This window comes from Lissotriton helveticus, chromosome 5_1 (assembly GCF_964261635.1).
Source record: "Lissotriton helveticus chromosome 5_1, aLisHel1.1, whole genome shotgun sequence".
NCBI lineage: Eukaryota > Metazoa > Chordata > Amphibia > Caudata > Salamandridae > Lissotriton > Lissotriton helveticus.
Window position 1 is genome coordinate 53071820 of NC_136065.1, and position 236230 is coordinate 53308049.

General features: G+C 49.7%; 2 protein-coding genes across 4 annotated transcripts; one reads left to right on the plus strand and one right to left on the minus strand.

The window, feature by feature from the left end:
• Positions 1-21078: 21078 nt before the first annotated feature.
• Positions 21079-139175, minus strand: PPP1R10 (protein phosphatase 1 regulatory subunit 10). 2 transcript variants are annotated; one of them, XM_078641700.1, is made up of 20 exons: positions 70323-70427; positions 69993-70205; positions 37011-37125; positions 36558-36644; positions 36065-36200; positions 35141-35192; positions 34527-34604; positions 34227-34406; positions 33699-33810; positions 33114-33223; positions 32931-33031; positions 29296-29443; positions 28975-29133; positions 27539-27785; positions 26808-26883; positions 25450-25656; positions 25009-25126; positions 24278-24382; positions 23420-24151; positions 21079-22887 (listed from the first exon to the last, which is right to left on the minus strand). In XM_078641700.1, the coding sequence occupies exons 3-20, from the start codon at positions 37115-37117 to the stop codon at positions 22778-22780; spliced, it is 2865 nt and encodes a 954-aa protein (XP_078497826.1). In that variant the 5' UTR covers positions 37118-37125; positions 69993-70205; positions 70323-70427; the 3' UTR covers positions 21079-22777. The 2 variants fall into 2 exon arrangements, with proteins under 2 accessions (XP_078497826.1, XP_078497827.1); XM_078641701.1 differs by lacking the exons at positions 69993-70205; positions 70323-70427 and adding an exon at positions 139125-139175.
• Positions 139176-139649: 474 nt separating this feature from the next.
• On the plus strand, positions 139650-235016 carry MRPS18B (mitochondrial ribosomal protein S18B). Of its 2 annotated transcripts, none has more exons than XM_078641703.1 (7): positions 139650-139789; positions 167869-168037; positions 169342-169524; positions 171538-171606; positions 172192-172258; positions 223672-223731; positions 234536-235016. In XM_078641703.1, exons 1-7 carry the CDS (start codon positions 139721-139723, stop codon positions 234564-234566), a joined length of 648 nt encoding a protein of 215 aa, XP_078497829.1. In that variant the 5' UTR covers positions 139650-139720; the 3' UTR covers positions 234567-235016. The 2 variants fall into 2 exon arrangements, with proteins under 2 accessions (XP_078497829.1, XP_078497828.1); XM_078641702.1 differs by having other exon boundaries at positions 169342-169439.
• The last annotated feature ends 1214 nt before the right edge of the window (positions 235017-236230 follow it).

Genomic DNA, 236230 nt, shown 5'->3' on the forward strand with positions numbered 1-236230 from the left:
TAGTGTTGAGTCGCTTGGACTATTGCAATGGGTTGCTTCTATCAGTAAATGAGGGAGTAACTGCCAGATTGCAGGTAGTCCGGAATACCGCGGCCCGTCTTGTTCTAAATCAGCCCCCTCGCACCCCCTCCAAACCCCTCTTGAACACCCTGCATTGGCTTCCCATTAAGCAAAGGGTGAAGTACAAGACTTGTTGCATTATATACAAGTGTCTCCAGAAGAAAGGCCCTGTGTATTAGTCTAACAGATTTTTCCCCTATAAACCTTTGAGATCCTTGAGATCTAGTGAACAAGCCCTGCTGCAGGTTCCGAGAGCAAAAAAGGCTAGACAGGGTGGTAGAGCCCTCTCAATTGCTGGCCCAACACTGTGGAACAGCCTCCCACTTTCCTTGAGACTTTGCAAGGAGTATCTCCCGTTCAGAAAACAGTTAAAAACCTTTTTATTCCAAAACTAGTGTAAATTTTATATACCTACTGCTATGCGCTGGAAGGTTGCCAAAGGCGCGGAGATACTCCTTTGGGAGGTGATCCTAGCGCGTTATAAACCCGCAAATAAATAAATCGTATACTTGTGCATAGACTATACAGCAGTTACCTCCTTAGCAGTAGCTACCTGTATCTGTTGCAGTGATTTGAAAAAGTGTTCTTAATGAACAAGTTACTTACCTTCGGTAACGATATATCTGTAAGAAACAGTAGTTAGTATTAGATTCCTTACCTTAGAATATCCCCAGGCGTCAGTCTGGATCCGGAAACTTTTGCGTAGCAGTACCCCTGCGCGTCGGTAGGCGTCGTCTGCAGGCGTCCCCTGCGGCTCCGCGTCGTCGGCGTCGTGATGACGTCGCTGGAGTATATAGACGCCGCCTCCGCGCGCTGACGTCAGTTCTTTGCACACAGCTTTTCCGCGCCAGAACACGCAGAACCATGTGAGAACCAACACTGGTGCCAAATGAAACTAGGGCCCTGAAAGGGAAGTCCTTAACCCTAGGTATCAGTTCGCAGAACGGGGAGGATGGGTGGGGCGGTAAGGAATCTAATACTAACTACTGTTTCTTACAGATATATCGTTACCGAAGGTAAGTAACTTGTTCATCTGAAAGAAACAGGTTAGTATTAGATTCCTTACCTTAGAATAGATACCCCAGCAATACCAACCCCGGTGGTGGGTCTGCGAACCAATACAATCCTACACCAGAAAATCCTGGAGGACCGAACGGCCAAAGAAGCCGTCCCTCCGGACTTGACTGTCCAGGCAGTAATGCCTCGCAAAGGTGTGCAGCGAGGCCCACGTAGCCGCCTGGCAAATGTCCTGCAAAGGGACTCCCCGGCCCAGGGCAGTAGTAGCCGCCGTGGCCCGAGTGGAATGGGCCCTCAGCCCAACAGGGGGCTCCTTCCGAGCCAAAGAGTAGCAGGCTTTGATGCACAGGACGACCCATCGAGAAATGGTTCGTTTCTGTACCGCCCTTCCCTTCTTCTCACCCACGTAGCCAACAAACAGTTGGTCATCCACCCGGAACTGGCGTGTGCGATCCATATAAAATGAAAGCGCACGTTTTGGGTCCAGACGATGGAGCCGCTCCTCATCTTTTGAAGGATGCGGAGGCGGGAAGAAGGAGGGTAAGGTGATGGACTGCCCGATGTGAAAAGCAGAAACTACTTTGGGCAGGAAAGAAGGTCTAGTCCTCAGAACCACCTTGTCAGGATGAATGGACAAGAAAGGAGGTTTGACAGAAAGAGCCTGGAGCTCACTCACTCTCCTGGCAGAGGTGATGGCAACCAGGAAGGCCGTCTTTAAAGTGAGGAGACGGAGAGGACAGGAATGAAGCGGCTCAAAGGGAGCGCACATCAAGAAAGTCAGAACCAGGTTCAAGTCCCACTGAGGCATCACGAACGGAACAGGTGGATACATGCGCGTGATGCCCTTCAAGAATCTCGTTACAATAGGGGACTTGAACAAAGATGGCTGATCAGGTAGCCTTAAGAAGGCGGAAAGGGCAGAAAGGTAGCCCTTGATAGTGCCCAGAGCAGAGCCCTGCTGGGCAAGAGAGAGAAGAAAGAGGAGAACCTCGGAGAGAGGGGCAGAAAGGGGATCCACAGCCTTTGCTGTGCACCATGCCACAAATCTGTTCCACCGGCAGGCGTATACCGACTTTGTGGAGGGACGCCTGGCTGCCAGAATCACATCACAGTCTTCAGGAGGCAAGTCAAATGGCCTCAACTGTCGCCGCTCAATCTCCAAGCATGGAGGTGGAGACTGGACAGGTTCGGGTGGAGGACCGTCCCCTGCTGCTGCGACAGAAGGTCCTCCTGAAGGGGCAGGCGGATCGAGGGACCGACTGACATGCTGAGTAGCTCGGGATACCAGTACCTTCGAGCCTAGTCCGGAGCCACAAGGATAACTTGGGCCCGGTCGCGCCTGATCTTCTTCAGCACTCTGGGCAGAAGTGGTATAGGCGGAAAGGCGTACAACAGACCGCAACTCCACTCGCGCCGAAAGGCGTCGCCGAGCGAGTGCCGTCTTGGAAACTCCAACGCGCAGAACTGATGACATTGCGCGTTCTCTTCTGTGGCGAATAGATCTAACCAAGGCTCTCCCCATTGCAGAAAGAGGCCTTTCGCCACGTCCGAGTTCAGACGCCATTCGTGATCCACCGAGCACCGACGGCTGAGTTCGTCCGCCCTGGCGTTCAGAGAACCTGCCAGGTGTTGAACCGTCAGAGTCACGCCCTGACGTTCCAGCCATTGCCAGAGGCGCAGAGCCTCCTGGCAAAGGGTCCACGACCCCACTCCGCCCTGCTTGTTGCAGTACCACATGGCGGTGGTGTTGTCCGTGAACACCTGCACCACACTCCCGTTGACAAAGGGGAGGAATGCCTTCAGTGCTAGGCGAATCGCCCGCAGCTCCAACATGTTGATATGGAGCCGGGACTCCGCCGGAGACCAGATGCCTCTGATCTCCGCCTCTCCCAAGTGGCCTCCCCAGCCCTGGAGGGACGCGTCCGTCACAACCACGTGCTCCGGTTGGGGAAGGGAGAGGGATCTGCCTCTGACCCAATCGCGGTCCGTAAGCCACCACTGCAACTGGCTCGCAGTGCCCTCCGAGATCAGGACATGGTCGGATAGGTTGCCCTGATGCTGGGCCCACTGAAACTTCAGGTCCCACTGCAGAGCCCGCATCCGCCACCTGGCGTGATGCACCAGAAGGATGCAGGAAGCCATCAGCCCCAGAAGCCGCAGCGTCAACCTGACCGAGACCCGGGATAACGGCTGAAAGATGGGAATCAGAGCCTGAATATCCCGGACCCGCCGTTCCGGAGGATAAACCCGAAACTGCGCCGAGTCGAGAACCGCTCCGATGAAAAGGAGCTTTTGAGAGGGACACAGGTGTGATTTCGGCACGTTGATGGAAAACCCCAGCTCGTGCAGGAGGTCTGCCGTCATCTGGAGGTGGCGGACGACTGTCTGGGGCGAGCCCGCCTTCAACAACCAGTCGTCGAGGTAGGGGAAGACTGAAACCCCTAACCGGCGCAGATGAGCTGCGACCACCGCCATCACCTTCGTGAACACCCGTGGGGCGCTGGTAAGGCCGAATGGGAGCACGATAAACTGAAAGTGCTCGTGGCCTACCGTGAACCGCAGGTAACGCCGGTGGGCCGGCAGGATGGGGATGTGAAAATACGCATCCTGCAAGTCCAACGCTACCATCCAGTCTAGTGGGTCTAGAGCAGCCAAGACCTGAGCCAAAGTCAACATCTTGAACTTCTCCTTCCGGAGGAAGCCGTTGACGTTCCGTAGATCCAAGATAGGACGCAGGCCCCCCCTTGTCCTTCTTGGGTACCAGAAAGTAGTGGGAATAGCAACCACACCCTACTTCTGGCCCAGGAACGCGCTCGATGGCCCCCTTGGCCAAGAGGGCCGTAACTTCCTCCTGCAGAAGTGTCAAGTGGTCCCCCGACACACGGTGGTTCTGCGGTGGCATGGCTGGAGGAGTGGTCTCGAAGGGGAGGGAGTAGCCCCTTCGGACGAGCTGCAGCACCCACCTGTCCGATGTGATAGTGCGCCAGCGGGAGTGGTGATGGCGAACCCTGCCACCCACTGGCGTCACATGGGCCTGAAAGCTCGGACTAGGAGGATTTGGAGGCTGCTGCGGGGGGAGGTGTGGCCTGACCTCGCCGCTGTCCCCGACCGCCACCACGGCGGAATCCACAGCCGCCACCGCGTTGAGAAGTGTTCTGCGGTGCGTGGCTGGCAGCACGTGTGGGACTGCCCCTTCCGTGGCCACGAAAGGAGCGAAACGAACCCGTTTGCTGGCGCTGGGTCGAGAGACCCAAGGACTTGGCCGTGACCCTGGAGTCCTTGAAGCGCTCAAGCGCGTTGTCCGCTTTGTCGCCAAACAGGCGACTGCCATCGAACGGCATGTCCATCAAGGCATTTTGGACATCCGTCGAAAAATTGGCGGATCTCAGCCAGGCGTGGCGACGAATCGCCACCGTCGTGGACATCGCTCTGCCCAGCGAGTCGGTCGTATCAAGACCACACCTGATGGAATACCTCGCCGCGTCTCGGCCTTCAACCATAGCCTGGCCGAGCTTGTCCCGTACCTCCTGCGGGCATTGCGGCAGACACTCCGCGACCGTATCCCACAGAGAGTGGGTGTAGCGGCCCAAGAGGCATGCGGTGTTGCAAGACCGCAGTCCCGCGCTCAGGGACGAGAAGACCTTCTTGCCATACTGGTCGTACCTCTTAGATTCCCGGTCGGGCGGAGCCGACGGGAATGCGGATTGGGATGTTGAGGCCTGGATCACCAGACTCTCAGGGGTGGGATGCGTGGACAGGAACTTAGGGTCGTCCGGACACGGACGGTGGCGCCTGGCAACGTTCCTATCAACAGGCGAACCTGAAGCGGGCCTGGACCACGTGCCCAACAGAACGTCCGTCAAGGCTTCATTAAACGGCAGCAGAGGCTCCTGTGGGCATGACTGCGGTTTGAAGACCTCGGTGAGGATGGTAGGCTTCACTTTCGCGACAGGGAGCTCAAGGTTCAAGGCCTTGGCAGCCCTCATCAGCACCACAGAGTAGGCAGCCCCAGCCTCCGACGCCACAGTGGGAGGCGAGACAAAACCAGGGTTAGGAGATTCGTCCAGACCACTGGCATCACCCAAGTCACCTGTCCAGTCCACGTCGTACTGACACTCGCGTGACAGAGGGTCCTCAGACCCCTCCCAACCCTCTCCATATTCTTCATCATCACCATACTCGGATTCAACGATGTAGACCGGCTCCTCGGGGTCAATGGGCCCCATCGGCGCCAGGCGACGCCGGTCCGACTCCGCGTCCGGAATCAGAGAGAGGATGGGGGTGGCGCCGCCCGGAGCCGGCGCCAGAGCCCCGACGCCAGCCGGAACCGGCGTCGGAGTCACGGCGCCGCACGGAGGCGGCACCACGGGTTGCCCCGATGGAATCGGGGCCGGAGAGGCCGGGTGACCAGCCGGCGACGGCCCTGAAGGGCCCAGCAGCGCCGGGGCCGGAGCCGACGGCGGCGCCGGAGCACCCGACGGCGCCGGGGCAGGAGCACCCGAACCGCTCAGGCCCCCGGACGGAACCACCGGGCCCGCAGGCGCCGTAGGCCCCGTCGGAGGAGACAGCGCCCTCATGGCCATGAGGAACTCCTCTATCTCCTCGCGCGACGCACCTTGCCCAGGGACCGACGGGTATGGAGCAGGCAGCGTCGGCGACCCACGCGGAGCCGCGGGGGTGGGGCCACCCAAACCCCCGGCCACGTCGGGGGGAGTCGGGGGTGCGATGACGACGCCCCGACTTCTTGTGTCGCTTACCTGAGGAACCGGAGGAATGGTGACGACTTCCGGAGCCCTCGTGGCGGCTCCGCGACCGTTCTCTCGACCGCTCCCTCGACCTCCGGCCGGACCGGGACCGCTCTCGACGCGGGGCCGACATCCGGAGCTCGAGTAGCTTGCGGGACCGCTCCCGCCTAGCCTTACTCGTCAAGGCCCGGCAGTCGACACAGGACTCGACGTCGTGGTCCGCGCCCAGGCACCGGAGGCAGAGTCGATGGTGGTCGGTGACCGACATCAGGCGGTCGCACCCGTCACAATTTTTAAAACCAGGCATCCTACCGGCACCTAAAGAGTTAGAGTTATCAAAAAACTTGGTCAAAAGACCGGAGTACTGCTCTTCGGATCTGCGCTAACTGGCGCGGAAAAAAGAAGAACTGACGTCAGCGCGCGGAGGCGGCGTCTATATACTCCAGCGACGTCATCACGGCGCACGACGCCGACGACGCGGAGCCGCAGGGGACGCCTGCAGACGACGCCTACCGACGCACAGGGGTACTGCTACGCAAAAGTTTCCGGATCCAGACTGACACCTGGGGATATTCTAAGGTAAGGAATCTAATACTAACCTGTTTCTTTCAGATACAGCCTGGCCCACACTAGCTTGTTGTTTTGCCTGCACATCTACACAAGTGTTGTGAAAGTGTGCAGTGTAGACCAAGTTGCTGCTTTGCAGATACCATCTAAAGGGATGTTAAGTAAGAATGCCATAGAATGAGCTCTAGGGGGAATATTTAAGGTGCTTTTAGCTTTAGCATAGCATAGTTGGATGCGGAGACTGAAAAAACCATGGAACAAGAAGGTTAACAATCTAACCAAATGAAAATAGTCCTTTGCCCGGGGAGGCGGGAGGGTTGCTTATGACTTTGATGAGGATACCCCTGGAAGAGAACTAGGATTACAGGTAAGTAACTAATCCTTCTCTTTCAGGGGATCCTCATCAATAGACATAAGCATTAGAATAACGAGCCTCACCTCATCTCCCTGAGGGCAAAGGAGAACACAGAAAAACGTGATCAGTAAGCTCAGAAAAAAACAAGCTAGGATAGAGCAAACCACTATCTGAAAAGATTCCTCAAGGAGCCCTGGCCTACTTGAGCATCAGCCCTGGAATCAGATTCTAGGCAGTAGTGCCTTGTAAAAGTATGAACTGATTTCCAGGTTGCGGCCTTGCACATCTCTGACATAGGGACGTCATGTAAGAAAGCAACAGTGGACGCTTTCCCCCCTGGTGGAATGTGCCTTAGGAGGTAAAGGCAAGGGCCTCTTCGCCAGCTGGTGAGCTAAGGTAATGCAGGACACAATCCATCTCGAAATGGATCTTTTAGCGGCTGGGAAGCCAGTTCTCATGGCGCCATAATTGACAAATAATTGATATGTCTTCCTAATGCCTTTGGTACTTTCCAGGTAGAACTTAAGCACCCTCTTAAGGTCTAAGGAACGAAGCGACGGCTCAGCCGGGGTCGCTAGATTAGGGAAAAGAGATGGCAGGGAAATGGACTGATTGTTATGGAAATCAGACACCATCTTAGGGAGAAAAGAAAAAATGCACCCTCAAGACTACTCTGTTATGGTGGAAAACAGTGTAAGGCTCATGGGTACACAATTTTTAAAACCAGGCATCCTACCGGCACCTAAAGAGTTAGAGTTATCAAAAAACTTGGTCAAAAGACCGGAGTACTGCTCTTCGGATCTGCGCTAACTGGCGCGGAAAAAAGAAGAACTGACGTCAGCGCGCGGAGGCGGCGTCTATATACTCCAGCGACGTCATCACGGCGCACGACGCCGACGACGCGGAGCCGCAGGGGACGCCTGCAGACGACGCCTACCGACGCACAGGGGTACTGCTACGCAAAAGTTTCCGGATCCAGACTGACACCTGGGGATATTCTAAGGTAAGGAATCTAATACTAACCTGTTTCTTTCAGATACAGCCTGGCCCACACTAGCTTGTTGTTTTGCCTGCACATCTACACAAGTGTTGTGAAAGTGTGCAGTGTAGACCAAGTTGCTGCTTTGCAGATACCATCTAAAGGGATGTTAAGTAAGAATGCCATAGAAGCCCCTAGTGTGTGTGGAATGAGCTCTAGGGGGAATATTTAAGGTGCTTTTAGCTTTAGCATAGCATAGTTGGATGCGGAGACTGAAAAAACCATGGAACAAGAAGGTTAACAATCTAACCAAATGAAAATAGTCCTTTGCCCGGGGAGGCGGGAGGGTTGCTTATGACTTTGATGAGGATACCCCTGGAAGAGAACTAGGATTACAGGTAAGTAACTAATCCTTCTCTTTCAGGGGATCCTCATCAATAGACATAAGCATTAGAATAACGAGCCTCACCTCATCTCCCTGAGGGCAAAGGAGAACACAGAAAAACGTGATCAGTAAGCTCAGAAAAAAACAAGCTAGGATAGAGCAAACCACTATCTGAAAAGATTCCTCAAGGAGCCCTGGCCTACTTGAGCATCAGCCCTGGAATCAGATTCTAGGCAGTAGTGCCTTGTAAAAGTATGAACTGATTTCCAGGTTGCGGCCTTGCACATCTCTGACATAGGGACGTCATGTAAGAAAGCAACAGTGGACGCTTTCCCCCCTGGTGGAATGTGCCTTAGGAGGTAAAGGCAAGGGCCTCTTCGCCAGCTGGTGAGCTAAGGTAATGCAGGACACAATCCATCTCGAAATGGATCTTTTAGCGGCTGGGAAGCCAGTTCTCATGGCGCCATAATTGACAAATAATTGATATGTCTTCCTAATGCCTTTGGTACTTTCCAGGTAGAACTTAAGCACCCTCTTAAGGTCTAAGGAACGAAGCGACGGCTCAGCCGGGGTCGCTAGATTAGGGAAAAGAGATGGCAGGGAAATGGACTGATTGTTATGGAAATCAGACACCATCTTAGGGAGAAAAGAAAAAATGCACCCTCAAGACTACTCTGTTATGGTGGAAAACAGTGTAAGGCTCATGGGTACACAGTGCTTGGCTCTCGCTTACTCTGCGCGCAGATGTAATGGCTACCAGAAAAGCGGCCTTCCAAGACAAATGCTGCAAGGAAGCTCTGTGGATTGGCTCAAAAGGAGGGCCCATCAACTTTGAGAACACCAGGTTCAACCCCCACGGAGGAGAAGGGTTTCGCACAGGGGGATAGACTTTCTTCAACCCCTGTAAGAAGTCCTTGACCACCTGCATCTGGAAAAACGAGGGCTGACTAGACGACTTCCTGTACGCTGTAATGGCAGATAAATGCACTCCGATAGTAAGATCTGGTCTAAAGTATGCTTCTAAGTTCAGAAGGTAAGGGAGAATGACATCCTCCTGCCCCTTCGTAGGATCAAAGTGATGCTCTCTACACCACAGAAAAAACCTCTACCATTTAAACGCGTAAGACTTTCTTGTGAAGGATCTCTTTGCTTCTTTAAAAATATGCATGCAATCAGGAGGCAGTTTTAAACGTCCATATTGCAGGACCTCAGGAGCCATGCTGTCAAGTTCAGTGAGGGAAGGTTGGGATGAAGAATCCTCCCTCCCATCTTGGTCAGCAGGTCCGGCCTGCAAGGCAGTCTCCTGTGTGGAAGTACCGACGGATGAAGAAGGTCCGAGTACCACCACTGCCTTAGCCAGTCTGGAGCTATCAGAATCATGGTCATGCTGGATCTGAGTAGCTTGGACACCACCTTCAGGATCAGGGCAGAGGAGGAAAGGCGTAGGCAAATGTCCCTGACCAGTCCATCAAAAGAGCATGCCCCATTGTCCCTGGACGGTGGAATCTGGACGCGAAGGTGTGGCATTTCGTGTTTTCTTCGTCCGCGAATAAATCTATATCCGGATGACCCCAACGATGGAAAAGATCTGCCACCACCTCGTCGTGTAGCACCCAGTCTGGCTGATCTTCGAAGTGCCTGCTGAGTGCGTCTGCCTCGACATTTAGCTCTCCTGGAAGATGCACCGCCACCACCGAGAGGTTCCGGGCGAGCAGCCAGTGCCAGATCGCTTGTGACTCCAGGGAGAGAGGACGCGACCAAGTCCCACCCTGCTTGTTCAGGTAGAACATGGTCATCGTATTGTCGGGTTGAACCAGGACCGAATCGGACTCTATTGCCGGCAGGAAAGTCTTTAGAGCTAGATAGACTGCTCGTAGCTCCAGCATGTTGATGTGGTAGGTCTGTTCTTTTGCCGACCACCGCCCTTGTATCTGAAGGCACCCCATGTGTGCCCCCCAGCCTTGCAGAGGCGCGTCTGTAACCACTGATTGTACTGGTAGTGGCTGGTGAAAAGGGACTCCCACCATCAGATTCCGCTGCTGAGTCCACCATGAGAGGGAGAATCTCGCCGCCTGGGAGAGAGAGATCTGATCCTCCCAGCGACCTGTTGACTGATCCCACTGGTCCTCCAGCATCTGCTGCAAAGGACGCATCCTGAGCCTGACGTTGGGAATCAGAAAGAGGCTCGATGCCATCGATCCTAGCAGGGATGCCACCTGCCGGACCTTCGGATTCTGCACCTGGAGGAGAAGCCTTCACCTCTGTCTCATGGAAGACAGTCTCTCCTCCGAAGGATACGCTCTTCTCACGCTTGTGTCCAGAACAGAGCCGTGATAGTGGATAGACTGGGTGGGTTGCTGCACCGACTTCTCCATGTTGACGTGCAGCCCGAGGTCGTGCAGCTGTTGCAGACAAAACTGGAAGTCGTGCCTCACTTGCAGTGGGGATGGACCTTTCAGCAGCCAGTCGTCCAAGTATGGATAGACGAAGAGACCTTGTCTGTGAAGAAAAGCTGCCACCACCGCCATGCATTTGGTGAAGACTCGCAGAGCCGACTTCAGCCCGAAGGGCAGGACCTTGTATTGATAACGGTTTTGGCCGACCACATACCGCAGGTACTTCCGATGACGTTTTGCAGTGGAGATGTGGAAGTACGCATCTTGGAGGTCCACCGAGCACATCCAATTGCCTGCTTGTAGATGTGGACATATTTGGTGAAGGGCCAACATGCGAAACTGCTCTTTGATTATGACCTTGTTCAGAAGCCGAAGGTATAGGATTGGTCGAAACTTGCCCTCCTGGTCTTTTTTGGGGACAAGAAAATATCTGGAGGAAACTCCTTTTCCTCATTGAGAGGGTGGAACCTCCTCTATCGCTTGCTTTTGGAGAAGAGCTCTCACCTCTTTCCGAAGCAGCTTTAATTGATGAGGACAAGACTTCTTTGGTGGTATGTCCTTTGGAAGCGCACGGAAACGTAGCGCATATCCATTGCGTAGAATATTCAGCACCCAGCGATCTCCTGTGATGCTGGCCCACTGTTAGATGTTGAGAAGCACTTCCTCCCACAAAGGCGGCGGAGGAAGCCACTGTTCATGACTTTCCTCCTCTCGCCGTGGTAGAGGACTGCTGTTGGTGACCACCTCTACATCTGTTCGAGTTTCCTCCTTGAAACTGGGACTTGTCCTGATTCCTGTTCTCGGACCACTGAGGGGTTTGAACCCTCTGTTGAGGCCCCCTTGCGCTGGTTGGTCTTGTATCGGCGCTTGAACTCCTTTTTCTTCTCCAAGCCGACCGCTTTCAGAGTGTCCTGCTCGGTTTTCATTCTACTCATCTCATCGTCAGTGTGGGAGCCAAAGAGAGAGGAACCTGAGAATGGAAGTTTTAGGATGCGTTGCTGTGCATCGGGTTTGAGGCCTGTCAAGCCTAACCAAAACTACCTTCTGGCGCATATTTCATGCGCATACGAATGCGCCAAAAGCACTGCGCCGTCCGCCGCCGTGCTAATCATCTCGTTCGCCACCAGACAGCCCTCTGTCAGTGTCTCTTCAAAGTCTTTCTGGTCTTCTTTTGGCAGTTTGGATTTGAAGCGCTCCATGGAATTCCATAAGGCTTTATCATATCTGCCCAAAAGCACGGCCGCAGTGGAGACCTTCAGTGTAGAAGCAGAGTTGCAGACCTTGCGACCCCACGAGTCCTGGGACCTGCTGTCCTTATCTCGAGGAACTGAAGAGGTAGCAGTGACCGCATGTGTCTTACGTACTGCTGCTACGATCACCGAGTCTGCAGGGGGATCAGTCTTAACAAAGACCGGGTCAGAGGAAGCTGGCTTGTATTTCTTTTGATGCGAGTCGGCACCGCTTTAATGGTCGCTGGAGACAGGAACATGTCCATGACAGGTTCCACAATCCCTGGAACCAATGGCAGTAATAGACGAGACGCAGACTTCTGGTGAAGTGTCTCAAAATTCACTGTCGTGGTGACCTGGGGAACAGACATTGCAATGTTGAGTTTCTGAGCTCCCCTCTGCAGGACATCATGGTACGTATTAATGTCATCAATCAGTGAGACCCTAGAGATAGGGCTATCCGAAAGCGTGGGGGAATAATCCCTCTTTGAAGAGTGGGTAGAGGAGGTAGAAGGTGTTCTCCTACTCCTGTGATAAGCACTGCGCCTCCTATCTCGTGATCTGCTTGAGCGGTGCTCCCTTCTGGGGGAACGAGACATAAAAGGCCTCCTCACAGGTGATCTCTCAGCTTGGACTCTGTGGCTGGGAGAGCTGTGTCTGTCCGCTTCTTCAATCAGTCTTTGAAGAGGAGACCTCTGCAAAGGACTGGCGTACTCCTGCATCCGCCTCGTAGCCCCTGAATCTCACCAGTGATACAATAGGAGATTCCACCTCGGGGACAACCCCACCTAAGTAGAAGATGGCTCCGTCCGTCGCAAAGGTGACTTGTGGGCAGGGTTTCTAGCCTCTGGAGAGGGTGCCCTTGAAGAAGCTCGCCTGGACGAACGCGAGGATGAGTGGCGGGATGCTGACTCAGTCGCCATAATCACCGATCCACTCTGGATCTCTCTGAAGCGGGCCTCGATGTCGGACGGAAGTCCCTAGACGTCGATCCTCGTTTCGATGTAGGGTGCTCCGACATCAAATGCCTCAACGGCAAGCGATGCCAGTGAGAGGCTGATAAAGATCGGTGATGTCTCGACGTCGAACGGCGATGTACAGCCGACGACGGAGCATCTCTCGCTCGACGCCGAACCTCGCTGGGACAACGGCAGAGCAGCCAATCTCGACACCGAGGATCTACGCGACGACGGCGGAGGGATATTTGGCACCCTCGACGCCGAACGCAGATCTCATCCTCTACGCAGAGCAACGCCTGGTTGTCAACGGCGGAGGACTCTGGGCTCTCGACGTCGATCGCTGTATCTGCGACGACGGAGGTGAGCCTGCTCTCGACGCCGAATGAATATGCTACTTACCAGTATGCATCTGTTCTTGGCATGTAGAGCTGCTAACATTCATATCTTAGCATTAGATCGCCGCCTAGTGTTGGGCTCGGATGATCGCACATTGTTGTCCTGGAAGAGTCTTCGAAGTATCCTGAGATAGGTGGCTCCTCCCCTGGACTACAGTGCGCATGGGCATCGGCTCCATCCCCAGATTGTTTTTCGCCATTGTGGCAGAAGATGGAGTGAAAAGTGTAAAGGATGTCCATGCTAATGAGTAAATACAATAGTATATCTGCAGCTGCGACAGGCACCGGGGAGGAGGGCGGGCGATATGAATGTTAGCAGCCCTACATGCCAAGAACAGATGCATACTGGTAAGTAGCATATTCAGTTCGAGGCATGTGGGCTGCTAAATTAATATCTTAGCATAGAATACATAGCAGTCCCTCCATCAGCGGCGGTTGCCCGTGCCAGCTGCAGAAACCTGAAAAAGTGTTTTCAGAACAGCCTGTCCTACAGCAGCTTGCTGCTTGGAATGCACATCAACACAGTAGTGTTTTGTGAAAGTATGTGGTGTAACCCACGTGGCTGCTCTGCAAATATCCTCTAAAGGAATGTTCCCTAGGAAAGCCATGGATGCCCCCAGTTTGCGTGTGGAGTGGGCTCTGGGGGGTATTGTTAAAGTGCGCTTGGCTTTTTGATAACATATCTGGATGCACTTAACAATCCATCTGGCTATCCCTGCTTTGGAAATCGGGTTGCCTTTGTGTTGTGGTGCGAAGGCAACAAATAGTTGTTTTGTTTTTCTAAAGGGTTGTGTTCTGTCTATGTAGTACATCAACGCCCTCCGTACGTCTAAGGTATGGAGCATTCTTTCTGCCACCGTTTGAGGGTTTTGAAAGAATGCTGGTAAGTCAATAGTTTGGTTTAGATGAAACTGTGACACCACCTTTGGAAGGAATTTGGGGTTAGTGCGTAGCACGACCCTATTTGGATGAATTTGAATGAATGGCTCTTGGATTGTGAGCGCCTGCAGCTCACTGACACGCCTTAGAGACGTAATAGCTACAAGGAAAGCTACTTTCCACGTAAGGAACTGGAGTTCACACGAGTGCAGTGGCTCAAATGGTGGTCCCATCAGTCTGGTGAGAACGACATTGAGGTTCCACACCGGAGCCGGTGGTGTTCTTGGGGGAATGACTCGTTTCAGACCTTCAAGGAAGGCTTTAATGGCGGGCACTCTGAAGACAGAGAGGTGCTGCCTGTTTTGAAGATAAGCCGCTATGGCGGATAGATGTATCCGAATGGAAGTGTACGCCAGATTGCACTTGTAAAGATGCAACAGATAGCAGATGATGTTGGGGATAGATGCATCCAGCGGGTTGATGTCATTGGCTGTACAGTAAATGACAAAACGCTTCCACTTTGCAGCATAGCATGCTCTAGTAGTTGGCTTCCTTGCCTCCTTGATGATGTTCATGCATTCAGGAGGTAGGTTAAGGTATCCAAACTCTAGGACTTCAGGAGCCAGATCGCCAGGTTGAGCTGTTGCGGATCTGGATGCTGAATTTCTCCATGGTTCTGCGTCAAAAGACTGGGCGTGAGGCGCAGTCTTTGATGCGGCACCACTGAGAGTTCGAGGAACGTGGTGTACCAAGCCTGGCGCGCCCACGTCGGAGCAACTAGGATGAGAGTCATCTCGTGCTGCCTTAGCTTTCTTGCGACCAGCGGTATTAGAGGGGCTGGCGGAAAAGCGTACGCAAATTTGCCTGACCAGTTCATCCATATCGCATTCCCCTGCGACTGTGGGTGAGGGAACCTGGCGGCAAAGTGTTGGCATTTTGCGTTCTCTTTTGTGGCAAACAGGTCTATCTCCGGATGACCCCACTGCTGGAAGTACGGGTGGAGGACAGATGGGTGTAACTCCCACTCGTGCATTTGATGGCTGTACCTGCTGAGCAGATCCGCCATCTGATTGTCCTTTCCTGGGAGGTGTTCTGCCATGAGGAAAATGTTCCTCTGAATGGCCCACTTCCACATGCTCTGAGCCAGATGAGACAGCTGTGGCGAGTGGGTGCCTCCCTGCTTTTGAATGTAGTACATCGCGGTCATGTTGTCCGTCCGGACTAACACTACCTTGTTGCACAGATGTACAATGAAGGACTTGAGCGCCATGAAGATTGCCATCAGTTCCAGATAGTTGATGTGCATCTTCTGTTGCTGCGTCGTCCATAGTCCCTGCACTGTGTAAGTGAGCACATGAGCTCCCCATCCCTGGAGAGATGCGTCCGTTGTCAGGACAATCTGCGGCACAGGCTCCTGGAACAGTCGGCCCTTGCAAAGGTTGTGTGGAGTCCACCAATGCAGAGAGTCGTATGCCCGACTGGTAACCAACACTAGGTCTGTCAGTTGTCCACGAGCCTGTGTCCACTGATTCGCTAAGCACTCCTGGAGCGGGCGCATATGTAACCGTGCGTGAGGGACTATGAAGATGCAGGAGGCCATCATGCCTATCAACTGCATAAACACTCTCGCTGGAAGCGAGTGTTGTGGCCTGAACTTCTGGATCAGAGCCTGCATGCTGTCTATCCTGACCTGGTTTGGCTGAGCCATGGCCGTCAGGGTGTTGATTGTGGCACCTAGGAACTGCCGGACATGTGCCGGCTGAAGATGCGATTTCGGGTAGTTCGGGGAGAAACCCAGATCGTGAAGAAGGTGAATTGTAGTCGACATGTCTGCGGCGCACTGTTGCTCTGACTTGGCTTGCACGAGCCAGTCGTCTAGGTAGGGGTAGACATGGATGTTCTGCCTCCTGAGGTGCGCCGCTACTGTCGCCAGACACTTGGTGAACACCCTCGGGGCTGTGGTGACTCCGAAGGGTAGGACCTTGAACTGGTAGTGCTTGCCTTGAATAGTGAACCTGAGGTATTTCCTGTGTGACGGGTGTAGTGGAATGTGGAAATAAGCATCCTTGAGATCTAAGGTTGCTAAGAATTCTCCCTGATTTAGCAATGGAAGAATCTGTTGCAGTGTAAGCATGTGGAAATGTTCTGATAGTATGTACAGGTTGAGGGGACGTAGATCCAGAATGGGTCTGAGAGATCCGTCCTTCTTTGGAATAAGGAAGTACAGGGAATACACCCCTGTGCCTTCCTCTCCCGCCGGCACGAGCTCGATTGCTCCCTTTTGCAGCATCACCACTACTTCCTGCTGCAATAAGAGCAAGTGCTCTGCGGACATAGGCCTTTGCCTTGGCGGGATGTTGGGTGGAGTGGACTTTAACTCTAGGCAATAACCATACTGGACTAGTTGTCGCACCCACCTGTCTGTGGTGATGTTTCTCCAGACGGGCAGGAACTGCTGCAGTCTCCCCCCGACAGGTGTTAAGTGGTCGGGGGGCAGTGACAGAGAGTCACTGTTTGCTCGGGGTAGAGGAGCGGGAGCTGTTGTTTCCTCTGCCGCGACCTCTGTTGCTGTTATTTCTGTAACCTCCCTTGTTCTGTTTCGTGAACGAGGATTGTGCTCCACCTTTTGAGAACTGGGATTGTTGACCCATTTGTCCTCTGGTGACTCCACGTGCACCTGAGCGACGAAAATTGCTGCCGCGAAACTGTTGTGACTGTAGGGCCCCCATGGACTTAGCAGTTTCTGTGTCCTTTTTTATCTTCTCTAGGGTGGTGTCAACATCTGGACCAAACAGACTATCAGGATTGACTGGCTGATTAAGAATGGTTGTCTGGATATCCGGTTTAAACCCTGAGATGCGGAGCCACGCTTGTCGTCTCAGCATAACGCTAGTGTTAATCGCTCTAGCAGCTGTGTCTGCTGCGTCAAGTGCACACTTGATGGCTGCGTTTGAGATTAGCTTCCCTTCCTCAATAAGCAGTTTGTTGCCCTCTTGGAACTGCGGAGGCAGGTGTTGTACAATCTGTTCTAGGGTGTCGTAGTGCGCCCTATCGTAACGCGCTAAGAGTGCCTGTGTATTGGCAATGCGCCAAAAGTTTGATGCCTGTGCAGCTACTCTTTTGCCCCCTGCCTCTAGCACTTTGGACTCCTTATCCGGGGGAGGAGCTTCACCCGTCGTCTGGGAGTTGGCACGTTTCCTGGCATTGGCGACCACAAGAGAGTCCAGTGGCAACTGTCCCCGAATGTATGCGGGGTCCGCAGGTGCAGGTCTGTACTTTTTCTCAATACGAGGGTTGACCACTCTCGCTGGCTCCTTAAATATGTCCCCAGCATGCTTGAGGACGCCTTTCAGCATAGGCAGTGTCTTTACTGTCCTTTCAGAGACTGAGAACGTGTCGAAAAGGAAGTCTTCCTCAACTGGGTCAGCGTGCATGTCCACATCGTGATTGGCTGCCGCCCTTTCGAGTAGTGCATGAAAACCTGCTGAATCCTCAGTCGGGGATGCACGTGCATTAAAAAGCTGCGGGTCCTGCCCCACACCTTGGGTGTTCTGGTCACCAGTGTCATCATATGAATCCGGTTGTGAATCTGGTTCATTGATGGGGAAATTGTACTGCTCGTCCTCATCATACCCCTCACCCGCAGAGTGTTCTGGTGAGGGAGTAGGGCTACGTCTTGGAGGAGGCTGGATGGGTTCTGTGAGGCCTGAGGCGTCAAGGGGCACCCTCTTCTTCTTCAGTGGGATGACATAGGGGTCCACAGGCACTGAAGTTATTTTCCTCTTGTAGAGGGTCAGTTTGCCCGTATCTGCGTCGATGAATTGCTCTGAATCATCCTCTGATTCGAGTACCCGACGTGGAGGCGGGCCAGCCGGTGAAGAAATCACCTGTTTCGGTGCCGATTTGGTTGAAAATGCTTTCGGCGCCTCCTTTGGCGGCAAAATAAATAGAAGTTTCCCAGAGGGCTTCGCCGGAGTGTCCTTTTGCGGCAGCGGCGATGGTATCGGAGCCGACGGGGCAAAGGCCTTCTCCCTGAGTCTCTGTAGTGATTCGGCTATGGGGGACGACTCACTCACAGTTTGTTTTGGCGCCGACGAGGATGGTCTGACCTTTCCATCGGATCCGACGTCCTTGTGGGCCTTGTGCGCTTTGGGCGCGGATCCCGTCTTCACCGGCTCCGATTCCTGTGTTCGGGGCGCAGACGTGCCAGACTTCGTCCCGTGTGCCTGCGTAGCCTCTTTGGAGCCGACTTTGGCGGGCTTGGACGGCGTCGTCGCCGCTGACCCATGTCGACCATCTTTCTTGGAGGACCCCTCTTCTGGCGTCGTTTTCGATTTTGCAGCATCGGAATCGACGGACTTCTTCGACTTCTGCGGACCGGAGGTCGACGGAGTCGATGGGGTAGCGGGCACCGTCGTTTTCACCGGCACGGCAGCCATCTTAGGGACACTCGAGTCCTTAAGTTTCGCTTTCGTTTTCGGGTCGGCCATTTTAGATGTTGACGATCCCGATGGTTTCGGTTTCGAAACAGTCTGCTCAGCAAGTAAGTCCTTGGCCGGGCCCGAAGGCGGGGCTGTGGCTTGCGGCAACGGGTCTTGGGTAAGGCCGACAGGCAATCCCGTGACCCGGTCGGTATCCTCGTAACCTTCGGGCAGAGCTCGTCTCCCGAGCTGTCTGCCGCGGCCCCATAAATCTCATCGTCGTCTCCTACCTCGTCGACGTATTCAAGGCCTTGACCCACGACTCCGTCGTCGTCTCCCGGATCCACCTCGACCTCCGTCTCGGGTGGTGAGATCTGAAGATGGTGACCCTGGTCCTCTTCGTCCTGGTCGCCGAAGATGTTCTCCGGATCCGGGGCCGCTTGTTTAGCTTCCAAGCGCACCGCGCGCCGAAGCTTGAGAGTCTTCTTTGAGCGGAACTGTGCACACAACTTGCACTTGCCGTCGTCGTGGTCAGGCGAAAGGCATTTGTTACAGACGGGGTGTAGGTCGATGTGTGGGTACTTGGACCCACAGAGCGGGCAGTACTTAAACGGGCTCCGCTCCATGTCCGAAAAGTTTTGCAGTCGTGTCGCGATGAGAAGGCCTCAAAGTTCCGAGAGCGAAGAAAACTCCGCTTATTCCGGCTCCAAGAGACGGAAGACTCGAGACCGTGCGCAGACAATACCGACGCAAGAAAATCGAGGCCTTTTGGCCGCTAAAAGTTAGTTTTTCTTGGTTCCGACAGTAAGACGTCGAGACCACATCCGAACCCAATGGCGGAAAAAAACAATCTGGGGATGGAGCCGATGCCCATGCGCACTGTAGTCCAGGGGAGGAGCCACCTATCTCAGGATACTTCGAAGACTCTTCCAGGACAACAATGTGCGATCATCCGAGCCCAACACTAGGCGGCGATCTAATGCTAAGATATGAATTTAGCAGCCCACATGCCTCGAACCGTCGTGTCGACAACGGCAGAGGGTCTCTGCTCCTCGACGCTGATCGTCGCCAGCGGAGGTGTCACACTTCTCTACGCCGTTCGTCGCCTGGTTTACTACGGCGGAGGTGTGATGCTCCTCGACGCCGATCGTCGCCGGGTTGACGACGGCGGAGGGGTCTCAGTCCTCGACGCCGATCGTCGTCGAGTGGACGACGGCGGAGGGTCTTGAATTCTAGACGCTGATGACGTACCTGAATCTCTTCTCGACGGCGAGCCCTCTGTCAAAGATCGTTTTTCAGATAAATGACCCACCAGTAGTTCTTTTCTCAGCGCCGAGCCCGACGCTGAAGCTGAAGGGTGTGAAGTCTTGTCCTTAGAAGGTGTTCTAGACCTCTTGGAGCCCTTCTTTACCGGAGACCTTCTTCTAGATGACGTATGTGCTAGGTAATAGATGAAATTCTCTCCCTGTCCTTCAGAGTTCTTCCTGACAGGGTTTTGCAGTGAGGACAGGTCCTTGGATCATGTTCTTCAGGTAGACAAAGTATACAGACTTCATGGTTGTCTGTCTTGGCCTTCTTGTTACCACAAGAAGAGCAGGCATCAAAAAGAGAAGGCATTGGAAGATAGAAAATGCCAAAAAAACTGTCAACAAAAGACAGATTCTCACTTGACAAGATGTAAAATGAGAAGCAAGTCAAAAAAGTTGTGAAAAATTAAGTGAATTTCTGACAGAAATCAGAAATGAGTGGAGCTGTGTTACCAGGATCCTTCCTGAAGGAGCGGGAAAGAACAACTGACCTAACTGTCACCCCTGAGGCATAATGGGAAGCTGGGGGTCATGAGTGCCTTAAAGGCATGGTGTCAGTTTATTGCTATGCAGCTACAGGTTAGCTGTTCAGTCTTTTTAGACTTTATTTGCAATACAGCCTGGGAGCTTTCTATGCTTTCAGTGTTCTATGAGAATTTCTACTGCTTTCGAAGCATTAAAACAGTTTATAAACAAACTTTGTTGTTGTTTCTCATGTTTCTAATGCATGTCATTCATGTTTGGTGGAAATTCTTTACAGCATGATTCATATCTGATTTTCATTAGGCTGCAATTGCTTGTTTATATAGGTTATATATATGCGGGGCAAATATAATAAAGTGTTTCCGGGGTCTGGCGCATGGCGGGAATATTCTAATGCTTATGACTTTGATGAGGATCCCCTGGAAGAGAAGAGAGGGATACAGTTGAAATAAAACAAAGAATTCACCTGAAGAGAATGATCCCATGAAGAATCTATGAGGAAAAAACTGAGCAGAGCTCAGGGAGACTCCATTTCCACAACATGCAGTAAAAATAACTAAGATTTGAAGCCACAGCACAAGAGGGGAGGGTGCAAGCTCAGCTCTTATTGGCCAGACTTTGTCTATGCAAAAAAAAAAAAAAAATTATGTGGATTGCTATTTAATCCTACAGGGGATACATAATAGACCTAGATGAAAGACTGTTCCACTCCCACCTCAACAACGGAAGATACAAGCATGTGTATCTATGAAAGATTCAATGCTGGGGAATATAAATATACTTGGAAAGGTTTGCAATGAAAATGCCCAATTAAAAAGATTTAAAACTAAAGCAAGAGACTCACAAGAACTCCAACCTAACTAGTGAGCTCTGAGCATAAAATTGCTCTTACTGCAATGGATTTACTTGGATTTGAACCAGTTTTATTAAGATACAAAATATACAAACAAAAATGGAAGATAAATTGTAGCTTGAAATTGCGTCTCTGTCGAGACAGATAAAAAAATAACAAGTTTTCACAGAAAACAACTTTACAACTTGAGCACCCCATATGTAATCCACAGGGGTTCACACAATACTGCTGGCCAGTTAGGAGAATGAATCCATAAATCAGGTAGTATGTTGACACCATAATCGGCAGCTCCAGGCTCCAACTACCCGTTTATGCTTTCCATTACCTGAAAACACTGTTAATAGGCGCAGAGTACAACTTGTTATAAATACAATAGCACAGTGGGTATGAAATAGGTTCATAACACACCAATTCCCACATGAGCCATCAAGGAAATGCACTAAATTAGGTCAATATCCAGGCAGTTCTTGTGACTCATAAGCTACAGTCACAAGGCATAATACTTGTGTAAATGTGAATGAATACTTAGTGTTTAGGAGAAAAGCAGCCAGCAAGGCCTCCTCTTGTTTCAGTCCAGTGGGAGATTGCCAAGCTCTTACCCAGAACCTGGATAACTCAGGTACCAGGAGTACACAGGATTTAAGTACCACTCGAATAAGATGGCCTGTTGGCAGTAGTTATTTAGTACCTATTTTACGGCCTTCCATCCCAAGCTCAAGCTGGTGCCAATTTTCAAGCCATCCACTCTCCTCCAATTATATGGGGTACACAGATTTCCTTTTTTGATGCTACGACTATTGGATAGTTTGACATAACACATGGCTCCTTCTTAAAGTAAAACTGGGAATGTATACATGCAGCAACTGCCTCACTCCACCTAGTGAGTGCTACTGTGAGAGTAGAAAAGAGGATCTCAGGACTTCCCAACCAGTAGAAGACACAGCATGTGCTGCCGAGAAGTGAAATGAGGTGGTAAAGCAGCAGCTGAAGGAATGTGGGTCAATTTGGTTTTGGTTCATCAAAAGACCATCTTAAAGCGTGAAGCTATCACAAACTGTAACAGCTGGCCTCTTCAAGCACATGTGCAAAAACTATACATTTGCACCACATTCAGTTCCAAAATAAACAAAATTGCTCATATGTCTTTTGCAGTCCTCAACAAAACATTTCTACCCAGTGGCCTCATCCCCAAGTACAACATAAGCAGTCAGTAGTTCCCTCCCTTAAACAACTGGCATTACATTCACAAGGAGCTCCTACTCCCTCAAACACAGCCGTCTGAGCACATGTTGGGAGTTCCTCTGAGAAGATATTTGAAAACATGATTCCAAAGCAAAACAAGTATTCCACGGCACAAAACCAAAGTACATTCTTCTCGGTCTGAAGGATTTCTATTTGTTCACCCGGCTCTAAAGAGCAGTGCCAGAGATCATTTGGCCACCCAGGCCAGGATATGCTCACAAGACAGTCGTGCATATCCAAGTAACCGCTATTGGAAGTCGGTGCTTATCCAGAAGCAGCTCTTGGTTTTAGTTTCTTATTTAAAACAAAAATGGCCTCACAGAAGCCAAGAAGTTGAGCCAATGCTTTTCCACTTCCAGTCTCCATCGGAGTGCACAAGACACTGTCCCCTCCAACAGCTCTTTCTCCACGCCAGTTCAGACAGCTTTTACAGCTTCATTTTTCACCATGTCCCCATCCCTTGTGGGGCTAGATGAGCGCTGTAGTAGGATCCTTCTCCAGCACCCTAAGGGAGAGGAGGACCGTTCACTCCAGGATGGTAAAACGCACAATTGTGCTCATACCGGCAGTTACCTTTCACCATGAAATGGCGACACACAGAACGCCTGGACATATCTGTTGAAAGTAAGAAAACAAGGTCAGTACTGAACAAGGAGAAGATTCCCCCAATAGCACCGCAAAATGTCCTTTCAGCATCTGCATAGAGCTTCCCATAATATCTTCTCCATTAAGTATACTGCCCCACCTTATTGCTAGACTAAACGCACACTGCCCATCTACTCCAAATAGAGAGACCAAGGCTCCCCTGGGGACAACAGATCAAGCATGCTATCCTAAACTGAAGTGGATGTTTGAGAGTAGCCAGACACTGCCAACCCTGTGAATTACACAAAAAAGCCTATGTACATACACCTCAACAACTAGTGAATGTCAAGACAAGAAAAAATAAAGTATCACACAGAGATCCGGGACTTTCTTGTCCTTAGAAATGTATCCTTAAGGCATACGGACAATCGCATGAAGGAAATCAGTCCAACCGTTGACATAGCCATGGTGTAGTGACTCAAAGAGGACACAGAACCCAATCAAGAACCTCACCCAACCTCCCCAAGTAGCGCAGTAGCATCTAAAATATCATGATGCTCACCTCCATGACCCTTTCTGTGGCCTCGACCCCTCTCGTGGCCTCGACCCCTCTCGTGGCCTCGACCCCTCTCGTGGCCTCGACCCCTCTCGTGGCCTCCATCATAGCCCTGGTCGTGTCCATCGTAGCCTCGGTCATGACCACCATCGTAACCACCATCGTAACCACCATCAAAGCCTCGATCGTGCCCACCGTCGTAGCCCCTATCATGACCTCCCCGACCTCCATCATGGCCACCACGACCCCGCTCATGGCCTCGGTCATGTCCCCTGTCATGGCCTCTGTTATGACCTTGGTCGAGGCCGCCTCTTCCTACATTGTGCGGTCCACCATGTCCTCCTCTACCATTGTAATGTGGCTCTCCTCCCTGTCCTCTTCCTCGGTGGAAATGTGGTCCACCCCTCATGCCTCCATGAGGACCACCTCTCATATTATCGTTTGACTGCTCCCAGAAGCCATCATGCTGCGGAGGAGGTGGTGGTGGTGGCGGCATTGGAAGCGGAGGGCCCATCATACGAGGGCCTGGAGGGCCACCAGGACCGACTGGACCTCCTGGGCCAATGGGTCCAACAAGACCACCAGGCCCACCTGGGCCCCCAAGACCTCCTGGGCCAATAGGACCACCAGGACCAACCGGACCACCAGGACCAACCAGACCTCCAGGGACAACTGGACCTCCAGGGACAACTGGACCTCCAGGGACAACCATTCCTCCAGGACCCATATATGGGGGACCTGAAATAAAGAGAAGACAAATTTAGGATGAGCTACGTTAGCACAGTTTGCACAAGGTTTTCTTTTGAATGCATAGTTTTTTGTTTAAACAAGGCCATGAGCAGGGAGCAAGTAAACAAAACGTACCTTGGAAAGGAGGCACTGGCCCTCCTGGTGGAAAATGCGGCATATTTTTGGGCCCGGGGGGAAAGCCGTTCACAAGCAGAGGAGGTCCGAGCAAGCCTTGCCCACCTACAAAGACAACCAGTCCATATGTTAAGTAGAACACAACACTGAGTCAGCAAACATTCTGTACAGAAGACCCAACACCTTCCCCCACGAAGAGTTTGCCAGGCCTTCTGCTAGAATGTAAACCCTCACAATACAACTCAGGTGATTAAAAGGGGATGAACTTAAAGAAATGCCTGAATCAAATTAGCCTCATATGTGAAGCCACCTATCTTCTCCAGCCAACGCACAAAAACATGGCCACCTTGTGAGTTAGCTTCATGTACTTAGCAGAAGCGCACAAATATTCAAGTAAAAACTGAAGCATGAGGAGCAGCTGCTCAGAAGAACTCATTTATATAAGAACTTTACTTCTTAAACCAGAGAAAGGATTCCTTCAGAAAAACTAGAGAATATTACGAAGACTAAACCACCTACAGATCTGTGAAACCAAGGTTACACTCGCAACAGTAAGTGGAATCTGACGCCTTGTGTAAATAAAGAGCACACCAGCGTCAGGACAAAGCATTCTTCAAGATCTATGCATGCAATCTACCACTTATAACAATGGTTAAAGGCAAAGCCCTCAAACTAAGACAGCATTGCAAGTCATTGTTCAGAATTAAAACCACCAAAGAGTGGCTACCTACCTCCAGGAGGAGCAGGAGGCTGAGGCTGACTCTGAAGATTACCCAGAAGTTGTTTTATCTTATCTGAGAAGTCTGGCTGCTTTAGTAGGTCCTCTGGCTTTTGGTTACCCTGAGCCCCCTGCCAAAAAACAAACAAATAGACAGAAGTCGATTAATGAATGACTATGTATGAAAAGCATGTAGACTCAAAAGAAGATGAGATCCATAATCAACATGTACACTGCATGAAAACCACGCTCCGCAAAGCTAGCTTTGTAACTCTGCTCAATCACTTTATTAATGACATGGATGTATCTCCGAGCCTTTACTCTACAAGGATGTATCGGAACACAGTGTTGAATGTTGGGGACACATCCATGATGTACTTGGCCCAATATAAATTCCTGTACATCACAACAATCCTGTAGATCACATTGGCAGGGCTTGCATTGTTCTACTCACCATAATGGAGGTGAGGATTTCTTGCACATTAATAGCATTGATGGCTGATGCACCAACAGGCACGGGCTGCCCCTTGGCTGCAACCATACTGCCCATGAGGTTGGCCAGGACTGGCGGCAGCTTCGCTCCTCCAACGCCATCAGGAGATTGAGAAGCAGCCGTGTGGTCCATGGGATCCTGGAAAACAGTGGTATCCACGGAGGACTCCTGAAGAAGGAAAGATCGGAGCACAGAGATCAAACATCAAACATCTTCACGCCTTACCTACCAACACAACCACAGCCTTTGTTGTTTTGAGATTAACCTCCTAAAAACACAGAAATGACAGAAAGCAGAAGTACAAACCTATATCTAACATTTCACCAAGTTTCACTCTCTACCTATATTTAAAGTGATTACAATGATCACTAGGCACGTATATGCAGCATTTGGTGCCAATTGTACTGCGGAGAGACTTGGTGTCGCCAAATAGGAAAACCGAATAGTACCCAAGATAACAGGTGCCACAATGACACGGTCATGATCCAAGAGTGGGGCAGGCAAGTTAGTCCATTTTCAGATTCCTTGCACTGCAGCAAACAGCCGAGTGAGTGACGAACAGAGACCAAGGGAACAGGTGTGGGGCGATTACTCGAGGCTAGGCGACAAATTGTGCTTCATCCAGGGCTTTGCCATAGTAGAACAGTGGCATGTTACAGATCGGTGATCTTTGCAAGAAGTGATGGCTCATGTCCACGTAAGGGGACCCATTCCACCATCTCATTCCCCGCCCCCCACCCCACCGTTTCCCCCATTTCTACAAATCTCTCAGCACAAACCCTTTCAAACAACCTTTGTCAGAGTCCGTGGTAATGCAACAACTCCATTCGGTCTAGGAAATCCTCAGACACCACCAACTGCCATCCACACCTGCAGCACTTGAGCCAATGCATCCTCAACACAAATGACCCGGAGGAGCCGTGGTTATTTATTGCACATGAAAATGACTCACTATCTGTAGGAATTTATTCCTATTTTCTGGGAAACACCATGTTGGTTTCGGTGCATTAAACCCGAAAATCCTGATCACAATAAAGATTGTCCCATTTTTCCATGTCAATACCAGCAGGTTGACCTGCCGAAACTGAACTAGAAGTGGACTATATTGTGACCATTAATGAGCTCATTACTGGGTACGGTAAACTCCACACACCTCTGAATTCCAACCAGAGAACCATTCACAACTAAGGCCTAATGCAGGTGCTCAGTGGAGGTGACAGCCACCATGGCATCGCATCTTGCTGGTACTAGGAAGATTCACAAGGGACCCTGTGAATTTCTAGGAATAGGAAGCTCTGTGAAAGGGAATATGTGCTTACGTCATCCAGTGGAATGAGTTTAGGGGGGAAGGGTTCGTAGGACTCTGGATCCGGCTCATGCGGGCTGTCTGGAACTCTGCAAAGAAAAATGGAAAGATTAGCTCCAGTTAGCAGGACTATACAGCGTAACCACCCACACAACAGGGTAAAAGTCTAAATTCGCACATATTTTGTATTTGTGTTTATATAGCGCATAAATCACCCAAAGGTCTCAGAGCGCTTAGCAGTTTGCTCAGAAAAGGAAACAGGTAGCCAGACAGCTAGAAAAGCCAGGTTTTTACTAGATCAACCATAGTATGTGACTTATGCAAGAATTCTTTAAGCCTTCTGAGGGTGAATGACACCCAAGAACTAGCATCCTCCCCATCCGACAGCCAGGAAGTCACATTCTGAGAGGGAGAACGCATTTCTTGTACTATGGCTTCCCACCACCCCACCCTACAGACTATGAAGTGATACACAGAGGGTGAAAGCCTCCCCAGTTCTACAGCCTCCCCACCCCACATGAAGTCACACACAGAGGGTGGAAGCCTCCCCAGAACTAGCTGCCTCCCCTCCCCACCCAACAGCCTCAGAAGTTGCATCCAAAGAGGGTGAAAGCCTCCCCAGAACTAGTAGCCTCCCCACCCACCGCCTATGAAGTCATATACCGAGAGGGTGAAAGCCTCCCCGGACCTAGTAGCCTCCACACCACACCCCACCGCCAGTGACAGAGCTCAGTTCCCACGCACCTTTCTTTGGTCAGAAAGATCTCCTGGAGGATCAGCTTCTCGCGTTCAGCCTGCGTGAACTTCTCCTGGCTGGCACTGCCCCAGTGCACAAGAGTAGGAATCATGTCGATAGGCTTGGGGTACTGCCAGAGGACAGCCTCCTCCATGGCATCGTGGCCGAGGCGCCGCGCAGTCTCAAAAGCTTCCCGGTCCATCATCTTCTCCCGCTTAGCAGCTTCACCGAAGTCCTTGATCTTATTCACGTTTACTGGAGGGTGGGGAGAAAAGAGCCGGGAGATTAGAGTAGATGCACAGATACTGGCAAAGTCACGATGCGAGCCAGCAGTCACAGGAGGAGTGGCTCAAATGCACATCCTGATGCTACTTTTCACTTCCCAAACAAAGAAAGCATTAACAAGTACTTTAATAATCCACTACCTATCTTCTTAACAAGAGGGCATTGACCAGGAGGGTGTTCTGGCCTCTCAAGGGATTTTTCCACAGGGCCGACTGAAAATGGGCAGATTTCCTAATGTGTCGAATACAGAAACTGTATTCTCACTGCTGAAGTGATCCTGCATTTGGTAAATACCAATGTTACAAGAACACATCAACAAAAACAGTCAAAATCTTTTACAAACACTCAGCCTAATAGATGTGTCAAAATTCAACCAGATTGTGGACATCAGACCAGGTAGACCATACTGAGCAAAGTAAAAACCTGTCTACTTTTCGCCAAGCAAACAGGAAATGCTGAAACTGCAATGAGAAGGTGACTGCTGAAGAATCACCTGCAGCGAATACAACAGCCTGGGACAGTGGAGGCGAATGACAGCACAGTCGTCGAGGAGGCCCGGGCAGGCAGCTTTCAATTATCAGTCAGACCATCTCAATTAGACATGGCGACGAGCCGATCTGCGACGGTCTGAGAGCTTAAACCCTAAACGCTGCAAATACTTTACCAGTAAGGATGAGCCTAAAACTATGTGAACAAACACTGAAGACCGTGTTTCCAGACATCTACTTAAATGTTGAATTTTTTACTAAACTAGCATCAGGGCTTTAACATTTTTTATCCCACTACTTTAGCATTTCTACATTTTACAGGTCAAAGTATTTTTTTAACCTCAACTCTTTATGTGGGACTTGTTTCCGGTCTATGATTGAAAAGGATAAATTGCTGACCTGTAATCCCAGTTCTCTTCCAGGGGAATCCTCCAAGTCATAAGCACTGAATAGTCCAGTCAACATGCGGGGACTCCTTCTGGGGTCCCCAAACGTGAGCGGGACTATTCCATGCCTATGACTATTGATGATGATCCCCTGGAAGAGTAGTAGACGTTAGCACTTGTTGTGTGCGACAACTTGGAGCACAGCTGGCTGGCAGTGGACGGGTTGTGGTCAAAAAGTTCTAATCAGCGTCACTCTGTGGTAAAGATGTGGTGTGTCAGACCTACCCCGCTCAGTCTCGTCCATCTCGAAATAGAAGTATTCACGCAGTTTACTCTCTTCGCACCAGGTCACAGTCTTCTTCTTCCTTCCCTTCTTTGTCAACAGAGGAACCTCCATGGGGACATCCACAGGCTTGGCTTCTACGGGTATGACGGGCAATGGAACTACGATAAAAGTTGGAAAGACGTCAAACTGGCCCCAGAGGGAACAAAAACCTAATCTGAAGCTACCACTTTTCCCACAAACACCTAATCTGTCTTGTGGCTCATTTAGCATTCAGGGTCCCTTCCACCCAGTTAAAGCAACATGCTCCCAGTTCAACTCACCGATCTCCATTGGCTCCGGAATCTCCTCTGCTGGCACCGGAGTGGTCGGCCGCTCCACTTCCATAGCCTCCTCTGTCAGCACAGGATCAGGGGACGGCGGCTTGGTCTCACTCGTGTCAGGTGTAACTTTGGTCTCAAAGGGACCAGGCTGCAGGAGACAAGAGATGGTGAGAGGACAATTCAGACAACAAAATTAGTTCCTGAAAGTATGTGAGCAACCATCTAATTAATAATTGGACAGGCCTCTGTATAAAAAAAAAATATATATATATATATATATATATACAAAAAAAAAAAAGACAAGAAACAAGAATACTTTATTTTGAGTTAAAAATCTAGTACTGTCCAAAAATCCTGCTTCAACTATTGAGACTAGACAAACTAATGAGACAAAAAAAAACTTCCTAAAACCAACCAAGCATGCCAAGGAATATACAAATTACTTTTTTAATCCAAGAAGGAACACGGATGACAGAAAAGCCCAGTAGTATATGAAGGGTGTAGGCTGAGGAGGTTAACAGGGAGTGAAAGGACACAAAACCAAAGCAGTAGGGAATAGAAACATCTAAGACAGGGAGCAAACATGAAACAGGCCAACTTAACGCCCCATCCCTCCCAGAGGAAGCATCACAGCCAGGGAGTTGTAGAGGGATTATGTTACCGACCATGCAAGCATCAGTACTTGGCCTGTTCGTGCTGTAGATTCACAGGCTTTGCATACTCCAGCCATCCAGTGTTGGGTCTGGTGTGTGCAAGTCGTTTTTCTTCGAAGAAGTCTTTCGAGTCACCACGTAAGGTGACCCCTCTTAGTGATAATGCGCATAGGCGTCAACTCTATTGTTAGATTATTTTCCCGCAGGAGGGTGAGAATGGAGTACAAGTGTCAGTAAAGAGATGTTCATGCATATGATAGTATAGATAACAACTGCAACAACCATTTGTGTCCGGGGACAGGGGTGGGCGCATGATGCCAAGAACAGATGCTTACAGAGTTCTATAGAGCCTCTGAATAAGAGGTTGCACTTCTTATTTGATGTACGAGAGTCTGTGGGTGTGACGTAGAATATTGGGAAGACTGATGATAAGCTCAAGGCAATAACCATGTTGAATAATGTCCAACACCCACCGGTCTGATGTCATGGACTGTTGCAATCGACCAGACAGGTGTAGAATGATTAGGGGAAGGAGAATTGAGTCGCGGTTTGTTACCAGATGGGGCATTATGGTATGGTGTACCTTGGCCCCGAAGTTGCTATCTCTGTAGGTGCCTCTGAATGACCCTCTAGATGGAGAGGTGCAAGTTTGCGATCTGTAGGGGAATGCAGATGCATCTGTAGATGCGGCTTTGGAGCCTGCTCCATAAGAGCGACAAAATGAACCACGAGGAGAGGGGGTTTGAAATGCCCCATGGATTTGGCAAACTCTGTTTTTATTTTTTCTAAATACTCATCTACCTGTGGGCCGAAGAGGTGCTCTTTATCAATTAAAGTCTTCTGGTTTCAATCCAGAGATACGCAGCCAGGCATGCCTGCATAGGAGAACACTAGTATTAATGCTTCTTGTGGCACTCTCCGCAGAGTCCAGTGCACATCTAATGGAAGAATTGGTCATGAAGTTCCCTTCCTGAACTAGTTCCAGTCCTTTCTTCTGTTCCTCTGGGAGATATTGGAGGAGTTACTCCATTTTGCCCCGGTGAGCTCTATCGCATCTACCAGTAACCCTTGTGTGTTTGCAATGCGCAAATATTTAGCAGAGTGTGCAGCAACACGTTTGTGTGACACATTAATAAGTTTAGATCCCGTAACAGGAGGCGGTGCGTCGACTGTAGTTGGTGTATTTTAGACCATTTATGGGCATTGGAGACAACTTGGGAGTCGGAAGGAAGCTGGCCTCGAATAAAATTGGATCCGATGGTGCAGCCTTATATTTTGTATCTGCCCTAGGGGTCTTAATGCAAGCCCGTGCAGGATCTCTAAATATATTGGAAGTTGAGAAGTTCTGTGTGGTGGATAACATCTCAAACAAAAACAAAAACTTCTTTCTCCATGGATTCTATGTGCAATGTAACCCCAAGCTATGCTGCTGTCCTAGCAATAAGCTCTTGATGTGATGTATCAAGAGGTGAGGGTTCGTCAGGGTATAGATCTGAATTCCTCTTGGGGGTCTATGTTGTGATCCGTCCAGGAGTCTGGTGATTGCATTATGCCATAAGTGTCATGACACCCCCCCACCTGCCCCACCTAATTCCCACCTGGGTCTGTATGTGGAGATCCTAAAGGTGTCATATTTAAGGGATCCTGTGCTGAGTGAGGTGTAGACGGTACAGGTGGTGGTATGGGCGATGGAGAAGTAGGAAGAATAGGGCGCAGGGGCCTGGCAGCATTGTCTTTTTTTCTTCGTAGGGAGTGGCAGACTCAATGGCACCTTGAAAAGAAGATTGCCGCTTTGAAGAAGTCACTGACAGTCTTTGCAATAATGTAGCCAGTATCAGGATGCATGTGGATTAGTTTCTGTGTGGGATAGAGTCTCTCCTGAATGGTTTCCAAAATACACCCTGGGAGCGTAGTGGGAGCCAATTTTGTTTTCAGTGCCAAAGGTTTCGGAGTTTCGCCGATTTTGGCTTTTAGAACCTGAGTCGTTAGAGATGATGAGGGGGAGTCTCAGCACTGAGTCTCGGCACAGAACTGGAAGGCTTTGGATATTCTTTCGGTGCCAAGCCAGGGGAAGGGCAGCCGAAGCTGCAGTTCGGTGCCAACCATGGCCAGATGGCAGTGGTGGTCCAGAAGCCTTTTGTTTGGTGGAAACTGAAAGTTTTGGTGTGGGCAGGAGGGGTTTGAGTACTCGTGGCACATTGCAGATCATACATCTCCAGATTGATCTACAACTCGAGTCTACATTTTTTTTACCAAGAAGGTTAGCTCTTCTTAGACCACGAGGACTCTAGTTTTTCCTCTTCGATGACTTCCTGTCTGAAGAGATCACAAGTCTCCTTGATTTTGCATCTCTGCATTTCTCTTTACTGTGCTATTTGATCCTGAATGGTCTTTTTCAGTTGAAATATCAGCAGGCCTCACAGATAGGAGACCTGGTGAAGGTCGGTCCATGATGGGTACTTTGAGTGGCACTGAGGACAGAACCGAAACAGAGTCTGTTCCATCAGCAGAGTATCATCGATTTAGTCGCGTGAGGTATTGCTCAAAGACCGCGATTAAAACATATCAATCCGAAAAACTTCCGAAAGGAAACTCATTCGAAACGAGGGTAAGAGTGGATTACGCACCTAAAGGATCCCGTAAAACGGTCTCGAACCATAGCGCAATAATACATGTCCGAACCAGACAGCGGAAAGAAAAATCTAACAATGGAGTCAATGCCCATGCGCATTATCACCAAGAGGAGGAATCACCTTACCTCACGACAAAAGACTTCTTCGAATAAAAACAACTTGCACACACTAGATGGCAGGAGTATGCAAAGCATGTGTATCTACAGCCACACATGCCTGGAACATGTTCTTTACAGCACCTTGTTTGAAAATGTACTGCCAACTAAAGGGACTGCTCTGAATACAGACTGCACTGAAGCAATACAGAGTGTTCGTTCAGGTCATGCCGGGTGCCCTCAGCGGGGCTTACCTTGTTGGAAGTTGGCGATGTGGGTTTCTTCTTCTTCCTGATCTTCACTCCAGGGATCGGGGCAGAGTTCAATGCATCCAAAAAGCCCAAACTCTCCATCGCTGCAAGAGAGCAGATTGCTGGTCAGAGACAGTTCATTTGGGGGAGAGCTAGCAATGGGAGGCCAGTGGATGTCCAACTTACGTTGTGCAGGAATGATCTTCACTTTGATCTCTTTGGCCGCATTGGGAGTGGTGTTCAGAGGTTTATACTTCTTCTCAGCAGGTGGGGGCTCAGATGGACTGGAAACAGAGCTGCAACCAGAGAAGATGAGGCTGGCAGTTTACAAAGGGCTTAAGGAGAAAGATGTGAAATGTGACCACGGCATGCAGAGAGGGCCTGAATAGCTGAAGTGGACAGAACCCTCCTTAAAATACTACTTATGACCTCCCAGTTTGGGGACTTGGTGGAGGGGGAGGGGACTGAACGCCACCCACCAACTTAATCAAATAACCTCTGCCCAGCCAGGATGAACATGCAATACAGTAGCAGCCGCAATCAACAGGTCATTACTTTGCACAATAAGACACAAACCTGCTCAATGCACAGCCTGCAATTTACAACAGTACGTAGTACTTTGCTAAAGCCTTGCTTTACCCCAGTAGTACATGGGAGAGCTCAAAATATACTCACAAGTGTCTCAGGACAGCCCCTTTGAACCCTCCCAGGACAGAATCTTGCTTCCCCTCCCTCCTGCTGGCTTTACTAGCGCTGGTGAACTGTACCCACCTCTGCCGCTTCAGTGGAGCAATCTTGATGTTGTATTTCTCTGAAATAACCACAGCATTGATGTTCTTTTTCACAGGCCCTTGGGCGGGTGCTGGAGGCTCCAGCTCAAGACCTAGGATGATATAAGAGACACGTCACATTTGCTCTCACCAACAGAGCTACCAATAAAGCACAGAGGCTTCCTTCAGAGCCTAGAGGCCTCAGCACGAACAGTTACCAATGAAGCTCTGCAGAACCAGAGCAGGAGGGCCATCCTTCTCCTACATCGCAGCCAAGACTTCCAAGAACTCCCCCCTCAGCATCAGACAACCCCCCACACTGCAAGCATTCATGAAGAGCCTCAAGACCTGGCTTTTCGGATAATTGGAGCTGCCTTAATTCCCCCTACCCCCACCCGCAGCTCCTTGAGACCCTCACGGATGAGTAGTGCGCTTCACAAATCCCTGGTTGATTGATGCACAGAGGCTGCCTTCAGAGTCCGCCTTCAGAGCCCGCCCTCCGCCCAGCAACTGTTGCAGCTTCACTCACCTGTGGACCTGAACTTGGCGTGGCTGGGTGCCGTTGTCCTCTGGGTCTTCGGCTTCTCCTTCCTTTTGTCATGCATGTCCTCCTCAATCTCAACTTTAACCTCCGGCTTGGCAGCCTGCGGCTTCTCATGGACAGGAGAGCGGTTTTTGCCATCTTCCCGTTTCTTCTTCTTGTCCTTTTCTGGAGAAGGAAGAGGCAGCAATATTAGGACAAACTAACATCTTAACTCTGGCTAAGTAGGTTCTCCATCCAAGGTGCCCCCACCCTCCCTCCACGAGTCAGGCCAGACTCAATCCTTACCTGCAGGCTGAGCGTTGCTCTGAGACCGAATAATGCCCATCCATTCATCAACCAAAATGGCTGCCAGTCTGCGCACCTCTGAAAATAAAACTTCAGTTAGAAGTGCTGCATGATTAAACTCCAGCCCTGCCATTAAGATAAGACAATCCACCCCCAACAGCCACCCCCCTGCTGTTGGGCAGGAATGCCACTTTCTACAAATACCAGTCATGGCCGGTCTTCATGACTAACTGAAAATCTCCACTGGTTCCTGGCCACCTACCTTTTTCAGCCCCATAAACCTACCAAGAGATGCCATTGATTGCACACAGGTCCTACTTAGAAGAGCCCATAGTGCTGACAATCAGTGGTCAGGAGGGCCCGACGCAAAGGTCAAGCTTGTGCAACGTAGACCGCCTGCTTTAAGAGAATCCAGCACACAAGGCTCAGGCAGCCTGCCCTCCTGGCGGCATACACAACATGCTAGAGCACATAAAGGGATACAGCCTGCCTTAGGAGAACCCAGCACACAAGGCTCAGGCAGCCTGCCCTCCAGGTGACCCAATGAACATGCTAGAGCACTTAATTGGTGTTGCCTACTCTAGGGAAACCCAATGCACGGGGATTCAGCTCACCTTCATCCTCACTGGTCTTGCTCAATTGCTTTACAAGCTTTGCGGTGTTGTTCTGAAAGCAGAAACAAAAACATGAAACTCAATTACCAACGTTACATAAATCAGATTCTGCAGAAGAGAGCATGTGGAGCTCTACCATAGATCGAGCTGCAGAGATTACCTCACCTGCTGCACACCAGTGGCAGACAAGGGTAGGCTTTGGATAAGACTGCCCCTTTTACCAACAGCCAGTTTGCTTCCTTTCTACAACTCTAACTTTGCAACCTAGAAACTAATGTACCCCACAAAGCCTGGCTAAACTCATGTGCCGAACACAGCGCACGACCACGAACACCAACAGCAGCTACTACACCACTAGCGATAAAGGAACAACAGGTGTCTTTAATATCGCACGGACACGTCCTATCGAGTCCGCACTCTGACCGTTCTCAATCCTGAACCATCAAAGCTGGAAATAGATGAACTTAGAGTGGAGGGTTGGGAGGACAAGAGCCACAGGGATTACAAGGAGTATAGCAACAGTGCGGGGTGTGTGTGTGTGTGTGTGTGTGTGGGGGGGGGGGTGGGGGGGGGGGGGGGGGGGTGGGGGGTCACTGACCGTTCTCAATCCTGAACCATTAAGTAAGCTGGAAATAGATGAACTTAGAGTGGATGGTTGGGAGGACAAGAGCCACAGGGATTACAAGGAGTATAGCAACAGTGCGGGGTGTGTGTGTGTGTGTGTGTGTGGTGGGGGGGGTCACATGTTCTAGGCTCAGATGTGCCATGCACAAGGATGTGCCCTGGAGTTCTGTCCTGCCACAACACATGGAAACTGCGGCACTGTCCCATTCTCAAGTCAAACCAAGCTCCAGGAATCCTGCCAAGTATAGATGATCTAATAAGCACTGGAAGAGGCATGAGTAGAGGTCGACAGGAGCTCACCTGCTTCAGATGGTCCACAGTCAGCGGCAGGCTCTGCAGGGTGATGAGGATCTCCTGCAACAGCGGGGAGTTGCCGGTAGACTTGGAGTAGGTCAGCCATGTGTTGAGAAGCTTGTAACCTCCGACTTTAATGAACCTGCGGGAAAATGTAGATGCGTCAGTGAGGAACTGCTTCTGACCGTCCTAGGGGCATTTTGTGAAGAAACCTTAAGAAACACCAAGATTTATGTTAAAGGTTTTAATATAGCGCTGGCTGGACCCGGGTGTATCGGAGCGCTTTAAGATAACACAGTCCATCAGATTCACATGCCTTTGGAGGCCCATTTGGTATCCAAGGCACTCAAACAGGCATCCATATTTGCAAGGATGATGCTGCACCAACTTGGGACTCAGGATTTGAGAATTACGCACAATCAACAGATAATCAAAAGTATGCATCCCCAAAAGAACCTCGGACACAAGAACGAGAACAAAGACGATGACGAAGACTTACTTGGCGAGGATATCAGGAGAGCGCGTCTGCTGGACAATATTCAAGTAGATGCAGCGGCTTACCATCTTTCGAGACTCCTTCATGAGGCTATGAAAAAAAAGGGAAGTCAGTGGGCAAGAGACGAGCACTCAACTGGAACAAGCGGTCTTGGAGAGGCGGCTTAGTAGACAAATTAGCAATTACTTTGTGGCTCAGGCTTGATACCAGATAGTGTGCGCCTGAACAAGAAGACATTCTAGTATGCTCAAAGACCATGATCGGCCCAACCTCGCCTATTAAGAACCATCATTAAAATGCAAGGCACGGACAGCCTACTGTGCTGATCCTGCACCACCAACTTGGACTAGCATAAAACAGGTATATGTCCAATGACAAGGGGCATCGAAAGAGTAAAGCAAGACACTCAACTCTGGATCTTTTCAACAGTCCTTTTAAAATGAAAATAGAGCTTACCCAAAAATCTTGGTGATGCCATCGGCAGCCTTCACTTCGCCATCCTTCCCCAGGAAGCAGTCCAGGGCCTTCAAGAGCTCTCTGGGATCGATCGGACCAGAGCCCATTGTTGACTCTGCAAGAGGGAGACAAATGGAGCACACATGGTTAGACTATTCGTTGTCAGAATGAAACGGTCATCCATGTCAAGTCAAGGGTAACACACGGCCCCACAAACACACACTCGTCACAACGCACGTGCCTCGTTTCACTGTGTCTGAAGAGTTAGCATTGAATTATCCTAGGAGCCTCGGGGACTCTGCTCAGTAAAATTGCCACCAGGTGCAGTTTGATGCTGAAAAAGCACCAATATCAACACAAGCCTGCGGCACCACATCATTCGTATTCCCTCTCTTGGTAAAAGTAACCTAGAGGTGAGCGAGGAAGGTGGAACACAGTGAGCAATAAAGAAAACTGGTGTTTGTAGGCAGGCACTGTAGGGTGCGACAGGAAAGACTGAACTCCATTCGCAGTATTTCAAGTTTAATGTCCAGGCGGTGTAACCCAAAGAACGTCCTGCCTGCACGTGGAAATGGTACAGGTTCAACCCAAAGTCCCTGCGCACATCACACACTGTATTCAGACGGTGGAAGCTCTTGTACGTCTAACGCAAGAGCATGGACAAAGGTCAAGGAGAACAAGCCTCGGAAACAATCTATGGGGCAGAGCAGACCGTACCCATCGAGGGTTAGTAAGATCTACTTGGAAAACGAAATCAGTCAGACAGGGCCAGGAAGGAAAACTAGAAGCCAAGTCTTCCAGATCTTTTTGAATGGGAATGCAAGGGTGTGCATTCTGAAGCAGGAATAAGAAAGTGCTACAGGTGTGGTAACTGCACTCCTGGCCAGCAAGGATTGAAAGCAACTTCAGGCACCCTCACCAGAAACATCGCTTCTCAGCAAAGCCTAGGAGCGCCCATGCCAAGATTCCCAGGTAATCGCTTCTCAACACAGCCTATGAGCGGGCCATGCCAAATTCCCAAATAAATACATCTATATAGCTAGAAGACAACATTGTTAACCATGCGATAACTCTGGATGGGAGACGTGTAACTGCCTGATGAAGAGCTGAAGCGCCCTTGAGTTTTACACACCATGCTGCGGTGGCTTGCACTCTTAATCATAGTCAACACCTTGCAAATCAAGAGCCAGGCTAATACAGTGCATGGTGAACCCAGCTAATGGAAAGGTGAAATACAACTGAACGTTGCAGGGAAACCCAATCCAGGTTCTCCCAAATGCATGTGGGTGGGTTTAGAAAGGCTAAGTTACAAGTAAATGACTTGAAGAGCCAGTGGTTAAAATCTTATCCAGAGTAAGGTTGGAGGTAAATACTAAGTATCGAAAATAATTATTCTACGCAATAGGAGTTTACTCCTGCCATAAGGCCTTTATTTTGTAGCGGTTGTGTCCTAGGTCCGTCAGTCGTCATGGAAATACAGCAACAGCCAGCCCACAATGGTTGGCACCTGCAAGCAGGATGGTCTGCCAAGCCAACCAGGTCTCATCCCAGGAGCCTCCACGTCACATCCTTTACTTCGGCTCTGGGGGCCCTAAAACAGGCAAATGGGGTGCACACCGAGGGGCCCACTGCAGCGTTCATCACGCTCGGGCCTTGGAGCCTCGTGTCTTTTCTAGCTTTGTTTGTATTAACATCCTCTCAACACAATAATATCTAACTGTAAGGGGAGGGGCGTGTCTTGTACCTGGAAAGGTCTGAAAGGCCACACCCCAAAGACAGGCACGTTTGCCCAACCACATATGAGCGGGGCGGCCACAGTCGCTCTGGGGGTGAAGACACGTCCTCTGGCAGCTTCCACGACTCACCCAGCGCCAAGGTCGAGGGAGGGGCCTCAGTCTGAGCAGGTCTTCATGGGGCAACAATCAGTGCTGCCCCAGACGCACAGTGAAACAAACTAGCGGGCTGACGACTAATGAACGCCTTCATTCAGCAATCCCCCCCCCCCCCCAAAATGCACTGCTGTGCATGCCCAGGAGGGAGGGGCAGATCGAATTGAAAATCTGGAAACAGCTCAGAAACCAAAGCAGCAAAGAGCCAGAAAATAAAGTTCCTGGGACACAAGAAGTCAAAGCTGGGCATCGACAGCACATCCAGGCTTTCAGTGGGTCCACAAGAACCGCAGGGCGGCGCCCTCCTGGCACTGGATTGGGTGACTGTGGCACCTACACTGGTCAGAAAAGTGGGCCAGAGGACAACTGCAAGGACGAGCAGAAACACAAGAGACCAGCTTGTATGTCCAATCATGGAGGGGGAAAAAAAAGCTCGGAAGACAAACCTACAAGATGGAGGCTGGCCAAGTCCTGGAAGGCAAATCATGCATGAGTCAATCACAGTCCACACTAGGCCTGGGGCTGCTCTCTCAAAGACAACAGAAATATCAGTAACCCTGTCCCAACAATCTCTAAGCAAGACTGCCCACTTATCAACCAAGACTTAACACTAACAGGGCAAACGCATCGCGCCTAAAGCCAACCAACCACCACTGAACACAAACAGAAAATCATGTTGGACTACCCACCCACCCACCACCACTAACCACTGAACAAACCATGCAGACAGCACTTGCGTAAAGCCAACAATGGCCAAGTAGAACTGCCCGCCTACTAACCACCACTGAACACAAACAGTAAACGCCACTCGCCTAAAGCCAACGATAGCCAAGTGGGTCTGCCCACTTACCAACCACTTTTAATCCATGAACACACAAAAGGCAAGCGCCACTCGCCTAAACCCAACAATGTTCAAGTGGGACTGACCACCTACTGACCACCAACCAATAAACGGAATACAAAACATATGAATCTCCAGTCATTTGAAGCCAACAATGCCCAAGAAAGACTGACCGCCTAACAGCCACAATTAATCACCAAGCACAAACACACCAAACTCCAATCACCTAAAGCCAACGATTCCCAATGGGACTGTCTACCTGCCTACCAAGCACCACTCATCACAGAATATTTGAATTTTTTTTATTGACTGTATAATTAATTAAAATCATTACAGTAAAAACAAAGAAGCAATTCTTATATATAAAAAAGAATAGATACATAAAAGGCTAAAGTTAAAAGCTAATGCTAAAATCAGGACTATGATTGGTTGCATCATTTGCATGCATGAAATATTCTGCTCCAATGTCTGAGTCCCGCATGATTATCCATTCCCCAACTTATGTGCCTTGGAATTAGTCTATTGTTGGTGAGCGCATGAGCTCATCTCAATGGTACATCAAGTATCTTACTAGGTACATTACATTCTTGGAAGGGGCATGCGAATGGGACACAGTCAATGGTAGACAGAATACAAACACCCCAAACCCAACAATGTCCTTTACTATAAAGGCATGTTCAAGTGTAATGGCTTGCAACAGCAGACATGCCACCAACCAAACCAAGGCGGCTTTAGTGTCCACAAGCTAGTTTATTGTGCTACCTCTGCGCCATGGCCCAACAATCCCAAGCCATATGACCTGGGAAGTGTACACTCTTGGTACCAGCTGCTCAAACCAAGAGAAGCCCACCCCAATGACTGGAGACTGCAAGCCTCAACGCCTCATCCAACACACTGGGAACCCATTCAGAGAAACAGTGCAAAAGTGAAATCAGATAAGGGAGCCACTGACCTAACAACCCCCCCCCCCTTCATAAGCCGCTCAATTAAAACCTGCAACGGTGACGAGCCTTTAGAGCACTGCAAGCCTGCAGCGAACTTTTTTTCTGAGGAAATAAACACTTGCCGTCACGTACGCAGTTAAGATTTCTATGGATTGCTGGGCATCTCTGCCGGTCTTATTAACATACCAGACGCTAGTCAACGCCAAGCGAGGCTCGACCGTTGGCACCAAATGAGAATAAGCATGATTATCTTACGGCTATAGTCTGCCTGCTGGATTGTACACTCCTAACAGTGAAAGGGCCACAACAGAGTAAGACCAGAAGATACCACTGAGAACAACCAGTAGCAGTACAAAAAAAATGGCTTTCCATGGCAGAGATTAAACCCTAATTTTGTGGCACAGGAGAGAGGATGTGGTCTTCAATGCTTGAGGAAATATGCGCTTCTATCGCTAAAATATGGGCTCGATCAGAGCAGGAGGGCTAAACCTAAGGTATGAAATCTGCTATACCAGCCAACGCAGGACATCACTGTATCCATCACTTGCTTTATAGATTAGGAAGATGCGAAAGGTAATATGGGAGGAAGCCAAGTACGACAAAAAGCAATGCTGCCTGAACAGCTATAGGGCTGAAGGCACTCAAAATAGATCGCTTTTAGGGGGCAATCATGGGTTTGAAAAGATTTGCCATATATTCCTGGAAGAGCAAGGCCAGAAAATGCGGACCACGGCCAAGCAAAATAATACGTTGGCCGCCAACAGCAGCCAAGTGGCAAATGGTAGCAGCACCGACCAGGCAGGCATTGTAGAGCATGGATAGGCCCACCATCCCAGCAAACAACTCGCTCTTTCCCGCTCTCAAAACACTAAAAAGAAAATTTCACTTTGTATTGACAGAAAAAAATACGCGCAAATCCAACCCAAGTTCCAAGTACTTCTAGCATCACATGCATTCGTATATTTACATGTGGGAAAAAAATAAAAACCGGGCTGAAGCACAGTACCACACCTAACATTCTGCAGCAGATTTACGACTAAATGTGGAGGTGTTCGGCAACAAGAGTGAATTTACTGAGGTCTCATTGAGCAACTGTTCCTACCACAGTGACAGCAGCCGACAAAAAACACAGCATTCATGCTACCTCCAACAGACACCTTAAACGGTAATAAATAGAACTACTGGCATCTTTGTTCTGTAGGAATCCATACAGGAATAAGATAATGGGTACTGTTAGACTACCAGAACTTTCTTCTACCATTGGGCGGCCAAACCTGAAGGCTCCTTCAATAACAGCACCTACCATATGGACAACGTATCTGCTGCTCTAATTTTCTCAAACAAAGCATAAGAGAAGAGCATAAAAAACAAAAGGGCAGGACATTTTGGATACTGGTACAGGCGGCAGTTCTACATCTGCCAAGCGGCCTAGCTGGTCTCCAAATAGAGTTTTTTGTTGGCCCGATACGAAGAATGGTTGAGGGTGAGCAGGAATGCAGAAGTGAAATTCTGGGATCGTAGCTTTAGTACAATGTGTCACAGTGGCACATTTGTCAGATGGACTCAAGTAGGGTTCAGAGATGAAGTTGTAGATCTGATTAGGAGTTTCCTCAAGAGGTGTCATTTGCTCGGAGATCAGCTTTTTAATAGTGTCAACAAACAGCAAGAAAACTAGAATCCACCAACACTACCCAGAAGGCCTGAGCCTTAAAAGACTGTTGGAATGGAGCAATATTATTCACACAGACTTTATAATAGCTCATGACAGATTTATTGAAGAATGTACACAACCACTCTGATTAACATTTTGCAAGCGTGTCAATGTGCACCACGCATGAAGTAAATGCCTGTAACTTGCTTTTATCACGGGGAAGGAAAAGGTTTTGCTTAAGTGTTGCCACATAAAAAAAAAAAAAAAAATGTAATCACACAAAAAACAATTGGCCAATGCTCATTTGCAAAGGGGACAATACCCGAACACAAAAGGCCATTCATTTAGCAAAGGACACTAAGATCTCCGGTCACAATTTAACAGCCCTTTTAAGAATGTCCAGATTTCTCCGAGGACTGTCCAAATGATGCATGAATTGGTTTTAAGTAAAAGGGAGATTTTATAGAGTTAAGAGTACAGTTACTTGAAGGCCTATGTTTAGAAAAATTGTTAAGACATCAAAAAGAATCAGGAGGGCCCCTTCTTATCATGTATTTCTGGGGCGCGTACAGGGAGTAAAGGTTCTCCGCAGTCGCAGATGGTTTGAAGATCGACAAGTGCCAACTGTCAGCACACATCCCTATTTAAAGACTAAAGAGCACAATAATGAAGGGGTTACGAAAAGCATAGAAATCAGACCAACAACCACGCTCAGAGTGTGCAGGAAAACGCCCTAGAATGTGGGTCTTTGCTTACCACTGACCCAGCCGACAGCAATGGATATATACCTCGCCTACCCCTTCGCAATAGCATACGATAGAACAGTGACCCAACCCTACATAAAAAGCAGATTTTTCTTTAAATAAATTAAACATTTGCATTGCTCTAACACACCACTAAAATATTTTATTATGTTAAAACTGCAACTTATTTTTAAATGTGTCATTTTGTTACACTTAAAAATGAACGTCCTACTGCGTATAGCAGACAGCCCTGAACTCACTATCGTGTATGGTGGACAGCCCTGAACTCACTATCGTGTATGGTGGACAGCCCTGAACTCACTATCGTGTATGGTGGACAGCCCTGAACTCACTATCGTGTATGGTGGACAGCCCTGAACTCACTATCGTGTATGGTGGACAGCCCTGAACTCACTATCGTGTATGGTGGACAGCCCTGAACTCACTATAGTGTATGGTGGACAGCCCTGAACTCACTATCGTGTATGGTGGACAGCCCTGAACTCACTACTGTGAAACTGAGAACTAATACTTTTACAAAAATACTTCTTCCAAGAATCATGGTCTCCTTGATGAACTAAAACAAACGTTGATCTATATGCGTCCTAGAAATAAAAGTGCCACTAAGTTTTCGTGAAGGCCCATCCTGTTTTTTGCCCAAACTTCATTAAGCGTTGCAGAATGTTTGATGTCAAGTCAGGTGGGTTTAGAGATCTACTGGGACATCATTCACTGGACTGCCACATATACAAGGACCTCCGTTACAAATGGTCAGATCTAAAGAAGGAACCAGAGCGAGCGACTACAAGAGACCATTATTGGCAGACCAGGCAACACCCAACCAACAATGGACAACAAGGTTAACATGAAGTAAACACTACATGGAGAGTGAATGTCCTGGGAGCTTGAAGAGTTGTAGAATGTGAACCAGAGACAAGGCCTGAGCAACACAAGGCTTCCGCCAGGCAGTAAGAGTGCGACAAAACTGAAGGGAGTCCTAGCTCCAAACAGAGATAGCACTGTGGACATATGGGTACAGGACGCACATGCATGCCGAAGTTTTACATGGCCAGCGAGTAGTGTGCACTCAAGGCATCCAGGTCTGTCCGAGCCGGAGGCGACCTCAGTACTATAAAGGATTAAAGCAGCAATTTAAAAGTCCTGCCACATGCAAATGCTCCTCCCCCATCCCAGTTACCACATTTGTTGGTGCAAGAAACAGAAGTCAGTGTATATTTCAAATGACAAGACAAAGAGGCAAATTTAACTATCTGAACAAGAAGACCCAAAGGTTAACGCGCAAAATTATTCCAAACAATTCCAGTAACTGACCATTTCTTAATAACATCCTGCCATCCCAGCAACTTGAAAATAATTTACCCAACACATTGTCCACCCAAAAAAACAGCAAGATGAGCTTAGCAGCCAGCCACAGGCTTTGGAAGACCGTGCCCAAACCGACTCTTCTATGCCTTCCTAGTTAAGTACTGCATGTAACCGATTACCTATCAACGGATTTGAAAGACAGAAGAGTCTGCTTGGGTACTAAGCCTTCCTGGTACAGTACATGTAACCGATTACCTATCAAAGGCTTTGAAAGACCGTGCCCAAGCTGACTCTTTTCGCCTTTCTAGTTAAGTACATGTAACCGATTACCTATCAAAGGCTTTGAAAGACCGTGCCCAAGCTGACTCTTTTCCCCTTTCTAGTTAAGTACATGTAACCGATTACCTATCAAAGGCTTTGAAAGACACTACCCAAGCAGACTCTTCTAGGCCTTCCTGGTAAAGTACTTGTAACAGATTACCTATCAAAGGCTTTGGAAGACACTACCCAAGCAGGCTTCTAGGCCTTACTGGTTAAGTACTGCATGTAACCGATTACGTAACAAAGATTCCTGGTCCAGTACATGTAACATATTACTACCAAAGGCTTTGGAAGACAGTGCCCAAGCAGGCTTCTAGGCCTTCCTGGTTAAGTACTGCATGTAACTGATTAACCTATCAAAGATTTGAAGACCGTGCCCAAGCCGACTTATATAGGCCTTTGCGGTAAAGTACATGTAACATATTACTACCAAAGGCTTTGGAAGACACTACCCAAGCAGACTTCTAGGCCTTCCTGGTTAAGTACTGCATGTAACTGATTACCTATCAAAGATTTGAAGACCAAGCCCAAGCCGACTTATCTAGGCCTTTGCGGTAAAGTACATGTAACATATTACATTGGAAGACCGTGCCTAAGCAGACTTCCTGGCCTTTCCGGTTCAGTACACGTAACTGATTACTACCAAAGACTTTGACAATCTAATTGAAAACAGACAACCAAACAGTTCAATCCTGAGCCTCAATTGTAAACGCATCAAGAAGTAAACAAGCCCGTCCTGCAGTGGAATTTTAAACTCCTCTTTTTCGGGGTCTTGTTCCAGGTAACTTTAAACCCAAAAAATCTCTAGTCTCCACAAATTCAAATGACTAATTTCCCTGCAGCCTTTCAAGTCAAAAGTCTTAGAAGAGCCGGTACACTCATAGGATCAAACTACCACAGGAACCATTTGCAAGCAAGGTTGAGACCAGGGGAGTACAGAACGTTTTGCTTCAATGGCAGGCGATCTCCAGATGGGACGGAGTACAATGATCCTTAATCTCTACTGCCTTTGACCAATGTATTCTATTTCAGACACTAGGTGGTGGCATTATAAAATGGCTGTCCTCCTTCCTGTCAGGGAGTGCACATGCTGTCCAACTAAGGTACTTTGCCGATACACCTAAATCTTTATTATCGGTCCCACAAAAATCAATTGTCTCCCCTTTGATACCCAATCTTCGGTCTCTTGCTCAACTGTTAGAAAACTCAGCGGCTTCTGTTGACTCCTACCACATGTGCGTTGATCCACCTCCACCTGTTTAATGAAAGTCACTGAAATTAAAACTTTGTGCACCTGTAGAATGCAATTAATGATGTAGGGAACAGAAGAGTAGTCCTATACCGCAAAGTGGTACTGTGCTATAGTGTTGCTATAACAGAGGATAAACAACGTAATGGCAGTTGATGTATATTCAAAGATGTCGCAAAAGGTATTAGATGTAACTGTTCTATAGTTTATAAACTAAAATGTAAAGAAAAAAGTATATCCCGAAAAGCGCGGCTTCTTATGTAACCGAGGAACAATTCTAGACTCGTAACTGACCCTGGCGTCAAGAGCCAAATCTTGCTTTCACCACTTCAGGATTCTGATAAGATTTCTGGCAACTTAATCTATCACGGTTTCCCCTCAATAAAAAAAAAAACACTGCACAGGTAAACTGACCAAACGGATATGGTTGAGCTCCAGTTCCATCTCAAGGTGTTTTATCACATTTCCAACTACATCAAACAGCTACAATGGCTCCCAGTCTGAATTTTTTTATATATTTAAATCGGCATGTCTGTGGCACAAACTATTTTATGGAGATAGCCCTAAATTCTTCTTTCTGTAGTTCACAAAACACACCTTTATGCACTTAAGATCGGTTAGCAACTATGTGTGCTTAAAGAAAAAAGAAACAAATCCAAGCTCTCAAATCTTTACTACACTAAGTTTCAAATTAGGCCATTTACATTTAGGAACCTCGTTAAGACCTAGCCGTTTTCTTAGAAGCTCATCTCCAATAGAATGCACATTTAGGGATCCTATTTTGAGCGCCTGGAGACGGAGTGACAACAGGCTACATGAATAAATGAATAAAGCCTCAATAAATCTGTTAATTAAAATCAGTAAAAAAAAAAAAGGCCTCACTTAATGGTTTTGACAATGCCTTTTGGGGATGCAAAAAGTTTTTAGAAAAGCTTTACAGCATCAGCCAAAAATTGGAGGGAAAAAAGTGAGGGTTGTGATACCACGCCACTTGCAGGTGCATTTTTTGTGGGCTCATGCCTCACCATGCATGGCAGATCTTGGGAGACTCAGTCCCCAGCCAGTAGCGGTGAAGAATTCTGGACTCCAACAGCAGGAGCAATCTAGTGGGCAGATGTTCGCGAGGCACCCTCCCTCCAGTGCTCTGCGGGAGGCAGATGTTCGCGAGGCACCCTCCCTCCAGTGCTCTGCTGGAGGCAGATGTTCGCGAGGCACCCTCCCTCCAGTGCTCTGCGGGAGGCAGATGTTCGCGAGGCACCCTCCCTCCAGTGCTCTGCTGGAGGCAGATGTTCGCGAGGCACCCTCCCTCCAGTGCCCTGCAGGAGGCAGATGTTCGCAAGGGACCCTCCCTCCAGTGCACTGCAGTTGGTCTGCCTTGTATAAGCTATAACAAGAACGAGAGCTGCTGTACAATTAGATTTTATGAAATTATGCAGTCTTTTTTTATTTCTAATTCAAGGCGGATTAGTAAACTAAAAAAAATAAAATTGGAGCTGCAGCTACAAAATGTTTTTTTTTAATCCAACACGAGAAGGATTGGTAGATGAAGTTGGGAGGAGCACAATGTAACTTTTTTAAAGGCTGACGGTTTGGCAGCAACCTGCAGCCTAGCTTTCTAAAAAAAAAATAACAATGTATAAAGACAAGAGTGGGAGTCAATGGAGGAACACATAATGCTGGGCGGGGGAGGGAAAACTGCACGAATGAGAGCAACAAAGGGAGAAGCACACATGGGAGGGTACTGAAAAACATGCACTGAGTGCTTAACCAAAAAGAAGCGGGTAGGGACCATCAACGCCAGAAGTGGAAGGATAAAAAGTTAGCGAGTCTATCCTCAAGGAAGGGAAAACACAAGACGGGGCAAGCCATCGGACAGGACAGAGTCAACCAGTAAATTCGCCAAATTCACAGAGCACACGGATTACAACTTTTGCAACCACCAGACGGTCTAATAACTTCTGTAACGGCCACTCAGGCAGTTGCACAACTGAGGAAAGTGTTAGGCAAGTTTTTTGGCAAGTGGGACACACGAGCGGCAGGGACATATACAATCTGCTCCAAGAAAGGCTCTGCTAAACATCCCTAAATTGGTTACATGGCAAACACTCTGGCAGAGGGAAGCACAAACAGAAGTGAGGCCTCCCGAAACACAAACTGAGGTTAGAAGCCTAGATATCTTCAGAACTGTGCGGACCACGTGAGGTCTCATCCCTAGCTGCTCAAAGGGAACTCAACACATTAGAGGCCCATACCAGACCTTAAAAAATAACACTTCAGGATCTGCTGGAGCCCTGGTACACTGACCAACAGCCAGCTTCCTCCCTGTCTAGGTGTAACAGCTATATTTACCAACTAAGAGGCTGTGGAAAATAAAAGCTTAAAAGGACTTCTGGTATGGTATTGTAACCTGTGACCACATAGTATACATCAGTGTACAAACCCACTGAGCCACCTAACCCAGATCGGTGGGAGGATGGCTCCCAAAGATTGCATGAGAAGGGAGATGAAATACAGACCACGACAAATCCAGACGCTTACAGTAGAAGAGATCAAGAGTATATGTGAGAGTACAGCAGTCAAAGGCAGATGCTCTCAAGATAAGAAGAGATGTATGATGGCAAAGAGACCCATAAATCATCAAGACAATGTTTGAGGCGACTGGACTGAAGACGGGAAGTATGGGATTCAGAAGGTCATGGCTCCAACGGACCAGGGCCTGTCAAGGACTTCATGACAGCCCTACCTATACTAGTCTGTCTCTCTTGGGACATCAACATCTCAAGGTAGGTGTTGCTTTTCTCATTATCCTTGAATTGCTCAAGTTATTTACAGATAAAAGGAGGACCAATCAGGACATAAGCTGTGAATTCATGAGCAGACACCCTGGTCAAGACACAAGTAGAGATGGCCATGGGTAGAAACTGAACCCACTAGAGAGCTTAGCAAGGAGTTCAAACCAAGGCCGGCAGAGGCTGGTTGTTAATGGGCAGAAACGTCAACCAAGCAGGACAACTCCAATCAGATAAAACACAGGAAATTCAAAAGGCAAAGCATGTATCTGATAAAGACTTTAGCCTAAGGATGAAAGACCAATTGGTAGGGTACAGGAAAAAATAGGCTCATCAGGACTCAACATGAGCCAAGCTATGTTGAGACCAGAATCTAGACCCCAAAGGCCATCCCCATGGCACATGCAAGCTGTTTAAGGATTCAGTCAAGACTAGGGCATGGAGGCAGAATAGTAAACATTTCCCCAAGATGTAGGAAGTAAGAACTATTGACCAAGCGATCGACAGAGGATTTCAGACATACACCAAACAGTGTTATACGAGTGGGAGATTCATGGTCATGTCATTGTCCTTGGTAGTGAAATTGAGGGAAGAACAATCACACCACTGAATTGGGTAGGAGGGAGGGCCTGGTCAAGCAACAGCAATTAAGTGCTTTCCGATGAAAGGCAAATACTAGTTTACCAACGAGCTCATGTGCAGAATGAACCAACATGTCAAGACAGGACCAGGTCACCACAGCCAGACCTCAGTATCACCAAACAATAAAAGCAATGCCTTGTGGTATCAGTGCAACCTCAACCCTATTGAAATCACAAGGAGGCCCTGGGATGAAGCCACATTCCACTGACATGACTGGAATGCCATTGTGCCCAGTAACTGGGCAGTCTAGGCCAACAGGATGTAAACTTTGATAAATCACCTCCTCATGATGTGGGTGAAAGTCTTACCCAAGGTATAGGGGAGGACTGTAGCCCTGGTAAAGCACAATGATCACCTCAATGGTGGGCACAAACATTCCAGGCAATCACTTCATGGTAAGGACACTCCCAAATGAAGACATTGCCTCAAGTCACCGTGCCCGATTCAAAGCCACCCACAGACCAAGAGGGGATGCGTGGAGTAGCTAGGTATCCAGAGACTAAAGCCTTATGGCATTCATTAAAAGGTGTACCGGGAAGTAGGCCCATCAGTGAAGCGCTGGTCTTACTGCATCGCAAAGGCTGAAGCATGCACCTAATGGTATCAATGCAAGAGAGGCAGAGTGAGCAAGGAACTCCCTAATGACATGGGATACCAAATGGATGAGCCAAACTAATAACATCATTGAAAAGGCAACCAAGAACCATTGTCCTATGACCTATTGAAAAGCTGAGGACCAATGCAGACATCAGTCCAGTGACAGCCCAACAATGAAGCATGCGTGCATGGACACCATGAGCAGATCCAAAGTCACTTCATTGTTCCGCTACCCCCTCTGGGCCAGACATGGTCATGGAAGTCAAATGCATCATCACTGACAAATGGCCGTGTGAGGTGAGAACCAGCATGTCAATCACCTGTCCAATTGCTTTGTGGTGGTTAGGTGATCATGTCAGCCAGGACACCAGTAAATACATTAGCACCGCAGGCGGGGGTAGAGGCAAACGCTATGAAGAAGTAAAACTGCAAGTAGGAACACTGAGCCTGGGTAGAGTCTGGGAGCTTGCGTGGGTGTAGACTTGCGTATCTAACGTTGAACGAACCAATGAGAAAACTGCCCCTGGTTCACGTTGCTTCGTTTGACAGAGGCCTCTTCTCTGTTCATTTATGAACATTAGAAAGCAGCAAACCGCCCCATTGGACTCATCTGTACAAACCAAATTGTGGACTGAGTTTGGAAGTTAAACTGGAGACCAGCTGCCTTCAAGAACAGAATTATCTAACATTACATCATGTTATGACACATTGTAACTACATTATCTGGGAGCAAGTCTGATATACATTTAAGCACCATCTAGAAGTCAGGCACAGGAAGGAAGCAAGTCTAAGGGTCACATACAAATCATGCGATAATTAAAACGTGAATAGATTTATTGAAGCAAATTTGGTACTTCGTGGGTCAATGTCCAATGTAGAGATCAGGCACAATCCACCCCAAAGTTCTCTTTGGAAAAGAAGGAAAAAACTTGTCAGGTGTTTAAGTTTACATGCAGTTTTAAGATTGGCACAAAAAAAGGCAAATTTTGATTTGCACCTGCTGCGTCATCTGCAAAACCAGAAATGCAACTTGCACTTGGCCCAAACCAGTAAAAGTGCTAAATTATTTGGGCTGGCTAGGTCTAAAGGAGGCCTGGAATAAATGGTAGTCCTTCTAGAAACCGGTGTAAGGACATCTTACTTTCACAAAACGAGTATACAGAGGGTGGTTGAGAGCCCCTGGAAGCTGTAGCAGACGGGCCCGGAGAAACAGCAGCTGAGCAGTCTCAATATAGAGGCCAAGAATGTTCATTACTTTAGCGGTACCCAGCTTGCGTCACAAAACTGACAATGTAAGGGTTTTTTATTTAAAACTACATGAAGGCTTACTAGATGGCTACTGGGAGCAAGCTGAAGGAGTCTTAGTTTAGTGACTCTGTCCAGTTTCAAGAGCAGGCTGCCTGCAGGTCATGTCCAGCGGAGGTCTGGTGGCGACATCCTGAGGAGGTAAGATGCTTCCAGCACACACTGCTTGAGACAAGACGATCTCCAAGGGACAAGCCTGCTGAGGACAGGGCTGGCAAGCGAGAGGGCGGGGCATGCACTGGTGGTGTTTAATTACCCTGTGCTGACGTCACTACGAAAGCAATCCTACTCCAACAGAGAAGATTAACTGAAGCATGAGGACCCGGATGAAAAGGCACCCACAGGCCCACTGGCTAAAGCTAAGGTATGCCGCCCAAACACACTTAGAAGTCTTCAGGCCTAAAGAAAAGACAGGAGACAAAAATCACTTCATAAATACAGAGAATACAGACAAATACAAGGAAAGCTGGTTAACAAGCATGTTTTGCTCTTCAGTCATGTTTGTGCAGTAGTGGCAACTTAATATGGCACAGCAGTCCAGACCCATCAACACCCCCTCCCCAATCAGAGTGAAGTCCTCACCTAGGCAAGTGGCAAACTTTCTTCCACTGGTTACTCTGCAGTGTCTGCGAGCTGCTAGCGGGATGTCAAGACATGTACCCGTATGTGAAGTCGGAGGCACCCAGCAACATTTACGGCTCCAGGTTTAAAATGGCAGGACTTGTGCTTGAGCAGTCGTGGCTATGCTTGCATGTGTAGGAAAAACTCCTATCGTTGGCACCACTTCGCAATAGTGTACTGGAAAAGGAGGTTTCCTGGAAGGGCAAGAAGGAGTAGTTTCTGTCCTGTAACTCCAGTTCTGTAGTAGGGGTATCTCTGTTATAGTCATAATCTAGTGAATAGTCCCGCCCATGTGCGTGGACCCCGGAGCAATCAAAAATAATCTCTTACAGTGTCAAAAAATGCAGAAAATGCATAGACACTTAAGAGAGAATTTAAAGACAGATAATGCAGCCAAAAGGCTACACTGTCCAGTACTTCAACTAGAAATTTCCACCATAAAATCCACAAAACAGCAAAGCCTGTACAGATTTCCCTTGCTTAACAGCAAAATCCCTCAGGAATGATAGAGAGAAGAACCTGGACAGACAAGCCCCATAGGCTGCCATTATGTGGCTTAATTAGGATACTGTGCCTTTAAGAGAACCTTCCAGAACCTTCTCTCAGTATCCCAGAATGCATAGCAGGTCCAACTTAGCCTCAGTTCTTTTCGAGGGCGTAGGAAACGCCAGACCTGTAGCATTATGATCATGAACAACACTCCACCGGGGAGGCGGGAGGGCGCTTATGACTATAACAGAGATACCCCTACTACAGAACTGGAGTTACAGGACAGAAACTACTCCTTCTGTAGTAGGGGATCTCTGTGTATAGTCATAATCTAGTGAATAGAATGGCAAGCCCATCCCCACACCAAGCGGCGGTGGAGAATAAAATAACGCCACTACTGTGCGAACAGATTCCGCAGCGAAGCCTGCCCAACCTGAGCGTCTGCCCTGGCATCAGTGTCCAGGCAGTAATGCTTAGCAAAGGTATGGACCGACTTCCAAGTGGCCGCCTTGCAGATCTCTGCAATGGGAACATTACGGAGCATAGCTGTCGTAGCAGCTTTGCCCCTGGTGGAATGAGCCTTAGGCTTACCTCCTAAGGTCTTATTAGCTTTGTAGTAACACAACTGTATGCAGGACACAATCCACCTCGAGATGGACTGTTTAGAGGTAGCAAGACCTGTCCTGACTGAGCCATAATTGACGAACAATTGGTCTGACCTACGAATATCTTTAGTCTTATCAAGATAAAACTTCAGCACCCTCCGCACATCCAGGGAATGTAAAGACCTTTCCGCCGGAGATGAAGGATTCTGAAAGAACGTAGGCAAAGTGATAGTCTGATTGATATGAAAATCAGAAACAACCTTGGGAAGAAACTTAGGGTGAGTACGCATAACAACTTTAGCATTATGAAATACAGTATAAGGTTCTTGGCAACACAATGCCTGAATCTCACTCACCCTGCGGGCCGATGTAATGGCCACGAGGAACGCCGCCTTCCAGGACAGGTGCTGCAACGAAGCCTTATGAATGGGTTCAAAAGGCTCCTTCATCAATCTGGACAGCACCACATTCAAGCCCCATGAAGGCGAAGGAAGCCTGACAGGAGGGAACACTTTCTTCAAGCCTTCCAAAAAATCTTTGATCACAGGGATCTGGAAAAAGGAAGTCTGTGAAGGGCCTTTCCTGTAGGCAGTCAAAGCAGCCAGATGAACCTTAATGGAATGGACATTAAGGCCCGACTGCGCCAGATGAAGCAGATATGGAAGGATGACATCTTCCTTGCATGACGTAGGGTCATAGTTCTTAGACTTGCACCAGATGCAAAACCTCTTCCACTTGTAAGCATAGGAAGTCCTAGTGGAAGGTCGCTTAGCCTCCTTCAGTATGCCCATACAATCCTCTGGGAGATTCAGATGGCCATATTGCACTATTTCAGGAGCCATGCCGCCAAACTCAAAGACGAGAGGTTGGGGTGCACCATCCGCCCCCCGAACTTCGTGAGAAGGTCCGGCCTGCACGGCAGCTTCATGTGAGGAAGGAGAGATCGGTGAAGCAGGTCCGTGAACCACCACTGTCTGGGCCATTCCGGGGCAATCAGAATCATTCTCGCCCTGGATTGAGACAGCTTGATGAGAACCGCCGGAATCAGGGGAATTGGTGGAAAAGCGTACAGAAAGCTGTTCGACCAGTTGATCCATAACGCGTTCCCCAGCGTCCCTGGCTGGTAGTACCTGGAGGCGAAGCCTCGGCATTTGCTGTTTTCGGCGGTGGCAAACAGATCTACGTCTGGAGTTCCCCACCTTGCGAAGACTTCTCCTAGTACTTCGTCGTTTATGACCCATTCGTGGTTTTCCTGCACGATTCTGCTCAGCTCGTCTGCCTGAACATTCTGCACACCTGGCAGATGGGTGGCCGTTATCGACAGTCCTCGAGCCAGAAGCCAGTGCCAGATCGCCTGCGCCTCCTGCGACAGAGTGCGCGATCTCGAGCCCCCCTGCTTGTTGAGGTAATACATCGTAGTCGTGTTGTCCGTCTGAACAAGCAGAGAGTTGGTCTGAAAGGACGGATGAAAGGCCTTCAGTGCCAAGTGAACAGCTCTCAGTTCCAGGAAATTGATGTGGTACGTGGACTCCGTCGGGGACCACGTCCCTTGAATTTGCAGATCTCCGGAATGCGCCCCCCAACCTAGGAGAGACGCATCCGTCACGATGGTCTGTGTGGGAATGTCCTTGTGGAAGGGAACGCCTTTGAGGAGATTCTCCTTCGAGCACCACCACTTCAGAGACTGAAGAGCATGTAGAGACAGTCGTATCCTGTCGTCCCAAGAACCTCTCCTCTGGTCCCACTGATCCTCCAAGCACTCCTGCAGAGGACGCATCTGTAGCCGTGCGTGAGGAGTGAGAAAAATGCAAGAGGCCATCGATCCCAGTAGAGAAGACACGGTCCTCACCGTCGTAGACGGAGTTTTCATGAGAGCCTGAGCCTTCCGAACGAGTGATAAACGTCGCTCTTCCGAAGGAGACACGCTTGCTGACAGCGTATTGATGGAGGCCCCCAAGTACTGGATGCACAGCACCGGAATCGGGACCGACTTGGACATGTTGATGTGCAACCCCAGCCTGTTCAAGAGAACGCACGTCTTCTGGAAGTGTGCTCGAGCTTCCGAGAAGGAGGAGGCTTTGATCAACCAATCGTCCAGGTACGGGTAGACAAACACCTTGTTCTTCCTCAGGTGTGCCGCTACCACTGCCATACATTTTGAGAATGTCCTGGGTGCAGACTTCAGTCCGAAGGGTAGCACCGTGTACTGATAGTGATTGGTGCCGACTTGAAAGCGCAGAAATTTTCTGTGTTTGCATGCAATGGGCACGTGGAAGTATGCGTCCTGTAGATCTATGGCACACATCCAGTCTCCCCGTTGCAGCTGAGGGTAGATCTGATGCAACGACAGCATGCGAAACTTTTCTCTGCGAATCCACTTGTTTGCCTGCCGCAAATCCAGAATGGGCCTGAACTCGTTTTTGTCCTTCTTGCGGACAAGAAAGAACCGAGAGTACAGACCTCTTCCTCTTTGAGACAGAGGTACGTCTTCGATCGCCCTTTTCCTTAGCAGAACGTCCGCCTCCGTCTGAAGCTCGCGCAGTTGATACTGCGAGCTGACGGGAGGAATCGATGGAGGAGGGCTGGTGAAACGTAGACTGTATCCATTGCAAACAATATTCAGCACCCACTTGTCCTGAGTAATTTTTCTCCACTCTGCCAGAAAAAATTGAACGCTTCCCCCCACCGGAGCGGGTAACGGACGAGGGGGAAGTAACAGCTCAGGGACGGGACCCGGCCGGGCCCTTGGTCGCGGTAGAGGACTGTTGACGACCTCTACCACCCTGTCGCTTCTGGAAGGGCTGCCTGTACTGCTGCTGCTGCTGCCGCTGTTGATGTTGACCAGCAGACTGCCCCCTTCCACGACCCTGCGCCCCAAACCGACGCTGGTACTGTCGGAAGGGTTTCTTTTCCTTGGGCTCTTCCAGGCCCACTGCCGTCAGGGTCTCCGCTTCGGCCTTCATCCTGGCCATCTCATCATCCGCGTGCTTCCCGAAGAGGGTATCTCCGGAAAACGGGAGATTCGCCACGCGTTGCTGTGCCTCCGGTTTCAACGATGTCAACCTGAGCCAAGCATGGCGTCTCTGGTGAATCCCGTGGCAATATCCGTGCGCGGACAGCAACGATATGTCTGCTGCAGCGCCGATGGCCTGATTAGAGACCAACATCCCCTCCTTGACGATCTCCACAAAGTCCTCCTTGCGGTCTCGAGGGACGAGGTCTGCGAACTGCTCCATCGAGTCCCAAAGGGACCGGTCGTAACGTCCCAGCAAAGCCGAGTCACTGGCTGCCTTCATGGACGAGGCGGATGTCCCACACGCCTTGCGACCAGCAGAATCGATCCACCGGCTCTCCTTGTCCGGAGGCACCGTGGACGCAGGGGAGGTGGAATGAAGCTTCCGAGCAGCAGTCACGATGACTGAATCCGGTACCGGGTCTTTCCTCAAGAAGGCTGGGTCTGAGTCCGGAGCCCTGTACTTTTTCAGTATCCTGGAAGGGACAGATCTCACCGTCGCCGGCGTCAGGAATAGCTGTTCGGCGGGCTCAAGGAGCCCCGGCACCAGAGGTAACAGGGGGCGAGACAAGTGCCTCTTGTGTAAAGTCTCAAAGATTACCGAGGTAGAAGCCGTAGGCGCTTCAACCTCAATGCCCAACTTCGCCGCACCACGCAGGAGAACCTCCTGAAATGTGCTAATATCGTCTATCGGAGACACCCTAGTCTCCGGCGAATCGGACAGCGTGGGCGAGTAGGAACGGGTCCCAGAAGGAGAACGTGACCTGGACCGACGTCTCTTGTGATGATGCCTGGATCGTGATGAAGATCCGCGGCCACTCCTCGATCTGTCCCGTCTCCCCGAGCGAGACCTCGACCTCTTGGGCCTCGGACGCTCCTTCGGCCTCCCAGGGTCAGGAGCTCCAGGCTTCTTAGGAGTCTTCTTCGGAGGCGTCGGGAACTTAGGCATCGACACCCCCCTCGGTGGGATCGGGGGTGGAGGGGCAACCGGACGCGGGTCCCGCGGAGCCGGCTTCGGAGGCGGGGTAGGGGCCTTCGGAGGAGGACCCTTCGGCACAGCAGGCCGCGGAGGAGGCGTAGACGGCTTCATCGGAGTATCCACCCCGGAATGCGCCGGTCCCGGCGAGCCATCACCTCTACCAGAGAGTGGGGAGCCCCCCACAGTCTTGGGCCTGTCCTTAGGACCTACAGACGCGGAAGACCGGTGTCCAGACGACGACCGATGTCCCCTCGACGTCGAACGGTCCTTCGGCGTCGACCGAATCACACTCCTCGACGTCGAACCGTGTCTTCGTCTCGACGTCGACCCCGACCAGATCGACGAGCCACGAAACCTCGACGACGGGCGATGGTGCCTCGACGGCGACCTCGACCTCTTCGCCGGTCTCGACGTCGACTTCCTGGATCGCTTCGACGGCGACCCTTTGGATCTCCTCGACGTCGACCTCTCCGACCTTTTTGACGTCGATCTTCTCGACCGTCTCGACGTCGGCCTTTTGGAATGCTTCGACGTCGACCTCTTCGGCGCCGGAGATGCCTTTTGTCTCGACGGCGACCTTGACGACGAGGATCCCCTCGACGACGATGTCCTCGACGGCGAACGGCGGTGTCGCCTCGACGGCGAGCGCCGACGCCGGGCCCTCCGATGTCGATCACTCGACGCCGACAGCGACGACGAGGATATCGACACCGGCTTCGACGGCGGCCGGAACACGTTCCTCGACGTCGACGGGCGACGTTTTCTCGACCCAGAGCCCTGGGGAGACCTGGAACTGGCCGTTGACCGTCCCCTCGACGTCGTGGTCAGGGCAACTGACCCAGACGGAGACCTTGGGCGCGGGCTGGTCTTCCTGCCCCTGGGGAGCCCCCCAGAGGCCTCAGCATGGGTAGAAGGAGCCCCTCCTGACCCACCTCGTGCCTTCAGCTTCCTCTCCTCAAGCCCCTGAAGCCTGATCTTCTTCCTCTCCTTCAGGGTCCTTCCAGAGAAGCTTCTGCAGATCCTACACTCCTCAGGGATGTGGGAAGAGGGAAGGCAGAGAATACAGACCTCATGGGAGTCTGTCTTGGCCTTCTTTCTAGAGCACTCAGGGCACTTGTCGAATAATGCAGGCATTATTGGACAAAAAAGAGTGCAGAAACACAGAAAGAAAGTCACCAGAGTACTTTAAAAGTACCAAAAATCGAAATCAGTGTAAAACACCAACAAAAACCCTTGAAAGGGAGAGCTCAATGCTCCAGGGTCCTGCTTGCAGGAGCCGGAAAAAAGAACTGTGGCTAAGTTGGACCTGCTATGCATTCTGGGATACTGAGAGAAGGTTCTGGAAGGTTCTCTTAAAGGCACAGTATCCTAATTAAGCCACATAATGGCAGCCTATGGGGCTTGTCTGTCCAGGTTCTTCTCTCTATCATTCCTGAGGGATTTTGCTGTTAAGCAAGGGAAATCTGTACAGGCTTTGCTGTTTTGTGGATTTTATGGTGGAAATTTCTAGTTGAAGTACTGGACAGTGTAGCCTTTTGGCTGCATTATCTGTCTTTAAATTCTCTCTTAAGTGTCTATGCATTTTCTGCATTTTTTGACACTGTAAGAGATTATTTTTGATTGCTCCGGGGTCCACGCACATGGGCGGGACTATTCACTAGATTATGACTATACACAGAGATCCCCTACTACAGAACGCGTTCTCCGGGGGGGATGGGGACAAGTCAGTCACATGTGCTCGTCTGGCACGTAGCCAGCCTGCTAGGCAGTGGGATATTCGGTCCGTGTGCCCATCTGGGTTAAGAATTGTACAGGGGTGTGGAATTTAATCAAATACCTACTTGTCCATGGGACAAGTTGCTTCATAACTACTTGCTCTGTAGAAGAAAAAAAAAATCCACTTGTCATTTTAGTATCAGCCTGCTAGGGAGAGTTCAAGTGGAGTATCCTGTCCGTGTGCAACTCTGGGTTAATAGCACCAGTCTGATACGGGGAGTGCCAGTGGAATATTGCCTATGTGCCACTCTGGGTTAATAGGATCAGCCTGCCAAGGAGAGTGCCAGTGGAGTTTCTTGTCCAAGTGCAACTCTGGGTTACTAGTTACAAGATTGTCAGGGAGAGTGTCCATAGAATATTGTCCATGTGCCACTCTGGGTTAATCTCCTGCCAGTGGAACATTCTGTCCATGTGCCACTCTGTGTTAATAGTATCTGCCTGCCAGAGTGTGCCAGTGGAACAATATGCCCATGTGCCACTTTGGGTTAATAGTATCTGCCTGCCAGAGTGTGCCAGTGGAACAATATGCCCATGTGCCACTTTGGGTTAATAGTATCTGCCTGCCAGGGTGTGCCAGTGGAACAATATGTCCATGTGCCACTTTGGGTTAATAGTATCTGCCTGCCAGAGAGTGCCAGTGGAACATTCTGTCCAAGTGCCACTCTGGGTTAATAGTATCTGCCTGCCAGGGTGCCAGTGGAACATTATGTCCATGTGCCACCCTGGGTTAATAGTATCTGCCTGCCAGGGTGCCAGTGGAACATTCTGTCCAAGTGCCACTCTGGGTTAATAGTATCTGCCTGCCAGGGTGCCAGTGGAACATTCTGTCCAAGTGCCACTCTGGGTTAATAGTATCTGCCTGCCAGGGTGCCAGTGGAACATTTTGTCCATGTGCCACTCTGGGTTAATAGTATCTGCCTGCCAGAGAGTGCCAGTGGAATATTGCCTGTGTGCCACTCTGGCTTATTGGTATCAGTCTGCCAAGGAGTGCCAGTGGAGTACTGTACCATGTGCCGCTCTGGGTTAATAGCATCAGTCTGCTACAGGGAGGGCCAGTTGAATATTTCTACCATGTGCCACCGGGTTATTAATATCCTGCCAGTGGAACATTCTGTCCATGTGCTAATCTGGGTTAATAGTATCAGCCTGCCAGGGAGAGTGCCAGTGGAATATGTATGTGCCACTCTGGGATTAATACTATCAGCCTGCCAGGGAGTCAGTGGAGTATCCTGTCCATGTGACTGTGTTAATAGCATCAGACTGCCAGGGAGAGTGCCCATGGAGTAACATGTGCCACTCTCTGCCTGGAAGGGAGAGTGTTAGAGGAATATTTTATGTGCCACTGAGCTGATAGTATCTGCCAGCCAGGGAAAGCGCCAAAAGGCTATTCTGTGCCATATGTGCCACTCTGGGTGGATGTCGGCATACAGCACAGGTATGTTTTCCCTGACTGCAAAGACCTAACTGTATGTGGTCAGTTCATGCAACGCAGGTAGCATGGACACTGTGACCCGCACCATCCAGGGCCCAAGTCCCTGGCCCACATCCCTGGTCCGTAGGAAGAGGTGTCAGTTCTCCAACTGCTAGTAGCCCTGGAAGCCAGCCCTCCCCTGCCCCCCCCCCCCCAACCCTATTGGCCTTTCTCATAGGGCTAAAGTGTTGCCTGCCCCGGGACACGTGTGCATGACACTTGTGTTTCTGGGCTTACGTTCGGGCTAGTGGGGTGTACTGGGACACCATGAAAGTTCATTCCATCCTATTGTAAAGCACTCCAATATCCCTCGGGATCTTGTTCGCGCTATAGAAAACTTTATAAATAAATGAGTGCTGTAGGACATTCACCAAATGCAGTCTTTTGGTTTCCTAGCAATTAAGTAGCCATAACGGTCTTCAGTTCTAATACTAAATAACCTGAGTTATTTCTGCCTAAGTTTGAACTTTGACCTACCCATGGTGGTCACTGTCCTCAGAGAAAGGACTGGCCCCTTCTAACAGGGGTGCGCAACATGTGTAGTAATTACAAATCCGGATGCAAGCTGCATTTGAATTAATTTTTTTCACTGTATGCCAAAATATACTGTGTATTGTATTTTAGTAAGACATGATCGTAATTGTGTATAGTGTTTTAAGTCTTTATATTTGATGATATTTTAACCATTTTGTAAGATTTTAATTAATCAAACAAATAAAAAGAAACTTGAACTTGATGTAAGCTGCCTCAAGAAAACATGCTTTGATTTCTCATTACACAAAAAAACTATTTTTTGCAAGAGTAGCTACTACATCTGGGGGCAACCGCGCTAAAAGTGTCACAAGCCCATTCCCCACACGCAAGGACCCTTTAACACACATCATCCCTTTAGTCAGCATCATCCATCTGCGCTCACAATATCAATGTTCACTCACGCGGATTTGCTCGCTCACTGACAAGACGCCCAGTACCTGGATCAAGTTCAACTCCTGCATGACTGAAATCACCCGCTGGATCAAGCAAAACGCAGACCAGACGGAAATAGTGATGTACGAGAAAAGCATATCACCAAACATCCACCCCCCCACAAGAACCTCTGGGTCGTCAACAGCAAACTCGATATGACCACCCAAGTCAACACCATCACCGCCTCATGTTGCCATATCCTCCAGAGGACTAGGATGTAGAAATTGCTCTCAGAAAACAATCACGCACACCCTGGTCCAAAGCAGCCCGGGCTACAGGACACCTCTATGCTAGAATCAACAGACTTCACCAGAAGACTGCAGACCATTCAGAACTCAGCTGCCAGAATCACTCGCAACCTCCCACGCCGCACTCACATCACACCTGAAGGAGCTCCGCGGGCACCTCATACATCAATGAGCACAGTTCACAGTCCTCACCCACACTTTCAAGGCACTACATAACACTAGCCTAGCACACCTCAATCGCACCCATCTATACGTACCTTCCACACTCCCCGACTCGATCAGAATCTTACTTTCACACATACAGAAAGGCAAGCGTTCTTCTATACTGCTCCTAAGGCGTGGAACGGCCTGCCCCAACACTTTGAGGCTCATCACTTCTTGAATTCCCACCAGACCCAGCTTAGCTCACACCTACCCAGCGCCACGATACCCTTCTGGCTGATAGTGAACTCTGCCAACCTTCATATAACAATTGGGCATGTTAACCTAGTTTGTATGGGCAGCCTACCAAACCCATTGCACCCATCCCCCCCATGAGAAATTGAGAACGTTGCCCAGCTTGAGTGGGAATCGTACCTACCGTTCAAGGATAAGAAACGGTTGTTACAGGAGTGTGGGCACCGGGGCGACTGACCGAGGTACCAGCAGAGTGGGTACCACATGCACGTCTGAGCTGAAAACCCCCTCTACTGGATGGAGCTCTCACAAGCCAACCTACCGTGTGCCAACAGCTCAAGAGTTTACTCCATTAGACAGGTCTCATTTTCTTTTATTGTATTTAAGAAACGTGTTTGGACTTGGGCATACTGCTCCTACTAAGTTATTTCAGGTTTAAATCTGTGTGTTACATCACTGTGCAAGTTAGGAGTTGTGTGGAGGCAGAACTTACAGAGATGCGCCCAATAAGTGGTTTATCTAGCAAGTGGAAGTACTCCGGTGTTTGCATGGCACAACCCACCCCAGTGATGGCACTGGCCGGGTGATCGCAGTATCCCAGGGTGCACATCAACTGGTTTAATGTCTGTGCAGGCTGGTACACAAAATAAAGGACACTCTTTGGTGACAAGTTGAGGGGTGGGGAGGTACAGGACTGCATTTATCTGGGTGTACTCTAGTAATAACAAGGAATTGGTTTCAAACTAACCCCAGAAGAGTAAAATCTCAATAGACAAGTTTCACTGTTGACACTAGCATCAAGTCTGTGCAAGAGTGGAGATCTCACCGGCCAGGTGAATCGTGTGATCCTCGCACGTTTAGCATGTGCATCAGACCAGGCCTGCAGTGTTCCTTGAAGGGTTGTCGAGTGAACATACTGTGGCCATGTGTCTTCAGAAGGCTAGTGAAGAGAGTGAGCATACCGTCCTTGTATCCACACAATGGAAATACACACCAGCACCCAGAAAAAGGGATGCATGGTCCTACTCCATAAAAACACTTGAGGCAGGATCCTAGAATAAATGGACTGTCATTGTCCAATCACGATGGAGGGCAGTGTTGCGTTGGTGCAAGAAAGGTACCATTTAAAAGTAGGCTGGTACAACGCCCACGCTACAGGAGGGGTGGGGGCAGGGCCTTGCCCACTCTATAGGAGGTGGGCAGAGCCCAGCCCACTCTACAGGAGGTAGTGGGCGGTGCCCTGCCCACTGTACAGGAGATGGGTGGGCCCTGCCCACTCTATAGGAGGAGGTGGGCAGAGACCTGCCCACTCTACAAGAGATGGGTGGGCCCTGCCCACTCTATAGGAGGTGCTGCCCACTCTACAAGAGATGGGTGGGCCCTGCCCCCTCTATAGGAGGTGGGCAGAGCCCTGCCCACCCTACAGGAGATGGATGGGCCCTGCCCACTCTATAGGAGGATGTGGGCAGAGCCCTGCCCACTCTACAAGAGATGGGTGGGCCCTGCCCACTCTATAGGAGGTGGTGGGCTGTGCCCTGCCCACTGTACAGGAGGTGGTGGGCGGTGCCCTGCCCACTGTACAGGAGGTGGGTGGGCGGTGCCCTGCCCACTGTACAGGAGGTGGGTGGGCCTTGCCCACTCTATAGGAGGCGGGCAGAGCCCTGCCCACTCTACAGGTGGTGGGCGGGACCCTGCCCACTGTACAGGAGGTGGTGGGCAGTGCCCTGCCCACTCTACAAGAGATGGGCGGGCCCTACCCACTCTACAGGTGGAAATAGGCGGGGCCCTGCCCACTCAACAGGAGGTACTGAAGAGCTGACTGGGTGACCTGCCCTCTCTAGGAGAGTTACTGAAGAGATAGCTTGGTGGAATATGTGATGTTTTTTTCATAACACTTTCGCTACAAAGACTGCATTGTTATTTCGCATACCGTTACAACCCAAGTTTTAACAACGACTTGCGTTAGGGAGCGCTGGATGTTGGAATAGTACAATGTCCTACTCCAGCTCCAATCTGTGCAGACACTAGGGAAGGTGTTGGATTTTAAACCCCACGACTTCTGCACCCGAACGCAACCATTCGGACTTGCGTTGTAACTGTATGCAAAGTAACGCAGTCGTTGATATGCATGCAGGGTAAACGCCATTTACAGGCTGGGTGCACTGCCCTCTCTGGAAGGGTTACTGAGGAGGTGGATGGTGCGCTGCCCAGAGCTACTGAGGTGGGCGATACAATGCCCACTCGAAGAGTTACTAAACAGCATGCAGGTGTACTGCCTACAGTAGTATATACATGGTAGCATCCCTGCCCTCTCTAGAAGAGTTAGTGAAGAGCTGACTGGGTGGACTGCCCTCTCCTCTCTAGAAGAGTTAATGAGGCGGTGGGTGGTGCACTGCCCTCTCTAAAGAAGGTGGGCAGTGCACTGCCTGTAGAGGATTGACTGAGGAGGTGGGAGAAACTGGGAGCTTGCTGGGTGCACTGCCTACTCTGGAGGGTTGCTGAGGTGGTGGGCGGTTCATGCCTGCTCTATAAGTTACTGAGGAGCATTCCCAACTTAAGAAGAGTTACTGAGGAGCTGGCTGGGTACACTGCCCCCTCTTGAATAGTTAATGGAGTGGGCGGTGCCCTGCCTACTCTAGAGGAGGTGGGTGCTGCACTACCCTCTCTAGAAGTTACTGAAGAGCTGGATGGCCGCACTGTCTACTCTGAAAGGGTTGCTGAGGAGGTGGGCGGTGCATTGCCTACTCTAGAAGAGAAACTGGGTGCACTGTTTACTCTGGAGGTTTGCTGAGGTGGTGGGTGGTTCATGCCTACTCTAGAAGAGTTACTAAGGAGCATTACCAACTTAAGAAGAGTTACCGAGCTGGCTGGGTACACTGCCCCCTCTTGAATAGTTAATGGAGTGGGTGGTGCCCTGCCTACTCTGGAGGTGGGTGGTGCACTACCCTCTCCAGAAGTTACTGAAGAGCTGGATGGGCGCACTGCCTACTCTGAAAGGGTTGCGGAGGAGGAGGGCAGTGCACTGCCTACTCTAGAAGTTAATGAGGAGCCTACATTAGTATTCAGAGGACCATGCTCAGCATTGCCCCACGCCAGGTACTGAGGAGTCCACTGGTGCACGGCCTTCAACAGTAGGTAGAGGAGCATGCTGATCCAACAAGATTCCAGCACACCTTGGTCGCGCCTGAAGAATGTGATACAATACACTGTGCGAACAGCAAGACAGCAGAATGTAAGGTTAAACAAGAGGGCTCTCGTGCGAGCCCTTAACAGTGGGATGTGACATGGGTCACGGTGCTCACTGGTCGATGGCTCATTCACACGCACAACATGGACCTTACTGCAGCACAAAAACCAACATGATGTCCTGAGGCTGGCACATTCCACAGACCTCCCAGTAAGATGGCGTATTGGAGTAGGGTGGGGGTCTTTACAGTACTACTGATACATCATTTCTGAATCTGAATTAAGTTATGTCAGGCTAAGGAGTCTACCTGGGTGTAACCATCACAGACTCATTGAAATGTGTTTATTTTGTTGCAGTTTTAAAAGAAGAGGAACTTGGAGGATGCGTGATATCATGGCAGTTACAAACAAGAAGTATACTTGAACACATTTTGTACCATTTATTGTAACAGTTTGATAGACTGGCAACATCTGTCCAGAGTTTAATACTACGAGGACCCTGCAATGCTACCACTGGACCTGCAGCTGGGCACTGGACGCTACATACATTACCCAGGCCTAAAAGGGCACCTCTAGGCCAAGGCGGAACAGAGTGGGGCGACTAGCATGCAGGCCCAACTTAAAAGGAAATAAGCGCTTATCAAGCAAGAGTAAATTCAACGCAAGACATTGCTGCAGCGGCAGGACCTCTGCTGGAGGGCCTGCATGCACGGTGTGACATGGAAAGGCAATGCAAGAAGTCCAGAAAGGTGGTTTGCTTACCGGGCGGCCTCGGCTGTGCCTTGGGCGGCGGCTACAGGTGCCATCTTATGCCTATTACTTAGTACAGGAGCTAAGCAGGGCTCAGCAGTGGGCACAGTGCACCCACCGCAGGCCCCTCACCCCGGCCTTTAGTGGTCAGAGCCCCTGAGCGCAGGTCCAGTCGTAGCATTCACATCTACAACATACAAAGCAGGTTAGTTCAGTGCAGGGATGCAGGGCCCAGCTTCAGCCAGTGTGCCACCTGAGCCTCTGCTAGACAGGGTGGCTCCCCCGAGGCAGGCAGGGGGGATCGCAGGAAGATGAGCCAGGCACAGTGATGAAGACAGCAGCACACCCGCCGAGGCCACAAGGAGCTCGACATCAGCGGCCCTGGCATGGCAGACAGGCCCAGCCAGGTAAGCTTGGTGATTTCCATCACACCCACAGGCACCATCCAAGCAACGCCATCAGGAGCCTGCCAGGGCTGATCTCGTCCACTCAGATACACACAGTGCCACTCACTCACCAGGTCCTGCCAGGGCTGGTCTCGTCCACTCAGATACACACAGTGCCACTCACTCACCAGGTCAGAGAGCAACATGGAGAAGTTACACGAAGGGCCACTCACTCAACAAGAGGTGGTCAGGGAGCAACATGGGAAAAGACACGCGAAGGGCCACTCACTCAACAAGAGGTGGTCAGGGAGCAACATGGGAAAAGACAAAGTAAGTACCACTCACTGAACAGAAGGGTCCAGAAAACAACATGGGAGAAGAGACGCACAGGAACACTCAACTAACAGCAGAAAGGAACCAGAGAACAACATGGGAGAAAAGACACACAGGAAAGGGGCCAGAGAAAAACATGGGAGAAAAGACACACAGGAACACTCTCCTAACAGAAGAAAGGGGCCAGAGAACAATATGGGAGAAGAAACACACACACAGGAACACTCTCCTAACAGAAGGGGCCAGAGAACAACCTGGGAGAAGATAGGCACACAGGAAACACTCACCAAACAGAAGAAAAGGGGGCAGAGATAAACATGGAAGAAGAGACGTACAGGAAAGGGGCCAGAGAACAACATGGGAGAAAAGACACACAGGAACACTCTCCTAACAGAAGAAAGGGGCCAGAGAACAATATGGGAGAAGAAACACACGGGAACACTCACCAAACAGAAGAAAAGGGGGCAGAGATAAACATGGAAGAAGAGACGTGCAGGAAAGGGGCCAGAGAACAACATGGGAGAAAAGACACACAGGAACACTCTCCTAACAGAAGAAAGGGGCCAGAGAACAATATGGGAGAAGAAACACACAGGAACACTCTCCTAACAGGAGAAAGGGGCCAGAGAACAATATGGGAGAAGAAACACTCTCCTAACAGAAGAAAGGGGCCAGAGAACAACATGGGAGAAAAGACACACAGGAACACTCCTAACAGAAGAAAGGGGCCAGAGAACAACATGGGAGAAAAGACACACAGGAACACTCTCCTAACAGAAGAAAGGAGCCAGAGAACAACATGGGAGAAAAGACACACAGGAAAGGGGCCAGAGAACAATATGGGAGAAGAAACACAGGAACACTCTCCTAACAGAAGGGGCCAGAGAACAACCTGGGAGAAAAGACACACAGGAAAGGGGCCAGAGAACAATATGGGAGAAGAAACACACAGGAACACTCTCCTAACAGAAGGGGCCAGAGAACAACCTGGGACAAGATAGGCACACAGGAAACACTCACTAAACAGAAGAAAGGGGGGCAGAGAAAAACATGGAAGCACAGAGACACACAGCAACACTCATCAGAAGAGGGCAGAGAACATTGGGGAGAACGGAACACTCACCTAACAGTAGGGGCCAGATAACATGGGATAAGACACCGGACCACTCACTTAAGATAGGGGTCACAGAACAACATTGGAGAAGACAGGCACACACAGGGCCGCTCACTATACAAACAGGGGTCAAAGAACACCATGGGAGAAAACAACCACTCACTCAACAGACGGGGGAGGGGGGTCACAGAACAAGGGACTAGAAAGACACACAAAGCCACTCACTCAACAGAAGGGGGGGTCAGAGAACAAGGGACTAGAAAGACACACAAAGCAACTCACTCAACAGAAGGGGGGGTCAGAGAACAAGGGACTAGAAAGACACACAAAGCCACTCACTCAACAGAAGGGGGGGGGGGTCAGGGAACAATGGACTAGAAAGACACACAAAGCCACTCACTCAACAGAAGGGGGGTCAGAGAACAAGGGACTAGAAAGACACACAAAGCCACTCACTCAACAGAAGGGGGGTCAGGGAACAAGGGACTAGAAAGACACACAAAGCAACTCACTCAACAGAAGGGGGGGTCAGAGAACAAGGGACTAGAAAGACACAAAGCCACTCACTCAACAGAAGGGGGGTCAGAGAACAAGGGACTAGAAAGACACACAAAGCCACTCACTCAACAGAAGGGGGGTCAGGGAACAAGGGACTAGAAAGACACACAAAGCAACTCACTCAACAGAAGGGGGGGTCAGAGAACAAGGGACTAGAAAGACACAAAGCCACTCACTCAACACAAGGGGGGTCAGGGAACAAGGGACTAGAAAGACACACAAAGCCACTCACTCAACAGAAGGGGGGTCAGAGAACAAGGGACTAGAAAGACACACAAAGCCACTCACTCAACACAAGGGGGGTCAGGGAACAAGGGACTAGAAAGACACACAAAGCCACTCACTCAACAGAAGGGGGGTCAGAGAACAAGGGACTAGAAAGCCACAAAGCCACTCACTCAACAGAAGGGGGGGCAGGTAGCAGTGGGAGGGAGACCGGGGGCATCAATACTGAAAACAAGCCTGATGAGAAGAGACTGGCAGGGCAGAGCGGCAATAAAAGCAGTTGTGTCATCACAGTGCAGGCGTTGATCGCTCCACCCCAGGGAGGCAGGGGGGGTGTAGGACTGGTGAGGACAGGCAGTGAACGAGGGCAGAAATAACAGACCCAGGAAGAACAAGGACCAAGATCTGCTCGTTTAGAGAGGGCGACGAGTCTGGAGGCGCCTCGGGCAGGGGCTGGGTGCACAGACCGAGGGGTCAGAGGCGGGGTAGTGGGCACAGACGAGGAGCCCGGGGATGGAGGGGGCACAAACACCACTGGCATGGAGTAGACAAATGCCCCAGGCTGCAGGAGGGCACAGACAGGAGCTCAGCCTGGGCACATACTTCCGACATTAGAAAGAGGGGGGGGCACGGGGAGGGAGGGGTCGAGGGCAGGTACAAGAGGGGAGGAGGGATGCAAGGGGTGAGCTGAGCCCAGCTGACACTAGTGCCCAGGGGCCGAGGTGGGTGCAGGAGGGTCGGGGCGAGGGGATCAAGGGGCAGGATGGGGGCATTAGCTCAGGGCGGGTACAAGGAATAGACTGGCCAATGGTCGGGGCGAGGGGGGTACTAGGTGAGCTGGGCTCAGGGCAGGTCCCAGAGTTGCCAGGGTGGCACACATCGGAGGCAGAGAGGGGGGCACCCACTACGGTCTATAAGTTCTCTGCCCGAATAGGGTGGGGGCACCTAGCGCTTCGAGGTGGCACACACTACAGGGGCGGGGTCAACGGGACACATTACAACCGCCCCCCGGGGGCTCAAGAGTCGCCACCAGGGGGCGGGGCCTCCCGGCGCGGGCGGCCATCTTAGGGCCGCGGCCGCCATTTTACAGGGCGCCTGGAGACTGATCATTAATGGCAAGTCGTATCCATATATATATATATATATACACAATGACCTCAGACACAGGTGAAACAAGGCCGCGCCGCCCCTCGTGCACCCCCCGCACACAGCGCCTCACCCCGCACACACGCGGCCCCGGTGCGGGCGCCGCTCTCACCCCCGGGCCAGCCTTCCTTCCCTCCCGCAATCTTTATGCGCAGATTGCTCATAGCGGCTGCCGCCGCGGGTCCCGCGCGCCACAAGATGGCGGCCGAGCGGCTTCCGGCGCCTCGCGCTGCGGCCGCCGCCATCTTGTGCCGCGCGAGCTCATTCCCCCCTCAGCGGCGCCACCTCCTCCCTGGCCAGGCACCGGCACAAGACTCCACCGGCTTCTCGTTCCGCTCTTAAAAAATGGGATCCAAAAATGTTTGTTTAGAGAGAAAAAAAAAACAGGTCGTGGGCGCTGCCCGATCCACTGTCGACACTTACTATCCAGGTTCTGTCCTTCGGCGGCGTGGGGGGGGTTTGTGCTTAAACACAAAGTGGGGTCACACACAAGAGGCCATGGCGCCTCGCGGCAGGGCCGTGTCTATGGGGCTAGCGTTTCAGTCACAACAACAAAGGGTGGCGAGCGGCCGCAGTGTCCTGTGGGCGGCGGGGCTTGTCGGGGCCTGTCCTCCCCCAAGGTACCCTTGGTTCAACCTGCGAGAAATGAGACAAAAAGAGCGCGTCAGAGTGAGCGGAGGAGCCGCGGCCCCCACCCGTGCGCCGCCCCGCGGCCTCCTGCCTCCCCCGCGCCGACGGAGCCTCCGTACTTACCTCAAACCGACCCCCAGAATGAGCGGGAGCGCGCGCGGGCCCGCTTTTATCTGGCGGCTGACGTCACAAGAAGCGGTGGCGCGGGCCGCGCGCACCGCGGGCTGGCAGCGCGCTGATTGGCTCAGCGGGAGCGGCTGACCGGACGTGCTTGGGCCCGTCGCGCTACTCATCAGTAATGACGTTTTGAAAAACAAAAGCCGCAGGGCCAGCGCACGTCTTTCAGGCACATCAACCAACCCCGAGGAGGGGGGGAGGTTTTAAAAGCGCCCTTCGATTGTGACGCAGCTTTTTTTCCACTGGCGCGCATGCGCATTTCGTAGTTGCGTCCGTGATCACACAGCGCGAGCCCGGGGCGCGCGCAGGCGCATGCGCAGTGGGTTTACCTCCTCCCCCAAAAGTACCGGTAAGACCTGCTGGGGTGGAAGAAAAGAGGCGGGGTCTGGCTGCGCGTGGACGCGCGCGACGGGTCTATGGCGGCGGCACGTACGTCACGTCGGCGGCGCGCGAGCGCGACCCCGCGCCCTGGCTCTCGTTCACGCCTCCTGTGCGCGTGCCCTCAGTGGGGGAGGGGCTCAGACCCCACCCCCTCCATTCCTTTCCGAGGGGCGGACCATGCGGCTGTGAGGAGACAGGGTGCGTGGGAGCCGAGCCCTCAGTACAGGGAGGGGCTCAGACCCCTCCCCCTCAGGACTCAGACCCCTCCCCCACAGGACTCAGACCCCTCCCCCTCCATTCCTTGGCCTGTACTGTGAGGAGACAGGGTGCGTGGGAGCCGAGCCCTCGGTACAGGGAGGGGCTCAGACCCCCTCCCCCTCAAGACTCAGACCCCTCCCCTCCATTCCTTAGCCTGTGCTTTGAGGAACCCTTGGTACAGGCAGGGGCTCAGACCCCCTCCTCCTCCTCCAATCCTTGGCCTGTACTGTGAGGAGACAGGGCCCATGGGAGCTGTGCCCTCCATACAGGGAGGAGGGAGGGGCTCAGACCCCTCCCCCTCCATTCCTTGGCCTGTACTGTGAGGAGACAGAGGGCCCGTGGGAGCCGAGCCCTCAGTACAGGGAGGGGGGAGGGGCTCAGACCCCCTCCCCCTCAGGACTCAGACCCCACCCCCTCCATTCCTTTCCGAGGGGCGGGCCATGCTGCTGTGAGGAGACAGGGTGCGTGGGAGACGAGCCCTCGGTACAGGGAGGGGCTCAGAACCCCTCCCCCTCAGGACTCAGACCCCTCCCCCTCAGGACTCAGACCCCTCCCCCTCCATTCCTTGGCCTGTGCTTTGAGGAACCCTCGGTAGAGGGAGGGGCTCAGACCCCTTACCCTCCATTCCTTGGCCTGTACTGTGAGGAGACAGGGGGCCCGTGGGAGCCGAGCCCTCAGTACAGGGAGGGGCTCAGACCCCTCCCCCTCCATTCCTTGGCCTGTGCTTTGAGGAACCCTTGGTACAGGCAGGGGCTCAGACCCCCTCCTCCTCCTCCAATCCTTGGCCTGTACTGTGAGGAGACAGGGCCCATGGGAGCTGTGCCCCCCATACAGGGAGGAGGGAGGGGCTCAGACCCCCCCCCCTCCATTCCTTGGCCTGTACTGTGAGGAGACAGGGTGCGTTGGAGCCGAGCCCTCAGTTTGTTTTAACTGGTTTTAAAGTCCCCGGTTTTAACAGCGCTTTAATCTTAATTAGTTCTGTACCTGTATTGCACTGATTCTGTTTGCTGAGGCAGGATTGGGGCTCACACTGACTCAGTATTGTGGAGTCAGGTGGGGCAGCCATCCTGGGGTTACTCACGTCAGTGGACTAGGTTCTTCCTTGACCTGGAGTTAAATTCGGTTGCAGGCGCGCAGCAAGTGCACCCGCCTGTGCTCAGACCACGCTCAGGGCCACCACCCCTGAAAGTGGTGAGGCTGTTAAGCCCCCTTTTTGCACATACACTAACAATGATTTATTAGAACTTAGAGGGGTCGAGAGTGCGTCTGCCTTTCTCTTGCCTTTCCATCAACACTACGGTCTTCGATTTGTCATAATTGAAGAAACTACCATTCCAAAGTTTCTTTATCAGTCCTCTTTATCTTTGAAGGATGAAAGTTCCGGTTTTGAGAGGGTATGATACCTAAGCAATTAAATGTCTCCTGCTTAATGCAAGATCTTTAGTTAAGCACAGTATGGAATACGCACGGCTCATTGAAGAGTGTGACATAAAGTTGGCTTTTATCACAGAGACATGGACAGATGGCACCTCTGGTTCAGACTTACTGAAGGCCACCCGCCAGAGTTCTCATGCTATACTCTAAATAGGCCTCTCAGGAAGGGGGGTGAGGGGAGTGGCTGTGATCTATCACAATTCAATCGGGGCAACATTTCAGTCTGTCCCATCTGCATCATGTGAGGCCTTATCCATCAATCTTAATCTCTCCAACCATCATATCTTTAAGGGCACTCTCCTATACAGGCCACCGGGTGCCAGGAATACCTTTTTAGCTTCATTGGGTGACCTGTTGGAAGAAGGCCTTTGCACAGACGCCTACACAATCATGGGAGACTTTAACTTTCATCTTGAGACTTTCTCCGATCCCGGTACAGTGACTCTAACAAATATGATGAATAGTGCAGACCTGAAGCTGCAGGTTCTTGGTCCAACGCATAATGCAGGGCATACCTTGGTTGGTATTTTCTCTAATCATCCTGGCCTACAATTTACAGGCCTCCTGCCTCTCGTGTGGTCAGATCATGCTGCCGTCCAATTTGAGTTAACATTTAGGACTGGACGTGTAAGTGGACTTCACCTAAAAGGTCAAATAATAACTAGAGCCTGGAATAAAATTGAGGGGACTGATTTGCAGGAGCTTCTCACCTTCACGGCCGACCAGGTGCAGGGGAAGTGGAAGAGGCCGCCATGGCATATACAGAATGGATGGAGAAAGCTTGTGATAAATTGGCCCCCAAAAAATCTCTCTTCCCTAAAAGAGCACAACCGTCTGCCTTATGGTACACAGAAGACTTGAGAAATCACAAACTCATATGCAAACGTTTAGAGCGAAGTTGGAGGAAGGGCTATCAAGAAGAAGAAAAAACTCTACAAAATGGGTTTGCAGAAGTATAAATAGCTTCTCTTTTTAGCTAAACAGCGTTCTATGTGGCCCTTATTGATCTAGCAAACAAAATTGGCAAAATAACTATTTAGAAATGTTTCTAGCCTTGCCACTCCATGCCCAGCTACAGTTGAATCAAGTCAAGATCTGTGTGAGGAGATAGCCAAGTTCTTCCTGACTAAATTGGAAACTATCTTCTCAGCTTTTTGTGGCCCAAAGACCGCCACGCTGTCTTCTGCAAGCGAGAAACCGAAGCTCATAAACATCCCCTCTGCTAAATTGGACACATTCTCGCCAGTATCCCCAGACAATTTTGAGAAACTGCTCTTAGCAGCTAAATCAGGTTCTCCCCATGATCCTTGCCCAGTGGCAGAGGCTAAATTGGCCCCAGGTCCTATTGCTCTATCATTGTTTTCTATTTTTAAGAGCGTGTGTGAAACGGGGCACTCCCCCACCTGCTGGAAATTGGCCTCTATATTGCCCCTTTTAAAGAAACCAAGCTTGGATCCTAAGGACCCTAAAAATTTCCGCCCAATTACGCGTCTTCCGCTTCAAGCCAAGTTGGTTGAAAACATTTTGAATACACAACTCAGCTCCTTGTTTGCTGCAACACAAGCCTTGGACCCCTCCCAGTATGGCTTCAAAGGGGGACACATCAATCAATCAATCAATCAATCAAAGCATTTGTATAGCGCGCTACTCACCCGTAGGGTCTCAAGGCGCTGGGGGAGGGGGGTCCGCTACCGCTCGAACAGCCAGGTCTCGAGTTGCTTCCTGAAGGAGAGGTGGTCTTGGGTCAGGCGGAGGTGGATGGGGAGGGAGTTCCACGTCTTGGCAGCCAGGTAGGAGAAGGATCTTCCTCCCGTTGTGACTCTTCTGATGCGGGGGACGGCGGCAAGGGCGTGGCTGGTCGATCGTAGCTGGCGGGTTGGAGTGTAGAAGGTCAGGCGGTCGTTGAGGTATCTTGGGCCTTGGTTGTGGAGAGCTTTGTGTGTGTGGGTGAGGAGACGGAACGTGATTCTCTTGCTGACGGGGAGCCAGTGCAGGTTTCTCAGGTGTTCGGAGATGTGGCTGTGTCGGGGGATGTCCAGGATGAGGCGTGCCGAGGCATTCTGGATGCGTTGGAGTCTCTTCTGAAGTTTGGCTGTGGTTCCGGCGTAGAGGGAGTTGCCGTAGTCCAGACGGCTGGTGACGAGGGCCTGGGTGACCGTCTTCCTGGTTACAGTGGGGATCCACCGGAAGATCTTATGTAGCATGCGGAGGATGTTGAAGCATGACGAGGAGACGCGTTGACTTGTCTGGTCATGGAGAGGGAGGAGTCCAGGATGAAGCCCAGGTTGCGTGCGTGGTCTGTCGGTTTGGGTGCGCTGCCCAGGGACGGGGGCCACCAGGAGTCATCCCGGGCGGAAAGCGAAGATCCCAGGATGAGGACTTCCGTCTTATCTGAGTTCAGTTTCAGGCGGCTGTTCATCATCCACTTGGCTACGTCTTTCATCCCTTCGTGTAGGTTGGTCCTGGCGGTGGCGGGGTCGTTGGGGAGGGAGAGGATCAGCTGGGTGTCGTCGGCGTAGCAGATGATGTTGAGGTTGTGTTGGCGCGCGATGGCCGCAAGGGGGCTCATGTAAATGTTGAACAGCGTGGGGCTGAGTGATGATCCTTGGGGTACGCCGCAGATGACTTCGGTGGCCTCGGATCTGAACGGGGGGAGGCGGACTCTCTAGGTTCTCCCGGCGAAGGAAGGAGATGATCCACTCCAGTGCCTTCTCTTGGATCCTGATGTTGCTGAGGCGTTGTACTAGGGTGCGGTGGCAGACCGTGTCGAACGCCGCGGAGAGATCCAGGAGGATGAGGGCCGCTGTTTCGCCGTTGTCGAGCAGGGCTCTGATGTCGTCGGTGGCTGCGATGAGGACGGTCTCGGTGCTGTGGTTGGCCCGGAAGCCAGATTGTGAGTGGTCGAGGGATCCATTCGTCTCGAGGAAGGCGGCAAGCTGTCTGTTGACGGTCTTCTCAATGACTTTGGCAGGAAAAGGAAGAAGCGAGATGGGTCGGTAGTTTTTGAGTTCGGTGGGGTCCGCTGATGGTTTCTTCAGTAGGGCGCTGAGTTTGGCATGCTTCCAGCTCTCTGGGAAGGTGGCGGTGTCGAAGGAGGCGTTGATGATGTCCCGCAGGTGTGGTGCGATGACGGAGTCGGCCTTGTTGAAGACGTGGTGAGGGCAGGGGTCGGTTGGAGATCCGGAGTGGATGGAGTTCATTGTGCGGATGGTTTCTTCGGTGTTGACCGGGGTCCAGGCGCGGATGGTGGTGGTGGGGGGCGTTGGTGCGGTCGTAGGGTGCGTCGGCTGTGTGCTGAAACTGTTGTGTATGTCTGCGAGCTTGTTGTGGAAGAACGAGGCGAGCGAGTTGCAGAGTACTTGCGATGGGGTGATGTCGTCTCCGACGCTGGGGTTCGAGAGCTCTTTGACGATGGTGAAGAGTTCCTTGCTGTTGTGGGCGTTGTTGTCAAGACGTTCCTTGAATGCGGTTTTCATGGTGGTGTGGATCAGCTGGTGGTGTTTTTGCATAGCAAGCTTGAGAGTCTGCTCTCATTAAGGCCACAGAGGAGATTAGAGAGGCCGTGAATCGGGGTGGGAGGGCAGCCCTGATCCTGTTGGATCTGTCTGCGGCCTTTGATACGGTCCAGCATGGTATCCTGATAGACCGGTTAAAGGAATATGGAATCCAATCTAAAGCCTGGGCTTTGTTGAGCTCCTTTTAATCCGGCAGAGGACAAACTGTTTCGCTGGGTGGATACCACTCCAAACCCTTTTCATTACCCTGTGGGGTCCCACAGGGGTCCTCCCTGAGCCCTACCCTTTTCAATGTTTATGTTTCATCCTTGACCCCCATTATTAGAGGATCTGGGTTTGGTCTCACTTCCAATGCAGATGATACCCAAATTGTGGTGTCTCTGCGACCGGGCTGGGAAACAGGCACAGATAAACGCTTCCAAGCTTGCATGCAATCCAGGGGCGTAACACAGGCCCCCATGGAGCGGGGGGGCCTGAGCTGCAGGGTGCCCCCTCAGCACAGTACTGAGGCCTGAGAGCTCCGGATGAAATCCGGAGCGGCAGGCAGTGGTGCACGCTTGTACTGGCAGGCTTTAGGGTTGGGCAGTTTCTCTCACACTCGGAATGACAGCTCCGGCAGTGGTTGTCCTGAGGTAGTCCTCACAAGCGTGTCCCAGTGACTCGAAGCACAGCGCAGCATTAGCGACTCAATTAAACTCTGAACCACAGTTCTCTGACCTTATAGACGAAGAGAGAGCAAGGTCTCAGGTCTGCCGTTAGTGCTGCCAAAATGCAGCAATCAGTAACTGAAAGTTACCTGCTTCTGTGCGACAAAAAGCCTGCCACTGTGCAGCTCTTCATTTGGTTGACCGTACTACCTGCAAATAAATTAAATAGAATCTGAATCATAGCACTCAAATATTGATAATACAAAGAAGCAAGTGCTTCTAAGGGCGACAAGGGTGTGATCGCCTGGACCTGCTCCAGCACGGTCGCTCCCCCCACGCTCCCTGATCCCAGCTCCTGCTCGTGCTTTGGCTTGCTGGTGGTATCGTTAACTGGATTGCTTATTTTTACCCGCATTATATTTAACTGGCATCGCGCTTCTGTAGTGTGCATTTGTGCTCATTGTGTATTTACATTATAACTGAGCTGCATCGTAGCGCGATTTTTGAACATACTACCTCACCTGAAATTGCAAGCCCGCTCTGCTGTACTTTGCAGCGCGACACTTGTTGAGGCTTTATTTACTTCCTGGGGCTTGGTCTGTGCCCCCGGTGCCGTGGTGCATCCGCTGCCCCTGCCTTGCTCTCCCTTTGACCCTCCATTTTGTTTAGGTGTTCCCTGGCCCGCCCCTCCTCCCCGCTACCGCCTCCCAGCTGCTGACCCTCCCACGCTCCGCCCCCCCCACACTCCATTTATGGACAGATGGACCTACGCGCAGCGTCCACGCGCTGCGGCCGCGCCGAAGGTGCGCCAAAGGTAAGCCCGTCTACGCCCGTCCGCGCCTGGACCGCGCCCAGAGCCAGACCCCCTGGTCCCCGCTTCACCCACCCTCCCCGCATTACATACGACGCCTCCTCCCTCTCTGCACTCAACCCCGGCCGACTCACTAACTGCGCCCAAGCAGCACCAGGACACACCCATGGACCCTTCACCTGCCACTCCTGCAAATTTACCTGCGTCAAGTCCCATAACAAATCCACAAACACCAAACAGAGAGCCAAAACCAACCACCTAAAATGCATCCTTCTCAACACCCGCTCGGTTCACAAACACGCCATCGACCTTTGGAATCTACTCGATACCATTTCTCCGGACATCGCCTTCCTAACAGAAACCTGGATGAATGCCTCTTCAGCTCTAGACATCACCATAGCCATCCCGGACGGCTACAAGATCATCCTTAAGGACCGCCCCATCCAAACAGGAGGAGGCATCGCCATCGTCCACAAGAATACTATCCGCGTCTCAACCAGCTCAGATGACAACCTCGCTATCGCCGAACACCTTCACTTCCAGATCCACACCGACCCCAAGACAACACTTAGGGGCACCCTCCTCTACAGGCCACCAGGACCCCGTACAAAATTCAGCGAAGACATCACTGACTTTATCACCCCACACGCCCTCCCTTCAGAAGAATACATTCTACTGGGAGACCTCAATTTCCATCTGGAAAAGAGCAACAACAGTAACACCACCACCCTTCTGGACAATCTCGCCAATCTCGGACTCAAACAACTTGTTAACACCCCCACACACTATGCAGGACACACACTCGACCCTATCTTCACTTCCAGCAAGCATATCTCCTTCACTCATACCACCCCCTCCACTGGACGGACCACAGCTGCATCCACTTTATTTACAATAAGACCTAGACCCACAACCACCCTCAACCAACTCTGCGAAGAAATTGGAACAAAATCACCATCGACCAGATCTCAACATCGCTTCTTCAAAAACCCCCTGCCTATTCAACGAACCCTAACCAAGCCGCCATCAACCTCACACAATGGTTAACCCAAACGGCCGACAAATTAGCACCCTTGAAAAAACATCAAACCAAGCAAGGTAGCAAGAACGCCCCCTGGTTCAACGATAACCTTAAGAAATCCAAGAAGCTCTGTCGTTCCCTTGAGAAAACATGGAAAACAGACCCAAACACTATCACCCAAGCCGCCTTCAAAAACGCCACCCGCAAACACCACCAACTAATCTGGACAGCCAAGAAATCAGCGCTCTAAGACTGACTAGACAACAACGCCCACAACAGCAAGGAACTTTTCAACATCATCAAAGAATTCACCAACCCCACCGCCAGCTCTAACGACATCACCCCCTCTCAAGTCCTCTGCGACTCCCATGCCTCATTCTTTCATGACAAAATCGCCGACATCCATAACAGCTTTGACAACACACCTGTAAACCAATCCACCCCACTCACCTCCGAACCGTTACCTCCTCCGAATATCCTTCTCGAATGGAACCCAATCACCACAGAAGAGACCATTCGCCTGATGAACTCCATCCACTCAGGATCCCCTACAGACCCATGTCCCCATCACATCTTCAACAAAGCAGACTCCATTATCGCACCCCATCTCCGAGATGTCATCAACTTCTCCCTTAACTCCACCACATTCCCAGATGGCTGGAAACACGCCAAACTCAGCGCCCTTCTGAAGAAACCCACAGCTGACCCCACCGAACTCAAAAACTACCGCCCCATCTCGCTCCTCCCATTCCCTGCCAAAGTCATTGAGAAAGCCATTAACAATCAGCTCGCCACCTTCCTCGAAACTAACAAATCACTCTACTCCTCACAGTCTGGCTTCCGAGCCAAACACAGCACCGAGACCGCCCTCATCGCAGCAACAGACGACATCCGAACACTACTGGACAACGGAGACACAGTCGCCCTTATCCTCCTTGACCTCTCCGCAGCCTTCAACACAGTCTGCCATAGCACCCTGATACAACGCCTCAGAAACATCGGAATTCAAGGAAAAGCATTGGACTGGATCATTTCGTTCCTCGCTGGAAGAACTCAGAGAGTCCGCCTCCCCCCTTTTAAGTCAGAGGCCACCGAAGTCATCTGCGGCGTCCCGCAAGGATCATCACTCAGCCCCACCCTCTTCAACGTCTACATGAGCCCCCTCGCAACCATCGCACGTCAACACAACCTCAACATCATCTCCTACGCTGATGACACTCAGCTGATCCTCTCACTCACTAAAGACCCAACCACCGCCAAAACCAACCTACACGAAGGGATGAAAGAAGTAGCCGAGTGGATGAAGCACAGCCGTCTGAAACTGAACTCGGACAAAACGGAAGTCCTCATCTTAGGCTCATCCCCTTCCGCCTGGGACGACTCTTGGTGGCCAACGGCCCTAGGAAAAGCCCCCATACCGACGGACCACGCACGGAACCTGGGCATCATCCTGGACTCCTCACTCTCGATGACCAGACAAGTCAACGCCGTCTCATCTTCATGCTTCAACATCCTACGCATGCTCAAAAAAAACATTTCACTGGATCCCCACCGAAACAAGAAAAACGGTCACCCACGCACTGGTTACAAGCCGTCTGGACTACGGAAACACCCTTTACGCCGGTTCCACCGCGAAACTACAGAAAAAACTCCAACGCATCCAAAATGCTTCAGCCAGACTCATACTAGACATCCCCCGCACAGACCACATTTCCGCTCACCTGAAAGACCTTCACTGGCTCCCCGTCAACAAGAGAATAACGTTCCGTCTCCTCACCCACGCACACAAAGCCCTATACGAACTTGGACCTGATTGTCTCAACACGCGCCTTTCCTTTTACACCCCTACCCGCCAGCTGCGTTCGTCCAACCAAGCCCTCGCCGCTGTTCCGCGCATCCACAAAGCCACCATGGGAGGAAGATCCTTCTCCTACTTAGCGGCAAAGACCTGGAATTCCCTTCCCATCCACCTCCGCCTTACTCAAAACCACCTAGCCTTCAGAAAACAACTTAAAACATGGATATTCGATAAGTAAACCTCCCCCCCTTCCTCAAGCGCCTTGAGACCCTATGGGTATGTAGTGCGCTATATAAATTCTGACTTGACTTGACTTGACTTGACACTTCCCCGTCCTGACCTTCTTATTTTACAGGCTCATCAAATTCTTTCGTCCCTGAGATATTTTAAGCTATACATGACGCATCCCAACTAGAAAATAATAAAAGGTAACATCTGATTGCCTGCATAAACTTTTGGAGGAGATTTTGATCTCCGCCCTAGTACTGTATTTCACACGTTTCTCAGACTTGGGTCACCATTGGTCTTCACTCATTTAATCCTTTTTAGTCACTTTTCTGATTCCTGTTCACTCCACAAATTCTTCTTTTGCACACGTCTTGCCTAAAGAGAACATCACCTTTCGTTTTTTTGGGTCTGCCAGGAGACATTATTTGAAAACAACTTTTGGTTACCATCATAAAAGATGTAATGATGACAGAAACCAAATTGCTTATCTCAACAAATTTTTTATTTGCAGCCTTGAGGAAGTTACTTTTTAGTAACGAAACACGTGTCGGCTGCCTGTTGTGTTTCTTTCTGGGATACAAGCACAGAAGAACTTCTAACAACAAGCTGTATATTTTATATCAATGATATGGGATTGTATAGACAGTGAATGTGTAAAAATTGGATATTAAAACAGCAAAGCCATTTCATGTTTTGGATGTTCTCTATATACAATTAATTATTGAATGTGTATTTGAAGAATCAAAAGTCGTGACTCCCTAAGAAGGTCAGGACGGGGAATTATCGCCCTTAGAAGCACTTGCTTCTTTGTATAATCAATATTTGACTGCTGAGGTGCAATAACTGTTTAGCTAGCTTCTTACAACTAATTTTCTTTGGGATTTCAGTTGAAGTCGACATCTCTGGTAGTGGGATGTCACTGTCACCTCGAGGGGCACCTTCACCTTACTGAAAATAATTTGGACTTACTAAATTCATTAGTACATAATCTTGCAGAATTCTTGAGATTGGAAGTGTGACAATTTATACCACTACTAGCTGTGCTGTATCATTGTAGAATCTGAATCATCTCTACTGTTGTGGATGAAGCGGGTTTAGTATGATGAGTGGAGGTTGGTGAAAGGGGGTAGGTGTGAGAGGTGGGGAGGTCTAAAGGGAGGAAACAGCAAGGGAGACCAGTTAATCTTTAACACTTTGCTAGTCCATGCCTACTACAGAACTTTCACTGACCTAGAGGAAGATCACGGAGGGCAGAGCAAGGGCAGACCACCCTCCAAAAGCAGCCCACATTGAAAGTAATATTCAGTAGGGGATCGCACCAGAACTCAGAACTTTGCTTTCTACTGAGTGTCCGCGTTGACTCTCAACGGCATAGGCTGTGCTTTATTTGCTTGTGTTGTGACAAGAGATTTGTCTTTGAACAACCCCTTATTTTTCTGGAGATACTTGCTGGATTTTCCATATACCATTCCAGAAATTTGTGAATAATTGGCAACTTATGCCCAAGTGTAGACTTTCACAAGTACCGCTCTTCCCACGAGTGACAAACACATTCTTTCACTGCAAAAATCCAGTAGCCTGCTCCAAGCTAATTGTTTCGAATCCCCGGGCTACATATATTGAATATTGCAAATCATTGAATCTATTGCCTCCCCTGTTTGAGACCATGTTGTAATCTTCAAAGGATTTGATATCCCATGATTCCCTGCTCGCTCTAACTGAACTCAATGTTGTGTCCCTTGGACAAGAATGTATGTCTGTTGGCAGCGTGACGGGTCGCATTCTAATTGGGCAGTGACGGCTCCTCCCCTATGGCGGAGGAGCGTCGCCCCACTGCCTTTAAGCAGTGCGAGGAAGAAGAAACATAAAATGATAATAACTTATAGTTGTTATCATTTTATGCTTCGTGCTGCATTGCGGGCGGCTGGGTGGGCAGGGCTGCTCTGCTCTCTGATCAGAGCAGGGGAGGAGTGGTTTGCCCTCTCCTAAGTTTGCAATGACTATTTGGTCGGGCCGTTCAAAACAGTCATGCACACTTTCCCTTTCTCAATGCAGGCTGCATTACAGCCTACGTGGAGAACAAGGTCAGGCACCCTTTCCCTGGTTGAACGTCGAACCAGGACTCTCAAAACCGTTGTGATTGGCCAGTGGAGCCTGGGTGCTTACCAATCACAACGCTTCATTGCAGTGTTATGATTGGTCGGTGGGGCCTGCTTCCTGTTCCTTGAGTTCCACGAGAAGAGTAGGAGCAGAGACGAGGGACCTGGCAGCAAGGTAAGTTTTTTTTTTTTTTTTAAATATTTTTGTTTTATTGTGTGACCCCCACCCCGGAATGATCCCCCCACCCCTCCACACAACCCTCCACCCCGCTCGACCCAGCGCCTCCCACACGTGAGTCATGCCGGCTGCCACTGTAATTGGGAAGTTGATGTCTGGTATGGCAAATATTGTCTGGTGCTAGCGTCTGATGTGTAGTGTGCACCTTCTGCATTGCAATATGACTTTAGGTTGCAAACTTGTGCTGTCTGGAGCTAGCATTAATTACTGGCCTCCACTACTCATTGACACATTTGGCCTTACAGAGGATTTGCAATTTTATGCCAGATACTTTGGCACAATCAGATGGTGGCAGAGCACTCTATGCATGCACCATTAGGGGTATTTGCTCTGTCCCCTCAGTGTTCTCACCTCTGTCGTTCCAAACAAACAACAGACACAGTATTCACTGGTAAGTATCCCATTACCCCAGTACTTAATTTGTAAATAAATAAGTGCTAGGGTTCTTGTCCGGAGAAAACAGCAGCTTGCACCACCCATTACCTTGACAGAGCTGCCCAGTGGCTGCTCCTACCTGGAAGCAGCAGTGGGGTGGGGGAAGGGGCGGCGGGGGGATCAGCTAAAAAAAAAAAATTCACTTTCCTCCCGGAGAGCCACCGCCTCTCCTGCGTCCTCTTCCTGGCTTCTTGGGGGAAACAGGAAGCACCAAGGCTCCCACGCTCCCCGCAGGGATGGAGGGGTGGACATATTCTCCACACGGGCTGTAATGCAACCCGCATAGAGAACATGCTATGTGGGCATGACTGGCCAGTCCGAGAAGGCCAGTCAATCACTCATGCTCACATAAGGAGTGCAAACCACTCCTCCCCCTGCTCTGAGACAGTGCCACCTTGTGGCAGACCGTCACTGGTGCCAGTGTTCACAATTAGTGCTGGTGTCGAGCACCGGAAACCACCAGAGCTAATTAAGCACTTGACTACCCTCATCTACTACATACACCAATGAGCCCGTCTCCTGTCCTCACTCACTAAATACACAAGTGAGTTCCCACTACGCTCAATCAGTGTATACACTGGCAAGTATCCCATTACCCTTGCACACTGTATACATTGGTGACTATTCCACTACCCTGGACCACTGTTTATATCAGTAATCCCACACTACCCTTACCCCTGTATACACCAGTGAGTCTCCACGACCCTATTTATACACTGTAAGTATCCCACTACACTCGTCCACTGTATACACTGGGGAGTATCCAACTACCTTCAGCTACTGTATACACAAATCAGCCCCCACTACCCCCGATGCACCAGAGAACTCGCCCACAGCATTCACTGGTGAGTATCCAACTACTCTGTCCACTGCATACACCAGTGAGTTCTCACTACACTTGCCTACTGTGTACCCCAGTGTGACGGGGCAGGTCCCCTGGTGGAGGAACAGTCACCGGAACTGGACTGGTGGTCCGCCACCCCACTTTCCCCTGCTTCCATTCCCTCCCTACAGCAGCCTGACTCATACACTCAGGAGGAGTGGGCGGTAAGAGACCCCGAACTCTGGTGGCAAAACGAGAAGGTGGAGGTACCTGATCCCTTTAAGTGGGAGTACACAACGGACGAAACCCCGCCTCTACCGAGCGTCCCTGCCTCAAAGGGGGGAAGAAACCAGGAAGCGACGGACGGCGTTTTCCCGGAGGAGAGAGGAGTATACTGAAGCGGAGAGCAGAGCGAGGAAGATAAGAACAACTCGGACGAAACCCTGAAGACCGGAGCGGGGTCGGAGAAGCCAGGAGGCCACCGTTTCCACGTGTAGCCCCGCCACGCTCCCACGGGAGGAGCGTGGCTCCAACAGATACAGGGCAGAGTGGTGGGCCGGGTGGTACGTCGGGTCCAACCTACGGAGTAGCCTGTATATTTGTATAGCCCCGTGTATAGTCCTCTGACCCTCTCCCCATTACCTCTCACGAGCACTCCTACACTTCGGCTGTATAAATCCACCATTGCACTAGGTTACCCTAACTCCCGGTCCTTGCTTTTCCCTAGTCCCAAACCCTCCACTAATTCGTCCCTATCCCTCTCCTTTCCTTACGGCGGCTGCAACCAGAAACCTGGGGGAAGAGCTGATACCTGACCTAATCGCAAGCTGGAGCCCTTACGGAAGCCTGCCATTGACCCGGCCGCCTTTGCTCGAGAGCGAATCACCAGCCGAAGGAGAAAGTCTTACATTAAAATAAAGCCTTCCCTTAAAACCTTTTTCAAGGTCTCGGACTCTATATCTACTCCCCCTACCCCTCCTGTCTCTTCGTCCCTCACCAACCCGGGACACCCAGTTAGTCCCCACTTCCCTGTTCCACTCTATACACCGGTGAGTCGCCTCTATCCTCGCCCACAGGGTACACTAGTGACAACCCCATCCTCACCCATTGTATGCATTGGTGTGTATCCCACTGCCCTGTCCACTGTATACACCAGTGAGTCCTCACTACTCTTGCCCACTGTATGCAACAATGAGCCCCACATCCTTGTCCAACTATATACACCAGGGAGTTCCCCATTACACTCTCCCACTGTAGGCATATGTGAGTCTCCACTTCCCTTGCCCACTGTCTACACCAGTGATTTCTCACTACTCTTGCACACTAAGTGCAACAATGGGTCTCCACTACCCCTGCCCACTTTATACACTGAATGGGACTTCACTACCCTCACCCACTTTATAAACCAGTCAGTCCTCAATAAACTCACCCACTGTATACAACAGTTTGTCCCCACTGCCCTCACCAGTGGTGTAACATAGGCCCTCGTGGTGCGGGGCTGGGCAAGCTCCAGGGGCCTCCTCAACACAGTACCCTGACCTGAGCGCTCCTCATTTAGACCGGAGGGGGCCCCTCCGTGTACCTTGCAGGGGGCCCCCCTCAAGCTTCGTTATGTCACTGATTCAATCAGTTGGGAGTAGGATGGCAGAGAATTGTCTGAAACTTAATTCAGGCAAAACAAAAGTTTTACTGTTTGGAAAGGATACCAACTTTTGGACACCTAGTAGGTGGCCTGACTCAAGGGGCTCTCTCCTGTTGCCTACGAAAAAGGTAAAGAAATTGGGAGTAACTGTGAATGAGAGACTCACCTTTGGGTATCAGGTTAATGCAGTTTCATAAAAAACTGCTTATGTGCTTAGAACGGTTAGGAAATTACTGTCATTCATACCCCTGGGTAGTTGCCAAACAGTGGTCACATCTCTGGTACTATCGAGGCTGGACTATTGTAACAGCCTGTATCTGCATATTCCACAAAAAAAGTATGAACAAGCTACTGCAAAATGCAGCGGCGAGACTTCTGACAGGTACTTCCAAATTCTCCCACGTCTCCAAGGAAATAAAGAAATTGCACTGGCTCCCGGTAAGGAGTCAAGTGCATTTCAAATCACTTTGTCTAGTTTTCAAAGCTCTTCATGGCACAGGCACAGATTTCTTAAACCGGCTGTTCCAGTGGTACATTCCGAAAAGAACACATTGCTCGCTGGGGGCCAAGTTGGCCATAGTACTGCACAGAAAAAAAGCTTTGTGGGGGGGGGGGGGGGGGGGGGGGCAGAAGCTTTGCTGCCTGCTCGGCGAAAGCCTGGAATGACCTTCCGTTTTGCCTTAGAAATGCCACTGATCTCTTGAACTTCAGGAAGGGTTTGAAGACCTGGCTTTTTACGTAATAAATCCTTTCCTCCTTGCTCTTTACCTTCAGGATAAATAATCTAGCGCCAGGACAACCTTGGGTAATCGCTGCGCTTTATAAAAGTTACTAACATAACATCGGCACCCCTCCCATCTTGCTGCCTGTTGACGCAACAGGAGACGATTGGCAGTTAGGATAATAAGTATTTCTATAGGGACAAAGGTCCCTTACTTGCAAGATAACACTTTGAATTACATAGTGATGCAATGAGGTCTGGATGCATGGAAAATCAATGCATTTATTGAATTTTAAAATAACACATCAAAATAGAGTGGAAGAACAAACAATAAGTTAAAAAAATAAGTTCAGACATTTTTCCATGTGACTACAATGAAAACAGTGGTTATGTCACATATTGTTAAGTACCTATGCTCACATAAACAATTATATACCAACAAATTGAGTCATGGTACTATGGTCAACGACGTTTAGATCCCATTAGGCTCTGATACCCAATTTTGGGTCAAGGTTGCACTATATAAAATTTCGGGGAAAAAATGCGGATGTAGGGATCATCACCAGGACATAAGCCATTATGCCTGACAGAAAATGCCTGCTGGAGAGGGGAAGGGAAAGGAGAATGGTAGGAGATGTAGAAGAAAGAAGGAAAAAATTAGAAACCTTTTCAAACTACAAGATTCCATCACTCAAGCCATATAATAGTAATATGGTGCAATCAAACGTCTCTTCTAGGATTCAGTATCATGATATCATCAGGGATTTATAATGTGCAGGGGTGCTTACGGCGTAGTAACATGCTAGTGAGCTAAGTGGAGAGATCAGCCATATGAGGCATGGTGAAGTGAAATAAAACTAGAAAACTAACCAGAACTTTCCAAGAATCTCTGGAGATCAAGAAACAATGAGCTACCACCTCACGTAAAGTGTACTGGAAACCATGGAGACTACATAAGCACGAGTCCAATGTACCATAAGGGTTATTGCCTAAAGGACAACCACAGGAGCCAATATGAAGGGAGGGCACGTCAGTGTAGCGATCTGAGTCAAGGCCGTGGTGAAGAGGTAAGGAGCTGTAGTAAGCCCAAAAAAGGATTTCATACAAAAGTTATATAATCGTAGTACCAGTCTGTGCCCTGACAAATGCCCCTGAACCTCTTTTGAGGACAACAATGGGCCAAAATGTGTTGACCACCTACAGGGGTATATTTATTTGAATTCTCTCATCCTCACATTTTAACTCTGTTCCAGGGGGCCACTGAACAAAGATGAATCGGCCCTCTGGAGATAATTGACGTCATGCTGTTCTCATACACTCTTTGCCCTCTGCCCCTTACCTCTTATCGCTCATCTCTAAAACACCTCAGATCCTCTCCTTGGGAAGTCATAGCCCACAGAAGGTACCTTGCGGTCCGGGTTTGAGGAGGGAACCCAATGAAGAAGCATATCCTCCTCAGGGAAGGGCAGCCCAGGTATTCTGTGGTGTCAGCAGGCTGAAAGGTAGAGATACATTAAGGATGTTGAGCTGGCCCAGCATGGAGCTCGCTCAACGTGCGTCTGATGCAGCCGTCATCTTGGCATTGCCCCCGAGGTTCTGTCACCTTATGACGGGAACAAAGAACATGAGGAACCTTGTAGGTCAGCTCCACCCTCCCAACCTGGGTGCCATTAAGGGGGCTGGGACTCCTGGCTCCTTCAGTCCTGTGACTGGAATGGGTGACAGGATGTCCCTGCTGTCTGGACCATCAGTTTGTTTGGACCTTGGTTCACATTTCTTGCTGGGATTAAAATGTTGCAAGTCTCCATTGAGGGAGCAGCTGATAAGAGGAGAAAGGATATAGCGATATCTCCTGTTTTCGGCCCCGTCTCCTTTGGGGGAGCAGTTGACAGGAGGAGAAAGAATATAGTGGCATCTCCTACTGTGGCCCCTGAGACGCCTCCTTCCTTGCCTGTGGGTGATGAGGCCATTTTGTTTTTGCTTTCAACGCTCCCTCCAGTATATCAAGTGAAGGGAGGGAGTGCCTTTGAGCCAATGCATGCGCTTTAGTGTAAGCCCTGGACAGTGCATGCCCATCCTTTCTACTTGGATGTGCAGGGAAGCCCCCGGGATCTGCAGCCTAAGCACCACTGGAGTGTAGTCCGAGAGAGTGGGCGGGAGGCGTGCAATTGAGCTCGACCAGGTAGCAACACAAGGGAAAGTAACCAGTAATCCAAACGGGTCCAAGTATTGTGGGGGGCGGAATAGTGTGACATATGGTTGCTTGCATATGACGCCAAACGTCAGATAACTGATGAGTGTCAATCAATGTAGAAAGAATCCTTCTAGCCCTTGGTTTTGTGTCTGGTGAGGTGGGAGTACTGTCCAGTCAGGGGTCAAGGAGAATATTAAGGTCACCCCCTGTTAGAAATGGGATTTCTGGTTGGCTAAGGCTTGCGCCAAAGCCAGGCAGAAACCACCACTCGAGTTAGGGCAAGGGAGTTACACTCCAAAGATAACCCCTGCTCACCCCCTTGGCAATGTGATACGAGCAGTAAGGCTAAACTCGGAGGCAATGTGTAAAGCATTTGCGCACGCACCCACCAGCAACAACATCCCAGGCCCCCACAAAAGGAACTCCACACAAGGTTATATCAAAAATAGCCTTTGTATTCTCAAAACACATCAGTAATCAAAATCACACAATATTCATTGTGCCAACTGGCACGGGCAATATTTACAAGGGATTATTTACACCTGACAGGGCCACATGGACCACTGGCAGGATCATCACAAAGTGAACTTGGTAAAGAAATAGTAAAATAGATAACTTGTTAAAGTGAAATAAAACATAAACATACAAGTAAAAATAGGTCATAGAACGTACAGCCAGTAAAGACTGATAATCACTGTACTTTGCAACAGTCTGTCACATGAAATCCATCATGCACAGTATCCCACTAGTCTAACTACATTAGACCCTCACCACCTAAGTAAACATTGCACTAGGGGCGTAAATCATACAGGGAAGTATAATCTCCCTAACACAAACCTAAACAGGTGAAACAACCTCCGATGCATAAACCATATCTAGAGGCATCAAACAGGGTGCGCAAAACATACTATACACAATGCATTTCCTAGCACCCAAAAGTATTAGCTCATAAATCACAATAGCACATAAATCACATTAGGGCCTGGCGCCCTATAAAAGTAACAACCCCCCTGGCCAATTGGCCATCTAAAAAGGGGCTCAAACGCCCTATGTCCATAGAGTCAGGGCTGCTGCCTAGGCAGCGAAAGTCAAGGCTGCACCACTGCACCAAAACCTAAACATTGCAGCTGCCCACTACTTGCTGGGCAGCTGAGGACAATGAACTGGAGGCCTAAAAGCTGCAGCTGGCACTAAGTGCTGCTCAGCTGTGAAAGGCTAAGGTAGGGGCGAAGGAGTGCGTCCCACTCCTGAGTCCAAAAACAGGTCCCCCTAAAAGAAATACCTAAACGGTGCAGCTGCCCCCTACCTGCTGGGCAGCTGTAAAAGGAAAACTGCGGCATGGGCTCTCACCAGCCCTTAGGAACAAACTGCACCACAGGTTGGAGCCACACGGGGCTCTGAAAATAACCGGTGTCCCCAAATAAACTGCGGGGGAAAGGACAAAGTGGGCCCTGGCACAACTGTGCCCTCTGGGCTCTGCTGGGGCTCTTTAAACTACCATTGCCCCTGCTAGAGCCACACACGGGCTCTAAGAACACGGCCCCTCTGGGCCTCAGGACCCCCACAGGCCCTTGAAATAACAAGCAAAGTGGTGGAGCCATCCAGGCTCTAAGGATACAAATCTCTGGGCCACCGGACCCTTCTGACCCGGTAAATAACGAGGGCCACAAAGGGAAAGAACTGGTCTTTACCAAAGGAGCGGCCCGCTGCAAGCCGGGGCCGCTCGAAATGCCTCCCATGGTGCGGTGACTGTATCCGGCGGCACCGAAAGTCCCCACGGAGCCCCCTAGCCCTTTCTTACTCACCGGGCTGCTCGCAGGGGACTCCTCTCCTTGGGATTGGCAGCACTTCTTCCGCAGGGCTTCCCGGTGCTCTTGGAAGTCCCGCACTGCCATTTGCGGCCTCGGCCACCATCTCGGATCCACCAGGGCCCCCTCCTGGGACCCGGGGTCTCTGCGGTTTCGCCGCAAGCGCGTCGTCACTTCCCCTTCCGTCCGGCGGCCCTGCCCAGAACCAGGCGGGCCGTGGACGACGATCTAGGGGGAAGATGAGGGGTGGGCTCCCTCAGAACGGAAAACAAAATGTAGAAGCGGGGTGGGCACCAATGTCAGTCTCCAATAAGCGGGTTGGGCACCCGCAGCAATCACTAAATAAAAACGAAGACGCAGGGTGGGCACCTGCGCATTAAACACCCACAAGCAGACACAATGCAGGGTGGGCACCTGCAAGACTAAAAATACGCGGAATCAGCAGGGTGGGCACCCGCAAATGCACAAAAGGAGGGGGGGATCCCCAGGCAGGGGAAATCCTTCTCAAAAGGGCTGCAGCGCCACGCTGCTCAGCCCCCAGGCTCTCCCTCACTGATTTAAAGAAAGTAAAGCGCTCCCATGGAGCTGGCCAGGCTGGAACAAGCCTTGGCAAAATCAGCTTTAAGCAAAGGGTCCCAAAGAAGTCCTCCAGGGCATCCAGAGGCTGGGCAGGGCCAGGGAGGCAAGCCTTCCCCTGGGCCCCCGCAACAGCACGCCCCTGGTAGATTCGAGTTGAAAACAAGAACATTTTCATGGGGTCACAGCCCCTCTTTTATAAACAGGAAGCCTTTGTTTCCAAAGGTGCAGGCCGGTTCTGGAGCACTTTGTTTTGCTCAACCCCTCTACCTATTCACAGGATGGGTCAGGGACATCAGACACACTACAGGGGGTGGAGTCAGCATTGTGGAGGGAAGGCCCAGCCCTATTCATGTCCCAGGTGCACTCCTCCCTCCTATCAACATGCAGATCTCCCCATTCACCACCTTGCAGACCCATCCTGACTCCTAGAGCCAGGCACACCAGCCAGCTCCAGCCAATCACAAGCCAGACATTCAATTCACATTTACTGCACAGACATGCCAACTTCTAAAAGTGGCACTTCCACACTAGACACATTAAATCTGCACACATCATCGCTCAGGATTCAAACTCACGAGTTCGCACATACCAAACTCGACCCTGCACTCTCCACACATCAGGAACTACCATGGACAGACATATTCCCCATGCGTTCCTAAGGGAGGGCAGGCCCATCTCACCACACGCACGCACTTTACACGGGGCCACAGTGCTAAAGTGCGCAAAGACCAGAAATCACTATAATTATGTCATATTAAAAGGCAAAAAGTTCAGAGGTGAACATGCCAAAAGGGCCAAGTCCAACACCCCCCCCCCCCCTCATCAAGCAAATGTGCTCAGCTCCATTGCATCAATGTGAGAGTGGAGTTCGGTTAAATAATCCGGGTTGTCTATATTGGGCGCGAAGACATTCACCGGGAGGATCGTATGTCCGAGGAGCCAAAATGAACCTGCCTGTCGAGTTGGAGTGCACCACCGTTCTGAATGCTAGATGTTTATGCACAAGGATGAAGACCCACCTGGAGCACTTGCTATAGTCTGCGAAATACCTGTTGGGACCCCAGTTGCAGGCAAAGTTCGGAGAGGAATGAGGGGGAGGTGAGTTTCCTGGAGAGAGGCAATATCCGCCTGATGGCGCTGTAAATAATGTAAGACGTGTTCGCTTGCGGGTAGCGTTAAGCCCCCGGACATTCCAGGACACCAGGGCGATAGATTCTGTACGGTGAGCATTATGTGACATTAATAAAATATTATACAAAGCTGCGCATTGGATCAGAGGATATAACAATAGATTCAACAATTAGACTGTGCAAGGAAAGAAAAATCGTTAAGCTGCAACATCCCCACCCAACCCTGTACCCATTACATAGGGGAAACCCCAAATCCCAATTAGAAACATGTGTAAACTTTACTACAATTAAACCTTATAAACCACACATAGGTGGCAAAGCACGGGGGAAGGCAATGCCAGGACAATCCCCCGGATCAGAAAAGAGTCTTGTAAAATCAAATTGAAGAAACCATAAACCAGCAGACCCACAGAAAACAGTGAGGGAAGCGAGTCAGGAAAAAAGGATCAGTGCTCATCAGCTCATCAAACTGCGGGGGAGATATCATCTTGCAAAGAACAGGTCAGCACTAGCGCCAGAGTCCGGTAAGCGAGGTGAACGATCAGGAGTGGGCGAGCTATGCAACTGGGAAGTGTTCGACATATGTCAGAGAAACTCCTGGACCTTAGCGGGTGAATCATAGACCCTAGACCTGCCATCGATGTCCAGCTTAAGACGGGCAGAGTAGAGCATCCCATACTGCAGACCAGCCTTTCGGAGTGCAAGTTTGACTAGTCCAAACTTCCGGCGGGCTTCCTGTGCCACTGCAATGAAGTCTGGATACAGAGAGATGGAAGAACCTTGCCAGTCCAGAGATCCAGGCTCCTAGGCCAGGTGGAGGACGGTGTCCCTGTCCTTGAAATTCAGGAGCTGCGCCATAACCGGGCGAGGTTGACAACCAGGATTGGGGAGGGGACCGAGTGTCCGGTGCGCCCTTTCAATGGAGAAGTGTGGCTCAATGGTTAGAGCGGCAGACCCCGAAGCAGAGATCAGCCCGGGACCAGGGTTCAATTCCCAATGTGGCAGGGTCTTGGGTCAATTTCCGCGGACTCGATAATTCTCGCCGAGGTGCCTACGCTAACCATGGGTCCCACTCTGCAACTCTGGGCAATAGCTTGCTTAATCTCCACAACGGCCCCATCAACGCCGGGGATGCCTGGCTTCACCTTGGAGGTGCCCAGGAGGGACCATCTCACAGGGAAAGCCAGGACGGGTTCCCCAGCGGTATACAGCGCCAGGACACCCCGAGATGGGGTAACAGTGTGCTTTACAAGTATACTTACCTTTACCTTTACCTCAATGACAAAAGTGGGAGTTAAAGAGTCACACCCAAATAGGTCACAGAGGAGGCCCTCAACAAACCCTTCAGGCCGCACAGTGTTCGTAGACTCCGTAATACCCATGATACGTTTGTGGTTGCGCCTCCCCATGGCTTCCAGGTCCTCATTCTTCATTGCAATGATCTTGAGCACCTTCTCCATCCTTTCCAGGCGCTTGGTTGCCTGGGCAGACCCATCCTCTAAGTCTGAGATCCTGCCCTTAGCTGTGTCGAGGCTCGTGTCATGTTTATCCAGTTGATCCCCCATTGCGTCCAGTCTCCTGTCCAGGGCGTTGAATCTTGTCTTGAGCGCTTTAAATCTGGCCCGAATTTCCGCCATCAGGTCGTCATTACCTGCACCAGGTATTTGGGGAGGGCACACTGAGTGAACCCCCTCCGTCATAGTGCATCCTGTGGGTTCAGTGCTGCCCGTCGCCTTTTCAGATGGCAGCTTGCTCTGTTTGGAGTCGACCTTCCCCATGGCCTTGAAGGGGTAGAGGAAGAACACAACAAGGCGGGGAGCACCAGGGCAGAATCGAAGATGGCGGTGACTGGTTGCTCTGCAGAGGGGCCACTGCAACGGTCTGGCAGGGGGGCCAGTCCCCAGGCTCACTTGTGGACCCTGTCACCATGGGGCCTTCGGGGGTACCGTGCGTGCCAATCTGAGTGCTGTGTCTGTGGTGCTCCGGGCTCCTGGCTGTCCTCTTATGCAGTGGCATGGTTGGCTCCCCACTGCCGATGTCGAGAAACCACAGGTGGCACTCAGGCGCAAAAGCAGCAACTTCCAGTCCTGCTCGCAGGTGTGTATTCCGGCTCCGGTGGGCAGATGTGCAACTTTAGTCCCTGGCTCCACCGAGCGTGCTAGGCCCGATGTGCATCACAGTGCAGCAGCGACTCAGAAATGCGGGAAGATGAAAGGCGAGGCTCGGCGGAGACCGAAGTCATTGGGGAGCGAACTTCAACCCTTGTTTTTGTTCCGCGGTGTCCAGGGCCACCGGTATGGCTAAATCATCTGGGGAATCAAGCGGAGCTATGGAACTAGGTGGCCATCTTGGTCCGCGGTCCGGCCTCGCTCCCCCAGGGTCTGTACACTTAGGGCAGGAATGGGGAAAGTCCTTCCTCAGCCTCAAACTCCTCCTTCTGGGGTTCTGCACCATCCATCTAGGAGTGGTACCCCAAGACACTAGAACTGGTTGGACGCTGGTATCAGTCAGCCCCCAAGTTGTCCTGACACTACGGGGTTCCCGTCAGTGTATGGTCTTCTGGTACAGACTAGACTACTCCTAAGGTACAGGGTCAAGACTGATTTGCATATGGCTGGGTCCAAACTGGGGTGGTGAGCAAAGAAATGATGGATTAAACCCAGATGCTTGTGACTGGGGGTGAATGTTTGCATTGTCCGCATTCCGTCCATCAATTCTTTCTTTTGCCTATGTCACCCTAAGTGGGAAGGGTATGACCAGACGTTGGTCCCTGGCTCACTACACCACTGGATTTAAGCTAGCCTGGCTGACGAAGGGTGGTGCCCTGAAACCGGTCCCAGGATGCTTGTTTCACATCCAGGGAGGACCTGGCTTGGCAGTTCAGGCTGGACTGTTTCCATAAGGAACACAGGGTCAAGACTGATTTGCATATGGCTGGGTCCAAACTGGGGTGGTGTAGTGAGCAAAAGAATGACAGATTAAACCCAGATCCAGAGAAGTGCAGAAAGAAGCAAAATAGGTACAGAAAGATGCAAGATAGGTGCAGACACAGGCAGGAAAGGTGCAGAAAGAGGAAACAGGGGTACAGAAAGAGGCAAGAGAGGTACAGAAAGAGGGGAGGGGTGCAGAAAGAGGCAAGAGGGGTGCAGAAAGAAGCAAGTGAGGTGCAGAAACTAGCAAGAGAAGTGCAGAAAGAGGCAAGCGAATTGCTGAAAGAAGCAACAGGTATAGAAAGAAGCAAGAGAAGGGCAGAAAGAGGCAAGTAAAGAGCAGAAAGAGGCAGGAGCAGTGCAGAAAGAACCAACAGATGTGCAAAAAGAGGCAAGAGGAGTGCAGAAAGAGGTAGGAGGGGTGCAGAAAAAGGTGAGAGAGGTACAGAAAGAGGCAGGAGGTGTGTAGAAAGAAGGAAGAGAAGTGCAGAAAGAAGCAACAGAGGTGCTGAAAGAGGCACGAAGGGTGCAGAAAGAGCAAGAGAACTGCAGAAAGATACAACAGAGGTACAGAAAGAGGCAAGAGGGGTGCAGAAACAGGCAGGAAAGGTGCAGAAAGAGGGAATGGGTACAGAAAGAGGCAGGAGAGGTACAGAAAGAAGCAACAGAGCTACAGAAGCAGGCAAGAGAAGTGCAGAAAGAGGAAAGTGAGGTGCAGAAAGAACTAAAAGAGGTGCACAAAGAGGCAAGAGGGGTGCACAAAGAGGCAAGAGCAGTGCAGAAAGAACCAAGAGATGTACAGAATGAGGCAAGAGAGGTGCAGAAAGAGGCAAGAGATGTGTAGAAAAAGGAAGAAGGGTGCAGAAGGAAGAGAAGTGCAGAAAGAGGCAAGTGAGGTGCAGAAGGGAGGCACAAAAAGTGCTGAAAGAGGTAAGAGTTACAGAATCAGGCAAAAGGGGTGCAGAAAGAGGGAACGGGTGTGCAGACAGAGGCAAGAGAGGTGCAGAAACTTGCAACAGATGTGCAAAAAGAAGCAAGAACAGCGCACAAAGAACCAACAGAGGTGCAGAAAGAGGCAAGAGGGGTGCAGAAAGAGGCAAGAGATCTGCAGAAAAAAGCAACAGAGGTGCTGAAAGAGGCAAGTGAGGTGCAGAAATGGGCAAGAGAAATGCAGAAATAAGCAAGTGAAGTGCAGAAAGAGGAAGAAATTAGCAGAAAGAAGCAAGAGAACTGCAGAAAGAGGCAAGAGAGGCACAGAAAGAAGAGGTTTGTGCATCGTTAGTACCAGTTTAACACCCATATTTTGCAATAAGTAACTTATGACCATTCCAGCTTTGAAAATGGCCTTCCGCTACACTGTAACACTGCATTTGTTGGTAACATTTGAGCCGTTTGAGCTAGAAACAAGGCTTTTTTTGGTTCAAATCTGCAAATTAGGCAGCAGATGTTGGAATATTTTGCAAATGCCGAAAATGTTTAATTATGTAAAAATTTGTGCAGCCAAACAGTCGCATAATTTCAGTGGCCCTGCTCATACCTCTGACTAGGTCCAGAAGTGTTCCTCAGTGGTTCCTTCTTTTTTTGTGTCTCATTGAGTTTATAGTTTAGCTTCCATGGAAACGAGGAGGACTAAACCTGAGGTTACCACTCCTCAATACAGATTACAATACCACATGATTACTCTCCAAAACACATAATCCCACGCCACATAATTCCTATACACTAAATACCACGTACTTTCTATTCACATAATTTTACTGCACAACATACCACATAATTCCACTACACACAACGTACATCCACTCAACACTCAAAAATATTAGTAAACATCTTTTACATTTACAACGCCAATAGCTCTAACTCTCGCAAAAGCGAGCCCTATTACATTACAAATGCTTCCTTAACTGGTAGTCGCATTTGCAGAGTGGTGCAGAGTGGGGGCTATGCCTCCGACCAGAGCTCAGGAATTCCGATGCGTAGGACTTACAGGAGGTACCAGGAGTGCTTCTTAGCCCCAAAGTACCTCGGGAGTAAAGTGGACTTCACCCCCTAGCCAGTACTGTGCCAGGAGGCGCATTTGCAGAGTGGTGGAGAAAGGGGGTGTGTGGCCTCCGAAGATCTTTTAGCAATCCCACTGTGTGGGACTTGCGGAGGTAATAGGAGAGGTAGTTGGCCCCCAAGGACAACCTTGAGGGCCAACTACCCCTCCTATTACCTCCAGTAAGTCCCACACAGCGGGATTGCTAAATTGTCATAGCAGGCCACACCCCCTTTCCCCACCACTCTACAAACGCACTCCTGGCACGCTCTTGGATGGGGATTAAAGTGCCCTTCACTGCTGGGGATCCTTAGGGGGCAACAAGACTACCAGATCCCTCCAGTATGCCCCAGATAGTGAGATTGCTGATAGGTGGACACAGGCCACACCCCCTTTGTCCACCACTCTGCAAACACGCCTCCTGGTGCGCTCTTGGTTGGGGAATGAAGTCCTCTTGCCGCCTGAGGGTCCCTGGGAGCCAACTAGCCCACCAGGTACCTCCAGTAAGCCCCAAACAGCTGGACTGCTGAGAGTGGTCTGTGGCCACGCCCCCTTTTTACACCCCTCTGCAAACGTGCCTCTTGGCGCACTGCTGCTCGGGGGATGAAGTCCACTTGTGTTCTTAGGTCCCCAGAACACAAGAGGACCTCATCGCCCTATCAGCAGTGCGCCAAGAGGCACGTTTGCAGAGGGGTGTAAAAAGGGGCATGGTCTCGGACCACCTCTCAGCAATCCTACTGTGTGGGGCGTACTAGAGGTACCTGGTGGGCTAGTTGGCCCTTAAGGACCCTTAGTATTCAAGGGGGCTTAATCCTCCAATTCAGAACGGGCCAGGAGGCGCGTTTGCACAGTGGTGCAGGGAGGGGACGCCCTCCCGGGCCATTTATGTCCCTGGGGACCCTATCCCACGGGGCATGGCAAATCATTTCTTAATTAATGATTTGTAAAGGAGGGGGGCCAAGTGGCATCCCTCCCAGGCCATTTTTGACCCTGGGGACCCCATCCCTCAGGCAGGGCCTCTTGTTGGGGACCGGGAGGAGCCCAAAAGACTCTGCGGTCCCTACCAGCTCCCCGCCTCCTGCGGAAGCTGGTATTGCCTTTGGGCAAGGGGAACGGCTGACATGCAGCTCTCCTTGCCCAAAAGCAATTCTGTGTTGCTTCTTGGAAGGGAGAGCAGGTTGCCTGCTCTCGCTTCCAAGAAGCAAACGGCACCCCGGGACATTGCTGGAGTTGGCCTTGGGGGGTGGCAGTCCCCAGGGCCATGGAGAGTTCCAGGAGAGGGGCCGCACGGCCCCCCTCTCATCATCTGCACAGCCCCGGGGAGGTGGTGTTCCCCGGGGCCCCGCAACAGACCCCATATGTAAACTGTGTGTGCCCCGGGGAGGTGGTGGTCCACAGGGCCGTGTGGGAGGGCTCGAGCCCCACTCACACATTTAAAAAAAAAAATCAGAGCCCCGGGGAGGTGGCGGTCCCCAGGGCTGTGGGGGGCCACATGCGCCCCTGCGTTTATTTATTAAAGCCCCGGGGAGGTGGCGGCCCCCGGGGCTACGTGGGTGGGAGGCTAAACCCCCCGTCGCCTTTTAATTATAATAAAGTCCCGGGGAGGTGGTGGTCCCCAGGGCGTGCCCCACGTATATAATCACCATAGCCCCTGGAAGGTTGCGGTCCCCGGGGCTGCGAGGGTCCCCATGGGCTCCCGCACTATTTTTAGTGATTGCCCCTGGGACCTGGCCCACCCGGGTGCTTAATTAAACGAAGCACGGGAGACCGCACCTCGCTTTTTTTTTCCGCCCGGATTCTCGCGTGAATTCGGACTATTTTTTTTTTAATGCTTTTTTTGGCCCTGGTGGTCCTTTTGGGATGCTCTGAGCAGGCCCAGGGGGTCAGGGTGTTGCTACCCTGCCCCCTTTTCTTGTTTTCAAAAAAATTCTACTGTTTTCTTATGACTCAGTTACAGAGTCACAGGATGGCTGCCAACACATTCTGGTTTGAGTGTTGGCAGCCAATCAGAATAAAACTCGTGCTCGGGAGGGTTCGAGAATCCTCCTCGGTGCCCGGATATCGATATTTTTATTCTTTTTATTTCTCAGGAGCTACTGAATGGATTTACACCATTAAAAAAAAAGGCCCCTTTTTGGTGTCATTCCGTTCAGCAGTTCAGGCTGTAGCCGGTTTCAAAATTCCTATGGAAATGAACATAGGTAACATGCTTTTTGAAACCCCCTTTTTTCTCGGCCCCCACTTGATGAATTGCCCCCAAACTTCCAAGACCGGAGCTTACCTGAGTGAACCATTAGTGTGGAAAAAGTTGAGATTATTCGTCAAACGGTGCCAAAGGGATTGGCAAAAGAAACAAGCATTGAAAATGCAATAGGTCTCGCCTTTGATTAAGTTAAAGCCATTTGCTCTGCTAATGGTATTGTATAGCAAACCAAATGGCTTTAACTTAATCAAAGACGAGACCTATTGGCTATTCCAGTGCTTGTTTATTGTAATGTTTGTACAAGTTAATTTCTGTCCTCTTGCCATTATGTAAATGTTTCAGTCTGCACCTTAGGCAACAGACCCAGCAAAATGTATGCCCAGTTCGTCCTTTAAAAAAAAGTAACATTAAACCTTTCCCCGCGCAGCCTTTCGCAATATAAATATTTTGACATTAGCTTGTTTTAGAGGCCTTTCAATGAGGAATAGTTGAAAGTGGCCTGCATTGTCCACGAAACACTTCTTTCTACAACATTAAACTTTTGAGCCGAAAATGCTTTCTTCTGACATTCTTTGTATACTCTGTACGCGTAGTAGTTCATGCAAGTCTATATATTCAGTGCATATGACATTTTCAGCATTTTTCATGTACCTTGGACATATGTAAAGCCCTCTGCTACTAAATAGATTTGGACCACCCCAAAAAACAAAACACAAAGTAAAACGGCATAGTAATTTCCTTGAATATCATTTGAAACATCTGATCATAGAATCCAACTGAAACAATTATCTAAAAAGAATCTGTTCCAACACAATTGGAGTCACAATTTAAAAGAACAAATAAAAAGTAAACAGCAATCCAAACAGCTATATGATATGCCTTTGGAAGCGTCAAGTGTACAATGCCCTTTTACAAAATGACCGCAGCGTCGCCTATTAGAGTAAGCAGAACACTAACTGACGTACCAAATGCTGTTGTGTAACAGAATGCGTAAGACAAAACAAAACAGGATCTTGCCTCTCCCAGTGCCATCCAATCACCGCACAAACAATGCCAACAAATAAAGTAATTTTACACTCTATCATATGTAACATATTAACATGTACACACCAAGCATCTCCCATCATCCCTAAAAACAACTGCCATACAGTTTGTTTTCTTTTGACTGGCTAGGTCTGGCCATCGGTGTATGTGCACCTGCCACATGACCAGGGGTAACCAGCTGTGAAAGGCTAAAAAAGGTGGAAATTGCTAATGAGAGTAGTAACACGCGGCAGTCCCCAGAAAAGTACATTTCACTGTGCTGCATTATTTAAATCCCCAAATATAAGGCTGGTGTTAATGAGCTTTTTATTTATTTATTTTATTTATATATTTGTTAAGCGCTGCACTCATCCCGAAGGATATCAAGGCGCTGGTAGCGAATATCCTGGTGCGGCTTCGAGAGTGAAAATTAGTACTTGGGGAACAGATTAGTACTTGTCCGAACTGGGGTGGCTGAGTGATTTAAAGAACGATGATGGATTAAACACAGATCTGTGACTGGGGGTGAGTGTTTGAAAAGTTTCAGCACTCCGTCCATATTCTCCTTGTGTTTGCTTTGTTCACCCTAAGTGTGGCAGGGTATGCCCAGACGTGGGTCCCTTGCTCACTTTGCCACTGGATTCAAGCTAGCCGGGCTGAAGAGGGCTGTTAGCCCGGAACCGTCCCAGGATGCTTGTTTCCGGTCCAAGGAAGACATGGTTTGGCAGTTCGGGCTGGACTGTTCCCATGAGGCACAGGGTCAGACTGATTTGCATATTGCTGTGTCCGAACTGGGGTGGCTGAGTGGGCTAAAGAATGATGATGGATTCAACCCAGATCTGTGATTGGGGGGTGAGTGTTTGAAAAGTTTCAGCGCTCCGTCCATCCTTTCCTTGTTTGCTTTGTTAGAGAATAAACTGCAGCCCAATCAGTGGCACCAGTGCAGGGGCCACTCCATGGGCCCCAAGTGAGAGCAGCACTGCTTGTCCAGGGTGATGGCGAGACCTGCTCCTTGTTGACTACGGTGAGGCCTTTGGCTCTCCACACAACATGTGCAGTAAATAGAGATCTGTTGGTTTATGCGAGGTAAAATGGGGGAACACTGTGCCTGGGGGCCGAACGCTTTCCCAGTTCATCACTCTCAGTCGCTTGTTTTTTAGGGCTCGCCTGCTGATGCGCATGCGCATAGCTGGCAAAGCTCTATAGTGGCTTATCCAGAGTTTAACCACTGGCGATTCAACTGGCGATTCCACGCAGTGCATGTGCTTTTTAACTCATTGCGCAAGCGCAATGAGTTAAAATGCGCGTGCACAGCATCAAATCGTTAGCTTGGTGCCGCCAGCAGCTCTTCCCGCTCCGCCCCCTGCTCCATCAAAGGCTTTGCGCTCTGGCTCAGCCCAGCCATTCTCCTCCCCTAATTGCCCCCTGCTGCATCAAAGGCTTTTTCACAGCAGGCCGGCCGTGCTTTTATAAATGTCTATATTATTTTATCTTCAACACCAACATGTTCATTAATATATCATATTTTGTGGTTCATAACCCATATGCTTCCTCTTAGCCCTGAATTTCCTACTCCCGCACTTGAGTGAGTAGACACATGAAGCGCTATACAAATAAAACGTGTTTTTATTTACTTTGGCGCATGTAGCGCTAAACCACTCTACATATTCCCACGCTGAGCAAGACGTGGAAAATGCATAATGTCGAAGAGATTTATCTGCCAGTGCTGTGTGGTTGGTTCCCTTTCTGAGATTTGCATGCAATGAAAATATTCAAAGCTGTGAATATTTGAAAAATGTTTACGAGGCTGAGTGTGGTTCCCCTTCATTGTCCCCCGTACTCTCCCCGTACTCCTTACAAGTGCCCTACAACATTTTGAGGATTATTTTTCCAGGTACTGCAAAGGTACTACTCTATCCTGCACGCAACCAAGGGCAACTAGAAAATGTCCTAACAAGTGCGTGCTTCAATGTGCGGTAATAAATATGTAGCTTTAACGCTACTTGAATTCTTAACGGCTAATTGCGTTCTCTGACATTCCAGTGATATATATATATTTCGTGAAACGAGTGAGAGACTTCTCTTAATTAATCAGTAGTTCCATGAGTTGGTTTCAATGGGAGAATTCTTCTCCTCGGGGCGTGAATAACGCGCTGCCTTATTCTGCTGCGCTTTTGGTATTAGTGATATGTTGTTACAATTCGTAATTAATATTTTCCCTTCCTGATGAGGGTAGGGGGGTGGTTGTGTTTATCAGTCCTGCCGGTCTTTGAGAAACAGCAGCCCTAAGGCCGGCAAACAACCAGTCGAGCTCGTTCTTTCCAGTCATAGGCTTTGATTTAATAAAACAGTGCATTCTGGGAGTTGTAGTATTTCTCACTTGCAAGTACACAAACTGTTTAATGTGTGGGGGCCTCAAATTCACATAACTATCAAGATGACAGCGCGTGCGATTCTCACAGGGCGCCTGTTCTGTCCCATGCACTCCCCCCACCCCTCCCTCCTTGCTTGTTTAATAATCTTGACATATATTATGAACGCTGACGGGCGCTGCGCTGGTTTCTCTCTCATTGTCGATTTTCCCAGCTCCTTCTCACTTTCCGCGCGCTTGCTGTTAGTACATTTTAAGCTCTGGGAATGGCATTCTATCTCCACGCGGGTCTCAAGTGAACTTGTCGCAGCTTCATTTGCTTTGGCCACCAGCTGTTTCCCATTCCCACGGTATGCTTTGATGTGCTCTCGACGCTCTGCTCTCTGCATTTCACTCCCAGGTCCTGACCTGGTTCCTGCATTGAAACTCTAGCCATTCCTGTATTGCCTCCGGTGCTGCAGAGACACTTGGTCTAAGCCAGGGCTTCACACATGTAAGGCAATCGACTTGACAGGATCTCTCGCAATACATGTTTCAGCCTCTGACGCTTTACACTCGCTTGACCAAAGGGCTGGGCTAAAAATAAAAGGACGGAATGGACGTCTTTATTGGGTCTGAGATTAAACTGTCCAACGCAGCGCTGCTCTTGAATCCTGGACATGTATTTTATTGTGTTTATTGCATCTGGTGCCGGGCTCTTGATAACTGGGGTCTGGAACAGCGAAGCAAGCATGACTCCACGATAACTCTTGAGGAACTGGACATGATACCACAAATTTACAGCGTCTGTGGTCGCGCATGCACTTAAATACATTCTGGTGGGAGGTGCTTGCAGCCAGTAGATCTATGGGCTCGAGCCTCAGCAGAGACCACTCAGAAGAACCACATCATTATGAGGGCAGAACATTGAGTAGCTATATTGACATTTATAAAACATGGGCGCATATGCTACATACATTAGCAAACCCCTCGCCCCATTCATTCGGGCCATTTGATGTTGTGCCCGTGAAAACCAATGTCCATGCGCAAGCAAATTCACCTAAAAAGCGCGTGCACATGAAAGCCAGCCATCTGTTCCCCAGCGTGGTGCCTCCAGCAGCTTCTCCTCCCCTAATTATTCACGGCCGGCCGTGCTTTCACTTTGTCTCTGTGTCTCTGTGTCTCGGGTCTCTCCCCCCCCTAACTTAGTGCTTGGCCAGTTTGACTGAAAAGTCGTACACGCCTTGTGAGAGTTTAACCAAAGTTAGTGCCACCAAGTGGAATAATTGCATACTACTGTTTGTAAATGTCTATATTATTTTATCTTCAACACCAACACGTTCATTAATATATCATGTCTTGTGGTGCCTCAGGTTTCTTTAATGTACATCACTCCCACTCGCAGATCGAGCATAATACCATTACTTCGCTTACTGTGTTGTGTTGTTTTTTTTTTCTTTCAATAACCCATATGCTTTCTATTTTTGCCTGCACTATCTTTGCTGACCCTGCCTTCGGAGCTTTTTAGTGTAACGCTTTGCCATGCGTATTGTTTTCACATCTGGAAACACTGCCCTCTGAATTTCCTATCAGAAAGTGAAACGCCCTTTGCTGGAAAGCAGATTTCAGAATTAAAACTATTATTCCAGGAGGAGGAGCTACGCTAGCAACCAAGATGGCCGCATAAGCTCCCGGCTCCGCCGACCTTCGCCGGTTGCTCATCAATCCTACTACCATCCTGATTTCCCACCGGACTCCCGTGCAGCTGAAGTGCGCCTGACTCTAAAGGTGCGATCCCGGAATTTCTAGCTGCTCAAATGATGAAGATACGCCGTGCGCCATTCTCGGCCTAACCCGGAGTTGAAGGGGCCTCGAGTTCTAACCCAGCCGGGTTGGAGTTGAACAACATCGGTTGCGGGACGTGGGTGGCTTCCGGTCTCCCGAAGTGGTGTCTTTCTTGTCCGTTTTGGATGGTGATCTGGTGGCAGCCTTATCCCGCAACTGCGGCGGCTTGACGTATCGACTGCTCTGGTCGGGGAGCCGCTGCCCGGAGGCCCCGCTGAGCTCCCGGGGTCGATGGGCTTGGTTCCTCGCTGGCGGCGACGGTGTTGAGATCGTGCTTTGGAAGTGCCCACAGTTGTCATCGGCATTGCCTTTGCCTGGTGCCCCGGAGTAGTCGACCTCCGGGGTTCAGAGACCTGCCCGGTCGCTCAGTGAGGGGGGATGAAGCGGGCTGAATGTCCACCGTCGCTACATACTATAATGGCCGCCATTGGGGAGCTCCACATACGAGTCACCGCCATCGTCCAGAGGATGGTTGTAACTGCTGATAACATCTGCCGGAGACCGGACTCCGACCCTTTGTTGGTTGTGAACCGAGATGCTTTACCTGCGGCTCTCCTCAGCCAGTGAGTCCATTGCCCCCTTGAAACGTCTGACCTCCAAGCGGGAGAAAGATGCTAACCTGTGGTTTACCGATGACCTGAAAACCATCAAATTATCGGTACGCCGTGCTGAGAGGGCCTGGAGGAGAAACTACTGTCCCATCTTAAGAGCTGATTTTACCACCCTATTAGCTCAATATAAGAATGCCATCTTGGCCGCTAAAACGACCTATTTCTCCTCCAGGATCCTCACAGCCGAGAACCAATCAAGGGAAATCTTCTCAATTGTTCAGAACCTAGCCTTCTCAGATCGTACCTCTCTCAAGCCCTCTCCTTCCCTTGCCCTCTGTCACTCTCTGAATAGCTTTTTCATTGATAAAATTGCTGCCATTAAAGCTAATATCCCTGCACCTTCCCCGTCTTTTGTTGATCCTCAGTGCCCCCCTTCCCAAGGACAATTAAACTCTCTCCCCCTTCTGACCAAGGAATCTTTCACATCTTTAATCCCCCTTGTAAAATCTGGCTCTCCCCTGGACACCTGTCCCGCTCATATACTCCGTCACATTTACATCTCTTGCTCTGATCCTCCCCTTCATTTACTAAACAGTTCACTCTCTCAGGGGGTTGTCCCCAACCCCTTGAAATCAGCTATTATTTTACCCATTTTAAAAAAACCTGGCGCAGACCCCTCGATCCCAGCCAATTTTCGCCCCATTTCGCTCCTACCATTTTTGGCAAAGGTGCTCGAACGCCATGTCACCAGGTCGCTGGGCACCTTTGTGGAAGAAAATGGGGTATTGGCTTCCCGCCAGGCTGGCTTTTGCCCCGCACACTCTACGGAGTCCGTAGTCCTCTCGGTCCTTGACAACCTCAGGGAGGGGAGGGACACCAATCAATTCCAAGCTCTGGTCCTCCTCGATCTCTCTGCCGCCTTCGACACGGTGGATCATACCATCTTACTTTCCCGTGTCGCGGCGGCGGGGATCGGGGGTACGGCCCTGGTTTGGTTGTCCTCCTTCCTGAGGGACCGCACCCAGGCAGTTCGCCTGGGTGACTTCACTGCGGACTTTCGGAAGGTCCTGTGCGGGGTCCCCCAAGGCTCCTCCCTTTCACCGCTTCTGTTTAATCTTTACATTTCTCCCCTCATTTTTTCTTTACAACAAATGGAGGTCACCGTATACAACTATGCGGATGACCTTCAACTTGTCTTCAATCTGTCCTCTTCTTCTGCCTCTATCTCTAATTTCCAGTCTACTATGATTTTCATCAGGGACTGGATGGATTTCAACCACCTGAAACTCAACCCTGATAAGACCGAGTTGGTGCTGACAGGTGGTTGCTCCAGTCCCTGGTCTTCACTTTTTTGGCCCCCTTCCCTTGGTCCCTCTCCGGTCCCCTCTTCTTCGGTAAAAACCCTTGGTATTAAACTCAACTCTCACCTTACCCTTCACTCCCAGGTTAGTTCTGTGGTTTCTTCCTCTTTCCTGTCTCTTCGTACCATGCGCAAGGTCTCTCGATTTTTCACCTTTGAGGCCTTGAAGTTGATCATCCTTGCGATGGTCATCTCCCGCCTGGATTATGGCAACGCCCTATATGCGGGTATTCCTGCATATAGTCTCAGGCGGTTGCAGATGATCCAAAACCAGGCGGCGCGGCTGGTCTTTAACCTTCCTAAATCCTCACATGTCACCCCCCTTCTGAAACTTTTACATTGGCTTCCGGTTCGGGAACGTATCCAATTCAAGCTTGCATCTATTACTTACCAGGCTCGATTGGGTACGGCCCCTGCATTTATTTCTTCGGAGATTATCCCCTACTTGCCAGCTAGGGAGCTCCGATCTTCTTCTCAATCCCTCTTGATGGTTCCCCGGTTTCGCCGGAAAAAGTGGGGGGGCTCAAAATTTGCGACCCTTGCCCCAACCCTTTGGAACTCATTACCCCTTGATCTTAGATCTTTAACCCCATATTCCCAGTTTCGAAAGAAACTTAAAGCCTACTTCTTCAGTAAAATTTTCATTTAATTCCCTGTTACCCGACCTCCCTTCCCTGTCTTTCGTGGAGATCTGCCAGTTACAGCGCCATGAAACCGCTGGTGTAAGAGCGCTATATAAGAATTTTTAAACTCAAACTCAAACTCAAACGAGCTCCGATTGCTACCGAGGACCCTGTGCGGAAGTTGGACTTTGAATTTTTTGCGACCCCCAGATGGCAGCGAGCGAGCCCGCAACTATCGGATGTGTGTTTTGCCCTATGTCGATGTCGCCCGATACGGATGTGACTATTCCTATACTTCAGTGTGAGTTCTCCAGTGACTGTCGGATTAATACCTCGCCCCTTTTCTCTCAGATGGATCAAAAACGCTCTGCCGAAACTTTTCTATTTCTTGATACTCCTGTTGTGATGGCGGTTCGAATGGATAGGGCTCGCATGAAGAATCGTAGCGGCCAGGGTTGACTTTTACCTTATGGGTTTGGAAAACGACTTCATTTGACACGGGATTGTACCTCATGATTGCACGGGTGGGGGGTGGTTTTTACACGCTTCCCCCTGTTTGATTTTACTTGTTGCGTTTTCTTATTCTGGGGATTTATGGGGTGGGTTGCTGCTGGCGGGGGGCAAGGGGGACCGGGGGCATGTTTGATATTCCCTCCTCCACTTTCTTCTTTCCTTTTAGGTACCAGTTCCGGAGCGACAGGCACGCTGCTAGTGGGGATGAGCCGTAGCCATTGCAGAGGTGTAGGGTGGGGGGAACGGGGAGGGGTTTATTATTTTATATTAGTTTAGTTCTATGGCCTTTTTTTCTTCTTCCTTTCTTCTTTCACAAGAGATGGGTCGATTATCCTGTATCGATTTTCTTATTTGTCGGGTGTCTAGTCTGGTCTTTAATATCCTTTATCATGGGTGGGCTAACCTTGTGCACTACTGTTTTGTCGGATTGCTGTTTGTTTTTCCCCTTTAAGTATGTCTCGTTGCCATGATTGCATCCGTCGGTAAAATTGCTTTCTACGCATTGTATACTTGCTCACCTATTGATGTATCGTTTTATGAGTATGACACCCGATTCATGTATATTCTCTTGTTTTTCTTCAATAAAAGCCTTAAAAAAAACCAAAAAAAACTATTATTCGAGCACAAGGGGCGACGTTAGGAGGAAAAGCGGAAGAAGTGAAAGTTACAAAAACGCCTCTTTTGTGGTTACCATTACGCTTCTGTTCATGAGGTTTATTGTGAAAGTTGTTACCTAAATTGCAGAATCCTGTGCTTCTGGGTTGTAATTGGGATGCACTTTGCATTGACTTTAGGGCTCGTCACACGTTGCCAGCTTGCTCCATTTCACCGTGTTGCGCCCCTTCCCCCGCGCATTCCCAGCCCTTTGATGCTTTCCACTGCACTCCAATTGCTCCCCTCTCCCGTGGCGTTTGTAATCCTCCCCCCTGCGTTGCCCCCTCACCCTCACACTGTGCTTGCGTCTTTGTTTGACTAATACACCCCAATGCTTGTTGTAGTCGCTGTGTAAATTGTACTGCCTCACACTGAGCATACCACTGCAAAGCACTCGGCTGCTCAGCAAAAATGTGCCTGCCAAACTTAGCTTTATCCTAAATGTTTATTTAGAGTGTACTACCTGCATGGTAAATTTTCTGATTCAAGACTGAAGTGTATTCCGGAATATCATTTGTTTGACCTAATTTCTCTGCCTACACCCAGTTACGTTGTATTCACAACTTCTACAGTGTAATGTTGCATGGCGGAATCCCCTTAATTCACAGTTCCTGACCCCAAATAAAATGTAGCATGTAAGGTTCCCCGTTTCCATGAGGAGTGCTTCCATTTATTTGCTTGTTTTTTAGGTCTCGCCTGTCGATGCGCATGCGCATCGAGCTTGCCAGCCTATTGCGGCTTAAACAGCCTTTAACTAAGAAGCAAGGAATCGTGGCGATTCCTTGCAGTGCCCGTGACTTTTAAGCTCAATGCGCATGTGCATTGAGCTTAAAAGCGCGTGCACAGCCGCAATCGCCGTCTGTTTCCTCAGCCGCATTCCTCCGACACCTTTTGAAGTGAAGCTTAGCTTCACTTCAAAGGCCCGGCTTCTTAACACCCACATGCCGCTCTCCCCGCTCGCCGCATTCCTCCGACACCTTTTGAAGTGAAGCTTAGCTTCACTTCAAAGGCCCGGCTTCTTAACACCCACATGCCGCTCTCCCCGCTCCGCCCCCTCCCCTGCCCGCCTTGTGCATGTTGCACCATCACACAACTTCTCTTCACGCCGTTCCTGCTTGCAGCTACCCATCTTTCGCTCTTTAATTACCTCTGCTTTTAAGGTCTCACCCCAGCATAGACGAAGATAAAATAAGTAAGCCACTGTAAGCTACCGGTTTACCGCTGCTTGCACCCGGTTCACTGCTGGTGGCATCCGAGCAGGGCGACACTCGCCATTCATTGACGGTGCTCCCTCTCTGCGGTACCTACCCGACTCTGCTTAGCCAGGGCAGAGTTAAAGGCTTGCGCTTGACAGGGCACATTTGCCCTGTGCGTTCTTCAATGCCCGGGGCTTTCTTCAAGGGGTCTGCAGTACACAGTGCTCAGAAAAAAAACTGCTGTGTGGTGTGCTTTATGCAAATTACATGTTTGCAATGCACACATTGTCTTTACAAATATCTTTCTAGTTTCTGGCTTGTTTTCGTTGCTGTGGAGTCTACGCGGTGTGAGATTGTGACTAGTGGTCATGCAGCAGAAAGCAGGACAATTTTCACTGAGTGCCAGTCTCCGCAGTCCATCTCGGCGCTCGTAAGTGACCTCATGTGTCCTTGCTTGAGGAGTTTTGTGATGGTAGTCTCTCAGTGACATGCGTTTGATGGTCTTTTCTTCCTGTCTCGCTTCTGTGTACATCTTTCCCGATGTCTGATGGCTCAGTGGCCTAATTTTCAAACTCAGGAATGTTTTTCCCAGTGCCACAGATTCACGTCTTAGTCAGATCGCTGACTCTTTAATTCTTATACCTCAATGTTCCTTTTTTTTAATCAACCTTATGTTTCATTGAACACCTATATTTTAAGCACCAAGATACCACAAAGGGGGGACATGTGCTTTACAATTACACATCACGTTGGCGTGTACAATTTTTTTCTCTCCACACTTCTCTTTTCTTCTCAGACTTTGCAGTCTCCTGCCTGTCCCAGATCCGTACCCTGCATCTGCCCCACTTTCTTTCTTGCTTGCATTTATTGCAGCTCTCTCCGCCCGTCCTTTCTTTACTCATTCGTTACTACCGTGATCTCTTGCTCTCCACCGCCTTTCACCCCCCACTCTAGTAATATCTACTTCTGTTCTCATTCTGTCTATGCTCCAGCACTCACTCACCCCCTCTCCCCATTCCTGCTCTAATTCTTCCTTCCCCCATTTCACTTTCGCTGCTCCCCTCTTCTCTTCCTTTCTCTCCTTTCCTCTTCCTCCTCTTGCCCACCTTCCTCTCCCTAATGCTTCTCCTCTTCGCCTCTTCTGCTCCTTTCTCTCTTGTCCTCTTCCTCCCCCCCCCATCTTCCTTTTCTCTCTCCCACCGCCTTTCCTAGTTCCTCTTCCTGTGAATTCTTTGCATTCCTTCCCTGACTGTGCCGTCTGTCCTTGGACATTGTAGTTCTCTCAGCAGATGGACAACCAGTTTTGCAGTCCCCCAGCCCCAATACCAGAATCCTGTGGGGGAAATCCACACTAGGCTGCGTGATGTGGCTGATGCCCAGAGCCCTACCGGGGATTCAACCTGCCCCAGGATTTCCTCAGGAGTCTGAAGGGGACAATGCAGCGGCAGAGCTATTGCATTATTGATTGAGTGGTGATTCAGCCTTGTTTTTCCCTGTTGCCCAGATGTATATAATACACACAGGCATCTGTGAAATGCTGCCTTTCTCCCACGCTGCAGCTGTCTTTTATACAGTTATTATCGCATTGACCACAAGTGACCAGATCATTGCACTCCACAACACAATTCCCTTATATACCACATACAGCCAGTCCCAGCCTCTTTCACTCTCTCTTCCAACTCTCTCCCCCTCTCCATTTACTTACACAAATCTCGCAGATACCCCAAGCAGCAGTGCCCGCACTACCAAGCCTTCTGTTATGCCACATCTCTCAGCTTACATATTCCTTCGCTCTTTCTTTTACTCTCCACGTTTCTGCCTCTTTCACTCTCTCTTCCAACTCTCTCCCCCCTCTCCATTTTCTTACACAAATCTCGCAGATACCCCAAGCAGCAGTGCCCGCACTACCAATCCTTCTGTTATGCCACATCTCCCAGCTTACAGATTCGCACTTTCTTTTCCTATCAACGTTTCTGCCTCTTTCACTCTCTCTTACAACTCTCTCCCCCCTCTCCATTTACTTACACAAATCTCGCAGATACCACAAGCAGCAGTGCCCGCACTACCAATCCTTCTGTTATGCCACATCTCTCAGTTTACAGATTCCTTCGCACTTTCATTTACTCTCCACGTTTCTGCCTCTTTCACTCTCTCTTCCAACTCTCTCCCCCCTCTCCATTTTCTTACACAAATCTCGCAGATACCCCAAGCAGCAGTGCCCGCACTACCAATCCTTCTGTTATGCCACATCTCTCAGCTTACATATTCCTTCGCTCTTTCTTTTACTCTCCACGTTTCTGCCTCTTTCACTCTCTCTTCCAACTCTCTCCCCCCTCTCCATTTACTTACACAAATCTCGCAGATACCCCAAGCAGCAGTGCCCGCACTACCAATCCTTCTGTTATGCCACATCTCCCAGCTTACAGATTCGCACTTTCTTTTCCTATCAACGTTTCTGCCTCTTTCACTCTCTCTTACAACTCTCTCCCCCCTCTCCATTTACTTACACAAATCTCGCAGATACCACAAGCAGCAGTGCCCGCACTACCAAGCCTTCTGTTATGCCACATCTCTCAGCTTACATAGTCCTTCGCTCTTTCTTTTACTCTCCACGTTTCTGCCTCTTTCACTCTCTTCCAACTCTCTCCCCCCTCTCCATTTACTTACACAAATCTCGCAGATACCCCAAGCAGCAGTGCCCGCACTACCAATCCTTCTGTTATGCCACATCTCTCAGCTTACATATTCCTTCGCTCTTTCTTTTACTCTCCACGTTTCTGCCTCTTTCACTCTCTCTTCCAACTCTCTCCCCCCTCTCCATTTACTTACACAAATCTCGCAGAAACCCTAAGCAGCAGTGCCTGCACTACCAATCCTTCTGTTATGCCACATCTCTCAGATTACATATTCCTTCGCTCTTTCTTTTACTCTCCACGTTTCTGCCTCTTTCACTCTCTCTTCCAACTCTCTCCCCCCTCCCCATTTACTTACACAAATCTCGCAGATACCCCAAGCAGCAGTGCCCGCACTACCAATCCTTCTGTTATGCCACATCTCTCAGCTTACATATTCCTTCGCTCTTTCTTTTACTCTCCAAGTTTCTGCCTCTTTCACTCTCTCTTCCAACTCTCTCCCCCCTCTCCATTTTCTTACACAAATCTCGCAGATACCCCAAGCAGCAGTGCCCGCACTACCAATCCTTCTGTTATGCCACATCTCTCAGCTTACAGATTCCTTCGCTCTTTCTTTTACTCTCCACGTTTCTGCCTCTTTCACTCTCTCTTCCAACTCTCTCCCCCCTCTCCATTTACTTACACAAATCTCGCAGAAACCCTAAGCAGCAGTGCCCGCACTACCAATCCTTCTGTTATGCCACATCTCTCAGCTTACATAGTCCTTCGCTCTTTCTTTTACTCTCCACGTTTCTGCCTCTTTCACTCTCTTCCAACTCTCTCCCCCCTCTCCATTTTCTTACACAAATCTCGCAGATACCCCAAGCAGCAGTGCCCGCACTACCAATCCTTCTGTTATGCCACATCTCTCAGCTTACAGATTCCTTTGCTCTTTCTTTTACTCTCCACGTTTCTGCCTCTTTCACTCTCTCGTCCAACTCTCTCCCCCCTCTCCATTTACTTACACAAATCTCGCAGATACCCCAAGCAGCAGTGCCCGCACTACCAATCCTTCTGTTATGCCACATCTCTCAGCTTACATATTCCTTCGCTCTTTCTTTTACTCTCCACGTTTCTGCCTCTTTCACTCTCTCTTCCAACTCTCTCCCCCCTCTCCATTTACTTACACAAATCTCGCAGAAACCCTAAGCAGCAGTGCCCGCACTACCAATCCTTCTGTTATGCCACATCTCTCAGATTACATATTCCTTCGCTCTTTCTTTTACTCTCCACGTTTCTGCCTCTTTCACTCTCTCTTCCAACTCTCTCCCCCCTCTCCATTTACTTACACAAATCTCGCAGATACCCCAAGCAGCAGTGCCCGCACTACCAATCCTTCTGTTATGCCACATCTCTCAGCTTACATATTCCTTCGCTCTTTCTTTTACTCTCCACGTTTCTGCCTCTTTCACTCTCTCTTCCAACTCTCTCCCCCCTCTCCATTTACTTACACAAATCTCGCAGAAACCCTAAGCAGCAGTGCCCGCACTACCAATCCTTCTGTTATGCCACATCTCTCAGCTTACATATTCCTTCGCTCTTTCTTTTACTCTCCACGTTTCTGCCTCTTTCACTCTCTCTTCCAACTCTCTCCCCCCTCTCCATTTACTTACACAAATCTCGCAGATACCCCAAGCAGCAGTGCCCGCACTACCAATCCTTCTGTTATGCCACATCTCCCAGCTTACAGATTCGCACTTTCTTTTCCTATCAACGTTTCTGCCTCTTTCACTCTCTCTTACAACTCTCTCCCCCCTCTCCATTTACTTACACAAATCTCGCAGATACCACAAGCAGCAGTGCCCGCACTACCAAGCCTTCTGTTATGCCACATCTCTCAGCTTACATATTCCTTCGCTCTTTCTTTTACTCTCCACGTTTCTGCCTCTTTCACTCTCTCTTCCAACTCTCTCCCCCCTCTCCATTTTCTTACACAAATCTCGCAGATACCCCAAGCAGCAGTGCCCGCACTACCAATCCTTCTGTTATGCCACATCTCCCAGCTTACAGATTCGCACTTTCTTTTCCTATCAACGTTTCTGCCTCTTTCACTCTCTCTTACAACTCTCTCCCCCCTCTCCATTTACTTACACAAATCTCGCAGATACCCCAAGCAGCAGTGCCCGCACTACCAATCCTTCTGTTATGCCACATCTCTCAGCTTACATATTCCTTCGCTCTTTCTTTTACTCTCCACGTTTCTGCCTCTTTCACTCTCTCTTCCAACTCTCTCCCCCCTCTCCATTTTCTTACACAAATCTCGCAGATACCCCAAGCAGCAGTGCCCGCACTACCAATCCTTCTGTTATGCCACATCTCCCAGCTTACAGATTCGCACTTTCTTTTCCTATCAACGTTTCTGCCTCTTTCACTCTCTCTTACAACTCTCTCCCCCCTCTCCATTTACTTACACAAATCTCGCAGATACCACAAGCAGCAGTGCCCGCACTACCAATCCTTCTGTTATGCCACATCTCTCAGTTTACAGATTCCTTCGCACTTTCATTTACTCTCCACGTTTCTGCCTCTTTCACTCTCTCTTCCAACTCTCTCCCCCCTCTCCATTTTCTTACACAAATCTCGCAGATACCCCAAGCAGCAGTGCCCGCACTACCAATCCTTCTGTTATGCCACATCTCTCAGCTTACATATTCCTTCGCTCTTTCTTTTACTCTCCACGTTTCTGCCTCTTTCACTCTCTCTTCCAACTCTCTCCCCCCTCTCCATTTACTTACACAAATCTCGCAGATACCCCAAGCAGCAGTGCCCGCACTACCAATCCTTCTGTTATGCCACATCTCCCAGCTTACAGATTCGCACTTTCTTTTCCTATCAACGTTTCTGCCTCTTTCACTCTCTCTTACAACTCTCTCCCCCCTCTCCATTTACTTACACAAATCTCGCAGATACCACAAGCAGCAGTGCCCGCACTACCAAGCCTTCTGTTATGCCACATCTCTCAGCTTACATAGTCCTTCGCTCTTTCTTTTACTCTCCACGTTTCTGCCTCTTTCACTCTCTTCCAACTCTCTCCCCCCTCTCCATTTACTTACACAAATCTCGCAGATACCCCAAGCAGCAGTGCCCGCACTACCAATCCTTCTGTTATGCCACATCTCTCAGCTTACATATTCCTTCGCTCTTTCTTTTACTCTCCACGTTTCTGCCTCTTTCACTCTCTCGTCCAACTCTCACCCCCCTCTCCATTTACTTACACAAATCTCGCAGATACCCCAAGCAGCAGTGCCCGCACTACCAATCCTTCTGTTATGCCACATCTCTCAGCTTACATATTCCTTCGCTCTTTCTTTTACTCTCCACGTTTCTGCCTCTTTCACTCTCTCTTCCAACTCTCTCCCCCCTCTCCATTTACTTACACAAATCTCGCAGAAACCCTAAGCAGCAGTGCCTGCACTACCAATCCTTCTGTTATGCCACATCTCTCAGATTACATATTCCTTCGCTCTTTCTTTTACTCTCCACGTTTCTGCCTCTTTCACTCTCTCTTCCAACTCTCTCCCCCCTCCCCATTTACTTACACAAATCTCGCAGATACCCCAAGCAGCAGTGCCCGCACTACCAATCCTTCTGTTATGCCACATCTCTCAGCTTACATATTCCTTCGCTCTTTCTTTTACTCTCCAAGTTTCTGCCTCTTTCACTCTCTCTTCCAACTCTCTCCCCCCTCTCCATTTTCTTACACAAATCTCGCAGATACCCCAAGCAGCAGTGCCCGCACTACCAATCCTTCTGTTATGCCACATCTCTCAGCTTACAGATTCCTTTGCTCTTTCTTTTACTCTCCACGTTTCTGCCTCTTTCACTCTCTCGTCCAACTCTCTCCCCCCTCTCCATTTACTTACACAAATCTCGCAGATACCCCAAGCAGCAGTGCCCGCACTACCAATCCTTCTGTTATGCCACATCTCTCAGCTTACATATTCCTTCGCTCTTTCTTTTACTCTCCACGTTTCTGCCTCTTTCACTCTCTCTTCCAACTCTCTCCCCCCTCTCCATTTACTTACACAAATCTCGCAGAAACCCTAAGCAGCAGTGCCCGCACTACCAATCCTTCTGTTATGCCACATCTCTCAGATTACATATTCCTTCGCTCTTTCTTTTACTCTCCACGTTTCTGCCTCTTTCACTCTCTCTTCCAACTCTCTCCCCCCTCTCCATTTACTTACACAAATCTCGCAGATACCCCAAGCAGCAGTGCCCGCACTACCAATCCTTCTGTTATGCCACATCTCTCAGCTTACATATTCCTTCGCTCTTTCTTTTACTCTCCACTTTTCTGCCTCTTTCACTCTCTCTTCCAACTCTCTCCCCCCTCTCCATTTACTTACACAAATCTCGCAGAAACCCTAAGCAGCAGTGCCCGCACTACCAATCCTTCTGTTATGCCACATCTCTCAGCTTACATATTCCTTCGCTCTTTCTTTTACTCTCCACGTTTCTGCCTCTTTCACTCTCTCTTCCAACTCTCTCCCCCTCTCCATTTACTTACACAAATCTCGCAGATACCCCAAGCAGCAGTGCCCGCACTACCAATCCTTCTGTTATGCCACATCTCTCAGCTTACAGATTCCTTCGCTCTTTCTTTTACTCTCCACGTTTCTGCCTCTTTCACTCTCTTCCAACTCTCTCCCCCCTCTCCATTTACTTACACAAATCTCGCAGATACCCCAAGCAGCAGTGACGGCACTACCAATCCTTCTGTTATGCCACATCTCTCAGCTTACAGATTCGCACTTTCTTTTCCTCTCAACGATTCTGCCTCTTTCACTCTCTCTTACAACTCTCTCCCCCCTCTCCATTTACTTACACAAATCTCGCAGATACCCCAAGCAGCAGTGCCCGCACTACCAATCCTTCACACACGCAACGCCACTCACACACGCAACGCCACTCACACACGCTACGCCACTCACATACGCAACGCCACTCACACACGCAACGCCACTCACACACGCAACGCCACTCACACACGCCACTCATCCACGCAACGCCACTCATCCATGCAACGCCACTCATCCACGCAACGCCACTCTTCCATTTGCAAAAAGAAAAATGTCTAACTATTCTATTGCGAGACCTATTGCATTTCCAATGCTTGTTTATTATGCATCAAGCTCCTAAACCAAACGTGCCTTCCTGGTATTTCATGGTGCTGGAGTCGATAACATGTTTCTCACTCTCTCCTCCTCTATCCCTCTCCCTGCTCTCCTCTCTCTCCCTCTCTCACTCCACTCCCTCTCCTCTCCCTCCTTCCCTCTCGTCCTCCCTCTCTCTCCCTCCCCTCACTCTCTCTCTCTCTCTCTCTCCGTCTACCTCTCTCCCTTTCCCTCACTTCCCTCTCACTCTCTCCTCTCTCACCCTCTCTCTCTGCTCTCTCCTCTCTCCCCCTCCTCACTCCCTCTCTTTACCTCCCCCCTGCTCTCCTTTTCCTCCCTTTCCCCATCTCCCCCTCTGCCTGATCTCCTCTCTCTCTCCCACCCCTCTCTCTCCCCTCTGTCCTTCGCTCTCGTCCTCCCCCTCTCTTCTTACCCTCCCTCTCTCCCTCTACCCTCTCTCCCTTTCTCCCTTTCCCTCACTTCCCTCTCCCTTTCCCTCTCTTCCCTCTCCTCTCTCCCCGTCTCCGTATCTCTCCTCTCTCCCCCTCTCTCTCTCCCCTCTCTCTCCTCTCTCCCCCTCTCTCTCTCCTCTCTCCTCTCTCCCTCTCTTTACCCTCTCCCTCCTCTCCTTTTTCTCCCTCTCCTCATCTCCCACTCAGCACCACCACAGCACCACTCAGCACCACCACAGCACCACTCAGCACCACCACAGCATCACTCAGCAACACCACAGCATCACTCAGCACCACCCCAGTATCACTCAGCACCACTCACCATCACCCCAGCATCACTCAGCATCACTCCAGGATCACTCAGCACCACCACAGCATCACTCAGCACCACCACAGCACCACTCGGCATCACCACATCATCACTCAGCGTTACCCCAGCTTCACTCAGCACCACCACATTATCACTCAGCACCACCACATTATCACTCAGCGCCACCCCAGCATCACTCAGTGCCACCCCAGCATCACTCAGCGCAACCACAGCATCACTCAGCGCAACCACAGCATCACTCAGCGCAACCACAGCATCACTCAGCGCAACCACAGCATCACTCAGCGCAACCACAGCATTACTCAGCACCACCACAGCATCACTGGTTCAAATATGTTCTTTCAATGTTTCAAGCTGTTTTCAAGCTTTCACACTTTATTACAAATCACAAAAAGATGTTAATATTTCGCTTCTGTGCTTGGATTTTCGTCACAATAAAAAACACTGAACATAATCTTCACAAAAGTTATTTACAAAAATTTAAACTATTGCCATTACAAATTAAATAAATTATTTAAGTATTAATTATTTAAAAAAAATTAAAAGCATTGTTATTTGTAATATCAATACATCTAAGTCCCGTAAATGCAAAACATGTTGCATTCCAAATGCTATCGGTGTCACATTTGAGAAAGTTATAACTATTGGCATTGTAAATGACAAAGCTATTAATTTAACTATTTGAAAAAATAACACATAAATTAAAAAAAATCATTTATAAGACCAATAGCTCAAACTTTCCTAATGCGAGCCCTATTGCATTTCCAATGCTTGTCTCACCCTGACGCCACTCCCTAATATGCTCTGTTCTGCAGAGTCCCACAAGGCTGCTAACTGCCAACCATTGTGTTAAATCCAGGAGCAATGCTATCAATTGTGCGGCAGGTGCAGTGGCAATAGGGCCACATGTTGGGAGGGGCCCACTGCACCCCAGTTGTGCCTCTTTTACTCCCCTACCAATGAAGGGGGTCGGGTATTTTACTTGCTTGCATTCGTGCCCATGCGTCCCCAGCGGATGAATCCGAACCATGTAGCTCTGAGCTTCATGTTTTGTATGCCTCCAGACAACAACTAGCTATAGCTTTATCTTAATTCACCCCGATAACGTCTAAGGCTACATGTGCACTTCACAGATCCTTGATCAATAATCTAATGCTGGCCAAAGGACAGCAAGTCCAAGGAACAAGAGAAGTTACACATTGTTACTTTTTAGGTTAGTTGAAGTGCTGCTCAAAGGAGTCCACATCAGTCAAATGAAAAACATGCCCCCCCTGCACCGGCAGACAGGTCTAAACTGGGTGAAATGGTTGCTTAAGCCTTTTCTTCTTGTCTTCAAAGGTTTGACGCTATAGAACGTGGGTGCATACTCTAGGTTTGAAGACTGATTTCTTTTAGGCAAAGAAGAGAACTGTCATGCTCGAAGTACGACGTTAAGCTGCGGCGCAATCTATTATATTACGCTTACTATGCGACGTTCAATGCTCTGCCAAAGCCCTGCTGCCAGACGAGGAACAGCTGCAGAGCAGAGACTGGCTGCAAGCAAGCATGAAAAAGAAACATTGGCAAAGCCAATTGGTCTCCCCTACATGAGGTATCGAATGTATAAATGTTTTAGCCATGTCGTACAGAAGAGCGGCTGCTGTACAACACGCCTCAAACATTGAAATAGCCAATACCCCCCGTAGGCCAGACCTATCGGCTCACTGTCTAATGTTCCTTTAAGTCACCCTGAGTCACGTACAGTTTGCGACTGTGTTTCTTATATTTCTACGTTTGTTTCGTTATCTTAGTTGTCATTTCACACCTTAAAAAGACAAATCTGTCTTTTTTAGTGTAATTCAACCAAATAGTTTCACTTGACCAATCCCTTAATCCAAAGATTTGCGTTTCCCTGTTACTTTCTTTTTGCAGTTCAATGTTTGATGTTTTATCCCACATATTTTTCTTTTTAACATTTGTTCTTATTTAAGACACAGCATTGTCACAGAAACATCACTTAAGGGACAAAATACTGCTAAAAGACATTCACATTGAACTCGCCAATAGCGAGGAGCTCTGGCATTGACTTTGTGAGGCATTAACAATGCCAATAGCTCAGGCGTTGCCGAGACCTATTGGCTTTGTCAATGCTTCTTGTTTTGAGGCATTGGGAAGATTAAGTGTTTTGCCCAGAATCACAGGATGTTGATCCAATGCTGAGCCTCAAACCGTGTTCTCCAGAGCCAAAGTCATCAGCTTTGGCTGTTACACCACATCTGCTCCCCTAATTGAGAATAAGGCATTTTAGTGCCTTCATTCAAATTTGCAGCCCTGCCAAGTACCAGGCATCAGGGGCAAGACTAACACATTTCAGTGTGGTGGTCCGCATTACTGTACTAGAATGCGAAGTCACGCATTTATAGCGTCTCCTGAAGCTGTCAAGCCAAAGTACTACATTTAGCACTGAGCAAAGAAGCGCGCAATCCGCGCTGCTCTCACAGACAGATTCTCACTGTTGCAGGCCGGGCTCCCGGATCAGCTGCGCTCACTGGCTCCATTTAGCATTCATGTGCCGACGGAGTCCAGACTGTAACTGCGCCTGCTGGAGTGACTGAGTTTGGTGCCTGCAACCCCTCATGACGCTGGCCCATACGCCCCGCGGCTCGCTCAGCCAGACTGTCACGAGCCAGGTCATTTAAATCCTTAGCGTCATCGTCACTGTGCTGAGCCTGTTACAGCTCTGCTCACTGCTTGGCTTTCTCTGCTGAATTGGATGCACCTGACTAGGCCATGCCTCAGTGCCCGGTGCCCCTCCAGTTCATTCTTGGCCAGGACTTCCAGGCAGAAAGGAAATGTCTTGAGATCAGCCCTTCATCAGGCATCGTCATTGGGCTCCTAGCGGGGTATGGTGATGGAGAGAGGAACAAGTCCAAAGCATCTGCCTCCTGAAATACAAATCTGTATTTATAATGCTTGAGGTTTGGGTTGCAATTACTTGAAAGAATAAAACATTCAATTTCAAACTATACAGAGACACCAGCAAAAGAGTCAGCTGGTTCACCCCGGAACTCCTCGACTCAAGGCGCACCTAACGGAAATTAGAGAACATATGGCACAACGACAAGACGCCGGACAGCCACGCCATCCACAAAGACGCCATCCGCAACCACCACCACCTCATCAGGACCGCCAAAAGGACCTCCTTCACAGACCGCCTCGACAACAACGCACACAACAGCAAGGAACTCTTCACCATCGTGAAGGAACTCTCCACCCCCAGCTCGAGCGCCAACGACATCCCTCCATTGCAAGCCCTGTGCGACTCCCTCGCCACCATCTTTCACCGGAAAATCACCGACATCCATGACAGCTTCAAACCCCAGACGACCCCTGCAGACCTCGCCGCACCGGACCCACCACACCCCACCGCCCACAACACCCTGACAACCTGGGCCAACGTGAGCATCGAGGACACAATCAAGACCATGGGCACAATCCACTCCGGATCCCCGTCCGACCCTCTCCCACACCACATCTTCAACAAAGCCAGCAATTCCATAGCACCCCACTTCCACAAAATCATCAACCTCTCCTTCGAGACCACTACCTTCCCTGAGAACTGGAAGCACGCAGAGATCAATGCCCTACTGAAGAAACCCAAGGCAGATCCGAGCGACCTCAAGAACTTCCGATCCATCTCCCTGCTCCCGTTCCCAGCAAAGGTCATTGAGAAAACAGTTAACACCCAGCTCACCCATCACCTCGAAAACAACAACATCCTGGACCCCTCTCAATCAGGATTCCGCAGCAACCACGGCACTGAGACCGCCCTAATCGCCGCCACAGACGACATCAGGATCCTTATTGACAACGGCGAGACAGCGGCCATCATCCTCCTGGATCTCTCCGCCGCCTTCAACACCGTCTGCCACTGCACACTACGCAAGCGCCGCCAAGACGCAGGGATCCAGGAGAAGGCCCTGGGCTGGACCACCTCCTTCCTCTCCGGCAGAACTCAGAGAGTCCGCCTCCCCCTGTTCCGGTCCGAAGCCTCCGAGATCATCTGCGGCGTCCCACACGCTGTTCAACGTCTACATGGCACCACTAGCAAGCATCGTCCGACAGCACAACCTCAACATAATCTCCTACGCCGCTGATCCTCTCCGTCACCAAGGACCCTCTCACCCCCAAATCCAACCTCCACCAGGGAATGAAGGCAGTCGCCGACTGGATAACGGAAAGCCGACTTAAGCTAAACTTAGACAAAACGGGGATCCTCATCCTCTGGTCCAACCCCTCAGCATGGGACGACTCATGGTGGCCCGCATCACTGGGGACCCCCCCGGCCCCCACCGACCACGCACGCAACCTGGGAGTCATCCTCGACTCGAAACTCACCATGACCAAACAAGTCAACGCTGTCTCCTCCACCTGCTTCAACACCCTCCGCACTCCGCAAGATCTACAGATGGATCCCGACAAACACAAGAAAAACAGTCACCCAGACCGTAGTCAGCAGCACTCGGCTACGGGAACGCCCTCTACGCCGGAGCCTCATCCAAGCTCATCAACAGACTGCAAAGAATCCAGAACACCTCTGCACGCCTGATCCTCCACGTCCCACGCCGCTACCACATCACCCCCCACCTGAGGAACCTGCACTGGCTCCCCGTTGACAGGAGAATCTCCTTCAAGCTCCTGATCCATGCACACAAGGCACTCCACGAGACCGGACCAGCCTATCTCAACAGTCGACTCTCCTCCTACGTACCCAACAGGAAACTCCGCTCTGCTGTCCACGCCCTGGCCACGGTCCCGCGCATCCGTAGAACCACTTCCGGAGGCAGGTCCTTCTCCCACTGCGCCGCCAAGACCTGGAACACCCTCTCCCTCTACCTACGACAAACCAAAGACCTGCTGACCTTCAGGAGACAGGAGTAAGTTTTAACGGGGTTAAACGATAGCTGTAGAGCGATCGGCTGCCGCTCACAGATGCTGATACCGACTAATTCGCGGTAAAGGACGGATTAAGGCTCGGATTAATTACGAACCCTTGTTCATTGGAATAAGCAACATACTACTCGACACGTCGTAAAAAGGAGGTTCTCCTATACAATTGAAGACGACATACCACAGCGGCCATCAGTCAAGATTGGACCCCCCAGAACCTACTAATTCAAGTGCCCATACACCCACACCTGTCCTGGGGAAGACCCCAGAATGAGGACCAATTAAGCCTTTGGAAATAGGGGTCGAAACGTCGACATCACTACTTTAACAACATACACCATAGGATTGCGAGATAATTCATTAGTGACCTATGTGTAATGTTTTAGTATGGGAACTTTTCTGATCAACTCCAGACTGTAAAGGTTCTATTACATGTCACTGTAATGTGTCTCTTGCACAACGCCTGTACCCTGTCCCCCACTGACCTAACCACCTCCATCCTACTTTAAATGTAAATGTAAATGTGGGATACTTGTAAAGCGCACTGTTACTCTACCCGAGTGTCCTGGCGCTGTAGACCGCTGGGGAACCCGTCCTGGTTTTCCCTGTGAGATGCTCCCTTTCTGGGTATCTCCAGGGTGAAACCAGGCATCCCCGGCGTCTGTGGGGGGCCGTTGTAGAGATGAGGCAAGCTTAATGCCCAGAGTTACCGAGTGTGTTCCCTGGTTAGAGTAGGCACTGAGGCGAGAATTATCGAGTCCGTTGACCCTGGTCCAAGACCCTGCCGCATCGGGAATTGAACCCTGGTCCCGGGCCGTTCTCTGCTTACAGGTCTGCCGCCTCTAACCAGTGAGCCACACCTCTCCACAATTACCCCTCCTTCTCTTGCACGTATGAGCACTGTTAAATACTGCACAAGATACGACTGAAAAATTAGTTTTGCTATGTTGAACTTGTATTTTGATACAGAAGTATGTTCAGAGATGTTTTACTGAATGAATTAAATTCAGGCTCCAGCACAGGAATACTCATATATTTTTTGATTTAATTATTGGTCCACCTTCAAATTGTGCTTATAACTCAATCACTACACCGACCATTTCACTTTTTGTACCTACGACCTTCAGGAGACAACTCAAAACCTGGCTCTTCGACCAGTAGCAGCAGCACCCCCCCCCCCCCCCTGCCCCCAGCGCCTTGAAACCCTCACGGGTAAGTAGTGCGCTTTACAAATTAAATTATTGATTTATTGATTGATTGATCCAAGCACAAATAAAATAAGTATTTTTAGATGAAAAGGCGGCAACCGTAAACTGAATGCACACCGTCTCCTAGCGAAAGCTCAGTACAATCAGGTTACATTTCTGGTGCCTTTCAGCAGTTTTAAAATCTTCTTAGAGTTTCTGGTTGCTCAAATGGGTGTCCTTACTGATATATATTATAATAAAACTCAGCACACAGAACGAGGACAAGGCAAGAGGCCCTGTACCAGTCAAGGTACCATATTTAGGCTATATTTCTTGTTGTGGGATTGGTGCAAAGGGCCTGGGATATGACCTTCATATGCCCCAAGAAAGTGACATACAAATCACTTTAACAAATTAGACAGAATTTGGCCCAGCACTCAAATAAGTGAAAATACAAGTAATGGATGTAGATAAACCTTATACACAAAGCAAAATCAAAATGTCAGTCAAAATCTTCCCATTCAAAGAAAGGCACTTGTAAATTTTGATTGTAGGTACAAAATTTCTTTTATTCTTTATTGGAATGCAAAATCCCTAAAATTCATGATCGCCGACGTGTTTCGTCCTCATGCAGACTTCTTCAGGGCTTCTTGTAGTTTAGAATTTCTTGATATGGCGATTTTGACTGACTGACTGCTTTCACTTTGTGTATAAGGTTTATCTACATCTATTACTTCTATTTTCTCTTATTTGAGTGCTGGGCCAATTTCTGTTTCCTTACTTATATATAAATGTTTCCCTGGTCTGCATTGCTTGATTTTGCTCGTGACAAAGTGTCACTCATAAGTACACTGAATTCAATGAAAATGTCACACATAAACAATCTGAAACTTTTGCAGCTATGACTTGTCAGTGAGGTGCTTCACTCCCCACTCAGCTTTGCCTAAGTAGCCCCTGACCCTTGCTGTTCAGAGTTCGAGGCCCTCCTCCACCTACAAGCAGCTGTCTGCGCCTTATCCCTGGTGGTCCAGTGGGAAGCTTCTCTGCTCTGCCACTGCTCTGCCCTATGTCGCCCCTGTTTCACTTTTCACTTTTTTTCACTGTTTCTGCTCTTTTTCTGCTTCTACACTCTGGCCTCTTTTTGCGCCTTTTTTCCCTGTGCCCCTGCCGCTGCTCGCCCCAAGGCCCTGCCTTCTCCAACACAGATTCCTGCTTTCCCGTCTCCCAGCTGTCCAGCCCTCTCCCTCACACTACTTATGGTGGCCATTGCGCAGACGCACCGCTGGTGTGCCGAAGGCCTGCCCTTCTGCACCCGTCTGCGTCTGGACAGTGCTCAGCGCCACGGACCCTGGTTCTCAGACCATCCATCCCCCAGCTGTCCAACCCTCCCCCTCACACTGCTTATGGTGGCCATTGCGCAGCCGTGCCACTTGCGCACCAAAGGCATGCCCGTCTGCAACCGCCCGGGTCTGGACCGTGCCCAGCACCACAGACCCTGATTCTCAGACCATCCACAGCAACAACGCCAGCACCCTTCCCGCTTTCAACACCGGACCGCACACTGCCTGCCATTGGGCATCGCCGATGGACACTCTAGGCACTTTTCCCTGCCAAAACTGCAGCCGCACCTTCACCTGCCACCACACTCCAGCCCCATCCACCGCACGACCGTCTGAAACCAGACCCGGCCGCCTGAACTGCATCCTGCTCAACACACACTTCCTTCACAAACAAGTTATGGAGAACTGGGACTTGCTCGACTCTGTCAACCCTGGCATCGCCTTCCTCATGGAATTATAGATGAACCGCACCTTCATCCTAGACATCACCACCACCCTCCCGGACGGCTACAAGGTATCCACGAGGATCGCGGCAACAAACCGGGGGGGGGGAGGCATTGCCATCATACACAAAAGCAGCCACGCGGAAGACCTCTCAGCCAAAATAGAGCACCTCCACTTCCAGGTCCAGACCAACCTGAACACCACCCTCCCCCGAACACCACCCACCCTTTAGCGATTACATCATCAACTTCATCACTTCCCACGCTCTCACCTCCACAAACTACATCCTTCTCGGCACTCTCAACTGTCACCTGGAGAACTTCGGTGACTAAAACACCTCGTCCCTGGTGTAGAACCTCGCCACTGGTGGACTCAAACAACTGGTCACCTCCCCATCCCACTCAGCAGACACACGCTCGACCCCATCTTCTCCACCAGCGACAACATCACCTTCAGCCACACCACCGAACTCCAGTGGACTGACCACCAGTGCGTTCACTTCGCCTTCACCAAACCCACTGTGCACCACCACACCCATCGCTACCCTCATAGAAGCTGGAACACAGTCACTCAAGAACAGCTCACCTAGCCCTCAGCGAAACCCCTCCACCGACATCCACAGACGCCAACACCGCAGCATGCAACCTCCACCAATGGATCTCTGACTGCGCCAACACTTTGGTTCTACTGAACGAAAGCCCCCAGCAAGCGACACTCCAAGAAAACCAACTGGTGCTTCCCCACTTTTCATGAGTCCGGACACACCGGTACAGGGCTCGAGAAGAGATGGAGGAGCAGCAAGACCCCGGAAGATCACTCAGCTTTCAAGACCGCTGTCACCACACACTACTACCTCATCAGAACAAAGAAAGTGGCCCTACAAGAAAGGATTAACGCCAACGCATTTAACAGCAAGAAACTTTTCCCTGCGGTCAATAGAATTTGCCAGATCAAGCATAGAGACAGCAAATACCCCTCACCCCACGACCACTGCAACAATCTCTGCACCTACTTCCACCGCAAGATCAGGGAGATATACGACAGCTCCGACAGCCTCGATCCCCAAGACCCTCCCACCCCCCGCAACCACTGCACCCTATGACGCCAGACCCCAACAGACCCTACTCAGCTGGACCCCCCTTACAAAGGACGACAAACTCAAGGTCATGAAGATCATCCACACCGGAGCACCATCGGACCCCTACCCGAATCACATCTTCAACAAAGCTGGCACCACAACCATCGTCCCCAAACTCTGCCGCTCCATCAACTGCTCCATCAGCTCTGCCACCTTCCCGGAAGACTGGAAACACGCAGAGATCAACCCCTTGTTGAAGAAACCCTTTGATTACCCGATCGACCTCAAGAATTTTAGACCCATCTTGCTTCTCCCCTTCTCGGCCAAGGTCATTAAGAAGAACACCCAACTCTCTGAGTCCATGGAAGCAAACCGCATCCTGGACCTCTCCCAATCCGGCTTCCGAAAGCAACCACAGCACCGAGACCGCCCTCCTCGCCGCCACAGATGACATCCGCGCCCTCCTCGACCGAGGCGAAACAGCAGCCCAAATCCTCCTAGATTGCTCGGCTGCCTTCGATATTGTCTCTCATTGCACACTATGCACAAGACTCCACGACACCTTGTCATCCACAACAAAGCCCTGTAATGGATCTCATCCTTCCTCACCGGCCGAACACAGAGCGTCAGACTACCTCCGTTCCTCTCAGAAGCCCCAGAGATCAGCTGCGGAGTGCCTCAGGGCTTCTACCTAAGCCCCACACTTTTCAACATCTACATGGCTCTGCTCACAGCCATCTCAGGAACCATGGACTCAGCATCCTCTCCTACTCCAAAGACACCCAGCTGATTCTCTCTGTCTCCAACTAACCAACAGTCACCAAGAACAACTTTCATGAGGGGATGGAGACTGTCGCCGCCTGGATGAAGAACAGCTGCCTCAAGCTCAATTCAGAGACGACTGAAGTCCTCATCATGGGCTCTAACCCCTCCGCCTGGGACGACTCCTGATGGCCCACAGCACTTGGAACCGCCCCACCCACAGACCACGCACGGAACATCAGCATCATCCTGGACTCTTTGCTCACCATGAGCCGCCAGATCAGTTCCGCCTCATCATCCTGCTTCCACACGCTACGCCTGGTCCAAAAGATCTTCAATTGGATCCCCACCGAGTCCAGAAAGACGGTCACCCCTGCACTTATCAGCAGCAGAATCGACTACAGAAATGCACTCTATGCCTGCATCACCCAGAAACTCCTCAAGAAACTGCAGAACATCCAGAACGCCGCTGACAGACTCATCCTCAACATCCCCTGCCGCAACTACATCACCAGCCACCTTAGAGACCTACACCGGCTCCTAGTCAACAAAAGATTCACATTCAAGCTCCTCACACACACGTTCAAAGCCCTACATGACGCAGGACTGGCGTACCTCAACCACAGCCATGCATTCCTTGTACCTACCAGAGACCTCCACTCTGCACAACTGGCCCTGGCTACCGTCTCAAGTATCTGCAAAACCACAGCCGGATGAAGATCCTTTTCCTACCTCGCAGCGAAGACCTCGGACACCCTGCCTCTCCACCTCAATCACCATCACTGCCTTAATTTAGGAAGGACCTCAAGACCTGGCTCTTCGACTAAACCACAGCACCTTGACGGACCTGCAGTCCCAACCCCCCTCCTCCCAGCGCCTTGAGACCCTTATGGGTGAGTAGTCGTGCTTTACAAGCCTTTGATTGATTGATTGAGCCCAATGCATGGTACTCTGGAGGGCTGCCTTGCCCTTAAGTATCATACCAGTGACGGCAGAGGAGGTGCCTCCAGCATACCATAACATGTTCAAGCTTTTGGTGAGGAAGATTAATTGATTTGCCCTGAATCACAGGATTTTTTTAGGTCTCGCTGAACCAATGCGCATGCGTTGTTCTGCGAGAGTATAGTAGGCAAAACAGCTCTTGAAACCAGTGAGGATTGTCCCCAATGTATGTGAGTTACTCAAGCGCGACGCTTCCCAAGCGCGCGCTTGAGTAACTTACCCCATATGGTGTTCCCTCTCACTCGCTCGCACATCAAAGGCTGCTGCTCCCCGCCAATGCGCTCCCGCCCCGCCCCCCCCCACAGCAATGCCAAGAGCTTTTTTTTTTATTGCCGTGCGGTGCCAATGCTGGTTTTATTTACTGCCGTGCAGCCGTGTGCCTTTCACGCCAATGCTTGTTTTAATTCCAGTTTCCTCTACTGTTCTTTGCCTGTCACCCTTCGCCATTCTCGGTGTTTCTTAACTTCTTTCTAAACCCCTCTCGTTCTGTCACCGCTTTCCTCCTTCTCTCGGGTTCAGCATGCCCACCTGTGTCCTTTATTTGTAGATCATCCTATTTGCCCATGTGTTAGCATCTCACCCCTCCTTCTCAGCTTGATACCGCTATTCACGCCCCACTCTATTTTTTACCCCACATCTTCGTCCCTCTCAGAGGTTGTAAACTCTAACCCTTTCTCAGCCTGGCATGGTCTAATTTCCGTTTCTCAGGGCCATCCGCACTCCCAGCATGTAATCTCTTCCCCGCTCTTCGTCCATCGCACCTTGCACCCTCATTCTCGTCATATAAATAATCTCACCCTGCTTTCAGGGATTCACCCATTAAATTCAGATAGTACCCTTTCCTCCCTGCCTGTATTCTTTATTCCTGCTTCAAGTGAACCCCCACCCTCCATCAGCCTGTCACACAGTATATCCTTCTCTTTCTGACCGAGTCCACCTTTAACCCCATCTGCCTGTTGCTTTAACATGTCACCCCTTTCTCCCATTCTCCTTCGTCTTTCACCCCCCCCTCCACATTTTCAGTCAGTCCTCTGCTTGGCTTCCAGGACAATAGCATTTCAACCCCCCCCCCCCTCCCTTCCCACATTAGTTCCTTCGTGGCTATAGCGCCAGGGCGGCACCCCATGGCCTAGCACTCACAGGGAGCAGCGTGACGTGTCACAGAGCTGCTTTACTCGATCATTTGTGTTCGTGGTGCAGGAGGACAGGTGTGTACACACAACAAAGTGTCCTGTTACCTGGTACTTGTTTTTCTTGTCTCTTCTGCAATTTGCTTCTTAGAGCTCGCTGGTCTGTTTTGCCTGCTACGATGCATGGGGGCGAAGGTTCTGCAACTTCGAAGGGTTTGTACATCAACTAACAGAAGCAAAGATTTTGCTCTATGAGCGTGTCCGAGGAAGGTTTGCAGCCTAGTTAGGATGTTTTCAGAAGCACCCTAGGCATACATGCCAATAGACAGATTCGGGCGGGGACTCCCGATGACTTCTTGGGCTCAGTCAATTAAGGCATACACAAGTCGTGCCTATCTCCTCACTCGCAGTCAGAGCTCCCCTGTAGCAATGCATTCGGATGATCATTTGCAACTTATCTCGCTGTAGAGGGCGTCGCCGCACGCCGGAACCGAGGGAGGTCGCTTATCTTATTTACTCTGATTATTTCTTAACTACGGTGTGTCACCATAGCCAGCCCCGGAACAGGAGCCACGAGGCTTAATCCATTGTCTACCAGCCCCCTCCTGTGGATTTTACGATGCATAAATTCGTTCTGTTTTACATTTTTCGGGAATGTTAAGCTCCGTGTAATCAGTGCCCCTCTTATCAGGGGTGGCCAGTGGCTGACCTCGGAGGGGAGTGCAGGGGGCTGCCCTCCGCACAGTTGCGCGCCTGCCTCTGGAGTGACCTCTGCTCGGCCCCACCCCCTCAGAGCCGCCATTCCAAGGCTAGCCCGGCTGGCTGTCCACTTCCTCTGCGAGTGTAGGATTTCGGTGATTATCTCCTCCGAGGTCCCCTATAGGACTTGACTGACGTCATGAAGTCCTAAACATAGCTGCCTCGCGAGGACTTGAGTGGCCGCCTGCTCTTGGGCAGATGTGGTGTTATTATAGCTACTGTCCAGAAGTGGTGGTCCACCCCTCCTCACGACCTGGCAGTGTTGTTTTTATTTTATTTATTTATTTATTTAATGCGATTTTATATAGCGCGAACTTTACCCGAAGGTGTCAGAGCGCTTTACATAAGAACCAGTTGCAAAACATAAGGACTAAGGATTACATGCGTTACATAAAAGATACAAACAGAAAAAATCGCAAATGCACAAGATGTAAAGTCACACAAGGAATAGATACAAACAGAAAGAAAAATTGCAAATGTACAAATAGTAAAGTCACTCAAGGAAGAGATACTTGTCTTGTACCGTTGCAAAGTCGTGGTTGCAAATTCAGTATTCGAAAGATTATGAGGGCCCTGATCTTTAAAAAAATGTTATGCCAGAAACCTTCGCGGGAGTGTACTCAACAAGTTCCCAAAGTTTCATGGCGATCAGATGAATGGTGTAGTAATGCATAAAGGACAAACAGACAGACAGACATACATTCGGTTTTATATATATATAGATTGCCAAAGCAATTTATTGCCTTTCTGAACTTGCACAGCAGCCTGTTCTTCCCCCATCACTCAAACACCCCCTTCCCTCTGTTTACTACTAAGAGATCTCGCTGTCCTGCCTGACCCTCATCTATTTATTTATTTATTTATGCGTTTTTATATAGCGCGGACTTTACCCGAAGGCGTCAGAGCGCTTCACAATAGGAACAGAAAATTACAAATGAACCAAAATTACAAAAGCAGACATTAAGTTACATGAGGTAAAAGTGACAATTGTGAGCAAACAAAATACATGAGGTAGCAAACGATGCAATTCAGGAGGAAAAAGTGACAAGTGTGCAGGTTACAAGAGAAACAAAGTACAATTAGAGGTATAATACTGCAATATATGCTAGACACTCAGGCACAAGAACAAACGTTGCGTAGGCAATGGTGGCACTTGTGCAAGTATCAAAAGCAAACAAAATGTGAGAGGTAGCAAACAGTGTGTTACAAGAGAAAAGTGACGTGTGCAAGTTACAAAAGGGTACCATACACAGGTACAAGGATAATACTGCAATAAATGGTAAACACTCAAACTACCAGAACACACTGGGAAGGCACTTCCATAGTCATGGAGAATAGTTTTCAGTGATGGGAGGTCTTCTTTCAGATAATAGAGAGGGCATGAATTACTTTAGGAGGTGTCTTTGGAGGAGGAGAACTTTGAGGTCAGTTTTGAAGGTCGGGGAGGAGGTGGTGGTCCGGAGCTGAGGCGGAAGTGAGTTCCATATTCTCACCACGTTACCTGAAAAGGATTGGTTCATCGATCTTTCCTTCTTGAAAGTGGGAGGTTCAAGCAGTAGATTTTCCGCATTACGTGAAGGTCTAGAGCCTCCAGAGAGTTTCAGCTTGTTCGCCAGGTAGGGAGGAGAGGAGGAGTGCAAGGCTTTGTGGGTGATACAGGCAGTCTTGTAGATAGCTCTAGCCTCGATGGGAAGCCAGCGGAGGGTAGATAACATCGGTGTGATGTGGTCGCTTCTTTTGGCCCTATAAATGAAACTAGCAGCTGAATGGAGAACAGATCTAAGGGGGGACAAGTGGGATTTGGGGAGGCCAGTAAGAAGAGAGTTGCAGTAGTCCAGTCTGGAGAGGACCAGCGATTGCACCAGTGTTTTAAGGTCATGCTCCGGGAAAAAGCGACGAATTCCCCAAAGAAGGCGCAATTGGTATCGAGCAGACTTTGCAATGGAATTGATGTGGGAGATTAGATTGAGTTTTTTGTCGAGTATGACACCAAGGGACTTTGCGCTGTCGACAATGATGGGTTTATTGTTAAGTAGATTCATCTGATCCATCCATGATTGAACCGGGGGAGGAGAGAGTGAGGAGGAGAGGAGGAGGAATTCAGTTTTAGAGGGATTCAGAATCAGTTGATGAGTTGACATCCAGTTTAGAATGGAATCGAGAGTGGAGCTTAGAATGGAGAGATCGTGAGTGGAGGCAACCTTGAGGTAGATTTGAGTATCGTCAGCATAGAGATGATAGTGGATCCCGGATCTACTTAGGAGATTTCCCAGTGGTTCTAAATAGAGATTGAACAAAGTGGGTGCAAGTATAGAGCCTTGAGGAACACCTTGACCTACCGCCACAGGAGATGAAAGACTGTTCTCTATTTTGATCATTTGGGATCTATCTGAGAGGAAGGAGGCAAACCATCTAAGCACAGTGCCCTCCAAGCCCATTCTCTGTTGAAGAGTGTTGAGAAGGGTGTTGTGAGTGACAGTGTCAAAGGCTGCAGAAAGGTCAAGGAGAATTAGAAGACAGGACCCCCCCCCGAATCGAGTATCCTCAGTGCGTCATCTACCACTTGCAGTAGGGCTGTTTCAGTGCTGCAGTTTTGGATGAAGCCGGACAGACAATTGTCAAGAAGATCATTGTCCTTGATATGACGAGAGAGTTGTTTCGCTACACATCTTTCTGTGATCTTCGCCAGAAAGGGTAGATTAGTGATGGGGCGGAAGTTGTTGAGGTCTTTCGCATCAGCAGTGGGTTTTTTAAGCAGAGGGGTGACCTGCCCAGTTTTGAAGGAGACAGGAAGGGAGCCTTGACAAAGGGAGAGGTTGACCAGAGTGGTCCAATAGGAAAGGGAAAGGTGTAGAAGTCATTGGCAATGGCACTGGGGATGGGGTCCAGAGAATGATTGGAGGGCTTTGTTTCGCGGATGCACTTGAGGAGGTCATCTTCAGAGATGGGGTCAAAGTTCTGCCAAATGGCTGAGGATTTGCGCTCCTCTGGAGGGGTAGGATGAGCGACCTGATCCACAAGTGATTTCACTTTTTCGTCGAAGAATATAGCGAAATCTGCTGCTTGCTTTGTAGAATCCTCCAACTTGGAGGTTGGGGGGGAGCAGTTAGGAATCTTGATGAGATCGAATAGTTTTTTGGGTCTATTTTTGGCTGAGTCAAGAAGGGTTTTGAAGTGCGATGCTTTCCCTAGGAAGATGTGCTTGTGGTACTTGGATCTTGCTAAGCGAAGCGTGGCCAAATTATCTGTGGAGGGCACTTGCCTCCATTGTTTCTCCAGGAGTCTTAGCTGCTTCCTTTCTTCATGGAGGGATTTGTTGAACCAAGGAACTGAGGGAGTGGGCCTTATCTTTTTGCTTTTGAGTGGAGCGACGTTATTGATTTCGGCTGCAAGGACTGTGAGGCATTGGGAGGTGAGTTCGTCAACATCTAGGTTCGGGCCTAGCCTTGGAAGTGATAACAAAGCTGATTCACAGAGGGGTCCAACATCAATATTTTTCGCATCACGGAACCAGGAGGTAGCCCTCTTAGGTTGACCAAGGGTTATAGAGTGTGATAGGTGAAGAGAGAATGGGACCTGTCCTCAGGACACCCCCGTGCCGCACGGCCCCCCAGATGCGTGTGTGCCCCTCGCTGCTGCTCACTGTCACGATCTGCCGCTTTGCCTGTTTTCCCTAGCTTGTTTTGCTGATACTGCATTACTGTTTTCCCCTGCTGTTTCATCGTAATTATTGTGCATTTGTTTCCTGTATTGCCTGTTTCCCCTGGTTTTAGCCCCGCTCCCCGCTACCCGCTTCCCGCCGCCGTGTTATCGCGGCCCCGTCCCCTTTTTCTCCGTGTCCTCCCTGCTCCCGCCTCCCAGCTGCTCCTCCCTCCCAATTGTCTTTAAATGGAGACCGCGCGGCGCAGGTGAGTGTGACCTGTCCTCAGGACACCCCCGCGCCGCACGGCCCCGCCCATCGCTGCTGCTCACTGTCATGATCTGCCGCTTTGCCTGTTTTCCCTAGCTCGTTTTGCTGATACTGCATCACTGTTTTCCCCTGCTGTTTCATCGTAATTATTGTGCATTTGTTTCCTGTATTGCCTGTTTCCCCTGGTATTAGCCCCGCTCCCCGCCGCCGTGTTATCGCGGCCCCGCCCCCTTTTTCTCCATGTCCTTCCCGCTCTCGTCTCCCAGCTGCTCCTCCCTCCCACTTCGCCTTAAATGGAGACCGCGCAGCGGGCGCGCCGATTGTGCGCCGAAGGCGTGCCGAAGGCAAGCCCGTCTGCGCCCGTTCGCGCCTGGACCACGCCCAGCGCCAGGACCCCTGGCCCCCGAAGATGCCAGCCCACACGACGAACTTACGACTCCACCACCCTCAACGCACTCAACGCCGGCCGAAACCCCGCCTGTTACCGAGCCTCCCCGTAACGCACCCACGGACCCTTCGCCTGCCATGCCTGTAAGTTCTCCTGCCTCTGGACCTGCACCGCTCCCACCAAACCCAGCCCCAGCAACAACCACCTGAAGTGCATCCTGCTCAACACCCGCTCCGTCCACAGGCACGCCGTCGAACTCTGGAACCTGCTCGACACCACATCTCCAGACGTCGCCTTCCTCACGGAAACCTGGATGAACGCCTCCTCAGCGCCCGACATTGCCATCGCCATCCTGGACGGATATAAGATCACCCGGAGGGACCGCGTCAACCAGACCGGAGGAGGCATCGCCATCGTACACAAGAACACCATCCGCATCTCGACCAACTCCGACAACACCTTCACCGCCACCGAACACCTCCACTTCCAGATACACACCGACCCCAAGACAACCCTCAGAGGCACTCTCATCTACAGACCCCCGGGACCTCGCACGCAATTCAGCGAAGACATCGCAGACTTCATCAGCCCGCACGCCCTCCCCTCCGCTGACTACATCCTCCTAGGGGACCTCAACTTCCACCTGGAGAACAACAAGGACAGCAACACCACCACCCTGCTGGACAACCTCGCCAACCTCGGACTCAAGCAACTGGTGAACACCCCGACCCACTACGCCGGCCACACGCTTGACCCCGTCTTCTCATCCAGCAAGCACATCTCCTTCAGCCACTCCACCGGACTTCACTGGACTGACCACAGCTGCGTCCACTTCAGCTTCAGAAGAACGACGACCCACCACCACCCGCAACAGGTTCCTCGCCGGAGCTGGAGCAAGATCACCGCCGAGCAGCTCACCGCCTCCCTCGACCAGAACCCTCCCACCAGCACAACAGACCCCAACGAAGCAGCCAGCAACCTCACACAGTGGCTGACCGCCTGCGCCGATGACCTCGCACCACTAAAGAACCCTCCCAGCAGACTCGGCTGCAAGAAAACCCCCTGGTTCACCAGCGAACTCAAGCACTCCAAGAAGAACTGCCGCACCCTCGAGAAAGCCTGGCGCCACGACCAGACCACAGACAACAGGACCGCCCTCAAGCACGCCACCCGCAAGCACCACCAGCTGATCCGCGCCACCAAGAAGAAAGCACTCAAAAAACGACTGGACAACAACGCCCACGACAGCAAGGAACTCTTCAGCATCGTCAAAGAGTTCTCCAACCCCAGCGCCGGAATCAACGACATCACCCCCTCGCAAGACCTCTGCGACTCACTCGCCTCCTTCTTCCACCACAAGATCGCCGACATACACAACAGCTTCGGCGCACAGACCAAGCACCCAACCACCGAACCAACGCCCGCCACCACCACCCTCTGCAACTGGACCCCGGTCAGCACCGAAGACACCACCCGCACAATGAACTCCATCCACTCCGGATCCCCCACCGACCCCTGCCCCCACCACGTCTTCAACAAGGCCGACGCCATCATCGCACCCCATCTCCGGGACATCATCAACGCCTCCTTCCTCACCGCCACCTTCCTAGAGAGCCAGAAGCACGCCAAGCTCAGCGCCCTCTTGAAGAAACCCACTGCAGACCCCACCGACCTCAAGAACTTCCGCCCCATCTCGCTCCTCCCTTTTCCTGCCAAAGTCATCGAGAAGACCGTCAACAGACAGCTCGCCGCCTTCCTAGAGACGAACGGATCCCTCGACCCCTCACAGTCCAGTTTCCGAGCCAACCACAGCACCGAGACCGCCCTGATCGCAGCCACCGATGACATCAGATCTCTGCTCGACAACGGGGAAACAGCGGCCCTCATCCTCCTGGACCTCTCCGCAGCGTTCGACACTGTCTGCCACCGCACCCTAGTGCAGCGCCTCAGCAACATCGGAATCCAAGAGAAGGCACTGGAGTGGATCATCTCGTTCCTCGCCGGAAGAACCCAGAGAGTCCGCCTCCCCCCGTTCAGATCCGAAGCCACCGAAGTCATCTGCGGCGTACCACAAGGATCATCACTCAGTCCAACCCTCTTCAACGTCTAGATGAGCCCCCTCGCAGACATCGCACGTCAACACAACCTCAACATCATCTCCTACGCCGAAGATACCCAGCTGATCCTCTCCCTCACCAACGACTCCGCCACCGCCAGAGCTAGTCTACACGAGGGGATGAAAGACGTCGCCGAGTGGATGAAGAACAGCCGCCTGAAACTGAACTCAGACAAGACGGAAGTCCTCATCCTGGGATCATCGCCCTCCGCCTGGGACGATTCCTGGTGGCCCCCTGCCCTGGGCACCAATCCCATACCAACAGACCATGCACGCAACCTCGGCTTCATCCTGGACTCCTCCCTCTCGATGACCAGACAAGTCAACGCCGTCTCCTCATCATGCTTCAACACCCTGCGAATGTCCACAAGATCTTCCGATGGATCCCCACCGAAACCAGGAAGACCGTCACCCAGGCACTCGTCACCAGCCGACTGGACTACGGGAACACCCTCTATGCGGGAACCAGAGCCAAACTTCAAAAAAGACTCCAACGCATCCAGAACGCCTCCGTACGACTCATCCTGGACATCCCACGACACAGCCACATCTCTGGCCACCTGAAAGACCTGCGCTGGCTCCCCATCAGCAAGAGAATCACGTTCAGGCTCCTCACCCACGCACACAAGGCTCTCCACGACCTGGCCCAAAGTACCTCAACGACCGCCTGACCTTCTACACGCCCACCCGCCAGCTACGATCAACCAGCCACGCCCTCGCCTCCGTACCACGCATCCGCCGAGCTACCGCGGGAGGAAGATCCTTCTCCTACCTTGCCGCCAAGACTTGGAACTCCCTCCCCATCCACCTTCGGCTGGCCCAGGACCACTTCTCCTTCAGGAAGCAGCTCAAGACCTGGCTGTTCGAGCAGTGACGTAACCCTCTCCCCCAGCGCCTTGAGACCCTCCCGGGTGAGTAGCGCGCTATACAAATGCTGTGATTGATTGATGAGGAGGTGGTCGGACCAGTCTACTTGAATGGGGGTAGTGATAGAGAGCATGCCTGCTTTACAAATAACAATGTCCAGGATTGAGCCCTTAGAGTGTGTTGATTCTGTGCAGTGTTGGATAAGATCGTTTGCAGAGAAGAAGGTGGCCAGCGAGTTCGCCGAAGAGTCATGCGGTACGCCCCAGTGGAAATTGAAGTCACCCACGAAGGTCTGATTGTCACTTCGCGAATACTGGTCGCTGATGAAGTCAGTGAGTTCCTCCATAAATGAAGGGCCACCACCAGGCGGGCGGTAAATGACATGGAATCTAAGGGGTGAGCGGTGGTGCAATTGAAGCTCAAGAGAAAGGCATTCAAAGGTGTGAAAGGAGCTGATAGGAGAAGCCTTAAGTTGAAGGGAGTTTCTAAAGATGACTGCAACACCTCCCCCAATGTTGTCAGTTCTGTCATTCCTAAATATAGAATAGCCTGTGGGTAATAGGAGATCAAACATAGAGTGAGAGGTATCTTTGAACCAGGTCTCTGTGAGGAAGAGCATGTCAATATTGTGAACGGTGATGATATCGGAGATTTCAAGTTTGTGTTTTACTGCAGATCTGCGGTACCCACCCCTCCTCCACTCTTAACTATTTTGTTTGCTGCTGTGCCCTGAGCGCTGCTCGCTTGTCACAGCAGACAATCTCTAAGATATGTAACCTTTTAAAACAAGCATTGGCATAGCCAATAGGTCTCACCTTTGGGACCTTATAAGTGTTTAGCCATGCAACAGTTGATGTTGTTGAACCATGGATATTGTGCTGCATAACTACATACTTATAAGGTCCCAAAGGCGAGATCTATTGGCTATGCCAATGCTTGTTTTACATTAATTAGACAAGTGTGTGGTTTTGGGTTTAGATTTTCAAATCAAGTTAAGTTGGCTTGGATATCAGTTTCTATGATATACTGAGATTGCTGTACCTCCCTTTATACACCAGCGCCCCCGTGTGGCCTGGGGCCTTTCAAAAACAATCTCAGCTTTGATGCCTCCTTCCCAGGACAGTGAGAAACTGAAAGTACACCGTTTTATCGCACAACAGGACACGGCTCTTCTGCATGACAATCTGAGGCACTGCACTAAACACAGGAAAATTACCGGAAATGCGTTATTCAAACGCGAGATGCGTGGCACCTGGCAGCGCTGAAACATCGGGAGTCTCCACGCTGAAGCTGGTCTGGAGGCATAGACATAGAAGACGCCCACGGCGGGGGTCATAGACATAGAAGACGCCCCCGTCGGGGGTCATAGAAGAGGCGCGCGTCGGGGTCATAGACATAAAGGACGGCATCGCCGCGAGCCGCAGCACGGCGGCCATTGTCGGCACCTCAGGGCCGCGCGCCTTCAATGCGGCCTTCACGCGACCTGCTTATTTTTAACGTGTTACTGAAGTTGTAGTTACTGTAATATCTTTCCTAATGTATCCGTGCCCACATTTCCCTGTTTAAAACCTTTATGTGTTAACATTTTACACGCGCTGCCTTGGAAGCGACACCCCTCCATTTATCGTCGTGAATATGTGCAGTAATGCGCGGGCGTCAGTTCCCCCCCGCAGCGCCGCTCGGCCCCCCCTCAGGGCCTGCCACGAGCGGCTCCGCTCCAAGATGGCGGCAGGATCCGGGCGGGCCGCATCCGGTGACGTACTTCCGGTGGGCGGATAGAAGGCTGGAGCTTCAACCCAAGGTTCCCTAAAGATGGCGGCGTCCCTGAACCGGAGCCTGGCGTGGAGGGCGGTGCTGGGGGTCAGGGGGGCCTTGGCACGGGTGAGAGCAGGGAGGGGGGGCACAGGGAGGGCAGGGGGAGAGGGGGGCACAGGGAAGGGAGAGAGGGGGCGCAGGCAGGGCAGTGCTGGGGGTCAGGGGGGCCCTGGCACGGTGAGAGCAGGGAGGGGGGCACAGGGAGGGCAGTGCTTGGGTCAGGGGGCAATTGTGAGCAAATAAAACACATGAGGTAGTAAAAATTGTGAGCAACCAAAAATACATGAGGTAGTAAAGAGTGCACAAGAGGAAAAAGTGACAAGTGTGCAGGATATAAGAGAAAACAAGGTATAGTTAGAGATATAATACTGCAATATGAGCTAGACACTCAGGCACAAGAACAGGCGTTAAATAGGCAAAGGAGGCCCTTGTGCAAGTATCTAAGGCAGGTAGCAAACCGTGTGTTACAAGGGCCAAGTGGTGTGTGCATGTTACAAAAGAGTACCAAACACAAGTATATGGAAAATACTGCATAAAAAGGCAGGCATTCCAACCACAAGAACACACAGGGAAAGCACTACCATGGTCATGGAGAGTAGAGTTTTCAGTAGTGGGAAGTCTTCCTTCAAATAACAAAGAGGACGTGAATTACGTTTGGAGGTGTCTCTAGAGGAGGAGAACTTTGAGGTCCCTTTTGAAGGCCTGGGAGGAGGCGGTGGTCTGGAGCTGAGGCGGTAAGGAGTTCCAGATTCTCACTGCGTTGCCTGAGAAGGATTGGGCCATCGTTCTTTCCTTCTTGAAAGTGGGAGGTTCAAGCAGTAGGATCTCCGCATTGCGTGAAGGTCTAGAGCCTCCAGAGAGTTTCAGTTTATTCGCCAGGTAGCGAGGAGAGGAGGAGTGCAAGGGTTTGTGGGTGATACAAGCGGTCTTGTAGATAGCTCTAGCCTCGAAGGGAAGCCAGCGGAGGGTGGATAACATCGGTGTGATGTGATCGCTTCTTTTGGCCCCATAGATGAACCGAGCTGCTGAGTGGAAAACCGACTTAAGTGGAGACAGGTGAGATTTGGGGAGGCCAGTAAGAAGAGAATTGCAGTAGTCTTGTCTGGAGAGGACCAGCGATTGTACCAGGGTTATAAGGTCCTGCTCCGGGAAGAAGCGACGGATTCCCCAAAGAAGGCGCAGTTGGTATCGAGCAGATTTTGCAATGGAATTGATGTGGGGAGTTAGATTGAGGTTTTTGTCTAGTTTGACACCAAGGGATTTTGCGCTGTCAACAATGATGGGTTTATTGTTTAGTAGATTAATCTGATCCATCCATGATTGAACCGGGGGAGGAGGAGAAGAGGATGAATTCAGTTTTGGAGGGATTCAGAATCAGTTGATGCGTTGACATCCAGTTTTGAATGGAGTCGAGAGTCGAACTTAGGATGGAGAGGTCATGAGTGGAGGCAACCTTGAGGTAGAGTTGAGTGTCGTCTGCATAGAGATGATAGTGAATCCTGGATTTGCTTAGGAGATTTCCCAGTGGTTCTAAATAGAGATTGAACAAAGTGGGTGCAAGAATAGAGCCTTGGGGGACACCTTGACCTACCGCCACAGGAGAAGAAAGACTGTTCTCTATTTTGATCATTTGAGATCTGTCCGAGAGGAACAATGCAAACCATTTAAGCACAGTGCCCTCCATGCCCATTCTCTGTTGAAGAATATTGAGGAGGGTATTGTGATTGACAGTGTCAAAGGCTGCAGACAGGTCAAGGAGAATTAGAAGACAGGACCCCCCTGAATCGAGTATCCTCAGCGCGTCATCAACCACTTGCAGTAGGGCTGTTTCAGTGCTGCAGTTTTGGATGAATCAGGATTGACAGTTGTCAAGAAGATCATTGTCCTTGATATGACGATAGAGTTGTTTTGCTACACATCTTTCTGTGATCTTCACAAGAAAGGGAAGGTTAGTGATGGGGCGGAAGTTGTTGAGGTCATTCGCATCAGCAGTGGGTTTTTTAAGCAGAGGCGTGACCTGCCCAGTTTTGAAGGAGACAGGAAGGGACCCTTGCCAGAGGGAGAGGTTGATCAGAGTGGTCCAATAGGAAAGGGAGTGGGTATAGAAGTCAATGGCAATGGCACTGGGGATAGGGTCAAGAGAATGGTTGGGGGCTTTGTTTCGCGTATGCACTTAAGAAGGGCATCCTCAGATATGGGGTCAAAGCTCTGCCAAATGGCTAAGGATTTGGGCTCCTCTGGAGGGGTAGGATGAGCGACCTGATCCACAAGTGATTTCACTTTTTCATCGAAGAACATAGTGAAATCCGCTGCTCTCTTTGTAGAATCCTCCACCTTGGAGGTTGGGGGACGGCAGCTAGGAATCTTGATGAGATCGAAAAGTTTTTTGGGTCTATTTTTAGCAGAGTCAAGGAGGGTTTTGAAGTGCGCCGCTTTCTCAAGGAAGATGTGTTTGTGATACTTGGATCTTGCTGAGCGAAGCATGGCCACATTGTCAGTGGAGGGCACTTGCCTCCATTGTTTCTCCAGGAATTTTAGCTGCTTCCTTTCCTCATAAAGGGATTTGTTGAACCAAGGTGCTGAGGGAGTGGGCCTTGTCCTTTTGCTTTTGAGTGGAGCGACGTTATTAATTTCAGCTGCAAGAACTGTGAGGCATTGGGAGGTGAGATCGTCAACAGCTAGGTTCGGGTCTAGCCTTGGAAGTGATAACAAAGCTGATTCACAGAGGGGACCGACATCAATATTTTTGGCGTCACGGAACCAGGAGATGGCCCTCTTGGGTTGGCCAAGAGTTATAGAGTGTGAAAGTTGGAGAGAATGGGACGAGGAGGTGGTCAGACCAATCTACATGAATTGGGGTAGTGGTAGAAAGAATGCCTGCTTTAGAAATAACAAGGTCCAGGATTGCGCCCTTAGAGTGTGTTGATTCAGAACAGTGTTGAATAAGATTGTTTGCAGAGAGGAAGGAGGCCAGTGAGTTCGCAGAGGAGTCTTGCGGTACGCCCCAGTGGAGATTGAAGTCACCCACGAAGGTCTGATTGACACTTTGCGAGTATTGGTCGCTGATGAAGTCAGTGAGATCTTCCATAAACGAGGGGCCACTACAGGGCGGGCGGTAAATGACATGGAATCTGAGGGGTGAACGGTGTTGCAATTGAAGCTCAAGAGAAAGGCATTCAAAGGTGTCGGAGGAGCTGATAGGAGAAGCCTTAAGTTGGAGGGCGTTTCTAAAGATGACTGCAACACCTCCCCCTGTGTTGTTGTCAGTTCTGTCATTCCTCAATATAGAATAGCCTGTGGGTAATAGGAGATCAAAAATAGAGTGAGAGGTATCTTTGAACCAGGTCTCTGTGAGGAAGAGCCTGTCAATATTGTAAAGGGTGATGGTATCGGCGATTTCGAGTTTGTGTTTTTCTGCAGTTGTGAAGCATACAGCGCAGCTCTGTCAAGACTGTTTTGGTGACGGGGGCACTTGGGCTCTGAAGGGTGATCGGGATATTGTACTTATGCGGAGGCGCTCGGGAGGGTTTAGGTGGACGCTTTGTTCTGACAGAGGTGATGGTCGGAATAGTATAGATAGTGGGGTTGCTAGGGTATGCCGGATGAAAAGGGGTGGCGTTCAAGGTATTGTGTGAGTTAACTAAGTTTGCAGACGATGGGTTGAGCTTGGCTGTATTGGGGTGAGGGGGCGAGGTGCATCTCATGGGAAGTTGGGAAGGAGTAGTGGTGCATGGAAGGGTGGAGATCTTAGAGCATAAAAGTGAAATGGCAGCTGTAAGCTGGGTGATGGAGGTGATAAGAGAGCCTAGCGTATTTTCCAGTGAGAATGAGGCAGAGCACGGGTGGTTGGGTGGCTCGATTGAAACAAGAGGGGGTGGAACTGGTGGTGGAAGGCAGGGAGAGGTGGGGGGACCAGAGGTATGTTGGGGTGTGGTGTTCACAGGTGGGGAAAGGTGGAGGTTGAGAGCGGGAGATTGTGAGTTGGAGGTTAAGGGGGAGTTGTCCTTGTTGGTGTTGCAAGAGGGAGAGGAGTTAAGGACAAATTTAGTGGGAGAAGAGTGCGGAACACGGCGGTAGGGGAGAAGGAGAGGGAGGCCTGTGTGGAGTCATGGGAATGTGGGAGGTTTGGGAGGAAGAGAGGTGCGGTGGTTGTGGAGGTCCTGTCAGGAGAGGCGGCTGTGAGGGAACAGTCATCTGGCAGAGTGAGGGGGGTTGAGAGAAAGGGAAGTTGAGGAAGGGAAGTGGTCCTTTTGGGCGTGAGGGAGGGAAATGGAAGGGGTTACTAGGAGGGGAAAGGGAGTAGTGCAGCAGTACTGGAGGAGTAGGAGGGAGGAGAGAGATGCAGTGGGATTGTGGAGAAAGCGGGTTGAATAACGAAGGGATGGAAGGAGGGATATGGGGAGCATATGGAAAGTTCATTGGGGGAGAGGGTTGGAGGAGAGGTGGACTAAGAAGGGGGTGATGGGGAGGAATATGGGGGAGGAGAGGAGATTGGAGTATCGGGATGGTGAAGATGGGACGAGGAGCGTATTAGCTAGTGGTAAAGCTGTAGTAATGTAGATGGGGACATACTGTGAGGGGGGAGGGATAGGAGAGGAGGTCACAAGGGAGGGGGAGGGAAGAGGGCCCACCTGTGCTTCTCGAGAGTGCAGCCAATTGGAGTGAGGTGGGGTCGGCGGAGGAGAAAGGGAGTAATGGGTGGAGCTGGAAGGAGAGACAGAGGGAAACCCGGTTGCAGAGGAGGGGAGTAGGGAGGGGAAGAGGAGGTCAAAGAGCGAGAGGCAGGTGTCTTTGCCTTGAATCATGACAGTACCGTTGTTATAGAGTGAGATAGTGAGGTAACCTTTGAAGCGCGCAGAGGGGGACATTTTTAGTTGTTTTCCATAAGGGATAGAGGAGGAGGAGGAGGAGGTGACGTTAAGGGAATGGTAAAAACTGTTGGACCACGAGGGGGTGTCGTGGGTGAAGAAAATGAAATCGTTTTTAAGCCTCCCAAGACTACCATTGAAAAATTGGTCAACAAAAAGGGAGTCCGGGAAACGTTCAATGGTGGTATGCTTCAGTCGTTTTATTGTAGCTTTAGTCTGGTCGGGAGGATAAATGATTCTGTAGCAGTTGGCTCCAGACTTGACTCGCGAGGTGGCCATGTTGGGAAAATGAGGCGGAGGAGGGTGGGGGGAAATGAGAGGAGTGTTGCTGGGAGAAGTAAAAGGGCAAAAAGGGGGCGCATAATCCAGACGTTTAAGGTGCGATAACCGAGCTAAAATGCTGTCCGGAAAGTGAGGTGGGTATTTGTTGGGCCATTCAACCAGGAGTACAAGCTGCCACCTGTCACTCGATAAAATTTACCGGGGGAATGTTTGCACATAGTAGGACCAGGGAGTCATAACTCAATTTGAACTGTAACTGGGTCAGGGGGACCCTGGCATGGGTGAGAGCAGGGAGGGCGCTGCTGGGGGTCAGGGGGGCCCTGGCACGGGTGAGAGCAGAGAGGGCGCTGCTGGGGGTCATGGGGGCCCTGGCACGGGTGAGAGCAGGGGGAAGAAAAAAGCTCTTTATTCTTTACATAGGCGAAACCACTGCATTACCAATGCTTGTTTTCCTTTGTCGTGTTGATGAAGCTTTTATTAGTTTCATGTGTGTTGTTTATGTTAAAATTTTCAGCAATACACATATTATTGCTGGTAGTTTAGCTTTGTATTTGCAAATGTATTTTATTTTAAAGGTTTTCTTTAGCGCTGGCTAGACCCAGAGGTATCAGAGCGCTTTACAGGGATGTGAGGAGATACAATCAATCAGAGGTTTGTTAAAGCGCGACTACTCACCCGTAAGGGTCTTAAGGCGCTAGGGGTGGGTGGGGGGGGGGTGGGGTGCAGGTTCCATTCCATTCCATCAAGGAGGGGGTCTGTCGAAGAGCCAGGTTTTGAGGTTTCTTGCGAAGATGGGGAGCGATGTTGTCTGTCTGAGGTGGAGCGGAAGGGCGTTCCATGCTTTGGCAGCGAGGAAGGAGAAGGAAGACCCACCTGATCTGGTCTTTCTGGTGCGGGGGACCACGGCGTAGGAGAGCTGGGCTGATCGTAGGGTCCTTTGGGGTGCGTGGAATTTGAGTCGGCTGTTCAGGTATGCTGGTCCGGTGCCGTGGAGGGCCTTGTGTGCGTGGGTGAGCATCTTAAAGGTGATTCTCGCCTTGACGGGGAGCCAGTGGAGTGTGCGCAGGTGCTGGGAGATGTGGCAGTGTTTTGGCAGGTTGAGGACCAGTCTTGCGGCGGCGTTCTGGATGTTCTGTAGCTTGCGTATGAGGTTTTTGTTTATTCCGGCGTAGAGTGCGTTGCCGTAGTCTAGTCTGTTGGTGACCAGGGCGTGAGTGACTGTCTTTCAGTGTTCGAGGGGGATCCATTTGAAGGTCTTACGAAGGAGGCGGAGGGTGTGGAAGCAGGAAGATGAGACAGAGTTGATCTGGCGGTCCATTTTGAGCTCGGAGTCCAGGATGATTCCCAGGTTGCGTGCGTGGTCTGTGGGGGTTGGCGGGTTTCCGAGGGCGGTGGGCCACCAGGTGTCGGGGTTTGGGCCCATGATGAGTACTTCTGTTTTGTTGGTGTTTAGTTGTAGGCAGCTGTTTTTCATCCATTTGGCAACGGCTTCCATGCCTTCTCGAAAGTTGCGTCTGGCGGTGTTGGGCTCGTTGGATAGGGAGAGGATGAGCTGGGTGTCGTCTGCATATGACACGATGTTGAGTCCGTAGGTTCTGACGATGGGGGCAAGTGGAGCCATGTAGATGTTGAAGAGCGTCGGGCTGAGGGAGGAGCCCTGGGGGACTCCGCAGGTGGTAGGTGTGGTGTCCGAGAGGAAAGGGAGGAGTCTGACCTGCTGCGTCCTGCCGGAGAGGAAGGAGCAGATCCAGTCGAGGGTCTTGTCCTGGATTCCTGCGTCATAGAGTCTGCGTATTAGGGTGCGGTGGGAGGTGGCAGCTGAAGGGTCCATGGGTGTCGGCTGGTGATGCTAGCTTGCAGTTGTTGTTGCAGCCTGGGTTGAGTGCGTGGAGTGCTGCTGGGTCGTAGCGTTGGCGGGCGGTATACAAGAACACATAATAACAATAATAATATTAATAACCATTGCACAAAAAGTCCATATAGCTAAGAAAGCATACAACGAATAGTAAGCAAGGTATTTACAAGGGAGATCCAGATTAGTTAACTTGCGAAGCTCAAACTAAGTTTAGAGTAGGTGAGGGGGGTAAGAGAGAAGGGGTGAGAGGGAGTAAGAGAGAAGGGGTGAGAGGGAGACAGGGAGAATAGGGAAAACAAGCATTTGCAATGCAATAGGTCTCGCATTTGCCAGAGTTTGTGCTATTGGCATTGTAAATGGCAATGCATTTTATGTATGTGTTTTGAAAACCTGCAAGCGATGCGTAAACACGCACTTTGTACTTATAGCCATTGCTTACGCGAAGCAAGGCTGGTAGTAAAAGAGACGCAGTTACTACCGGGCTTGTTTCTAGTAAGCAATGACTATGCAACGCTTGCAGGTTTTTCAAAACACATACATAAAAGGCATTGTCATTTATAATGCCAAAAAAACTCTCGCAAATGTGAGACCTATTGCATTGCAAACCACACCCAGCCTATTGAGAAGGAGTGAAGGTTGGGTGAGGGTGAACAAGGAATAAATAGGTAAGGGTGAAATTTAATAAAACAGTCTAGACTAGCATCTGCTTGCATTCGTAAAGTGTAGTGAGAGGGCAAGCTCGAGATCCATGGGACTATGAAAATATTTTAGAATATACACAACCCCCTTCACTGTAGGTACCACAGTATTAAACCTTTGTAGCCGCAAACTCACATCCACTCTTCCACAATGTGATCTCAAGAGCGTCCAGTTGTGACACAGCAGGACGCCTAAGTAAGGGCAAGTTAATAGTTGTAGATAACTGTATTTAACCAAATATGTGAATGGAATGTATCCGACTTAGCTACAATCAGGGGTTTAAAACCGAAACACTTTTTGGCTGGCATGTTGTTAAATTATGTCAAAAGCAGTTTTTAATGGAAATGTGTCAAAATACATGCAAAGAGATAAAATTAAACACGTACTAAATCAACCAACTTTATAAAGTCTTCAAAAATGCTATTCTCTCTGTGATGTGGTAAAGCAGAGATCTCCATACAGTTAACAAATATAAACACAGATCAATCCATTGCAAACAAGAGTGCATGCTGCAGAACATATCAGCTAACGTGGTGCACTGGGCGAAAGCAGAAAAGTGTTCACGTGCCCTTGAGAGTCTGTGACATGGTGAAGTCCTGTAGCTGAGTTACACAGCATTTCCCATGGTTTGTGAAGGGGGCCACTGACCTTTTAGTCCAAATCCGATAACTCGCCCCACGCAAGAGCCCTTATGATTAGCAGTCTGGGAGTAGGGCGTGATTCACCCGCTCCCACCCACTTAATAACTTGGCAGTGGAAGCTCTGGACGGGGGGTTTCCTTTCTTCAGTGGTGGCAGGATGAAGGGGGCACACATGTGCTCAGAACAATCTGATCACCTCAGCCAGCACCCTAACAAATGAAGAAGGGCATGAGTGGCAGTGTGAGCCAACATAACCTTCAAAGGCCATTGAATATAAAATAACACAGCCAAGCTGAAGCATCCTCGTTCTGTTTTTTTACTGATGCGTCAAGGGATTTGTAGGCCAGCTTTCAAAATGGAAACAGCCGGGGTTCAAATTTAATCAAGAAAACCATGCACACAGCAGCTATAGCAATTAAATAGAAGTATGATCATTACCCAAAGATCAGATAAGAGTTTGCCGGGTCAGAGGACTTCATGCATCACAATCAGTGATGAAATGGAAAATCTACATGTAAATGTGGGCAACAGACTGACAACACGAAGAAAAAAGCAGCGACATTTAAAAACAAATGTTTTATTAAAAGCAGGACGGCGGCTGTAGCAGAAACTACTCGGGGCAGAACAAACAGGGGTGCATGCGACAGCGCACAGAAGCTCCATGGGGGTGGCAGGGGAACACTGAAGAAACAAACAGGGTGGGGGTACGTGGAAGCAACACGGGGATGCTGGAAGATGACAGAAGCAACATGGGGGAAGAGGGAAGCAACACAAAGGGTGCAAGTGGGGAAATCAACAACAGGCATAGAAGAGAAGTGCATGGGTGGAGAGAAACGTAACAGGGGGCGGGGAAAAGCACATGCGCTACAGAGAGCAAAACTATGCTGGGAGAGAGAAGCATAGGGACAAATAGTAACCGCTGCAAGCAGCGAACGGAAAGCAGGAGGAGGCTGCACTCACCTCTCCTGGGCATTACATGTTCAGCCCCCCTCTCACTGCCTTCTCCCTCCACGGGCACATCTGCTTGCTGGCATGGCCTAGCGGTAGATACCAATGGCCCGGACTACGCCTTCATCTTCCGTTTCTGTTTGCTTCACTTACTTGCACGTAGTAGCATTTTGGTGCAGCAGGATTGGTAGTGCTTCGGTGAAACGTTAGAGAGCTGCTGACTTCATGAGCGGGGAACTAGTTAGTCTCAATGTCTGCTCTATCCTGTGCCTACAAAAAATGCGCCATCAAATTAAACAATGGAAACAAAATTACAAATGCCGATCATACTGGGATTTTTTTCCAAGTATGAACGTCATTTGTAATTTTGTTCTGATGGCATATTTCCAATCCAAAGTCTGTGTCTCAGCACTCTCACGTGCACTAACAAATCCACAGCTGCATTTGTGCTCGATGTGAGGGCTCCTATCACGAGGCTGTTCCTCTGCCTCCACTAGTCCCAATCCATTTCTCGATAATCCTTCAAATTACGTTGTGGTATAATGACCCCCAGCTACATCATAGCCAGGGACAGTTCCAACAGACAGTCCTGGAACCATAGTATGTCATATATGGAATACTCTCGTGTCACATGAATCTCAGCCTGGCTGAGATTGGCTAAGTGCAATATGACAGACCACCTATTTATTGAGCTTTTCTTCATGCTAAATTAACCCTGGACTATACCAATTATAAAGTTGTGTATAACAGTCTTCTATCTGTTCTTTGTATTTAGCAAAGTTGTACGGTTCGGAGGATTATTCAGTTCGCAATTTTGTTTGTGTTTTTTACTGATGCCGATTTTACTATGTACTCGGGTAAATGTCACATTACAGAACAAGTTGAATCTAAATACTGCACTTTAATTCATATTAAAAACTTTTCTCGAACATTATACTTGCATTGCGTCCCTGTACTTAGTGGATGTTTTAATAAAATAAAATGTTCCAACTAAAAAAAAACATAAACCAATGATTTATGCTTTTGCCCATCCACGCCAACTAAGAACACAGAGCTTTTAAGATGTCTCTGCATACACAGGCCTGTCTACCCCAAACGCCTCAGATTTACAAAGGCCCACAAGGGGGGCGGGGGGAGGTTGAAACCAGAAGGACTGCCGACACAAGAGGAAGCTAAAAACTGTAATAAACCACTGGCTGAGGAGACCAATTGAGACTAAGCCTAAAGGCTGGCCGAAATAGCACTTAGAACTGGGAGCGGCTCGAAGCCAAGCAGCAGCATTCATGTTCACACCAATAACTAGCAGTGAAAAAGGACAACGTCATAAAAAGTATTCCGATATCAACTTTGGTAGTAAAAAAGCACATCTTGGTAATGCTTCAATGAGGGTGTTTATAAAATAATAAAGAGCTTGACGGAAACATTTATATTTACGTTGTTGACTGGGCAATTGGGGTTGTCGTTGTCCTGGTAAACAGTACTGGGAAAGCTCCGGAAATTATAAAGTCACGCAGCGGTTTCGGTGCATTAGTGAGGGGAGCAGCGAGTTGCTATAGCGAGCTTGCTGGAAGGTTCTCGCTTAGCGTTGTGACATTGTTTCCAGGGGTTACGCGCGGATGCGCTCTTGTGACTCAGCAACAACAGCAGAGGAGGCTGTAGTGGTGGAAAGCATCCATCAGTGAAGCAAAACGACAGTGGCATGGTGTAAAGGCGTAATCACCAATTGCAACAAGTCGGCCTGGAGCGCGCCTTGGAAGAGACTCGGGAGGGCAGGAGCATGACACCGTGAGCGTGCACATTGGCGTTCCCTGCGGCTCGCGCGTTCACAGACCAGTGTCTACTCGTGCACCTGTCTGTACCACTTGGGGAGGCAACACAGCGACAATAAGGCTCGCTAGCGGCAGCGCTTCGCGCTGCAACGCCAGGCGAGCCTTAAAAAGGGGGTTAGAGAATCAGTGGGAGGTTGTGTGTGTGGTAAGAGGTCTTATGTTGTTCCAGAGAACAGGGATGGTGGTTGGGTGGGGGTGGAGTAGAGAGTGGGTGGGGGCATGGAAGGAGAGGGTTGGGGTGGATAGATGTGGAGGAGAAATAGTGGGGACCCTAGCGAGGGGTGGAGCATGAGAACAGAATCCGAAGTAGGAAAAATTATGGATCCCAGTATTTGTGGAGGAGGTATGTTTTGAGATCTTTTTTTGAAATTGGACTAGGAGGGGTTGCAGCGTAGGTCTTTAGGCAGAGAATTCCAGATGGTGGGAGCGCTTCCGGAGAAGGAGCGAACTTGTGTGCGTTTCTTCTTTAAAAGGGGAGGATAAGAATGAGGGCTTTGGTGTCCTAGTTGTTTGGGCGCAGCCTGCTTTGTGCAGTTTGTCAGAGAGGTAGCGTGGAGTATTTTGGTGAAGGGCTTTGTGTGTGATACAAGCAATATTATAGGAAGATCTGCCTTCGATGGGGAGGCATTTGAGGGTTCTCAAGGCGGGGGTGATGTAGTTGTAGCGTTTGTAGCCAGAGATTAGTCTAGCAGCTAGGTTGAGCACCGATTTGAGTGGAGTAAGGTGAATCGTTTGAGTCCCTGCAAGGATAGCGTTGCTATACTCTATTCTCAACAAGACCAGTGATTGGACAATGTTTTGAAGTCTTCAGCCGGGATTAAAGGTTTAATTTTCTTGAGATGACTGAGAGTGAAGAGAGCTCCTTTTGCTGATGATTTTATATGTGGGTTGAGTGCAAGGTTATGAATGGTGATGCCAAGAGATTTAACTGAGTTAGAAGTGGTGAGAGAGCAGTTGAGAGCATTAAGATCCGAGATCCAGTCTTGTATGGGGAGTGGGTTGTTTTTAGGTGACAAGAAAATGATTTCGTTTTTTTAGGGTTAGGTTTGAGATGGTTATGATGGAACCAGGATTGGATCTTAGTCAAAGTGTCATTTAAGGTGGACGATATCGGAGTGTGATTTGATCTTATAGTAGAGTTGAGTGTCGTCGGCATAGAGGTGTAATTGATTCCTGCAGGTTTGATTATTGGTGTGAGGGGTTCCATGAAGAGGTTAAAGAGAGCAGGAGAGAGAGTTGAGCCTTGGGGGACACCAAGAGAGATCGGAGTAGGATTGGAGAAGCAGTTCTCAATTTTGATTTGTTGGGTTCTGTGTTGGAGAAAAGAAGAGAACCAGTTGAGGACAAGGCCATTGAGTCCAAAGCGGATTTTGAGGGTCTTTAGTAAGGCAGTGTGGTTGACAGTATCAAAGGCAGCGGATAGGTCCAGAAGAATGAGCAGGCATGACTCACCTTTGTCAAGAGAGTGATGTATGTCGTCAACTATGCTGACCATGGCAGATTCTGTGCTGCAACCTTTTCTGAATCCAGATTGCATTGAGTCAAAGAGGTCAAAAGTGTTGCTGTGATTATCTAATTGCAACAGGGCACATTTTTCAAGGGCTTTGGAGAGAAGAGGGAGGTTGGAGATGGGGCGGAGGTTGTTTGGGTCGTTGGGATCAGCCGTGGGATTTTTAGGAATGGGTGTGATTTGCCCCAGTTGGAGGGAGGCAGGAACAAACCCTGAGGCCAGGAAGGTGTTAATAATGGTTGTCCAGACAGGGGCAATGATATGTTTGAGTTCTTGGACGGGGTTAGGGGGCATAGGGTCTTTGGTGTGGGAGGATGGTTTCAGCTTAGCGGTGATGTTATAGACTTCATGTTCGGTCACAGGGATAAAGTTCTGCCAGGATGCATTGTTTTTAAGTTGCTGGGGGAGAGAATGGTTGGGTTCAGGAGGAACGGGAGATGGGCAGGAAACAGGGAGTTGATTTGGATGGGGCGGGGAAACTGGGGTAAAGTTGGGAGGGGGGGGTGAGGAGGGAGAGGGTTTAAGATAAAGGATTGGTCTATTTTTGGTGATTTTGTCAGAGAAGAACTTAGCAATAGTTTCATATTTCTCCTTAGTGGCAGTTATCTTTTGGGGGGCGGAGGATGTTTGGTTTTTGACTGCTGAAAAGTTCTCTAGGTCTATTTTTGGCCTTACCAAGCTGTGTTCGGAAGAAGGCTGATTTTTCATTGAGGATGTGTTTCTTGTAATTGGACCTAGCAGAACGGATGAGGGCTAGATGAGAGGGGGACTGGTGTTGCCTCCATGTTCTTTCAGATTGTCTAAGAGAGCGCCTTTCGTTGTTGAGATCAGAGTTGACCAGGATTTGGAGGGAATGTTTCTTTGGGTTTTAAGTTTGAGGGGGGCCCAATTGGTATTGGACCTCGGTAACTGAACTATTATAATGTTCAGTGAGGGTGTTAGCATTTTGGGAGGTGGAGGGGCTAGCAGGAGTTGAGTTTTAATTTTCTATTCTAGTTCACCGGGGGGGGGGGGGAATAAGGTGAAAGTTTCTGGTCAGTTACTTGAGTTTGGAACTTTTGACGTGGGTGGGGGTCATGGTGAAGATCGAGAAGATGATGAGGTGATGGTCGGACCAGTCGATATGGATGATGTTGGTAAGGGAGGCCAGATTGTCATTAGTGATGATGGCATCGAGAGTGGCCCCTTTGGCGTGGGTTGGAGAGTGACAGATTTGTTTGAGGTCATTGATCTCTTGGAGATTCGAGAGGAGGGAGACTGCAGGGTCTTTGCTGTCATTCCAGTGGAGATTGAAGTCACCAAGGAAGAGGTTTTTTGAGTTGGAGAGGAGGTTGGAAAGTTCCTCAGGGAAGGGATTCGTCTGGAGGATGGTAGAGGTTATGTTGGCAAATAGGGGGGAGCGCCCTGGATTTTAAGTTCAGCTCCAAGGTATTCGAAGGTAGTGGGGTCAGTGTTTTTAACAAGAGAGATTCGGAGTTTATTTTTGTAGATGATGGCTAGGCCACCTCCAACTTTGTCTTGTCTGTCTTTCCAGAGTATGGAGTAACCTGGGGGAGAGAGTAGGTCGAGAGTGGTCCTTGAGCCAGGTTTCCGTGAGGAAGGCAAGGTCGAGAGTGGTCCTTGAGCCAGGTTTCCGCGAGGAAGGCAATGTCGATGTCTTCGCTGAGGATGGTTTCAGCCATTTCAGCCGCATGCCGGACAGCTGTGCGACAATTGATTAGCATGCATGTAAGGGGAATCAGGCTGGTTGTGGGCAGGGGGCAGGTTCGGATAGTGGTAAGTTGAGTATGGGGGATGAAGGGATTCTACTCGTGCCCAAGATCACTGGGATGGTAGCTTGGTGGGTGGGGGGGTCAGCAGCATAGTTGGGGATGTAAGACCTACTTGTGTAAATAAACACATTTACAACTCTGAAACCAAATCTCATTTTTGCTACATGTATATTAATTGAACCACACAAAATGCTTCTTTTTTATTAAGCTGTGTGGTACGGGGTGAGCTACTTAGAGTTAGCTGAAGAGCTACCTGCAGCTCCTGAGCTACTCGTTGGAGAAGCCTGATGTAGAGTGTTAGTCGTCTAAGACCTTGAGGTGCAGGTGGTGTGAGTCCACTCCGTGCACAGTGCATGGGTCTGCTCTCTCCTAAACACATGACCTGTGAAGGCCTGCTTACTCCCAGATTCATGAGGTGTGAGTGTTGGCTGTGCCATGGCATGCTTACTCCCAGATACATGAGGTATGAGTGTTGGCTGTGCCATGGCCTGCTTACTCCCAGATACATGAGGTATGAGTGTTGGCTGTGCCATGGCCTGCTTACTCCCAGATTCAAGAGGTATGAGTGTTGGCTGTGCCATGGCCTGCTTACTCCCAGATTTGTAGTGTAGCTCCTATTTTCCCAATAGGCTCTGCGCATTGGAATAGTACCTACAGCAGTAAAGGCCTAGGCCAGACGTTAACTAGGTCTACTACTGTCGATACTAGACTTAATTTTTGGGTTTGCCAGCTAAGCTCAGAGTTCGCTAGAAACTTTCTCGAATGTTCAAGGAAGGATTAACTCCCCTGATTAGACAAGAAGGGATTTAGTTTCTGACAACCATAGAACATGACAACTTTGCTCTCCCCTAATCAAGAGTCAATCTCGAGAGTCGTGTGAGCACAAGGCAATTATTTTACTCAGTCAGTACGTGCATTCTTAGTCTCATCAGAATGTAGAGAAAAGGAAGAGACGGGCGTGTTCAATAAAAGATGTTATTTATTGATCAGTCTCTTTTCTCGTACAAGAGAAATGGATCGATATTATTGCAATACTTATAGTTAAGTAAAGTGCATACATTAAAAGCAATAGTATAAAATAATACTGTAAAAACATTGATATGATTTCTGAGCCATATGATGTTTTAAATGATTAAAATATATTTACATACACATATACATTTGACTAAACGTACTCAACTGGTGTTTCTAAATACGCCTACCCCGTGTACCTGACCTAAGTCTAATGCGTGGGCGGGAATAGAAAGTTACAGTTTAAGTTAAGTTTGTTTTTGCCAAGTGAATAACTAAAGAATTCTCTGTGAGGGGTTATTCAGTTCTGTACCTGGAATTTAGGATGGATGAGGAATGGTATCTCTTTCTCTGCTCTCGATATTCCAGGCTGCCTGCGAGGGCTACCCGGAAGCGCCGGTGCTGGGTCTCTCGGCTTGAGATAGCAGCGCGTCAGGAAGGCGGGGCTGCTGCCAGCGGGGTCTGCTTCTGCTCTCGGCTTCGGCAAGTATGGCTGCTCCGTCTTGTCACCACGCGTGTGTTTGCATAGGGCAAGGTCGGCAATATTTATACCTTAAAGGTGCCGAGATTGACGTAAGGATGGACATAGGTACGTCAATAAAGATGTCATACGACTTGCTCGTTAGCACATTCTTTACTAAAGTTCTCTGTGAAATCAAAACAATGACCGCACGGATTATCCAGGTTGTCATAGGTTTGATTTGTTATGAGAACGTCGTATGCCTTATCAGGGGCTGGAGGAATGTCGCTTGTCTAATTAGATCTCAAGCGTTATGACCTAATCAGATAACACGTTCCTGTGCCGGAGTGTGACTGCGTCAGATAACGGTATCTGCATCATGGGGGATTTCTTGCCTCATGGGCTGACTGTTAGTTAACTAGATAGTTAGTTTAACCAGAATAGGGTCAGGAATAGGGGGATCGATTCAGAACCTATAGAAATACACGACACCCACTCCACGCTAACTATGGTCATATCTACTAATCTATGCATAGTATAACATAGTACAACATACTATAGAGTATAGTGTATACCTTACCTCCCCAAAATACATAAATGCATTTCGAAATTTTCAAATATACTGAAAAATTGCAGTCATATATATTGTATGCACTTAAGCTATGAATTAAATGCAAAAGTAAACACGCATTTTTATGCATTATTGCTTTTTGGTATATGAGTAGTACACATGAAATGGCTCTTAATATAGCTATACAGAAAGGAAGTCCGAGACCATTTAATCACATAATAAAATATTTGTGAACCTACCAGCGGGCAGCTAAAGTCTATATAAAGTATCTAAAAATAGAAATCTTAGTTCTCTAGGAATAGTTTCTTACTTTAAGCAGAAGATCAGTGTCCCGGGAAAAAATATATAGAAAAATATTTTAAGGGGCTTGCTGAAAAAAGTTGCTGTCCGTGAACTGGATTGTAATTGTTCATGTGACTTTATTTTTTTAAAAGTTGAAGGCCGAATTCAGGGAACGCCGTGTGCGAGTTTACTCAAAAGTCTCTATTTCTGTTCCGGAGAGAACATCATATCATTCAGGCTTTCGAAAAAACTGTCAACAGCTTCATGGGAAAGTTCCACTAAGTCGGAAATAGGTGTAACCATGCATTCATGCGCATGATTGTCTGCATTGACATTCTGATTTGCATTGCTGACAGAAGGTCGTACCTGTTCGATGTTGCTTTCATCTTGAACTTCACTACTCTTCAATCGCAGTGGTGAAGATTCCAGGAATGCCGTCATCAGGATTGGCAGCCTTTGAGGGCAGCACAAAGCGTGAACCTTGGTAGGAACCAACAGTGTATCTGCATCCACCGGCGCATCCGATTGTAGCGTCAGACAGGTGTCTAACACGCATTCTTCTCCGCATAGCAGACACCTTAGTACAGGTAAAACACATCTTTGCCACATTGGTCGAAATGATAGAAACCAAGTCATGTTTAGGTCTCTAAGCCGGGAGAGTCCCAGGATTTTTGATATCCGGTCCCGGTATCCAATGGCTAGGATCGTATCTTCCATTGTCGCGAGAGTTTGATCTGTGACATGGGTTGCCATAACGAAAAATAAGGACTAGGAATAGGATTCCTGCAATTAGTCCCAGGATCAGGGGAAGTCCGCCAAAAATCGAATGGACGAAATCTGGAAAAATACCCAGTATGGCTTTGAATGGTGTTAATGCCATCGAAAATACTGTCTTAAATACCTTTGAGACCCCAGTGGTATCAGAAATATTTAAGATTTCGCTCAGGATTTCCGCGAAATGTACGGGGGAATTGGTTGATAATAATGTATGTATCTCTGCAGTCGTCCTTGCGACTTGTAGATCATACGTTTCTTTAGATGACGTGAGCCTTGTAGGCGTCTGAAGAAGCACTGTTTTCATTCTGCTTAAAGTGTCTATTCGAATAGAAGTAATTTTCAAACTGGGCCATGCCCTCGCCTCCCTGTCTGGAAAGGAGCTGGGGAACAAAGAACGTCCACAGCACTTGACCTTCGCCGTCGTAGTGACGAGATAAGGAGTCCCGGGCATAAGACTACAGCATCTGCGGTCTACAATAAGAATGTAACTCCCATTATAGAGTCTTTGAAAGAATGGTTCTATTTCAGTTGCAGGTGCGCCTTGCTGGTGACATGAAAGGTTGTAAGAATTCCCTTCACAGGCTCCATGCAAACTAATTCCGTTACACAGAAGCGTGCCGCTTAGTGACATAGCACAATTGTTGCCACTAAGAAACACTTTCTGTCCTTTATTACTGACACATGCATGTGAATAGGGCAGGTTCCAAGTTGTTTTAAGGTACCCCTTTCCCAATTTCTCGTACATGCCAGCCTGTATATATTTTTGGCAGTATTGAAACCTGAAGGTTGAGATTGGAATATTTATGATTCCGTGGATTATCCATTCACTGACAGGTCGTTCTGACATTGTCAACGGTAATCTTTCTAGTTTTTCAATGCTCAAGATTGTATAATCAGCACCCTTCTGCGCCATACCGATTTGTCTATCAGTAAGGTTAAAGATTTGGAATAGTGACGTTGTGTTGATTAAACGCCAAGGCACATAGCCTGAACGCAGATTTTGTAACGTCCAGCCAAGCTGTACAATAGAACGCAATTGTGACTGACCATGTTGTAATAACAGTAAGTCTTGCGATAATATATCGATTGATGAAGACACAATGCTGTTCAATGAAAATATTCTGGAGGACAGAGTCATTAACCCATTGTCCACTACAGAAAGTGATTTTTCCAAATTAATACGATCAATTTCACGTATTCTCTCTGCTGTTTCAATTTGAGTAACCTTCCAGGCCTCATTGTATGCTGCATATACAGAGGCTGCTATGAAACGCTTTTGACGCTGTTTGCGTGGTCCCAGTATGAAATCACGCAAGTCAGCACCATCAGTAAGTAAAGTTAGGTGTTGCTTAATTTCAGGCAGTGTGGAAGTTTGTAGCCATTGAAGGCATAATTTGCCCACACTGTAGGTTGTTATTATCCCTGGGTGATGTCTTTGGGGATATCTAGGGTCTGGCCTGGTCATTTTGAAACCCTGTGTTTTATTCAGGAATCTATCGTGACAGTTATTTGTATCTGTGGGCCAGATCAACCATTGTTTCCAATCAGGATGTGTTCTGTTTTGGTTAAGTATATGGTTTATGTCTATTTCTTCATCTGTTTCAGAGCTATTGCTAAACATTGTTGGCTTTGGAATAGACGGGTTATTTAAATCTTTGATTTTGGCTAAGCCAAGACAGGTGGTTTGTTGAACAGTGTCATTTAAAAATATCATTTGTTCTGGGATCATGCAGGCTCTAAACAAAGCTTCTAAACCCTGTACTTGCCATTCTTTTGTACCCCAAACACTTTTCAAATCAACATTTTTGTCCCAATAATCAAATCCAAAAGTATTCATCTTTTCAAAGAAAATATCTGAATATATCAATTTTGTGTTCGTTATCATGGTTTTCATCCCTGTCTTGTTTGACAATTTATAATAAAATGTTTCAGCATTACTAGTGTTAAAACCTTGAAAGTATGAATATTTGTCATAAACGGTTCTAGAGCTCCCTTTTGGAGGTGTAGCACAATGTTCCCATTGATTATAATTTAAAACATTTCTTGGTTGTGCAGATTTATGCAAAAAACTGTTACCATAATGGTTATAGCAATACATACTATCATAATTTGTAGAACCTTGCAAATAATCATGTTTTGTAAATTTAGCAGACATCACTAAGTCAGACATCATATTGTTTATACTTTCAAAGTCCCAATCATCAGCAAATGAGTTTGGTTTTGCAAAGTCACTCAAGGAGATCTTGATTTGGTGTGGATATTTCAGGATCTCGACCGGACCATAAATTTCATAGTCAGTGTTGTCCCAGGCTACCCCACCAGGTATTGGAATTGCTGTGAAGTTGGCTGAAGAAAGTTCTGAAGAAAGTTCTCTTTTCTCGACGTGTGAAGATGTGTGTGGTTTGAGGACCAAGTTGATGTTCTGACTTGCTGTGTCCATTTTAGCATATTTTCCCTCAATGAAGCGTCCCAAAGTAAATACCATGATGAGCCAAAGTATGAGGATAAATGCACCAAAACCCACCCAAAATTCAATCCATGGAGAAACCAGATATGTTTCTTTCAGTTGTTTCAAAAGTTCCTTAGCTTTGTCTTTAAAGGATTTTGATGATGGCTGTGTTTTTTGTTCGCTGAAACCTTCAGAGGAATCATCGAAGTTGATGAAGTAACCAGATGCAGTTCTGTCAATTGTTCCAATTGGTTCAGGATTTTTGTTTCTTGCATTTTCACTTGGAACTTCATTGTAGATTGGTGTGTCTCTGCTAAATGTTTTTATTTGGGTTTTCAGAGGTCTTAGTTCTATTGCATTGTTGCATAGTCCTTGTTGTTCTTCTGTAGGCGTTTCGAATGTGATGAGCCTCTTTGATAGGACCTCTGTACTTGTAGCAAACCTTGGTGTTCTGCTACTTATTGGGAGTCCACTTGGCCTACTGTTTGTTATCGGCCACATGTTGTGGTTTTACCAGGTCGATGGATACAACTCGGTTCTCCTTTTTTCCAGCAAGTGGCGGTAGTACAACTGATCTTGTCCCGTTGACAGACAAGACAGGAACTGCTTTTCTGTAAGAAGGCCCAAATTCCTTCTTTACCGCGATCTTCTCCCTGACTAGATCCCCGACTTTTGGAATCCAGACAGGTCTTGCTGGGACAGGTGGTGATTCTTCAGTGGTTGTTGGCTGTTGTTTCAACTGTATGTTGCTCAGGTCTTTTCTTGATTTGTTTAAGTCCTGCAAAATAGCCAAACGGTCTTTGACATCAAAGGTTTTTTCTATTACCACTGAAGTCTGACTATCAAGGTCAGAGATCAACATCCTAGTTCCGAATAATAATTCGTACGGACTGAATCCCTTCAGAGAATTTCTTGACAAGTTATTTAGACTACGTTGGACACTTATTAGATGTTTGACCCACCCAGCTCCCGAACCTAATATCCTTTCTATTATAGATTGCTTTCTGCCTTGGTTTTTTCTTTACACCATCCCATACCCTCAGGAAGGAAGTGAGAAGATTCCCGCTGGGCTGTGCTCATTTGGCCATGTTTCCCCCCCCAGGCTGGATTGCCTGAGTGAGAGAAATGGTCGAACGTAGCATGCTCTTAGCGTATATGCCATTTAGACTCGCAAATCTTGTATAACAGTCCGGACGTCAGCCGAGTGCTGGTGATCTACATCATAAGTGGAAACTAGCCTGTATATGTTAATCGCAAGCCATTCTTTTTGCTGGTAATATTATCTGCCTTGATTCGACGAGGTATTAAACTGCTTCTCTCCCCTCTGCGATCTCTGTTGCAGTTTGGGCAGTTTTTTACAAACATGGTGTAGTGCAGGCTCATGCCTGGCCACCAGTACCGTGATTGTAATTCTTCCAGAGAATCTTTTAATTTAAGGTGTCTGTAACCCTCGCCCATGTGTGCGTCTGCGATTAACAAGTTTCTCCTGTCCATGTTTGGAATCACTCTATCCCCCACTCCAGGGATTCGAGCAAAAGGGACGGAGTTTGCATCGATTATGTATGTATAATTGAGTGGATAGTTGATCGGTAACGCTGAGCAGTCGCCTTTTGATGACGTTTTCACCGCCAGCAATGTTTCACCGTCTATGTATTTTAATGTACGCTTTTTTCGATCTACGGGAGCCGATTTAGTGGCTGCCGCTGCGGCTGCTTCAGCCAATGAATTCCCCACAACGTGAACGCCATCACGTTGATGACTCAGTGAGTGTGTCACGTGAGTCTTTGGTAGTTCTTTTTGTAAAAGAGCTATTTGTTCCCAGAGCAGTCTCTGCTTTATTGGTGCATCTGTGTCATCTTTGTAACCGTTCTGAATCCATGTCTGCAAATCGCTGTTATATGATTTGACGCAGTAATATGAATCTGACACTATAAGTGTCGGGAATTCGCGATCCGCATTATCTAGCGCCATTTTCAAAGCTATTATTTCAGTTTGTAGTTCTGAATTAGTTTCTACTGAGTGTGATTTTGTTAATAGAGGTTTTAGTTTACCTCCGCGCCACACTTCTTTTGTAATCTCACATGTGGGGTTGTATGCATGTTCTCCCCAAACGGACGGTTGGGCATGTCCGTCTGTGTAGATTACACAGGCGTAATGTCGTAGAGGAAGAATGTCGATTGGCAGAGGATACGTCTTTTCATATTTTAGATTTCTTAATTCTTCTAGTTCTGGATCAAAGTAGTAGTATACTTCGTCCGTTGTGATTGAATTCACCCATTGTATCCAATCCGGATTCAATGTTGTTGTTGGTAAATTACACGGTGTTGTTAGTGCCTCGAAAGCTGATTCTGCTGTTCTGACTGTGATATGTCGACCGTCAGCTACGTCTTTTTCTCTAGCTATTGCGGTTTGAACTGCACGAATGATTTTTTCTGTATTACTGAATTTCTGTTCAGCTTCTGTGTACATGTGTGATTTGAATGCAATTGGTACCTTTTCTCCCTCATTAGAGGTCAGGTATGTGAATCCGCATCTCCCTGGGATGACTCGGATCACAAGGTTGCGTGTATTATCACGGGTTTCTAATTTTGTTTTAATTAGCATGTCTGTTTGTAAGGATCTCAAAATTTCTGTGTGTGTTTGATCCAACTGGATCTTTTAAAGTCTGGTTTAATTAGATCGTAAAGGGGTTTCACCCTTTCTGCGTAATTTGCAATGTATGTTCTTCCGAAATTTAGGAAGCCTAAAATTGACTGTAGGTTTTTTAGTGTTTTAGGAGCTTGGATTACGGCACATTTCTCTAGGAAATTGTCTGCCAGGCTTTTACCTTCACTTGATAGCTCATATCCTAAGAATAGGACCGTCAGATGGGCAATTCTGGACTTTTTAAAGTTGAATTTGTAACCCTCTGCAGCGAACCCAAGTATTATGGTGTTCACCCTTTTCAAGTGAGTCTCCAAGTCATCATCTGTTAAGTAAATGTCATCAACATAAGATAATGCTTCATCATCATATAGTTGTAGTAATTCTGTTACTCTCGCTGAGAATACCCCCGGGCTGTTCTTGTACCCCTGGGCTAACCGCCAGAATTGTTTTTGAGTGCCATTTACTGAGAATGCAGTTAAAGATCTGCTCTCCGGTGCTATGTTTTGACAAAAGAATCCATTGGAAATGTCCAAGGTAGTTTTGTATTTTTTGCGCACTATGTTATTCATTAGTGCAGCACTGTGTGAGTTTTGCACTGCAAAGGTTTTGCAACATGTGTTAAGGTGTCGGTAATCCAAAACTAGACGGTACGAATTGTCTGGTTTGGAGACCGGAAACAAAGGATTGTTCATTTGTGAGGTGCAAGTTTCAATCACCCCCTGGTATTCTAGCTGATCTAGTATTTCATTTACTTGTTTTTTAGCTTCTTGCTTAATTGGGTACTGCCTTTGTGCAGTTGGTTGTGATTTTAACTGGATTTTGTGAGGAGGAGAATCCTCATCCCATCCTACATGATTTTTATATAAAGCAGGTGCTAAAGCCACTGCCCACTTTCTAGCAAGTGTATATTTTTTATGAATCGGGATTTGATTCGAGAAGGCAGGCATAATTACTTCTTCGCCATGAGGGCACTCCCTGACAAACTCTGGTGGCCAGTCTTTTTCAGCTAGAAGGATGTCATAGCCCTTGGATAGGTTATCCCAAAATAGTCCCCTTATTTTCCTAGTCTTATCTCCCTCTATACGTAATGTTATCTCGTATATCTTGTGGGGCTTGCTAACTCTGGTATCTGCAGTTTCCACTTGAAGGTATTCATTCGTGTCCACTGTCTCCAGATGATTCATAAGGACTTTGCGAGCTATGCTCACCTCTGCTGCGCTGTCTAGCATTGTCTGAGCCCACTCTCCGTTTTTCAGTTGTGTCCTCAGTATTCTCGGCATTGTTAACTACCTTGATACTGGCTACCTTCTTTTTTGGAAATTGTAATTTCTTTTTCAGTTGAGCAGGTTCCTTGTCTTTGGACTTGGCGTGCTTTTCTGATCGTCCTCTTCTTTCCGATTTCTGCGAGGAATTCTGAAAAGATTGAGAGGGACGTGTATCAATGTCTTGATATCTATCAGGTTTTTTAATATTATCCCTATTTCTAAGGTTATATCTATTCCCAGAGGGGTCACTCTGGGGTGACCTTTGTCTCGGGTTTGGAGATTTCTCTCTTCGCCTAGGAGACCTTCCTCTGGACTGGAATTTCTTTTCTTTAGGATTGGATTGTTTATTTCCATCCCAGTTCTTTTTTGGTGAATTATTATTATTAACAAATATTTTTTCTGGACTTGTAGTCAGTTGCGGTTTTACTGGTATTCCACCTAGACTATCTCTGCCTAGTTCTTCATAGGATTTTTCTATGATTCTGGCAATTTCAGCTGGTTGGTCTGCTATATCTGTCTCTTTTAACCTCTGGCGGATCGCCACGTTTGCTGCTTCACCTTTTATGTTGGCTAGTAATATAGCCGAGACCTGCTTGAAGTCTTTCAGTAATTTCATACCAAGAGTTAAAGCAGGTTCTGGACCGTATTCATCTTGAATTTGTTTTAGCACATCTGGTATTACCGAAATGGATGGAACACCGTGCGTTTTTGTGTAGATGGAAGCAAAGACTGTACCCCAAGTGTCACAGTCCTCAATGTGTGGTGCGATTCCCATTGGGAGACATATAGTCAGAATCCTGTGTTTTTCTAGCGGGGTGGTGTCAGGAAACACCGCCTCTATTTGGGTAATTTTCTGTGCCAACCAGAATGGTATCTGTTCCCGTTTAGCTGGAACTTTACCTAGGCAGGATTGGATGTTCTGTGGTGTAATTTTATTTGTGTTCCCCTGGTGAGGGGTCAGCTGTGGAAGTTTAATCGCTGGCTGAATTGTTGAAGTCCGCATTACATACTGAACTAATTGTCTATGAATTTTTAGTAATTGTTTCAGCTGTGTTAATAATTCAGCTGCAGGCATCCTATCGATGTCTGGATGTGGTGTGTATCCGGCTAGGACCGGCCACGTTGCTCCTGGTCTTCCTAAAGGACCGAGCGTTGTAATGTGATTGTTATGTATTAGGGCGCCATCAAATAAGAGCAAATGCTCTTGGAATTTGAGTGGTACTTCCACCTCCTCGAAAGGAGTGTAAATGTCAGGAGGTTCCTCTACTTTGTAATAGTGGAAGTACTTTGTTACAGCATTTGCTGCTGGAAAATGTATCCATGTATAGTATACCTCTGTCTGCCGATATTCGTGTGCCTCAATTACGAATATGACTGTGCCACCTCTAGGTGTCAGTCCATTTTCTATAAGTTTTAAGGTTATAGATCTCCTTTTGGCGACCTGGATGAGTATTATATCCGGGTCTGCTGTTTGCATGGTAGCATCAGCATCTGCTATTTCAGTAGCTAATCTAATTGCTTCCCTTTCTTCATCACTGTCTCCCATTTTACAGACAGGATGGTATTTATGTTTATTTGCAGATCAGGTTTCTTTATGGAAACAGAGATTAGATGCACAATATTTCGGAACTGTTTTATCCTTCAACGTTGACTTGACCAAGAACCATACATAGGAGTTCCCTCCTGCGAGGTTTTGGAGGATTTAACCTTTCACCCACTCCAGACGTCTTTGGAGTATTTGGGAAAAGGGGTCTGAGTGAGAAAGCACGACTGAGTTACTCTAAATGTCTTACGTTAGTTTTATCGCCCTTTCCAAACACGTTGGGCGCCATGTAGTGTAGCTCCTATTTTCCCAATAGGCTCTGCGCATTGGAATAGTACCTACAGCAGTAAAGGCCTAGGCCAGACGTTAACTAGGTCTACTACTGTCGATACTAGACTTAATTTTTGGGTTTGCCAGCTAAGCTCAGAGTTCGCTAGAAACTTTCTCGAATGTTCAAGGAAGGATTAACTCCCCTGATTAGACAAGAAGGGATTTAGTTTCTGACAACCATAGAACATGACAACTTTGCTCTCCCCTAATCAAGAGTCAATCTCGAGAGTCGTGTGAGCACAAGGCAATTATTTTACTCAGTCAGTACGTGCATTCTTAGTCTCATCAGAATGTAGAGAAAAGGAAGAGACGGGCGTGTTCAATAAAAGATGTTATTTATTGATCAGTCTCTTTTCTCGTACAAGAGAAATGGATCGATATTATTGCAATACTTATAGTTAAGTAAAGTGCATACATTAAAAGCAATAGTATAAAATAATACTGTAAAAACATTGATATGGTTTCTGAGCCATATGATGTTTTAAATGATTAAAATATATTTACATACACATATACATTTGACTAAACGTACTCAACTGGTGTTTCTAAATACGCCTACCCCGTGTACCTGACCTAAGTCTAATGCGTGGGCGGGAATAGAAAGTTACAGTTTAAGTTAAGTTTGTTTTTGCCAAGTGAATAACTAAAGAATTCTCTGTGAGGGGTTATTCAGTTCTGTACCTGGAATTTAGGATGGATGAGGAATGGTATCTCTTTCTCTGCTCTCGATATTCCAGGCTGCCTGCGAGGGCTACCCGGAAGCGCCGGTGCTGGGTCTCTCGGCTTGAGATAGCAGCGCGTCTCTCAGCGCGTCAGGAAGGCGGGGCTGCTGCCAGCGGGGTCTGCTTCTGCTCTCGGCTTCGGCAAGTATGGCTGCTCCGTCTTGTCACCACGCGTGTGTTTGCATAGGGCAAGGTCGGCAATATTTATACCTTAAAGGTGCCGAGATTGACGTAAGTATGGACATAGGTACGTCAATAAAGATGTCATACGACTTGCTCGTTAGCACATTCTTTACTAAAGTTCTCTGTGAAATCAAAACAATGACCGCACGGATTATCCAGGTTGTCATAGGTTGGATTTGTTATGAGAACGCCGTATGCCTTATCAGGGGCTGGAGGAATGTCGCTTGTCTAATTAGATCTCAAGCGTTATGACCTAATCAGATAACACGTTCCTGTGCCGGAGTGTGACTGCGTCAGATAACGGTATCTGCATCATGGGGGATTTCTTGCCTCATGGGCTGACTGTTAGTTAACTAGATAGTTAGTTTAACCAGAATAGGGTCAGGAATAGGGGGATCGATTCAGAACCTATAGAAATACACGACAGATTCATGAGGTATGAGTGTTGGCTGTGCCATGGCATGCTTACTCCCAGATTCAAGAGGTATGAGTGTTGGCTGTGCCAAGGCCTGCTTACTCCCAGATTCATGAGGTATGAGTGTTGGCTGTGCCATGGCATGCTTACTCCCAGATTCAAGAGGTATGAGTGTTGGCTGTGCCAAGGCCTGCTTACTCCCAGATTCATGAGGTATGAGTGTTGGCTGTGCCATGGCATGCTTACTCCCAGATTCAAGAGGTATGAGTGTTGGCTGTGCCAAGGCCTGCTTACTCCCAGATTCAAGAGGTACGAGTGTTGGCTGTGCCAAGGCATGCTTACTCCCAGATACATGAGGTATGAGTGTTGGCTGTGCCATGGCCTGCTTCCTCCCAGACTCAAGAGGTATGAGTGTTGGCTGTGCCATGGCCTGCTTACTCCCTGATTCAAGAGGTATGAGTGTTGGCTGTGCCATGGCCTGCTTACTCCCTGATTCAAGAGGTATGAGTGTTGGCTGTGCCATGGCATGCTTACTCCCAGATACATGAGGTATGAGTGTTGGCTGTGCCATGGCATGCTTACTCCCAGATTCATGAGGTGTGAGTGTTGGCTGTGCCATGTCTGCTTACTCCCAGATTCATGAGGTGTGAGTGTTGGCTGTGCCATGTCTGCTTACTCCCAGATTCATGAGGTGTGAGTGTTGGCTGTGCCATGTCTGCTTACTCCCAGATTCATGAGGTGTGAGTGTTGGCTGTGCCATGGCCTGCTTACTCCCAGATTCATGAGGTATGAGTGTTGGCTGTGCCATGCCCTGCTTACTCCCAGATTCAAGAGGTATGAGTGTTGGCTGTGCCATGCCCTGCTTACTCCCTGATTCAAGAGGTATGAATATTGGCTGTGCCATGGACGCATTCGTTCTGAGTGTCTAGGAGTGTGTGTTCTTTTTGCTTGAACGCTTTGTGAGGGCATGTCCAGCTCCTCATGCCGAGGTTGTGAGTGCCCTCTCAGCCTTGGATGCAAAACCGCTGGGCTTAAAACGTTGCTGTCTGAACTGCATTTATATAAATGATGGTGTATTCCTTTTCAGGCCCCAGTGACAGTGCAGCCCCAGTGGCATTGGTGGCCACTGGCCCAGGTTTTCAGTACAGAGGTTGAGTCACAAGAGGCCAGCAATGCTACTGCCACAGCCACCACTGCCACCTTTGACACCACGTCACGCTACAAGGAGAAGCCGTGGGAGTACCTAACGAGCGAAGGTCAGTAATAACCAACTCATGCCCTCCAGAGGATCCATGCCACCTTCACTTGTACATTTGTGCGAAGACCTTCTTGTGCTCGCCAATGCCCCATCATGTGACAGTCGGTGTAATCCACCGATCCCATCAAGCTCCTCCCACTCATTCCACGTTACTTTTTTGTCCGGTTCTTGTCTATTCTACACATTTACAGCCTCTGTGGCCCTCCCATTGCCCCTTTCTCTCTCTAGTCCTCTATCCACGTCACAGCCTGCCCTTGCCACCCGCAGGCCCCCTCGCTGCCCCTTGTCCCTTCTGCGGTTCATTCTTTCACGTGTGCTGCTCTGTTGATCCTTTCTGCAGCTCATCAGGCCTTCATGACACCTCACTGTTTTACCTGCAGACACTTGTTTATTCATCATGCCCTCAGTTTCTCCATGCCAATCACTTTCAACAGTTCATTCTATCACTTGCGCTGTTCTGTGTATCTTTTCTGCAGCACATCCTGCCTTCATAACCCCTACTGTTAAATATGCAGACACTCATTTATTCAGCCTGTCCTTGCCACCCGCAGGCCGTCCCACTGCACCTTGTCCCTTCTACAGTTCATTCTATCCCTTCTGCTGCTCTGTCGATCCTTTGCGCCTTCATAACACCTCACTGTTCTATCTGCAGACACTGGTTTATTCCGCATGCCCTTAGTTTCTCCACGTCCATCGCCTTCTGCAATTCATTCGATCCCTTGCGCTGTTCTGTCTTTCCTTTCTGCAGCACATCGAGCCTTCATGACACCTCACGGTTTTATCTTCCGACGCTCATTTATTCAGCATGCCCTTAGTTTCTCCTCGCCCGTCGCCTTCTACAGTTCATTCCACCCCTTCAGAGGTCCTCCGCTTCTACGCACTCCCCTCTGCAGCCCAGATGTCATCTTTCTGTTGTAGACTTTGATTTACCCATGGTAATGTATGTTATTGCTCATGAGACCCGTGGAGGTTTCTAATTTTCCTCCAATTATTAACACATGTGGATCCATACGCAGCAGCACGTGGCCCAGTGAATTCACCACTGAAACATTTGAATCAGCTGGTGATGGACACATATGTGCATATGTGCTTCTACAGGTCAGCAGCACATGTAAACCTACTCTTAGGCAGCACGTCGGGATCCGTGGACCGTGTGGGTTCTCCACATGTCCTTTCCCACGTGTCATATGCGCCTACAGATATAGACTAGAGATGTGAGAGAAGATTCTTCTACTTCTCTGCTATGATCTGTTGTCCACAGTCGTGTCACTCCTGAGCGTTGTCTTCCTTTCTCTCTCTCAGAATACCTGGAGACGTATGGCGAGCGGCCAGTATGGGCCAACTACCGCAGGAACCACAAGGGAGGGATCCCGCCCCAGAAGACGAGGAAAACCTGCATCGTAAGCCTGGCTCCTTGGCGCTGGAGGGCTGGGACATTGTATTCTGTGCTAGAAACCGACTTGATTCCTGACAAATGCTCTCCGCGTAAGAGCAGCAGTGCAACATCAGTGACCATATTTAACAAGTCCCGGTAGATCAGTTACTTCATTACCAGCTGTTAATATTTTAATAGTTCCCTATGCCTAGGCGCAGCAGCGCACTGTGATTTCTGTGACCTCAACAAGGGCCCTCTGGGCCCCAAACAGAATGAACCACTTTCTCTTTGAAAAAAATCTAGGGCTGCATGTAAATAGACGGTAAGCAATATTTTATCAAAAAAGGACCGTATTGGTGTTTATGGCAGACTGGTAGTAAGTGCTGCCACAGGTCCCTGAAGTCCTTTTATTACCCTTTGAGGATGCTATCAGGACATGAGCTGTAATGTCGTCGAATATGTGATTTGTTCCAGTTAGTTTTCAGGACAGTATATACAATTAGCTGACTTCCTATATCTTGGGGCATAACCATAAAACAAATTGGTTATTTAGAGGCATTTTTTTAATTTGATCATTTATTTGTTTTACTTTTCAACCCTGTCTTTGGACAAAAGCAAAGTAGTTGTAAGTTTGACATTGTCCTGATGAAGGCTCCGTGACTTACTTTCAAGAGCTGAAATGTTAGTTAACTCTTGAACCAGTACAATGTGCATTTTCTAGAACTAATTGCACTGTGAAGACTATACTGCACATTGAATGTTCATGGCATGATTCGCACGCAGTTGTAATATTGTTTCTCAGTCTCTTTCTCTTACCCTTTCTACTTTACATGCTGCACGTTTGCCACTCTATATGTATGTTTACCTGTGGAAATAGAGTATCTTCAGGAGAGCACTAATTAAATAATGCCGTTGACTTTGGTATCCAGTTAAAATCTTCTGTTACTCTTCATTTCATGAAAAACAGCCAACTCGTTTCATCCCTGACAAATTTGCAACTTCTTCAGGGATAATCGTATTTATCACAAGACCATGGATTTCCTCTGGTGTGTTTTGTAGTTCATCTTATTGGGCGCATTATTAGTAATTAAACCAGAAACGTACGGGCTTGTAGTACTCCATATGAAAATTCTAAAACAAACATATATGGTACACCGCTGGTTTTGGTTAACTCAAACGCTTACTTGTGTTTTGAAACTTTATGCGTGTGCTATGCTGTGACGTGTCCTGTCTGTTGCACGTTTGTATAACATTTTGATTGATGGTTGATAGAAGGCACATGCACACAAGTTTTTTTTTTTTAAGTATGGTTGATCACACAGAATTATGTTGAACTTTGAATATTTTTATCCTGTTTCCTGACTTTGTTTTCTGATGCCCTTGAAGAAATCGTCAAATTCTGAAAGCATTGGGCATACATCATATGAAGCGTATCATTTATGGAGTATTAAATGATTTTGCAAAAGGGCAGTATCTGATGTTAATTTGTATTATGTTAAACAGAATACTTTATGGAAGTGTTAAAATTGATAATTAAATGTATACACTGGATACATTGAACTTTGTGAAAGACTTTTTGATAAAGTCATAATGTAGTGCACGCTGTTCACACAATCATTATTGCAAGCGTTCATCTCCATACTCCACGGGAGCCATCATGCTCTTGGATGTTACAACATTTGTCAGGAACGAAGTACTGTTTTTCATGAAATAAAGATCAAAAGCTGCATTTGAGTGGATACCAGAGCTCATACCATTATCCGTTTGTGGACTGAGTGCTGTCCTCACCGTGGTTCAGTTTGTGTTTCTGCGCTTTATGGCAGCCGTACCTGCGGCCACTGGGTATAGGTTGGAAATGCACCACTGGGCGTTGTAAAGACTGGCCCAGGGAGCGCTGTCACTTTTGTTGCAACAGTTGCTAAACTAGACATATTTATCTTTACTGTAACGGGTTTCCCTGTCTATAGAAATCTTCTCTCCTTCAAGCACCTATTGCTCCCCAAGCCAGCAACTTGTTCTTACGGTTGATAAAGAGTTAGGGTGCCGGATTTAGTTAATCTTGGTCCATTGCTAGTATTAATTACATACCCACAGTTTCTTAAACTTGTTTTTATTCCTGACAGAGAGGAGAAAAGATCTGTGGAAATCCCTGCCCCATCTGCAGAGACCAGAAACTGGGCCTACACCATCAGGTATCAATCAGTCAGATTCTACTCTTCTGTTAGCTTGCCTGGTGGCGTGTGTGTGTGTGTGTGTGTCAGGCTGTAGTGTCTGGTTGTGCGTGGCCCATCTTACTCCCACAGGACTACTGTGTTCCTGTTTGCGGCATTGTGTGTGTAATTGTTGGTGGCTTCAGCCATTCATGTGTTTATTCCTCCGCTACACTCTCTGCTCATGTCCTGTGTGTCTGCCTTTCTCCTTCCTCATACACTTCTGGTTGACGGCCTTTGTAGCTGTACGTTGGTTTTTGCGGTTCAACACATGGCCCTCCCATTACTCCTGCTGCAGATGGCATGCTTCCATTTAGGACGTGTGTTTTTTATACGTTGATAGCTGCCTTTTTAGGAAGGATCTACATCCTTTCTCTTCTGCACATGGTATGCTTTTGTTTGGGCATGTTTGTATTTTATGTTGACGGCTGCCGCTCTAGGAATAACCTACTTCCATTGGCTCCTGCTGTACTTCCCAGGTTGCTGTTCATGGCTTGTGTGTCTGATTCGTGGTGATTGGCGTTCTAAGCCTGTCCTGCTTCTCATGTTGTCTTTTTGCTGTTGCAGAACGTGAAGCTCCTGGAGCAGTTCATCTCTCCTTACACTGGCGAGATCCTGCACCCCATGCGCACCGGTAAGGATCACGCACACATGCACGCTTCCTTTGTTATCAGGGTTGCTGATGATGCTCTTAATCTGACATTGAAAGTGAGATTGCGTTCTTTGAGATCAATCATTAACCATGAACTTATTAAACAGGATAAGTAGCTAAAAACTGGCCTACTCCTGTGGGGGAACAAACCCTACTGATTTGTTTCAGTCCTAAGAGAATACCAACAGATCCTCTGAGAGGGACCACATTCTCCACCAGATGAGGCCACACCATGACCTGGACCTACTGCTTTTTGTGGGATTTACATTTATGTCTCATGCGGGTATTCAGACCGTACAGACACTTGGGGAGCCAAAGTAGTAACTACTGCTTTCGGGGGTTTCCTTTAAAAAGAGAGAAAATGTTGCTTTCAAAACACTCAACCCATGATGTGCCTCCCTGAGGGATGTCCCGCCTCTCAAAATGTGGCTATCGCAAAGGGAGAAGGAACCATCTCCAAAGTCCTTGTTGATGATGTCCTGAGGGAGAGAATTCATGTTCAAACCAAATATAGGTCCAGCAGTTGGTGTACATGGAAGAAATGTCCCACTGTGGAGAAATCAATCCATATACGTGGGCATCACTGTAAGAGTGCAGAAACAGTTTCTCTGGAGTGCAGCTGCTCGGATCACCTTTTGTGGGAATTCCAGAAATAAAATACTCTACATAAATGTAGGTATGTCCACCCTCCGTCCAAACCTCCCAAGATTGTTATGTTATGTTATAAAATTTATAGAGCGCTCAGCTGCCGCAGCAAAGTGGCGTCCTGGCGCTATAATGGACAAAATAACACAACCAGAGGAGGGAATTTAGCCGGAACCAAGATTAGGGTGATGGAAACAGAAAAGTTTTGATAGCTCTTCGGAAAGACAAGATGTCAGATATAGCACGGATGTCAACAGGTAGTGTGTTCCAAAGACTCGCTGCCAGAACGCCAAAGGAGCGACCACCCACTCTGGCCTTCCTGAAGCGAGGAACACAGGCCAGTAATTGACCCGTTGAACGTAGTACTCTAGCAGGGACGTAGTAGGTAATTGCCTGTGCAAGAATAGGAGGTGAAGAGGCCTTTAGAATCTTAAAGGTCAGGCACAGAGCTTTGAACTTGATCCTCTGTCCGACAGGCAACCAGTGAAGATCGTGGATGGTGCGACTGACGGAACAGAATTTGGGCAAGCCTACTAGCATTCTGGCGGCTGCATTTTGCACACGCTGAAGGCGTGTTAATTCAGCTTGGTTAACGCCCAAGAGAAGCGAACTGGCGTAATCCAACCTAGAGAGTACTGTAGCTTGGACAAAGAGTTGTCTAGTTGGGGCATCGAAAAATTTGACAATAGGTCTGAGGCTCTGCAAGACCCCGAAACAGGTGCCAGCAACTCTTTTGGTATGGGGGATGAAAGTAAGGTTGGAGTCAATCCAGACCCCGAGGTTCTTAGCCTCTGTCACAGGAGTGGGGGCTTGGCCCAGCTCCGGTGGCCACCAGTGGTCTCCCCAGAGATGAGCCTGTTTACCCAGAACTAGGACCTCTGTTTTTGACGCGTTAAGTTGGAGACAGTTCTTCGTCATCCAACAGGCCACCTCCTTTAGGGTTTTCTGAAATTTCGGGGCTTCAACCGCAGGGTCCCCATTTAGTGCAACCGCTAGCTGGGTGTCTCCGGCGTACGACACCATGGTTAAACCACAGTTTTTTTGCAATAGTGGCTAGCGGCTGCACGTATAAATTAAAAAGAGTCGGGCTGAGTGCCGAGCCCTGCGGGACCCCTTGGGAGATGTTGCGTGAGGCAGATACAAATGGGGGGGTGGATACTTTGAAGGTGCGTCCAGATAAAAAGGAACGAAACCATTCTAGTGCGGTATTCTCTACACCGGCCTCTTGTCGTTGAAGAAGGATGGAATGCGAGACAGTGTCGAAAGCGGCACTGAGATCCAACAGGATCAGTGCCGCCGTCTGTCCTGCGTCTATCAACTTCCGCAAATGCTCCACCATGGCTAACAAAGCAGTTTCCGTGCTATGGCCTGTACGGAAACCATTCTGGGATGGATCTAGAATGCCTGAGTTTTGAAGATGGTTAGACAGGATTTTGTTGGCATGTGCCTCCGCAAGTTTGGATACCCACGGGAGGAGGGAGATGGGTCGGTAATGTTCAGGCTTTGAAGGGTCCAAGGTGGGCTTTTTTAAAATAGGGATAACCGTAGCTTGTTTCCATTTACTGGGAACAGTCCCGGGCACAAAGGATAGCCCAATTAGATCGAGCACAGGAGGCAAACAAATCTCGGCGAATTCATTGAATTGTGCAGGTCTTAGGGGGTCAGCGGGTGAGCCTGATTTAACTTTTATAGTAAGGGCTTTAAACTCTTCCTGAGATGGCTTAGGTATAAGCGAGAGAGATCTGGTGATCGTGGGATTGCTTCCTAAGTTAGTTATAGGTACAGTTTGTGGGGGGAATGATCGATAGATCGCCTCGACTTTCTCTACAAAGAAGGCCGCTAGCGTTTCGCAGTGATTTAAAGAGCGTTTTTCTATTGCCGCCGTTTTCTTGCTGATGAGATCTTTACAGACCTTAAAGATGAGTTTTGTCGGATTAGGGCTATTCTTAAACTCCTCGGAGTAGAACGTGGCTCGGGCTTTACATATGGCTCGATGGTATGCTTTAATACTAGTCAAGTAAGTCTGCTTGAGGTTGGGATCATAAGACTTACGCCAGGTTCTTTCTGCTCGTTTGCAGGCAGTCTTAAGAAGCCTAAGGGAGTCATCGTACCACGGACTAAAAGGACCAGGTCGAACTTTACTCCACCTAGCGGGGATTAGGGAGTCCAAGGCTAGGGTCAGCCACTCACAGAAGTGGTCATATCCCTGCGAGGCATCTTTAGGAGGGTCAAGAGGATGCGATGACAGAAGCTGATAGAAGTCGGCCAGTCTCAATTTTCTCCAAGGCCGCTTAAAGATCGGTGGAGTGGAGTTCTTAAAAGGAGAGATGTTGCATATTAGCTGAACTTCTATTAGGTGGTGATCTGTCCAGGCCATGGGTCTGAGTGGGAGAGTGGTAACATTGTGAAGATTCGTCAGAAAGGGATCGAGGATATGCCCGCCCACATGAGTCTGACGATTAATAAGCTGATACAGCTGTAGGGCCTCAAGATCTGCAAGGAAGCTACTAGCGGTAGTGGAGAGTGGAGTATCTAGGTGAAGGTTGAGATCACCTATGATGCTAAAGTTGGCTGATCTAAGGGCCAACGAGGAGACCACCTCGGGAAGGGCGAGCCGGAAGGCGGCGTCCGGGCCGGGGGGTCTGTAGATGAGTAATCCAGAGATGGTAAGTTGGGGATGTATAGAAATTGCAAAATGGGCACTTTCACATCCAGCTATGGGAATGGTATTCCATGAGCATGGGTAGCATGATCTAGTTACAGCCGCAATTCCGCCACCTCGTGAGTTGCGGTTCAAAGTATACATGACATATTCATCAGGAAGCGCAAGATTAATAGCTGCTATGGCATCGTCGTGAAGCCATGTTTCTGTTAAAAAGAAAGTATCAGGCTGTTCGTCTGTAAGTATAGTAAAGACATCTAAGTGGTGGCAGACCAAGGATCTAACATTAAGATGTAGTATTTTAAGTGTAGTCTGTTGGCTAGTAACCATAGGGGGGTTCACACTTAGGGATGACTGTATAGGCTGTAAGTCCGCAATGGGTAGGGGTAGCGGAAGTTCAAAAGAGCACGTAGGGCATTGGACCGGCCCACAGAGAGGATCAAGAGCTCCATGAACACAAGAGCTTACCTTGGGACGGAGACCAGTGAGGACATCACTGGATAACATAGTGGGGAATGTCCAGGGAGCCCTGCCCTAGCCCTGCCTAAGCGCTGACGAGCGCAGACGGGCAGGACTCTGGCTTGACTCCGGCGCGACTATGGCGCGCCCGCTGTACGCGTCCGCTGCGCGGAGCAGTGGCCGTTTATTTTTATACTCAACCCTATCAAAGATGGCCGCCGCCGTCTCTTTGTTTGCGCCCTCTGTTTATTGTATAGCAAAGGTGTTTCATTAATGGCATCAAGTTCTGTGTTTAATGATTTCTAGATCTGTCTACAATAAAACCAGAGGGATTGAACATCAGGCCCAAGCAGAGTTAAGCTAGACATTCACACACAAGCTTACTAAACACATATTGCAAAACGACCCATATCTACTAGCCCATTCGGTCACCTCCCTTCTGGAATATTATCAGCGAGCCGATCGCTCACTTAATTTTATTTATTTATTTGAAGTTTTATATAGCGATGGCTAGACCCGGAAGTATCGGAGCGCTTTACATGAGAAACAGTTGTACAAAGTTACTTAATTAAGCTGCAAACTTTGTTTAAAGTCTATGTGCTAAACATGCTTGAATTCTTTTATATGCATTTATCTAAGAACACTTTATTTACTCTATTATCACAAAATTGTTTCTTAACATCACAACAGTGTGTTCATTCACAGTGCCAGGTAACGAAAAATAAAGATGTACATTTTAAGACCCATTTTACAAAATTCAACTGTAATAATTAATCATAAGCGTACATTTATAAAGTCCTGATGTAAATCCACCACTTCTACACATAATTCATCCACATTCAAGCATTGAAGCCACGTATGGGTGAAAGTTCTATATCTATCTATTCTTTCTTGAAACATAACTTTTTTTTAAACTCAAAGCCTTTTAAAAAAAGACTGCCATTTAGGGTTAAAAAAACAATTCCTTCTTTAAGATCGTTGCAGTGATATACCATTGTGAATGTAAGACCTGCATTGGGGCAACTACCATTGGAAATGTGAGGCTGGCATGCGTGGGGATATACTATTCTGAATGTAAGGCTTGCTTTGAGGGGGTGTAGGAAAGTACCCCTTTCTGAAACGGTCACCCACACTTTTTGCCTGGCGCATGATGTGATTTCGACTGCAAGTGCACTGGGTTCCTGCTAACCAGGTCCCCAGTGCCAAATCCCTTTCCCTAAACTGTACAGTTGTGTCCCCCAATTGGCCATATCTATATTACCCTCTATAAGTCCCTAGCAAATAGTACACCTGGAGCCTAGGTCCTGAGGTACTAAGAAGGGCCCCCCAAGGGCTGCACCACAAATTGTGCCACCCTAGGGGACCCCTCGCCAAACTCATGCAGGGCTGCTATTGCAGGCTGTGTTTTGGTCAGAAAAATCATTTGAGTTAGGATTAAGCAGGCTCGGAATAAAGAATCTGTACACTGGACCTGCCATGAGTTGTTACCCCCAAATGGAATTCAAATCAGTGGTGTCCTTCCAATAATCGTAGACTTTAACAGCTAATTTTGTGAATTTGGTTTGTGTAAGCACGTATTTGTTTGGTGGTGTAGGGACAAGTTTAAAATGAAAGGACATTGGATGTGACTTGTCATAGCCTGAAAAATATGTAAATTTATCTTTGTATGTTTTGGAACTCCCTCGGGGAGTTGGACAATTTTCTCATTGTGTGTAATTAAAAAGCGTGCGTTAAACACTAGCTTGATGTAAATAATGATGTCAGTAATGCTGCGAACAGAACATCTCAGCTTAGTTAACAGAATTAAGGTACAAATCCTCTGTTTCGAAAAAGCATAGTATTCCAGCTCCGAGAGCTTGGAGTTTACAGTTCCAACATCCCAATCATCAGCATGTAACCCAGGTATCCTCACTTCCCCCATAGAAACCCTAAACACATATGGTATCTGCAGGATCTCCGTAGGACCGAATATGTTGTAAGGAACTTTTCCACCAGTAACTGGAGCAGCTTAAATGTTCACTGGGACATGTCTCTTTAACGTATGTGAAGAAGAGTGGGGAGACAACACACCGCTGACCAGTTCTGTAGCAGAGGGTTCTGGAAGATAATGGCCATTAATCAGCGAGGAAAAAAACTGTTACAAGTCCAATCCACATGAATAAAAAAACAAGGAAAGTGCTATCCAAACATATATGCAAGGCTGGGCTTTATAAGTGGATTTCAGCCTTGAAAAGAAAACACAGATCCATTCAGGAGGATTGTGTAAAACTGAAGAGCCATCAAAAGAATCGGAAGAAAAATCATCTTGACCCATATAATACCCAGAAGCAGATAGTTGAAAAACTGGTGCCACCAGTACGTTTAAAGAATCATAAAAATTCAAGAGTGGTATAAACTACATCAGCTGCAGATGGGGCAATAATAAATTAAATACTTGCTTCAGTCAAATTGTTGACAGTTATAGCAGAGGCAGGTATGGATTGAAGTGTATTCGCGGCAGGTGTGTCTGCGGTGGACGGGCCACGGCGAAATGTTTAATTTGTAGACCAACGTCGCAACCAAGGACACATTTTTTGGCCTGTTGATAGAAGCCATGCCACCAATAATTGCTGTGCAAACACAAGGAGATGATGGATGGAGCGCTGAAACTTTTCAGACACTCAGCCTCCAGTCACTATTAGATCTGGGTTGAATCCATTATCGTTCTTTAGCTCACTTCGCAACCCCGGTTCAGACCCAGCCGTATGCTAATCAGTCTTGACCCTGTGCCTCATGGAAACAGTCCAGCCAGAACTCCCGAATCTGGTCTTCCCTGGAACGGAAACAAGAATCCTGGGACCGGTTTTGGGGTAACACCCCTCATCAACCTAGCTAGCTTGAATCTAGTGGCAAAGTGAGCAAGGCCCACGTCTGGGCATACCCTGCCAACTTGGGCCACACAAAGCAAACACAAGGAGATAATGGACGGAGCGCTGAAACTTATCAGAAACTCACCCCCAAGCACTACTAGATCTGAATAAGCAGCAATATTGTGGCTGCCACACCTGCATGTGCAGAAGCAACACCGTTGTGCTCAGCTATTACGAAAGCTAGTCTGTGGTCTTGGTTTGGAATCAATCGATCACCAACTCCTGGAATAGTTGCAAAAGGAATATTTTGTTTACTCAAGTGGTCGGTATATTTAGATGCAAATCCCTTAGGTAGGGGGTGCTGTCTTTATTAACATTAACAGCAGCTAAAATATCAGCCTATTCTCGTTTTAGAATGAGTAATAGCAGCAATGTGGCAGTCGCAATGCAGATTTGGTCTCCATCAGCAAAGAGTTCCCTACAACGTGTGCTCCCACACGCTGATGACTTGTATGTTTAATGTGAGCGTGTGGCAGCCTATCTCTGAGGTCCGCCACTTTAACCCAAAGTATTTTACGCTTGATTGTGTTGCCTTTGGAATCTTTGAATTCATTCTGACCCCAATAATGTCAATTATTGTTAAAGGACTGCACACAGTAATTCAGATCACTCTCAATAAGTATGGGGAATTCACGATCCGTATGTTTGCGTGCAAGAAGCAAACTGCGCCGCCCCCTAAGGAATGAGTGCAAGTTTTTTGGGTTGGAATTTTCCACCCAAGATCACACCCGCACCGGTGGCACACGCTGCCAAATACTGTTATTTGGAGCTCATACACGGGCTGGGCTGAACCATCAGTGTGAATATACTGTTCAAGAGATAAGACCAAAGTGGGCGTGGGATAAACATGGTCATACCGCAAGAATTCTTGTCTCTGTAAAGACAGGTCAAAGACACCGTCTACATAAACAGCTGTTCAGGATGTTGCCCATTGTATCCATGTAGGATGAAGGGCTTTAGCGTTTGAAGCCTTTGTGACCGCCTCTAAGGCTGGCACAGGAGTAACAACAATAATGTGTTTCCCTTGTGCAAGTGGCCGCTCCTTAGGAATAGCTATCTGCACTGCAGTCAGTATTGTTTCAGTGGAGGCAAAACGCATTTCTGCATTGGAATATAAATGCGATTTATATGCCATCGGCACAGTCTCATCTTTGTTAAAAGTGATATAGGTGAATCCAATTGCATCCGATAACACACGTATATGTAAGTGACATGTGTCAAGCAAGTCAGATTGTAAAGTTCTGAGTGTATCAGTGTGCTCTGATTTCCAAAGTGTATTGGAAAAATCAGGATGAATTCATTCATATAGTGATTTAATTCAGTGGTCATGTTCGGGAATGTATGCTCTGCCAAAATTATGGAATCCTAATAAGTATTGTGGTTTCTTTAATGTATTTGGGGGTTGCAATAGTACAAACTTCTCCAAAAAGTGAGGGGCAAGACTCTTACCCTGATATGTAAATTCATATTCTAAGAAAAAGACACTTAAAATGCGGTCTGCAAATTCTGAAAGTTGAACTTATAGCCTTATGCAATCCACTCTGGTAAGTCAGGGTTTAACTCTTCATTTATCAGGTAGATATCATCTACATAAGACCGTGCGTCTGGGTCAATATGTAGAATTGGTACAATGCGGGCAGCAAATAATCCCAGGCTATTCTTGTAGCCCATGGGGAGCCATGCATAACTTCTTTGAATGCCAAGTGCAGAGAACGCTGTACAATCTCTGCTTTCAGCTGCTAGATTGTGACTTCAAAAAACATTGGAAATATCCAAGGTCGTTTTGTATTTTTTATTGACTATATGGTTAATTAGTGCCATACGATGTGTTTTTTTTCTATTGTAAATGTGCGTTAATGATTGTTTAAATGTCTTTAGTCTTGGACTATTCGATCTGAATGATCCGGTTTCAACACCGGAAGAAGAGGATTATTCATCTGAGAGATACAGGTTCAATTACGCCAGTTTCGCAAGCCGTGGAGTGCGTTCGGTTGCGCCGTTTGTGCTGATTTTTAGAGCCGGGTATTTGTCCTGTGATGGTACATTAGTGTGAAAGGCACCATATGCAGGACCAGCTCGCCCTGCTTCTTTCTGCCACTCAAGTAGACTTTCAGCTAGAGTGCCAGCTTCCTCAACACGAATGGAAGGTTACAATTGGGGTGGGGTCGCACACTGCTCACACACCAGCGGGATCGCCCCTAAGGACTGTGGTAAATGTAGTATATGTAGTTAGTGTTCTGCGATGCATCTTCTTTCGATTCTCTGCTTTCTTCGCTGTCTTCGCCATCCCTGGACACGTGTTTCGGGGTATTTACCCCTCATCAGCAGGGATTAGGCCATCTTCTTTCTTCTGGGGTTGCCGGGGGCTGCCAAATATCACCAGGTTTAGTACCACTCCAGGCGCGCAGGTGCGGGGTCCCGGGCTCGTCAGCCAGCTGCTCGAGGGAGCTTTAAACATAACAATTGGGGTGGGGTCGCACACTGCTCACACACCAGCGGGATCGCCCCTAAGGACTGTGGTAAATGTAGTATATGTAGTTAGTGTTCTGCGATGCATCTTCTTTCGATTCTCTGCTTTCTTCGCTGTCTTCGCCATCCCTGGACACGTGTTTCGGGGTATTTACCCCTCATCAGCAGGGATTAGGCCATCTTCTATCTTCTGGGGTTGCCGGTGGCTGCCAAATATCACCAGGTTTAGTACCACTCCAGGCGCGCAGGTGCGGGGTCCCGGGCTCGTCAGCCAGCTGCTCGAGGGAGCTTTAAACATTACAATTGGGGTGGGGTCGCACACTGCTCACACACCAGCGGGATCGCCCCTAAGGACTGTGGTAAATGTAGTATATGTAGTTAGTGTTCTGCGATGCATCTTCTTTCGATTCTCTGCTTTCTTCGCTGTCTTCGCCATCCCTGGACACGTGTTTCGGGGTATTTACCACTCATCAGCAGGGATTAGGCCATCTTCTATCTTCTGGGGTTGCCGGTGGCTGCCAAATATCACCAGGTTTAGTACCACTCCAGGCGCGCAGGTGCGGGGTCCCGGGCGCGTCAGCCAGCTGCTCGAGGGAGCTTTAAACATTACAATTGGGGTGGGGTCGCACACTGCTCACACACCAGCGGGATCGCCCCTTAGGACTGTGGTAAATGTAGTATATGTAGTTAGTGTTCTGCGATGCATCTTCTTTCGATTCTCTGCTTTCTTCGCTGTCTTCGCCATCCCTGGACACATGTTTCGGGGTATTTACCCCTCATCAGCAGGGATTAGGCCATCTTCTATCTTCTGGGGTTGCCGGTGGCTGCCAAATATCACCAGGTTTAGTACCACTCCAGGCGCGCAGGTGCGGGGTCCCGGGCTCGTCAGCCAGCAGCTCGAGGGAGCTTTAAACATTACAATTGGGGTGGGGTCGCACACTGCTCACACCAGCGGGATCGCCCCTAAGGACTGTGGTAAATGTAGTATATGTAGTTAGTGTTCTGCGATGCATCTTCTTTCGATTCTCTGCTTTCTTCGCTGTCTTCGCCATCCCTGGACACGTGTTTCGGGGTATTTACCCCTCATCAGCAGGGATTAGGCCATCTTCTATCTTCTGGGGTTGCCGGTGGCTGCCAAATATCACCAGGTTTAGTACCACTCCAGGCGCGGGGTCCCGGGCTTGTCAGCCAGCTGCTCGAGGGAGCTTTAAACATTACAATTGGGGTGGGGTCGCACACTGCTCACACACCAGCGGGATCGCCCCTAAGGACTGTGGTAAATGTAGTATATGTAGTTAGTGTTCTGCGATGCATCTTCTTTCGATTCTCTGCTTTCTTCGCTGTCTTCGCCATCCCTGGACACGTGTTTCGGGGTATTTACCCCTCATCAGCAGGGATTAGGCCATCTTCTATCTTCTGGGGTTGCCGGTGGCTGCCAAATATCACCAGGTTTAGTACCACTCCAGGCGCGCAGGTGCGGGGTCCCGGGCTCGTCAGCCAGCTGCTCGAGGGAGCTTTAAACATTACAATTGGGGTGGGGTCGCACACTGCTCACACACCAGCGGGATCGCCCCTAAGGACTGTGGTAAATGTAGTATATGTAGTTAGTGTTCTGCGATGCATCTTCTTTCGATTCTCTGCTTTCTTCGCTGTCTTCGCCATCCCTGGACACGTGTTTCGGGGTATTTACCCCTCATCAGCAGGGATTAGGCCATCTTCTATCTTCTGGGGTTGCCGGTGGCTGCCAAATATCACCAGGTTTAGTACCAGTCCAGGCGCGCAGGTGCGGGGTCCCGGGCTCGTCAGCCAGCTGCTCGAGGGAGCTTTAAACATTACAATTGGGGTGGGGTCGCACACTGCTCACACACCAGCGGGATCGCCCCTAAGGACTGTGGTAAATGTAGTATATGTAGTTAGTGTTCTGCGATGCATCTTCTTTCGATTCTCTGCTTTCTTCGCTGTCTTCGCCATCCCTGGACACGTGTTTCGGGGTATTTACCCCTCATCAGCAGGGATTAGGCCATCTTCTATCTTCTGGGGTTGCCGGTGGCTGCCAAATATCACCAGGTTTAGTACCACTCCAGGCGCGCAGGTGCGGGGTCCCGGGCTTGTCAGCCAGCTGCTCGAGGGAGCTTTAAACATTACAATTGGGGTGGGGTCGCACACTGCTCACACACCAGCGGGATCGCCCCTAAGGACTGTGGTAAATGTAGTATATGTAGTTAGTGTTCTGCGATGCATCTTCTTTCGATTCTCTGCTTTCTTCGCTGTCTTCGCCATCCCTGGACACGTGTTTCGGGGTATTTACCCCTCATCAGCAGGGATTAGGCCTAATCCCTGCTGATGAGGGGTAAATACCCCGAAACACGTGTCCAGGGATGGCGAAGACAGCGAAGAAAGCAGAGAATCGAAAGAAGATGCATCGCAGAACACTAACTACATATACTACATTTACCACAGTCCTTAGGGGCGATCCCGCTGGTGTGTGAGCAGTGTGCGACCCCACCCCAATAATACGAATGGAAGGTTTCTCAACATGAGCGATCACGACCGCCTGTGTTGAGATATCTCGCTGGGAGGTGGTCTAGCATTCGATTTTCCTTGCTCCGCTCGCCAACTTACTGTTCGCAGGGGAGAGAAACTCTGCTCAGCTTTGTAGAGCAGAGTTTTTCGGAACTCTGCATGCTCCACAGAGCTCCGTGAATGGAGCGGAGTTCACAACAGAGGCCTTCTCATCAGAGACAAGAGCAGAAAGTTAAGGAAGTTTTACATTCTCACCCCGTGGTAATCTTTGGACAAAGAGTGGAGGCCAATTGGCGCCTCTAAAAGGATGTCATTAGACAACGTTAAATTCTCCCAGAAAATTACTTTAATGGTGCGTTGTATGTCCCCCTCAATTTTTAGGTCTACGTCCTATAATCTATCTGGAGAAGCTATGCAGTTATCTGGGGTTTCAATTGTAATGAAGTTATCAGTTGATTTGGCTGGCAGAAACTCCTGGAGATTTCAGCGCACTATGGTGACTTCTTCCATGCTGTTGAGAAGAGTCCCTGCCCAACTCCTGTTTAGGAGGAGGGTTCTCCGCGTCTGTGGCATATTTTGCGGTGATAGCCATAACTTTCTTTTTCTGAAATTGAGGTTTAAATGGAGGAGATATCTCCTTCTTTATCTGTACATCAGACAAGCGTTCTCAAACTGCTTTTCGGATGAGTGCTGCAAGGAACTCTGAGAACGTCTATCAGATTTCTGATACCTGCCTGAAGCTTTGATTCTAGTGCAATCATGAAAATTGTAGCGTCTCTGAGGGCTCCTGGAATAGAGAACTTTGTGATTAACTTTTTGTGTTTTTAAATTTTTCCATGGTTTTTTAACCAACTCACGGTTTTGCTTGGCTTCCTTGTCTATACTAGGTTTGCTAAGAGATGGTTTCGTAGGTCTGATTCACAAATTATTGCTCCCTAAGGATGTGTACACATCAGCAAAAATTATAGGTAGCTTACGTTGACGGTCGGCTTGTGCGACCGCTGTGAGCCTCTGGCGTATAGCCAGAGATGCCTCTTCTCACAATGTTAGAATCATTGCAGCCACCACCAGAAATGTTCCCATTAGTTTCATCCCCAAATCCAGGGCAGCAGCTGCCCCGTGCTCTTTCTATATTTGTTTCAACACGTCCGGCAAGACTGACGTGGACGGAGTGCCATGACTGAGGGTTTATAAGTGGCAAAGACTGAACCCTATGAGTTGCAGTCCCCTAATCCGGGAACCATTCCACATGGTGAGCACATAGCTGATATTCCGTGCTGATCTTGTGGTCCTGTATGGGGGAAAAACCGCTTCAAGTTGATCTGTTTTTTGGGTGATCTAAAATGGAATATCCCACGATTAGCGAGCACTTTGCCCATAACTGAATGAACAATTACAGGACTCGCTGCAGGCAGCTGGGTTTGTCCTAGCAGGTGACGCCATGATGGCACAGCCAACAAAGTGTGTGAAATAGCCATGCGTCGATTTAGTGTCACCAATGCCAGCTATAATGCCCGTGTTTGTACAATATTGAGATTTGCTGCCTCAGGGCATGGAGTGCATCCAGCTGGTGCTGGCCTGGTCACCCCGTCATTACTGAGGGGACCCAAGCGTAGGTACATAGGGGGGTGGGACGCCAAGGAGCGAAGTATTGTGCTTCCAGTAAAACCGTGGTATTTCCATGAGTGCATACGCTTTGTACTGTTCTGGTGAGACAAGAGTAGTATATGTATGAAATGTCTTTGTTTCTGCATCCACAGCTGGAAAGATGACTCAAGAATAAAATGCTTCAAAGAATAAGCATCATTTGCTTCTATTACAAAGATGAAAGGACCACCTGCATTCGTGAGTCCATGATGTGTCACATGTTCATGGACAGCAGGTCTGCAATTAACAAGAATTTACAACATCCAGTGCAGCCATTAATAAAACAGAGATGAAATGAAAGTGCAACACAAAAATGGATTCTCCTTTTAAACTTCCAAGGGTGATGAAAAACCACAGAATTTGGTGCTTTCCAAACACTGTGGAGGATTAATCCCCAACACCGCGGACGTCTCCATTGTTAGGTATGAGGGCTATTATGAGCAGTAAGTACCAGACCAAATATTGGGTGCCATGGTGCAGGGGTTGTGTGTAAACCAAACTATTCCTGGGGCCACAGAACGTCAGTATGTAGGGACTGAATCACCACACCACATCAGTACCTATGAACCCTAATCCTGACTAGCTCAGTGCCTTACTTGTCCTCCTAATCTCTACAGAGTGGCGGGTATGTTAGCACCCCAAAACACAACCCTCTAGTCTCCTCGGGGAACCGTGGAAACCAATCATCACCTTTCATTTTCTCACTGTTGCAAGTCCACAATAAACAAAACAAAGACATGAGAACAGTTTACAGTGTATATTGCACTATTACAAAAAATAGTGCTGCAACTAGAAAACATGCAAGCTATTAGAGCAGTTCACATTACATGTAAACTATACACAATGAAATGACCTACCATGGTAAGTGATATATCTACCTCAGCCTATCCTCACTACGGGCACACAATGATCTATCGTAGATCTCTGGGATTAGAATCTAAACCCCATACCTTGTATTATTGTTAGGTAATCTGTATCTTAAATTGCGCAAGGCTGGTGCGTTCATCTATGACCTCTCCTCTGCAAGAATTCCCCTCCCTGTTTTCAAATGGCATGTCTCTGTATATGATACGAGGTGCCTTTTTGAAAACCGTAGATGTGAATGTATGTTGTGCCTAAATGCCAACCTTCATTGCTAACTGAGCACAGAAGACAGGGCACAGTGTTTGACCTTGTACAAGATGTTCAGACGTAGTCCCAGAGAGAAGAACCAATAACAAAACTAGTGGCATAGCCAATAGGTCTCGCGTTTGGGACCTTATAAGTGTTTAGCGAGAGCTAGTGCCATTTTTGTTACCTTATATATAATTAGGATAATATGTATTTAAAAAGAAATAACACAAATGCTGCAACGCATGTCTACTATGAAGACTAACCTTGTGGGATGTTTCCGGGTTATGTGCACTTGTCAGTGCTGGGGCACCTTGAAAGCAAATGGCAGTGATGATATACTCGAGCTTTAAGTCCCTTGCATGTGAATAACAAACAAGCTCCCATTAGGAGAATACCATACGCTTATACGCTCTTGGCAGGAGGGGAGACTGAAATAGGGGAGCCCATGTTTAGGGGAGAGGTCATGTTCTAACATTAATTTTTTTCTGAGTGCAACAGAGCTAAACACAAACATACACTTCCATTCTTCCAAATTCTGAAATGTGCCTGAAAAACAGAGGCAAAATACTAAACAAGTTCTGGTAAGAGTAACTGGCGCAGAGGTGGGAGGTCTTTTCTTCTCCAGCTCCTAACTGACCCTGCCATCAGATCCATCACACCCCTAAAGCCGGAACATTCACAGGAAGTGATGAAGACGCCATCATATGATTGAAAGGAAGTGCAGCAAGTGAGCTAAGGTTGCCCACAACAACTCACCTGAGACATGGGACCATAACAATAATCAAAAAGGCGAAACAAATTCACCTAGAAAGAACAAGAATGCGATTTGCACTAATAATATTTGTATACTATGTCAAACAGTTTTGGAGAGGCAGGAAGGGAACAGTTAAGTGATTGTTACACCTCAGAATCCGGGCACAAACTAATGAATAAGGGAAGTACAGAATACAAACGTGTTAACGGGGCCCTCTGATGTGGGTCACCTTCAACCCGCTGAAGTTTGAAGTACTGTTGGTGAAAAAGGCAGAACAAGCAGCTACGGGGCGGCTAGTAAGTCCTAAAATGGGACAGAAAAGTTCCACCTCTGCTATGAATAGTGTAAATGGCCAATTGTGAAGCAGCAAATATTCCGCACAGGAGGCATAATACAAAATGTTTAAATACATTAATCATCATCTCTAAGCACCTTAGACAAAATCTGGAAAATTCAAAGCTTGAATTTTAAGTGCTCGGAGTAAAATACCATGAAAAGGTAGAAATCACTTAGCTGCGTGCTGCGATACGAAGCCCAGCATTTTTTTCTTAATGTCTCGCGCTGCAGGACACATTTAGGCTTGTTAAACACAGGTCGTGGCGACAATAGCCTTGATGCGGACGATATGCACTGTGTTTCTTACCAGCACTCGGAGCTGTTGCCGGAGAAGGACGGGGTCTGAAGCCAGAGCTTCTCTGGGGCGCAGTCGAAGCCGCCAGCTGCCACACACTCTTCAAAGGTCCAGAAGGGAGACAAAGGGTAGTCTGTGAGGTACGGGTTGCGCTTCAGAGCGGCAAACAGCGCAATCCCATCAGCTCTTCATGGGCGGGCCTGGGAGATGCCAAGTTAGGAATATAAGTTGGCACAGAGGCCTGGAGCAGATTGGCAGCAATTCTTCCGCCATTCACACGTGCTCATATATCCTCATACCTGCATGTAATCGTCTATCGGGCATACGTTCAATGCACAGCATGTACATTTAAACCCAGTCGCCTCCTGAAGCTGATAAGCTTTTGAGACCGTCCTATAATACGCAAATGACGGTCTGTTACATTTAGAAGCACACAGCAGAAAACTAGCGCGGCCGCAAAAGAAAGTGAAAGCGCCAGGATGCCGAGCAGGCTAATGTAAACAAGCATGCACGTGTCCCTAATTACAAACAGATGGCCCATGCGCTCCGCTGCTCGCTCCCGCAAGGTGGATGCCGCCACATGCACTAGTGTGTGGAAAAGAGCAGACCAATTTGTAAAGGTCCTCTCCAAGAGCAGCGCATGCGCGCTGCCTAGGCGAGACCTAAACATGTGCAGTATTTTGTTAAATTAATATCATGGCACAAAAATAAACGAGATGAGTGCAACTTGTGCCAAGCAGCCTACAGCTTGCAGTTTGGCTAAAGTAAGGGAGAACTAAGTAGGTCCTAAAGGACACTCGCAACAATAGTGAATGTAAGGCTGACATGGGGGGGGGGGACATTCCATTGTGGATGTAAGGCTATCATTGGGGCGTGAGAGACATACCATTGTGGTTGGAAGGCTGGCACTGTGGGGGGGGGGGGTCATACCATTGTGTATGTAAAGCTGACATGGGGGAATATACCATTCTGAAAGTAATGCTGGCATTGAGAGGTGCAGGGTATGCTATTGTGATTGTAATGCTGTCATTGAGGGTGTGGGGTATACTATTGTGAGTGTATGGCTGACAATGAGGGGTTCGGGGCATACCATTGTGAGTGTATGGCTGACATTTAGGGGAGACTGATTTAACATTGTGATTGGAAAGTCGGTATTTGGAATGGTGGAGGTAGCTGTAGCCTTCGATGTGTGTTTTTTTAATTTTATTTTTTATATAATCCTTTTCTTTGATCTTGGTAAATCTGTATACCACAGTAAGAAATTGTTCAGCCATGTCCCCACCACATAAAAGGCAATAGTCTTTCCTCCGCCCACGGAAGCAGATAGTTCATTTTTTTCTCTAATCTGCCCTCTGTTGGATAGAAGACCCACTAGACACCAGGGAAACAATGCTCCAAACAAGCATTTACAATGCAACGGTTTCGCCTTTGGAAAAGTTTGAGCTATTGGCATTGTAAATGACAAAATTTGTATTTATGTGTTGGTTTTGAAAACAGATAAATAAATGGCATTGTCATTTACATTGCCAATAGCTCTAAATTTTCCAAAGGCGAAACCGTTGCATTGTAAATGCTTGTTTCAGACACGTGTTCCTCACTGAGGAAACAGTAGCAACATTCATGTCCTCCTGTCTTGCAGCAGGTTACCAACAGTCACAATCCTCAGAGCACAGCCTTCAATCTAAAACACGAACACCGCGAAACACCACAGTCAAGCATTTCCAAGAAAAGCAGGATCTTCTGGGTTAAAATGAACTCCGGAAAAGCGCTTGCAACAAATCTTTACCTCCTTTGACAGCTGCCCAAGCCGGGGTCCGTAATTAGCGCTACTGTTTTCACGGTCTTAATTCGTCATCCTGCGTCGGATTAAAAGGTGACCCAACCTGTCTGGATTGAAGCATCCAGATCAGAGATCACTGCAGCAGAAGCTTTCCACCACAAAGCCACCTAACCCAATAATTCAGCTGCTGAGGGCGATCTGGGCTGAAACAGTGAAGGCAGGCAACTGTAAGGAAGGCACAGTGCTATGCGAGCTGGTTGGAAGAAACTTTACGTTTGCCACTTGTCTGTTTAGATCTTAACGCGCAAGTTTCTGCACTGAAAAAACGATAGTGGGTGTGGGTTTTTTTTTGTGTGTTTTTATGACCGCACGCGCAGACGTGGGTTTCGATGGAAACACTTGCCCCATCATCTAATGAAAACCTGGCACTGCCATTAAGTAGGTTTACATTCCCGGCCAGGTCCGGTTGCAGCACTCAACACATTCCTCTTCCACCACGTTCGACTCCACCTAGGAGCACGTTCTGCGCAGACTAACCCTTGCCACATCGCCGGCTGCCTGGCGTGCCTTCATGCTTGGCAGAGTCATGCCAAGTCTTCCACCCACAACCCGAGCCCTGCCACCTCGCTCGTCTCTCCAGGGACCGCAGCGTACTTCGTGTGGTAGAAACCTCTCATGACTAAGAAGTAGGTCACAGGTTATTCGAGAGGGTTGAACTCAGCCGAAACCGCTCCCTGGAAACGGGCGGTGCGGCACGCGGACCCACCCTTAGCGCAAAGGAAGCATCCCAGGCTCCAGCCTGTCTGAAGGGAGGGTACAGGCAGCCACGAGCACAGAATGAATAAGTCAGACGTGTCGGAAGCACGTCGCTGCTGCACTCCACCTGTGGGAGCGTGTAAATAGGCATGAGTGATTATGCACACGCTGAACAGGCTAACCCTACTCTAACAAGGTTGTTAACTACCAGTTACAATCTTACAGCAGCCTTCGATGTTAAAAGAAAAAAACAAGCATTGGCAAATCTAATAAGCCTGGCCTTGGTAGGGTTGTGCGGGCGGAGGGAGGGGGGAGCGGGACTAAGGAGAGCTGCGGGCGGGGGGAGGGCGGGGGGAGCGGGACTAAGGAGAGCTGCGGAGGGAGGTGGGGAGCGGGACTAAGGAGAGCTGCGGGCGGAGGGACTGGAACAGAGCAACGGGTCGTTTCGCGATTCGGGGGCGTGTTTGCGTGCTCTCCCCTTCCCATTGGCTGGAAGGTAAAATTCCAGCCAATGGGAAGAGGAGAGGGCGTGACTTAAAAAAAGACACGGAAACGCCCCCGAATCGCGTCAAGGCGGGCCCTGAACTCAGTGACGCTCCTCTCTTCCAATGGCTGGCCAGCATTTACGAGGCCAGCCAATGGAGAAGAGGGGCGTGTTCAGGCCCCCATACTACTAACAAAAGATTTCGGCTCCGCCCACCCACTGCTTACGCAGTGGGACGGTAGCCGAAACCTAAAAAGAAAGGGTGTGGTGCTGCCAACTCAGAACAGGCCAGTCTTTCTACGCATCTCAGGGGTTTAATGGGAGTTTACTGTTTATCTGCCTTTTGGGGGCTGGTGAAAAGGATGTCAAAGTCCACTAGGCACCAGGAATACATTTTTAGGTCGAGGACCATCCACCCTGCGTAGCAGTGGGAGGAGTCCGAAGAATTTATGTTACTTAGAAGGGGCTTGTAACCCGCCCCTCTTCTCCATTGGCTGGCTTCCTAAACGGAGGCCAGCCATTGGAGGAGACTGGCGTCACTCAGTTCAAGCCCTGTCTCTTTCGGATTCGGGGGCGTGTTTTTTGCCTTCTTTCTACTTGTGATGTCATCCGTCACTCAGGAAAAAAACACGCCCCCGAATCGGAAAACTTTTGGCAGCCATTTCTGGCCGACCGCGTCTGGCCTTTGCATCCCCGCCGCCGCCTGCCAGAAGACTGCAGTGTGCTCTGTCTGCCGGTTTTATTTATTTAATTCACCGGGAGCCTACCCCGGATTGCCGCCGCGAGTCGTTCTCGGGGAGATTTGAATGTTGGTGGCACCCACGGAGAAGATAGAGTTAACTACCTCCCCCCGCCCCCTCCTTCCATCCCAGCTATGAGTGAAAGGGTGAAAAGTACTTGTTGGCTACTGTCAAATGCATAGCACTACCCCTTACCTCTCTAACTAGCTTTAACAAAGAGTGGCGGCTCCTCCATATGGGCGTTTGGGCGCCGCCTCACTGCTCTCTTGCAGTGCGAGAAGCAGAAATATAAAATGGTAAAAACTACCATTTTATGTTTCTGCTTCTCGCACTGCGAGAAAGCAGATGTGCCTAGTTGGGGGCGGGAGGGTGGGCCGTCCTGTTCGAGGGCAGTGGCTTGCCCACGGTTGTGGGTATTGACTGTTCGGTCGGCCGTCACCGCCATCAAATTCCCTATTGTAGTGCCCTGGAAAACAATCATCAGCCCAAGATCACAACTTGTTGAGCAACGCCGAGACCAAACTCATTCCTCGCTCCTACGTCGGCCGCTCCCAGCTTAGCCCTCGCCGCACACCCCAGGTACCCTGCCCACACAGCTCTACCTGTCTCACAGAACTGCTCACATGGAAACCCACTTCCCGAGCACTCCTGCCACGCACCGAGGCACTTTGCACCCGGCTTTACATGCTCCAAAACACTGCTGTCACATGGCAACTTACTGCCTGGGCACTCCCGCCACACACCCCAGACACTCTACACACTGGACTCCATGACGCTTGTTTCGTGCACATGTAGTATCCATGCCATGCACTCGCTACATGGAACCATCCGGAAGGTGAATGTGGGAAACATCCTTTACAACGAAACTTTTACAACGCAGTGCTATTACAACGCAGGTTTTACAACAAAAACCATTACAATGCATTGCACTGGGGGGCGCTCCAGGATAGGGAATAGATTTAATTTACTATCCAACACCTTCCCTACTATCCACGGGGACTGGATTTGGAATAGTAAATTAAACTATTCACTATCCAGCACCCCAAAGCGCTATGCGTTGTAACAGCATGCGTTGTAAAAACTGCGTTGTAACAGCATGCGTTGTAATGTCATACACCCCCCCCACAAACCCACAATGCCTCCCCTCGACACGATCGCCTTCATCACACACCTCCAAACAAGCTCCCAGTCACTCCCGTTGCCCCCCTCCCATCCATAAACCTTGCGAGCCTCTACGGCCAGCTCCTCTGCAACGCCCCCCAACCTCATTCCGTCTCCTCATTCCTGCACCCACTCGAAGATCCATGCAACGACAATGCCACTCCCCAAGTGCACCTGGGAGAGGGGTTGGCCTAACGGCTAAGGCGCTCGACCTCGGACCTGGGGAACTTGGTTCGAGTCTCGGTAACGACGCCAAAAACCCCCTGTGATTCTGGGCAAATCACTTAATCTCCCCGTGCCTAAAATGAAAGTGTGTCCTCATGTAACGTAACTGGTGCTATGTAAAGCGCTCTGATACCTGATTCGGTTCGGTTCTAGTTAGCGCTATATAAAACTCTGCAACAAAAAAAAACCTGAACGCCGCACCACCACCCTAAATCTGCAAACAAGCCGTTTATGCTGTCCTCCCCCCCACCGACCCTCCACTTGGTAGACACATCAACAACACACCCATCCCTGCTACATGTGTGCTAGTAAGTGCATCTTGGCATATGGCGGCTCTCAGAATAGCATCTCTACTATGTTTGATGATCCAAGCCGTAAGGTGTGTAATTTTCAGAAGGCAACTGTCTGGATGTGTATTGTCTGTTTCCTGCAGGAAACAAGACTCTGTTCAACTGCTTAATATTTAAAGCCATTATAGGCATGACCCAGCTATCTTTTGAAACATCCATTCACGATGAGCTACAAATGCTTAGCCATTCAGAACATCCTTATTCCAAACTTCTGTGCGATTCACTGAATGCCTGGGCACATAATCCACTGGGCCCTTCCACTGGAAGTGGCTTCAACATGATCTACGTGCAGTCTCCTCGATTTGTTGACTGCTCTGAAAGTCCGCCTGCTATGACAGTGTGATACCAACCAAAGATATCCAGGTCCTTTCTTTCATCATTGTTTTCTTTGCGTTGCCAAGAAACTCACTACAGTTATTATTTGCTAGTTGGAAGTATTCTACTCATTGTGTGCATTTTTGTTCATGTTATTGTCATCACTCGCCAACCTCTTTGAATGCATCCATCCATGGTGATATTGACCAGGTACCTTCATCCTGTTGCCTTTAGTGTTATCTAAAGAAAACGTTCTGATAGGAATTTAGTGAATTTATAAAGGGATGCTTAATCGATGTTACAAACAAACCGGACAGAAAAGTACATAACACTTATCAGAGGTCAGTGACTGAATAAATCCCAGTTTTACTAAATATTACGTTTCATTCACAATTAAAGTGGCAATCTACATTTGTCTGTCATTCATGTTAGAAATGAATTCAGCTTGGAAGAGATGGCGACGCATGGCTGACGCAGCAGACACGACCCATATCTCCCCCCAAGGTTGAAGAATGTTGGTCATTCCCTGCCTGAAATCTAGGAAAACACGATTGTAAATGACAATACCATTTATTTACGTTTTTAAAAAAAAAGAAAAAAAATGTCATGAGCAATGCCAATAGCTCTACCTTTAATAATGCCGAGACCATTGCATTGTAAATGCTTGTTTTATATTTAGTATTAAAAAAATGGAGTGAGGGTGGGCCGGCCGCCCTGCTGTTGGGACTGTCACCCATCCCTAAAGCCCATCAGTCTTTCTGACCCCTGGGGTGCAGAGCATCCCCATGGCAAGCAAGGGATGATTTAGATTTCTTTGAGCGTAGATTTGACATACGGACTGGCAGAGTGGGATGTACATTTAGATTTCCCCTTACTTTTCTTGCTGAACGGCTACACCATTCGGTCCCCTGGTCAGCCACTACCCAGGTAAACCTAGTAAACCCAGAAATTTCTGCAAACCGGATACCCCGGGGAGTCCCTGGTGGTGTGCCTTGCTTGCATTCCACAGTGACCCTCAAACGTTGCCTAAAACCATGTATTTTCCTCGCATTCATGTGGTTGAAACTGGAATCCACAGTATTCCGATCACCCAGCGTTTCCACTCTTGTCCCAATAAAAATGCTTCACCACTTGTGTGGCCGGAACTAGTGCCCTTGACAGGAAAAGATCAAAGCAGAGATACTGGGATTCCTTCGGGAAAAGTGTCACTAAGAGGTAGGAACTGTGTTGATCCCTGCAGATGGCAGACGTTTCTATCACAGAAATGTGAGTAAAAAGCATGGTTTTAGGCAAAATTGTATGTTTGAAGCACATTGATGATAAGAAAAATTCATGGGATCCTCGCAAGTCACACCACCATAGACTCCCACAGGTTTCTAGTTTGAAAACATGTCTGTATTTGTTTGGTTGAACAGGGTGGTGGCTCTGCCGGGGCCCAAATACCTCCGCTATCCCCATTTCTAAACCAGGTAGTTTTCAGACTTGTAATGTTGATATCTCCACATTGCATATTGGGGCCTGTTGTGTCACAGATGCTAGGCCCACCCATATTGGGGAGCATCATTTTTATCGGGGCAAATGTGGGAATGCTCGCTGCTGGGAATTTTGTAAATCCCCGTAGTTTCCTGAACTTTCTCTCACTAAAATGTGAGGAAAATGTGTGTTTTGGCTCCAGTTTGAGGTTTGCAGACCTTATGGCTAAGAGTGTGTTGGAATCCACACAAATCACTCGAACCTGGACTCCTGGGTGTCCGTTATTCAGGAATGTCTGAGTTTAGTGGGTTTCTCTGGGTGGACAAGCCTAGGCCCACAATCCACAGCTTTCCTCTCTGCATAAAAAGGGACGATTTTGAGTGGAAAAATGTGATCTGTCCTTGCATTTCGAGGCCTTTCGTGTTTGGGAGGCGGTCCACCCCCATAAGTGCGATACCACTTTTACCAAGGCAAGGATGAGAACGCTGGGTGGAAGTAATCTTGAGGGTCCTTGCAGCTTTCAAAATGTTCTCACAGAAATGTGAAGAAAATGCATGTTCATAGCAGAAGTTGAGGTACGCCAAGCCTTATGGGTAAAAAAGATCTAAGGATCCATTCAGATCACACCACCCTGGAGCCCTCTTAGTGTGCCTGAAGGCAGTGAAGCCCAGGCCCAAAAACCGCAGTTACTCACGTTGCAGTGAAAGGGTCGATTTTGAGTGGAAAAATCAGGTCTGTACATGTTTCGTTTTGGAGCCTTTCCCGCTGCAGGTGCTGGGCCCACACAACCAATTTGGGTAATTTGTTTTATAAGGAAAAGTGTGGGAATGGAGGGTGGTAGGCAACTCGTGAATCCTCACAGTTTCCGCATCTAATACATGCTGTTTTGCCAGTGTTTGAGGTTGAAAGGCTCTGTAGGTAAGAAACAGTAACGGGATCCACTCAAGCCTGACCTCCCTGAACTTCCCTGGCTGTTTAGGCATTTGGAAGGTTCCGGCAGCTACCCACATTGATTTTGTTGGGTGAAATGTGATGTCATTAGGTCATGTTTACCCCTTTGGTGCTAGCGTCGGCCAGCGGCAGACGCAAGCACTACCTCCACCTCCCTGGTGGGGCGCACGTCCGTTGGACGGCGAAGCCCTGCCCGCTCATTCTCCCGCACTGCGTGAGAATTTGCACTGCGGTTAAGGGGTTATGGGGTTTGTGTCACGGGTGCTAGGCCCAGCCACACAAGCAGGGTACCATTTTTATTGGGAGGTATTTGTGGTAAAGGGGATGTATTATATTATGTGGTTGTGCGACCTCACCGTGTAATACTTACCAACCCCTTTAGGACCAGTAGATTTCGCTTGTTAAACCCTTCGCTCAACCCTGAGTAGCTGTGGCTCTGAGCAGCAGGACTTCCACAGAGGAAAAAGAGTAAAGCATTTAAACAGCACAAAAATAATGGAAGAAATCAGCAAAACACTCCAGGAATCCGACACCAGTTTATAAAAATTAGCTCTTATTTATTTTAGACACCAGTGAAAAAGATCCACCGAAGTGTACGGGGGGGATATAGATATTACAAGTTCCAGTAAATAATCACTTTTTACTCCACCGCGAAACAAGCATTAGGGAATTCAAAATATATATATTTTGTTATAATCCAGTTTTTTTTTTTTTTTTTAGAGAACAAATCACAAAATACATTGGTAGCAAAAACCAGCACATTATGTGGATGGGATACAGCTGTATGAAGGATGATGGGGACCTATAGATATTAGAGAAGACACACCCACCCCTCAGGACACAAGATTAAACCATTTAACCCAAATCTTGCCAAAAAGCTCTGGGCAGCCCCGGGCCTCAAACAGGATCTCCTCCTTGAGATCCACACCAATCCACTCCCCGTCTCCATTTCCGTATAGTAGGGGGTTTGGCCTGAGGCCAAACTGCTGCTATATCATGCTTCGCCACCGCCAATGCTGTTCCAAGGAAGCGCTTGTCGTCCAGAGAGCCATCAAGGTCATCAAACACACCCAGGATCAAGCGCAGAGGGTCATGGGAAACGGTCCACCCCAGGGTCTGTGTAAGTTCCAGTTCTACTCCCTCCCCGAATGATGCGAGGACAGGGCATTGCCAGATCATGTGATACAAGTCTGCAGGGGCGTGGGTGCATCGCGTGCAGGTCGGGGAGGGCAAATTCAACAAATATTACACTTAGAATACCAGTCTCAGCCAAATCCTTCCCTGTGCAATAACTAGTCTTCTGAGTGATGAGGCTGCACTCTGCCGACACTCCCGGGTTCAGCGGTTGACGGCAGTCTGTAGATTCTGGGCTACTAACTTTTCTCAGCAGGCTTCTTTCGCCGTTGTGAGTTTGTGCTGTGAACGGGTCAGCCAACTGACGCTTGGAGTCTCTTGCTTCAGGGGTGCTCTGGAGGCTAATTCTTCGTTAGTAGGACCCAGCAGGCACAGTCCCTTCTCATTTGCTAGCCACCATTTTCAGCAGACGCTGTCCCCACTGGTGCAGCCTCTCTTTGACGGTTCCACGGTGCAGCAGGCCGGTCCTTCTTTGGTCCTTCTTCCAGTCTAGTCCAGATCTGGGTGCCAGAGGTGCTCTATTTATGCTCAGAATGGGCTCTCCGGTTAGACCCAGTCAGTAGCCAATGGGTTACTAAGTTGCCTCTCTCCTGAGGATCACTGCCTGGGAAGTGTGGCATCGGGCTATCCCAATAGGCACCATTCTGCCCACTCTCAACATGGCAGACTCCCCATCTCTACCTGGAGGTGTGGCCTCGTGCCCATGAGAAAATGGGTTGGCAAGTTGTGTCCCTTTTGCTTCTCCCTAGTGCCAGCCTGTCTTCTTGGAGAATAGAGCAGCCCCTCTCCCAAGTGTTGCACATTTGCCCTTTAAAGATGGATTCTCCTTTGAAGCTCACCTTTTGGACCAACACCCATGTGGCTCCCTGCAGGAGGGAGGTCACACCTCTCCAGTGCTGGCTTCTATTGTATTCTTTCCTGGGAGTCGTTAGAACGCCTCCCCAGGAGGACAGAAAGCTGTCTCGGGGACAGGCTTCTTCTGCAACCGGTATGTGCACAGAAGATTTAAAGGCAACAAAGTGGCAACTTTGTAAAAGTTGCACACTGTAACCAGTTACATTAATTTTGACTTTCAGAATCATGTCAGGCTTAATGCAGCTAGTTGTTCGATACCTTGGATGATCCAATTTGGTAGCACGGTTCCAGAATTGGCGTGTAATCCTTCTCTCGCCAATTGGACGACCAAACCTTTCCAAGTTAAAAACGCTTTGCCTTTTTACTGTCCGCATGGTCTGCCCATGAAGTATTCTGGACCCTGCTTTAGGTCTTGGTAAGCTTGCGATAGGGGTGACTTACACATATTGTAGAGGTAGGTTTGTCTTAGCCCGACTTTGTCATTTAAAGCAAAACTGCTCTTCCAATCTGCAGAGGCGGACTGGGAGACTTTATTTACCTCTGCCACATCAATGGTGGCACAACCAGTGCTGTCAACCCTGGGGTGACTCTCTAACTTACATGGCCGGAGTACCCTGGGCACCATAGACTAGGGAGCTCTAGGTAGCTTAGCGTATGCCAGTTGGGTATAAGCCAATGTAATCTACACGTTTTAGGGTGAGGGCACTGGTTATCAGGCCTCCGTGCACTCTTGAGTCGAAAAACCAGCAGCATCGGTGCAGAAAATTGGAGGTGACCACACAGAGGCATTTCTGAACATATGGAAACCTAGAATAGAAGAACATTTGTTTTTATCAACTGGATCTCTCTTCATCTAAGTTCATTATCTTCTGGGGGCGTGGCCAAGATGGCGGCGAGGTAGGAAGCAACTTGCGGAGCTCCTGCCATTCGCCCACCATCTACAGCATCTTACTGCACTCATGCGGGCCGCCGACTGTGACATATAGAGGCGGAGTGTGTCCCCGACCTGCCTAACCCTTGGGACCCGAGGAGGTCCGCGGCGGAAGCTTGCAGACAGCGACAAAGGAGAGGGCCCTCAGCCAGTGGGTGGAAGCCTCGAGACAGGAGCGGCGCGTGAGCGGGTCCGCCGAGGCAAGCATCCCCGGCATCCACCCGACACGGAAGGGGCGTGAAGGAGGTTCTGCTGCCGCGGACGAGCCAGAGGTCCCCGCCCTGGCCCCCGGGACGCTACCTTGGTCAGCGGTGCCGTCCCGGGTGGGGCTGGGCTTGTAAAAGCGGTCCGAGGTGGGACTAGACCCGCCATTTTCTGCCACCCAGTGTCGGCCCGCCGGCCATCTGTGAGTGAAGCGGCTGAAAAGGTGACAGGAGCGGCGGGGCCAACCAGAGGGTGTATACCCCCACCAGAATGCCGTGGCTCGCCCAAGGTGACGACCAGCCCCACCCAGACTTTGCAGCCTGTGCCTTTGTGACAGCCTCTGCTGTATGCCAGATGACGATTGCGGTCTGCACGGCGTGAGCGGAGCCCTGGCACTTTTGGCGCCGGTCGCGGTGGTGGGCACAGCAGGGAAGAAATACAGCGGAGCAGACGCCCCATAGGCTTGGCTCCTGAGGACTACTTTAGCACCGGGCCGGAAAGGTGAGGAGCGTGGTGGGGGTGCCGATGGCCTGGGAGAGTTGGAAGGGGCCTGCATCAGAGACGTGCCCCCGGGGACTGGAGAGCGCCCTTGCTGCCTACCATCGACATCCCAGGGCCAGCGTGGTGAGTCTGGGACTGTCTCCTCCCGCCCAGAGGGCACTGGCAACCAACTGAGAGGCCATAGAGATCCCACACAGTCTGGAGCCCTATTTTTCGTGCAGGTCTTCGGACCTGGTCCCTATCTGGAGTGCTTGAAGTTGGGGCTGGGGCGCCATATCATGTGCGCCGACCTAGTGCGTGGGGGTCCCCGGCTGGTGGCAGAGGCCGGGGAGCGGACGCATTGTGCGGCCCGAGCAGCGACTGGGCGCCTCACTGGAACCACTGCACAGGGCTGATCCACCTCTCGCGAGGCCGCCTGGGGGACCTCCTTGGAGGCGGAACTTATCCTGCGCTACTCCCCGACGACCGGTCTCCACCTTGGGGAGGGGGGGGGGTCCTGAACCCATATCCCGGTGGGCCGCCTGACGCGTCTGGCCAGGGCGGACCTCCTAAGTCTAGAACTAAGCATTCACCCGGGTGGATATTTCCGCGCGGCGAAGCCGGTGCAGCAGCTTACGCGCTATCGCCATTGCATTGAAGGCCTCAAGACTATGTCCACGGCTAGGACGAGGAAACAAAAATCCCTGAAGGAGCTCTTCGAGAAAGCTTCCTCTGCCCCTGCACTGCCGGCTCCGCCGCCCCAAATGGCGACGTCTCAGCCCCGGCCAGAGGCCGGAGACGACATTATTACCAAATCGTTCTTGGAGTCGCTCTTCAACACCTTACGGTTCGACATACAATCTGTAAAGACGGAGCTGACCGCAGAGTTGCAGGAAATCCGCAGAGATGTGGACAATGTTGGGGGGCGTGTAGCCACCCTGGAGAGCAGAAGCGACAACGCGTCGTCAGAACTGACCATGCTGCAACAGGAGGTAATCCGACTGCAAGATCAACACCTTGATGTGCAGACCTATGTGGAAGATTTAGAAAATAGGTCACGAAGGCACAACATTAGAATACGGGCGGTGAAACAGTCGGACGACACTAAGGACCTCTTCGCCTTTACGTCAGGTCTCTTCCGCCACATCTTGGGATCTCCGGCGGATACCCCTATCGTCTTAGACAGGGCGCACAGAGTCTGCCAGCCCCGCGCGCCGAACGCCCCACCAGCCGACATCCTGGTCTGCCTGCAGGACTTCAAAATCAAAGAAAGTATACTGGCCAAGGCGTGGGCTCTACATCCTATCTCCTACCAGGGTCACTCTCCTGTGCTGTATCAGGACCTAGCTTTTCTCACGCTGCAGCGCAGGAGGCAGTTCCGCCCGGTGACGGAGCACCTTAGACAACAGAACGTTACGTACTCTTGGGGGCACCCGTTTCGCCTTACTTTCCGCTTCCAAAACAGACTGCACCAGATACGCTCGCTCACAGACGCTTGCCAACTGCTGGGCCTAGCGGTGCCTCAGGAAGAAAAAGCGGTACAAAAGGGGGTGGTGATGGACTGAGCATCTGAATCAATCAAACACTCACACCCAGTCAAAAGATCTGGGTTTAATCCATCACCCTTCTTTAGCCCACTCTTCCACCCCTGTTCAGACATGGCTATATGCAAATCGGTCTGACCCTGTGCCTCATGGGAACAGTGCAGCCCGAACTGCCAAGCCATGTCTTCCCTGGACCGGAAACAAGCTTCCGAGGACCGGTTTCTGGCATTCCAGCCGTCTTCGGCCCGGCTTGCTTGAATCCAGTGGCAAAGTGAGCAAGGGACTCACGTCTGAGCATACCCTGCCACACTTGTGGCGGCCAAAAGCGGTACAAAAGGGGGTGGTGATGGACGGAGCATCTGAACCAATCAAACACTCACACCCAGTCAAAAGATCTGGGTTTAATCCATCACCGTTCTTTAGCCCACTCTGCCACCCCAGTTCAGACATGGCTATATGCAAATCAGTCTGACCCTGTGCCTCATGGGAACAGTGCAGCCCGAACTGCCAAGCCATGTCTTCCCTGGACCGGAAACAAGCTTCCGAGGACCGGTTTCTGGCATTCCAGCCGTCTTCAGCCCGGCTTGCTTGAATCCAGATCAGTTGACTGGGGGTGAGTGTTTGATTTGTTCAAACGCTCCGTCCATCATCCCCTTTTGTATCGCTTTGTTCGCCCTAAGTGTGGCAGGGTATACTCAGAAGTGAGTCCCTTGTTCGCTTGGCCACTGGATTCAAGATAGCCTGGCTGATGAGGATTATGAATCCGAAACCGGTCCCAGGATGCTTGTTTCCGCTCCAGGGAAGACATGGCTTGGCAGTTCGGGCTGGACTGTTCCCATAAGGCACAGGGTCAGACTGATTTGCATATAGCCATGTCTGAACTGGGGTGGCTGAGTGAACTAAAGAATGGTGATGGATTAAACCCAGATCAGTTGACTGGGGGTGAGTGTTTGATTTGTTCAAACGCTCCGTCCATCATCCCCTTTTGTATCGCTCAGGAAGAAAAAGGTAATCAAGGCCACGACTCCGAGCCGGAGACGTCACCCACAGGATGGCAGCGCGTTCGGAGGAGGCGATTCCAGAAACCGAACAAACAGGATATTGAGGAGGGGCAGCAGGAGGCTCTCACCTCGGCCGCTGATGCCCTAGCTGGGCCAAGCACCGAAGCGGAGTGACTGGGTCTCTCATGATTTTTCCAGTCGGTGGCTCAGGGATCTGTGGTGGGTGGCGGGAGGTTCCGAACCGCCATTCTTGTTCACATTATGAGCCTCACTGCGATGACTTCCTGGCTACCCCGGGAAGGCGGACATTGTTACAAGAACATTGTTTTCCTGTTTGAACTGGGGTTTCTGTTAGTGGTGGAGTTTTTGGGTTTGTCGAAGGGTTTTTTGTTCTTTTTTTGGGGGGGGTATGGGTTCCCTCGTCCACCTTCTCTAATCACCCCTCCGCTATATCCTCCCTCTTCACCTGATACAGTGTCCCATTCTTTCACACGGCCCTTTGGCATTGGGGATGTGCATAGCCTCATAGGACCCCTCTGTCTTTGGAATGTCGCACGAGTCCTTTAAGGTCCTCGCCCTTAATGTGAAGGGTCTGAATAACCCAATCAAGCGCAGGGCAGTACTGAACTATCTGGAACACTCTAAGGCAGACATCTGCCTCCTTCAGGAAACTCATCTTCTTTCTAAGGACCATCATAGGCTCTGGACTAAAGACTTCCCTACACAGCTGTTCTCCTCTAGTACTTCCAAAACTGCAGGGGTCGCCATATTAGTCTCCCGCTCATTCACAGGCAAAGTACTACAGAAGGAAGCGGAGATAAAAGGCCGACTACTCACATGCCAACTCTTGGTTGAGGGGGATGACACTAGTTATCGGGTCCATATACGCTCCTAATGAGGGACAGGGCAAGTTTCTCCGCAGCGCCTTACGCGAGGCAGCCACCACCTCCGATCGTCATCTACTAATTGGGGGTTGTTGGACCTGGGCCTCTTGGCAGGGTCATCCCTAAACTTTTTGCCTTCCTCCAATACTCTCTCTGACCTGTTTTTGTTGGTTTAATGACTCTGGGCACTTTGCCACTGCTGACCAGTGCCAAAGTGCATATGCTCTCCCTACTGAAAAGTGTACATGTGATTGATGTCCATGATTGGTTCATTGGATTTACTGTTAGTCCCTAGTAAAGTGCACCAGGAGTGCCAGGGCTTGTGAATGCCAATACTGCTAGTGGGCCTGCAGCGCTGGTTGCGCCACCCACAGAAGCAGCCTGAAAAATGTGTCTAGGGTCTGCCATTGCAGAACCTGCGTGCAGTCTGGTACTGTCACACTGGCTGGGCAAGTGCACACACTTGCCAGCCCCTAAAACCTTCCCTTAACTTCATATTAGTCACCCCTATGGTAGGCCTGAGGGCAGGGTGCATTGTAAGTGTAAGGTAGGACATGCCCTGATGTGTGTGGCATGTCCTAATAGTGAATTACTGCCAAATTCGTTTTTCACTATTGTAAGGCTACCAGTTCCCTTTAGGCCAGATGGGCTGCTGGAATTATTACACTCTATAATCCCAGCAGGCTCAGGGAACATGGTAGAATTTAATGTTTAGTATGCCTGAACTCAGAATAATAAAATACTTCTTTTAGTAAAGTTTATGTTAATATCCTGTGTTTGCAAATGCTACTTTTAGAAAGTTAGCATTTGCTTGCCTAACCATTTCAGCCCGCCTCTGCTCTTGTGTGTATCTGACTGTCTGAGTGTGTGAGTGACAGGGCTGGGAGTTGACAGGTTGTGAATAGCAGGATGACACCCTAGTGGGGGGTGGGAGTTTCCCCTGAATGATGCATCAGGCTGTGCTCTGCCTCCACAATGCTGGCTCCGCCCTCCTGGGGAGCGACTGATGACTCAGCCTGCACCTGGCCCAGGAAGGACCGAAGCTTGTCAACAAAGTGCTCAAGCTGCCCCTGTCTTCACAATGCCGGCTCCGCCCCCCTGGGGAGCGGCTGATGTGCCTGCCCTCACACTGCATGCAGAAGCCAGAAGTACCCACAACAAGTGCTCAGAGACTGGAGCAGTTATGCAGAGGCCCCCCTGGCCTGCTAGAACAAAAGAAACTGGGTATAAAAGTAGGAGCACTGCTCCTTGTAAATTAGATCCTGTTTGCGCTACAGAAGAAACTCTGCCCGAAGAGAAGGACCTGGAAGGACTACAAGGAGGAGTGCTGTCTCTGGCCTGTGTCTGGTGCCTTGCTGCCAAAGGAGAGGAAAGAAAAGACTACAAGAGACTTTTGCTTTATTGAAACTTTGTGCCAAACTCTGCTGAAAGATCTCCAAGGGCTTGCCTGTGAACCTGCCCCCTGACCAGCGCCCCAGGAACAGTGGGCGCTACCCCTCTGAAGAAAAGCTGCTGCTGGCGTGTGCTGTGTGTCTCTACAGCGCCAAGGAAAGGAGAGTTGAGAGCGCTGTGCCTGCCGCCACGCTCTCTGACAATTTGTGCAGCTGTGCCCCTTCCCCGACCACCGTGACTGTGGCCTGTTCGTGTGCCAGCCGCAAAGTAAGGATCAGCCCCGCGCTGGTTCGAGCGCCGTGACTGTCCGCGCTGAGCCGCCCTTGCAACGGAAAGGGAGGACCTGCCCGGTCTGAGCATCGCCGCCTGTGTGACCCCCGAGGTACAGGCTGCTCCGCAAAGACCGGCACTGCCAAGATTGTGCCCCTCGCGACTTGGGCGCTGAGACCCCCTGGCCCCCGCAGCTGGAAGTGACTCGCTGCTGAGCCGTGCCTGAGTTGTGCCCCGCGCTCCGTGGAGTGCACCCCCCTCAGCCCCGCCTGCCTGCAGCTTCCCTCTTCAGTGTGAGCGAACCTGACCCCGGAGAATCCTGCCCCGCATCTGCACCGTCATCCCGGGTGCCCTGGGACCTGCGCTGAGACTCGCAGGCCGCCGCACCCTCCAGGAAGACAACGCGATGTGGGACAGCTCCACGGACAGCCGTCCGCTCCAAGATCTGCGAGAAATCCAAGGTACTGTGTTCTTTGTCCTTGCGGTGCGAGCGTCCTACGACCCGAGCTCGCACCGCGCTGCCTGCTTCACAGCGCGAGCCGCCCCTGAAACCGAGGCTCGCACTGCTCCTGGTCTGCGAGGCCCACGCGGGAAGCGTGAGCTTTGGCCGGCCGGGCCCGATCTCCTCTCTGAAGCGAGCGGAGACAGCGGAACGCGCCTTTAGGCGCTACAAGACACTGAACCTTGCTGAAACCTGGGCAGAAGGCCCAAAAGATTGCTTATTGCTGAGAAAGAACTGTGGCAACTTAATCTGAAGTACACTGGAACCGTTTTAAAAGTGAACCAAGACTGTATTTACAAGCCTGCTTGAAATTTATATAAAGAACATATATTTTTACAAATACAGTTTGGTGTCATTGTGTGGTGGGTTGGTTGTGATGGTATGATATTGCAAATGTTTAACCCTATATGCCCCAGAGATTAGCCTAAGACTGCTTAAGCCACACTACCTAGAGGGTAAGCAGAGGTTGTCTTGAAGGTAACCCTCAGCCCTGACGGGGAAGAGAGAGTCCCTGCTTGTCGCCAGTGCTGCACTGCGCCAACTAGAGACTCCCCCTTCCTACATTGGACGCAGCGGTGAGGATAGCGAATTTACATTTGCAGTGTCTTTACCTTAGCTACTGACCATTGCACAGTGATGACAGTCCAGTAACTAAGCCTCAGACTTTTTTTTTGATTTATGAGAATCCCCATTTGTTGTGAAGTCATGCCTGGATCAGTCAGAATGGAAATTGAACCAGCAAGAAGCATCATGGATTTTGGTAGAGCCCTGTCGCCAGAGGAGTTGACGGACAGGAAGGAGGCCAGAATACATGAAATGAAGTTGGCGGAGCTGAAATTGAATTGCCAACTGGAGCTAGAATCTAGGAAGTTAGCCCTGGAAGAAATGAAAATGGAGCTTGCGCATGACTTAAGAATGAGGAAACTTGACTTGGAGCTCGAGGGGCGTGAGGCCAGGAGGGCTTCAGCCCAGCAACAAGAAATGTGTGTAGCTCAGAGATTGAGATTTGCTGAGTTGGAGGTGGAGTCCAGCTCAGCTGGTGGCAGCGACATTCAGGTATCTAGTGCTGACAGCATAGTGCGCGCACCTAGAGATATGGCACCTGACTTGGAGGGGGTTAACATACACCAGGAGGTTCAAGGGCATGAGGTAGCTCCAGTAGTGTGCAGCGTCCCTGAAGGGAATAGGGTAGCTGGCGTAGGAGTTCATGGTCCTAGTGGCGGGAGGGGTTCCCCCATGGTTGAGGTCCTGGTGGGTGAGTGTAAGGACCGCCCAGAAGAGTGTGGGTTGTGTGACAGAGACAGTTCGCTACTGTCTGGCCAGTCTCAGGAGAATGGTGTGGAGTATGTGTGTGAGGCGCTGGATGGTGAGGTGAAGGATAGTTTGGTTAACCCTGCTAGGGGGCTGTGTAATCCAATTGTGGGAGAGCATACTTTAAGTCCCAGTTTTCCAGAGCTATGCCAACACCTGTTTGAGAGTGAGTTCTCTGACCCCAGGGAGCTCACGTTGGAAGCAGACCTTGTGGTGGATTCCAGAGGGTCTGGAGAGGCATTGGGGTGGGATCCTGTGGGGAGTGGCTCAGGTATCTTCCAGCCCAGAGTGGTGGAAGTGGCGCAGAGTAGCCCAGCTAGGTCCTGTTGTAGTGAGAGGGGTGTAGGGCCTCACGTCCTGTCCTTAAGGGGAAGGAGTGAGAATGGGTTTTGTCCCGGTAGTGCCCAACCTCAGTCTCAGAGCCTGGATGGTTCTTTAAGGGAACACCAGGTGGGGAGCCTAGGCTGTCCGGATGAGTCACCCTTTGAGGGGGATCCCCCAGTGGCTAGAGAACGTGGAGGCTCTGTAAGCAGAGCTCCAGTAGTTCTGGTGACTGGCAGTACCACTCCAGTTGGGAGGGTGCAGAAGTCCAGAAGGAGGGGCGAGAGGGGGAAAGAGTCCCCAGTGGAAGAACCAGTGGGTCAGGGGCCAGCCAGCAGGGCTGCGTCCCCAGTGAATGACCAGGGGGACACCACTTCTGTCCTGGGGGATCTTCCCGCACTGTCAGAGGGACAGGGGTTGGGAGATCTACGCCAGGCAGACTGTCGCACGACACATGAGCTATGTGCCACCCTCAGGGGGGGCAGGCGTGCTCCCCGGAAAGTCCTGGTGCGCCAGGCAAGTGTTCCACTGCAGGGTTGGGACCCTGAGTTGGAGAGCCAGGTTCAGGTGTTGTCTGACCTGGAGGGTAGGACCACTGTAATCAGTGTCCTGACCCATGTCACTTCTAGGGGTACCACTCCAGTGGGGAGTGGGCAGTACTCTGGAAGGGGGTGCAGAGGGAGGGAGTCCTTGCCTCTGACCCCGGTGAGGCTTGAGGGTTTAGACCCTAGGTTTAAGGGCCAGGTGCAGGGTGTCCCCCCTGACCTGGTGCCCCAGTTGCAGGATAGCACCCCTGAACTGGTGGGCGAATTGTGCAGGTCACCTGCCACAGGTGCCCTGACAATTCTGGAAGGGGGTACCACTCCAGGTGGGAGGGTACAGAGCCCCAAGGAGGAGGACCGGGTGTGGGAGAGCCCACCCCAGTCTTTGGTCCAGCCGCCAGGTACAGGCCTGGGGCTGGTGGGTCAGTGCCAGGATGACATACCTGACCTGACAGGAGGGAGAGTGGACAAAGGGTGCCAAGCACCTGGGGCGAATGCCCCCCACTCTTTAAGGCCACAGAGGTTTGAGAGCCCTGAGAGGCATAAGGCCTGGGTCTCATTCCTGACTACTGTCAGTGGCCACTGTGACATTTTTCTGTCTGCCTGTTGGGACACACCTGTGAGCGAATTAAGGTTAGAGGCTGCACAGGTGGTGTCCACAGAGGAAGAGAAGGGTGCCCCATGGATTAGCTGGGTGAACCCTGAGAGTATGGACAGAGGATTTGAAATAGGTTCAGTTTGGCGTAGAACTGGAATGTGCCCCTGCTGTTGCGGGCCAGGTCCATGTTCTATCGCCCTAAGCAGGGAAGCCCATCACAGTGGTGATTGGTCTACCCTGCGTTTTGGCTGGAAGGGGGTTGTGTTGGACCTGGGCCTCTTGGCAGGGTCATCCCTAAACTTTTTGCCTTCCTCCAATACTCTCTCTGACCTGTTTTTGTTGGTTTAATGACTCTGGGCACTTTGCCACTGCTGACCAGTGCCAAAGTGCATATGCTCTCCCTACTGAAAAGTGTACATGTGATTGATGTCCATGATTGGTTCATTGGATTTACTGTTAGTCCCTAGTAAAGTGCACCAGGAGTGCCAGGGCTTGTGAATGCCAATACTGCTAGTGGGCCTGCAGCGCTGGTTGCGCCACCCACAGAAGCAGCCTGAAAAATGTGTCTAGGGTCTGCCATTGCAGAACCTGCGTGCAGTCTGGTACTGTCACACTGGCTGGGCAAGTGCACACACTTGCCAGCCCCTAAAACCTTCCCTTAACTTCATATTAGTCACCCCTATGGTAGGCCTGAGGGCAGGGTGCATTGTAAGTGTAAGGTAGGACATGCCCTGATGTGTGTGGCATGTCCTAATAGTGAATTACTGCCAAATTCGTTTTTCACTATTGTAAGGCTACCAGTTCCCTTTAGGCCAGATGGGCTGCTGGAATTATTACACTCTATAATCCCAGCAGGCTCAGGGAACATGGTAGAATTTAATGTTTAGTATGCCTGAACTCAGAATAATAAAATACTTCTTTTAGTAAAGTTTATGTTAATATCCTGTGTTTGCAAATGCTACTTTTAGAAAGTTAGCATTTGCTTGCCTAACCATTTCAGCCCGCCTCTGCTCTTGTGTGTATCTGACTGTCTGAGTGTGTGAGTGACAGGGCTGGGAGTTGACAGGTTGTGAATAGCAGGATGACACCCTAGTGGGGGGTGGGAGTTTCCCCTGAATGATGCATCAGGCTGTGCTCTGCCTCCACAATGCTGGCTCCGCCCTCCTGGGGAGCGACTGATGACTCAGCCTGCACCTGGCCCAGGAAGGACCGAAGCTTGTCAACAAAGTGCTCAAGCTGCCCCTGTCTTCACAATGCCGGCTCCGCCCCCCTGGGGAGCGGCTGATGTGCCTGCCCTCACACTGCATGCAGAAGCCAGAAGTACCCACAACAAGTGCTCAGAGACTGGAGCAGTTATGCAGAGGCCCCCCTGGCCTGCTAGAACAAAAGAACCTGGGTATAAAAGTAGGAGCACTGCTCCTTGTAAATTAGAACCTGTTTGCGCTACAGAAGAAACTCTGCCCGAAGAGAAGGACCTGGAAGGACTACAAGGAGGAGTGCTGTCTCTGGCCTGTGTCTGGTGCCTTGCTGCCAAAGGAGAGGAAAGAAAAGACTACAAGAGACTTTTGCTTTATTGAAACTTTGTGTCAAACTCTGCTGAAAGATCTCCAAGGGCTTGCCTGTGAACTTGCCCCCTGACCAGCGCCCCAGGAACAGTGGGCGCTACCCCTCTGAAGAAAAGCTGCTGCTGGCGTGTGCTGTGTGTCTCTACAGCGCCAAGGAAAGGAGAGTTGAGAGCGCTGTGCCTGCCGCCACGCTCTCTGACAATTTGTGCAGCTGTGCCCCTTCCCCGACCACCGTGACTGTGGCCTGTTCGTGTGCCAGCCGCAAAGTAAGGATCAGCCCCGCGCTGGTTCGAGCGCCGTGACTGTCCGCGCTGAGCCGCCCTTGCAACGGAAAGGGAGGACCTGCCCGGTCTGAGCATCGCCGCCTGTGTGACCCCCGAGGTACAGGCTGCTCCGCAAAGACCGGCACTGCCAAGATTGTGCCCCTCGCGACTTGGGCGCTGAGACCCCCTGGCCCCCGCAGCTGGAAGTGACTCGCTGCTGAGCCGTGCCTGAGTTGTGCCCCGCGCTCCGTGGAGTGCACCCCCTCAGCCCCGCCTGCCTGCAGCTTCCCTCTTCAGTGTGAGCGAACCTAACCCCGGAGAATCCTGCCCCGCATCTGCACCTTCATCCCGGGTGCCCTGGGACCTGCGCTGAGACTCGCAGGCCGCCGCACCCTCCAGGAAGACAACGCGACGTGGGACAGCTCCACGGACAGCCGTCCGCTCCAAGATCTGCGAGAAATCCAAGGTACTGTGTTCTTTGTCCTTGCGGTGCGAGCGTCCTACGACCCGAGCTCGCACCGCGCTGCCTGCTTCACAGCGCGAGCCGCCCCTGAAACCGAGGCTCGCACTGCTCCTGGTCCGCGAGGCCCACGCGGGAAGCGTGAGCTTTGGCCGGCCGGGCCCGATCTCCTCTCTGAAGCGAGCGGAGACAGCGGAACGCGCCTTTAGGCGCTACAAGACACTGAACCTTGCTGAAACCTGGGCAGAAGGCCCAAAAGATTGCTTATTGCTGAGAAAGAACTGTGGCAACTTAATCTGAAGTACACTGGAACCGTTTTAAAAGTGAACCAAGACTGTATTTACAAGCCTGCTTGAAATTTATATAAAGAACATATATTTTTACAAATACAGTTTGGTGTCATTGTGTGGTGGGTTGGTTGTGATGGTATGATATTGCAAATGTTTAACCCTATATGCCCCAGAGATTAGCCTAAGACTGCTTAAGCCACACTACCTAGAGGGTAAGCAGAGGTTGTCTTGAAGGTAACCCTCAGCCCTGACGGGGAAGAGAGAGTCCCTGCTTGTCGCCAGTGCTGCACTGCGCCAACTAGAGACTCCCCCTTCCTACAGCGGTGATCTTAGCCTTGTCGTCGATAATGACCTTGACCGCTCTTGCCATCGGAGGACGCAAGTAGGTGTTCTTCCGCATGCGGGACAGTCCCATATTAGTGACCTAGGGCTTTTCGACCTGTGGCGGCATTTCCATCCCCGTGCTCGCAGCTATACCTTCTACTCAGGGGCCCATAAGACTTATGCGCGCTTAGATTACTTTCTTAGCTCAACCTCACTTCAGCCGTATGCTACTGACGTTGAAATCTTGACAGCCTCACTGTCGGACCACTCTCCGGTCTTGGGCTACTTTCCACCTGCCGTGCTCCTCCCAACCCTTGAGGCAGTGGCGACTGCGCGACATTTTTCTGCATCAAGCCCAAGTGACTGAGCAAATACAGGGGGCTATTTCTAATTTCCTTACTCTCAATGCTAACCCTGACACTTCCCTGGCGATTCAGTGAACGGCATTGAAGGCAATCCTCTAGGGGGAATTCATTGCGATTTCCTCTGCTCAGAATCGGGAGAGAAGTCGGAAACGGGCAGAACTCACGCAGAGCGTGTCTGTGCTCGAACAGCTACACCAGAGAATGGGAGCCTCCTGTGCCTGGCGGCAGCTCTGTGTCAAACGGAAACAACTCGCTGCCTTGGACCAAGATAGGGCGGAATATGCAGCTCTCCGGCTCCGTCATTCCCACTACACTGGGGGGGGGGGGATAGGTGCGGCCGTCTCCTCACCAACAAACTGAGAGAACAACGACAGTGCCGGGGAATGCAGGGCATTCGCTCGCCTGGGGGAGAAATCATCCTGGATAACGCAGCCATAGCTGAAGCGTTATGGGATTTTTACGCGGACCTTTATACTGGAGACTCCATAGACGCTCACCACAGTGCCGACTATTTTGCCACGGCCCACATGCCTGCCTTGTCCCAGTCCCAGTTCGCTTTCCTAGACAGGCCCATACAAACGGAGGAGGTTATATCCGCAATCTCCTGTCTCAAACTGGGTAAATCACCTGGCCAAGGTGGCTACACGGCTGCGTTTTACAAATCATTCTGTTCCCAACTAGCGCCAATTCTTTCGAGCCTCTTTAACACCTTTGACCACACCGGCACTATCCCAGGAGAGATGCTGGAGGCGGCCATAGTTGTCATCCCGAAACCAGGGAAAGTCACGACAGCCTGCGGGGCATATCGACCCATATCACTCTTGAACATAGACATCAAACTTTATACTAGCATACTGGCGGCCCGGTTGGTGCCTTACCGGGCACAGCTAGTCGAGCTGGATCAGGCCGGACTTATCCACCAGAGACAGATGAGTGACAACACCAAACACATTCTACACTTGATAGAGAAAGCGTCCCGTACCCAAGGTGAATATATGCTACTGGCCATTGACGCTGAAAAGGCCTTCGACAGGGTGCACTGGCCCTACCTGGAAATGGTATTAAATTGCTATCGCTCCCCCATGGCGACTGTCCGTGTTAATGGATACACGTCTTCCCGCTTCCCTATTAGTAGGGACACGCGACAGGGATGCCCCCTGTCGCCTCTTCTCTTTGCGCTATACATGGAGGTCCTCGCCCTTCGAATTAGGAAGCATCCCCTCATCACCGGGATTAAATTTGGGGGAGACGTCCACACCATTAGCCTCTACGCGGACGACATCCTGCTCTCCCTTTCGGATCCGGCCACAGCCCTACGCGCTCTTTTTATTGAACTAGACGCCTTCACCAGGGGGTCAGGGTTTAAAATTAATATGGACACATCCATGGCTTTAGACCTCTCTCTCTCTCTCTCTCCACACACCCTTGCCTTTTTTAAAGAGTAACATCCGGTGCTCTGGGCAGCTGCAGAGATACCCTATCTTGGTATTCAATTAGCGCCCACACTTCCGGCCACTGCCGAAGCTAAACATTACACTCTCCGCACCCACATACGCACAGAACTGAAAAGGTGGAGGCATTGCACAATATCCTGGCTAGGCAGAATCGCTGCAACCAAGATGACGATCCTCCCGCAGGTTCTGTACCTTTTCCAGACCCTGCCCCTTAAGCCCCCGATAGTTCCACCTGAGTCTGCTGAATCCACCCTATCTCGTTTCATCTGGAACGGTCGCAAACCACGTTTCCGCCATCATATAGCGGTCCTTCCGCCAGAGAGGGGGGGAGTTGGGGTGCCAGATCTTCAAACATACTACCACGCGGCCCAGCTACGATACTTGATGGAGTGGCAAAGGCTGGAGTCAGAGAAGCACTGGCTCTTTCAAGATCAAGCTGTTGCCGGTAGACCCCTACAGGGGATCCCCCTTCCTCCGCAAGTCGCACCGGCCACCTAACATATATGCTTCCTTGATCACTGGCACCATCATGGATACCTGAGACCGCACCAACGTCTCCTCACAACTGACTACTTTTCCGTCACCCCTCACACCATTATTTGACAATCGGGATTTCCAACCTGGCACAGACGTTCGCGCATTTCAGGCCTGGCGTTCCTCCCCCTGTAGGTCCCTGGGTCATCTTTTTGATTTAGATGGCATTATCGCCTTCCCGCAGCTCAAAGATCTCTATGGCATCCCCGAAACAGAACGGCTGGAGTATCTTCAACTCCGACATTGCGCAATGCATCCACAGGTCAAGCCACAGGCTCAGCGTTTGCTGACCCCTTATGAGAAGTGGGTAGTAACTCGAGCCTCCGATTTAAAAAAAAAATCATCTCTGATTTGTATAGAATGCTGTTAGCCCCCACCATCTACACACACACACACAACGCAGGCCGTGCTCGTTGGGAACGGGACTTTGGGAGATCCCTAACACACAAAGAGTGGGAGGGCATCTATCACAGGGCGCGACACTCATCTTACCATGTGGGCCTCACAGAAACGCTGGCCAAAATAGTTACGTATTGGTACTATAAACCGGAACGGTTGCATCACGTTCACCCACGCCGAAGCGACCGTTGCTGGAGGGACTGCGAGGAGCTGGGCACATTGGAACATGTTCTTTGGGGTTGTATCCACCTGACAACCTCGCGCCGCTGAAGAACCCCCCCAGGCAAGAACACCAACAGAAAAACTACATGGTTCACCGACGCTCTGAAAGACTCAAAGAAATCATGCCGCACGCTCGAAAAAACCTGGCGCCATCAACTGACGACAGAAAACATGACATCCCTCAAAAACGCCACTCGCGAACACCACCAGCTGATCCGCACCACCAAAAGGACATCATTCAAAGAGCGGCTGGACAACAACACCCACAACAGCAAGGAACTCTTCAGCATCGTAAAAGAGCTCTCCAACCCCAACGCCAGCAACAACGATATCACACCATTACAAGACCTCTGCAACTCCCTCACCACGTTCTTCTACCGCAAGATCGCAGACATACACAACAGCTTTGACACTCGGACTCCGCCTCCAGTCACCAAACCAACTACCTCCACCACCACCCTAAGCGACTGGACCCCCATCAGCACAGAAGACCCCACCCACGTCATGAACACCATCCACTCCAGCTCTCCCTCCGACCCTTGCCCCCACCACATCTACAACAAAGCAGACGCCATCATCGCTCCCCACCTCTGGAACGTCATTAACAACTCCTTTGCATTAGCCACCTTCCCAGAGAGCTGGAAGCACGCAGAGATCAACGCCCTTCTGAAAAAACCCACAGCGGACCCTAAGGACCTCAAGAACGTCCGCCCCATCTCTCTTCTCCCCTTCCCGGCTAAAGTCATCGAGAAGACCGTCAACAAACAGCTGACTACATTCCTTGAGGCAAACCACTCACCCATCCCAGTCCGGGTTTCGAGCCAACCACAGCACCGAGAGAGCCCTCACCGCAGCCACCGACGACATCAGGACCCTGATGGACAATGGGGAGACAACCGCCCTCATCCTCCTTGACCTCTCAGCCGCCTTTGATACCGTCTGCCACCGCACCCTAACAACCCGCCTCTACAACACTGGGATCCAAGGAAAAGCACTGGACCATGTTCCTCTCCAACAGAACCCAGAGAGTCCGCCTCCCACCGTTCCGATCCGCGGCCACCAAGATCTGCGGCGTACCCCAAGGCTCCTCGCTCAGCCCAACCCTCTTCAATATCTACATGAGTCCCCTCGCCGCCATCGCACGCAAACACAACCTCAACATCATCTCCTACGCCGACGACACCCAGCTGATACTCTCCCTCACCAAAGACCCAACCACCGCCAAAACCAACCTCCAGGAAGGAATGAAGGAAGTCACGGAATGGATGAAGCTCAGCCGGTTGAAACTGAACTCAGACAAAACGGAGGTCCTCATCCTCGGACAATCCCCATCCGCCAGGGACGACTCCTGGTTGCCCACTGCGCTGGGCACCGCACTGACACCCACGGACCACGCATGCAACCTGGGATTCATCCTGGACTCCTCGCTCACGATTACCAAACAAGTCAATGCCATCTCATCCTCCTGCTTCAACACCCTGCGCATGCTCCGAAAGATCTTCCGGTGGATCCCCACAGAAACCAGAAAGACGGTCACGCAGGCCGTCGTCACCAGCCGACTGGACTACGGGAATGCCCTATACGCAGGAACCACAGCCAAACTTCAGAAACGACTGCAGCGAATACAGAACGCCTCTGCATGACTCCTCCTCGACGTCCCTCGCCACAGCCACATATCGGCCCACCTGAAAAACCTGCACTGGCTCCCCGTTAGCAAGAGGATCACGTTCAGGCTCCTCACCCACGCACACAAAGCACTCCACGACATGGGCCCCGAATACCTCAACAACCGCCTCTCGTTCTACTCTCCCACCCGCCAACTCCGATCCGCCAGCCTCGCCCTCGCAACCGTCCCACGGATCCGAAGAGCCACCGCCGGAGGACGATCATTCTCCTATCTAGCCGCCAAGACATGGAACTCCCTCCCCGCTCACCTACGACTGATCCAGGACCATCTCACATTCAGGAAACGCCTCAAGACCTGGCTATTCGAGCAGTAGCGACCCCCCTCCTCTCCCTCAGTGCCTTGAGACCCTCGCGGGTGAGTAGCGCGCTCTATAAATGGATGGATTGATTGATTGATTGACAGTCATACTGGTCTCAGGTGCTTGACGAGGTTGACCTACACTTTGACACACTGATTACGCGATTTCCTTCTTATGTCCTATTGGGCCTACCTAACCCCTTGACGTACCCACGCAAATCCCGCAAGGGTCGGTTGATAGCCATTGCCCTGGGAGCAGCCATACAAAACATATTAATACACTGGCGGTCCACCCAGCTTCCTAAACATTCTGGTTGGCTCCAGAGACTCTGGCTGGTGCTGGGCATGGAGAAACTCACACTTACACTGTCTGGCAGAGGGTCGGAGTTCCCCGAACTATGGAGGCGCTTCCTGACGCTATTAGTGTCAGAATTCAGGGAGCTGACCTGCCCTCGATACTTGCGGCTTCTTTGCCTCCCTGACACTAGGATTCCCAGTAGCACGCCCAAGGCTCGTCGCTAATCATTGAGCCATTTTCCCTCGTGTTTTCCTTCCCCTTTTAATTTCAGGTGGATGAGGGGTGGGTGGGATGGGGGGGGGAGAGTTTCCTTTTTCTGAAGTCTATTCTTTGTTTAAGTGGCAGGCCCGTTCTATGCTTATTACCAACGGTAACTCTGTAATGCGAACAAGTTGTTCTCTTTGGAATATTCAAGAGGAGCAGGGGTCCTGGTTTCTTATTTGTTTTGAAAGCAATAACAAGATTTAAACCATAAGATCACTATCTTCTACACCTAACAACATATAGCTATTCTTCCTACCCAATTTTAATCATTGACTTTGACCCTATGAGGTGCATGGTTAGTAATGAAAAATCATTGCGTGGTGCTGCTCCGTTCTCGGCTCTGGGTTTCATGTGTTTTTGCAAAAGCTATATGGTCGATCAATCAATCCATGTTCTTGTAAAACACAAGTACTCACCTGGCAGGGTCTCCAGGCACTGGGGGGAGGGTGGGGGTAGAGCTGGGTCTCCAGGCACTGGGGGCAGGGAGGGGGGTCGAGCTGGGTCTCCAGGCACTGGGGGGAGGGGAGGGGGGTCGAGCTGGGTCTGCGGTTCAGTTGAAGAGCCCGGTCTTGAGGTCCTTCCTGAGTTGCTGCAGCTATGGTGAAGGCCTGCATTGCAGAGGCAGGGAGTCCCAGGTCTTGAGGTCCTTCCTGAGTTGCAGCAGCTATGGTGAAGGCCTGCATTGCAGAGGCAGGGAGTCCCAGGTCTTGAGGTCCTTCCTGAGTTGCAGCAGCTCTGGTGAAGGCCTGAGTCACAGAGGCAGGGAGTTCCAGGTCTTGAGGTCCTTCCTGAGTTGCAGCAGCCACGGTGAAGGCCTGAGTCACAGAGGCAGGGAGTCCCAGGTCTTGAGCTCCTTCCTGAGTTGCAGCAGCCATGGTGAAGGCCTGCATTGCAGAGGCAGGGAGTCCCAGGTCTTGAGCTCCTTCCTGAGTTGCAGCAGCCATGGTGAAGGCCTGCATTGCAGAGGCAGGGAGTTCCAGGTCTTGAGGTCCTTCCTGAGTTGCAGCAGCCATGGTGAAGGCCTGCATTGCAGAGGCAGGGAGTTCCAGGTCTTGAGGTCCTTCCTGCGTTGCAGCAGCTCTGGTGAAGGCCTGAGTCACAGAGGCAGGGAGTTCCAGGTCTTGAGGTCCTTCCTGAGTTGCAGCAGCTCTGGTGAAGGCCTGAATTGCAGAGGCAGGGAGTTCCAGGTCTTGAGCTCCTTCCTGAATTGCAGCAGCTCTGGTGAAGGCCTGAATTGCAGAGGCAGGGAGTTCCAGGTCTTGAGCTCCTTCCTGAATTGCTGCAGCTATGGTGAAGGCCTGAATTGCAGAGGCAGGGAGTCCCAGGTCTTGAGCTCCTTCCTGAGTTGCAGCAGCTCTGGTGAAGGCCTGAATTGCAGAGGCAGGGAGTCCCAGGTCTTCGCAGCGAGGTAGGAGACGGATCTTCCTCCAGCCGTGGTTTTACGGATCCATGGGATAGTGGCCAGGGCCAGTTGGCCGGAGCGGATATGTCTGGTGGGAGTGTGGCAGGAGAGGCGGTGGTTGAGTAATATGCAGGTCTGGTGTTGTGGAGGGCATTGTAGGTAGGCGTGAGTAACTTGAAAGTCATTCTTTGAGAATCCAGTCCGGCTTAATGTAAAACGTTGTTCGATACCTTGGAGTATCAACTTGGGTCGCACCATTCAGGAGGTAGCAGAGCTAAGGGGGCAGCCTGTACTGGGCGACCAAGTCTTTCCACGTTAAAAACTACAATTTTTACTGCTTGAATATGTAAAATTCTGGCATGGTCTGCCCTTGAAGTTTTCTGCACCCTGCCTTAGGTCTGGGTTAGCCTGTGAAAGGGGTGACTTACACATATTGTAGAGGGATGAAAGGCTTTGCCATTGCTTGAAATGGCTCTATATATCCTCGTAACCATAAGACTCTCTCTCCCTGATAGACATAACAGTATATTGCATTTATAAATTGGGTTTCATGACAAATTACTGGAGAAAACATCAATGGCAATTTAAAGAATGGTTTGCTTGGGAAAGAATTTTGTCTACATTTCAGAAACGTATAGCTTTCCAGGATCACAAAAGTGTTTCACACTTGTTTCCACCAGAAACAGCAAGCCTCACAAATTAGAAAAAATGGACTACTACTTAACAAAATGCAAAAAATGCAATTCAAAAAGTATTTTTGAAACCACTCTGCTTGTTCGTGAAAGCTGTAAAGATGGTGATCGCAGCACAGCAAACCTTTCGTTGATGCTATTTTTAGGAAACAAATTTTACTTTCTGGCAAAGCACATTTTGCCCCCTAAAACAAATGTAGCTATAGGTTGTTAGGTCTCGCCTGTCGATGCGCATGCGCATCGAGCTTGCGAGCCTATTGCGGCTCAAACAACGTTTAACTACGAAGCAAGGAATCGTGGCGATTCCTTGCAGTGCCCGTGACTTTTAAGCTCAATGCGCATGTGCATTGAGCTTAAAAGCGCGTGCACAGCCGCCCGCATTCCTCCGACACCTTTGAAGTGAAGCTTAGCTTCACTTCAAAGGCCCGGCTTCTTCACACCCACATGCCGCTCTCGCTCTCCCCGCTCCGCTCCGCCCCCTCCCCTGCCCGGCCGGCTTCTTCACACCCACATGCCGCTCTCCCCGCTCCGCCCCCTCCCCTGCCCGGCCCGGCTTCTTTACACCCACATGCCGCTCTCGCTCTCCCCGCTCCGCCCCCTCCCCTGCCCGCCGTGTGACCTCGGCTTACACTCACCCCTCCTTTCTCCCCTTTAGGCTGCTTTCGGATGCTTTGTTCGCAGCTTGTCATTTACTTTTGCATTGTGGGCGTATTATGATTCCTCATCAACATTCACTTGGATGAGTCAGAACATATTGGCCCTCAATATGGTAAACTTGAGCAATTATTGATTTAGCTGATCCAGTCCTTTTTCTGTTTGATTGTTTAACAGCACCACACCCATAATCTTTACTGTCCTAAATAGTCAGAAATCGTCAAGTAGAAGTGGGAGAAGGTCTGGTCTCAGTGGCGCAAATACAGAGGGAGTTGAGGTGCCTAAAAGTGTGTATTAAATGTATGGATGTATAATCGATCTTGCCTGTTTCATATACATCTAAAGTTGCCGCTCTGGCCATAAACTCTTGTAGCCGACCCTAGGGTCGCTCTTGGGGGTCGATGAATGTACTTGACATCCAACAAATGTTACACAAATTGACAACTGTATTGCATGCATGATTAACAATGAAAAGTATGTATTCAACTTGAGCTTGTTTTAATAAAAAAGATTTTGGGATTAAAGATCTTGCCCTAGCTTCTTGTATGCATGGTGGGGAAAGCTGTGATGAGTCCGGGGAACTAATGTGCATACTGGACCATGCAGTTTTGTTTTCCACCTTTAAAATGATTCTAATGTTTTAGGAGAGGACGCTTTGCAGTCTGGGACTAGTAGTTTCAGGTTTTACCATTACAAATAAGGCCATATACATCTCGCTAGGCAATCTCCTGTTCTTAAAGCATGGTGATGGTGCCATTGCACAGTTAAAAGTACAAAATAACAATAGCACGTTGCAGGGCTCCACTTAGTAGTTATTGAGCCGACTTCACTATTGGGGGTAACTGAATAACGAGAGAAAGCTGGGCGGATTTAAGCATCGTAGTTCATCCAGTCACAGACAGATGACCCGCGTCGTATATAACCGCCTCAGCCCGCCTTAACTATATTTTGTTTCAAACTGTAATTTATATTCTAGACCGGCCTGACTTGTAGGTCCTGATTAATGTAAAACCTGAAACTACATGTCCCACAATGCTTGTGCGTTGCTGAGACTAGAAGGCAGTGTCACATGGATGCATTTGGGCAAATCCTAGTAATTCCGTCGTTAATCTGCTTCAGCGCCACGATCCGGAAATAATGCGCTGCATTAATACAAATGCAGTGAGCAGTGTTAGCTTTTCTCGGCTCCTTTCCCCTCCCCCAGGTGCATATCCCACATTCCTGCAAAACAAAAGTTGCTATAGTTTCTAAAATCAACAGGCACCCTAAGTGTGTGTTCCCGTGCGTCCATGTAAATGTGTGATGGTATTGTAAATATGCAAAATATAGCTTTAGCAAATTATTACCTGCTTTATGTTCCTATTTAGAACAAAAATTCCTTTTTTATGTGAAAATAAATTCAGTTTTAGCAAACTAAAAGTGTTTGGAAGGTTAGTCTTGGTGTTTATGTATTCAAGGCTTTACAGCGACTCACTGGCACACGGCGCTGCTTGCAGTTAAGTTACTCTCCCGTATATCTTCCCCAAACACCTACCGCCCCTCACGGCTTGTTATTTAAGAGTAAGATTGTTCGTAATTGTGCCACTACACCCATTTTGTGAAAAAAAAACTCACTCCCTTACATAAAGAACAAAATGCTGCGCTGCAGGAAATAACTGATTACACTGATTACACGCCCAAAAGGACATTAAGCTGTCAACAGATATACAATCCAGAGCGAAACATAATACGAAAATAAACCGCAAAGCAAAATACGGGCTTTCCTACTCCGCTTACCCAGGCTCTTCCTAGGTGGCTTCCCCCTTTCATTTCACTGCGTTTCCATAGGCCTTTTTCAAATTTTTTCCTCTGGCTGTTTTCTCTCCCATCCCCCCCACTTTCTGTCGCTCCACACCCGTTTCCAAATATAATGTCCTGCTCCAACTGCTAATCCAGGAGGTGCCTGCCCCCCCGCAGCTCTCCAGTTTGCGCTTCAAGTCTGGGATCCAGTGTAGATCGATTCATAGAGCAGGACAGCCAGGGAAGTAATGCTGCCAGCAGCTACTTTTACCTACCTCACTTGGCCCTGCTGCCTCCTACCTATCTGCTCTACGTTCTATCTCAGGGGTCAACAGTGGACACTGCCAACACTCTAACAGCTGCCATTAATACATAAACAGTGAACAGTACCATCACAGCACTAACTAGGAGTGGCGTGCTACTGTAACCGCACAGCTGTGTCTACCGCAGTGATAACACACTAATAATGGGCACTAACAACACTACACGTTCACTGACAGCTGCCATTCCATATTGGGCGCAAGTATCCGCTTGCTTACTGTAATATGTTCTCTTAGCCTGGCATATTTCTTTGTGACCCGAGCTGGGTTGCTGCAGGTTGGCGTCTGCACTTTCCCCCAAATAGTTCCCATATGTACAATTAATAACACTCACCCTCACTCACCCTCACTCACCCTCACTCACCCTCACTCACCCTCAAACCCTCACCCACACTCACCCTCACCCTCACTCACCCTCACTCACCCTCACTCACCCTCAACCCCTCACCCTCAACCCCTCACCCTCACTCACCCTCAACCCCTCACCCTCACTCACCCTCACTCACCCTCACTCACCCTCACCCTCACTCACCCTCACCCTCACTCACCCTCAACCCCTCACCCTCACTCACCCTCAACCCCTCACCCTCACTCACCCTCAACCCCTCACCCTCACTCACCCTCAACCCCTCACCCTCACTCACAACACATATTGTGTTACAATAGGTGTCACATTTGCGAAAGATAAAACTATCTAGAGATGTAGCATAACGACCAGAGCTGCCATATAAGTCACATAAATACAAAACATGTTGCATTCCAAATGCTATAGGTGTCACATTCGCAAAAGTTATAACTATTGGCATTGTAAATGACAAAGCCATCAATTTAGCAATTTTTAACGACCAGAGCTGCCATATAAGTCACATAAATACAAAACATGTTGCATTCCAAATGCTATAGGTGTCACATTCGCAAAAGTTATAACTATTGGCATTGTAAATGACAAAGCCATCAATTTAGCAATTTTAACAACGAAAAAATAAATAAATTGTCATTTACAAGACCAATAACTACAACTTTTCTAATGCGAAACCTATTGCATTCCAACCCCACTCACCCACGCAACGCCACTCTCACACGCAACGCCACTCTCACACGCAACGCCACTCTCACACGCAACGCCACTCTCACACGCAACGCCACTCTCACACGCCACTCTCACACGCCACTCATCCACGCAACGCCACTCATCCACGCAACGCCACTCATCCACGCAACGCCACTCATCCATTTGCAAAACGAAAAAAGTTAAACTCTTCTATTGCGAGACCTATTGCATTTTCAATGCTTGTTTCTCTCTTCTCTCCCGGGAAATCTGCAAACCCTGGATACCATTAAAATCTCCAGGATGTGTGTGGGGGGGGGGGGGGGGGGGGGGGCATACATTTTGAGTGGATACCTTCTATGGGAAAATGTTAAGGTTTTAGCAGAAGCTGCCCCAAACATCCTAGAAAGGGCTCCGCACTGGAGTGGAAGCAATCAAGAGTTTAAAGAGACTGCATCCGAGAAGATGTCGGTTTTCCCCTTGGTTGCTTTGGTACTTCTTGCGTTGGTGAAGACATTAAAGGAGACTGCACATATTCAGAGACTCTTGTCTTGAAATATAATTGCAGCTGTGTTCTTAGACATGTCGCACTTTGGAAGACCTAGTAATGTGTTATTGCTATAACTTCACAAGTGCCTCCGTGGCCAGTGGTAATATTTACAGATATGTCGGCGTGAGCGCAGATGGTAGTAGCAGGTCTGGATCCCTGCCGCTCTGTGGGGATTCAGATCATAAATGATATCCAGATTTTGATAATCTCTGCCTTAAATACTCATGGAACCAGTTTATTGACGTCGTCACCACTTAAGGTAGTAATTGTTACAAGAAATATATAACTAGTTACTGAATCCTTCTAATAGCTTAGAGGGGATTTGTGGGACGTCGGTGCTTGCGCTCTTTAAGGCTGTTGACAGAATATTATCCGTTAAAGGTTTGAGTAACCAGGTCCCTGCAGTGCTTCTGTTTAACATGGGTACGCCACCTCGTGGTAGTGTCTGTGTGCGTGTGTTTCTTCTGTGGTGAGTCACGCAGGACTTCACCGTTTCCCTCTTTGCCTTGCAGGTGTGTGTATGAAGCAGCAGAAGAAGCTGACGGGCGTCATCGGCAAGGCTCGAGATTTTGGTATGTAGGGCATGAGGATACAGACGTAAAACCCCAACAACTGATCCATCTGTGTTGTCCTGTGCAGTCCTAAACCACCATAACTGGGCTCGCCTCCCCAACCTCCTGCACAGCTCTCTACTACGCAAACTAGAACTTGGGCTCTTCCTCCCCACCTCCCCTGCTGCCCTCTGCCACACATAAAACCATAGCCAGGCTCATCATTCCCTCCTCTACTGCCCTCTACAACACAGAAACCATAACCAGGCTCATCGTTCCCCCCTCCTCTGCTGCCCTCGACCACACAGAAACCATAACCAGGCTCATCGTCGTCCTCTGCTGCCCTCGACCACACAGAAACCATAACCAGGCTCATCGTCGTCCTCTGCTGCCCTCTACCACACAGAAACCATAACCAGGCTCATCGTTCCCTCCTCCTCTGCTGCCCTCTACATACAGAAACCATAACCAGGCTCATCGTTCCCTCCTCCCCTGCTGCCCTCTACCTCACAGAAACCATAACCAGGCTCATCGTTCCCTCCTCCTCTGCTGCCCTCTACATACAGAAACCATAACCAGGCTCATCGTTCCCTCCTCCTCTGCTGCCCTCTACCACACAGAAACCATAACCAGGCTCATCGTTCCCTCCTCCTCTGCTGCCCTCTACATACAGAAACCATAACCAGGCTCATCGTTCCCTCCTCCCCTGCTGCCCTCAACCACGCAGAAGCCATAACCAGGCTCATCGTCGTCCTCTGCTGCCCTCTACCACACAGAAACCATAACCAGGCTCATCCTTCCCTCCTCCCCTGCTGCCCTCTACCACACAGAAACCATAACCAGGCTCATCGTCGTCCTCTGCTGCCCTCTACCACACAGAAACCATAACCAGGCTCATCCTTCCCTCCTCCCCTGCTGCCCTCTACCATACAGAAACCATAACCAGGCTCATCGTTCCCTCCTCCTCTGCTGCCCTCTACCACACAGAAACCATAACAAGGCTCATCGTTCCCACCTCCTCTGCTGCCCTCTACCCCACAGAAACCATAACCAGACTCATCGCCCCTCCTCCTCTGCTGCCCTCTACATACAGAAACCATAACCAGGCTCATCCTTCCCTCCTCCTCTGCTGCCCTCTACCACACAGAAACCATAACCAGGCTCATCGTTCCCTCCTCCTCTGCTGCCCTCTACCACACAGAAACCATAACAAGGCTCATCGTTCCCTCCTCCTCTGCTGCTCTCTACCACACAGAAACCATAACCAGGCTCATCGTTCCCTCCTCCTCTGCTGCCCTCTACCCCACAGAAACCATAACCAGGCTCATCGTTCCCTCCTCTGCTGTCCTCTACCACACAGAAACCATAACCAGGCTCATCGTTCCCTCCTCTGCTGCCCTCTACCACACAGAAACCATAACAAGGCTCATCGTTCCCTCCTCCTCTGCTGCTCTCTACCACACAGAAACCATAACCAGGCTCATCGTTCCCTCCTCCTCTGCTGCCCTCGACCACACAGAAACCATAACCAGGCTCATCGTCGTCCTCTGCTGCACTCTACCACACAGAAACCATAACCAGGCTCATCGTTCCCTCCTCCTCTGCTGCCCTCTACCACACAGAAACCATAACCAGGCTCATCCTTCCCTCCTCCTCTGCTGCCCTCTACCACACAGAAACCATAACCAGGCTCATCGTTCCCTCCTCCTCTGCTGCCCTCTACCACACAGAAACCATAACAAGGCTCATCGTTCCCTCCTCCTCTGCTGCTCTCTACCGCTCTCTACCACACAGAAACCATAACCAGGCTCATCGTTCCCTCCTCCTCTGCTGCCCTCTACATACAGAAACCATAACCAGGCTCATCGTTCCCTCCTCTGCTGTCCTCTACCACACAGAAACCATAACCAGGCTCATCGTTCCCTCCTCCTCTCCTGCCCTCTACCACACAGAAACCATAACCAGGCTCATCCTTCCCTCCTCCTCTGCTGCCCTCTACCACACAGAAACCATAACCAGGCTCACCGTTCCCACCTCCTCTGCTGCCCTCTACCACCCAGAAACCATAACAAGGCTCATCGTTCTCCTCTCCTGCCCTCTACCCCACAGAAACCATAACCAGGCTCATCGTTCCCTCCTCCTCTGCTGCCCTCTACCACACAGAAACCATAACCAGGTTCATCGTTCCCTCCTCCTCTCCTGCCCTCTACCACCCAGAAACCATAACCAGGCTCATCGTTCCCTCCTCCTCTCCTGCCCTCTACCACCCAGAAACCATAACCAGGTTCATCGTTCCCTCCTCCTCTCCTGCCCTCTACCACCCAGAAACCATAACCAGGCTCATCGTTCCCTCCTCCTCTCCGGCCCTCTTCCACACAGAAACCATAACCAGGCTCATCGTTCCCTCCTCCTCTCCTGCCCTCTACCACAGAGAAACCATAACCAGGCACATCGTTCCCTCCTCCTCTGCTGTCCTCTACCACACAGAAACCATAACAAGGCTCATCGTTCCCTCCTCCTCTGCTGCCCTCTACCACCCAGAAACCATAACAAGGCTCATCGTTCCCTCCTCCTCTGCTGCCCTCTACCACACAGAAACCATAACCAGGCTCATCGTTCCCTCCTCCTCTGCTGCCCTCTACCACAGAGAAACCATAACCAGGCACATCGTTCCCTCCTCCTCTGCTGCCCTCTACCACCCAGAAACCATAACCAGGCTCATCGTTCCCTCCTCCTCTGCTGCCCTCTACCACACAGAAACCATAACCAGGCACATCGTTCCCTCCTCCTCTGCTGCCCTCTACCACCCAGAAACCATAACCAGGCACATCGTTCCCTCCTCCTCTGCTGCCCTCTACCACCCAGAAACCATAACCAGGCACATCGTTCCCTCGTCCTCTGCTGCCCTCTACCACCCAGAAACCATAACCAGGCTCATCGTTCGCTCCTCCTCTGCTGCACTCTACCTCACAGAAACCATAACCAGGCTCATCGTTCCCACCTCCTCTGCTGCCCTCTACCCCACAGAAACCATAACCAGACTCATCGCCCCTCCTCCTCTGCTGCGCTCTACATACAGAAACCATAACCAGGCTCATCGTTCCCACCTGCTCTGCTGCCCTCTACCACACAGCAACCATAACCAGGCTCATCCTTCCCTCCTCCTCTGCTGCCCTCTACCACACAGAAACCATAACCAGGCACATCGTTCCCTCCTCCTCTGCTGCCCTCTACCACACAGAAACCATAACCAGGCTCATCGTTCCCCTCTCCTCTGCTGCCCTCTACCACGCAGAAACCATAACCAGGCTCATCGTTCCCTCCTCCTCTGCTGCCCTCTACCACACAGAAACCATAATCAGGCTCATCGTTTCCACCTCCCCTGCTGCCCTCTACATACAGAAACCATAACCAGGCTCATCGTTTCCACCTCCCCTGCTGCCCTCTACCACACAGAAATCATAACCAGGCTCATCGTTCCCTCCTCCTCTGCTGCCCTCTACATACAGAAACCATAACCAGGCTCATCGTTCCCTCCTCCTCTGCTGCACTCTACCTCACAGAAACCATAACCAGGCTCATCGTTCCCTCCTGTGCTGCCCTGTACCACACAGAAACCATAACCAGGCTCATCGTTCCCAACTCCCCTGCTGCCCTCTGCCACACAGAAACAATAACCAGGCTCATCGTTTCCACCTCCTCTGCTGCCCTCTGCCACACAGAAACAATAACCAGGCTCATTGTTCCCTCCTCCTCTGCTGCCCTTTACATACAGAAACCATAACCAGGCTCATCGTTCCCTCCTCCTCCTCTGCTGCCCTCTACCTCACAGAAACCATAACCAGGCTCATCGTTCCCTCCTGTGCTGCCCTGTACCACGCAGAAACCGTAACCAGGCTCATCGTTCCCTCCTCCTCTGCTGCCCTCTACATACAGAAACCATAACCAGGCTCATCGTTCCCTCCTCCTGTGCTGCCCTCTATCACGCAGAAACCATAACCAGGCTCATCGTTCCCACCTCCTCTGCTGCCCTCTACCACACAGAAACCATAACCAGTCTCATCCTTCCCTCCTCCTCTGCTGCCCTGTACCACACAGAAACCATACCAGTCTTATCATTCCCTCCGCTGCTGCCCTCTACCGCCCAGAAACCATAACCAGGCTCATCGTTCCCTCCTCCTCTGCTGCCCTCTGCCACACAGAAACCATAACCAGGCTCATCCTTTCCTCCTCCTCTGCTGCTCTCTACCACACAGAAATCATAACCAGGCTCATCATTCCCTCCTCCTCTGCTGCCCTCTACCACCCAGAAACCATAACAAGGCTCATCGTTCCCACCTCCTCTGCTGCCCTCTACATACAGAAACCATAACCAGGCTCATCGTCCCCCCTCCTCTGCTGCCCTCTACATACAGAAACCATAACAAGGCTCATTGTTCCCTCCTCCTCTGCTGCCCTCTACATACAGAAACCATAACATGGCTCATCGTTCCCTCCTCCCCTGCTGCCCTCTACATACACAAACCATAACAAGGCTCATCGTTCCCTCCTCCCCTGCTGCCCTCTACATACAGAAACCATAACCAGGCTCATCGTTCCCACCTCTTCTGCTGCCCTCTACCACACAGAAACCATAACCAGGCTCATCGTTTCCACCTCCCCTGCTGCCCTCTACCACGCAGAAACCATAACCAGGCTCATCGTTCCCTCCTCCTCTGCTGCCCTCTACCATACAGAAACCATAACCAGGCTCAACGTTCCCACCTCTTCTGCTGCCCTCTACCACACAGAAACCATAACCAGGCTCATCGTTCCCTCCTCCCCTGCTGTCCTCTACATACAGAAACCATAACAAGGCTCATCGTTCCCTCCTCCCCTGCTGCCCTCTACATACACAAACCATAACAAGGCTCATCGTTCCCTCCTCCCCTGCTGCCCTCTACATACAGAAACCATAACCAGGCTCATCGTTCCCTCCTCCCCTTCTGCCCTCTACATACAGAAAACATAACAAGGCTCATTGATCCCTCCTCCCCTGCTGCCCTCTACATACAGAAACCATAACAAGGCTCATCGTTCCCTCCTCCCCTGCTGCCCTCTACATACAGAAACCATAACCAGGCTCATCGTTCCCTCCTCCCCTTCTGCCCTCTACATACAGAAAACATAACAAGGCTCATTGTTCCCTCCTCCCCTGCTGCCCTCTACATACAGAAACCCTAACCAGGCTCATCGTTCCCTCCTCCCCTTCTGCCCTCTACATACAGAAAACATAACAAGGCTCATTGTTCCCTCCTCCCCTGCTGCCCTCTACATACAGAAACCATAACCAGGCTCATCGTTCCCTCCTCCTCTCCGGCCCTCTTCCACACAGAAACCATAACCAGGCACATCGTTCCCTCCTCCTCTGCTGCCCTCTACCACACAGAAACCATAACAAGGCTCATCGTTCCCTCCTCCTCTGCTGCCCTCTACCACCCAGAAACCATAACAAGGCTCATCGTTCCCACCTCCTCTCCTGCCCTCTACCACCCAGAAACCATAACCAGGCTCATCGTTCCCTCCTCCTCTGCTGCCCTCTACCACCCAGAAACCATAACCAGGCACATCGTTCCCTCCTCCTCTGCTGCCCTCTACCACCCAGAAACCATAACCAGGCACATCGTTCCCTCCTCCTCTGCTGCCCTCTACCACACAGAAACCATAACCAGGCTCATCGTTCGCTCCTCCTCTGCTGCACTCTACCTCACAGAAACCATAACCAGGCTCATCGTTCGCTCCTCCTCTGCTGCCCTCTACCACCCAGAAACCATAACCAGGCTCATCGTTCCCACCTCCTCTGCTGCCCTCTACATACAGAAACCATAACCAGGCACATCGTTCCCTCCTCCTCTGCTGCCCTCTACCCCACAGAAACCATAACCAGACTCATCGCCCCTCCTCCTCTGCTGCGCTCTACATACAGAAACCATAACCAGGCTCATCGTTCCCACCTGCTCTGCTGCCCTCTACCACACAGCAACCATAACCAGGCTCATCCTTCCCTCCTCCTCTGCTGCCCTCTACCACACAGAAACCATAACCAGGCACATCGTTCCCTCCTCCTCTGCTGCCCTCTACCACACAGAAACCATAACCAGGCTCATCGTTTCCACCTCCCCTGCTGCCCTCTACCACGCAGAAACCATAACCAGGCTCATCGTTCCCTCCTCCTCTCCTGCCCTCTACATACAGAAACCATAACCAGGCTCATCATTCCCACCTCCTCTGCTGCCCTCTACCTCACAGAAACCATAACCAGGCTCATCCTTCCCTCCTGTGCTGCCCTGTACCACACAGAAACCATAACCAGGCTCATCGTTCCCAACTCCCCTGCTGCCCTCTGCCACACAGAAACAATAACCAGGCTCATTGTTCCCTCCTCCTCTGCTGCCCTCTACATACAGAAACCATAACCAAGCTCATCGTTCCGTCCTCCTCCTCTGCTGCCCTCTACCTCACAGAAACCATAACCAGGCTCATCGTTCCCTCCTGTGCTGCCCTGTACCACACAGAAACCATAACCAGGCTCTTCGTTCCCAACTTCCCTGCTGCCCTCTGCCACACAGAAACAATAACCAGGCTCATCGTTTCCACCTCCTCTGCTGCCCTCTGCCACACAGAAACCATAACCAGGCTCATCCTTCCCTCCTCCTCTGCTGCCCTCTACACACAGAAACCATAACCAGGCTCATCGTTCCCTCCTCCTCTGCTGCCCTCTACATACAGAAACCATAACCAGGCTCATCGTTCCCTCCTCCTGTGCTGCCCTCTACATACAGAAACCATAACCAGGCACATCGTTCCCACCTCCTGTGCTGCCCTCTACATACAGAAACCATAACCAGGCTCATCGTTCCCACCTCCTCTGCTGCCCTGTACCACACAGAAACCATACCAGTCTTATCATTCCCTCCTCCTCTGCTGCCCTCTACATACAGAAACCATAACCAGGCTCATCGTTCCCTCCTCCTCTGCTGCCCTGTACCACACAGAAACCATACCAGTCTTATCATTCCCTCCGCTGCTGCCCTCTACCGCCCAGAAACCATAACCAGGCTCATCGTTCCCTCCTCCTCTGCTGCCCTCTGCCACACAGAAACCATAACCAGGCTCATCGTTCCCTCCTCCCCTGCTGCCCTCTACATACAGAAACCATAACAAGGCTCATTGTTCCCTCCTCCTCTGCTGCCCTCTACATACAGAAACCATAACATGGCTCATCGTTCCCTCCTCCCCTGCTGCCCTCTACATACACAAACCATAACAAGGCTCATCGTTCCCTCCTCCCCTGCTGCCCTCTACATACAGAAACCATAACCAGGCTCATCGTTCCCACCTCTTCTGCTGCCCTCTACCACGCAGAAACCATAACCAGGCTCATCGTTCCCTCCTCCTCTGCTGCCCTCTACCATACAGAAACCATAACCAGGCTCAACGTTCCCACCTCTTCTGCTGCCCTCTACCACCCAGAAACCATAACAAGGCTCATTGATCCCTCCTCCCCTGCTGCCCTCTACATACACAAACCATAACCAGGCTCACCGTTCCCTCCTCCCCTTCTGCCCTCTACATACAGAAAACATAACAAGGCTCATTGATCCCTCCTCCCCTGCTGCCCTCTACATACCGAAACCATAACCAGGCTCATCGTTCCCTCCTCCCCTGCTGCCCTCTACATACCGAAACCATAACAAGGCTCATCGTTCCCTCCTCCCCTGCTGCCCTCTACATAGAGAAACTATAACAAGGCTCATTGTTCCCTCCTCCTCTGCTGCCCTCTACATACCGAAACCATAACCAGGCTCATCGTTCCCTCCTCCCCTGCTGCCCTCTACATACCGAAACCATAACAAGGCTCATCGTTCCCTCCTCCCCTGCTGCCCTCTACATACAGAAACCATAACCAGGCTCATTGTTCCCTCCTCCCCTGCTGCCCTCTACATACAGAAACCATAACCAGGCTCATTGTCTTTCCATCCCCCCTCCCTCTTGAAATCTAACTAGGTTTAGCGTTCACACCTACTGTAGTTCCCTCTACCACACAGAAACCAGAACCGTGGTCTGGGGTTATAATATTGTGCCCTGGATGGGTGGCTATAATACTCTCCCCCCTTGGCGGATGGTTTTGTAGTGTAGTTCCTATATTCCCAATAGGCTCTGCGCATTGGAATAATATAAACAGCAGTGTAGACGTAGGACTGAGGTCGACTAGGTCTCTACTGACTATATTCGACTTAATTAGTTTCGCCAGCTAGCTCAGGGGTCACTAGAAACGTTCTCGAATGTTCAGGAAAGAGTTAAATCTCCGGACTTAGACAAGAAGGGATTAGCTTCTGACAACCATATAACATGACAACTTTGCTCCTCAGAATGAAGAGTGTATCTCTAGAGTCGTGTGAAAACAATAGACCACTATTTCACTCAATCGTGCATGCTTAGTTTCACCAGAGTGCAGAGAAATAGAGAGACGGGCGTTTTCAATAAAAGGTGTTATTTATTGAGCAGTCTTCTTTCTCATGCCAGAGAAATGAATTGCCACAATTGCAATACTTAACATGAAGTAAAGTGCGTACAGTAAAAGTAGTATTATGAAATAATACTGTAAAAGCATTGATATGGTTTCTTAGCCATATGATACTTTAAAATTGATAAAATATATACATACATAAAAACATTGACTAACGTGCTCAACTGGTGCTTCTAAATACGCCTACCCCGGTGTACCTGACCTAAGCCGAATACGTGGGAAGGAGTAAGTAAGTAGCAGTTTAAGTTAAGTTGGTTTTGCCAAGAATCTGAATCAAGAATTCTCTTTAAGGGTTTAGTCAGCTCCGTACCTGGGTAATAGAATGCAGGAGGTCTGGTATCTCTCTCTCAGGACTCGATATCCCAGCAACCCGCAAGGGCGGCTGGAAACACCAGAGCTCGATATTCTCGGCTAGAGAAAAAGACAGCGCCTTTCTCAGTGCGTCAAAAGGGAGGGGCGGCGTCCGTGGGTTCTCGCATCAGCTGGGCTCTCGGGCAAGTAGATAGCCGCTCTGCTCCAACCCACCGTGTGTTTGCTTAAGGCAACGTTGGTATATTTATACCTGAAAGGTGCCGGGTTTGACATAAGGTTGGACATAAGACGTCAATAAAAGATGTCACTAAGAACTGGCCGTTCTTTCAGTGCTCGCAGGAGTTCTAGGACAAATCAAAACAGAAGCATGGGGAATTCCCAGGTTGCTGGAGGTTTGGTTTGTTTGCAGAACTCGTTGTACTTTCTAGGAGTCTAGGGAAGTAGTCTTGCCTAATTTGGACTGCATGGGCTACGACTAAATATGGATATGATTCTTATGCTTTTATAAGGATATTATGTATTATAGCCATACAAGGGCATAAATTGGGAATATGGAATTAGGGTCCTAGATAGAAATACAACAGTTTTAATGGTTTGCCCCCAGGTGGGTAGTCATAATACTCTGTTCCCTTGTCTGATGTTCATAATGCTCTCCTCGCCTTGACGTGCGGTAACACTCCGCCGCCTTGGTTGGTGGTTATAACACTGTTCCTCGGGTGGCTATAATACGCTAGCTCGGACATGGAGGTCATTCTGCTCCGACCCGTGTATGGGTGGTTACAGTGTCTGGCGTCATGCAAAGGTTCTGCCTCCTCTAGACAGGATTTCTGTGAACCCTCCCTTCTGCCCTTTATCTGACTTGAGTGTCCTGACCTATATGGTGTTCTTGATGACTGCCTCCCATGACCCTCCTCAGCGTTGGTGTCGCTGATCTCTCCCTCCAGTGTCCCTGCTTAGGTCTGGGTGTTGGTTGGCGCTCCCCCATGTCCCTCCTCGGCTCTGCGTTTCGCAGATCTTGCCCTCTTGTGTCCATCCTCAGATCTGTGTTTCGCTGATCTGTCTCCTGTGTTGCTCCTCGAGCCTCAGTTTCACTAATCTTCCCTCCTGTGTTGCTTTTCAGGTCTTCGGTCATTAGTCTCTCTCCCCATGCCCCTGCTCAGGTGTGTGTGTTGCTGATTGCTCCCTCCTGTGTTGCTCCTCAGGTCTAGGGTCGTTAGTCTTGCTCCCCTGTGTCCCTGCTCAGGTGTGTGTGTTGCTTATTGCTCCCTCCTGTGTAGCTTTTCAAATCAAGGGTCGTTAGTCTTGCTCCCCTGTGTCCCATCTCAGGTGTGGGTGTTGCTGACTGCTCCCTCCTGTGTTGCTCCTCAGGTCTTGGGTCGTTCGTCTCTCTCTCTCTCTCTCTCCCCTGTGTCCCTGCTCGGGTGTGGGTGTTTCTGATTGCTCCCTCCTGTGTTGCTTTTCAGGTCTAGGGTCGTTAGTCTTGCTTCCCTGTGTCCCTGCCCAGGTGTGGGTGTTGCTGATTGCTCCTTCCTGTGTTGCTTTTCAGGTGTTTGGTTGTTAGGCTCTCTCTGCGCTGTTTCCCTGCTCAGGTCTGGGTGTTGCTGATTGCTTCCTCCTGCGTTCCGTCTCGGGTCATTGGTCACTGTCTTTTGTGTCTCTACTCAGGTCTAGGTGTTGCTGGTCTTGCCCTTCAGTGTCTCCCCTCAGGTTCGGGAGTGTCGGGTCTCTCTCTCCTCTGTCCCGGGTGTTGCTCATCTTGCTCTCATGTGTCCAGTTTCTCAAGTCGGTGTGTTTATCTCTCTCTCGAGTCCCTCCAGTATTGGTGTCTTTGATGTCTCCCTCCTCTGTCTGCCTGTTTTGGTCTCTGTGTTGGTGTCTCTCTTTCCTATGTGCCTCTTTAGGTCTGGCTGCTGTGACTGATAGCTCTCTTCTCTTTTCTTTCAGGGTTGTTGGGCTCTCGTGTACCCTTTGTTGACTTTCAGGAGGAGGACTACACTAACTCGCATGGTGCAGTGACAAAGACTCCCCCCGCACCCGCCCTGCAGACAGGGGCAGCCTGGTACCCCTGGTACGAATGGCAACAGCCACCGGAGCAAGAAGTGGCCCTCATCCGGAAGATCTACCGGCGCTACCTCAAGAAGGAGGAGGGACCTGCGTCCCAGACCACAGAGGGCCCAAGTGGATAATCTATTGAGAGCTAGAGTGATGCTAGGGGCGCTGTGGGATGAGCGAGGCGGTTGGAGGTTCGCAGGAGGAACAGCACTGGGGAGACGTGCAGGATCGACGTCCGCAGTGGCACTTGGGGTGGGGGCAGCAAGAGCGGGGATCTCTTTCTGACCCTGATCATTCTTTCTGTGGAGCAGGATGAAAGGACTGACTGTGTGTGAATCAACACTTATGTAATAAAGTTTACTTCTTGACCATCTCTGTACAGTGGAAAAGAAAATGCTTTTTCCTATGTCCTGAGCAGGTCAGCTTTGCTCATCACTGAGCGATAGCTGCGCTGCCTCAGACTGGCGCCCCACGTTCCTTCATACGCATGGAATGTCCTTGTCTAGACAGGATACAATGCTGGCTGGGATAAGTGGCTAGAAAGCACGTGCCACCTCCCATGCCTTTTAGCCTCCAGGCAGGAGGATTGGTTCAAAGGTGGCTTCGACAAGAGGCAATGATCTCTGGGTGGCTTCGACAAGAGGCATGGATCTCGGGGTGGCTTCGACAAGAGTCATGGATCTCGGGGTGGCTTCGACAAGAGGCAGGGATCCCTGGGTGGCTTCGACAAGAGGCATGGATCTCGGGGTGGCTTCGACAAGAGGCAGGGATCTCGGGGTTTCTTCGACAGGAGGCAGGGATCTCTGGGTGGCTTCGACAAGAGGCGGGGATCTCTGGGTGGCTTTGAAAAGAGGCAGGGATCTCTGGGTGGCTTCGACAAGAGGCAGGGATCTCTGGGTGGCTTCAACAAGAGGCAGGGATCTCTGGGTGGCTTCGACAAGAGGCAGGGAACTCTGGGTGGCTTCGACAAGAGGCAGGGATCTCTGGTGGCTTCGACAAGAGGCAGGGATCTCTGGATGGCTTCGACAAGAGGCAGGGATCTCTGGGTGGCTTCGACAAGAGGCGGGGATCTCTGGGTGGCTTCGACAAGAGGCAGGGATCTCTGGGTGGCTTCGACAAGAGGCAGGGATCTCTGGGTGGCTTCGACAAGAGGCATGGATCTCTGGGTGGCTTCGAAAAGAGGCAGGGATCTCGGGGTGGCTTTGACAAGAGGCAGGGATCTCGGGGTGGCTTTGACAAGAGGCAGGAATCTCGGGTGGCTTCGACAAGAGGCAGGGATCTCGGGGTGGCTTCGACAAGAGGCAGGGATCTCGGGGTGACTTCGACAAGAGGCAGGGATCTCGGGGTGGCTTCGACAAGAGGCAGGGATGTCGGGTGGCTTCGACAAGAGACAGGGATCTCGGGGTGGCTTCGACAAGAGGCAGGGATCTCGGGGTGGCTTCGACAAGAGGCAGGGGTCTCTGGGTGGCTTCGACAAGAGGCAGGGATCTCAGGGTGGCTTCGACAAGAGGCAGGGATCTCGGGGTGGCTTCGACAAGAGGCAGGGATCTCGGGGTGGCTTCGACAAGAGGCAGGGATCTCGGGGTG

What these genes read in the sequence shown, in the direction of transcription:
- MRPS18B (XM_078641702.1), top strand. Translation starts at nt 139,721, where the DNA reads ATGGCGGCGTCCCTGAACCGGAGCCTGGCGTGGAGGGCGGTGCTGGGG. An exon ending in AGACGAGGAAAACCTGCATC is followed by an intron (nt 169,440 to 171,537) that starts GTAAGCCTGGCT and finishes TATTCCTGACAG; the next exon opens with AGAGGAGAAAAGATCTGTGG. An exon ending in CCTGCACCCCATGCGCACCG is followed by an intron (nt 172,259 to 223,671) that starts GTAAGGATCACG and finishes TTTGCCTTGCAG; the next exon opens with GTGTGTGTATGAAGCAGCAG.
- PPP1R10 (XM_078641701.1), bottom strand. Translation starts at nt 37,117, where the DNA reads ATGGGCTCTGGTCCGATCGATCCCAGAGAGCTCTTGAAGGCCCTGGAC. An exon ending in CTGTGGACCATCTGAAGCAG is followed by an intron (nt 35,193 to 36,064) that starts GTGAGCTCCTGT and finishes TTCTGCTTTCAG; the next exon opens with AACAACACCGCAAAGCTTGT. An exon ending in ATCTTTCTGACCAAAGAAAG is followed by an intron (nt 26,884 to 27,538) that starts GTGCGTGGGAAC and finishes TTTTCTTTGCAG; the next exon opens with AGTTCCAGACAGCCCGCATG.